This window comes from Hirsutella rhossiliensis, assembly GCF_020360975.1.
Source record: "Hirsutella rhossiliensis strain HR02 chromosome Unknown scaffold00005, whole genome shotgun sequence".
In the NCBI taxonomy this organism is placed as follows: domain Eukaryota; kingdom Fungi; phylum Ascomycota; class Sordariomycetes; order Hypocreales; family Ophiocordycipitaceae; genus Hirsutella; species Hirsutella rhossiliensis.
In genome coordinates this window covers 5,474,717-5,750,840 of record NW_025408671.1, presented here as the reverse complement: position 1 = coordinate 5,750,840, position 276,124 = coordinate 5,474,717, and the positions used below count along the sequence as shown (strand labels likewise).

General features: G+C 48.8%; 58 protein-coding genes and 3 non-coding genes across 61 annotated transcripts; 34 read left to right on the top strand and 27 right to left on the bottom strand.

Moving 5' to 3' along the window:
• Positions 1 to 4,292: 4,292 nt before the first annotated feature.
• HRG_06210 (uncharacterized protein) lies at positions 4,293 to 4,838 on the top strand (the record flags this gene model as incomplete). The annotated part of the gene is made up of 1 exon (XM_044864681.1): positions 4,293 to 4,838. The coding sequence occupies one exon, from the start codon at positions 4,293 to 4,295 to the stop codon at positions 4,836 to 4,838; it is 546 nt and encodes a 181-aa protein (XP_044721213.1).
• An 18,725-nt stretch (positions 4,839 to 23,563) lies between these two features.
• Positions 23,564 to 24,040, bottom strand: HRG_06209 (uncharacterized protein; the record flags this gene model as incomplete). Its single annotated transcript, XM_044864680.1, has 3 exons — positions 23,564 to 23,826; positions 23,896 to 23,902; positions 23,966 to 24,040. The coding sequence occupies 3 exons, from the start codon at positions 24,038 to 24,040 to the stop codon at positions 23,564 to 23,566; spliced, it is 345 nt and encodes a 114-aa protein (XP_044721212.1).
• Positions 24,041 to 24,701: 661 nt separating this feature from the next.
• HRG_06208 (uncharacterized protein) lies at positions 24,702 to 25,700 on the bottom strand (the record flags this gene model as incomplete). Its single annotated transcript, XM_044864679.1, has 1 exon — positions 24,702 to 25,700. The coding sequence occupies one exon, from the start codon at positions 25,698 to 25,700 to the stop codon at positions 24,702 to 24,704; it is 999 nt and encodes a 332-aa protein (XP_044721211.1).
• Positions 25,701 to 31,392: 5,692 nt separating this feature from the next.
• On the top strand, positions 31,393 to 32,163 carry HRG_06207 (uncharacterized protein; the record flags this gene model as incomplete). Its single annotated transcript, XM_044864678.1, has 1 exon — positions 31,393 to 32,163. One exon carries the CDS (start codon positions 31,393 to 31,395, stop codon positions 32,161 to 32,163), a length of 771 nt encoding a protein of 256 aa, XP_044721210.1.
• A 39,237-nt stretch (positions 32,164 to 71,400) lies between these two features.
• On the top strand, positions 71,401 to 73,047 carry HRG_06206 (uncharacterized protein; the record flags this gene model as incomplete). Its single annotated transcript, XM_044864677.1, has 1 exon — positions 71,401 to 73,047. The coding sequence occupies one exon, from the start codon at positions 71,401 to 71,403 to the stop codon at positions 73,045 to 73,047; it is 1,647 nt and encodes a 548-aa protein (XP_044721209.1).
• Positions 73,048 to 73,791: 744 nt separating this feature from the next.
• Positions 73,792 to 75,159, top strand: HRG_06205 (carboxypeptidase regulatory-like domain-containing protein; the record flags this gene model as incomplete). The annotated part of the gene is made up of 1 exon (XM_044864676.1): positions 73,792 to 75,159. One exon carries the CDS (start codon positions 73,792 to 73,794, stop codon positions 75,157 to 75,159), a length of 1,368 nt encoding a protein of 455 aa, XP_044721208.1.
• A 94-nt stretch (positions 75,160 to 75,253) lies between these two features.
• On the bottom strand, positions 75,254 to 77,020 carry HRG_06204 (radical SAM superfamily domain-containing protein; the record flags this gene model as incomplete). Its single annotated transcript, XM_044864675.1, has 2 exons — positions 75,254 to 76,683; positions 76,735 to 77,020. 2 exons carry the CDS (start codon positions 77,018 to 77,020, stop codon positions 75,254 to 75,256), a joined length of 1,716 nt encoding a protein of 571 aa, XP_044721207.1.
• A 534-nt stretch (positions 77,021 to 77,554) lies between these two features.
• HRG_06203 (coA binding domain-containing protein) lies at positions 77,555 to 78,760 on the top strand (the record flags this gene model as incomplete). The annotated part of the gene is made up of 5 exons (XM_044864674.1): positions 77,555 to 77,715; positions 77,771 to 77,799; positions 77,855 to 77,981; positions 78,033 to 78,121; positions 78,171 to 78,760. 5 exons carry the CDS (start codon positions 77,555 to 77,557, stop codon positions 78,758 to 78,760), a joined length of 996 nt encoding a protein of 331 aa, XP_044721206.1.
• Positions 78,761 to 79,178: 418 nt separating this feature from the next.
• HRG_06202 (ubiquitin-conjugating enzyme domain-containing protein) lies at positions 79,179 to 80,024 on the bottom strand (the record flags this gene model as incomplete). The annotated part of the gene is made up of 3 exons (XM_044864673.1): positions 79,179 to 79,353; positions 79,415 to 79,695; positions 79,764 to 80,024. The coding sequence occupies 3 exons, from the start codon at positions 80,022 to 80,024 to the stop codon at positions 79,179 to 79,181; spliced, it is 717 nt and encodes a 238-aa protein (XP_044721205.1).
• Positions 80,025 to 81,977: 1,953 nt separating this feature from the next.
• On the top strand, positions 81,978 to 83,437 carry HRG_06201 (ATPase family associated with various cellular activities (AAA) domain-containing protein; the record flags this gene model as incomplete). The annotated part of the gene is made up of 3 exons (XM_044864672.1): positions 81,978 to 82,016; positions 82,071 to 82,877; positions 82,931 to 83,437. The coding sequence occupies 3 exons, from the start codon at positions 81,978 to 81,980 to the stop codon at positions 83,435 to 83,437; spliced, it is 1,353 nt and encodes a 450-aa protein (XP_044721204.1).
• Positions 83,438 to 83,907: 470 nt separating this feature from the next.
• Positions 83,908 to 84,604, bottom strand: HRG_06200 (promethin domain-containing protein; the record flags this gene model as incomplete). Its single annotated transcript, XM_044864671.1, has 2 exons — positions 83,908 to 84,249; positions 84,437 to 84,604. 2 exons carry the CDS (start codon positions 84,602 to 84,604, stop codon positions 83,908 to 83,910), a joined length of 510 nt encoding a protein of 169 aa, XP_044721203.1.
• A 1,457-nt stretch (positions 84,605 to 86,061) lies between these two features.
• Positions 86,062 to 87,219, top strand: HRG_06199 (las17-binding protein actin regulator domain-containing protein; the record flags this gene model as incomplete). The annotated part of the gene is made up of 2 exons (XM_044864670.1): positions 86,062 to 86,368; positions 86,420 to 87,219. 2 exons carry the CDS (start codon positions 86,062 to 86,064, stop codon positions 87,217 to 87,219), a joined length of 1,107 nt encoding a protein of 368 aa, XP_044721202.1.
• Positions 87,220 to 91,392: 4,173 nt separating this feature from the next.
• Positions 91,393 to 93,471, top strand: HRG_06198 (flavin-binding monooxygenase-like domain-containing protein; the record flags this gene model as incomplete). Its single annotated transcript, XM_044864669.1, has 6 exons — positions 91,393 to 91,426; positions 91,475 to 91,635; positions 91,682 to 91,712; positions 91,767 to 92,055; positions 92,107 to 93,307; positions 93,358 to 93,471. The coding sequence occupies 6 exons, from the start codon at positions 91,393 to 91,395 to the stop codon at positions 93,469 to 93,471; spliced, it is 1,830 nt and encodes a 609-aa protein (XP_044721201.1).
• A 1,528-nt stretch (positions 93,472 to 94,999) lies between these two features.
• Positions 95,000 to 95,126, bottom strand: HRG_12094. Its single transcript has one exon. It is a non-coding gene; the product is annotated as a tRNA-Ser (tRNA).
• A 922-nt stretch (positions 95,127 to 96,048) lies between these two features.
• On the top strand, positions 96,049 to 97,332 carry HRG_06197 (uncharacterized protein; the record flags this gene model as incomplete). Its single annotated transcript, XM_044864668.1, has 4 exons — positions 96,049 to 96,076; positions 96,136 to 96,237; positions 96,327 to 97,272; positions 97,329 to 97,332. 4 exons carry the CDS (start codon positions 96,049 to 96,051, stop codon positions 97,330 to 97,332), a joined length of 1,080 nt encoding a protein of 359 aa, XP_044721200.1.
• Positions 97,333 to 107,763: 10,431 nt separating this feature from the next.
• HRG_06196 (uncharacterized protein) lies at positions 107,764 to 108,057 on the bottom strand (the record flags this gene model as incomplete). Its single annotated transcript, XM_044864667.1, has 1 exon — positions 107,764 to 108,057. The coding sequence occupies one exon, from the start codon at positions 108,055 to 108,057 to the stop codon at positions 107,764 to 107,766; it is 294 nt and encodes a 97-aa protein (XP_044721199.1).
• A 2,488-nt stretch (positions 108,058 to 110,545) lies between these two features.
• Positions 110,546 to 111,394, top strand: HRG_06195 (uncharacterized protein; the record flags this gene model as incomplete). The annotated part of the gene is made up of 1 exon (XM_044864666.1): positions 110,546 to 111,394. The coding sequence occupies one exon, from the start codon at positions 110,546 to 110,548 to the stop codon at positions 111,392 to 111,394; it is 849 nt and encodes a 282-aa protein (XP_044721198.1).
• Positions 111,395 to 126,003: 14,609 nt separating this feature from the next.
• On the bottom strand, positions 126,004 to 127,179 carry HRG_06194 (PAP2 superfamily domain-containing protein; the record flags this gene model as incomplete). The annotated part of the gene is made up of 2 exons (XM_044864665.1): positions 126,004 to 126,975; positions 127,024 to 127,179. The coding sequence occupies 2 exons, from the start codon at positions 127,177 to 127,179 to the stop codon at positions 126,004 to 126,006; spliced, it is 1,128 nt and encodes a 375-aa protein (XP_044721197.1).
• Positions 127,180 to 127,957: 778 nt separating this feature from the next.
• HRG_06193 (glucanosyltransferase domain-containing protein) lies at positions 127,958 to 129,665 on the bottom strand (the record flags this gene model as incomplete). The annotated part of the gene is made up of 3 exons (XM_044864664.1): positions 127,958 to 128,649; positions 128,697 to 129,534; positions 129,582 to 129,665. 3 exons carry the CDS (start codon positions 129,663 to 129,665, stop codon positions 127,958 to 127,960), a joined length of 1,614 nt encoding a protein of 537 aa, XP_044721196.1.
• Positions 129,666 to 131,122: 1,457 nt separating this feature from the next.
• Positions 131,123 to 132,739, bottom strand: HRG_06192 (DDE superfamily endonuclease domain-containing protein; the record flags this gene model as incomplete). The annotated part of the gene is made up of 2 exons (XM_044864663.1): positions 131,123 to 131,965; positions 132,185 to 132,739. 2 exons carry the CDS (start codon positions 132,737 to 132,739, stop codon positions 131,123 to 131,125), a joined length of 1,398 nt encoding a protein of 465 aa, XP_044721195.1.
• Positions 132,740 to 132,907: 168 nt separating this feature from the next.
• On the bottom strand, positions 132,908 to 133,497 carry HRG_06191 (tc5 transposase DNA-binding domain-containing protein; the record flags this gene model as incomplete). Its single annotated transcript, XM_044864662.1, has 2 exons — positions 132,908 to 133,362; positions 133,419 to 133,497. 2 exons carry the CDS (start codon positions 133,495 to 133,497, stop codon positions 132,908 to 132,910), a joined length of 534 nt encoding a protein of 177 aa, XP_044721194.1.
• Positions 133,498 to 135,516: 2,019 nt separating this feature from the next.
• HRG_06190 (uncharacterized protein) lies at positions 135,517 to 136,114 on the top strand (the record flags this gene model as incomplete). Its single annotated transcript, XM_044864661.1, has 2 exons — positions 135,517 to 135,561; positions 135,617 to 136,114. 2 exons carry the CDS (start codon positions 135,517 to 135,519, stop codon positions 136,112 to 136,114), a joined length of 543 nt encoding a protein of 180 aa, XP_044721193.1.
• A 1,390-nt stretch (positions 136,115 to 137,504) lies between these two features.
• HRG_06189 (ABC transporter domain-containing protein) lies at positions 137,505 to 139,505 on the top strand (the record flags this gene model as incomplete). The annotated part of the gene is made up of 3 exons (XM_044864660.1): positions 137,505 to 138,098; positions 138,179 to 139,320; positions 139,379 to 139,505. The coding sequence occupies 3 exons, from the start codon at positions 137,505 to 137,507 to the stop codon at positions 139,503 to 139,505; spliced, it is 1,863 nt and encodes a 620-aa protein (XP_044721192.1).
• Positions 139,506 to 140,267: 762 nt separating this feature from the next.
• On the bottom strand, positions 140,268 to 141,684 carry HRG_06188 (geranylgeranyl pyrophosphate synthetase; the record flags this gene model as incomplete). The annotated part of the gene is made up of 2 exons (XM_044864659.1): positions 140,268 to 141,367; positions 141,426 to 141,684. 2 exons carry the CDS (start codon positions 141,682 to 141,684, stop codon positions 140,268 to 140,270), a joined length of 1,359 nt encoding a protein of 452 aa, XP_044721191.1.
• Positions 141,685 to 142,341: 657 nt separating this feature from the next.
• HRG_06187 (AAA domain-containing protein) lies at positions 142,342 to 147,014 on the top strand (the record flags this gene model as incomplete). The annotated part of the gene is made up of 6 exons (XM_044864658.1): positions 142,342 to 143,357; positions 143,412 to 144,258; positions 144,316 to 145,282; positions 145,327 to 145,669; positions 145,719 to 146,407; positions 146,461 to 147,014. 6 exons carry the CDS (start codon positions 142,342 to 142,344, stop codon positions 147,012 to 147,014), a joined length of 4,416 nt encoding a protein of 1,471 aa, XP_044721190.1.
• Positions 147,015 to 148,145: 1,131 nt separating this feature from the next.
• Positions 148,146 to 149,299, top strand: HRG_06186 (ATPase family associated with various cellular activities (AAA) domain-containing protein; the record flags this gene model as incomplete). Its single annotated transcript, XM_044864657.1, has 2 exons — positions 148,146 to 148,754; positions 148,982 to 149,299. 2 exons carry the CDS (start codon positions 148,146 to 148,148, stop codon positions 149,297 to 149,299), a joined length of 927 nt encoding a protein of 308 aa, XP_044721189.1.
• Positions 149,300 to 150,950: 1,651 nt separating this feature from the next.
• HRG_06185 (DNA-binding domain-containing protein) lies at positions 150,951 to 156,738 on the top strand (the record flags this gene model as incomplete). The annotated part of the gene is made up of 5 exons (XM_044864656.1): positions 150,951 to 151,073; positions 151,119 to 151,481; positions 151,754 to 152,029; positions 152,092 to 156,523; positions 156,578 to 156,738. 5 exons carry the CDS (start codon positions 150,951 to 150,953, stop codon positions 156,736 to 156,738), a joined length of 5,355 nt encoding a protein of 1,784 aa, XP_044721188.1.
• A 1,463-nt stretch (positions 156,739 to 158,201) lies between these two features.
• On the top strand, positions 158,202 to 159,437 carry HRG_06184 (uncharacterized protein; the record flags this gene model as incomplete). The annotated part of the gene is made up of 1 exon (XM_044864655.1): positions 158,202 to 159,437. One exon carries the CDS (start codon positions 158,202 to 158,204, stop codon positions 159,435 to 159,437), a length of 1,236 nt encoding a protein of 411 aa, XP_044721187.1.
• Positions 159,438 to 160,654: 1,217 nt separating this feature from the next.
• HRG_06183 (cation transport protein) lies at positions 160,655 to 161,894 on the top strand (the record flags this gene model as incomplete). Its single annotated transcript, XM_044864654.1, has 5 exons — positions 160,655 to 160,679; positions 160,723 to 160,735; positions 160,821 to 161,535; positions 161,602 to 161,645; positions 161,699 to 161,894. The coding sequence occupies 5 exons, from the start codon at positions 160,655 to 160,657 to the stop codon at positions 161,892 to 161,894; spliced, it is 993 nt and encodes a 330-aa protein (XP_044721186.1).
• Positions 161,895 to 164,178: 2,284 nt separating this feature from the next.
• HRG_06182 (uncharacterized protein) lies at positions 164,179 to 165,561 on the bottom strand (the record flags this gene model as incomplete). The annotated part of the gene is made up of 1 exon (XM_044864653.1): positions 164,179 to 165,561. One exon carries the CDS (start codon positions 165,559 to 165,561, stop codon positions 164,179 to 164,181), a length of 1,383 nt encoding a protein of 460 aa, XP_044721185.1.
• A 1,012-nt stretch (positions 165,562 to 166,573) lies between these two features.
• Positions 166,574 to 166,964, bottom strand: HRG_06181 (uncharacterized protein; the record flags this gene model as incomplete). Its single annotated transcript, XM_044864652.1, has 2 exons — positions 166,574 to 166,641; positions 166,697 to 166,964. The coding sequence occupies 2 exons, from the start codon at positions 166,962 to 166,964 to the stop codon at positions 166,574 to 166,576; spliced, it is 336 nt and encodes a 111-aa protein (XP_044721184.1).
• Positions 166,965 to 167,323: 359 nt separating this feature from the next.
• On the bottom strand, positions 167,324 to 168,930 carry HRG_06180 (uncharacterized protein; the record flags this gene model as incomplete). The annotated part of the gene is made up of 4 exons (XM_044864651.1): positions 167,324 to 167,698; positions 167,754 to 168,599; positions 168,651 to 168,728; positions 168,787 to 168,930. The coding sequence occupies 4 exons, from the start codon at positions 168,928 to 168,930 to the stop codon at positions 167,324 to 167,326; spliced, it is 1,443 nt and encodes a 480-aa protein (XP_044721183.1).
• A 1,332-nt stretch (positions 168,931 to 170,262) lies between these two features.
• Positions 170,263 to 170,607, top strand: HRG_06179 (uncharacterized protein; the record flags this gene model as incomplete). The annotated part of the gene is made up of 1 exon (XM_044864650.1): positions 170,263 to 170,607. The coding sequence occupies one exon, from the start codon at positions 170,263 to 170,265 to the stop codon at positions 170,605 to 170,607; it is 345 nt and encodes a 114-aa protein (XP_044721182.1).
• Positions 170,608 to 171,358: 751 nt separating this feature from the next.
• Positions 171,359 to 172,006, top strand: HRG_06178 (uncharacterized protein; the record flags this gene model as incomplete). Its single annotated transcript, XM_044864649.1, has 3 exons — positions 171,359 to 171,598; positions 171,651 to 171,856; positions 171,919 to 172,006. 3 exons carry the CDS (start codon positions 171,359 to 171,361, stop codon positions 172,004 to 172,006), a joined length of 534 nt encoding a protein of 177 aa, XP_044721181.1.
• Positions 172,007 to 172,199: 193 nt separating this feature from the next.
• HRG_06177 (mediator complex protein) lies at positions 172,200 to 172,742 on the bottom strand (the record flags this gene model as incomplete). The annotated part of the gene is made up of 1 exon (XM_044864648.1): positions 172,200 to 172,742. One exon carries the CDS (start codon positions 172,740 to 172,742, stop codon positions 172,200 to 172,202), a length of 543 nt encoding a protein of 180 aa, XP_044721180.1.
• A 953-nt stretch (positions 172,743 to 173,695) lies between these two features.
• HRG_06176 (TFIID subunit NTD2 domain-containing protein) lies at positions 173,696 to 176,337 on the top strand (the record flags this gene model as incomplete). Its single annotated transcript, XM_044864647.1, has 5 exons — positions 173,696 to 173,722; positions 174,114 to 174,296; positions 174,352 to 175,157; positions 175,209 to 175,421; positions 175,467 to 176,337. 5 exons carry the CDS (start codon positions 173,696 to 173,698, stop codon positions 176,335 to 176,337), a joined length of 2,100 nt encoding a protein of 699 aa, XP_044721179.1.
• A 931-nt stretch (positions 176,338 to 177,268) lies between these two features.
• On the top strand, positions 177,269 to 179,064 carry HRG_06175 (PX domain-containing protein; the record flags this gene model as incomplete). The annotated part of the gene is made up of 4 exons (XM_044864646.1): positions 177,269 to 177,505; positions 177,596 to 177,772; positions 177,858 to 178,841; positions 178,915 to 179,064. 4 exons carry the CDS (start codon positions 177,269 to 177,271, stop codon positions 179,062 to 179,064), a joined length of 1,548 nt encoding a protein of 515 aa, XP_044721178.1.
• Positions 179,065 to 179,349: 285 nt separating this feature from the next.
• On the bottom strand, positions 179,350 to 179,844 carry HRG_06174 (mitochondrial ribosomal protein; the record flags this gene model as incomplete). The annotated part of the gene is made up of 1 exon (XM_044864645.1): positions 179,350 to 179,844. One exon carries the CDS (start codon positions 179,842 to 179,844, stop codon positions 179,350 to 179,352), a length of 495 nt encoding a protein of 164 aa, XP_044721177.1.
• A 763-nt stretch (positions 179,845 to 180,607) lies between these two features.
• Positions 180,608 to 181,144, top strand: HRG_06173 (flavin reductase like domain-containing protein; the record flags this gene model as incomplete). Its single annotated transcript, XM_044864644.1, has 1 exon — positions 180,608 to 181,144. The coding sequence occupies one exon, from the start codon at positions 180,608 to 180,610 to the stop codon at positions 181,142 to 181,144; it is 537 nt and encodes a 178-aa protein (XP_044721176.1).
• A 1,170-nt stretch (positions 181,145 to 182,314) lies between these two features.
• On the top strand, positions 182,315 to 184,432 carry HRG_06172 (hsp90 protein; the record flags this gene model as incomplete). Its single annotated transcript, XM_044864643.1, has 1 exon — positions 182,315 to 184,432. One exon carries the CDS (start codon positions 182,315 to 182,317, stop codon positions 184,430 to 184,432), a length of 2,118 nt encoding a protein of 705 aa, XP_044721175.1.
• A 662-nt stretch (positions 184,433 to 185,094) lies between these two features.
• On the bottom strand, positions 185,095 to 186,926 carry HRG_06171 (MBOAT, membrane-bound o-acyltransferase family domain-containing protein; the record flags this gene model as incomplete). The annotated part of the gene is made up of 3 exons (XM_044864642.1): positions 185,095 to 185,121; positions 185,193 to 186,699; positions 186,757 to 186,926. The coding sequence occupies 3 exons, from the start codon at positions 186,924 to 186,926 to the stop codon at positions 185,095 to 185,097; spliced, it is 1,704 nt and encodes a 567-aa protein (XP_044721174.1).
• Positions 186,927 to 189,924: 2,998 nt separating this feature from the next.
• Positions 189,925 to 191,022, top strand: HRG_06170 (uncharacterized protein; the record flags this gene model as incomplete). The annotated part of the gene is made up of 1 exon (XM_044864641.1): positions 189,925 to 191,022. One exon carries the CDS (start codon positions 189,925 to 189,927, stop codon positions 191,020 to 191,022), a length of 1,098 nt encoding a protein of 365 aa, XP_044721173.1.
• A 2,290-nt stretch (positions 191,023 to 193,312) lies between these two features.
• Positions 193,313 to 195,061, bottom strand: HRG_06169 (dnaJ domain-containing protein; the record flags this gene model as incomplete). Its single annotated transcript, XM_044864640.1, has 3 exons — positions 193,313 to 193,957; positions 194,048 to 194,238; positions 194,281 to 195,061. 3 exons carry the CDS (start codon positions 195,059 to 195,061, stop codon positions 193,313 to 193,315), a joined length of 1,617 nt encoding a protein of 538 aa, XP_044721172.1.
• Positions 195,062 to 204,362: 9,301 nt separating this feature from the next.
• On the top strand, positions 204,363 to 206,328 carry HRG_06168 (reverse transcriptase (RNA-dependent DNA polymerase) domain-containing protein; the record flags this gene model as incomplete). The annotated part of the gene is made up of 7 exons (XM_044864639.1): positions 204,363 to 204,731; positions 204,923 to 204,986; positions 205,037 to 205,167; positions 205,234 to 205,305; positions 205,361 to 205,607; positions 205,797 to 205,961; positions 206,045 to 206,328. The coding sequence occupies 7 exons, from the start codon at positions 204,363 to 204,365 to the stop codon at positions 206,326 to 206,328; spliced, it is 1,332 nt and encodes a 443-aa protein (XP_044721171.1).
• Positions 206,329 to 209,111: 2,783 nt separating this feature from the next.
• On the bottom strand, positions 209,112 to 210,201 carry HRG_06167 (calcineurin-like phosphoesterase domain-containing protein; the record flags this gene model as incomplete). Its single annotated transcript, XM_044864638.1, has 3 exons — positions 209,112 to 209,902; positions 209,958 to 210,018; positions 210,076 to 210,201. The coding sequence occupies 3 exons, from the start codon at positions 210,199 to 210,201 to the stop codon at positions 209,112 to 209,114; spliced, it is 978 nt and encodes a 325-aa protein (XP_044721170.1).
• A 2,174-nt stretch (positions 210,202 to 212,375) lies between these two features.
• HRG_06166 (putative TeaA receptor TeaR) lies at positions 212,376 to 214,107 on the top strand (the record flags this gene model as incomplete). The annotated part of the gene is made up of 3 exons (XM_044864637.1): positions 212,376 to 212,489; positions 212,581 to 213,897; positions 213,955 to 214,107. 3 exons carry the CDS (start codon positions 212,376 to 212,378, stop codon positions 214,105 to 214,107), a joined length of 1,584 nt encoding a protein of 527 aa, XP_044721169.1.
• A 1,014-nt stretch (positions 214,108 to 215,121) lies between these two features.
• Positions 215,122 to 216,193, bottom strand: HRG_06165 (glutathione S-transferase II; the record flags this gene model as incomplete). The annotated part of the gene is made up of 5 exons (XM_044864636.1): positions 215,122 to 215,333; positions 215,427 to 215,594; positions 215,657 to 215,714; positions 215,778 to 216,002; positions 216,098 to 216,193. The coding sequence occupies 5 exons, from the start codon at positions 216,191 to 216,193 to the stop codon at positions 215,122 to 215,124; spliced, it is 759 nt and encodes a 252-aa protein (XP_044721168.1).
• Positions 216,194 to 219,635: 3,442 nt separating this feature from the next.
• HRG_12096 lies at positions 219,636 to 219,722 on the top strand. Its single transcript has one exon. It is a non-coding gene; the product is annotated as a tRNA-Thr (tRNA).
• Positions 219,723 to 220,405: 683 nt separating this feature from the next.
• Positions 220,406 to 221,416, top strand: HRG_06164 (uncharacterized protein; the record flags this gene model as incomplete). The annotated part of the gene is made up of 1 exon (XM_044864635.1): positions 220,406 to 221,416. The coding sequence occupies one exon, from the start codon at positions 220,406 to 220,408 to the stop codon at positions 221,414 to 221,416; it is 1,011 nt and encodes a 336-aa protein (XP_044721167.1).
• A 1,088-nt stretch (positions 221,417 to 222,504) lies between these two features.
• HRG_06163 (phosphatidylethanolamine-binding protein) lies at positions 222,505 to 223,096 on the bottom strand (the record flags this gene model as incomplete). Its single annotated transcript, XM_044864634.1, has 2 exons — positions 222,505 to 222,908; positions 222,973 to 223,096. The coding sequence occupies 2 exons, from the start codon at positions 223,094 to 223,096 to the stop codon at positions 222,505 to 222,507; spliced, it is 528 nt and encodes a 175-aa protein (XP_044721166.1).
• A 707-nt stretch (positions 223,097 to 223,803) lies between these two features.
• HRG_06162 (sirq protein) lies at positions 223,804 to 225,149 on the top strand (the record flags this gene model as incomplete). The annotated part of the gene is made up of 3 exons (XM_044864633.1): positions 223,804 to 224,101; positions 224,157 to 224,287; positions 224,373 to 225,149. 3 exons carry the CDS (start codon positions 223,804 to 223,806, stop codon positions 225,147 to 225,149), a joined length of 1,206 nt encoding a protein of 401 aa, XP_044721165.1.
• Positions 225,150 to 225,455: 306 nt separating this feature from the next.
• HRG_06161 (uncharacterized protein) lies at positions 225,456 to 225,686 on the bottom strand (the record flags this gene model as incomplete). Its single annotated transcript, XM_044864632.1, has 1 exon — positions 225,456 to 225,686. The coding sequence occupies one exon, from the start codon at positions 225,684 to 225,686 to the stop codon at positions 225,456 to 225,458; it is 231 nt and encodes a 76-aa protein (XP_044721164.1).
• Positions 225,687 to 227,383: 1,697 nt separating this feature from the next.
• HRG_06160 (DDE superfamily endonuclease domain-containing protein) lies at positions 227,384 to 228,403 on the bottom strand (the record flags this gene model as incomplete). The annotated part of the gene is made up of 2 exons (XM_044864631.1): positions 227,384 to 227,798; positions 228,024 to 228,403. The coding sequence occupies 2 exons, from the start codon at positions 228,401 to 228,403 to the stop codon at positions 227,384 to 227,386; spliced, it is 795 nt and encodes a 264-aa protein (XP_044721163.1).
• Positions 228,404 to 228,548: 145 nt separating this feature from the next.
• Positions 228,549 to 229,100, bottom strand: HRG_06159 (tc5 transposase DNA-binding domain-containing protein; the record flags this gene model as incomplete). The annotated part of the gene is made up of 2 exons (XM_044864630.1): positions 228,549 to 228,843; positions 229,030 to 229,100. 2 exons carry the CDS (start codon positions 229,098 to 229,100, stop codon positions 228,549 to 228,551), a joined length of 366 nt encoding a protein of 121 aa, XP_044721162.1.
• A 747-nt stretch (positions 229,101 to 229,847) lies between these two features.
• On the bottom strand, positions 229,848 to 229,963 carry HRG_12093. Its single transcript has one exon. It is a non-coding gene; the product is annotated as a tRNA-Ile (tRNA).
• A 932-nt stretch (positions 229,964 to 230,895) lies between these two features.
• Positions 230,896 to 232,924, bottom strand: HRG_06158 (subtilase family domain-containing protein; the record flags this gene model as incomplete). The annotated part of the gene is made up of 4 exons (XM_044864629.1): positions 230,896 to 231,283; positions 231,353 to 232,053; positions 232,135 to 232,596; positions 232,661 to 232,924. The coding sequence occupies 4 exons, from the start codon at positions 232,922 to 232,924 to the stop codon at positions 230,896 to 230,898; spliced, it is 1,815 nt and encodes a 604-aa protein (XP_044721161.1).
• A 14,546-nt stretch (positions 232,925 to 247,470) lies between these two features.
• HRG_06157 (integrase core domain-containing protein) lies at positions 247,471 to 248,148 on the top strand (the record flags this gene model as incomplete). The annotated part of the gene is made up of 1 exon (XM_044864628.1): positions 247,471 to 248,148. The coding sequence occupies one exon, from the start codon at positions 247,471 to 247,473 to the stop codon at positions 248,146 to 248,148; it is 678 nt and encodes a 225-aa protein (XP_044721160.1).
• Positions 248,149 to 249,971: 1,823 nt separating this feature from the next.
• HRG_06156 (uncharacterized protein) lies at positions 249,972 to 250,451 on the top strand (the record flags this gene model as incomplete). Its single annotated transcript, XM_044864627.1, has 2 exons — positions 249,972 to 250,005; positions 250,243 to 250,451. 2 exons carry the CDS (start codon positions 249,972 to 249,974, stop codon positions 250,449 to 250,451), a joined length of 243 nt encoding a protein of 80 aa, XP_044721159.1.
• Positions 250,452 to 250,799: 348 nt separating this feature from the next.
• On the top strand, positions 250,800 to 251,666 carry HRG_06155 (uncharacterized protein; the record flags this gene model as incomplete). Its single annotated transcript, XM_044864626.1, has 2 exons — positions 250,800 to 251,247; positions 251,545 to 251,666. The coding sequence occupies 2 exons, from the start codon at positions 250,800 to 250,802 to the stop codon at positions 251,664 to 251,666; spliced, it is 570 nt and encodes a 189-aa protein (XP_044721158.1).
• A 977-nt stretch (positions 251,667 to 252,643) lies between these two features.
• Positions 252,644 to 253,009, top strand: HRG_06154 (uncharacterized protein; the record flags this gene model as incomplete). The annotated part of the gene is made up of 1 exon (XM_044864625.1): positions 252,644 to 253,009. One exon carries the CDS (start codon positions 252,644 to 252,646, stop codon positions 253,007 to 253,009), a length of 366 nt encoding a protein of 121 aa, XP_044721157.1.
• Positions 253,010 to 253,053: 44 nt separating this feature from the next.
• Positions 253,054 to 254,990, top strand: HRG_06153 (reverse transcriptase (RNA-dependent DNA polymerase) domain-containing protein; the record flags this gene model as incomplete). The annotated part of the gene is made up of 4 exons (XM_044864624.1): positions 253,054 to 253,158; positions 253,219 to 253,441; positions 253,645 to 253,937; positions 254,076 to 254,990. The coding sequence occupies 4 exons, from the start codon at positions 253,054 to 253,056 to the stop codon at positions 254,988 to 254,990; spliced, it is 1,536 nt and encodes a 511-aa protein (XP_044721156.1).
• Positions 254,991 to 276,124: the final 21,134 nt, after the last annotated feature.

Here is a 276,124-nt window from a genome sequence, read left to right as displayed (position 1 = left end):
TAGTTAACGTCGAACTCTTTAGTTATACGATTATAAGGGCTAAATCGAAATTCTACTAGTAAGCGACTAAAGTTATCAGTTATATCTATAGAATAAATAAAAGGTGCCTTATAGAAGCTAAAGTTATTAAAATTAAGGAATAGATAAGATGCCTTAATATAATATATATTAGAGCTTTCCTTAGTATCGTAGGATACTATCGAATCTAGATTAGATAGTTCGCTGTCTTAGTAAAACCCCTTATAGACCTACTAAAGAAAGAAGTCTATTAGGAATAGGGAGATAAATAAGTAAAAGCGATAGCTGCCTTTAAGGAAGCTATTACTAATCTAGTCTTTCTAGTATCCCTCGATATCGGCCTAGGAAGAGGAGATATTATTCTAATATATAATGCTAGTTTGCTCGGCTAGGGGGCAGTCTTAATATAAATCGTTAATAGAAAGAGGCGCCCTATAAGGTTTAAAAGTAGAACGTAGTTACTAGCAGAAACTAAATACGATACGATAAAGAGGGAGTATAGGGCTATATTAAGTGCGCTTAGGAGACTAAGAATATACCTATATAGCGTATATTTTATCCTAGAAACTAACGTATAGGTCTTAGTTAATTAACTAAAAGTTGCCCTTAAAGACGTCCCTAGAGCTATAGTAACTCGCTAGATAAGCTATATTTTCCTCTTTAACTTTACTATATAATACGTCGAAGGTAAGAAGAATAGCGTGGCCGATAGACTCTTAAGAAAGCCTAAAGGACCTTCTAACGTATTAGATAGGGAAATAAAAGGCAATATTAAAGAATTTATAGACTTTTACTTAAACGTAGTATAAGGGACTAAGCTATAAGGGGACTACTTAAAGGAATCGAGGATAATTACGAACTTCCTTTAAACGTTAAAACGGCCGGAGGGCCTTTCTAAATAAGACTATAAGAAGCTACGTCTAAAGAGTCTAAGTTTCTATATTAAAGATTAGAAGCTTTAGCGACTCCCTAGGAAGGAAGAAAGGGGACCTATACTAGTTATAGACGACCTAAAAGAATAGAAAACGATTATCGCAAAGTACTACGCGTAAATAGGGCATAAAGGACGATAAGTTATATATATATTCGTAAAAGATAGGTATTAGTAGGCTAGCCTTTAGAACGATATTTACGGCGTAATCTCTTCCTATAAAGAATGCTAATACTTTACGACTAAGAGACCCTAGGAAGTTATAACCGCGACCGCGCCTAGCTACCCTATAAGTAAGATTTACTTTAATAGCTAGTATATACTATCTAATTATAGGTATTCGTACCTTATAAAAGTACGAGACGACCTTACTAGATAGGTAGAAGTAACCCTAGTTAAAGAAATTACCGCGGGAGCTATAACTAAATTTATACTCTTTATTATTTATAGGTATAGCGTAATACTATATGCTATAATCGATAGAGGGCCCGAAATAAAGAAAGACTTTAAGTATATCCTAGAGGATATAGGCGTTAAAGTTATCTAAACTTCGGTATATAATCTAAAGGCGAACGCGGTAGTAAAATAAGGGCACTAAAGGTTAATAATAGCGCTTATAAAAATAGCAAAGAAAAAGGGTAAGTAGATTAAATACCTTAACTAGGCAATCCTTATAGACTAAATAGTAGTTAGAGAGTCTTATAAAATATTAGCTTTCTACCTACTATATAGATAGGAACCGGTACTACCTCTTAAGGTAGAACACTTAACTTAGCGACTAATTAACTAAGATAAAGTAAAGATAAAAGAAGAATTATTTAAAGTATAAGTACGAGTTTTAGAAAAGAAAGAGAAAGATATAGAAGAAGCTAAGAAAAGAGTAATAAAATATTAAAATCGATTAATAGAGAGGATAGATAAAGCTAATAAGTATATAATAAGGAAAGAAAGCCTATAACCTAGAGACCTTATCTTACTATTCGACGTAAGACGATTAAATAATCTAAGGAGGCAAGCTAAGTATTAGATAAGGTAGAACGGTCCCTTTTAAGTAGTATTACGCTTAGAGTAGTCTAGGGCGTATAGGATTAAGACTCTAGATAGAATCGTGCTCGATAAGATAATCCTAGGAGAGCATTTAAAGAAGTTTAAAAAGGATAAGGAAGGTTAGTAGTGCTCTATTAAGGACGACTAGTTACTCTAGGATAAGATTACTCTCGATAAGAGGAGGAAGGAAGAAATAACGGACGAAGTAGATAATTTACTACTCCTACTAAGTAGAGAAGCCTTAGATTAAATAGTACTATAGTCGCAACGACTCCTTAACGAACCTTAGAAGGATTAAAGCTAAGAAGAGGAAGAAGAGCGACTATAGATACCTAAGAAAGGCCTAAGGTATACGATCGAGGTTTAGCTGCCGTAACTTAGTAAAGCAAAAAAGGATCTCTATACTAGAGCCCTAAAGACGCTAATCTAACGAGAAAAGGAGGAGGTAAAAAGGAGCTAGGGAGGAAAAGGCGGTAAAGATAAAAATCTACGACTATTATAAGAAGCACGCTAGAACCTAACTAGTAACTAGGACACTATCTAACTATCTAATCGAAGGACGACTATAGTAGCCGAGATATTTACGAGTACCTTACCTACTACCTTATTATTTTAAATTTTCTACCTAAGGCTCCCTAAGTAAATAAAGATAATACTTCCTACCTTTCCCTAATAATAGCCTACCCTCTACTACCTTAAAGAAGGCAAATAGAGATATAATTAAATAATAAAATAAGAAAACGAATATTCTTACTACCTACCTCCCTTAAGAATAAGAGTTTTTACTTCGTAGATAGGGACGTTTATTCTTTATTATAGAGAGGGAGACCCGCTATAGCGAAAATAAACGCGCCTATAAGATAAATTTTAATATATTTTCGACTTACGAAATTAAACGCATATTACCTTAAGAGAAAAACTTTTACCGCTAAAGATAGCGACTAAACGAGGCTACCTACTCCCGGTAAACCTACTATAGACTACTATAAAGCGAACTTAAAGACTATCTAATTATTACTTAAGAAAGAGCTTATTAAACTTATATAATCTCTTTCTAGGTAAGATAGGCGTAAGGTTAATTTCCTCCCCTTCCTCTAAATCCTTAGTAGGACTAAAGGGATTAAGGATATTATAAAGAAGATAAGGGGCGGTCTCGTTACTAATATACTTATCGTAAAATTTATTAGTCTTAAGGTTAGTGTAGAAATTATAACCGTATATATAGTTAGCGAATCTATTAGGGTCGTAAGTAGCCCTATAGTATCTAGGGAAGTGCCGCTATTCGTAAACGGGCGCCTTAGTCGAATCCTAGATATAGTTAGCGTAAGAACCGCCGGCAGTGCCTAGAAGAGAGATATACTTATAAAAAGGAAATATAACGTGCTTATAAGCGGAAGTTATAGTTATCTAATAAGTTCGAATATACCCTTAATAAAAGCGAGGATTATAAGTTCTATATAAAGTAATTAAGACTACTTAAGAGTATTCTTACCGCCCTAAACTAAGCTAAGAAAAGAAATATCTACGTAGATAAGCGATTTCTATAGGGATATAGGTTACTAGCCGACGTCTATAATAAAGGGTATAAAAGACGATTTAATTATACCGACCTAGCGTGCTCTTAAGAAAGTAGGAGAGAGGGGAGCGACCGCGCGCTTTAACCCTAATAATATCGGGAGCTTCTAATAAAACCTATAACTAAAAGGCGATTTCTATATAAATTAGAAACCCTTAGTAACCGATATTATTTCTACTATAGACCTAGGTCTCGAAGTAACTATAGATCTATAAAAGAAGACGGTTAGAACGAGCTAAGCGAGATTAGATAAGTTAGATAGTCGTTACTTAAAAGTACTCTATATAAAGAGGAAAGACCTTAGTATAATAATTCTAAGTAAGAAGAGTAGTAGTAACGAGGGAAGGTCGTAGAAGAGTAGTTAAAGAGAGGTTAACTGTCACACATAGGATATCAGCCTCCAACAGTCTGACCCCCTATTCGCACAGTCCGTTTCCACATTTCCCCACAGAAACTTCTAGGAGGCATCATCAACGCATCAGTGGCTTCCAGATGATCCGATCAGATGCTTCCATTCACTACCATTCCCTTCCATTCTCATATTCAGGCAGTCTATAAAGATCTCGCCTCTTTCCCACCTTAGATAGCAGAATCAAGAGTCTTCCAGTCCCTGATCTTTATGCCCACTTGCTCATCCTCCGTGCGATAGTTATGAGCCCGGTCTGCCATTGACTGGGTATCTTATTCTCGTTCATTCCGCTGCGCAGAATAGCTTCCACAATGAGCTCAGCTCTAGATCTTGATGGCTCTTCCAAGGGCACCGTGCTCAACGGCCCTTGCGACTGGAAACAATGGATTTCTATCATCAAGAAATTCGCCACGTCCCACAGTCTTTGGGACTTTCTGGACCCTGCCGTCAAGGAGGGTAAGCCGGTTCTTCAGCAGCCAGTTGAACCAACATTCCGACAAATCAACCACGAAGCATCTGATCTCGTGGATCTGACCTCGGAGGAATTTCGCCGTCTCGAATTCCTCCACACCCAATACCGCTCGAAGCTTCAAGGGTATAGGGATCAAGTGAAGGCACTCGCCAGCCTTCAACAACACATCGTCAAGACCATCGGCAACTACTACAGCACCATTGCCGAGGAACACGACGTTGCAAAGCAACTTGCCTTGCTTCAGGCTCGTGTGGCCCCAACCGACTGGGCACTCGAGAGGAAGTTGTTCAGCGTTATCGTTCCACCCTTCAGTCGCCAAACAGGACCAAGATCGAAGCTTGGGTCACCCAATGGCAGAAAGTCCTCACTGAGGCAAAGCAATTAGGGCTTCCTGATGTCCAGGACCTTCGCCCTACCCAAGATTTCCTACAGGCTGTTTCGTCCATCAACGCCCCATTCACAGACTATTGGGTCAACAAAATGGAAGACGAGGCCGTATTCGGCAAGCCTGAGTGGAAGACCGACTTCCCGGACGGCATTAAGATCAGTGAGATCTTTGAACGAGCTCACCGAATCAAGGCCGCCAACAACAGCAAAGGATCATTCGGAGCTGCCTTCCAAGGCAAGGAGAGAAATCGGAGAGGAAAGAGGACAAGCCTAAGTGGTCTTCAAGCAAGAACGCTGATGGTGTTCCTATGTGTGTCTGCGGAGAATATCACCGCTTCGTAGATTGCTTCTATCTCATCAAATCAGCTCGGCCTGATGGCTGGACTCCTGATCAGAAGGTTGAGAAGAAGATCAAGAAATCCTCGACTCAATCCATGGGCAAAGAAGATGACGGAGAAAGCACAAGACTTCAAGAAGAAGGAAATGGAGAAATCGTCCGACTCCTCCGTTAAAGGCACAGCGTTTGCCGGTCTTCTACCAGCTCCTGACAACACACCGCCTCCTCAACACCTCCATCAACCAGTTTCTCGACGGGAAAGGCAGTCTACCCGCTGTATGACTCCTTTATCCTTGATTCCGGATCAGACACACACATTTGCAACAACCGATCCCGTTTTCTTGACTACACCGCCCTTGCAGAGCCAAAAGAGCTCTTTGCAGGCGATAGTCAACTTCAGATCCTGGCTACGGCACAGTCCGTATGAAGCTTGAAGAAGGAGGACTTTTTCAGCTCAACGAAGTTGCCTTCGTGCCAAAATTCCACACCAACATCGCATCCCTCGACCGCTTTCTTGCGAAGGGATACAACTGGAATCCACTATCTGGACGCGTCTCTAAAGACGATCAGATTATATTTCATACGAAACGCCGCTTTCGTCAACCGGTCATCGAGTTCAACCCGATTAAGGAGGACTCTCACGCCTCCAACTTCACATCTTCATCTGCACCTCGCGCAGTGAAAACAGCAGATGCTACGCTTTGGCATAAGCGCCTAGGCCACTTGAACGCTCAAGCCTAGAGCGTCTTGTTGAGAACACGACGGGTTCGAAGATCAAAGGCCCAGTTACCATCGATTGCACCGCGTGTTCCCTTGGGAAGGGAAAGAAGGTCGTCTCTCGCCGAACCCCTCAAAACCGAGCCCCAGACCATTCTGGAGAATCTACGTTGATATCTTCAGTATGAACACCTCATTCAACGGCAAGGAAGCTGTTCTTCTTATCAAAGATGAATTTACAAGCATGATCTTCATCTACCTTCTGAATGACGCGACACAAGGGTCCGTTATGACTGCTTTGAGAAACCACGAGGCAATGGTTCAACGCCAATGGAATCTCAACATTTGCATTATCCACCGTGATAACGATCGTTCTCTTCAGAGTGCGTATGAGAGCTGGATCGAGGAAAGGGGATTCAAGATGAACCTTCTGCCCTTACACTCCCGCTCAAAACGGTTCTGCAGAGCGATCTGGGGGTAATATCTGCCCAGGCCAGAACAATGGGAATTGATGCCAATTTACCATCTGATCTTTGGCCAGAGACTTGAAAGCTGCAGTGTTTTTGCACAACAGATCGCCCATGCAGAACCACAGCTTCGAACGCCTTTCCAGCTGCTTCATCAGTGGCTGCGAGACAACAACAGAGACATAGGCTACCAGCAAGACCAGCCTGACATCACGTTTCTCAAGGCATACGGCTGCAGAGCCTATCCCTTGACACCCCAGGCCCTTCAGAACAGACAGAAGAAGGACCTAAAGACCGACCCTCACACAGAAATCGGTTATCTCGTTGGATATGATTCCACGAACATTTTCAGGATCTGGATTCCGTCCACATCAGAAGTCCGAAGGGTCCGAGATGTGACCTTCAATGAAAGCATCTTCTATGACGGAAATGATCAGCCACCAGAACCTATCCCACAGCGCGTGGAAGTACAGCTTCCAGCCCACATCGAGGACGAGTCGGATTACGAGAAATCCCCACTCAAATCGATGAACCTGAACCTGACCCCGTTGAGCAATCTCCTCAACCTCAGACCAAGGAGACGCCACCACGATTGTGGTACCCGAACCATCTGATCATGAGGACTCGGATGATCAGGATGAGTTTCATGACATTCAGCACCCATATCCGACACGGACCCCGGTCCGAGTGACTCTCAGCCACGGCGCTCAGCCCGCACTCCAAAGCCTCGCAAGCTCAGTGCTTTTTCGACCAACACTAAGGGTCAATTCCACAGCTCTTTCTTTCTCGGCAGAGAAGAAAAACTTCTGAACGACACCTTCCTCCCGAACCTACGACGTATAAGGAACTTCGCACCCACAGATTTGGTCCTCAGTTCAGAGAAGGAGCCCACGCCGAGTGGAAAGCACTCCAACAGAGAGGAACCTTCAGAGCGGTCCCCAGAGACCAGGTCACGGGCAAGCTTTTGCCACTTACCTGGGTCTTTAAGTATAAGTTCGACAAGCATGGCTTTCTTACAAAGTTCAAAGCCCGTCTTTGTGTTCGAGGAGATCTTCAACAGCTAGGTGACAAGGACACCTATGCAGCAACCCTTGCAGGACGTTCTTTCCGGATTCTCATGGCCATCACCGCCAAATTCGACCTTGAGACCCGACAGCTCGACGCAGTTAATGCCTTCACAAACGCCCTCTTAGAAGACGAGGAGGAGGTCTATGTAGCCTTCCCAGACGGATACTACAGACAGGGATGGGCTCTTCGCCTCATGCGAGCCCTCTATGGCCTCCGACGGTCCCCTCTTCTTTGGCAGAAGGAACTCACTGCTGCATTCAGAGAGCTTGGTCTTACACAGTGTCCCGACGAACCCTGCATCTTCCAGAACGACTGGCTCACTGTTTTCTTCTTCGTTGACGATATTGTTTTCCTCTATCGCAAGGAAAACGAGGACGCAGCTGATGAGATGGTTGCAGCCCTCAAGAGGAAGTACGCGATGACAGACCAAGGGGAATTACAATGGTTCCTTGGTATCAGAGTCCTGCGTGACAGACCCAACAGGAAGCTTTGGCTATGCCAAGACTCCTACATTGAAAGGATGGTTCAACGGTTCGACCTTCAACGGCGTGACCACTTCAGAGGAGCCTTTCCCGTGCAACGAAGTCCAGCCGCACACAGGGCAGGCTTCTCCAGACCAAATTCAGCTATACCAGAGCAAAGTTGGATCACTGAACTACGCCGCAGCTATCACCCGCTCGGACATAGCCAAGCCAGCGTCTAAACTAGCTGAATTCCTCAACAACCCTTCCGAGCATCACTCCAAGCTCGCAGACCATCTGATCGAGTACCTTTACGCCACTAGGTATCTCGCCATCCAGTTTTCAGGAAAACCCTGCCTCGACGAGGATGTTGTTCCTCAGCTCCACGCTCAACATCATAGCGATTTCCAAAGCGCATCCGACGCTGCTTTCGCTGATAATAAAGAGACTCGCAAGTCATCCCAGGGTTCAATCCTTACCCTCTTCGGTGGCCCTATTGCTTGGAAAGCCGGTAAACAGGATACAGTCACCACTTCTTCCACAGAAGCTGAATTGCTTGCTCACGCACACGGCAAAGGAGACTATTGCAACCTTCCGTCTCTTTGAGCAGCTCTCTTAAGCTTGATGGAATTCCGACGATCCAATGTGACAACCTTCAAACCATTCGTCTTGTTACACAGGATATTCCACGCCTCCGCACAGCCCTTCGTCACGTTGACATCCACACCTGTTGGGCTAGGCAGGCATTTGAGAAAGGCCTCTATAAGCTCACTTATACGCCTACTTCCCAGATGATTGCAGACGGCCTCACCAAAGCTCTGCCAGGCCAGAAATTTGCTACTTTCGTCAAACAACTCGGTCTCGTCGATATCTCTACGTTGCTAGGGATCTAGTTTCTTTCTTCAGTTTGCACTGCCCACTAGCCAGCACAACCTGGGGGGGTATGTCACACATAGGATATCAGCCTCCAACAGTCTGACCCCTATTCGCACAGTCCGTTTCACATTTCCCCACAGAAACTTCTAGGAGGCATCATCAACGCATCAGTGGCTTCCAGATGATCCGATCAGATGCTTCCATTCACTACCATTCCCTTCCATTCTCATATTCAGGCAGTCTATAAAGATCTCGCCTCTTTCCCACCTTAGATAGCAGAATCAAGAGTCTTCCAGTCCCTGATCTTTATGCCCACTTGCTCATCCTCCGTGCGATATTAACGATATCTAGTAGCTCTTTAGTTTTAAGTTTAGCGGTCTTATAAGATATAATAAGGAAGAAGAGGCAATCGTAAAAGGAGAAGATAAAAGGTAGCGGTCTAGAGAAATAAAGAAGATAGAGGAGAGAAGAGGGAGAAAAGGAATAAAGAGAGTAAAGAGGAAAAGAAAAGGGCAGGGATTAGATAGCTCCTTAATTAATAACCGGTAAAAGAAGCTATTTAGGCGTAACCGCTAAATACACCTAAGACTTTACCGCTATAAAGGCCGGCTAAAGTAACTAATAACCGCGCGCTCTAACGACTATTTATTCCTCTTACTATACCCTCCTTCTTCCTTCCTTCTTCTTCTTTCTATACGTATATATATATATATATACTCTATATACTTCCCTACTTATAACGATCCCCTCTACTAATATAACTCCTATATATATATATAATACCCTCTTAGCCTCTTAGCGTTATAACTTAAAACTACTTACCCTAACTATTTAATCTTAGCTTCTCCCTCTCTTTCGCTTACTCTACCCTTTCCTAAGATATAGCGGCGAACCTAAATAGCATCCTAGGCCCGGCTATAGACCTCCCTAAGGATACCGCTATCTTCTTTAGCGCACTACTATTTAGGAGTAGGAGCTCTATTTTACTTACTTACTATAGCGAAGTTAAAGTAAAAGGCGGCGAAGGGCGCTTTTACGCCGAAGATAAGGAAAGGTTCGTAGACTAAGACTAACGAGACGTTTATAGGCAAAAGCAACCTCCTTAGTATATCTATAGAGATCGTTAGCACCTAATACTAACGGGCCCTATTAGGCGGCGGGATATTACCCTCGAAGACGCTTAGATAATATATAAAGGCGTTAAAAAGATAAACGGATTCGCTAGGAATAAGGCCCGCTAAGAAGAGTATATCGTCGATATATATAACTTTCTCTATAGAGCTATCGATAAACGATAGGCTACGAGCTTCGGCCTTAGCGCGATAATTAAAATCTTAATAAAAGGTATCGAGAACGCGGTATACCCCTTACCTTACCCGCTATTAGTTTATACCGACTATTAGGGGGAACCTATCGAAGATATAGAAGATAGATATAAGAAGTACTACGAATGCCTAAATAATAGGGAGCATTTAATTAAGTTTACCGCTCCTACCTTTAACTTTAGTTACTTTACGTATAAACGAAGGTATACGACCAAAGTTATTAACTTTTTAGTAGGCACGAATAAAGGGGGACTTTACTAGGGGGCGTTCCTCTAGGACTATAGAGAAGGAAACCTAGTCGTTTTTAATACTTAGAAAGAGGGACGATACGCTAGACTCTATACGTTCCTATAAGTATAGCGGTAGTTTCTTTATATCCTCCGAGTTCCTTATAACTTTACTTATACGCTAGTCCCTTATACTACCTAATAAGAAGGGTAGGAATATAGCTACTTAGCCTTAATAATAATCTAATACTAGGTTAAAGGTATAGTTAAGCTACGCCTTAAGATAATTAAATAGCGATGCCTAAAAGTTAAAGTAATTCTAAAGTAAAGGTATAGAGCAACGTAAGAAGCCTTATAGATAGACGAGATCTTATACCGAGACTAGTATTTCTTTAAGCCGGACGAGAGGATAAGTATAAAAGGCTACGTCGATAAGCTAATATACGGAATCTAAGCCGTCGCGGCGAACGAGCTTAATTATATATAAGCGATATTATAGGGCGGTAGAGTTTCCTAGTAGTTTAATAGCGGGGTTAAACGACTATAAAGGATACTATTTAATTAAGGTCTAATAACTTTCGGCGGAGTCTTTCCTACGAGGATTCCTAAGAGCGAGCGGATTTACTAATATAACCGTATTATCTTAGGAGACTAAGAAGAATAAGACCTCTAGGAAGTCCTAGAGGTAGTTAACCTCCTAGATAGGCCTACCGGATAGAAACTACTGCTTTAAAGAGACGTAGAACTAGCTTATACGGCGAGGAAAGCGAGAAAGGAGCTATCTACGCTAGCTGCCCTTATAGAGTAACCTAACCCGATTACTTAAGCTATACGCGGTTTCTTTACGAAACTTCTCCTTAAAAAGACCCCTAACTATCTAATTACGCTAACGGGAATCGAGAATAGACCTAGTCCTTCGTTACCTTAAGCGTTAACTAAATCGAGCTCCTTATCTAAACTAAGTAGCCTTTCCCTAAGTAACCTCGAGATAGGATCCCCGCCCTAGAGCCTATAAAGGAGAGAGCTAAGCGCCCTTACTAGTCCCTTTATCTACGTAGAAACGACGCCTTTATTCTCCCCCTTTAATATATAGCTAATTAGGCCTACTCCTCGCCCGCTATTAACGGCTCCTCTAAATATATAAAGGAGCGAAAGACTCGCAACCGCTCCCCCGCCGATAACCTAATAAGGAGCTAGTAAGGAAGAAAGGTAGATAGCCCGGCTGCCTACTCGCCTTAGGACCCCGAAATTACTAGGCGCTTGGTTAATTACCCTAAGGCCGAAGACTTTAGTAACGCCTATAGCACGCCCCGTTACTCCCTAGAAACGAAGTATAGTAATAGCTTCTCTAGCTATAGTCCCTATAAGGTTTATACCAGGCTTTAAACCCTCCTAGGTTAAAGGAGTTAAAAACCTAGGAATATATTAGAACTACCGCTAGGATATTAACGACTATAATTCTATATATTTACGTAGGACTACTAGTAACGCAATAACGATTAGCCTATAAGACTCTATAGCTTATCTAATCTAGCCGTACCTAAAGCTATAGACTAGTAAAGACGCTAACTACTTTGTTTCCCTAACGCCCTTAGGAATAATAAGCGCGAATACTTAGGAGCGTATATAGGGGGCAGTAGATAATTATCTAAAGAAGGAAGTGCGCGAGCAAAGATAGGAAAGAGCTAAACAAGTAGCTTATAGGCAAAGGGAGGAATAAAGGACGCGAAGGGAAAGGATTATAGTAAAGGAGAAAAGTTCCGTCGACGGTTTATTTACTTACTTATATACTTAGGAAGAGAGCCTTGCCCGTTATTATCGCGCCCTTTCCGTTAGTATCTTAGGTCGGAAAGTCGCTAGGGAGGAGTTTAACGGGTAAGATTATACCCCTATAGATATTAGCCTATTAGAGGGATAAGACCCCTAGCACCCCCTTTAACTTTCTTCTAAGTATACTTAAAGGCGTTATAAAGACCTCGATTATTTAATTAGGTATTATCCTTAATTATAGTTAATTTAAATTTTTGTTTTTCCCCTTTAAAGTAGATGCCGCTAGTTACGCGACTCTAGTAGAAACGAAGAGGTATAGAGTAAAGAAATCTCTAAGACTCGCATTTATAACCTAAAGCCTATAGAGCTATATATAGACTAAGTAATTAGATAATTACGTAGTTAATTGCTCTGCTAATCCTTTACTACGTGCTACGCGTACTTTAGGTATATGCCCTCGTCCCTATTAAAATACCTTCCTTTACTTCTTAAAGTAGGGATAAAAAAGTAGCCGGGTAATCCTTTAAGAGGGGTGCCTTTCCTATCCCCTTAGGGGTTAAGATAGGAAAACTAACTAAAAAGGCTACTTTTAGATCTTCTTCTTATTCTATAAGAGGAGGCATAGGAAGGTAGGCGTATTCTAGCTCTACTACTTTCTTATAGTCTCCTTCTTTATCTAAATTATTTAATCTAGTAGCTTCCTCTTCTTCTTCTTTAAAGTCGTTATTATCCTTAACTACTTTAACGTTAGTTTCTTCTTTTATTTCCTTATTTAAGACCTCTTTATAAGACTATTAAGAAGGGGGGATTTAGATCTTTTAAATTAGCTAACGTTATAAGAGTAAGAGGGGCTATTAATCCCTCTTTCTATCGAAAAAGCTAGATTCGTTAAAAATTATATCCCTAGTCGAAATAACCTTTTATAAAAGAGGAATCTAGATCTAAAAGATATTTATAGAATTATAGCTAATAAAGTAACTAATAAAGGCTCTAAGATTAAGCTTTCTTTTCTTCTTCCTTTTTAGCTATATATTAGTATTTATAGCGTATACCTTATAGTTATAGGTATAAAGGTAAGCTAGTATAGCCCTCTTCTTTATAAAAAGCTTAAAAGGGGATTTCTAGTTTATTCCTTAGGTAGTCCCTCTAGGGGTCTAGTTCTGTAAGTAATAGGTAGTCTTAATAACTTCCTTTTAAAGGTCGTAGGGAAGCTTTATAGTAAGTCTTATTATATAGACCCTTTTTATTATAGCACCCCTTAATCTTTTTGCCCCTCCGTTCTAGGCCTAGGTATTTAGTACTAATAGGAGGGGTAAAACGCCCCTTTTTTAAAGCTAATTTAAGATATCCTTTATAAATAGCTCTCCGTTAGACTATATCTTCTTTACCTTATAGCTAAAGTAGGATTTTATTTAGTTAACGAAGTCCTAGAGGGTAGACTAGTTATACTTACTTAGTTTAATAGTAACTACGGTATATACCTAAAGATATACCTACGCTAACGGTAATAGTAGTAGCTAGATACTAAAGGACGAGGGGGTTAAAAAGGGATAAAGGAAATAAGAAAGTACTAGGTAAGGTAAGGCAAAGGTAAAGAGGGCTAAAAAAGGTATATTAGTAAAAGAGGATATAGAAGAAGATATCGATGCTAATACTATATACTAGCTAAGGAGGAAAAGAGACTTCTTTTATAAACCGAATTTTCCCTCCTTCTTCCTTAGACGAATAAGGGCTAAGGGATTATCTAATTAAGAAGAGGGCTAGCTAAAGACTCTACTAAGGATCCTACTAAGGACCCTACTAAGGACCCTACTAAAGACTCTACTACGCGGGCTATATATTCCTTAGGGTATAGATACCCCCGTTAAATTAAGTAGGTCTATAAGAAATAAAGGAAAACTATCCCTAAAAAGGCGTTTATAAAAAATATTACTTTAATAAAGCTTTCTTAGTCCCTAGAGATATCGGTCTAATCGACCTAAATTTCTTTATATAGCTAGTCCGGCCGTAAAGGCGTTCGTCTAGAAATTCGTCTCCTAGTCTTTCCTTAGCTATAGTATTTATATTTAATAGTCTTTAGGCCCTTTATTCGTACGCCTTATTATTAGCCTAGCTTATATAAAGCTAGGGGACCTAGGTAACTAAGTTATACGTACTAAAGAAGACCGTCTCCTTAGGCTGCTAAAAGAGGGTCCTTTATAGTAGACCTATTCCTCTTAGTAGGGAAAGCTAACTTCTTAAGAGATTCCTTCTTAAGAATAAGTCGGAATTCGAGAATAAATTAACCGAATTTTTCCTTAATAAGCTTAATAGTCTGATTCTTTTAAACTAGCCTCGTAGGCTTAAACGTTATATCCTAGACGATTCCTTTCTCTTAAAGAAAGTAAAAGGAAATTAAGCTCGTTAAAAATTAAGGGTAAAAAGCTACCCTTTTTCGTCGAAGAATTTATATAGAACTATTAGGTAATTTTATCGTGAAATTCACCCTTCTATATCCCTCTATCTATATAGTTAATTCCTTAGTAATAAGGTATTCCCTTTATACCTTCTTAAAGGACCGGAATTATAAGAGTATATTATAGATATTAAGGGAAGTATTAAAATTAAGGATAGCTGATTTTTCGTAAGGGATAATCGAAGGGTCCTAGTAGTTAGTCTTAGCCTTATTAATTTATAGGGAAAATAAAGGCCGGATTTACTATACTAATAATCTTTCCTTAAATTTATAGTTTAAATAAGGGCAGCGACGTTATTTACTATTTCCTAGCAACCTAAATCTTATCTATCTTCTTTTATAATAAGGGGTCCTCCTTAAGAGACTATTATACTATTTCTTATAGCCTCTTTAAAAGGTTAATTCCTTTAAGTTAGTTTTCTTCGAAGACCTATTAGTAGTCTTCTAGCCGATAGGGCTTTTTATATACTTAGTAGGTAGGTCGATTCCTCCTTATACGTTATCTCTTTAAGGAGTTCTTATCCCTTTTTAGAAGGTCTACTTAAAAGCCCCCCCTTTTTACCCTTTATTACTAATTTTAATAAAGAGGTTCGATTTCGATTAGTTCCTTAATATTTCGACTAATAGACTAAAAGGTCTATTATGGGACTAGTCGGGCCGGTCTAACTAATAGGACCGGGGCCGGGCCCGGAGTAAGAGGCGGAGCTAGGGCTAGAGCCGTAGCTATAGTTAAAGATAACGTTAAGGCTCTCGAGGGAGGAGGAGCTAGAGGAGCAATAGCCGTAGTAGCAGTAGCAGGGGCCGTAGTAATAGGGGCTATAGTAGCTATAGGGGCAGTAGGTCAAACCGTCTAGGTCGAGTACTAATTATAAAGGAATAAGACTACTTACTATTATACTTTAGTAGCTTCTTTATTTAGTTCCTAGCTAGCTTCTTAAAAGATAGTTAAGTAACTATTACTAATAAGCTTTATTAGTAAAGATATATCCTATAGCTACTAGCTAGAAAGAGCTTCTATTAGGAAGTATTAGTTAGCTTCCTTAAGGATTTCTTCTTACTTAGCTAGCTATAAAGAAGCTAGTAGGTTCTTAGTAGAAAGGGCTCCTAGGTAGGCCGTATAAGTCTTCTTAATACGGTTAGTTATATAGCCCTTTAAGGGAGCTATTAAGGTCTCGAGCTTTAAAAGCTACTACCTAAGAGTCTCTTCCTTTTAAAAAGAGATTAGCTTTACGGTATTAATAGATTCTATTATCGCCGTGCTTATAGTAGTTAGTAGCTTTATCTTATAAAGGTATTCCTTATAGTAACTCTTATAGTTACCTAAGGTAGTAGAAAAAGCTTTCTATTATATAGAGGTTAGCTTAGAGAAGAGGGAAGCTCCCTCTATAAAATCCGTTGCCCTAGGATAAAGAGGGGGCTTAAGAGGGTCCTACTTATTAGAGAAGACTAAATTATAGATAGTTCTATCTATACGAGCCTATAGCTCCTTTACCTACTTATCTTAATCTTAGGGCTCTATAAGAATCGTCCTATAGATTATAGGGATAGTAAAGGAGTCGTTTTTTAATATTATTATAAGGGAAGGGTAGAAAAGTTAGTTAAAAATCGGCCTTTTTAGTAAGAGGGGTAAAAGGATATAAGAAAGGTGCCTTTTATAGTAGCTAGAAAGTATAGGAATTCTATTCCTCCTAGGCTTATAACTCTTATAAAGAGAGATATAAGAAGTATATAAAAAATATATATAGTTAAAATTAAAAGTAATAGGTCGGATAAGTAAGGCAGAGATATTTAATTCTTATAGGGGCAGTAATAAAGGTAGGGGAGTAATTATTATATTGCCTTAATTATCCTTCTTTCCTCTATCTAACGCCCCTCTTTATACCTATCTAGTATCTTAATTAATAAAGAAGATCTTACTTAAAGAAGCTACTAATGCCCTTTTAACTACTAAGCTTTTTACCGGTTTTTCCCCTCTTTTCTAGCCGTTACCGGTATATCTATCTTATCTCTCGCTACCTCTATAAGAAGCTATCGCTACTTCTACTTCCCCTTATACCCCTACCCTCCTTTCTATACCTCTTTTTAGCTCCTTCTTCCTTCTTCTATACTAAGTGTTTTTAGCTTCCTTAGTCCCTTTTACTAAGGGATATCTCTAAGAACTATAAAATTAGGCTACGTTTTATAATAATATTAGTAAGTCTAAAGGGTATTACTAAGTATTTAAAATATTTATAATATATTTAGAAATTAGTCTTTTATTTATCTCTTTTTAAAATTTAAATATATTAATATATATTCTATATCTTAGAAAAATACTTAGCTCCTTAATAGTAGTTAATAATATCTAAAATAAAGGTTAAAGGGTACCGATTTTTTTATATAACCTAGTTAAGTCCTTAGTAGTCTATATATAGCTATAAGGTACTATCCTTCTTTAAAATAAAAAGGATAAGTGCCCTAGCTAGGCTCTTTAACTCTTAGATTATTTTCCTTTTTATTACGTCTTAGATCTAGCTATATAATACTTAGAGTTCACTTTATAATAAAAAGTAAATCGGTCTATAAAGGAGTTCTATATTAATAATTAAGTTAATTAAGTAATCTATTCCCTTTCTAGCTAATAATAAGTCGGATTTATTAGCTAAGAAAGTATCTTTAAACTAGTAAAGAGTTAATAGGACTTTAGCCTATTCTTACTATAAAATCCCTTTATCTTTATCTTTATTTAATAATAGGATTAGCTTAGGATTAAGCGTAATTATATATACCCTTACCTTATTCTTATATTCTTAAAAGAATCTCTAAGGGTTTTATAGGGTTTTACTACCTAGTTAATACTTAAACTACTACTATCGTTTTTATAGGATAATATAAATACGTTTATCTTTTAAGGTAGTAACTAATAAAAGGATTAGTACTTAATCGTTTAGCGTTAACTTATTAATATTAATATAGAAATAAGTAATTATCTTTTTAATACTTCTTATATTTATTATTTAAAGCGGTACTAACTATACTTTATACTCCCTTACCTTACTATTAATAAGCCCTAATAACTTAAGGTATAATAGCGCTACTTATAATAATCCTTACTATTAAGTAAAGTATATATTTATAAGGTTAATAGTACTATAAGTATCTAAGTATATAGGGACTTTAGTAGGGTTTTACCTTAATATTATTATAAGAATTTTAAGTAACTATCTTATAAGTATTAAGTTTATTAAGAGAGAGGCGTTTACCTTAATATATTACCTTTTCCTTAGTTTATAATATCGAATCTAAGAGACTTTACTAAGGTCTCTACCTTTAAAATATTAGTATACTTTATAGATAGGTATCCTAGCTTATTATTATAAGGAACGGTGTTCCTATTATAAATAAAGCAGCTATAATATACTCTCCCGATTATATAAGCTAATGAGTAGTATATTAATTATAGTTAAAATCTTATCTTATAGAGTAAGAATCGCTCGTTATTTTACACGTTATTATATATTAAACGGGTTGCCGGGTATCGTATAATCGGGAATCGAAGGAATAGAGCTAGCTTAAAATACTAGCTAAGACCTCTTAAGAACACCGGCACGACCAACCTCCTTTAAACACGAATATTAGTAGAACTAAGACACTTCTAGATTTACTCGAGGTATCACGGAATTCCCTAGTCTTAGGGCTATACGGCAGCCTAAATCTAGTCCTAAAAGGCTCTTCCGTTTAGCTATAATTATCTATATAAGATAGCATGTCCGCTAGTAGATAGATAGAGATTTATAAACTTTAATACCTCTTCTATATACTAATATACTACTAATAAATTCCGTTAGAAATCCTACCTTATACTCCTTCTTCCCCTCTATTACGTAGTCTTACGTAATTCCTTAATTTCCTAAAATTCCGCTTTTGCTTATATACCTTAAGAATTATATTAAAAATATATAATTCTTAATTAAGTAAAAGATCCTCTTCCTTAATAACGTCCCTTAGTTTAGCCCTTAATAAGTATATTACTAGCTTAGTAGTTATTAGTTAAATTAGTACTATTTCCTTAATAATTTACTCTTACTTATTAGCCTCTTTAATTCCTCCCTTTATATATACTACCTTAAGGTATAGTACTATTTTTATTCTTAGTTCCTTTAAGGGTAAAAGTAATATTAATATATTACCTCTTATTAGTAATAGTATCTTAATATCGTTAAGCGACTTATATAAGCTCTTTCTATTAATAAGTATAAATAGGTATTAAATAAAAGTTAATTTAGTTTTAAAGTTATAGCTCTAGCTTAGCGAAAAACGTAAGAGTATATACCTTTTTTAATAAGCGTTTAAAATACCTTTTTAAGGAGTTAAGGTATAAGCTAAACTCTAAGGGGGACTAGCCTTCTCGTTAATAAGCCTCCTTTAATTATATCGCTAATAGTATCTCCTTATTTATAGTATCTTTAGTTAAAATAAGTATTTATTCTTTAAAGTATACTTAATCTATACTATATTTAAGCTAGTTAATTAGCGTTTATTCTTTAAGGTATTAGCGCTATCTTACTTTATAGTCGCTATATATATAATCTACTATATAAAGGATTTTCGTTTTATTATAATAAAAACGTCTAGGCGCTACCTTAAAGGCGTCCTCTAGATTATAAGTTTAGTCTAGACGTTTCTATATTTTAGTAGGTTAAGATAATTAAGCGATATTTTTAATCTTAACCTTACTACTATAACTACCGTTTAATTTAAGGGAGTAAGACTATCGACGCTTTCCTAAATAGATAGCGATAGTACTAGCGCGTTTAGTAATTTCCTCTTTTAATTATATAACGCGATCTTATAAGCGTTTAATCTCCTCTAGCTCTTTAATATACGCTTATAAAGCTATAAGCTTTCCCTTATAAGACGGTTGTCTTATACCTATAAGTAGCGATATCTTTAATATAGTTATAACGCTATTTATAGTAAAGGTCTGTTTTAAGGATATATCTTTCTATTCTTTATCTCTTAAGTAGATACTCGATATATATAATAAAGAAGCCTTAACTAGTTAACTACTATATCGTGCTATAGGAGCGTTATATAGTCTTCTTTAAGTAGCTATCTTTATTAAGTAACTAAAAAAGGAAGCTTTAGAAATTATAAGGGAATATATATTATAGTGCGATTAGTTAGGTAGTAGAGATAGCTAGAGGTACTATACTATATATATTATATTCTCCTTATTATAAGACTAAAGCTTATAAGAAAAAGGATTTCTCTTCTTTAGTTAAAGTAGTCTATAACTTACGAGCGGGGTAAGTATAATTCCTTACTAATACCCTACTAATATATTAGTACTATATACCTAAGTACTTTATTAGCCTATACCTCTTAGTAGCGCCCTTATAGTCTATGCCTAGGAAGGTAGGGAAGGAAGAAATTAGCTACTAAAATCTTCCTTTATTTAAGCGATTCGTTTTTTATAGATAATTTATTAGATAGAAAGAGCTTATAGGGGTATATTATATCCTTTTTAGAGGAACTATTACTTAAAGAGCTTCGAAGTAAGCTACTATTATAACTTTTAGTATAGAGGTAGAGCTACTAGCTCTTTTAAAAGCGTTAAAAGAAGCGATTTTCCTTAGCTAGCTATTAATATCTCTATAACTATAAATTCTAACCCTATTATTTATAGAATATAATAATATATAGACTATATAAATTCTTATAGAAAATATTAAGCTATCGACCTAGCTATAGTATATCGATATCTATTAGTATTAGTTACGCTAAGAGGTCTAAAAGGGACTTATTTCTATCTATTAGGTTTTAATATCTTAAGGTATATAAGTAAAAGCGGAATTTTAGGAAATTAAGGAATCACGTAAGACTATATAATAGAGGGGAAGAAGGAGTATAAGGTAGGATTTCCAACGGAATTTATTAGTAGTATATTAGTGTATAGAAGAGGTGTTAAAGTTTATAATTCTCTATCTATCTACTAGCGGACATACTGTCTTATATAGACAATTATAGCTAAACGGAAGAACCTTTCGGGACCAGATTTAGGCTGCCGTATAGCCCTAAGACAGGGAATTCCGTGATACCTCGAGTAAATCTAGAAGTGTCTTAGTTCTACTAATATTCGTGTTTAAAGGAGGTTAGTCGTGCCGGTGTTCTTAAGAGGTCTTAGCTAGCATTCTAAGCTAGCTCTGTTCCTTCGATTCCCGATTGTACGATAACCGGCAACCCGTTTGATGCATAATAACGTTTAAAATAACGAGCGATTCTTACTCTATAGGATAAGATTTTATCTATAATTAATATACTACTTATTAGCTTATATAATTAGGAGAGTATATTATAGCTGCTTTATTTATAGTAGGAATACCGTTCCTTATATAATAGTATTAATAATAATAAACGGTCTTATAAAGCCCTTACTAAAGTAGAAGCTAGCTATCTTTTTATAGTAAATTAAGCTAAAAGACGTCTATAAGAAGCTATCCTTAGAGGCCCGCCTTAAGAGTCTATAAAAGGAGCTAATAGTATATATAAAAAGGTAACGTCTATAGCTAAAGAGAGGAATAAGGAATTATCCTAAAGGAGGGCCCCTAGCTTAATTAAGACTTACTCTTCTTAAAGGCCCCTTTTTAAGGATTTATTCTTAGAGAAGCCCCCCTTTCTTATAGGACTTAATATCCTCCTTAGGCCCCTTTTCCTAAAGTAGGTCCAAAAGAGCCCGGGGCTAAAACCTAGATTTCTCGAGTAAGGGATAAGTATAGACTAAGACCTCCTCTATACGCTTACCGGCCTAAGTATTTAGCTTTACCCTTTCTATAAGGGCAGGCTATAGCTAAGAGGGTGTATCGCGAAGCGTAGCCTAATTTCGTAGTTCTCGGAGATATCCCGTAGTACGAGGGACCTAGGAAGCTAAAAAATAGGTTTTAAGGAAAGAGCTAAAAGGAGGTATAGAGAGGAGGGTAGGGGTAAGAGGGGAAGTAAAAGTAGCGATAGCTTCCTATAGAGGTAGCGAGAGATAAGACGGATATACCGGTAATAGCTAGAAAGGAGGGGAAAAAACTAGTAAAAAGCTTAGTAGTTAAAAGGATATTAGTAGCTTCTTTAAGTAGGATCTTCTTTATTAATTAAGATACTAGATAGGTATAAAGAGGGGCGTTAGATAGAGGAAAGAAGGATAATTAAGGTAATATAATAATTACTCCCCTACTATAATTACTGCCCTAGTAAGAATTAAATATCTCTGCCTTACCTATCTAACCCCTTACTTCCGATTTTACCTTTATATATTTTATATATACTTTTTATATCTCTCTTTATAAGAATAATAATTAAAAGTATAAAGAAAGAAGAAAACTACTACTATAAAGATTAATAGTAAGGGGAGCGAAAATAAATATAATTCTAACTATAAATAGCCCTAAATAATTAAAAAGACTTATAAAGTCCCCTTAAATAATAAGGCTAATAAGGATAAAATATTTAAAGAATTACTATAATTATTAGGTATAAAAGAGCCTATAATAACTATAGATAGGCTTAAGCTTATCTTAGCTAGTAAGAAGTATAAGGGTAGAAAGTTAAGAGTAAAAGACGCTAGAATATCCTAGCTCTAAGTTAAAGATAAGGTAATAATTAATATAATTAATTAATATTAGACTTTTAGTTCTTTAATCTCTATATATTCGCTTAACTAAAAGTAACTTTAAATAAGAATCTACTAAGTTATTTTAGCTTAGTCTAAGTACCTAGCCTTACCTAAAGTATATATTAATAACCTTTAGGTAAATATAGTCTTTTATCTTAAAACCTATTACTACCTATAAACTAGACTAAAAATATTAGGCGGCCTATAGGTAGCTACGGGCGCCTACTTTTAAAGTCTAGTTTTTACGGAGTGTATATAATGTTAGAACCGAAACGTGCGAGATTTAATATACCATTTCCTTATCCTTAGCCATGCTGGTTAGTTGTAGGCTGAGGGATGGAACCCGGTGATCCGTGTCGTTGAAAGCAAGAGCGGCGGGCTTGACAAGCGGTGTAGCTTTGACAGCATCCCATGCGTGCATGAGACCGCCCCCTTGCTGCGCTACTGAGTAGAGTGCAACCTTGCTTGAGTCTTCACTGCGGAAAGCCACTTGCGGCTTGGCTGTAGTCATGAGTAGGCCGGAAAGGGTGGCCGCGTCGCTAGTATTCCGGGCCTCTGCAATGAGGGCAAGGGTGCCGGCGACGAGTGGCCCGGCATACGATGTTCCTTTGCCAGTCGCGTAGCCGCCGTCCTTCTAAGCCAAAGTAACCTCCTCGCCAGGGGCAGCAACTGATGGCTTGATGTCGAGATCCCAGGTAGGTCCGAAGGCTAAAGCTCTGGCGAGAAAGCCGTCGTTGCCAATGGTATAGCGACCGGTTCTTCGAACTGTCGCGCGTTTGCCTGCGCAGAGGGCTCGGGCCAAGGCCTCGCCGACGTTCGGCTCCGTGATGGCGCCAAAGTTCAACTTCGCCTGAGTGGGAGCCTGCCGATGCCGCTAGAGAAGCACCCGAGCAGCTCCTCGTCTCCTGGCGTTATCATATCTTGCTAAAAAGGTGCAATTCTTGGTCTCAAAGCCCCATCGTACGAGGGCAACTCGGCCTGTGAGGTCTTCAACGCTTCCATTGCCCGGATTCAGGGAGCATATCGACTGTTGGAATAGAAGCCTGAAGTCGAAAATCTTTCCGTCGCCTAATTCGTCGACATCATCACCATAGTCGGCGTCGATGTCGTGGACTTCGCGCGCCTCCCCGTCCTAGATGTCACGGTTCTCGGTGGTAAAGACGCCTCTTGCATCTGCGGCGCCGTTTATGGAATAAGTGGCCTCGACCTCGACGAGCGAATCTGGAGCGGCCCACGTGTTCACCTCAGTCAGCCCACGCCCTGAAGAAGGGTTCATTGCATTGATGAGGCCGCGATCTCGCTCGTTGCCAAGGCCCACGACGCATGCAACGTCGCTGGCCACGATGCGGGACACGACGACGCCGGCTGGCCGTTGAGCCTAACTGGACCCCTGAAAGCCGTCCGAGGAAACGATGATCTGAGCGCCGCCATTGTGTGCCTTGAGCCAGCCAGCCATCAAGTTGTCCTCTGTCACGTCTGCAGTTATCTCGCCATCTTTTTCCGTCTTGCATGTGGTGACGCGATAGGCGTGAATCGTCGCGTTCGGGGCTGCGCCTTTGAACACATCCTCTGGGTCGTACCCGGCTACAATGCTGGTGCCATGTCCATGGCAATCCATGGGATCGGCTCCATCACCGACGCCTGACAGGTTTTCTCCCAATGCGACTTTGCATGCGCTTCCGAGGCACCCACCAAGAGCCGGATGCTTACAATTGACCTGCCGTCATCCACCTTAGAACACTAAAACTACGACACGGCTCAAGCCCATGGGAACACTCACTCTAGTGTTGATGATAGCAACCTTGATGTCATTCCCGGTCAAATCTTCTCTGTGCAACTCGTTAATGTGTGTCATGAAATGCGTCCGCTGGGAGTTGGGTTCTCTTGATGATCGAGGCCACGACGATACTTTTGTTGCTTGACCTTGGGTCCTTCCTGTTGCTCTGTATTTTCAGGTGCATACTCCATCGACAAGTTGTCAGACTGTAGCGACCAAATTTGTTTCACGCCGTCCAACTGTTCAACTGGCGCTTTCTTCTGTTCGTGCTTTGTCCACCTGGCAGCTGAAACGACACGTCAGGAAGGACCTTTTAGTGGTACGTACGAACATCTCCCCTAAGTCCGAATAGCCTCGACAACGGGTTTCAGGCTCTAGATGTCATTGCATTCAATAATAAACGCCCCGTGTATAAAAGTAGTGGCAGTCTGTTGCCCGATGGCAACGTGGCATTTGTCGCCGTCAAGGTAGAGTTCCTCGCTGCTTGAGCCCACGAGCCGACCGCTAACGCCAGCCATATGAGCGTCGAGATCGAACACTTTAACATGTTCACACTAAAATGGCTCTTCCGATTATTTTTCAAAAAAGGAACAGGACGGGATAGAATGAGACGACGGGGAAAACAAAAGAAGGAAGAGAAGTTTGCAGAAAGTAAAGACGAAACTAAAAGAAGGACCAGGTTCGACAGAGCTCATAAGCTATAGTACCGTTCCCTACTATATTTTATCCTAACTTTTAATTATTCTCTATACGGCTGCTCCTGCCCTCGGATAAAAGGGATTCGATAGGTCATAAATTTCGGGAGTGCCTTTAAGGTAACTTCGCCAACGCCGACCTTCCCATCCTCAAAGAAAAAGCAGCTTAGCAAGGTCGCAAGTATAATAACATCCTGGACCAGGTCGATGCGTTTTTCCAGCATCGTTCGAATTTGTTCCGGCATTCCGTCGAACAGCTCCGTCCAAAAACCCCTTTCCGCAACCTCGAATTCATCCGGCATCCAGAACTCGCCTCCGGTGTATTCGCCGGCAATGGTGTGGATGCGGCCGAAGCCGGCCCCGAAAGGCAGCGGGCTGGATAGTTCCCAGTCGATCAAGGCGGTAACCTCGCATTTCTCGTCGATGAGCACGTTCACCTCGTTAAGATCGTAATGGGCAACCCACAGCGGGAGCTGGGCAAACTCATCAAGCCTCTTGGCGAAGCTCTCCAAAGTCGCTTTGTAGGGGAGGATATCTTCCAACGGCGACGCCAAGATGGCGTCCAGGTGCGGTCGAAGCTTGGTTTCGACAGCTTCACAGCTGTTGTCGGCGAGAAAGCCCTTTGAAAAGACGCGGCCCAATGACTTGTTGACGGCAATACGCCCTTCGGCTCCCTTCCCGGCGACTCCGCGCAGCCATATCATGCCGGGCATGAGGGTTAGGAAGTAAGCCCAGGCCCGCGCGCTCTCTAACTCTTCATTGCCGAGAGCTTCAACATCCGGGACAAATGAGCCTAGCGCCGCCTTGGCGATCTTGAACGCGTTGATGTCAAGCGGTTCGGTACGAAATTGCACAACTACCGCACGGCCATCAGCGAGGGTAACGAACAGGGTCCTGCTGAACATTCCCTGCATAGGAGGCTTGTCGATGCGCTTCGCAGGACTTTTCAGATGCTCGGCGACCAGCTTCTTTGCCCATTTGACCTGCTTCGCGGGGGTGTCGAGCAACTTGGGGAAATCGGTGTCGGCGGCAATCGTCGGCATTATGGAAAAGGTTTCGAGAGGATGTACTGTATTAGAGTGTAGACGAAGGAAAATAGAGGCGGAGACTGTTAAGCAGGCGTGCGTGGAGCCACCGGGTTTACATGTATAAAATTTAGAAGGCGGAAAAAATGTGGCGGTACGTGGGTGCGAACGAACGATCACGTGCTTGATGCTCAGCCAATATTCTTTGGTTTCTACACAACACAGTATGAGTTTTCATAGAATCGCACCGTATTATAGGGTCTTGATTGCAGGGGCCGGATCCGATTGACCGCTAAGTCAGCTCACCCACTTAGGGGCACACCCACTTAAGGGCACGTCTCCACAATACCAACGCGCCGACTAACTCGTACATCACAACCGCGAATTCTCGTATATCTTATACTTAATTATTATTAAAAAAACATTATTCGAATTAGCAATATCTTAGCTTTCTAAATATACTAAAGATTAGGTTTAGAACGCTCTAGCTAATATTAAATTCGGCATAGGTTAGGTATAGGCTAGTTAGAAGTAAGGTATTCTAAGGACGATACTTTAGAAACGCCTTAAAGGTGCCTAACTAAAGAGAGAGGCATACGAATGCTATTAGAGGCTTAGCCGAGAGTAAGAGAAATACCTCCGAGATTAGGTTCTCGCCTAAGCCGCCCTTAGGCTCCCCTTAATATATCTCTAGCTAAGGGAATTCGCCGGCCGTATTATCACGGCTATAGGCGATACCCGCCTACTTAGAAAATACTAGGTAGTAGGCTTTTTAGCCCGAAATCTAGAGGTTAGCACGATTAAAGGTAAAGCTCTCGATTCTACTCGTATTAACGGCGCTTCTATAGCCCGGATTAAGGAGTAGTTTTAGTTACTTAAGCTCCTAGCTTTATAGGCTATTCCCCTAGAATTACGCTTTAATATAGACGAGATAGGTATCCTCGAAGGCCTCGGCTATAACGGCCTCGTGCTAGGGAGCTTAGAGAAAAAGAAGACGCTTAAGAAGCGGCTTAGGTCGCGTTATTAGACTATAATAGTGGAATACGTCCTTACTACTAGCTGGGCCTTAACTCCTCTTATAATCTTTAAAGGTTAGGACCTTTAATACTAATAGTTCCTTAAAGAACTCGACTTTCTAAAGGATTAGGACTTTATAGCCTCTCTAAAGGGCTAGACGAGCGACTCTATAGCGATTTAATAGCTTAAGTAGGTCTTTATCCTATAAATAAGAAGCTAGCTATAAGGTAACGTCCTCTTAATTATAGATAGCTATAGAAGCTATTAGACTAACGATTTTATATACGAATACTTCCTATATAGTATATATCTCCTTTTCCTACCTCTTTACGCCTTATACGTTCTTTAACCTCTCGATATCTCGATTTTTTTACTAATTAAAGCTACCTACGGACGTTAACTCTAAAAAATCGCTTCTCTCGATGATATAATACTAATTAGCAAGGTATTTTTCCTTCGCTGCTATTATTAGGCCTAGTAGGCCGGCCTAACCGAGAAAAATATTAAAGGGGGGTAGCGAGGGATAGGACTTTAGCTAGTTAATATAGCAAAGCTATTAATAAGCCGCTTTATCTTGCCCGCGCCGTTAACGCCGTTACTACTAAAGAAAAAGAAGAATTTAAGCTTAATAGATAATAGCGATGCCCTTAAAATACCGAGACGATCGTAGGAAGTCCGTAGGCTTATTAGGGGGCTCGAAAATCGCGGTTAAGTTAACTATATAATCTATATGCTTTTTAGCAAAGTTAGCCGCAGCCTTAATCGTTAGAATATATAGCTTATAACGGTATAGCTACGTATATAATAGCTTAAGCATTAATTATATCGTCTATAGCCTTAAAAGCAACGAAAAATCGCCTAAGATCTAAATAGCCGGTTTATACGGATTAAATAAGTTATTAAGAGTCTAAGACGAGGAAACAGCTTTAACGCGCCCTTAAGCCGTCTGCCGTCGCAATAGCTAATTAGAAGGCGGATTTTAAAGCTCTATGTGGAAGCTGGCAGCTAGAATAGTAGGAAAACACCATAATTAAGTATCGCGATATAAAAACGCGGCTTTAATTGCTATTAGAATATGCTGTCTTGGTTGTGTGAGACGTGCCCTTAAGTAGGTGTGCCCCTAAGTGGGTGAGCTTTTAATTAAAGATATCGTCTTCCCTTTGGCTGTCGTAAGCCCGCACGTAGGTTGAGGGATTCATAGTACGTAGCTACGAAGCAGATACGAGCCACAGGGGGAAGGATGCGACCAGTATGATATAGCTATTTATATAAGACATAACTGCGGGGACTTTTACTACCGTGGGATTTACTTGCAAATAAATGTACCCTTAGTATTGCGGCGTTCTTATTGGTCTATACCCCCGCGACTGACCTACGGGCGGTCTTATGACAGCCAAAGGGATCCCATTGACTGCGGGAAGGGAATCGGGTTGCAGCAGACAGGGATATCAGGCAATAAGGACACCTTGCTATTAATGGTACGTTTATTTACTACTACAGTCAACCTAGGCTATAACGATACTCTCCGGCATATTATTTTAATCGTTATAGTCAGGACATCGTTATATTTAAAGAAACGCGCTAGAAGTACCTTTATACGTATTCCCCCGCTAAATTAGCTAAAAGATACTTCTTAATAGATTGTTATGATTTTGCCGCATCGCGTGCCGCCTACTAATCCGCTTAAATTGCCCTCTACCGCTAGCATAGAAAGTAAAGGCATTCCTAGTTAACTGAGCTTTATTGTTCCTCGAAGGCTATTAATTGCTCGATAGCCTCTAACGCTTATGCTACTATAATTAGCGTAGGCTTAGGTCGGTCGTTGTTATCGCCGTGATCCTCGTTGGGAGAGATACTAAGCTCTATAAAGGTCTTCGCGATAAATTCGAGAAGCTCGTCTTCTATTTCCTCGAGGCATTCGAATTCTAGGTTTACGAAGGCATTAAATTCGGCTAAATTAATATTAATAAGATTATTAATGCCTATTGCCTATTATATACGCACGCGCTATATAGCTTCGAGGAGAGCTTAACGGGACTCGTCCTAATCCTTTAGGCGCTAGTATAGCCTAAACCGTGTGCTAAAAAGCCGTAATATTATCTAATAGTTAGCGATAGTATTATTTTTTATAGAGGCCTACGCCTTAATAGCTTATAAGACTGCCCTAAATAGCGTTATATTTTATAGCGGATCGCGTTACTAGAATGCGAGATAACTAAAGAACTCGAGCTATAGCTTTTTATAGTAGACTTTAAGGTTATTAATAATCCCTTAGTCTATCGGCTAGAATAGCGCGGTCGAATTCGGCGGCAGGAAGTATATTTATATGTTTTTAAGGTCGGATTCGGTATCGCGAGCGGCATACTCGTAGGCACTAAAGTTATTAAGCAATAATAACACCTTACGACTAGCTATTTAGGTATTAAACTACTTTAGCTACTTAGAGAAGATAGTTAAGGTTATCTAGGCAGTCTTATTAAAGCGATAATAAAGCGGCATTGCTGCGATCTTATAGTTAAGGCGGCTAAAGGCATAAGGGTTAGCTACTATGCTAATTACCTAAAGCTATAGACGATATATGCCTATAGCGTTAGAGCAAGGGAGAAGCGTAATACGGTCTTTCTTAATCTTTATGCCTTTCTGCGAACGTAAGGCTATCGTATAGGTAGGCGTTGCCTTCTAGAAGAGCCTAGTCTCGTCGGCGTTATAGATATCGTTCGAGTTATACGTAGCGTAGAGCTTTTAGGTCTCGGTAAGGGCATCGTTAAAGTCGTATTGCTCTATAGTCTTTAACTCGCCGTGCTATCGGTAGCGCTTAAGACTATGCCTTTTCTTAAAGCCGTTAAGCTAGCCCTCTAAGAAGCTTAGTATAGGCTGCCCACGGAAGTCGGGCATCGTGTTCTATAGCTTCTAGGCTAGCGAGACGATAATGTCGCTATTAATAGGGTGCCCGGCGTTATTAAATCGCTAGAGGAGCTCGTAAAGGGCGGCTTTAAGCAGCGGCTAGTCTGCAGCCCGTCTTTTGAGTGTGTGGGGTATGTGTGAGTTGTTAATGTAGGCGAATTCGGCGCTGAGGGTCTCGGAGATCGTAGATTGAGCAAATTTTCGTCCCTACTAGTGGTTTGCCCACGCAATAATATCCGAATGCCTCTATATCGCGTTTTCTCGCGCCTTTTAACGAATTCCCTTTCTTTAAGCTTAGGAAATGCCTTGCCGACGTATCGATATTACCCTTCTTATTTTTCTAATATATATAATATATATAGAATTAATTATAAAATAAGAGATTAAGGTACGGATTTAGAAAATATTATTATAGGGTAGCTAGCTAAAATATAGTAGGTATATACCTATAACGATACCTATATAAGATAAACGGATTTGTTAGTAAATACGGGGCGATATCGCTAGTATCGGGAGATAAGGAATTTTATAGCTAATTATTGCTCGTGTATATATATCTTATCGCTAAAGCCAGACTATCGCTATAGCACGTGATCGTTATAGCCTAGGTTGACTGTAGTAAAATTACATTGTATCAAAAAGTCCCAGCAAGTCGGGTGTGTATAAATATCTACATCGCCTTTGTCGCATCCCCGCCGCGACTTTGTAGGCGCATTATTGCCGCCGGTTGCGTGTAGGGGCTTGCGTTAACTCCGTGAGCGCGGCTGGCTGACCTTGACAAGCGAGGCAGCTTGCGCTTTTCCTACGATTAATATGATTATGCTGTGAAATAGGCGTAAGTGCGCCCCTAGCTCGAGAGCGTTGTCTCCAGCCGCCGTCTTTGCCGTAAGCTTCACAAATTTCCTCCAGGCAGTCGCCTTCTTTGGGCTGCAGTAGACGGCATCTTTGGGCTGCGGCAGACGCCTTCTTCAAGCTGCAGTAGACGACATCTGCGGGCTGCAGTAGACAGGGGGTGGCTTACGTGAATGTCTAACAACCCTGTTTAAAAAATGCCCAATTTATGTCTCTACACCTCCTTCGGCATTATGAATGTAAGCGCGAATACCTACGGGCCATAGAAATCTTAACGGTCTCTATCATACTAAACCCCAACCGAGCTATTATCTATGGTGCTGGAGGAGGGTGTTCTTTCTTGCATACTACATTACTTGTTGGTTCTCTCTTACAACCGATGCTGCATGTTGGCTTCTATCCTGCATACGATAATATATGCCAGTCCTCTCATGCACACTACGCAGTCTACATGTTGGTTTCTCTCTTGCATACGATACTACATGTTAGTTCTCTGTTGCACGCGATACTACACTACCTTCGTATATCACTAAATAAGAAAGTGTCTCACTTAGTCCAGAGTTCTTGGTCATCGGTGAAATTTCAGAGGCAGGGGAGTAGAAAGGTCAGGGATGGCGCCCTCGTGTTCACGCTCCAGGTTCCCTTTTCTTCAGAGCTCGCTGAAACCTCTCGCACAGCATCATACCCAGCTGCTATTTGTTACCCGCTCTGCCCGAGCTCCATACGATCAATTTCTTGCTCAAGGGTTGCGTAGGGCTGTCACGTCTGTCTTCATTGAGTCCTCAAAGCCCTATCCCACTATTAGCACCTAAGCCGCCTGTATTGCCCCGACTCACTGTCCACCATGTCTCTTCCTTTTAACCCTCTCAACAATGGACGCCTCCACGAAGGTCCCCTACCTTCGGCTGAATACAACAAGCTTCCTCACATCGACAACATGGCGAACGCCGCGGCTAACAATCCCAAGGCACATGCTATTCTCCTCGGCATTATTGCCGCTCATGGACTTGTCGACAAGTTCTCTATCCACCTTGTCCACAAGCACTTTGATCTCCCTGAAGGGCGAGTCATGGTCTATGAAACGGTACAAGGGAAAAGCCACGGGGATTTTATTCTCTGCAGCCCTCGGATTCCACAGAAGACTCCCAACATGCGTGGTCTCTACTTCAAGACAGCCCTCGATGGGACCATGTTTGCCTACGAGTTCACCACCGATCCAGGCATGGACTTGTCCGCCCACGTGGACTTCGTCGCTAGGTTTGCGGCTGCTGTCCTACAGCTCGGAGTCCAGGATATATTTGCGCTGACGGCTCTCTCTGTCTGCCCAACGGACAAGATCTTTACTGAGTTTGAGCTGGGTCAAGTCGGTTCGACTGTGTTGGTTGCCGACAACAGTTGGCTGCCTTCTCAGGATGTCGAGACGGCTACGACTACGGACTGGCTCGCGACCGCGAATTACGTACAATACGCTGGTGGCTCGGTCCCCGGCATCATCCAACTCAAGTGCATGAAAACTCGAACCCACAAGCACTACAATGTCTCCTGTAGCACGACTAGGGCTGGAACCCACATGGGCCACGCTCCTGATCCTTTTGCTGGCCAGCCGTCCCAGGGTACTGTCCTCAACATCAACGGCAAGGTTCTCCAGGAAGGAACAGAAGGATACGCCATTGTTTCACAGGCGCTGCAGATGATTGATGTTGCCTAGTTTGTTCATGTGGGCAAGGCTGTCTTCAAGATATTCAATCACTCAAGCAGGGGCTTCAGAGCATAGTGGAAGGTAAAGAGATCTCAGAAAGGTAAATTCAGTGATGCATGTCTTGGTCTATCAGTCTGTTTATCGGGACGAGTGAGGGGCTTTATATAGGTACAGATATCACAAATAACTAGCCAAAAGAGGGTATTTGAGATGTTCTAGTACACGAGTCACGCCTGCCGCACGCCCTTCTGCTAGGAGTGGCAGGTTCGTCCGGAAGACCCCTTTTCCATCGCTTGGACCGTCTGTGGGCATGACCCTGACCTCTTGGCCCCGCTCGCCTTAACACAGTGAGAGTGTCACGACCTAACGAGGGTCTCAAAGACCCAACAAGGGTCCCAGTGGGCCACAGACCAATGTGTAGCTATTAAAGGTTGGGCTCACGCCCACACGCACTAAGAAGCGCGCACCTCATCCCTATAAGCGGAGACGATGCCATCGCCGCATCCGGAGGCACCGAATGCGGTAGTTAACCTAGGGGATGCTAAGGAATTTACTTAATAGATCCGGATAACCGTAAGCTGCCGGATTAGTAGGGAAACCTATCCCCCCCCGCACTTTATATATATATATATAGCTATACCTATAGACTCCCTCTTTTAGGTAGGATAGCGTAATCTATACCCTCTTTCTTTAATATAAAAACCTAATAACTAGTAATAAAGAGTACTTCGAGAGTAAGTAATAACTTTATTAAGAGTAATATAAATATATACTAGACTTAAAAATACCTATAAGTATTTACTTATAGGCTACTTATACTTACTTATAGGCTATTTTTCTTATAAAGAGAGATATAAGAAGTATATATAAAAATATATAAAGGTAAAATTAAAAGTAAGAGGTTAGATAGGTAGGGCAAAGTTATTTAATTCTTATAAAGGTAGGAATTATAATAAGGAAGTAAATTTCTTTTTTATATTATTACTTATATATAGCCTCTAAGGCTATAGCGGGGATAGTAGGGGCCTAGGCCCTTATTAGTAGTCCTAGCTAGCTATAGAGCTTAGGGGCTTATAACTAATTAAGGAAAGGGTAGCTATAAAGGTAATAATAAAAGAAAGGTTAGTTTAGTTCCTCCTATATAGTGTTTTTCCTCCCTAAGGGCCCTAGGGCCCCTAGGTTACTCCTTTTTAAGCTACTTAGCTATCCCTATCTTTATTTTAGCTAAGAAGGTTAAAAGGGCTTCCCTTTCTTCCTTAGAGCTATAAAGAATAGGTAGGCTAAGGGCCCCCTTTATTCTCTTAGAGGTTTAGTAAAGGACCTCTCTTTCCCTCCTATAGTTCGGGCACCTTAGGATAAGGTACTTAGCTATATACCTTCCTTAGCTATAGCGGTAGTCGTCTCGGTCTACCTTATTAGTCCTTTTTAAGAAGGAAAATAAGAAGCTAGCCTTAAAGAGGAGCTAGTAAAAGGCTAAGAGGGTCGGCCTAGGCCTCCTTATAAGGTCCTTTTCTAGGCTAAGGGCTAGGCGGGGGGGGGGGGTCTTTTAAATAAATATATAGTGCTTGCCTAGGCCCTTAGCCCTAGGGCCTTTAGCCGCCTTAGTAGCTTAGAGGCCCTTTTAATAGTTCTTAGTAGCTTACTAGACCTTTCTTTATAAGTAGCTAATAAAGACTAAAAGGGTCCCTTAGATAAAGGCCTTTAAGCCTCTTTTAGCTACCTAGTTAGCTAGCTCGTTACTAAAGATCCTTAGGTAGCTAGGGTACTAGTATAGCTATATATTATAAAAGGCTTCTAAGCTAAATAAGAGCTTTTTAATATATATAGCTAGGTCTAAGAAACCTATAACCTTCCTTATAGCGGCTTAGCCATCTATTAAGATATAGGCCTTTATAAGGGGGTTAAGGGGGCTAAGCCTTAAGGGCCGAGGCTTCTTAGCTAGGTCCTCTAAGACCCTTAGTATCGCGAATAGCTCTATATTAGCTACTTTAATTAAGGGCCCTAGGTTTTTATAGTACGCTTTAATAAGCTTATTTTCTAGGCCTATTTTATAAAAAGAGTAAGCGTTAGTCTCTATAAGGGACCCCTTAAGGCACCCCTTAAAGCTATTAGTATAGAAAGCTAAGGGCTATAACCTAAAGTCTTTTAAGCTAGCTAAGCTAGCTAAGAAGTATTAGTACTACTTCTTAGCTAAAGTCTTAGGGCCTTTATTATTATAATAAAGGCCTTAAGCTCTAGGCTTATAAGGGCTCCTAGCTAGCTTTCCTTCTTTCTAAGTTATAATTAAGTCTTATAATAGCTACTAAGCCTTTAAGGAAGTAAAAGAGCTATATATAAGGCTTAATATAGCTTAAGGCCCTTATATTAAAGCTTAAGTTAGCGAGGTTATCCTATATAACTAGGTTATAAGCTTACCTTATAAGGTAACTAAGTAAGAAGTATAAGGTCTAGAGGGCGTAAGAGAGGTATACTCTTTTAAATTATACTTTTAGTAGCGGTAGGGCCGCGTTAGCTTTTAAAGCCTTAATAAGGGATCCTTTAAAAGCTATTAAGACCTTTAAAAGAGCTTAGTTTTAAAGCCTTTAAAAAGGCTTTATAAGGCTCTTAGGGGTCTTAGGCCCTTTATACTAAAGCTAGGCCTTATAGTTTACTATAAAGGTTATATAGGCTTAGTAAAGCTATTTAAAGGATCTAAATAAAAGGCCTCTTTATATAGAGGTTAAGTAGGATAGTTCTTTAAAGGTAGCTTATATAAAGGCTACTTTCTTCTTAATATATTATTTAAATAAGAGCTTAGAATTAAAAAAGACCCTTAGCTACTATACTAAAGGTTTTACTTTAATAAATAGGCCTCCTACTATTATACCCTTTAAAATAAGCTGCTTTTACCTATTAAAGTAAATAAGTTTTATTTTTAAGGGGTTAAAGTAGACCCTTTAGTCCTTAGCTTATTTAAATAAGTTAGTAGCTATCGCTTCTAGCTATTAAACGTTCTTCTTAGCTAAGGTCGACGTTATAGAAATACTAAAGTTATCTATATAAGATAGCTAGTACCCCTTAGCCGCTAGTATCCCCCTTATATATAAAAGGAATAAAATAGGGCTAATAAGGGACCCTTAAAGCTGTCGCGAAGCGTAGCCTAATTTCGTAGTTCTCGGAGATATCCCTTAGCACGAGGGACTAAGGAAGCTAAAAAACAGGTTTTAAAGAAGGAGCTAAAAGGAGGTATAGAGAAGAGGGTAGGGGTAAGAGGGGAAGTAGAAGTAGCGATAGCTTCCTATAAAGGTAGCGAAAGATAAGACGGATATACTAGCAACGGCTAAAAAAGAAGGGAAAAACTAGTAAAAAGCTTAGTAGTTAAAAGGATATTAGTAGCTTCTTTAAGTAGGATCTTCTTTATTAATTAAGATACTAGATAGGTATAAAGAGGGGCGTTAGATAGAGGAAAGAAGGATAATTAAGGCAATATAATAATTAATTCCCTACTATAATTACTACCCCTATAAGATTTAATTATCTCTGCCCTACCTATCTAACCCCTTACTTTTACTTTTACCTTTATATATTTTTTATATACTTCTTATATCTCTCTTTGCGAGAGTTATAAGCCTAGGAGGAATAGAATTCCTATACCTTCTAGCTACTATAAAAGGCACCTTTCTTATATCCCTTATAGCTTCCTTTTACCCCTCTTACTAGAAAAGCCGATTTTTAACTAACTTTTCTACCCCCTCTCCCGCAATAATATTAAAAAACGATTCCTCTACCGCCCCTATAGTCTATAGGACGATTCTTATAGAGCCCTAAGATTAAGATAAGTAGGTAAAGGAGCTACGGGCTCGTATAAATAGAACTATCTATAATTTAGTCTTCTTTAATAAGTAAGACCCTCTCGAGCCCCCTCTTTATCCTAGGGCAATAGACTTTATAGAAGGAGCTACCCTCTTCTCCGAGCTAACCTCTATATAGCAGAGAGCTTTTTCTACTACCTTAGGCAACTACGAGAGTCACCGAAAGGAGTACCTCTACGAGACGAAGCTGCTAACTACTATATATACGGCGATAATAGAATCCGTTAGTGCCGTAAAGCTAATCTCTCTTTAAGAGGAAGAGACCCCTAGGTAGTAGCTTTTAAAGCTCGAGACCTTAATAGCTCCCTCGAGGGGCTATATAACTAACCGTATTAGGAAGACCTATACGGTATACCTAGGAGCTTTTTCTGCTAGGAACCTACTAGCTTTATTATAGCTAGCTAAGTAGGAAGAAATCCTTAAGGAAGCTAACTAATACTTCCTTATAAAAGCTCTTTCTAGCTAGTAGCTACGGGATATATCTCTGCTAATAAAGCCTATTAGTAATAGTTACTCGACTATCTTTTAAGAAGCTAGCTAGGAACTAAACGAAGAGGCTGCTAGAGTATAATAGTAAGTAGTCTTATTCCTTCGTAGCTAGCACTCGACCTAGACGGCTCGACCTACTGCCCCTATAGCTGCTATAGCCCCTATTACTGCGGCTCCCGCTACTACTGCTACTGCTATTGCTTCTTTAGCTCTACCTCCCTCGAGAGCATTAACACCGTCTTTAACGGCTGCCCTGGTCCCGGCCCTAGCTTCGTAACTTACTCCGGGCCCGGCCCCGGCCCCGTTAGTTAGACCGGCCCGACTATTCCCCTAATAGACCTTTTAGTCCGTTAGTCGAAAAATTAGGGAACTAGTCGAAATCGAACCTCGTTAATATTAGTAATAAGGTATAAAGAGGGGGGGTTTTTAAGTAGACCTACTAGAAAGGGACGAGGATTCCTCGAAGAAATAACGTACGAGGAGGAATCGACCTACCTACTAAGTATATAAAAAGCCCTATCGGCTAGAAGACTACTAGTAGGTCTTTAAGGAAAACCGACTTAAAGGAGTTAACCCTTTAAAGAGGCTATAAGAAATAGTATAATAGTCTCTTAAGGAGGACCCCTTATTATAGAAGAAGATAGACGAGATTTAGGTTGCTAAGAAATAGTAACTAATAACGCCGCTACTTTTATTCGAGCCGTAAATTTAAGGAAAAATCGTTAGTATAGTAAATCCGGCCTTCGTCTTCCCTATAGATTAATAAGGCTAAGACTAACCGTTAGAGCCCTCTAATTATCCCCTACGAAAATCAGCTATCCTTAACTCCGGTGCTTCCCTCGATATCTATAATATACTCTTATAATTCTAGTCCTTTAAGAAGGCATAGAGGGAATACCTTATTACTCTCGCGTAGAGAGATGCGAGAAGTGTATATAAAATGCACGAAGGTAAAAGTAGAAGTAAGGGGTCGGACAGGCAGGGCAGAGATGTTTAAATCTTACGGGGGCAATAATTGTAGTAGGGGAGTGATTGTTGTATTGCCTTAATTGTCCTTTTTTCCTCTATCTAACGCCCCTCTTTATACCCGTCTAGCATCTTAATTGACAAAGAAGATCCTGCTTAAAGAAGCTACTAATGTCCTTTCGACTACCGAGCTTTTTGCCGGTTTTTCCCCTCCTTTCCAGCCGTTGCCGGCCTATCCGTCTTATCTCTCGCTACCTCTATAGGAAGCCATCGCCACTTCTGCTTCCCCTTATGCCCCTACCCTCCTTTCTGCACCTCTTTTTAGCTCCTTCTTCCTTCTTCTATACCGGGTGTTTTTAGCTTCCTTGGTCCCTCGTGCTAAGGGATATCTCCGAGAACTGCGAAATTAGGCCACGCTTCGCGACACACCCCCTTAGCTATAGCCTGCCCCTTAAGGGCATAGCTAATACGGCTTCGGGCTAGTAAGCGTATAGAGGAGGTTCTTAGTTCTATACTTCTCCCTTTACTCGAGGAAAGCAGGGGCCCTTTCGGGTCCCTAGGCTCTTTTAGACCTACTTAAGGAAAAAGGGGCCTAAAGAGGGGAAAGTCCTATAAGAAAGGGTGAAAACCCCGATTAAAATAGGGGGCCCTCTAAAGGGAAAAGCCTCTTCCTTTTCTTCGGCTGCAGACGTTATCTTCTCGTACGTGCTATTAGCTCCTCTCGTAGACTCTTAAGGCGGGCTTCTAAGGATAGCTTCTCTCGAACGTCTTCTAGCCTAATTTGCTATAAAAAGGTAGCTAGCTTCTGCTTCGGCATAGGCTTCGTAAGACCGTCGGCTTTTATTAATGCCGTTAGAACCTAACGGACGGAAATAAGTCCCCTTTAGACCTCTTAGCGTAACCAATGCTAGTAGATATCGATATACCGTAGCTAGGTCGATAGCTTACTATTTTCCTTTATAAGAATCCGTATAGTCTACGTGTTATCGCATTCTATAGCTAACGGGGTTAGGATTTATAGTCGTAGAGATATTAGCAGCCGGCTAAGGAAAATCGCTTCTTTTAACGCTTCTAAAAGAGCTAGTAGCTCTACCTCCGTACTTAAAGTCGTAACGGTAGCCTGCTTCGAAGCTCTCTAAGCAATGGTTCCTCTAAAAAGGGATATAATATACCCTTATAAGCTCTTTCTATCTAAGGAATTATCCGTAAAGGACGAATCGCTCGAATAAAGGAAGATTTCGGCAGCTATTTTCCTTCCCTGCCCTCCTAGGCGTAGACCGTATAATCTCGTTAAATAGAGATAAAGGATAGCTCTATCTACTGCTTCTTAATGCCTAGGGCTAGGATTCTAGTTATGCCTAGCTAGCTAGGAGACTATAAAAGAGATATCCGGTCTAGTAGAAATAGCTAAAAAAAGCAGGGAGCCTACCTTCTATTGATATTAGTGTTTCTCTTGCTCCCTAGCTTAAAAGGACGGATTAGGTAAAAGCTCTTCGTCTAATATAAGCGTAGAGGGAAGCTTTTTCTCGAGGGAATTAGGGAGGAATTTATAAGCGACCTTATCGATATAGGCATCCTAGGTAAGCTAGATAGTCCGTTAGGACCTATTCTAAAGGATTCGTATCCCTAGGAACCACTTTAGCTCTCCTAGCCGGGTTATCTTATACCTTTATTATAGGCTACGTATAGCCTCCCTTATAGTAGCTTCTTCCTCTTTCGGGTATACCTAGATAATATTATCGACGTAGAAGAAGACCGTGATTTTACCCTTCTATATTATATATAGTTCCTAAGGGACTTTCGTAAAGCCTAGGGCTTCGAGGGAACCTATTAAATGCTATTACTAAAGAAGGGGTAATCTTCGTAGTCCGTATAGAGCTTTCCTAAGCCATAGAACCTTTCCTAGCTATTAGAAGCCTAGTAGAAGGCGTATATAGATAACTTCTTCTTCCTCGAGTAGGTAGTTAATAAAGGCGTTAACTATATCTATCTAATCGAGCTCGAGGTCGAATTCTGCTGCTATAGCTATAAGGGTCCGAAAAGACATCCCTGCTAAGGTAGTTGCCCTAGTAGGTAAATCCCCTTTTTCCTACTAGTTCCCGCAGACAACTAGCCGGGCTTTGCACTTTTAAAGGAAGCCGTGTTTATTAGTCTTATAGATAAAGACCTACTTATAGCTAAGGACCTATTTTCCTCTTGCCTTTTCCTTAAGGACCTCTTCGAAAGACCCTATCTCTTCGTATAAGGCTAGGTGGTCTTTCTAGGCCTAGAAAAACTAGTCTCTAAAGGGGTGTTTTTCTAGCTGCTTCTAGTTTACTAGTAGGTCTAGGAGGTCTCTTTTATATACCTTCCTTGCTAATAGCTATGGCTTAAAGAGCCGGCCTGCTATAAACGCTCCGTAGGAACCGTCTTCTATTAGCGTTAGGTAGAAGTCGAAAAAACGATCGAAATAGGGGAGAGGTTGGTCTTCTTTTATATCGGGCCCTATACCTTCCTTTACTTCTCGAAGCAGGGATAAAAAGGCAGCCGGATAATCCTTCGAGAGAGGTGCCTTTCCTACCCCCTTAGGGGCCGAGACGGGAAGACTAACTAAAAAAGCTGCTTCTAGATCTTCTTCTTATTCCGTAAGAGGAGGCGTAGGGAGGTAGGCGTATTCTAGCTCTACCGCTTTCCTATAGTCTCCTTCTTCGTCTAGATTATCTAATCTAGCAGCTTTCTCTTCTTCTTCTTCGAAGTTAGCGTTATCCTCGACTACTTCGACGTCGGTTTCTTCTTCTATTTCCTCGTCTAGGGCCTCTTCTTAAGACTATTAGGAAGGGGGAATTTAGATCTTCTAAATTAGCTAACGTTAAGAAAGTAAGAGGGGCTATTGATCCCTCTTTCCGTCGAAGAAGCTAGATTCGTCGAAAATTATATCCCTAGTCGAAATAACCTTCCGTAGAAGAGGAATCTAAATCTAGAAGATATTTATAGAATTATACCTAATAAGGTAACTAATAAAGGCTCTAGGATTAAGCTTTCTTTTCTTCTTCCTTTTTAGCTATATATCGGCAGTTATAGCGTATACCTTATAGCCGTAGGCACGAAGGTAGGCTAGCGAGGCCCTCTTCTTCGTAAAGAGATCGAGGGGGGATTTCTAGTCTATTCCTTAGGTCTTAAAAAGGGTCTCTAGGTCCCTATAGTCCCTTAGTCCCCTAGGGTCCCTTAGTCCCCTAGGGTCCCTTAGGGTCCGGTTCCAAAGGTAATAGGCGGTCTTAACGACTTCCCTCTAAAGGTCGTATAGAAGCTTTATAGTAAGTCTTATCGTATAGGCCCTTTCTATTATAGCACCCCCTAATCTTTCTGCCCCTCCGTTCTAGGCCTAGGTATTCGGTGCTAACGGAAGGGGTAAAATGCCCCTTTTTCGAAGCTAATTTAAGATATCCTTCGTAAATAGCTCTCCGTTAGACTATATCTTCTTTACCTCGTAGCTAAAGTAGGATTTTATCTAGTTAACGAAGTCCTAGAGGGCAGACTAGTTATACTTGCTTAGGTAGGTCCGTAAGAAATAGGGGAAAACTATCCCTAAAAAAGCGTCTATAAAAAACATTACCCTAACGAAGCTTTCCTAATCCCTAGAGACGTCGGTCTAGTTAACCTAAATTTCCTTATACGGCTAGTCCGGCCGTATTAGGGTCCGTCTAGAAATTCGTCTCCTAGTCTTTCCTTGGCCGTAGTATTCGCATTTAACGGTCTTTAGGCCCCTTATTCGTATACCTTATTATTGACCTAGCTTATATAAAGCTAGGGGGCCCGGGTAACTAAGTCGTGCGTGCCAAAGAATGCCGTCTCCTTAGGCTGCCGGAAGAGGGTCCTTTATAGTAGACCTATTCCTCCTAGTAGGGAAAGCTAACTTCTCGAGAGATTCCTTCCTAAGGATAGGTCGGAATTCGAGAATAAATTAACTGAATTTCTCCTCGATAAGCCTAATAGTCTAATTCTTCTAGACTAGCCTCGTAGGCTTAGACGTCGTATCCTAGAAGATTCTTTCCTCTTAAAGAAGGCGGAAGGAAATTAAGCTCGTTAAAAATCGAGGGTAAAAAGCTACCCTTTTTCTTCGAAGAATTCGTATAGATCCGTTAGGTAATTTCATCGTAAAATTTACCCTTCTATATCCCTCTATCTATACGGTTGATTCCCCGGCAATAAGATATTCCTTTCGTGCCTTCTTAAAGGACTGGAATCGTAAGAGTATATTATAGATATCGAGGGAAGTACTAGAGTTAAGGATAGCTGATTTTCGTAGGGGATAGTCGGAGGGTCCTAACGGTTAGTCTTAGCCTTATTAATCTATAGGGAAGACGAAGGCCGGATTTACTATACTAACTATTTTTCCTTAAATTTACGGTAGCGGCGTTAGTTACTATTTCTTAGCAACCTAAATCTCGTCTATCTTCTTCTATAACGAGGGGTCCTCCTTAAGAGACTATTATACTATTTCTCGTAGCCTCTTTAAAGGGTTAATTCCTTTAGGTCGGTTTTCCTCGAAGACCTACTAGTAGTCCTCTAGCCGATAGGGCTTTTTGCACGCTTAGTAGGTAGGTCGATTCCTCCTCGTACGTTGTTTCTTCGAGGAATCCTCGTCCCGGTCCGGAAGGTCTGCTTAAAAACCCCCCCTTTTTACCCCTTATTGCTAATTTTAACGAAGAGGTTCGATTTCGACTAGTTCCCTGATTTTTCGACTAACGGACTAAAAGGTCTATTAGGGGACTAGTCGGGCCGGTCTAATAGACGGGACCGGGCCCGGTGTAAAAGGCGAAGCCGGGGCCGGGACTAGGGCAGCTGTTAAAGACGGGGTTAAGGCTCTCGAGGGAGGAGGAGCCGAAGGAGCAACAGCCGCAGTAGCAGCAGCAGGGGCCGCAGCAACAGGGGCTGCAGCAGCTGCAGGTCGTGCTATCTATATCGAGTGCTAGCTACGAAGGAATAAGACTGCTTACTATTATACTCTAGCAGCCTCTTCGTCTAGTTCCTAGCTAGCCTCTTAAAAGATAGTCGAGTAACCGTTATTAATAGGCTTTATTAGTAGAGATATATCCCGTAGCTACTAGCTAGAAAGAGCTTCTATTAGGAAGTATTAGTTAGCTTCCTCGAGGATTTCTTCCTACTTAGCTAGCTACGAAGAAGCTAGTAGGTTCCTAGCAGAAAAAGCTCCTAGGTAGGCCGTATAGGTCTTCCTAATACGGTTAGTTATATATCCTCTCGAGGGAGCTATTAAGGTCTCGAGCTTTAAAAGCTACTACCTAGGAGTCTCTTCCTCTTAAAGAGAGATTAGCTTTACGGTACTAACGGATTCCGTTATCGCCGTGCGTATAGTAGTTAGTAGCTTCGTCTTATAAAGGTATTCCTTACGGTGACTCTCGTAGTCGCCTAAGGTAGCAGAAAAAGCTCTCTATTATATAGAGGTTAGCTTAGAGAAGAGGGTAGCTCCCTCTATAAAGTCCGTTACCCTAGGTTAAAGAGGGGGCTCGAGAGGGTCCTACTTATTAGAGAAGACTAAATTATAGATAGTTCTATCTACCCGAGCCTATAGCTCCTTTACCTACTTATCTTAATCTTAGGGCTCTATAAGAATCGTCCTACGGACTATAGGGATGGTAGAGGAGTCGATTTTCGTTATTATTGCGGGGAAAGGTAGAAAAGTCGGTTAAAAATCGGCTTTTCTAGTAAGAGGGGTAAAAGGAAGCTACGAGGGATATAAGAAAGGTGCCTTTTATAGTAGCCGGAAGGTATAGGAATACTATTCCTCCTAGGCTTATAACTCTCGCGTAGAGAGATACGAGAAGTATATATAAAATATATAAAGGTAAAAGTAGAAGTAAGGGGTCGGATAGGTAGGGTAGAGATATTTAAATCTTACGGGGGCAATAATTATAGTAGGGGAGTAATTATTATATTACCTTAATTATCCTTTTTTCCTCTATCTAACGCCCCTCTTTATACCCGTCTAGCATCTTAATTAATAAAGAAGATCCTACTTAAAGAAGCTACTAATATCCTTTCGACTACCGAGCTTTTTGCCGGTTTTTCCCCTCCTTTCTAGCCGTTGCCGGCCTATCCGTCTTATCTCTCGCTACCTCTATAGGAAGCTATCGCTACTTCTACTTCCTCTTATGCCCCTACCCTCCTTTCTATACCTCTTTTTAGCTCCTTCTTCCTTCTTCTATACCGGGTGTTTTTAGCTTCCTTAGTCCCTTATGCTAAGGGATATCTCCGAGAACTATAAAATTAGGCCACGCTTCGCGATATTTATAACTAAGGATCTTACTTCTTAGTAAGAGAATCTTAGCTATTAAGGTATCTAAAAAGGGGTTTCTTTATAATTATTAGGTAGCTCTTAAGTTATCTTCTTTAACTTTTATTACTAAAGCTTAAAAGAAATTTCTTAGGAGCTATATAGCTATTTCCTATATAGTCTCCTTAAGCTTTAGTCTTTTATATATATCTTTATTAACTATTAAGGTTATAGTTTAAAAGGATTTTACTATATTAACCTTATTTAAAAGCTTTTATTTAATAGCTCTTACTACTAAGGTAACTACTTAGATCGTACTAATTTAATATTTAACTTATATATCGCTATTCTTTAAAAAATATTTAAATAATATATATATAGCTCTAATAAATAGTATACCTAAGGTAAAGGGAACTAAGACTTTATTTAATATAATATAAAAATAGATTAATTTCTAAGCTATACTTAAATAAAGATTAGTTTCTACCTCCCTAACTAGATTTATAAGAGACCTAGTATATACTATTATTAATACTCTTATTAATAGGATTTTAAGCTTATATATATTTTATATATCTTTTAATAATAAGGTTTCTTTTAAACCTAGTATTAATTAAGGCGCTTAAAACTTTAGCTTTTTAGCTATTAAGCTATACTTAAATATAAGGTAGGTCTTATATATACTTAAGTAAGTAGAAGGGTATAAGAACTATATTTATATATATTATAAGAATCGCTATAAGGTTTTTTAAAGTTATTTCTTAGTATCTTATTAAGAGTACTACTTTTTATATAATAAACTTATTTTTCCTTAGTCTTATTACCTTTAAAGGTTACTAATTAAATAGTCCTAAAGCTAGTTACGCTATATTAATTATATTAGTTATAAACCTAACTTCCTTTAATACTTATTAGGCTTTAAGGCACTTATAATCTAATTCTTTAAAAGTAAGGTAAGTAAGCTTAATTAGTTTAACTTAGTATTTTATATCTTATTCTTTAACTTATATTAAAGCTTTCGCGAGTTTTCCTTATAAATTCTTAAGGAGGAGTAAACTACTCTTTATATTATTTTAGCTACTTTTATAACTATTATTATAGCTCTATAAGGTTTTATATTACTCTCTACCTTCTTTAAGGTTTAGAATTTAGTATTTTCTATACCTTAGGCTATATCTATATATCTTATACTAAGTCTTTTATTTAGTTAAGGAATAAAGTTAATTAAGTAATTTAAAGGGATCGGGATTCTTTTATATATAATTTCTCTAATAACTTTATCTATAAGTTTATTAAACTTCTTATTTAGATCTATTTTATATTTATAGTATATAAGAATAATCTTTAAGCTAATTTTTACTATTCTTATTATTTTAATTTCCTTTATATTCTCTTTAACTATTTATCTTTTTCCCTTATAAGTATTAATCCTTATTATAGTTATATAAACTATTTAATTATATATATCGCTTTATTATATATTATCTATAATTATAATAACTAATATCTTTCTTATTTCCTTTTTTATATTACTTACTTTTAAACTCCTTAGCTTTTAATTATATAGGCTTCTATATCTTTTAAACTAGTCTAAGAAACTAAATTCTCTTTTACTAATAGCTTAATTTAAGTAAGATAGTATAACTATAGCTTTAACTTATTTTATAAGTAGTAATATAAAGGAGTCTAGCTATATATTTACTTAGTATATAATAAGCCTTTAAATATATATACCTATTTAAGAGAACTAATTAGTAAGTACTAAGGGAATTATACTTTTATTATTTTTTCTTTTAAGGTAAAAAGTCTTATTTACTACTTTATATATTATAAATTTAATATTATAGTTTTAAGAGTATACCTTATACTTATTAAAGTAGTATTTTTCTTTACTATAATAAAAGTATCTCTTATATTAGTTAAAAGTATTAACCTAAAACTATATATATTAATTAAATAGGTAGTAAAGTCTAATAGTATTTATACTACCTTTTTATTTATAACTTAAAAAGTAGCCTTTACTACTAATATATCTTTATTCCTTATTAAGCTAGTTAAATATCTACTTTTATTAATAAGTAAGGTTAATCTTTATTTCTTTAAAGGCTTTTATTAGGTCTAAGATCTTCTTTATAAGCTATCTAGGTTTCTTATTTATTTTCTTTAACTCTTTAAGAAGTTTATCTTTGCCTTTCTTAGATTTAGCTTTTTTAATTACTTTATTAATTTCCTTAAAAAGCTAATCTTTCTTTAAGTTCTTAAGCTTTTAATTATAGACTTTAAATACTATATCTTATTACTTAATATCTTAGTAAGGTACTAAGTAGTTATTAATTATATAGATAAGGCTTTTATATAAGAGTTTTAAGAAAACCTTATATATCTTTTTATTTCTCTTTCTAACGTTAATAATAAGTTCCTTTAGTATTATATAATAAATAAAGTATAACTAAACTATAGATTCTTCTTAGCTATTAAGTTATACCTTACGCTATAAGTATAAGTAAATACTAAGCTATTTTATAACTTTTATAATAGTCTTAGGCTTTTTAGTATTATAATAGTTTAAGTAGTTATTAGTAGTTTCTAGTTATTTAATATTATATATATAGTAGTATTAAAGGGGTCTTTTTTTTACTTTTTCTTAAGTAAGTCTATCTATAAGAATTTTAATAGTAAGGGCTTATATAAAGTAAATATAGACTTTAAGCTAGTTTATTTTATCTTTATTATAGATATAGTTAATATATATCTCTTATTTAAACTTCTTATAAAATTTAGTTATATTTTTACTATTAAATTTACTAATAAGTAAGAGTTATAGTTAATAAAGTTTTCTTATAAGGTTATCTTAGCTTTTAATAAGTATATTTCTAAGTCTATTAATAATCTTATTAATATCTACCTTAATTTTTTTAGTATTACTAGTAATAAAATTAAATATTCGCTCTTAATAGCTAGCGTTTCTAAATATAATATACTTATAGATTATAAGTTTATAAAATTTAAAGTTAAAGCTTTTAAAGTTAAAAGATATCTTACTATAACTATCTTATTACTTACTTTCTTATTTATTAAAGAAAGGTAAGCGTTCTCTATAAGCTATTATATAAAGGAGAGCTAAGGTTAAGGTTATTAAGGTATCTCTTATTAATACCTATATTAGTATTATTAGTATATATATAAGTAAGAGGTCTTAGTAAGGTTTTAAAATAGTCTAGATTATACTATTATTATTATTTATATCTTTTAAAGTATTATATAAGGATCGTAGTTTCTTAACTAAGTCGCTAGTATTAAGGGTTATAAGGCTAATAATAAGAGCTTAGGGTTTTTTAGTATTAGCTTATTATTTTTCCTTTATTACTAGTTAAGGTATTATTTAATTATTTATTTCTTAGTAAGCCTATCGCCTTATTAGGTTCCTAACTCTAGCTATTAAGGTAGTTACTACTTTAACTATTAAATCCCTAGATTTTATTTTTTCTAAATAATACTATTATCTTCTAAGTATTATTAGCTTTATAAAGCTACTTATCGTTATATAAATAAAACGGAATAATTAGCTTATACCTTAGAGACTAGTTTTAATAAGGATAAGGGTATATACTTAAAGTAGCTATAGTATATAGCTAAAGATTAATAAAGTAATAAACCGCGTAATTATCTAATTATTAGTCTTATATTTAGCTCTAAGGGTCTTAGGTTATTAATATAAGTTATAGAGATTTCTTTACTTTATACTTCTTTATTTTTACTAAAGTTATATAACTAGCGGCCTTTACTTTAAAAAGGAAAAATAAATATTTAAATTAACTATAATTAAAGAAGATATTTAATTAAATAATCTAGGCTTTTATAAAGCCTTTAGGTATACTTAGGGGGGGTAGATAAGAAGCGCTAAGGGTCTTATCCCTCTTATAAGCTAATATCTATAAGGGTATAATCTTACTTATTAAAGTACTTATAACTAAATAAGACTTTATATCCTTATAAGCGGTCTTAACTAAGCTATTTATATACTACTTAAAGTTACGATATTAGCTAATAAAGTAGCTTACCTACTACTTATACTATAGTATATATTTATTTAAGATATTATTATAATATACCTTTAGTATTAACTAAAGGTCTTATTAAGCTACTATTATATTATATAAAAGTCTACTTTAGTTTTTAAGTAAATAACGTGCTTTTAAGCTAGGAATATTCCTTTATAGCTAAATTTAACTTCCTTACTATTTAGACTAAATATAATAGTAGCGGCGGCGTTAGTAGCTCCTTATTTAATAGCCTCTTAAGTAAGGATAGCTTTTACTTCTTAAGGGATCTCTATATTAATAGAGTTTTTAAGGCTATTAAGATCTACTAAGTCTTTTTAGTAGGATTAGATTTAAGCTTAAATATTACTATTAACGTAGAATATATAAAGTTATTATTATATTAAGGGGGAAATATAAAAGTCTTATAAAGAGAGATACGAGAAGTATATATAAAATATATAAAGGTAAAAGTAAAAGTAAGGGGTTAGATAGGTAAGGTAGAGATATTTAAATCTTATAGGGGTAGTAATTATAGTAAGGGAGTAATTATTATATTGCCTTAATTATCCTTCTTTCCTCTATCTAATGCCCTTCTTTATACCTATCTAGCATCTTAATTAATAAAGAAGATCCTACTTAACGAAGCTATTAATATTCTCTTAACTACCGAGCCTTTTACTAGTTTTTCCTCTCCTTTCTAGCCGTTACCGGTATATCCGTCTTATCTCTCGCTACCTCTATAAGAAGCTATCGCTACTTCTACTTCCCCTCTTACCCCTACCTTCCTCTCTATACCTCCTTTTAGCTCCTTCCTTAAAACCTATTTTTTAGCTTCCTAGGTCCCTTTTACTATAGGATATCTCCGAGAATATAAATTAGGCTACGCTTCGCGATATACCCCCTTAGCTATAGCCTGCCCTTATAGAAAGGGTAAAGCTAAATACCTAGGCCGGTAAGCGTATAGAGGAGGTCTTAGTCTATACTTATCCCTTACTTAAGAAATCTAGGTTTTAGCCTTAGGTTCTTTTAGACCTACTTTAGGAAAAGGGGCCTAAGGAGGAAATTAAGTCCTATAAGAAAGGGGGTCTTCTCTAAGGATAAGTCCCTAAAAGGGGGGCCTTTAAAAAGAATAAGTCTTAATTAAGCTAAGGGCCCTCCTTTAAGATAAGTCTTAGTTCCTTTCTTTAGCTATAAACGTTACCTTCTTATACGTACTATTAGCTCCTCCTATAGACTCTTAAGGCGGGCTTCTAAGGATAGCTTCTCTTAAACGTCTTCTAGCCTAATTTACTATAAAAAGACAGCTAGCTTCTACTTTATTAGGGGCTTTATAAGACCGTTAGCTTTTATTAATACTATTAAAACCTAACGGACGGAAATAAGTCCCCTTTAAACCTCTTAGCGTAACTAATACTAGTAGATATCGATATATTATAGCTAGGTTAATAGCTTACTATTTTCCTCCGTAAGAATCTATATAGTCTATATATTATTATATTCTATAGCTAATAGGGTCGGAATTTATAGTCGTCGAGATATTAGTAGCCGGCTAAGGAAAATCACTTCTTTTAACGCTTTTAAAAGAGCTAGTAGCTCTGCCTCTATACTAGAAGTTATAACGGTAGCTTATTTCGAAGCTTTCTAAGTAATAGTTCCTCTAAAAAGGGATATAATATACCCCTATAAGCTCTTTCTATTTAATAAATTATCCGTAAAGGACGAATCGCTTAAATAGAGGAAGATTTCGGTAGCTAGTTTCCTTCCCTACCCTCTTAGGCATAGACTATATAATCTCGTTAAATAGAGATAAAGGATTGCTTAGTCTACTACTTCTTAGTGCCTAGGGCTAGGATTCTAGTTATGCCTAGCTAGCCGGGAGACCGTAAAAGAAATATCCGGTCTAGTAGAAATAGCTAAAAAAAGCAAGGAGCCTACCTTCTATTAATATCGGTGTTTCTCTTACTCCTTAGCTTAAAAGGATAGATAGGTAAAAGCTCTTCGTTTAATATAAGGAGGTATAAGTAATAAGCGTAGAATCGGGTAATCAATAACGTAAGCGGAAGGATCGGTCGAAGGAGTATAGGGTAGGATTTCGTCCGGAATTTATAACGAGTATATAAGGGGCTAAATAATATATTAAAAGAATAGCGTTGTAAAAGATGCTTATAAACTTGCTTATTCTATCTACTACTCCTAGGGAAATCCTTTGTCTTTAATAGACTATTGCTCGCCTACTAGTAGACTAATTAGTTAGCTTTCTAGTATATTCTATAGTACTTAAAAAGCTCTATCTATAGTATATCTTCCTAACTTAATAGGTGGTCTAATTATAGCGTGATGGTTAACGTAAGACTATGGGTTCTAGTATAAGTAGTGGATTTAACTAGAATGTTCTATGCCCTACCTATTCTCGTATCGCGGATATCTTCGGAACCGCTAGGCTAAAATAGGCAATAGGGTATCCGTTCTGCTCGTAATTAACTTATACATTTTATACATATTTTTATTTATAGGGATAGGCTTATCCTAACCCGCTTTTCCTAGAGGAAGGTATAGATATCTAGTAGAGGTCTTTGTCTTTAAGGGTTATTCCCTTAGACTATATTATAGAGCCTCTTTTTACTAGCTTATTCTATAAAGCCTCCCTATGCCTATTATTTCTTTATAATAGTAAAATAGGAATATAAGGGTATATTCTTATATCTAATATAGGCGTAGAGGGAAGCTTCTTATCGAGGGAATTAAGGAGGAATTTATAAGCGACCTTATTAATATAAGCGTCCTAGGTAAGCTAGATAGTCCGTTAGGACCTATTCTAAAGGATTTATATCCCTAGGAACTACTTTAGCTCCCTTAGCTTAGTTATCTTATACCTTTATTATAGGCCTTTTATAGCCTCCTTAGTAGTTACTTCTTCCTCTTTTAGGTAGGCCTAGATAATATTATCGACGTAGAAGAAGACTATGATTTTACCCTTCTATATTATACACGGTTCCTAAGGGACTTTCTTAAAGCCTAGGGCTTTAAGGGAACCTATTAAATGCTATTGCTAAAGAAGGGGTAATCTTTATAGTCCGTATAGAGCTTTCCTAAGCTATAGAACCTTTCCTAGCTATTAGAAACTAAGAGGAAGTCGTATATAGATAACTTCTTCTTCCTTAAGAGGGCAGTTAACGAAGGCGTTAACTATATCTATCTAATCGAGTTCGAGGTCGAATTCTACTACTATAGCTATAAGGGTCCGAAATAATATCCCTACTAGGGTAGTTGCCCTAGTAGGTAGATCCCCTTTTTCCTATTAATTCTTATAAATAACTAGCTAGGCCTAATACTTTTAAAGGAAGCCGTATTTATTAGTCTTATAGATAAAGACCTACTTATAGCTAAGGACCTATTTTCCTCTTACTTTTTCCTTAAGGACCTCTTTAAAAGACCCTATCTCTTTATATAAGGCTAGGTAGTCTTTCTAGGCCTAGAAAAACTAGTCTCTAAAAGGGTGTTTTTCTAGCTGCTTTTAGTTTACTAGTAGGTCCGGGAGGTCTCTTTTATATACCTTCCTTACTAATAGTAGCTTAAAAGGCCGGCCTACTATAAATACTCCGTAGGAACCGTCTTCTATAAGCGTTAGATAGAAGTCGGAAAAACAATCGAAATAAAGGAGAAGTTAGTCTTCTTTTATATTAGGCCCTATACCTTCTTTTACTTCTTAAAGCTAGGATAAAAAGGCAGCCGGGTAATCCTTTAAGAGAAGTACCTTTCCTACCCCCTTAGGGGTTAAGACGGGAAGACTAATAGAGAAAGCTACTTTTAGATCTTCTTATTATATAAGAGGAGGCGTAGGGAGGTAGGCGTATTCTAGCTTTACCGCTTTCCTATAGTCTCTTTCTTCGTTTAGATTATCTAATTTAGTAGCTTCCTCTTTTTTTTCTTCTTCGAAGTTAGCGTTATCCTTAACTACTTCGACGTTAGTTTCTTCTTTTATTTCCTTATCTAGGACCTCTTCTTAAGACTATTAGGAAGGGGGGATTTAGATCTTTTAAATTAGCTAATATTAAGAGAGTAAAAGGGGCTATTAATCCCTCTTTCCGTTAAAGAAGCTAGATTTATCGAAAATTATATCCCTAGTTAAAATAACCTTTTATAAAAGAGGAATCTATATCTAGAAGATATTCGTAGAATTATAGCTAACGAGGTAACTAATAAAGGCTCTAAGATTAAGCTTTCTTTTCTTCTTCCTTTTTAGCTATATATTAGTAGTTATAGCGTATACCTTATAGCCATAGGTATAAAGGTAGGCTAGCGAGGCCCTCTTCTTTATAAAGAGCTTAAGGGGGGATTTTTAGTTTATTCCTTAGTTTAGTTCCCTAGGGTCCTTAGGGTCCCTAGGGGTCCGGTTCTAAAGGTAATAGGCGGTCTTAACGACTTCCCTTTAAAGGTCGTAAGGAAGCTTTATAGTAAGTCTTATCGTATAGGCCCTTTCTATTATAGCACCCCTTAATCTTTCTACCCCTTTATTTTAGGCCTAGGTATTTAGTGCTAATATAAGGGGTAAAATGCCCCTTTTTCGTAGCTAATTTAAGATATCTTTCGTAAATAGCTCTCTATTAGACTATATCTTCTTTACCTTATAGCTAAAGTAGGATTTTATTTAGTTAAGGAAGTCCCGGAGGGCAAACTAGTTATACTTACTTAGGTAGGTCTATAAGAAATAGGGGAAAACTATCCCTAAAAAAGCGTCTATAAAAAACATTACTCTAATAAAGCTTTCTTAGTCCTTAAAGACGTCGGTCTAATTAACCTAAATTTCCTTATACGGCTAGTCCGGCCGTAAAGGGGTTCGTCTAGAAATTCGTCTCCTAGTCTTCCCTTAGCTATAGTATTTATATTCGACGGTCTTTAGGCCCCTTATTCGTACGCCTTATTATTAGCCTAGCTTATATAAAGCTAGGGGGCCTAGGTAACTAAGTTATACGTGCTAAAGAATGCCGTCTCCTTAGGCTACTAAAAGAGGGTCCTTTATAGTAGACCTATTCCTCTTAGTAGGGAAAGCTAACTTCTTAAGAGATTCCTTCCTAAGGATAGGTCGGAATTTAAGAATAAATTAACCGAATTTCTCCTTAATAAGCCTAATTATCTAATTCTTCTAAACTAGCCTTATAGGGTTAGACGTCGTATCTTAGAAGATTCCTTCCTTTTAAAGAAAGCGGAAGGAAATTAGGCTTATTAAAAATTAAGGGTAAAAAGCTACCCTTTTTCGTCGAAGAATTTATATAGATCCGTTAGGTAATTTTATCGTAAAATTCACCCTTCTATACCCCTCTATCTATACAGTTAATTCCCTAGTAATAAGATATTCCCTCCGTGCCTTCTTAAAGGACCGGAATTATAAGAGTATATTATAGATATTAAGGGAAGCACTAGAGTTAAGGATAGCTAATTTTCGTAGGGGATAATCGGAGGGCTCTAACGGTTAGTCTTAGCCTTATTAATCTATAGGGAAGATAAAGGCCGGATTTACTATACTAACGATTTTTCCTTAAATTTACGGCTCGAATAAGGGTAGCGGCGTTAGTTACTATTTCTTAGTAACCTAAATCTCGTCTATCTTCTTTTATAACGAGGGGTCCTCCTTAAGAGACTATTATATCGTTTCTTATAGCCTCTTTAAAGGGTTAAATCCTTTAGGTCGGTTTTCCTTAAAGACCTACTAGTATTATAATAACCGATAGCCTAGGGATTTATAGGCTAGGCAGCCGTTTCGTCTAGTCTTTCGTTTCTTCGAGGAATCCTCGTCCCGGTCTAAAAGGTCTATTTAAAAACCCCCCCTTTTTACCCCTTATTACTAATTTTAACGAGGTTCGATTTCGACTAGTTCCTTGATTTTTTAACTAACGGACTAAAAGGTCTATTAAGGGACTAGTCGGGCCGGTCTAACTAACGGGACCGGGCCCGGAGTAGAAGGCGGAGCCGGGGCCGGGACTAGGGCAGCCGTTAAAGACGGGGTTAAGGCTCTCGAGGGAGGAGGAGCTAGAGGGGCAGTAGGTCGAGCTGTCTAGGTTAAGTGCTAGCCTTAAAGGAATAAGACTGCTTACTATTATACTCTAGTAGCCTCTTTATCTAGTTCCTAGCTAGCTTCTCGAAAGATAGTTAAGTAACCGTTACTAATAGGCTTTATTAGTAGAGATATATCCTATAGCTACTAGCCGGAAAGAGCTTCTATTAGGAAGTATTAGTTAGCTTCCTTAAGGATTTCTTCTTACTTAGCTAGCTACGAAGAAGCTAGTAGGTTCCTAGTAGAAAAGGCTCCTAGGTAGGCCGTATAGGTCTTCCTAATACGGTTAGTTATATAGCCCCTCGAGGGAGCTATCGAGGTCTCGAGCTTTAAAAGCTACTACTTAGGAGTCTCTTCCTCTTAAAGAGAGATTAGCTTTATAGCACTAACGGATTCCGTTATTGCCGTATAAGCAGTAGTTAGTAGCTTTATCTCGTAAAAGTATTCCTTTCGGTAACTCTCGTAGTTACCTAAGGTAGTAGAAAAAGCTCTTTATTATATAAAGGTTAGCTTAGAGAAAAGGGAAGCTCCTTCTATAAATTCTATTGCCCTAGGATAAAGAGGGGGGTTAAGAGGGTCCTACTTATTAAAGAAGACTAAATTATAGATAGTTCTATCTATACGAGCCTATAGCTCTTTTACCTACTTATCTTAATCTTAGGGCTCTATAAGAATCGTCCTATAGACCGTAGGGGCGGCAGAGTCGTTTTTCTATATTATTATAGGGGAAGGGTAGAAAAGTGCCTTTTATAGTAGCCGGAAGGTATAGGAATTCTATTCCTCCCGGGCTTATAACTCTCGCGAAGAGAGATACGAGAAGTATATATAAAATGTATAAAGGTAAAAGTAAAAGTAAGGGGTCGGATAGGTAAGGCAGAGATATTTAAATCTTACGGGGGCAGCAATTACGGTAGGGGAGTAATTATTATATTGCCTTAATTATCCTTCTTTCCTCTATCTAACGCCCCTCTTTATACCTATCTAGCATCTTAATTAATAAAGAAGATCCTACTTAAAGAAGCTATTAATATCCTCTTAACTACTAAGCCTTTTACTAGTTTTTCCCCTCCTTTCTAGCCGTTACCGGTATATCTATCTTATCTCTCGCTACCTCTATAGGAAGCTATCGCTACTTTTACTTCCCCTCTTACCCCTACCCTCCTCTCTATACCTCCTTTTAGCTCCTTCCTTAAAACTTATTTTTTAGCTTCCTAGGTCCCTCGTGCTATAGGATATCTCCGAGAATACGAATTAGGCTATACTTCGCGATAAAAAGAGGGTATTTTTAAGAGTAGCTTCTTTATTTATAATAACTATAAAGGGCTCTTATACCTTAACCTATATATAAAGAGCGTTAAAGGACTTATATAACTACTAATATCCCTTTTCTTTCTTTAAGTTAATAAAGCTAAAAGCGAAGTTAGCTAAGGACTTTTAATTAATAACTTTAATAACTTAGAAAAAAAGAGACTAAGGTAGTTAGTTTTATATATACTATTAAGGCTAAGAACCTAAGGGAAACGTTTCTATATCTTTTAATACTATAGATAGGTCTATAATATACCTTAAATCTTATTTTTATTATATAGGTCGAATTTAATATAATAAGGAAGATCGCTTACTTAAAGATACTATAAAAAGGCTTATATTACTATTATACTATTAAGAGCTTTAAAATAAATCTTTTAGCGGTCGTTATAAATATCTTTAATACGAAAAAACGCTATTAAAGGTTTAGCTTTATATAAGATAGTTAATATCTCTTAAGCTAGTAATACTTTATATTAAGAGAGGTTCCGCTTAAGAGCTTACTATATATTAGTTTACCGGTGATAAATATTATATATAAAGGGATTAAGGGAAGGCCTATAGTTATAGCGATCCTTAGTAATATAAAAATCCTACTTTTAAGCTTCCTTATTATATAACGCTATTATAATAAGCTAGAAGGGGTAGTTAAGCTTTTAAGTAAAAGATTTATATAGCTTAGTACTTAAAGAAGCTCGCTATAGGCTACGATTATATATAAAGGAGAGTTATATTATAATAGAGACCCTATTAATATCTCGCTTATATATACTTAACCGCTTAATAACTACGGCGCTATTCTTATAAAGGAAGCCTTAAATAAAGTTATATACCTCGTTATAGGTTTCGAAGCCTAAGGAAGGCGGTAAGGGTAGGATTATATCTTTACGTTCTTAATAAGTATCGTAGGCATTATAAGTATTATTTAATATATTAAGGGGGGAGAGAAGGGGGTCTATTATAGCGCTAGTAATAGCTTTAAATTTAGTATATATATATAGGTTATATATATAGGTTATATATATAGGTTATATATATAGGTTATATATATATATAGGCGGGCGTAAGCGCGGGTATAGGCATTTAAGTAGTATAAGTACTTATTAAGCACGCGCGGTATAAGTAAGCGGGGCGGGCTAGCTTTAGTATATATCTTAAAAATAGGTCGAGTAAGTTAGTATACCTAGCTTCTAGTACCCCTTACTTTTAGTACCTCCTTATATTACTATTACGTTAACTACCTACTATATTATAACCGCGTTTTCTTATATATCTCTTATTTAATAATTATAAAATAAATATTATTTAAACTAGCGATGCTTTATCCTTTTAAATATACTAAAAACTAGCTCTAAGAAGCGCTTAAAGCTATTAATAATAGTATACCTTAGCTCTAAGCTAGTTATAAGTAAGGTATTCTAAGAATAACCCTTTAAACGCGTTTTAAAGGAGCCCTACTTATAAAGGAGGTAAAAGAGGTATCTTAAAGGCTTAGTTAAGAGTAGGAAAAACACCTCTATAAATAGGTTCTTACCTAAGTAGCTCTTAGGCTATCTCTAATATATTATTAACTTAGGGAATTCGCCGGCCGTATTATTATAGCTAGTAAAAACCCCCGCCCGCTTAGAAAATACTAGGTTTTAAGCTTTTTAGCCTAAAACCTAGAGATTAGTATAATTAAAGGTATTTTCTCTTAATTCTACCTTTATTAACGGTGCTTTTATTAGTAGGATTAAGGAATAGTTTTAATTACTTAAGCTACTAGCTATATAGGTAATCCTACTAAAATCACGCTTTAATATAAATAAAATAAGTATCCTTAAGGGCCTTAGCTATAATAGGCTAGTATTAAAGAGCTTAGAGAAAAAGAAAGCTATTAAAAAGCGGCTTAGATTATATTATTAAACTATAATTATTAAATACGTCTTTATAACGGGCTAGGCCTTAACCCCCCTTATAATCTTTAAGGGCTAGGACCTTTAATAGTAATAGTTCCTTAATAAACTTAATTTTCTAAAAGATTAGTACTTTATTACTTTTTTAAAGGGCTAGATAAGTAATTCTATTACTATTTAATAGCTTAAGTAGGTATTTATCCCTTAAATAAAGCGCTATATATAAGGGAACGTTCTCCTTATTATTAATAGCTATAAGAGCTATTAAACCAACGATTTTATATATAAATACTTTAAGAATTATATTTATCTTCTTTTTCTATTAATATACTCCTTCTATATCCTTTAACCTCTTAATATCTTAGTTTTCTTACTAATTAAAGCTACCTATTAACGTTAACTTAAAAAAAAAATCTTTTAATAATATAGCACTAATTAGTAAGGCTACCTTCCTTTAAGTATATTATTAAGCTTAGTAAGCCGGTCTAACTAAAAAGAATATTAAGGGTAAGTAGTATAAGTTAAGACTATAGCTAGTTAATATAGTAAAGCCCTTACTAAGCCGGTTTATCTTACTATAGCTATTAACGCTATTAACGCTATTAAAAAGAAAGAATTCTAGTACCCTAGCTATTTATAATGCCCTTAAAACGCTTAAACGATTATAAGAAGTCTATCGCTTTATTATAGAGCTAGAAAACCGCGGTTAAGTTAACCGTACGATCCGACTACTCTTTAGTAAGGTTAGCTATAGCCTTAATAAGCAAAATTAGTAGCTTATAGCCTCCTAGCTTTAAATATAATAGCTAGAGTATTAATTATATTATCTATAGCCTTAAAAATAGAAAAAGGTCTCTTAGGACCTTAATAGGCGGTTTATATAGATTAAATAAGTTATAAAGATAAAAAAAATAGCTCGAGCGTACGCTTAAGCCGGCTGCCGCCGTTATAGCTAATTAAAACGTAGGATTTAAAGCTCTTTATAATAGCTAGTAGCTAGAGTAGCTAGAAACACTAAATTTAATTATCGTAATATTAAAATACGGCTTTAATTACGTTTAGAATATACTTACCTTAGTACTATAAAGGGTGCTAGAAGTAACGTTAGCTACCTAGCTTATAGTATACCCCCCTTTTAGCACCCTTTCTTACTAAAACGCAAGCTTTAAAATACTAAATAATAAATATAAGAAAAATAGTTATGCCTAGTAGCTCCTAGAATACTATTAGTAAAATAGCTTAAGTTAGTATTAAAATTTACTTTTTATATATATTATATCTAATTATACTTATATAAAAGCTTAAAGCTAACTTAAGTATTTTATTAGTACTTTTTACTACTTTACCTAGTAAGCTTTAATACTTTAAAAAGTATTAAATTAATATTAAAAAAAATCTAATAAAGTAAGCTAAGTAGTAAATAAACTTTTTATAGTATATACTACTAATAAAGTAGTTAAAGACTTATAACTAGCTTTTTCTTTTAAGTTATTATATTTAGTATTTTATTTTTACTATAGGAAAACTAAAAAGTAATATAACTTATTTATTATTAGAAAAAAAGAAAAACTTATAGTGCTTTATAAATCTATTATAGCTTAGCTCTTTAGCTATAAAGTTTTAGTCTTTCTACCTATTTTAATAAATTAGTTATGGATTTATTAAAAACCCGACTTTTAGTAGGAAAAAGGTGCTAGAAGGGGGGTATGCTATAAGCTAGGTGGCTAACGTTAGGGGGTGCCGGAAGTAGGGGGTGCCGGAAGCTAGGTGTGCTAACTTATGCAAACAGCAATATGCTATTATATAAATAGCTTTACTTAAATTAATAGCTAACTATAAGGGCAAAATTAATAGCAGCGTTTTTATCCCTAGGGGAAACTAATAGAACCTTTCGTTACTATATTTTTTAAGGCACCTTAACCTGCTTAAGTCGTTTGCGTTGCGGTCTTTAGTTATATTTCCTGGCCGGCTTTTTATTACGTTACTCTCTAAGAAACAGACCAGTCTCTGCGACGACGAGCTTACGCAGGACCAATTGTGCCCCTAGCACTGCTGAAATGGTCTCTTTCTCGAGGGTATTCCATCCCCCTGCCTCATCCCGGGGAGCAGCAACCTCCCCCTAGAGAATTTGCGCTTCTTCGCATTGGCTGGCGATGGATGGACGCCCTCATTGGCGGGGCTCTCAGCCAGTCCAATCACCTTGACCAGCACAAGGACAAGGTCCGCGATACCATCTGGGCTGCCCTCAAGCGCCATCGTGACGCCCAAATCCCCGAGCTTGGCAATGCAGTACCGCTCTTCCCAGCGCATGAGTGTTACGTACGCTCAGCCATGGTCACCGAGTTGTCGATCTCAAGACCGGGGTGCTCTCCTCTTGGCTTTCAGACGAACCGTCGCCCGTACTTGGGTCGCCATGGCCCGAGTCCTGACCGTCAAATCGTCGCAGACTTCCTACATCTTCGTCTTCTTGCCCATGTCTATATCGACCGACCCGTTTTTCAACAAAATTTCACAACGTCTCTTGCATTTAGGGCTTCATGGTGCCCTACGGGATTGGAGCCAGGAGCTCGGCAATGATTCGCTGTTGGAAGTCCTTATATGGCTTGAATGATATCCTCTTGAGCTTGATTGTAGGCCAGGTCACTCGCTCCGTGGCAAATGTCGGCTTGTCAAGCATCTCCAGTAGCGTACATGTGAATTCAGCCTCATAGAGGTAGATGAATTCACAGTCCGGCTTTTCTATTGTCGTCACGAGAAGACGAGACTTGGACAATTAGCTAGGTGCAGCGAGCGAGCGGTTTAAGAAAAGACCAGCAGAAGAAACATCTCGAGAGTACGTACCGCATAAGCTGTTGGTTTCGGCGATACCAGAGCGCGCGCCTGGCGCTGCGCAAGGGACAGCAAGACACAGACAAGATAAGGGTCCTGAACCCATTCTTTGGGGGTCACTTTAGATAACTTTTTCCGGAATATGCTCTGGCCGACGAAATTGGGACCTCCGCCAGGACGCCGAGGAGGCCGAAGTAGCCGACGACGCGCCCCCTCAACGTATGTGTAGTGGAAATAGCCTACTAAAAGTCGTGGTATTCGGCTGATGTGCTTGTAAGGTCGCTCGTCGGGAGAAAATACATCGCAGTCCGATCGATGTATAAAGCGGTTCGCAAAGAAGAATTCAGATTGATCACTGCTCCACGTTAGGGATTAGCTATAAACAAGAATACCATTGCATGTAAGGTTGCATTCCTACCAACACCTGTTAAAGGCGCCTCCCTCGCACACGAGTATCCTTCCGACGCTGCAACGCTTTGACAACGGTGCGCGCATCGTCGAGAGCCTATAGGAATCTTGCTCGGTATAGCTCAGTGTATGAAGTATTTGCTTGTATTCGAGAAAAGAGGCTTCGTCGTCGGGGCTTGGTCGGTCTACTGTCTCCCAAGCGTTGTTGACTTCGAAACGGCACCCTAGCAGGTCGAGAAGGGGTGAGGTCCAAAGGAGGGGATTCACACAGAGCGCGCCGTGGTGGCGAACGAGCTCGTTAAGTGATTTCGACTTTGAAGCCGACATCGCGGAGCATTACGGCAGTAGTCGCGTGTCAGTCAGTTCGGCTTCTTTGGATGAATTGTTTGGGTTGGTTCCTCGGGATGCCAACAGACTTACGTAACGGGCCATGTTCGGGAATGGAAAATCACTTTTACCGTAAGGTAAGGGCTCGTGCGGGGAAGAAATTTGTACAGTACTGTATAATATATAAATATAGGACATCCGACAGCCCCATTTACATGGCATAAAAGTCGAACTCCCGCAGCGAGTGGTCAAGCAACCTAACCATCTACGGCGTTGACCTTGATCCTCTTACCGTTGTCCTGCTACCGTCATCGTCGTGGCCATTTTGAACTCAGTGAGCCGCGACCAATTCACCATGGCCAATATGCCCTACTATTGAGGAGAGTGGGCATAAGAAGCCACAGTCATGCCCAGTGGACCTAATAGTCATGCACAAGGAAGCCTGCCTGACCAACATGACTCCCCTAGCCCAAGGACATTATATAGGCCTAACTTAGGTATAGGAATATCCCAATGCCCTCTTTTGGCTAGCTATATGTGGTCACTGTACCTATATAAGCCCCTCCCTTGTCCCAATAGATAGACCAAGACATGCATTACTAAATTTACCTTTCTATGCCCCTATTTCTTCTACTATGCTCTTAAGCCACTGCTTGAGAGTTATGAGCCCGGACTGCACGGCTAGATTATCTTTTGCCCGCCGATATTACCTTTAAAGCTATTTACGAGCTATTAACGCCGTTATAACGCTTAAATCGTGGTATTAAGGCAAGGAACCTAGCTATACTAAGAGGCACTACTAGAAACATACGAATTATATAAATTATAATTACGTATCCCTTAAAGAAGGATATTACTTATTAAGCTAGAACCCCTTATTTTCCTAAGATAACGTTAAAGGAAGTAAGAGGGGATAATTATATCGTAAGACTAAAAGAAAGCCTCGATTAAACCCTATAAATTAAGGGGATTAAATCGTAGGCCTAGACTTACGAGATTTAGGAATATACTAACCTAGACGGTATAAAGGAGCTTAAATAACCTTAATAGCCGGACTAGGAGCAATTTATTATTAACCTTAGAGGGAGACCTTCCTAACGAGAAGAAGAAACTAAGGCTACGTTCTTAGCGAGGCGAATAAGCTATAACGAACGATACTAGGATATAAAGGACTCCTTCGCAACCTTAAGAAAAGGTTCTAGTAATAATTCGATCGCTATAAGGTCTAGTAGAAAGCCCTAATTATACTCGAAGAATTAATTAAGAAAACGATTAGTAAAGGGCTTTAAGGGATAACCTTAATATATAATAGCCTAAGAGAGAAAATCAGGGAATTAAAGAAGTAAGCCTTACCTTTAAGGGCAAAGGAGAAAAAGCTAATTTACGAGAGATATATAACCTCTATTAATAAAAGAGGCACGTAAGACTAAAAAGTATAGGTAGAATAGCTCGACTAAATTATTATAGATTTATAAGACCTTAAGGTCGATATACTTACGATATAAGAATTAGATAGGCTTTTCTTATAGCAGTAAACGAGTAGGACCTATATTAGTCTATAATAATAAGGGCTCTCGACCTTTATAACGAAAGACACAGTAAAGATTAACTTCCCTTAAGGAACCTAATCGCTAACTTTAAATAAGAATATACCTATAAGAAGAAGTTATAACTACCCGTAAAAAAGGGAAGCGCTAATTAAATCTCTAGGAAATTAGATACCTAAGCTAAATACGCTAGCTATAAGTAGCACGTTAATAGCTTAATAAGCTAGTAGGAAAATTGCTACTTACTATAGGTAATATATAATAAGAAGCCCCCGTTAGGCTAGAAATATAGTAATCTAGCTAAATAGAATATCGAAAAACAGCTAAAGGACTATCTAAACGAGAAAGCAAAATATATAGCCTAGACCCCTAATTCCTACCTTAAAGGAAGAGAACTAGTAGATACTATTATTAGCAATAACGGGCTAGGAAAGACTATTAATACAGTTACTCTATCTAGGGTAAACACGGCTATTAAAGGAACGCTATTACTTACCGATAAATTAATATACGACTTAGGGGCCGATATTAACCTCTTTAATAACCTAGGTTAGTTCTAGGAAGGAACCTTTAAGTAGGGTTCTAACGATAAAGTCTAGGTTAAAGACTAAGCCTTTAGGGTATAAGGAATAGGAATAGTAGTTATCCCTATAATTAACGGTAGAAAGATAACCCTACTAGATGCCTACTTTATCCTAGAAATGCCGATAAGTATCTTCTTAGCTAGGCTAGGGATAACGGTAGGGATATTCTAGAACTAGCTCCTAGGATACCTCTATTCGGAACCTATAAAGGAGGTTCGTATTAAACTAACTAACTTCGAAGGTTAATTTATAATAGGAATACTCTTATAGCGTAAGCGGGTATTCGTAGTTATATAAGCGCCTAAGCCGCTAACTAAGGGGGTAGGTAACCTATAGCATCGCCGCCTTAGGCATCCTAGTCTAAGATTACTAGAGAAGCTATTAGAAGCCTGCCTAGGCACTAAGCTTTAAGGCCCTATAATATATAGCTATTAGATATACGTAATAGGGAAAGCTAAGAGGGAAGTCTCGAGAAAAATACTAGCCCTAAGGCCTAAAGGTCTAAGGGTATAAGTTAGCTTCGACCTTTACCCTAGCCCTATAATAGCATATAATAGGGAAAAGAACTTCGCCCTATTTACTTATATAGATATATCTATAAGGTTCTATTACTTAATAGAAAGAAAAACGGGTATTAAGGATATCTTTAATAACTTCGTAGCGTTACTTAAGACCTAGTATAGAATTAAAATAACTATATTAGTTACTAATAGGGAAAGGGCTCTTTTAATAATAGAATAAATAGATTATATAACTAATAGAGGGATATAAGTTATATAGTTAGCCCCTTTAACGCCTATATAAAACGGTTATATAAAGAGATTAAGGGTAATAGTAAAGGAAAAAGCAAGGGTTATAAGGCTTAACTTAAAGCTTCTAGAAGAGCTATAGCTAAAGATATACTATATAGCGGTATACCTACTTAATATAACACCCTTCGAATTATATAATTATAGCTAGTAGAGCCTATATAAGCGTTAGTAGACCTAGATAAAAGAAAATAATCTACTATATTACTATATTAAAGATATTAAACTAAATATTATATATTTAAGGGTCTTTAGCTATATAGCGTTCCTAATAATAATTATAGTATTAAAATATATTAAGTTATATAAAACGCAATTACCCCTTAAGGAAAGAGCTTATATCGGCTACCTAGTAGGCTATAGGTCTACTTAATAATACGTTATATAGATACCGTTAATTAGATAAAATAAACTAATAGTATTGGCTAATATATAGTTTAATAAGTCTATAAGCTACGATATAAAAAGAGAAGAGTAAGCCTAGCTAGTTTAAATATATAGCTATAATATCCTTAGAGATATAGCTATAACCGACGTTATAGATAGCGGGGAACCCGAAACCTTTAGGGTACTAAGTTTATCCGATAATAATATAGATAACGGTTAGATGCTAGAAGAAGCAATTACCCTCCTACGGGACCTATTGCCCCTATATACTCCGGAAGATTAGGGATTAAAGACGCCCTTATAGGGATTATATAGATATATATATCTTTCCCCTCCGGAAATAATAGGCATAGGGATAGAGATTTTAATATTACCCCTTCTACTTAATACTATATTTAATATAAAGTTACTAAGCTCTATGCCTCCTACGCCCGCAATAGATACTATAGCTAGTAACCCCTCCTTTATCTCGTTAAGGAGATAGCTTAAAGATACGATACCTATATTAATCGACTTATCTCCTTAAGACGAACGTAATAATATACCTCTTAACCTAGGGGGTAAAGGAACGATTATAGTATAGGTTTAAGAAGATAACCCTTAGTCCGAACCCCGCACCCTTAACCTAGCGATTAATAGGGCTAGCTTAAGGATATTATAAATATAAGAATAACGTAGACGAAAGGATACGTTATAAGGGATTAACCTAAGCAACGTTATTAAAGGAAAATAGGCTCGTAGGCCTAAGAAATCCCTTATTAATAATATTATCGTAAAGGTAAGTAAGTATAAGCTTTACGTTAAAGATATACCGCCTCCCCCTACCTCCTTTAACGCGGTAATAGCTTTAGAATTCGCATATAAGTAGAAGGAAGCTATAGACCACGAAATAGAGGAAAACCTAGTAAGGGGCACGTAGAAGACTATCCTAAAAGCTATTATTAAATAGAAAGGTTACTTCCTAATCCCCTTACGTTAGGTCTTTATATATAAGACCGATAAATAAGGGTATATTATACGCTTTAAAGCATATATTATAGTTTATAGAGACCTATAACCCGAAGGTAACGAGGATATATATATAGCTACGCTACGAGCATAAATATTTCGACTACTAATAGCCTTCTACTACCTTAAGGACTTTAAGACGGAATAATATAACGTAAAAACAGTATTTCTATACGTAATCCTATGCTAAGAAGTCTATTACTAGCCTCTACCGGGATTCTTAATGCCTAGGCTATGCCTAAAGCTATTAAAAGCACTATATAGGCTCCGTATCTCTCTAAAGCTATAGTTTAAAGAGATATCTAGTTTCTTTACTAAACTAGGAGCCTAGTAGCTAGTAGAAAACGCCTATATACTAGTCTATAAGGGCGTTATTATCTTTATCTTTATAGATAATATCGTTATAATATATCCGAAAAGGCAAAAATAAGATTAGGAAGAGCTATATAAGGCTATTATAAAAAAATACACCGTTACGTATATAGGAGAGCTACGCTAGTTCCTTAGCATCGAGATTATTAGGGATAGGGATCTTAAGAAGATATAGCTCTCGTAAGCTTCCTATATCTCTAAGACTATAAAGAAATATTATATCCTTAATAATAATATCCTTTATAAGCCTAAGATCCCGCTAATAATAAAAGAGCTCGTCCCCTACGAAAAGTAAGCTTTAAAGGAAGAGATATACGAATATATCTCTCTAATTAGGTCGCTTATTTATCTAGCAATTTATACTAGGCTAGATATCGTATTTATAGCCGGAAAGCTAGCCTAATATAATTATAACCCTAGGCCGCGCTATAAGCACGAAGCACGTAAGTGCCTAGCTTACCTCTATTATACGAGAAACTACTATACTTACTTTACGGCGATAAACCTAATAAGGCGGCTAATGTATATATCCGACTCCTTATACGCTAATAACCTAGAGACTAGGAAGTCCTTATAAGGATACGTATTCCTACTCCTTAGTAGGCTAATTAACTAGAAAGCTACTAAGCAAGCTACTATAATAATATCCTCTATAGAAGCTAAATTATTAGCACTCTTATAGATAGCTAAGAAATAAGTAGTATTTAGCTAACTAATTAAGGAGCTTAGTATTAATATTAAAGGGACTATAGAGCTCTAGTATAATAACCTTTAGACTATTAAGCTTCTAACTAAATTAAGCGCGAAGCTTAAGATAAACCTTAAGTATATTAACGTTTATAGATACTAGCTTCGTTAGGAGGTATAGTAAGATCGGATATAAGTTAGCTAGATCGTATTAGTAGATAACCTAGCTAATAGTATAACGAAGGCGCTTATATACTAAAAGTATTAGAGCTTTATTAAGTAACTAGGACTAGTAATATAGCTAGAAGATATATTAAGAGATAATATACCTAACTACTATATTAAGGCGTAATATCTCCTTACTATAGCGAACTTAATAATCGCTAGATCCCGATAATAAGAGCACTACTATATCTACTAAGATTAAGGGATTCTAATAGCGTAGTTAGATCTTAATTTAATTAAGAAACTATAAAGATCTAGGGGGTAGAAGTTAGCCCTATTTACTACTAAGAAGTAAAGCTATTACTAGACTACCCCTTAATTAGTATAATACTATAGCGCTTAAACTTACGATAATCGCGATAGCTTTACTAAATTAAGACTAATTAATATAAGGAATATATTATTAGAAAGCCTACTATTAAGATTACTTTTATCCTAAATAATAACGTCGCTAGCAAAGGTACTATAGTACCTAGGCTACCTAAAGGGATGCCCCGCTATACCCCTCCTTATAAGGAAGGTTATAAATATAACTTATAACTACTAATTAAACGGTAAGAGTAGGTTATATAACCCTATTAATCGTAAGTTTAACTCCCCCTAGGGCGGAAGAGCAGGTTATATAACCACGCCCTAGGGGGGGCGCGGTTAACGAACTTAGGGGCCTAAGGAGATAGGATATACGGAGGAGGGTTCTCCTTATATCCTATCCTTCGGGTCCTAGCTTTTACCTTTTACTATATTTACCTTCCCTTTTTATAGAATATAATTAGGAGCCTCCCTTATTTTTAGACAACCTCCTTAAATAGACAGCAAAATAGCTAAATTTAATATCGGAATAGCCTTATATTTATTAGACCGAACCCTCCTCTACCTATTGCCCCACTATCTAGAAGCTAGGGTAGCAAGGGGGTGTGTTAAGGAGAGTAGGCATAAGAAGCCACAGTCATGCCCAGTAGACCTAATAGTTATATATAAGGAAGCCTGCCTAACTAATATGACTCCCCTAGCCTAAGGACATTATATAGGCCTAACTTAGGTATAGGAATATCCTAATGCCCTCTTTTGGCTAGCTATATGTGGTCACTGTACCTATATAAGCCCCTCCCTTGTCCCAATAGATAGACCAAGACATGCATTACTAAATTCACCTTTCTGTGCCCCTATTTCTTCCACTGTGCTCTCAAGCCACTGCTTGAGACCTAGTTTAGTACCGTCACCTCGGAATCCTACTTCAGAGCGCGATTTGCCGATGAAGGGGGGAAAACCTTCTCAGAGCTACAATACATGCCTGCAAGTCAGTGGGGACGCGAGCATCTCCTTGCCTGTCGCATTATACGGCGAGATACCCAAAGCACCATTCTCCCTATTTTGTCCCAATCTTGCCGGCCTATGGACGCGCAGTATTCGACCGAGATCCAAAAGTTCCTAGACGGTCCGACAACACTCGACTTAGCTCAAAGCGAGCACCAGCTTGTCCACAGTTACGGCGTGTCTCTTGGTCAAGTGTGGGCGGCAATGTCAATGCTTTCGGGACCGGGGGACCGCCGTAGCACCGATAGCAAGGCCCTTGCAGAGGACGATGATGCTAAGGTGAGACCAAAGCGTGCCGGTCGAAGCACCCGTCAAGACAACTATGTCGACTCCAGCATGATTCAAGTCGGCTCCAGCAGTCCTCTACACGAGAGCTCTTCGGCATCCTCTTCTATGAATTTCATCGACATGGACTCTCACGCACTTCTTGTGAGCCCTGAAGATGAAACGCTACGATTTACCTCCTGTGTTATTCGTCACCTCCTCTACTTTACATCACCCCAAGAATCTAGGACCCTGCCAATCGTCGTCGAATTCCGCGATAATAAGACAAGACTGGCTGCATTTACCCCCGTTCTGGCGCGTAGGATAGTAGCAACTGACGATGGGGGACTCTGTCTACGGCAAAAGTTATATGATGGCGTCTTTGCCGTTGGGAGAAATCGTGTTGCGATTTTAGAGACAAAAAAACGGTTCCAGCATATCGAGAGTGGCAAACCAATTATCTCGGATGAATGTTTTGCACAGATGACCTGCGAAGCCCTGGTGGCCAGATTGGCTGATCCATTAGGCGAGTTGGACAATAGGTACCGTTCACATCACCACAACTAACCTAGGCGTACATGCTTATACCATAATATATCTCGCTGACGATATAGAGCAGCGTTATACTTATCAACGCTACGCAGCACTATATGTGCTTTCTTCAATTCGATATAAGTAAGGATTATCTAGACGATTTTGAATCAGTTGCGCCCACGACTTTCATATATGTCAACTCGACCCCTTGGTTTGACCTCTGTTCCAGGAGCGGAAGGAAGCATGTGGTTTCGAATATATGCAGCATGATACATTGGGCTAGAGGTGATTAGGGTTTGGAAACTACAGTTGACTTTATTCTACCAGTGCCTCCCGACAGTCAACTATGGAACAGCGTACGCAGATTAGTACAAGGGTATTGAAGGAGACGAGAGGGACATCATGCAATGGAACTCGGCGGGACAGAAAGAGAGGAGACGGGAAAATGAACAGAACGTGGTATTTCGTGAGTGAAGGGAGATGACCTAATAGAGTGGACGATCATATTGGTAGGCAAGTAGAGACCACTTTACTACGTAGTCCACATACAAGGACTAATACCAATCTATCGATACATTATGCCGCCTGTGTTACGCGAGTCCTGATGCCCATCACCATCTCCAGTTGCCGCTTCCCCGCATCCGGCCCGCCCTTACCAAGCTCGCCAAGCTGCGTTGGCAGTAAATCGATATGGCGTGCTAAACGCAATCCGTTGAATTAGTCAACAGAAACCACCGTAGAAACCACCATCACTCACTAGTCAAGGCATCAAGATCCTATAGAGAAGGAAAGGAAAAGAAGATTCTCGGGCAGAGAAAAAGCATGAAACGACAGCTGGTTGCGCGACTGAACAGAACAATGCTATTGCGAAGAACCGAGTCCGTACTGGAGTGACGGGTAAAATCCCGTGCTGAACGCGGTTTCCATGGGGATATCAGGAAGCTCAAGCATACTCCCACTGCGAGACAGTCTGGTGTTGTGCAGTCAGCTCACTCCCAGCAAACCGGAGCGGCTAGCACTTGTATGCAAAATACGTGTGCCTCTCCAAGATCATGGAAGAGGAAACACAAAGTTTCTCTGCCACATCTTGTCTGGCAGTGATTCCTTATCCGGAGATGCTGTCTTTGCTATAACGAAGTGCTCGATTGAGCAAAATGTTTCACGATACGAATTGCTCAGGGGAGAAGTAAATGCTGACCGGTTCCCCGCCTTTGATATTCAGGGGTCAGAACCCTTGAATATCTCTCGACTTTAATGGGCATTGCGAGTTTCAAGAGAGGCACAGGGCTGTGCTTCTTGAATCGCCCATGTAGGTACTGACCAAGTGCTTCTCTGTACTTTGAACGAAAACATGTCTTTGCGTGCAATCGTTGCAACCTGGAGCTGGGGGAGGCTCCCGAGAAGAAAGGCAGACATGGATGTCGGACCTCGGAGGCGTCGCTGGCATACGCAGTAGGCTCGCACGCACGCACGTGGCATGCAGACACGAATTGACCTCTTTCAATGCCAGAGGCAAAGAGTCCCTCCCTGGAACAAGACCGATAAGCAGTTTCAGAGAACTGACGTCGTCTCCTATCTCATGATGGAATCCTTGGCTCATCCATGCCGGGCATCGGAAAATCTTTCGGTCGTCGCCTCCACTTGAGAAGCCTTAATCAAACTCACAAACGACAGCTTTTCTCTTCTCGGATACACGTGCAGTCGAGCTGCGAACCTCCTGCTTCTTCCCCACCATGTGCGGCTTTGATGTTCATGCAAGATACACTAACACGCCAGATGATGTGGGCTGTGTCAGCCAAAGTCACCGAAGAGCGCGGCTGTACAAGTGGGAACTTTGAATGTCGCGGTTTCTCATCTTCTTGGCTTGTTACAGATTAAGTAGACGGCAGGAATGCCGGGATCAAGGTACATAACTACATATAACTTGATCGGCACGCCAAGCCGGAGGCTTTGATGTGCCAGTGTCATATACCCAGTAACCACCATGTCACCTTGTCAATAAGCTTAACTAGTCTGAAACGGCGTCTAAATTTCAGACGCTTTTTTTTCAGACCGGGCGCTCGATCTTTGTGCCAAGCTTATTTCGTACTTTCCGTTCAAATTCTAAGAAGAGGAGATTCGTTTCGACAATATCCAATCCCCCTAACCTGGAACCAGGAGCTTTGGCTTTGGCCGGCTCTTTGTCAGGCCGGCATTGAACGTTCGCCTCATCCTTGCCTCTGGCTGGACCTTTCAGGATGAAGCTGCAGACGTGGGATGTTGATTCGCGTCACCATGCGGGGAAGAATGCAAGGGTCTGCCTGGTTGAATCAGGTCAAAGTCTGCCAAGCTGATTGCGCAATGGAGGCCCCTCTTCTCGTCCGAGCTTGAATGAAACGCGAAGCTCCGATCCAGTCATCTAATTTGGTCTCTTAGTCAAGGCAAGATAGAGCCCGACCCACCCCTCTCGTCACAGATCAAGCTAGAGAACCCACAAACTTTCGCGAGAAAGACAATGCAGAGGCCTTCGCAAGAGAGAACAAGGTCAAGCGAGCCCGGCGTAGTGGGTGGAACGAGGCAGTTTTATTCGTTGGGTCGTTTGAGTGGCAGTGTCATTGGTTTGTTTGACATTCGCATGCTTAAAGAATTCGCTGGAGATGAACCGTGCTTCTCGAGGCCAAGATCCACTATCAGGATGTCTCCCTAACTTGCTACAGTCGGTGTGGATTAGTCTCTCGGGGCAAGATGACGCCGAGTGCTTCTTCGCTGCCAGGGTTGTCCGAGAGAGACCGGGATTGAAGTGTATATAAATGCCAGCCACAATCCCCTTGGCTTTGATTTCTCGTGCCTCACCACCATTGACGACATCCTTCCTTCATCGTCAGCTTTCGCCTGGTTATTCGGCAGCGGTCACCTTCCTTTTCCACTCGTTTCTATATCAACACACGTAGCCTTTGTTTATACCCCGTTCGAGACTGAAGAGAGAACTGGGACCTCCTCGACCTTCACCGCTTGGCACGGGAGAATCAAAGTCAGAGACCACTGAAGAGTCCCCACTCATCTTTTGCCACAACCCATTACCCCTTTCCCTCTCAAAATGTTGAGCAAAAACACTCTCTTGGCCATTATCGGCGTCCTCACCGCCCTCCACAGCGCAACCGCCCAGGGGGCTGCGCCCGCCGACGAGATCCAGCAACTGCCCGCCGACCTCCAGGAGCTGGCCAACGAAAAATGCCACCCCGGCGGCACGTATAAGCTGGGCGACGAAACAAGCGTCATCCCCCCTTGCGTCGCCGAACAGCTCATCTTCACTGAGTGCGAAGGCCGGGCCGGCTTCATCAGCACCGAGGGCGCCAGGCTGCCCCCCGGAAACCAGAACATGGACATTTACAAGGAGTGCGTGCTCGGCAAGAATAGCACCTTGAACGCGGACAGCGATGGCTGCCTGGCGTGCAAGAAGAGCAACGAGATCTTTTCAGATGACGAGGCCAAGTTCTGGAAGAATGTTTACAGCGAGGCCGCTACCAAGCTCACCGAGTCCAACGACACCAAGACGCTGCCCGAGCTGTATGAGGAGCTGCGCTTGCAGAGCAACGAGTTTCCCCAGCCCCTCCAGGAGAACAAGAACGTGACGGTTCCGCTGGAGGAGTATTACCCCAACCCCCCCAAGCCCCAGCGCGCCGGCGACAGTGAGGCCTTGGAGGAGCAGGACGTTGCCGGCGAGCAGGGCCAGGGGCCGGTCAAGCGCCAGGTCAAAGTACGAGCCCAGTTCGCTGCGTTTGCTTCTGCGTCTTTTGGTTGCCAACGTCCTGGCTTTGGCTCCTTTACGCCGGCCATGGTGCAGAAGCCGCCCAAGGGTGGAACACCGTCCTCGGCGTCCTCGGCGCCTTCGGCGGTGCCGACGACTCTTATCCGGGCCGTGCCGAGCGCTGTCCCGAGCACCAACAAGACTGACGCGGCCAACAACACCGTCACCAAGGGCACCAACACCACTAATGACACGAGGATCCCCAGCGGCCTTGTTGGCATCAACGGCACCCGGGTCACAAACGGGACCTCACCGCAGCCGACGTCCCCAACGGCCAAGGCGCCCGTAGACAGGACCTTTATCTTCGTCATGGTCTTCACCCCGAGTCAGCACGTCATGAAGCGGCAGCAGGACGGCAGCTACGTGTACGTCATCATGTTCGGGAAACCTGCCCCGATCGCCGACTCTCCCGAGACGCCGCAGAAGCCCCTCGGCAGCCGCGAGGAAGGAGAGAAGCGCGGGCTGCCCGACATCAGCCAGTGCGGCGAGTGCGCAAGGAAGCAGGTCACTCTTCCCGGCGTCGTCCAGGCCGAGGCAGCCCCTCCCAGCACTCAACAGGCCGACGGTGCGAGCCAGCAGGTCCTGGAAAAGGTCGAGTCGGCCGTTCAGCAGAGCGGGGCCCAGCAGCCTCAGACTATGATATTTGTCGTCAACATTGGCGTTACCGCCGGCGCCAGCGCGGGAGCGGAAACTCCAGGGGCAGAAACGCCCGACACCGCCAAGACCAACAAGGCCGGGAAGTCCGCCGCTGGCCGGCCCGTCAGTGTCGGTGGCCAAGACGCCGGCCCCGGTGTCAAGGGTGATGCCAAAGGCCAGGGCAAGGTCCCAGCACCCCCCGGCGTCCCGGCCGGACAGCCCGGCTCGCAGCCCCCACGGGGCACGCAGACCGCCACCGGCACTCCTCAGGCCACGCCGCCGTCCGGCAATTCGTGCTAGCTGGCCCCGGAGGCAGCTCGGGTTCCTGTACGATTCTTCGAGGATTCGCCTTGGGTTTAGGTCATTCAAAATTGGAAATAGTTGTTGACGTTAAAATCTCAAAGCATATCACGTGTTCGAGTGTGTCGATATTACGTGCCGTGATTCTCGCCAATTCGTGAATGGAAGCCATGCTCTCCCACCCGAGGCAGTCCATATCGAAGCCAAGTCCCTTCTCCCTTCACCCGGAAACTTGCACTGTCCGGTCTCTTTTCCCCGCGGCCATGGACTCCGCGTGAGGTCGTCTTGCCCGGGGAGAGCAGGTTTCAGGTTTGATTTCTAGACTTCCTCGCTTCGCACTACATGATCAGTTTTCATAACTGTGGAAAACGCAAAATGGCCCGCGCCGAGAATGAAGCGGTTTCTTGGTGTGTAGCAACGGGAAATATACTCCTGTCTCCATCGTACGCTCTGGGTGCCTGTGGAAAGTGAATCAGACATTTCCCATGTGAATGACCATCGTCTTTATCTGATTGGCCTTTCACCCCCTGTCAGATTCCAATAGCCCCAGCGAGGAACAAATTGCCCGGCAAATAAGCGCGTCTCGTCCAGCATACAAGGCTTGCTTCAACGAGCCTACAATCGCTCGTGTCACCCTTAACATTCTGCGTGCGACCTCGCTTGACCTGTGAGTTTTTCAAAGTCTGTCAAAACGCTTCCACCAGCTTTGACACGCGTCTGCCCAGTCAAGAGAAAGCGACCAAAATGTTCGGCTTCGGCATCCTCCTCCTCCCCGTCTCCCACGCCCTCGGTGCCCTCAACCCCGGCTTGCCGACGGCAGTTGACACGAAACGCTCGAGTGTCATCGGAGAAACTGCGTCGTCTGTCACTGGCCCCCACCGGCTTTCTTGCACGCCCACGTTTGTCCTGGACGGCGTCGCCGAGGACGGCTTCAACAAGCCCAATGAACCCTTCATCATCAGGCCGTCGTGCAACAGTCTCGACACCGAGTCACATGCCGTCTTCATGGCCACCGGCACAGACGCCGCTCCATCTCTTGGGCTGGGTGTTGTGCTCAAGAATACGGTCGTTACTCCTGACGGCATCGTTGTGAGCGGCTTGGGACCTGGATTCAAAGCAATCACTGTCGCAGCCAAAGATGACCAGGGAAGCTTGCTTGTCCATAGTTTCGCGCTTCTCTTTGGCTCCATTAGCATGCCAGTCAAAGTCGTGGATGAGCACGGCAAGCCTGTGCCTGGCGCAAACGTGACAGCCGAGTCGTTTCCTGGCATCAGACAGCACGGTGTTACCGACAATTCCGGGACCTTTCACATGTCCAACCTGCCCGCCATGTCCATCGAGCTATCAGCGAGCACGGCCGACAAGAGGATTGGCTCCGCGGACACCATCGCAACGTCCAGCACCGCGACACTCAAGCTCCTACCCTCGTCCCACCCGATCAGCCGCGGCACCATCCACATCGTCAAGCGCAATCCCGTCCCCGGCGTGGGATTGAGGGGCCAGCCGCACAAGAACCACGCCGGGTGCGTGACCAGCCCAGGCAGGGCCATCTGCCAGCCGACGTGCCAAAGCCCTCCACCACGTTCGTGCAACTTTTACACACGCTGCGCCGAGAAAACCCTCCAATGCGGTCAGGACGGTTATCCTCTGCGCTACGGCGCCAAGAATTGCCGGCGTTTCGTGGCCCGCCTCGATAGCTTCAGCCCTCAGGGCCAAGCCTGGATCTGGAGGACCATGCTATGTCTGGAAAGGGCTCTCGTCGAGCCCATTTCAGGGAGAGGCGCGACGTGCGAATCGGTCAAGAGTGAGGCGTTCCAATCTCATCCGCGATGCTACGTCGATAGCGGCTTCTGCGATCTGCCCTTGAGCGACATCGTGCAGGTAGTTGTGACAGTGAAATCAGACCTGTTTGAAGGACCCGCTCTCGAACAGGCGTTGACGGCTGCCGGGGGATGCGCGCGCCACTATGCGTTGAAAATCAAGGAGAAGATTGATGAACTTCGAGGGTTGACAACAGGGGGAGCAGACACGGCCGCACGTTACGACACGATGGCCGTCTTCGAGGACGTGGAGGCGTACTTGGAAAAATTTGGTTCTCCGGACCTTGTTTAGGAGTGATGTTATACCGCAGAAGGCCAAAGTCTGCGGGGGATAAGGGCTGTTCCTCATTGTCATGTAGAGATGGGACGACGTCGAAAAGACGTGTTCATTCCTGTCCGTCCCCGTCGCGCCCGTCGATCCACTTGCTCATGTACGGACCGTCCAGCCAGTAGCCGAGTTTCTTATAGTAGCTTCGCACACCGACTCCGGAGATGACGCTGATCTTGTCGCTGCCGTGCTCGTCGCGCGCGATCCTCTCGGCCTCCTCCATAAGCAGCGTGCCGAAGCCCTGGTGTTGAAACTTGCGGGGATTGCGCGCGTGTATGGGCACCGCGGTACCGTACACGTGGAGCTCGCGGATCATGCTGCTGGGCTGGCCGGTGAGCTCCTCTCGGTACGTGTACTTTTCTGTGCATTTGCGCAGCCGTAACAGGGCAACCAGGATGTCTTGCTTGGGATCCTCGTATGCCAGAAAGGTTTCCCAGCCGCCGTTGGCAGCGTAATCTCTGCGCACCAACTCGACTTGGTTCGGCCTAATCTTGTTCTTGACCTCGTTGATTCCAACTTCTCTGGTCCGTACGTCTCGACATGTCGTTCCAAAATCCTTCATCCGGGCCAGGGCAAGCTCTCGCAGGTTGCCGTTCTCGACGCCCGACGTCACGAGGGGCATCGGGATATCTCGCTGGACACGGTAAATGCGAGTCCATGGCGGTATCAGAGCCAATATCCTCGCCACGAGGTCCACCAACCCGTTGGGCGTGTAGTTTTGATAGCGTCCCGTTCGCCACAGCTCGTAGAGTCCGGTGCCCCGGATGACGAGGGTCGGGTAGATCTTGAGCCCGTCGGTCCGGAATGCGGGATTCTCGAAATACTCGCGGAACTGGTCCATGTCGCGCTCCATGCCCACGTTGGGGAGATCCGGCATCATGTGGCTGACGACCTTGAAGCCGGCATCCTTGGCAAGGCAGAATGTTTCGGCGACCGATGCCACGGTATGGCCGCGATTGGTGTCGCGCGCCACGTCCTCGTAGAGCGACTGCACTCCGACTTCCAGCCTGGTGCAGCCGTACCTCAGCATGTCGGAGAGGTGCGGCTGCAGACAGTAGTCGGGCCGTGTCTCGATGGTGATGCCGACGCACTTGACGTTGCTCATCTCGCCTGCCTCGACCGCCTCGTCCACCTTGGAGGTCTGATAGCCGCTCAGCGCATTGTGCAGCTGCGAGATGAAGTCTTCACGATACGAGTTGGGCAACGACATGAAGGTGCCGCCCATGATTATGTATTCAACCTTGTCCACCGAGTGGCCGAGCGACTTGAGCTGGTCCACTCGGCCTCGTGCCTGCTCAAAGGGATCATAGCGCGCGCGGATGGCTCGCATGGACGTGGGCTCGTATCCAGTGTATGATTGCGTGCTGTACTCAAAGTCGGAGTCGGGACCGCCGGGGCAATAGACGCAGATGTTGCCGGTGTAGGCGATGTGAGGACATCGATGAGGCTTGCACATGACGGCGACGACTGCTATTCCCGACGATGTTCCTGGTGCACGTCAGTGGACAGACTCGGAGCGGCAGTCAACAGGCGCCATACTGATGGGTTTGGCGACGAGCTTGGGTAGGATGTATTTCTTGTAGTGCTCGGGGATGGCGGCGATGATGGCGGTCAAGGGAGGGATGTTGGCCAGCTTGTGCTTCTTGGAGAGCTTGGAGCGTAGCGAGTTGAGGTTGATGTCGCGAGACGGGCGGCCGTCTTTGGTCGCCTCATGGTCCTCGATCAATGCGTTTGCGACGTCGGCGCAGCATCGCAGGAAGCGCTCGCTCTCGGGCGCGAGGTCGACCCCCTTTTTCTTGGTGCTTGTGACTGTTGCCGTCGCCATGGCGCTGCTTGGGGGAAGCGTCACAACATTCGTATTGTCCATCGATGAATAGGCTTCTGATATTTTTTATGGCGGGGCGAAACGTAAAAGGCCAGTCAGATACGTACCTCAGGTAGGTGGCTTGCAAAACCAACGAGGTTCCTGTACTTGATGCGCCGCCTGGGTTGGGCCAGACCCGAGTGGCCGGTACAGGATCTCGATCAGGCCCGGGATTGGACGGGTAAGTGCTAGCGAGTACTGGCTGAGACCACAGTTTTCCAACCAAAGTTTCAGTACTGCGCTATCATAAGTACATATCCCGAGGCCGAGATTCCCTCCCCACTTTGCACAAAGTACCTTGTACATCCGCCAAAGCCGTTTGGAATTTCTCGGAAAAAGACAGCCGCCGCTTGCCCGGTCGCACCCGAAGTCGCCAAGCTCTCCCAGCTTGGCCTTTGCCGGCCGATGGTTTTCCTCACCAAGCTCCAGCTCTCCCAATCCCTCGTCGAGCGTTGCAACTTGAATCTCCTGCCTCCCCCAGCCCCCAGATCCAGCATGCAGGCTCTCCCCAGGACGGCGTTGCGCCCCGCCGCGCTTCGCCAGGTCGCCCGTCGTGCCTACAGCTCCTCGTCCCCCTACGCCAAGACTGTCGATAACCTGCGCATCAATGGTGACACCAAGGTCATCTACCAGGGCTTCACCGGGAAGCAGGGAACGCATGTGACGTCTAGTCAGCACTGTTTCCGAACCAGCATTACTGACGCGTCGCAGCTTCCATGCCCGGCAAGCTATTGAATACGGTACGCCCCCGTCGACCCCGCGACCAAACGACGAGAGCTGATCTTGGGTTTGCAGGAACCAAGGTTGTTGGCGGCACGAACCCGAAGAAGGCTGGCCAAACGCATCTCGACCTTCCCGTCTTCAAAAATGTCTCTGACGCTGTCAAGGAGACGGGTGCCACTGCTACGGCCATTTTTGTCCCGTATGCTTCAATAATTTCGGCGGCCGTGGAACCCTACTGACATGCGCCAAGCCCGCCTCTCGCCGCTGCCGGTATCGAAGAGGCTCTCCAAGCTGAGATTCCCCTCGTCGTCTGCATTACCGAAGGCATCCCGCAACATGGTGAGTCTTTCTCTCCTGCACGTATGATTTTTGCTCACATGGCCCTCAGACATGGTCCGCATCACGTCCATGCTCAAGTCCCAGTCCAAGACTCGCTTGGTCGGCCCCAACTGTCCCGGCATCATCGCGCCTGGCCAGTGCAAGATTGGCATCATGCCTGGCTTCATCCACAAGCGCGGTCGCATCGGCATCGTCTCCCGGTCCGGCACCCTCACCTACGAGGCCGTCAATCAGACCACGCAAGCCGGCCTTGGCCAGTCTCTGGTTGTCGGCATCGGCGGCGACCCCTTTAGCGGAACCAACTTCATCGACTGCCTCAAGGTCTTTACCGAGGATGAGGAGACGGACGGCATCATCATGATTGGCGAAATCGGAGGGTCCGCCGAGGAGGACGCTGCCGAGTTCCTCAAGGAGGCCAACACGGTCGGTGGCGGCAAGCCCGTCGTTTCCTTCATTGCCGGTATATCCGCTCCTCCCGGCCGCCGCATGGGCCACGCCGGCGCCATTGTCTCTGGCGGCAAGGGCGGGGCCGACTCCAAGATCAAGGCTCTCGAGAGCGCGGGTGTCGTTGTTGAGCGCTCTCCTGCTGGCCTCGGCAAGGCTCTGTACGAAGAGTTTGTCCGACGGGATCTTTTGTAATCTTGGACGATGTTCTGGACTGGGTGACAGGGGGATGGAGACGGGGGACCGAGCAAATTTGAAGCTCGCTGACAAGACGCCCACGGCGCTCGGGGGGCTTTCGCGATTTTGTTTCATTATGGTGTGCGTAAGATAGATCAGGAAGTCGAGTACAATTTCGTCTAAAGGGGTACCTTGCTGTGTAGTCGTATGCAACGGAAAGGCCTGGAGAATGCCCCCCAGGACATATGCCCATAGCAATGATTGCAGCGCTGTAGAGGTGACCTATTGTAAAGTCGGCTAGAATCATGACGTGCAAAGCGGTCAACTCGTCCCAAAGCATACGGGATAAACAAAAGGACCAATCTATGTATGGCAAAACTCCAGTGCTAATGCTGCCGATGCAAACCCCCGTAACCGTAGCCAATGCTTCTGCGTCTTATTGCTCGCCAAGGAGCCGAGCGGTAATGTCGCCCATGTACGCTTCTTCAAGCTCGTAGTCTTGTCCGTTGTTACGGTCAATGCCGACGTAGACGAATGCGTCAACGACAGAGCCGACATCGAAGCCCATGTTGACAAAGCGATCAACCAGGTCCTTGTTATAGCCCTTGTACCTGCGTCAAGCCAGTCAGCCTGTGTAGATGTTGCTTGCCTCGGATGCCAGCCAAGACATACCGGTTGGCATCATCGGAGTTTGGGGCGGCCTCTTTGAGGTTCTTCTTCATCCACTTGTTCAGGTCGACGTCTTGCTTGGTGGCGCCGGCGTGGCGGACGGCCCAGTCTCGAGCGACAATGGCGAAGCGTTCTGGGTTCTCGGTGAGCATGCTGGCGACTTCGGCATCTTGGGGGTCCTTAGGGTTGGGGGACTCGAGGAGCATGCGGAGGGAGAGCAGGGCCGTCTTGATGGTCTGGACGGGGGACCAGCCGCTGCCTAGGGTGTCGAGACAAATGGCGCCCTGGGGACAGTCGGTTAGCCGAGGTCGACTTGCAGGTAGCCCGCTGGAGGTCACGGCACGAAACGTACAGTCTGACTGCTGACGTTTGGATGCCAGATCTGGGTCTCGAAGCGCATGATGGGGGACTTGAAGGGGTAGGTGTCGGGGATCTGGATGTCGATTCGGTAGACGCCCCCCGCGTAGGGAGTCTCGGGGGGCGCGGGAATGGTGCCCTTGAGATGGCTCAGGTTGGCGCCGTCGATGGGCATCGCATACACGCCAGAGTTGTCCCTGTCGGCCTGGATGTCAGCCAGCTCCTTGGCTATTCGACGGTCGCGGCTGCTCGTCATGACGGCACGTTGCCCCGCTTGACAGGATGGCGCTTGAGGTACGGGGTGCTGATGCAGGCTGCTCAGTGTGCGGCGGCACAAAAGATGAAGGTGAGAGAATGTAGGAGGTTGAGTTTAGGGTGCTAGTCTGGCCGCGGGGTTCGTCATGTGTGTTTGCTGGTGGGGAACAGAGTCGAAGTTAGTTTATCATTTGGACGTCGGACCTCAGGGCCGGGGGTGTCTGAGGCAAATGGGGCCTAGCCTACGACGTCAACGACGGGTCTGCACCAAACCGGATATTCAATACCGGCGAGGTGGCCAGTGGAATGCTGCCACTGGGTACATTTGAGCCTTTGGTCGATTCATTCAGATGAGTGCACATGGACCCTTTTGGTGCCCTGACTTTTACAAGCAACTCGGCACGTTGAGCTGGTGTTTGCGTCTGTTCTTGGCACCTGCCAAGCACTGGAGGTGTCGCGCTACTGGCCAGCATCATGTGACGTCGTACATGCATGGATTCCGTCAAGTCGCATTACAGTACAGATATGCACAACCCGCCGCATAATGCTTGCTTCCCCGAGCGATGGATAATAATGAGCTAGACAAGATCGGATGTTAGTTATTGTAACACAAACACCTTGGCGAGCAGCACATGATCCGCCACGGGGTGTGTGTGTGTGTGTGTGTATTTTCCGTCCAGCGGCCGTAAGGCCGCTCAGGTCCCGGTGGGGCACAGGACGTGCTGAGCTAGGCTATCGAGAAAATCCTGCCACAGTAGGCCTCACCCAGCGCTTCTTGCAAGGCCTCGCAAGGGCGAGCTGTCGGGCTCAATCCCCGGAGACGGCTTTCCTACCCCCTCCACCGGTAGGTTGTCGCTAAGCCCGTCAATACAAGTGTCCGTGGCTATCCTCTGCAGCCAGCCTTCCCGAAGTCCATCCAGCATTTCATCGGCTCTAAGGCGCTCAGTGTCGGAGCCTGGTGCCCGTCAGCGGGTCGTCCAGGCGCGTGGCGATTGCCACAATGGTCAACCCTTGGTTTTGTCCGGTCAGAATTCTCTCGCTCTCGCTAACGCTGCTGTCGCAGTCCATGCTTCGGTAACCAGGCGATGGAAATAGCGCAGGAGCGGCGGCAGAAAAACCCTCGAAGGAATCAGAGGCTGTCGTGCAGCTTGCCTTCAGGGAGAAAAACCTGCGCAACCAGCCACCGTTGTTTAGAAGGGCGGGCCTTCAATACCCACAGCTCCTTGGTTCCGAAGGAAGCTGTGAGGTCCGTGTGGACGTGTTGTCGAGACCGGCTTTGCAGAGGAATATGAACTCTCCTAATGTCTTCCTCTGTGCTGTTAGGGCCACGATGGACCCGGGCAGCAAAAGCGCGGTCGGGTGGCCTGCAAATCCGGCCCCCTGCTAGCGAGCCGCTAACAGCTCTGACGGGGGAAGAATTTTTACAGGGGAGAGTTCGATCCGCCACGGGGAAACACCACCGGCCGATAGTATAGGGTAGGTTTCTCAAGCGCCGTGTGCAGTCAAATCGTCACAATGCAGCAAGACGAGCTGCGCCAAAGCTTCCACCCGGAAAACCCATGTCTTTGCCACCTCATTGAAGAAAAGGACAGGCCAAGCCGCCGGTCAGGTGCAAAGGAAGATGAAAGGCGCCGTCTGGGGTTGTGAGGAAGGTCACGTGATGTCTGTATGCACGTGACCGGCCGCAAGTACCTAGCTGTCGTGTCTTCCCGGTGCCTGCTGGGGCCAGCCGGCTTCATCCTCTGCCAAGCTCCGGGGCATCAATAGTCTCCTCTCAACACCCGCAAACCTCGACCAGGCTGTCCTCACGAGGCCAACAGACGACGCACGCGCACTCACCTGCACGCACGAGCTCTAAGAGCTTGCCTGGCAAGGATGGTGAGCTTTCGCCTCCTTGGCTGGCCTCGCTCTTCCACTTGCTGACGGTTCGTCAAAGGGTCAAGGCCAATCCGGCATGGGCGGTGGTGACGGAAGGGACGAAAAGGACAAAAAGGTTCGTATCTCTGCAAATACACGCGCCAATCTCGTCTTCTGACAGCCCCGACAGAAGGATAAGCCCAAGTACGAGCCCCCCCCAAGGCCAACCACCCGCGTCGGCCGCAAGAAGAGAAAGGCTGGCGGCACAAGCGCAGCAGCAAAGCTTCCTGCCGTCTATCCCACCGGCCGATGCAAGCTCCGACTACTCCGGATGCAGCGGGTCCACGACCATCTCTTGCTGGAGGAAGAGTACGTCGAGAACCAGGAGCGACTGCGCAAGGCCAAGGCCGCCAAGGAGGGCTCCATCGCCGGCGCCGATGCCGACGTCGACCGGTTAGCCGACGAGCGCGGCCGCGTCGACGACATGCGTGGCAGCCCCATGGGAGTCGGAACGCTCGAGGAGCTGATTGACGACGACCACGCCATCGTCAGCAGCACCACGGGTCCCGAGTACTACGTCAGTATCATGAGCTTTGTCGACAAGGACCTCCTCGAGCCCGGCGCCAGCGTCTTGCTGCACCATAAGAGCGTCAGCATCGTCGGCGTCCTGACCGACGACACGGACCCCCTTGTCAGCGTCATGAAGCTCGACAAGGCCCCGACCGAGTCTTACGCCGACATTGGAGGCTTGGAGCAGCAGATTCAAGAGGTCAGAGAGTCGGTGGAGCTTCCGCTGCTCCATCCCGAGCTGTACGAGGAAATGGGCATCAAACCTCCCAAGGGCGTCATTCTCTACGGCGCTCCCGGAACAGGCAAGACGCTCTTGGCCAAGGCCGTCGCCAACCAGACGTCGGCCACGTTTCTACGCATTGTTGGGAGCGAGTTAATCCAGAAGTACCTCGGCGACGGCCCGCGGTTGGTCCGACAACTCTTCCAGGTAGGATGTGATGCACGTGTGGACGAGGACAGCGTGCTGACCAGACGACGTAGGTGGCGGGCGAGAATGCGCCTTCGATTGTCTTCATCGACGAGATTGACGCCATCGGCACCAAGCGCTACGACTCGACCTCTGGAGGGGAGCGCGAGGTGCAGCGGACCATGCTGGAGCTCCTCAACCAGCTCGACGGCTTCGATGACCGAGGCGACGTCAAGGTCATCATGGCCACCAACAAGATTGAGACGCTGGATCCTGCCCTGATCCGGCCGGGCCGCATCGATCGCAAGATTCTGTTTGAGAACCCCGACCAGAACACGAAGCGCAAGATCTTTACGCTGCACACGTCCAAGATGAACCTGAGCGACGACGTGGACCTGGAGGAGTTTATCTCGCAAAAGGACGACCTGTCGGGTGCGGACATCAAGGCGATTTGCTCCGAGGCGGGCATGATGGCGCTGCGGGAGCGCCGCATGCGCGTGCAGATGGCCGACTTTAGGTCTGCGCGGGAGCGGGTGCTCCGGACCAAGCAGGAGGGCGAGCCGGAGGGTCTGTATCTGTAATATACTAGTGGGGGTTTACATATGGACGTGGGCTGCGGCGGTGGCGAGGGTTCAGACGGATGGGTCTGAGGACGTTGGTCGAGGTTCGTCCGGCCTCGTTTGTGATGGCAGCGTCGAGGATGGTCACGGAGCGAAGACTAGGCAGCGACGCAAGCAAACTGTGATGCAGCGACTCGTGTCGCGTTCAAACAACGTGGGAGCACGATGACAGGGTGATGATGTAATTTGCTCAATCAACCCTAGCTGTGCCTGGTTTACAGGAGAAGCGTGTCTATGTCGACTTCATTTACCATTGACAGGTCGCAAATCACAACCTGGCAGCAGGCCACTGAATTGGCCCGCACGAATGGTATCCCGTGTTGTCTCCATATTAGGCCATGGCCCGCTCCGTGGAGCCTCTTGTTTGTTAGACTTGCGGACCGGCCCCATCACTTGCCGAGTCTTAAGAAAGTGGCCGCTGCCCCGTCCATCTAGTGCTTGTCACTGATGTTGCCGTCGACACCGTTCTCATTCTTGACCACGTCCATATGTCTGCCGGCGACGTCGACGTCGACACGGCCGTTGGCGGCGACGGGGGCATGGGCGTAGAGCCAACGGGCAATGAGGAAGCTGCCGAGAGCCCAGCCCCAGACGAGGAGGGCGATGGAGGAGACGACGAGCAGGGCGGGGACGAGGAGGAGGAGGGCGATGCCGATCCAGAAGAGGGCGAAGAAGATGGCGGCACCGAGGGCGAAGATGACGGTGCTGGCGGCGAAGGCGGCGAAGAGGAGGAGGGGGAGGAAGGAGAAGAGGAGCTGCGAGAGGGCAAAGGACTGGGTCAGATGTTAGCTGAGGCCGGATTCATGGTGGTACGTGCCGGCGACTTTGGTAGAACAGTCACTCGGGCAACTGTGCGTTGACAACAACCCACCGACTGATGAAAGGGGAAACGTGGGAGAGAGCAAGAGAGGGCTTGGGGGCTGCGCGTGAAGCGGTCGAAGGCGAGGTCAAGGTACGTACAAAGAGGACGGGCCGCGCGGCAGCGAGCGAGGATGCAGAGTCGTATGCGCGGCGGCGCGACGAGGGGGCGACGAGGCGGTCGAGGGAGCGCTGGGCGAGGGAGCGGACGTCGTCAGCTTTGTCGGGGCCGTTGTGGTGCTCGCGGTCTTGGACCAGCGAGGACGACATGGCTGTTGGAGAGCTTCTTTCTTTCTTTTGTTGTCCTTTTGGCGATTTGGGTTTCCTGCTTTGGCCGAGGCGGCGCTGGACAATGTCTTGACGGGGGCAGGGTCGCGCGTGCTGCACAGTATAGCACGAGTGCGGATGCTGATGATGGGGAGGCGGATGGATTGTTGAGAGGCAATACTGGGGAACGCGGTCACTGATTTGCGATTTCTTGGGCGGCGGGCGCGAGAAGGAGAGTCAAAAATGGTTTCCTGTTTTCTCGACGGCGAGCGATGACGTCTAGTATTACCACACGAGCAAGGCAGCATGTCGGGTCACCTCTAGTCTGTGAGTCCATGTGGGCGGTACGCGAAAGTAGTAGGCAAGAGAAGCTGGGCTGGCAGTGGCCAAGAACAAGTGCTGATTGGCAGCGGCCGTGATGCCCAGCGGCTGTTGATGCCCGGGAGGCCAGCTTGTCTTGCCAAACTGCCGGGAGTGAGCTTGACTCGCGAGAGCAAACGAGAGGTACGTACAACGACACTTGCGACAGCCCACTGTAAGTGGAGCTGTGGTAACTTATTGCAGTGGGGCTCCAGTTGGTTCTCTGAGAGTGCCAGCACTGTAATTATGTACGTACTCTGCTCATGGCGGGACCTAATAAGCACCCCCTGGTGTGGTAGGTAGCCAGCTCTCTCCTCCGTGTCACAAAGGAGCTTGGCCATGGCCCCCGAGCTCACTGTGGTTACTGGCCGTTCAAGGGCATAATTAGTTGGCTCATGGAATTCCAGTGAGGCTGCTCGGACGGCCCATGCGTTGCGTGACGAGATGGACACGATGATCGATGGACACGATGCTGCAAGTGCCGAGTGTCCTCTTTCTCACCGGAGCTCACCGACGACACCGCAACCCGTCAGTGCTTGAACGGACAAGCTTAACCGCGACTCGCCTTGATGGCATGGCGGCTGAGGACATCCCTCGAGGACATCCCTCTCGGTTGGGCGGCGTGCGCGGCTGACATAATCCGCCGTCGCCCTCGGCCTTCGCGTCCACCATCGCGGGGCCGAGCGCCTTCGTCACTCGTTGCTCGCCCCTGGCGGCTGCCTTTCCAACCCCCCTTGGTGACGAGCGAGCGAGGACGCCCCTTTGGCTTTGTCGCCGTTCACGTCCATTCCTCGCGCGAGGGTGGAGAGAGAGGCTGCGCCGCCCGATGCAGGCACCCTCGCCAACAGAGACGACGCTCGACATCGCGGCCGAGAATGGAGCGCGCCCGCGAGCGAGGCCCACGCACACGGATGCGTATAATAAGGCCTGTTCATCGCCTGCATGAACAGAAGGAGAAGATATCCAGCTCGCATACTCACCAAGCAACCACAGTCCTCTATACGTCTCAACAGCAACAGCCCTTGACGACTCTCAACTCCAACCTCATCTCCCTTCATCCACCACCTTGACAACAACCACACCACCCAACCACATCCAACATGACTGCCTACCCCGTCTACCGCGACGAGCCTCAGGCTCTCGAGCAGCAGCCCCCTGCCTACACCCCCTCGCCCACCATCAGCCCCCGCTCGACCTTCAACAACAACACCGCCGACGCCGTCAACGCCGACGCCGCTCCCGCCACCAGGGAGCCCAGCACCTTTAACAAGAAGTTCCACTCCATCACCAGCAAGGCCGGCTGGCCTCTCAACAAGGCTGCCAACGTCATCGGCGCCGAGGGCTGGTGGCCCACCAGCATGGAGAAGGAGTGCGGCAAGGCTGCTCGCATCCTCCACTCCTTTACCAGTACGTTGACTGTCGTCCCCACGCCCGAACAGAGGCGGTACTAATTCGCAGACTCTACAGAGCTCAATGGTCATGAGCCTCCCAAGCAGGATGGCCCCATGCACCCTACCGGCATCACAAAGAAGTCCATGGTCAAGATCCCCGACAGTGTCCTCGAGAACTGCGCCGGCCTCGCCATCTTCAACGTCATCCGCGCCGGCGCCGTCCATGCCTCCCTCGCCGCCGGCTCCGGCGTCGTCGTCGCTCGCCGCCCTGACGGCTCCTGGTCCCCCCCCTCGTCCTTTGTCGTCTCCACCCTCGGCGCCGGCTTCGCCATCGGCCTCGACGTCTACGACTGCGTCTGCGTCCTCAACACGCCCGCCCAGGTCAACGCCTTTGCCAACCCGCGCGTCTCCCTCGGCGGCGACGCCTCCATTGCCGTCGGCCCCGTCGGCGCCGGCGGCAGCGTCGATGCCGCCGTCTCCAAGACGGCCCGCCCCATGTGGAGTTACATGAAGAGCCGCGGCCTCTGGGCCGGCGTCCAGATTGACGGCACCATCATTGTCAGCCGCGCCGACGCCAACTCCGTCTTTTACAACGAGCGCGGCATCACCGCCAAGAAGATTCTCCGCGGCGACGTCGCCTGGCCCGAAAAGGGCAAGCCGCTCTTCGAGGTCTTGCGCGCCATCGAGGGCCGCGCGGACTTTGACCGGAACGTTGTCCGGGAGGTCGGCCGCATGGCCACGCCCGGAGACGCCGTCATCAACGACAACTTGAAGCGCGACGCCACGGCCGAGGTCGAGCACCGCGAGCGGGAGAGCGGCGAGACGGTCCTCGACGAGAAGGAGAGGCTCGCCAAGAGCGGCTACTAGACGATTTGCGGGACACCACGATACCATCAGGCCCGTGAAACGGCGGGGTTGTCTTTATCAAGGGAGCGGACAGGGTGTGCTTGGCGTTGTTCTGGTCTTTTCTTTTTGTCTTGTCTTGTCAATGCATTGGAGCGATGGCTGGCTTTGAGCATTGGATTTGTACGCACGGTGCGTTTACGCGCCATGGATTTTCTCCGATACACCTCTTTAGATTTTATCAATCTCACTACAGATTACATACGTCAATGAAAAGACTTGTCATGCTGCCCTGGTCTGCAAAATTGGCATATAGCATGCTTTGTCCAGTGCCCAGGTCGCGGTGCCGGCTTTCAGACTTATATATCTCTGGAAGACTCGTTGTTTTTGTCCATGCGTTGTAAGCCGTCGTTTAAATTCGATTTGCGAGCTGTTCCCTTGTCCCACGAGAGACGATGGCTGTTGGTGTGTTATTGTAGCCGCAAGTTGGTGCCTCGGGCCGATCAGCATGGGCATATCGGACACGTCTGATGGAGCGACAAAGCATCACTGCGGCGCAAACGGACTACCCCGGTTTGGGTTTTCAAGTCAACAGCATACAAGCAGTGAGAAGTAGGCAATTGGAGAGCACTGGAAACCATGGCCGGGAACTGTTGTCTACTTGCCGTTACTCTAGTACATGATTGGTCACGAGAAGGGTTCAGGGACTTCTGTGCCTCTGCATCGATCGTCGATGGTGTACGGAGTAGTGTACGAATCGAAGCCGACTGAGTACAAGCAGTGAGAAAAGCATATGTTTCTCCGGATCTCGCGAGCAGGAAAAGCACACATGGAGGGCCAACTCCGCTTTGCGGTGCCTTGTTCCACTTCACTGGCTACATGTAGTTTCGAATGCTGAATCACGCATATCACTTACCGTAGACCAAGTGTGGTTGAAATATGACAGGGCGGCCTATACTCCAGGATTCTACGCCGTCCATCACTGTGCTGTCGAATATAACAACACCTTGCGCGTGCCGTCGAGTTCTAAGCTCAAGGAGGCTTTCCCACTCTGGCGCACGCCGCAGAGGCCGACGGCTACCACTCCGTGCATTCCGAGAAACGACCTGCAAGTCCGGGCGGTGTACGGAGTCAAAGTCCTGCCTGTGCAGTAGCTTATTGGGTTCGGGAACACCCTTGGATCAAAATACGGGGGTGGCAGAGAGGATCGGCAGGCTGCATCAAGCGTGCAGAGATCATCCACTTGGTCTTGGACACTTCACCGTACCTGGTACCCGTGTCAGTTTTTGCCAAGTCATTTGCTTAAGCATCCTCGCCCTTTGGTGTACTTGGAGCCAAAGCGAGGCTATAGTACGGGGAATTCAACTACATGTAGTGACGGACAATGCTAATACATGGGTGCAAGATCCGTCTCTTGCATCAGCTAAATCGCATCTGTACACGTTGCCCCTGCTGCCGCTGCGGCTGCAGTTCAAGACCTCTAGGGTATAGGCGTAGAAATTCGGGAACCAGACGTAGACGCGCCTCGACCCAAAGCTGCCCCCCAGCGTCGCTGCTTACAGTATGTAGATATAATTAGCCATGACCCTGGAGAGCAAGAGTCAGCCCGGCTGGCAGTGATCGGCGACAAGATCGGCACTTGCATGGTCCAAATACCACACGAGGACGAACTGCAATACCTATTCCTTCCTTGCACCAGAACAGCGTCCACGAAATTGGCTGTCTCATTTCTCCCCTGAGTCCCTTTGCCACTCTTTCTCAACCCTCGCAAATAAGTTCAGCTGCGTGCTGCCAAATGAGCTTTCGGAGAAGAGATATCTCGGGGAAACATGCATAAAGGCAAGCCGGACGTCCTTCGTGGAACCGCGATGGGCTCCTTGGGTCTCGAGTAAAACATCTTCATTCCTACTGCTCACATCACACAATCACCATCACATAGAAAGAAACTTTCCTCGAATTGCCAACATGCAGTTGATTCATCTTCCAACTCTCATCCTGCCCATGCTCGGAGGCGTCCTCTCCTTGCCTTCGGAACCCCTGGAAGCACTCTCCGAACTCGACAGCGCCGCGCAACCTGCGCCGCAGCTCCCGGCTGCCAACGAATTCAAAAGGGCCGCCATATGCTCTCCCGCCTTCCCTAGAAAGTGCAAAACCGCCAACATCTGCTGCACCCTCGACGCGATTGGCTGCTGTGCCAGACAGTGCTGCCTCCCGGGCACCAGATTCTGCCGCGCTGGACGGTGCTATCGATAGACGAATGCCATGCATGCAGAGAAAGCTGGGACCTAATTACGACGGAAGCGGCTTGGGGCTGCCGTATGCATGGGGTGCAGATGGTAGCCGTGGGGTTGACAGGGGGCTACGCACTTTATTCCGGAAAGGTTCGTTGGGCACAAATAGGTTGGGCGTTGATTTGTAGATGCCTGTGATTCCGTGGCGAGTGAGACGGGATTGTTAATAGCTGGAAGCAACGATTGGAAGCCTCAAATATCCAGACACATGTGTATGGGGATGCGGTTGGAGACATGGAGGACTGTAATCTGAGCTCTTCGCAAGGCTCGTTTCTAATGATGCTCCCTTCGAGTTCATATTGCGTTTAAGAAGTACATAGAAGGACTCCATGGTCCGTCAATACATGAGGTGGGCAGCATACAGACGCTTGTGACGCAGCCGGTGGGTACATGGCTATCGGTGCCTGAGCTTCCGTCGTATTTCGCTCCTTGTTTGATACTTGCTGGACAAATCTTGATACCGAATTTCTTGTCTGTGGTGACAAGGATGAGTCCATTAGAAAGACTTCTTTGGTTGTGTTTGAGTTTTAAGTTGGAGCGTATATTTCGGACGATTCATCGACTCAAGCCCGGACTTGATCCTCCTAACAATGTAATCGTTAAGCCTTTTCGATTGTGAACATTCTACAGAGGTTGTTAAGGTATAGACTTCCGTTTTAAACGCCTGTAGATAGATCAGATCTCTCGAACGAGTTACGGGAACGGATCAAACGTGCATGCAATACAACGCAAGCATCACTATGGTGTCGAGATGAGAAGGTCATGATAGGTGGCTAGATTCACCCACGGACCGCATTGCTGAAGGAGAAACAGTGCCATAGCACCCGATAACTATTGGCATTGATGAGAGGAAAAACGCTGCGGACTGTGACTCGGGAGGGGATGACTTGAATCCGCTCATGAGAGGTGTGACACGGACCTTTTGTCTCGTCGGCCGCGGTGATTACAGCGTCGAGGGTTTCAGCATCACATATACGAAGGAGGCTCATTCAAGGTGCGTCTTGTCCGTAAGAGACTAAACAGACCGGCAGAAAGCATGTGCTATCAGTCAGCATGAGGGCCCTTATATTCCCCGGTAGGAGATACCATCAGGTTGTAAGCATCATCAAGTCCATTCTCGTCAAGAAATGAGCGAAATGTGCTGGGCCGCGCCCAGAATGTGGCTAATTTCCGGGCGTATGTAGGCGTAGGAGCTTTCATTGGCCCGGAAGCTGGGGCATCAGATGCATGAGGGAAGTGTACATGCATATTGCAGCGGCAGCGGCGTCTGCTTGCTGATGAGCTAGCTCGGCAGGAAGGACGACTGAATCGCGAATGGAAGAAGGGAGCTATCGGCAAGTCCCAGGTGGCGGAGGCCGTCGTGGAACGGCCAATAGCATAGGCGGATAGCCGATGAAAGGAGCGGCAGAGGGGATGTCGACGAGCCGAAGCTGAAGGGAAGACGGCGACCCGAATGTCGGGTGCTCCAATGACATGGCACTGGGAATATGCAGAACTAAGCCCGTCCTGCAGGCGTCGCGCCATCTGGTTTCGGCGACTTGCAGGTCAGAAGCACGTCGAAACCACGGTGAGAACCAAGGTCGAATCGCACTGGCCTGTCAGGCCGGATCCATGGTCGGGTATGAACCACAGTGACGGGATCCTGAGCATCTGGTGGCCTCGGGCCGCCCACGTGTACTCGACACCGGGCTACGGACTGAAGGGTGTCTTTGGGCTGCAATGAGGCCCAAGATGGCTCGTTTTCGGTCGCGAGGCGTCATGGTACCCCGGAGAGTTTGCATGAGGTCGGATGGCATTGTCCAAACGGAGGATCCTTCCATTGTTATTTGACATTGGTGGACCTGGAAGACTGTGCTTTGACGAGACTGCTACCACGACTCCTTGCCAACATTTCATATCCTTTGTTATGGAAAATATCAGAATCGCAGTCATCGGCCTCGGTACGCTTCAGCAGCATGGACGTGTGGTGCCAGACTGACGTGCTACAGGCCCGGCTGGGTTGACGGCCCTCAAGAGCCTGCGAGAAGAGGGCTTTGACGCCGTTGCGTTTGAGCGGCGAGACAAGGTCGGAGGCGTGTGGTCTTACAGCCCCAACACGAACTACACGTCGGTTGTAGGAGAGACTGTTGCCAACATAAGCAAGTTTGTGGTGCGTGAGACCGAGCCTTTACCTTCAAGACACTGACCGTCTCCAGTCCGGCTTTAGTGACTTTCCGATCCCCAAAGGTCAGGCGATGGGCGCATCCCACGATGGCAGCCGAGGCTAAATGTTTGCCCTAGACTATCCGCCCTATCTTTCAGGGACACAGGTGGCGGAATACTTTCAGTCGTACGCCAAACACTTTGACCTCGAGCGGCATATACACTTTAACACGACGGTACACAAGGTCGTCCGCGACGAGGCTGAAGATGCTTGGCAAGTCCACCTCACCGGGTCTGGCGGTGATGCCGTCGCCCGCTTCGACAAGGTTGTGGTTGGCACCGGCTCGCAGACGTCGCCCGTCTGGCCTCGGATGCCGGGCAGAGACAAGTTTCAGGGCATCGTCATGCACGGGCAAAACTATCGGAGGTGGGTTGATTGCGCAACGGCGATACTCATCAGCTGACGCGCCATACCCAGTCCCGAGCAGTTTGCAGGCAAGAGAGTCTTGGTCGTGGGGATTGGCAACACGGCGTGCGAAGTCGCCATCAGTCTGTCGGGGCGCGTTGCCAAGCTGTACCAGGCCTACCGCCGCGGACGAATCATGGTGTCGCGATATCTCGACAGCGGCATCCCGACGGACAGCACCATTGCGTGGCCGATGCTCCGCCTCAAGTACATGCTGGACCATAAGGCCCCGTGGCTCACCTTTGCCGCCGTCGACAGGCTGATGGTCCGCAAGATGATTCGCGACGCCGCACGGGATGAGCCCGCGCTCCCCGGCGCGTCGGAGAGGGAGCGACGGAGACGCGCAAGGCAGAGGGTCAAGTCAGACTGGCGCCTCACCCCGTGTCCCAGCATGGCCCACGAGCACCCCGCCGTTCAGGAGGACTTTATCTCCGTGCTCTATTCTGGAGCGGTGGAGCCAGTCCGGGGGTTCAAAGGCTTCGTCGGCGCCAACCACGTCTTGCTGGCAGATGACTCGGTGGTGGAAGTCGATGCCGTCATATTTTGCACCGGATACTCGCACGACCTGCGCGTCATGCCCGAGCTGGAGATGGACGGGGCTTGCGGGCTGCCCCTGATCACGGCCGGCGAGGCGAGGGTCAAGGATCACGGAGACGGCCCGAAGCAGCCACATGTCCCCCGACTCTATCAAATGATTTTCCCGCCCCGGTATGCTTCTTCCGTTGCCTTGCTGAGCTGGATGGCGCCGCAGGAGAGCGTCTGGTGCGTCTGCGAGCTCGCATCAATGGCTGTGGCTCAGGTCTGGGCAGCAGAGACGTCGCGAGAGCTGGGGTTAAAGAGCCCACCGCCCGGTTACCGACAACCCTCCTTTCTCCCACCCCTGGAAGAAATGAATGCCCAGGTCGACGAGTATCACGCGTGGTGGCGAAAGGAGTGGGAAAAAGAGCCGTCTGTCCGCCCGGGCTACCTCCAGGCCCACACCTTTTACCGGTTCCTGCACAAAATGGCTGGCACGGCCATGTACGACAACGTCGACCACCTCTTTACGGGCCGCGGGTGGAAGCTCTGGCGCAAGGACCGAGACCTATATAAGTGGATCGCCCGGGGGCCGATGAGCAGCCACTCCTGGCGTCTGTTCGAGACGAACCCGGGGCAGATACCAGGATGCGGGCGGAGCACATGGCATGACGCCAGATGGGCGGTGCAGGATGCAGTGAGTTGACCCTGCCTCGTTGGACGCAGCCGCTGACATGGGTCATGTAGTTTGAGACTTACCAGGCTTATAAGCGCGCGGTGCAGGACAAGAAAGCGCACCCCGAGAGTGAAAGCTTGTTAACTATGGAGTTGGAGAGCAGCACCTTGGGCGGGAAGTTTTGATTTTGATTGTGCGTCAGTGGTCTGGAGGGCGTTGAGATCGAATTGCGATACCGAGCTGGTTTTCACTAAGTTGAGGGCGTCATCCATGTCAGAACGGGGTCATGTTTGATGGCTAAGACCCCGCTGAGCATACTTGGCATGGGGCGGCAGAGTTTGGTCATTGCTCGCTCAGGCTATTCTTCCATTGAATTGCATTGTCGGCCGCCATCTTCGCCCGGGGCATAGGTGGGACGCTTTGATTCGATTCTCGGAAGGGGTCTTGTTGACTTGTTCTTGATATGGCTCGTCCGACGACTGACGGTAGAATGTGCACCATCATGATACGTGGACTTGCCAGGCAAATCGCCCACCACCAAAGTGGCGTCTGAATTGATTTGTTGCCTTGCAGTCAAAAACCGGAGTTTTCCAGTTCAACCTTGGCGCGTAGTTGAAGTCACTCCAGGTCCTTCAATGGCCGTGATGAAACAAGGCGTGATAAAACAAGGGAACCCCTCTACTGTACTTTCAGACGCCGTTCGTCTCATCTACTTGGTATGTAGACTGCATGACAAGTTGTCAAAGCGGGCGGGAGAAGTCGACGATCAGGCCATTGACTGAATATGACGTCTTGCTGTTGCTATCCGTCGCGCGTCCCAGGTTGGATCAAGAGACGGTGACTTGTGTGAACCCTCCCCACCGGGCTTCTTCTCGATGAAGATTAACGCGGCATGGCACACCGATTTTCAGGGCGGCTTGATGGATATCATTCGCGAGCGAAATAGCAAAAGGAAACAGGTAAACAGGGGGGAAGACGCCTCGCCTACGCAGCCAGCTACAGTAATAAGAGGCAGACATAAGCAGCCCCTATCCCCTCTTGCTATGCTAGCCCTACAATGCTCTGTCAAGGGGTGGGGGAAAAACTGTACTGTAGATTTTACACCGCATGTCTTGCAATTGCCTCCTCTCCCAATGCGGCATCGGCGCTACGTATCGTAGCCAGAGTGCCGGGCGCAAAGAGAAATGGCTTGGGAGTGATGATCTGGAACATGGGAGCAGAAGGGGGACAGCTGCAGAGCCCCTTGGACATGATCCCTGCTCTAGCAGGCGATGGCGTAGCTGCTTAGATACGGAGAAGATCTAGCGATATTCGACGTAGAGAGGGAGAGGCAATATACGTACCTCTTTATAAGAAAATAATACATAAGTGATGTCTATAGGATTCGGGCTAACGCAGGTGAACCTGAATGTAAAGTAAGCTTTCCTTTTCTAGCCAGGAAGAGCTTGCGCCCAGCTACCAAGTCATCTAGGAAGCCGGTTGATTTGCCAAGTTGTAAGAGGCGCGATATATTAAATGCAGCGAACAGCAAAAAAGCAGCGCCGATAGGGTTCAAACGAACAAGGCAATCTTTCATATATCTACCTATAGCCATACGCGCAACTTCTGGCCACTGTGGTACATTCAGAGCGTATAGCAATGTGACATAGCATAGATGGAAGCTGTGTGTACACTTACTTGCAGAAGCAAGTAAGTAAGGCAAGAAAAAAGAAACGACACCTGCAGGATTCGAACCTGCGCGGGCGAACCCATCAGCTTCTCTGATGGAGATGGGGCTTAGTCATGCTAGCACAAATCCACGGATAGCAGGCTGACCCATTAACCACTCTGGCAAAGTGTCTCGCGGTTGCAAACTGTTTGCGCTTTTTGAATACATATACCACAAAGTTACACTCTAGTCTTTTCTTTTACTACGACTTTAATATTATACTATCTTAATAGCTTTATATTATAGTGTTTCATAAAAAAAATAGTATATCTATATTAGGAATAGTTATCTTATACTTATACTTAAAGTAAAGCTAAAATATCTTAGCTAAGTATTTATATATATTTATATCTTAAAATGTTTTTGTTTATCTTTTATTAAACAAGAGTCGAGGATATAAAGCCATCAGCCTATGTTCTAGGCGTGATTTGCCCGTGACGGGAGTCTCTAAAGATATCTAAGACCTCGGTGTACATAGCCCCTTCTGCCGCCTCTTCTGGCCAGAATTATTCATCGGTGGCCTTGCCACACTCAAAGGGACCATCAATTTATCTGCGAGACCCTTATTCTGCATACGACAACAACACTTCCTTACCTCTAGCAGTACCCCGCGGGGCAGCGTCATCAGTATCCGACGGTGATCGGCAGTCGACATGCCATGATGGCCTTTTGCCGCACAATGCCGCAGAGCGCTATCGAATCAAGCCAACACAACAGCCATTGGAGCCACATATGTCTATCCTGAGCGCGTATACTGCACTGTACGTTCAACGGCATGATCTGATCCTAGGGCTTAGGGCCCCGTCTGCTTGGGAGGTGCGTACAGTACTTTGGGTATGGTCCGCTTGACTTGTGTACCGCCAGCATAGCCTCCCGGCCCAAGCCTGCATTCCGAGGGCGCTCTCGGCCGCATCTAGGTACACACTAATAACTATAAAGGCATTCAGGAAGCACCGCTTCGACAATGTAGACTTAGTCGCAGTCGGCGATTCCAGGCCATCCAGAGACCATCCGTCAAGTAACAAGTGTCCTCCACACCAGTCCCGTCCAACCCATGCCTCCATCTTCCCTGCATATCTTCGGTCGCGGGGACGGATCTGCATCCTCAGATTGGGATTCCGGTTTCAATGGGCAAGCCCAGGCGATGTCTTCAGCGTGCTACTTATCCTGGGCGGTGACGTGGTTGCTACCGCGCTGGCACAGCTGGCCGGGTCGGGTCTCGCCCCGGCGACTTTCTCGTTCGGTACGCTGCAACAAGGATGGCCCGACTTCAGACAGATGCGACTATGCGGATGCTGGTGTTGATGAGGAGATGCTGATGTGTTGCTTCAGGATGGGTAGCATACTCCGTCGGCGCACTCATGTCCGCTGTTGGGCACAACAAGCTCATGCCGAGCAGCCCAGATTGCGCTTGCAAAGTCATAAACGGCCAAAACGGCTTCGCTAGAGAAAACTCCAGCTGGATCATTAGCAGGGTGATGAGGGACTTCCAGGTCTGGTGTGACCCCCTTGTCGCCAAGAAAAGCCAGGACATATTGGACGACAAATGGCAGGACTTGAAGCGCTTGGACTCGCGCACGACTCGACCTCAACAGGCAGGTCTCGTTGTCTCAGTTTATCAGCCAAGCAAGCAATTTGTCCACGGCACAGTTAAGACCGACTCTGTACACTGGATTGGATTCCTCACCATGCTCGCACAGCTCGGTGTTGCCTTGATTCCTGCATATTTGTTTGGAGATTGGGGCATCTTGATCATCACGACGGGTGGCACTGTTTTGTCCATGGCCACTGGTTTGTTACCGCAGTGGAAGACGGAGAAATGGGCTTGCCGAAGGAAGTCTCGAGCGACGTACATTCTGACCAGAGGAAACGGCTCCCAGCATGCCATCGTGATGCTCGGAAATGGCCACGGCTTCAATCTAGAGGGTCTAGCTTCGGGTCAGAGCAATGTCCAAGCCGCCACTAAATCGTCAACTCGAATTGCGCTGCTGGTCTTATTCATACTCTGGGTGCTGCTCCTCATTACCGCCGCAGGCCTCAAAGGTCATACCTGGTTTCTGCTCGCAGTTGGAGGCCTTGGCATTGTGCAAAACGTCCAAGTCGCCGGATGCCCGCGCAGACCGGAGAGCTTTGGCCTTTGCCTCGACTTTGTCGACGTTTACGCGCATAAAAAGGCCATGGAAACTCTGCTGGAGACTGAGCGGAATCACGAGCACGTCGGGCGAGCTTTGGTCCCTGAATTATTTCCAGGCGACCTCACAGCAGCCGAGGTTCAGATGTGGGACGATATTAGAGAGATACAGGCATGCCGAAGTGGGGAAAGCGACACTCTAGATGAGTACAGCTGCAGCTGTGAGGGTGGGCTTGACGAGTCATGCCGAATATCATTCCGGGACAGAGGCAGACAAAGGCGTTTAACGACAGTACTTCGGAATATCTTAAGCTACAGTTCACAGGGTGATTAGCAAAACCCACAAAATGCTTCCTTGTGCGAAAAAGCATGCAGAATCTCGAGCTACGATGAAACACGTGTTAGTGTGAGCTGTCACCAGCGTTGTTGGTCTCCTTGTCTGACTACGCTCAGCCTTGCTGAGTTGGGGCCAATAGTAGCAGCAGAAGGGGGGCGCAGGCGTCGGCTCACAGCAGTCCTTCTCACGTCTAGGAAAGGCAAGTAAAACCGCAACATTGAGTCGGAGCGATATAGTTTGTACACTGTCCTGAGAGTTGTCTACATAGCATAAATATTCTCGCCAGTTTTGGCAAAGCCCTAGCAGAGTTGTATCCCGCCGGCCATAACTTGCTTCTAGCGCGGAAATGGATTATTTGCCCGATTTTCGAGACGCTACGAGACCATGTCCGAGCGTACCATATCTCGGAGTCGGGAAGTATGAAGCCATGCGATTTCAGGGATATGCTTCTAGTTAAGGCTGGGACGTAGGCAAACCGCAGTAAGGAGATATTTCCACGCCAGGAGACAAAATCCCGTGCCGCGCTGCCTTTTTGCAGGACTAGCTCTACTTCGGCACCTTAAACGAGCTTTATGCCGCAGCAAGGAAGAAATCGCCACGGGTGTAGGATTTTATCCAGGATACGGATATAGGAAGCGGAAAGACGGTAACGTCACGCAAACTAGACGTGGCGATCCGGGAGAGCATCTATAGCATCTTAAGGAAAAGAAGATAGAGTCCTGGCCATGGTGGCCATTTCCTGAAGGGCCCACTGCAGCTCCACAAGCCTGGCTTATTCTGGGAGCAGCCCGCCATGAGGCCGCTCACTTCTAGATGGCAGTATGTGAGCGGAACTCGGACCTACTGCATACCGTGCAGCTCGACCAGAGCCCGGTGCAGCCTGAAAGCCTATGCCATGTCGGCCAGGGCCCTTTCACCATTATATTTAGCCGCCCACCGGCTCCTAGTCTCGGCGTTATAGGCGCTCTACTGGCGAACGACGCCAGGGGACCCGATTGAGATACTGGGCTTTTTTTCTGCAGGGTCATCCTGGGGACGCGCGTCCACACCATCACCGACCCGTCTGGGGTGGCTCCCCTGCAGCACGTGGCTGAGTACCAGAAGTGGATTGTTTCGTAGCGCTCCGCATGCCCTTGAATGGCCCGTCACTCATCATCGCGGCCCATCTGATTGAGTGACAGCTTCGACAATATGTCTTTCCCTCACCCTGGCTTGCCTCGTTATGATCTGGCGAACGGGGTGGCAGGGAACTCTCACCGGTGACGCCATGTCGCCTGTCGCTCACAGTCTGCACGAGGCAGGATTTCAGACACTCGCCAAGCTTGATAACCCTGCAATTGGCGGCCATCGACAACAAATCACGATGACTGCATGTCACATTATGTACGGATTATATATAGATAAATTTCTTTAAACGAGTTTAACTCCTAAGTCTTATAACTTTAGAGTAAAAGCTAGCTACGATATTAGATAAATAAGAAACTTATAAGGATTAGATCTAATTAGTATTACTACCTAGCGCCTTTATACTTATATACTTAAACAGTAAATTTCTACCTATATTTAATATAGTAGTTAATTAATTAAACCTATATAAAATCCTAAGGGCATTAAATTAAGTAGATATATATACGTTATAACCCTCACGCCCTAGTATATAGACCTTTTATATTATATTTAATGCTATATATCTCGCGGAGAGAGATATAAGAAGTATATATAAAATATATAAAGGTAAAATTATAAGTAAGGGGTCGGATAGGCAGGGTAGAGATATTTTATTCTTATAAGGGCAGTAATTATAGTAAGGGAGTAATTATTATATTACCTTAATTATCTTTCTTTCCTCTATCTAACGCCCCTCTTTATACCTATTTAGTATCTCTATTAATAAAGAAGATCCTACTTAAAGAAGCTATTAATATCCTCCTAACTACCAAGCTTTTTGCCGGTTTTTCCCCTCTTTTCTAGCCGTTGCCGGTATATCCGTCTTATCTCTCGCTACCTCTATAGGAAGCTATCGCTACTTCTGCTTCCCTTTATGCCCCTACCCTCCTCTAAATACCTCTTTTTAGCTCCTTCTTCTAAACCGGGTTTTTAGCTTCCTAGGTCCCTCTTACTAAGGGATATCTCCGAGAACTACGAAATTAGGCCACGCTTCGTAATAATATACGCAGACGGCCTATTAGCGAGGTCATCGCAAGGAATAGTTATATACCTTTTCGGTAGGATAGGAAGCTGCTAAGTATAAAGCGAAATATAGGAATAACTTAATTAATAAAAGCGATGCTTCTTACTCCTCTATATATAATATAGGAAGCAATATAACTAAGTATTAATTTAGTTAGTTAGATCTTCGACTTAACTAATTACGTATAGTTATATATAACTCTCAAGCAGAGGCTTGAGAGCACAGTGGAAGAAATAGGGGCACAGAAAGGTGAATTTAGTGATGCATGTCCTGGTCTATCTATTGGGACAAGGGAGGGGCTTATATAGGTACAGTGACCACACATAGCTAGCCAAAAGAGGGCATTGGGATGTTCCTATACCTGAGTCAGGCCTACATAATGTCCTTGGGCTAGGGGAGTCATGTTGGTCAGGCAGGCTTCCTTGTGCATGACTATTGGGTCCACTGGGCATGACTGTGGCCTCTTATGCCCACTCTCCTCAACAATAACTATCTTTAGAAAATCCTATATATTAGCCTCGATACTACTAGGCCGTAGACTGCTCTTAAATACTTTGCCCCTATACGCGAAAATAAATTAGCATACTATTTAATGTATTTCTTAAGGCAAGTTTATACCACTGCTCGCTATATTATATATTTTCACGGGGGCGATGGCATATACCTAAAACACGCGCAGCATACGGCTAAGGGTAAGTAGAGTAGTTAACGTCTTCACAGACCGTAGGACCGTCTGATCATTAATGGCGCAAGCGACTCCGTAAGTCTCACGCTTATAGATGTAAAACTAGTATTTTTCAATTTATGATTTTTGTTAAGCTAGGATGCTACACGACTGGAAAACCCTCGCTTAAGGGGAAAACAGACGTTCAAATTGATAATAAAAGAATAAGATGCCAGTAATTAGACGATCCGCGTGCCTACGAGCCTTTAAGTACATATGGGAGTGACTGAAGACTGTCAGCACTTGTCAGGAGTGGTGTCATATGGGGTGCAGCCTTGCCCGTCAAAATATCCCTGATACAATACAAAAGCAATGACCCCGTACATATCATGACCAACGTTAATGTTGTTCTCTAAAAACCATCCAAAACTATAGGCAAAGAACGAAGCCAGCATTGGAGACATAGTCGTGCTCTTAGCCGAAACATGTAAACCATTTGCCACTGTTTCCGGATTTCTTGTTAGAGCCTGTCCCAGGCCGACTGTTGGGTCAAGAAGGGGGTGAACCCTTCCTCGGGTAAACACGGCCAGGCTTCTTTATCGGCCCAACAGGATTGCCCGGTCCCTTAGGCGGACTCGGACGCAGACTCTTGTGCGCTTTTAGCGTACCAGGTGGTGAAAATTTCGTCTTACAAGCCAGCCCATCCCCACCCTTCCCCATCCTGCTGAAGCCGTCAATTAACTTGTTCCCAATGATATCCACTGCATTCGTGTTTTGGATGGGTTGAATAGGACCAGCGGTGGCTAGTCCGATAAGAAACAAGACATTGGTTGCGATCTTCATTTTTGCGATAGTTTAAAGTGGAAAGACTTAATGCTTTTAGGAGGAAATCTTAACGATTCTAAGAGGAAGACTTAAAAGAGTTGGTAGTTGTAAGAGTAAGACTTAATGATTTTGATAGAAGCTGATAAGTCAGGTAGTAGGGTCTTATTTATACTTACCTGCTACTATATATAAAGCGGATCACCTCTATTAAACCCGCTGCTAAAAATTTAGTCTCTAGTATCCCTTTAGTTAAGTAATAGCCTTAGTAATAATATTAATATTATAGTCTGCTAAACTCAGCTGAGTTTTCCTCTATCTATCTATAGGGGTAGAGCATATATCTTAGTATATAGTTAAGTATATAACAGCTGGCTAAAGCAGAGAGTGAATTAAGTTAGCCCTTCTACTTTTTTTCCTAGCTATTTAGTCCTTGCATTAAGAGAGTGTATATAGATTACGCTATCCTTCCTAAAAGAGAGGATCTATATATTAAAGTAGTATATATATCTATATATACTCTCTACCTAGCTAACGAGGCTTCCCCTTTTAGGTATATATACTATACTTCCCTTCTTTTTATATATCTACTAGGCAGAGCTATATGCTTAATAGTTAAGGCGTACTTAAAGTATTTTGACGGTGGCTGCGGCACACACCCAAAGACACACCCACGCCAACGGCAACAGCAGCAGCTAGATACCGAAGGACGAGGGGGTCTAAGGGGGACGAAGGAAACGAGAAAGCACTAGGCAGGGTAAGGCAAAGGCAAAGAGGGCCAAAAAAAAGGTATAGTAGTAAAAGAGGATATAGAAGAAGATAATAATATAAAGGTGATAAAAGAAGAAGATGATGATGCTGATGCTGTCTGCTAGCTAAGGAGGAAAAGAGACCTCTTTTATAGACCAAATTTTCCCTCCTTTCTCCCTAGACGAACAGGGGCCAAGGGATCATCTGATCAAGAAGAGGGCTAGCCAGAGACTCTGCCAAGGATCCTGCCAAGGACCCTGCCAAAGACTCTGCTGCGCGGGCTGTGTGTTCCTTGGGGTATAGATGCCCCCGTCAAAGTATATATATATAATTAGTAGTCTAATAGCGTTATTGCTTCCTAGCTGCTAGAAGTTTATAGCTAAGCAGTATATACTATTAAGTATTTTAAGAAATTCTTATCCTTTTATTTTAATATAATATGTATTATATATAAGGAAATAGTATTCTAGAGGTTAAATTAGAAGCTTGCTATAATACCTAAGCATAAGGCATATATATATCCCTTAGTGCACCCACTTTAGCCGCGCTATATAAATCCTCTAGAATAGTATTAATTTATCTTTTAGAGTATAGAGTCTACTTTTGCCGTAATAATATTATAGTTTTAATATATACTTGTGGGTAGGCACCTGCGGCAGCTGCTGCAATGAGACGGTACTAGGGTTAACCTGATGTTGTATTCGTCTTGATTCTCTATCTAAGGAGGCAGAGGCCAGCGTGGAGAAAGGGGGCACGCTGCCCTCAGCCGCACACGTGACCGTACGGGTCACGTGCCAACCATGGTTGGTCACACCACTAGATAGATACATTCCTACACAGGCAACTCTTCTTTTGCTGTGAGAAGCACAGCAACACCTTGAACGGGTCTAAAGGATAGTAGCGTTAAGGCCGTGAAGGAATGTGCCGTGAGGGGCGTGTGTCATTATTGCCAAAAGTGGGTCCGACGTCTTGTTCTTAGCTGTAGATATCTGGGAAGAAGTGAAGGGTCTTCCTGATAGGAGCAATCATTTGATCATAGGTATAAGGAGCGGTTAGGAACGTTGTACGTATCCTTCGACTCGAATTGTCAGACTATTGGTATCGATGAAGCGTTCCAGGGCTCGGTTTGGTGATGCTTTCGTCATTGCATCTGCTGGGTTGTCTGCGCCGTTGATCCAACGAATATCTGTTATCTCTCTTCTCGTATGACTGGCGAAGGGCCATGATATCAATCATCAATCGTTTTTCCTTCGTCGTACCGAGCTTGACTAGGCATTCGTAGAGAGTACGAATCCGTACAGACGATGAGAGGATAGGAGGAAGGTTGAGTCGTTCCGTAATTATCTTCATAGTCATCGCAAGGGAGATGCCTATGTCGAATCCGTTGGCCATACCGTAGATCTCTGATGCTAGGACGCTACGGGTAACACGTTTGCACTTTGTTGAACTCCAGTGTACGATGTTACCACTAATCTCGAACTGTTTTTCTTTGTGGTTTGTCTCGTTAACGAGGGTAATGACGAATCCTAGTTGGGAGGATAAGTCCTTGTTGTTTGCGAAAGAACCATCGGTGAAAACCATCAGCTTTGCAGTAGCTAGATCAATTGGTTTGTACGTGAGGCCACGTAGTTGGTGATCCATTTGCCATTGCAGTCGCTTGTTCAAAATTGCGTAATCTTTATCCTCAGGGTCTGTACTTGGGCGGCGACTGAAACATCGAAAGAAGCTTCCGGTTGAGCAATTGAAGCAATGTATGAGGCTCGCGCTCGTTCCTCAACGTAGCGCTGGTGACGATCAATTGCTTTAGGGTCAATGGTGGTCATTTTGCTGCTTGTCCCTTCTGTTGAAGTAAAGGGATCCTTTCTTAAGGGGTTATTATTCAGCAACGTCAGTCTTGCACCATTAAAGTCAACCGTTGTTCCGTATGTGATGTCAGTCTTGGGCTTGGAACGAAATTCTGCCTTTGTAGCTCTTCTTCTTCACGGGTAGAAAAGTTGTTCGTTCCAAGGATGAGGGTGTCATCAGTTTGCATTCCAACAATACCGAGCGTGTCAGGGCCAGTATTCGAAATCAGTAGGCAGGAGTCATAGGTGGAGGTAGACATATCCAGCTTTTCGAGGTGATGCTGCTGATATGTGCGGAACCAATGGACTCCGGCTTCTGCGATACCGTACAGGGGCTTAATAACACGAATAATTGTTCCGTTAGGTATTTGCCTTGTAGTTCCGTGGGCAAATACGTAAGAATGGTCCGGAAAGCTTGGTCTGGGATTGCGGGTATGCCTGAGTGATATCACGGAGGAGAGGGTTATGCCGTAGTTTTGAAGAAGTCCGGGGCAATAGCGAGGATGAGTCTCTGGCTAACGCGTTGAATTGTCGGAGATTGCGTCAGGAGGGTGGTCTTCTCAAAGTCGTTATGTCCTTGAATAACAAGTCGAGACTTTTCGTAGGGCTTAGTGTTGATTCCTTTGACTTCACGAACCATTCGAGAGCGAAAGATTCTATAGTTTCCATGAGTCATTTGATCGTATCGTTCAAATTGGAATACACCGCGGCCAACGAGGTCAGTAATCTCTTTGTTATCGGATTCTTCGAAGGGTCACCAGGAGAGGTGATTATGCCATCAGACCGTAGCTTGAGGGAAAGAGCTTGTGCATCTTCCTCCTTTGGGTCAAGAAGCTCTGGTCTACGGCTTGGGCCATCATGATCAAATCCTTTGGCTTGTTCTTTGATCCTGGTGGGCGTCCTCTTGCGGGGGCGGGGGTTCGGGTCGGGCAGGCAGGTCCGTTAGGGTCTTAACGGGGTCTTGAGCCGGTTGTTCATTAAGATCTGAACGAATGCCTGAGGGTCTGTGTCGTGTGTAGGGTCGGAAAGAGTGGTATCATCACGCAGATACGGTTGTACAAGGGTCGATCGAAAGACTTGGGGGCCGTTGACTGTGTCAATGGTGATGTTATGGCTATCAATCGATGCAATCTTGAAGGGTCCTTGCCAACCGTCTTTCTCTCTCCAAACGCGAACTTCACTTTGCAGCGGGAGGGATAGCACTTCTGTCGTGCTCGGGCCGTTGCGTGCATGGAGGGCATCCTTAACTCGTCTTTCTGCCGAGAGTTGGCGGAGCATTTTCATCGCTTTCTGCATAGCTTCCGATCTTTTGAGGGTGGAAGCGGAAGGGGGCGAGTCTGTAGATACGCGAGGGTATGCGCCGAAAACAAGCAACGTAGGCACAAGACCGTCAGGTCCTGCCGTATCATTGATTGCTTTAACAGCCATTTGAAGGACTGTTTCGGCGGAAGTGGTGTGGCCAATCTCAGCATGGAGGATGTTAAAGGCGCGTCGGAGGGTGCGTGATAGCGTTCAATCTTTCCAATGGACCAATGCGTCTCAACAGGTACTTGAGAGCATTTGATTCCCATAATCTTTGCTTCGTTCCGGAATTCGAGAGAAGCAAAGTTAGTTCCTGCATCATGACGGAGGGTATCAGGAGGTCCAAGATACGTGTCGATCCAGAGGGTCCGGAGGGTCTCCCATGTATCTTTAGCTGACATTGACGGTAAAAATCTGGCTCCTTGGAAAGCAGTAGCTGAGTCCACAACGTGTAGAACAGGGCGTTGTGGTGTTCCTAGGTGCATCACATCAACGATGATTTCGTAGTTGAACTCTTGATCATCGTTAAGGGTGAACTTGAAGCGGCGTGGGGCTTGTGAGTGCATTTGACAGTGGTGACAGAACTTAGAGATAGTCTCTAATGTGTCTATCGAGACGTCACTGTGCCCGGCTTGCTTCAAGAGGTGATGGAGCCTAGGGACTGCTGGGTGTCCAAAGCGTCGGTGAAGTGTACGAATCTCTGTTTCCGTAAGAAACGAGATGGACTCTTCATCTTTCGTAAGGAAGAACCAGGGATGTCCCCATTTGCGTACGACTGGAATGCTTGTAGGGCGATTAGTACAATGATTAGTACAATTGATGGTATCTGTGATGTTGTTGAAATAGATACCAAGCCGGTCCATATCAGCAAGGCAGAGCAAAAGGGAGTTGGGGTTTGAAGGACGTGGAACGTGATCCTTCCGAGGGTGTGTTAAGGGCGACTGTGCCGAGGAGTGGATGGCGTCGCTGTTGCCGAATTTGATGGAGGCCTGGCCGGATGTGGAGCTGTCGAGAGCTACAGAAGGGTCTTCTCGTTGTAGGGCGATGTACTGAGAGTATCCTGCTGTGGAAAATGTTGCTGCACCTGTGTCGATCATGATACCTTGGAATCTATCCCTTGAATAGCGATCTTCAATAATAAATTGCGAGGCTGGAACAACGGTTTGATCCGTCTGATAGACGTCTTCTCCTGTGATCAAATGATTGAATGCCTGTTGACAGAGCATTTGGCTTGCTTGCCATTGTTCCGGGTGATCGTTGGTGCTATTGTCATGTTCTTCCCATGTATCTTCAGTGTCATCAAAGCTGCTCATCTCATGACCTTCGTAGTCTAGAATATAGCCTCCGATGTCCGTGAGTTGTACACCTATGAAGTGACATTGAGTGATATGTTGGTCCTTGGCCTTTTGCCGTTCATCCGTAGAGTGTTTAGTTGACCAACAGCCTTCTTGTCCACAAACAAAACACTTCTTCGTCCAGTTTCGGTTACTGTAGCTATGATTGTAGTTACTACGGCTTTGAGGCCGGTAGTTTCACGGTTGTAGCTTTGTCTGTATCCGCGGCTGGGTCGTTGACCTGAATATCCGTATCTACCTCGAGAGCGGTTGTTATTGTATCGACGGTCGAGGTAGTACTGATGGTGTGGATCGTTATGATCGAATGATCCAGCAAAGTCAAGGGAAATTGAGAAGTTGTTATGAGGGCAAGATGGGTTTCAACGGATGCACGAAGATCTGCAAGAAGGTGCTCGACGTTATCGGCGGGTTTGAAAAGAGCGTATTGGAGTTCGGGTACTCCACGGCATGCTTTCATAAGCGTTGTACGCAGTAGAAGGTCTCCTGCGTACTCCCTGCCAAGGGCTCGTTGGCAGAGCTGAAGCTTATCAAAGAGGATTTGAAGCACTTCGTGGGGGGTCTTCGAAGCATCTTGGGCACGGATGGAGTTGAAGGTTATTGTTGTCCAGTCAGTATGGTAGTGGACATGGTTGACTTCCGTGTCAAAGTGTTGTTTGAAGATATCATACGCTTGTCGGAACGTCGTAGCCCATGTGATCTTATCAAGATAGAATCTTTGGGCTCTTCCATCAAGGATCCGGGAAAGAGTGCGTGAAATTGTGACGGTTTCACTTGGATATGAGAGCAGTTGCTTAAGAAGAGGCGGAGCTTATCATCAAGGAGATCGTACGGCTCTCCTGTGTAGTTCCGATCTTTGTTCCAGGTCTTCATAAACTTCTGCTGGATGTCGCTATCGACGATAGCGTTCGGGATGTTATCCGGGGGGAGTTTCATGTATTCTCCAAAGGTTGCAGGGCCGGATAAGTGTTCGGGGATGGGGTTGGTGACGGTTGGACGAGATCGGGGTTCTGGAAGCGGTAGGAAGTCGGATGAATAGTAAGAGAGGTCGGAGCAGGTTTATCTTGGATAGTCGGAGCAGGAGTAGGTGCGTTAGGAGGGCTCGTTAGGGTCTTAATAGGTTGTGGTTCGTTAAGACCTTGATGAGGTGCTGCTAAGGGCGTAACTGATGGTGAAGGAGGTTGAGACGGATGGGGATTAGTGGAAGCATTTGATCCTAGTAATGCTGTCTGCCTCCTGAAGGCAGCAGTCCTCTCATCAAACACCATCTCCGTAAACTCCTGCTCTGGCCAGGTTTGTGGGTTCTCGATAGTTTGTAATATGAGAAATTGTGTTGCGAATTTCCCTTTGTGAACCTGTGTAGATACCTCTTTTCCTTAGTAGTTTCCTGAGGGCTCTCTTGTATTCATTCGGGCGCGGTCCCATGTGTCTTCGGTCCATTCTTCAAAATGCTGTTGGAAGTAACCAAGGAGGTCGTATCCTTGATCACTGCCAGATTGAACGATGAATATGAACTTTGCCACATATGTCGTTACTGCGATCTTGTCCTTTTCGTCGTGTGTGATATCGTTGTCCCAAAGGTCGATATTAATTTGTCGGAATGCGGATGCTTGGATGTCTAGTGCCTGCATCTGGTCGCATATTTCTTCGAGCTGGGCTTCTGGGGACATAGCTCGGGCGGTCGGGGCTATCGTGATCAAATGAATGAGACGATGTGGGGTTCGTATTGGTCTCTTCGTATACGAGTTGTCGCTAATAGGAGGTCGAGCGTCGCGTACTAAGTAGGTCGTTCGCGGCCAGACTGAACTGACGGGGATCTTGCTACTTAACGTCAAGGGTCGAACGTTCTTACTAGTTGTTTGCGATGTGGTCGCCTGTCGATTCCGGTGCTCACGGCTAGGCAAACTAGCGGGCGATCGTAATCAACAGTTGGAAGGACTCTCGCGCGGCTGGGCAAACCAGCGGGAGATTCCTTGTTCTTAGCACAAATAACCTTCTTCTGAGCGCTACTCAGGGCCACAGTAAAGTGACGCGGACTATAGCACCTTCGAAGGTTGAGGAATTTGTCTCTTCTACTTAGCTGTCTGTGACGGGCGTGGGCCGGTCACTGATCAGTGTGGGTAGGCACCTGCGGCAGCTGCTGCAATGAGACGGTACTAGGGTTAACCTGATGTTGTATTCGTCTTGATTCTCTATCTAAGGAGGCAGAGGCCAGCGTGGAGAAAGGGGGCACGCTGCCCTCAGCCGCACACGTGACCGTACGGGTCACGTGCCAACCATGGTTGGTCACACCACTAGATAGATACATTCCTACATACTAGCATTATTTTTCTCCCCTAAATTCTTTTAAAACTACGTAACTATTTACTTAATACTAAGCTGTACTTTATCTATAAAGGTAAATACCTAAAGAGATTTAACTTACTAGCGTTACCTTAGACCTTAGCTATAGTATTATTAGAGCTAGTATACTCCGTATAATATAGTAAGAAGCTACTGCCTATCTAGAAAATAAAGCTATTTAGTTATCTAATTTTTCCTAATTAGATCTATTATAACAATTAAGAATTATAGGCTGAGGCGGTGAAATAATAACGATATATCTTGCTAGAGCCTATTCCTCTATTTATAGATATCTATACTTTGCAGTTATTACTGCCTTTTAAATATAATATTACGATGAGACTAGCCGGGCCGGCTAGGCAGCTGCTTGGTTAGCTATATTAGCTTTCTGCTTGGCTTTATATTTAATTATTATTATCCTTTTGAGAGGGGAATTAAGATATACAATTTACTTGGAGGAAAAATTTTCAGGCGGGGTTAGAGGGGACAGTACGACGATTATAGAAATCTTGACCTATACGATAGCAGGGGAGCCTGGGCGACCCCTGCGAGTTGAAGTTCATTTAGTATCAGCCTTTGTACCTACGCCTAGTAGAGTTTAAGATAAGCAAATCCGTGCAGAATTAAAAAGAAATATATAATGGGCGATTTTTATAGGTCTAAAACGCTATAAGCAAGCTAAATAAGCGAATAAACACCTCTCCACCCTATCCATCCTACTCTATATACCGCCTCTAGCGAAGATATTGCAGATATAGCATCCTCGAGCGATAGATTATCCTAGCACAGCTAAGGTCATTATAATATTTCCCTAGTTATCAAGTCATGGTTATACAATGCCCATATTAGATCTACTTTAGTTATATATCTCGCGTTTCTACTCGGCCTACTTGCTTCCTTGCTGTCGCATATATTAGGCCCTGGTTTGTCTATTTAAACATTGTTCCTCTCCTCTATTCGGCCCTCTGACAGTCTTTCCATGTCTTTAAAAATCCTGGCATTACTGGCCACTTATCAACCAACGGCGAATAAAATAGCAACATGAAGAGCCTTCTCCTTTTTCCTGGCGTTCCAAACGCACTGGCCGCTGCCATTGCGGTTCGCTCCCCAGTCTCTGCTGCGAGTCCCGACTGTCAGGACTCGCCATGCTATAAAGGTATCAAGCAAGTCTTTGCTGGCAACGCGGTCAAATTTTGCCAGCAGGCTCAAGCAGCCACACAGCCCCCGGTGGTAACTTTAGCGCTCTTAAAAGATCATTGCCCGAATCCGCTATCTCCTTCTGGCTTCGTCCAGATCTGGGTTAGTTGCGACTGCATCAGGAAGGATCACCCAAATCTTTTACCCTCTACAGAGAAGCCACAGACATCAAACGGTATCATCAACATGCATGATATCTCAAGCATTTCTAGCGCTAGTGAAAAGCTCCCCCCTCCAGTACCAGGCTGCGATAACAACCGTTGCTCCCGTGCTATTGAGAGAGCCCTGGAGGGCGACGCGCTTGAAATCTGCCAAAAAGCTCTAACTACCTCTGATTTTCGTGAAATCGGCAAGCTTTTCTCCGAAAAACATGAATCAACCTTACCAGACAATTGTGGAGATGAGTCTACTATCCACCTGGGTTGCGATTGTGTCGTGGGCAACCAAGAGGTTGCAGCGCAGGCGAGGGATAAAGCGGGAACCAAGGACAAAGCCGCGGAAGGGGAAACCGAGGGCAAAGCCACGGAAGCGGGCGAAAAAAAGAAAGAAGGAAGTTTAGACACCAACGAAGACGTTACAAGAGCGTCCCAAGAGGAAATTTATGACGATATGGAAGCCATGAACAATGATAACGGCATGAGCATGGACGATTGTTGGGATGCCAAAGAAAAGGGAACCGAGGACGTCAAATCAAGTGAAACAGGTTCTGAAACCGATGCAGCCGAGCCCATACGAGGAGCCACAGCTGTATCAGGGGCCATAGCTGAGGCTGTTCAAGAAGCCGGTGTTATCGGAGCTGGAGCCATCGGGGCCATAATCGTGGCCCCAGCCAACCGAGAAGGAAAGGCCCGTGACCAGGGAGATTGGCACAAACAAGCAGACAAGGCCAACAACCCACCGGGCAAAATGGAAGATCAACCGGGCAAGAAGACTAACAACTCATCGAACCAGATCAACGACCAACCAGGCAAGGACACCAGCAACCCACAGAGCAAGGTAGACGACCAATCGGGCAAGGACACTAGCAACTCGCCAAGCAAAGTGAACGATCAACCAGGCAAGGACACTAGCAACCCACAGAGCACGGTCGATGACCAACCGGGCAAGGACACGAGCAACTTGCTAAGCAAAGTCAACGATCAACCAGGCAAGGACACTAGCAACCAACCGAGTAAGATCAACGATCAACCAGATAAGGACACTAGCAACCCACAGAGCACGGTCGATGACCAACCGGGCAAGGACACGAGCAACTTGCCAAGCAAAGTCAACGACCAGCCAGGCAAGGACACTAGCAAACCACAGAGCAAGGTTAATGATCAACCAAGTAAGGACACCAGAAACTCGCCAAGCAAAGTCAACGATCAACCAGACAAGAAGACTAGCGACGAACCGGGAGAGGTAAAACCTGAGAAATCCTGGTTTTCTCGTTATACTGAGAAGCTGAGCCTATACCCCCTTGTTTAGGGGACGCACAAGAGTAGAGTGGCCATGTTATCTCTCCAGGAGCAGAGGCATTGCGATTTCGGCGGTATTGCTACCTACCAGACGGTCACACTTTAAGTGGGTGACGAGGGCTGGTGGCTAGTGAAATTGGGCTGGTGTGCTAAGATTGATTTGCTTGTGACGAGATGTTAATGTTCTAGTTCCGTGTTGTGGCAAGATGCGCACATTTTCCGTTAGATGGGCAACAATTGGTGCAATAGACAGATAGATTTCTTCAAACGAGTTTGATTCCTAAGTCTTACAGTTCTAGGGCGAAAGTTAGCCAAGATCGACTCGAATTGACAACAAACTTACAATGATCGAATCCGACCAGTGCTGCTGCCCGGCGCCTCTATAATTTTATACTCGAATAGTGAAGAACTGCCGGCGCCTAATATGACGATTGATCAATCAATCTCGTGCAAGATCCAAAAGGCGTCAGATTGCGTGGATATATGCATGTTGTGACTACGAGTACTGTATAAATACGCACTATACGAGGTAACTCCGTTCGACCATGCAAGGGAAAGTGGAACGCTCCAGCAATTGCATTGTTGGAGGGGCATATGAACTCTGGCTGTCTGGCACATGTATGTATCATGCTTGACCGAGCTGTCCAGGGCCTGGACCCGGGAAGTCTTTGGGAGCGTTCTACTGCTTCCTAGAGTTGATTCGATGGAATTTTTATTCGTCATTGCCGCACGCTCTATTTTACGCTACTCTCAGCAAGCTGAGAGCGCGGGCGGAAGGATAAGGGCAGGCACAATTGAGTCCAAACGATGATGCATGTTTTTTATCTATCTGTGCGACATTGAGGGGGTATTTATACGAATAGATACCAATCTGGGACCCGTGGTGGCCCTGAATCAGTGCCAATTCCGTGTATCCCGATTAGGCAATGTTCCTCTACTGTATCGATACCTGACTCAAGTCCTTGTGTCTGACCTGCCTCTTTCACCGGAGTTTATACGTGTGCGGATTAGACCGTCAGTCTGCTCCTCTGACACACCCCTTTGCCTCGGTCTCACTGGGTGAGTGAGGCAAACAAGCAAAAGAGACAGACGAATCATCCAATCTTATCAAATATCCAGCGAGTGAGGCTACTACCGTTGAGGAGATGCTCTTCATGATGTCTTCCTTGGTGTTGTGACCAGGAGCATTTTAACAAGTCAATACCAGCAAAATGATGGGTCCATCCCGTGCCTGGGTGATGCTCGGAGAGCATCTATATCTCTCTCTGGGTGGTGATACTGTCGAAACTGTCCTCCGGCGCATCGGCTTCAATTGGTGCCACCGGTCTCCCTTGCATCCCTAGCTGCTTGACAAAAGCTTCGTGCTTTTGCTGGGGAAGGGCCTTTGTCATTCCATCAGCGGGATTCTCCGTAGACTTGATCCATGTGATCTGGAGTCTTTCTTCCTGAACCTCCTGTCGAAGCCAGTGACGATGGATATCGATGTGCTTAAGGTTCGTCTTGAGCTTTGCGCTTAGTTCAGTCAGGAGCCTGATGGTCTGCAGGTTATCGCACCATAGCTCATTGGTGCCTTCTACCTTGATGTCAAGCTCTTTAATTAGCCGGAAAATTGCATTTGCTCCTTCGCCGCGCTTGACAGGGCCAGCAATTCGGCCTCTGTGGACGACGTCGTCACAGTCGCTTGTTTCGTAGCCTTCCAGTCAACGGGTCCGCCTAGAAACAAGAAGACATATCCCTGTGAGGATTTTCGAGTCTCCGGGTTGTCTGCAAAGGATGAATCAGAAGCGCAGAGGAACCTGCGTTCAGCTTCTTTGACTGAGAAGCAGATGCAGCGATCTCTCGTGTGATAGAGGTATGCCAGGCATCTCCTGGCCTCTCTCCTATGCTTCGGGCCCGGGTTATGGCTGAATTGTGCCAGTTTTCCAACCGGGAACGCACCGTCGGGTCTGGTGTGAATCGCTGGGTGAAGAATTGAGCCAATTAGAGAGAGATATTGATGAACCTCGTCCCTAGTAGCCGTCTTCTCGTATGGCTTGAGCTCTTCGGTCGTTATCGGGATCTGGGGCACGCCAAGGATCTGATCATCGTCCTCAATGTGGAATTTCTTGGCCATCTTCGAGAGATACGAGGCTTGAGCGAGCCAAAGCTTCTTCTGGGCCCTATCCTGATGACTTCAATCCTAGGAACCAGCGAAGTTCCCCATGTGGTTGATGGTATATTCCTTCATAATGGCAGCGTGAAGTTCTTCCCATTCGGCCTTCTTTTCTTTTGGATACATCATCACGATGTCATCCACAAAGAAGAAGATGATGACTCCTTTATAAGTCATCACGCAGGCATCTTCGACGAGTTGTTGAGCGCCCAGCTTCTTGAAGAAGCCCGAGAGCTCCTCAAACCACAGCCTTGGAGCGATTCGAAGCCCGTATAGTCCTTGAGAAGCTTCAAGCATAGCCCAGGCTCAAGGTAGCCTGGTGGCATCTGACAATAGATGGCATGCTTGAGCTTATTATACAGAAACGCTGTTTTCACATCGTACTGTTCTGTTTCAAGGTCTTCAAGACAGCAGAGGGCCATTAACACTCTGAAGGTTCTTGCTCGTAGTGTGGCCGCGTATGTGTCCTCGTTGTCTTCCGGCTGCTGGTCTCCACGGACCACAAGTCGGGCTTTAAAGCGAGTGACGTAGCCCTGCTCATCCAGTTTATATGCATATACCCATCGCCAGTGTTGCTAATAATATGACAATAAAGTAGTATACTGCAGTATATACAATACAATACGCGATTTCTCATATTGTACCAATACAATATGCTCGCCGTCATATTGTGACGATACAATATGGCGCCTTCCATACTGGCAATATATGGCTTGTATTGTTTGTATTGGTTGGTGGTCATTCGCCTTTCCGTTCCCCAATTCGCGCCAATATGATGACGCGTCAAAATACACGCGTAAATATAAGCATGTTCTATGTATTGTTTTTCGTCTGGCGGACCTCCAGGACGTAAAATCTTCCTATTGGCGCACGGAAACGCGTAAATGTATGTATAAATCCAGACCTACAGGGTAGCGGCTCGCCGTCCAAACACTGTTTTCCTCCTCAACCGCTTTCCCACCCCAGGACTTACAAGCAATCTCGATGCCTCAACAACGCCTGCCTTTTGTTCAAACATCGCCGCGACGGGATTCGTCAATATCAGACGAATACTCGGAGATTTCCAGCCCACGGTTGCATGATCCAGATGAGACCCAAACCACTGAATGCCAATCGTCGCAACCTCGCACGGCCTCCATAAACCCTTCGGCCAAGCCAAGAACATCATGGGTCTTTTCTCATATGCCAGACGAGGACATAGAGACGAAATACTACAATCAGCGGACCGGAAAAGAAGAATGGCGCTGCAAACACTGTGACAAAACGTATTGCTGTTCCGGTGGAACTGCGGCCCCAGCCAAGCACCTTACGGATCCTCCTCCTGACGGTCACGGCCTCCCAAAAGGCGCGCCACGAACAGCCAAAGTCACGAATATACGAACTATTCTCGAGATAGCTCGTGTTATGGCCAAAGAACATCCCCGAAAACGCCGTCGGCTCAACGATCAATCCGGAGACTCGATCGACCCAGACCAGCTCGAAGCTTTATACGTAAGGTTTATTACGTCCTGTTCTCTCCCATTTAGGCTTGTGGAATGCCCAGAATTCCGAGCATTCTTAGCCTACCTCAACGCCGATATCGATACTTGGCTTCCAGATACACACGAGACCATCAAGAAATGGATTATGCGGCAGTACGAAGGTCAGAAGGAGAAGGTCAAGCAGCGCATCCAGTCAGCAAAGTCAAAAATTCATATCAGCTGCGACCTATGGACTTCCCCCAACTCTTTGGCCATCTTAGGCGTAGTTGCTCATTACGTTGCAGAAGACAGTCAGTTGGAACACCATGTCTTGGCTTTGAAAGACATCGACAGTGAGCACGACGGATATCACCTGGCAAGGGCAATTTTGGAAGTGGTTGATGACTGGGGTTTGCTTCCAACCTTGGATATTTTGTGATGGACAATGCAGGCAATAACGATACAATGATGAGATCTCTTTCCCTTGGTAAGTACGGCGCACTGTTTTTCTGACTGGCCCTAACATCTACAGGCCTTCTACGTCGATATGACATTCGATACGATCCCAAATCTCACCGACTCCGCTGCCAAGGTCACATTATCAACCTTGCCGCCAAAGCTTTCCTCTTCGTTACCGATAATGAGAAGCTCAAAGACGACGAACGTGATGGGCATAATGTGACACTAAAAGAGATCGAGGCGTGGCGGAAAAGGGTCCCCTTGGCAAGCTCCACAACTTCGTGGTTTTCGTCCAAAGTAGTGTTCAGCGTCGCCAAAGTTTCTGGCCATCAGCCATAATCGCAAGCTTGCGCGAGATAATGACACGAGGTGGAGTTCGTGGTACACCATGCTACGAGCGGCCTTGCATCTTAGAGGCGCAGTCGAGGGATATTCAACAAATGGGTGGAAGGAGATTGTGCCGGAGACGAGCCCTCGAGGAGTGGGTCATCCTCGAGAAGATCAAGTCTTTCTTGGAGAAGCTTAAAATGACGACAAAGGCCCTTGAGTCATCGTTTGCAACTCTTGACAATGTTCTCTTGGCTATGGACTTCGTATTGGCGCAATTTGAAGCAGGAAAAGAGGCACATATCGACGATCCGATTATGGCACCAATGTATAACTCGGGCTGGGCGAAGATGGATAAGTACTATTGTCTTACTGACGAATCGCCTGCCTACGTCGCTGCGATTGTGCTTCACCCTTCGCATAAATGGCACTACATACACGAAAACTGGAAGAAGGAGTGGGCTGACTCGTCAAAGAAGCTGATGGAGACACTGTGGGATGATTATAAACCTGTGGAGCCGCCTTCTCTATCTGAGGTTCCGTTGACGACCACGAACGAGTTCTTGAATTGGAGAAACAAGCACCTACAACCAGCACTTATCACAGACGAGTACGAGCGATATTGTAAGTCTGAACGGGTTTATGGGTTCACAAGCGCCCTCGCATGGTGGCTGGAGGAAACACAGCAAAAGAACTACCCATACCTGAGCAAAATGGCGGTGGATATACTGTCAATTCCCGCAATGTCTGCTGAGCCCGAAAGACTCTTCTCTGGGGCAAAATAACCATCACAGACCGTCGAAATCGACTTGGGAGTGATGTAATTCAGGCATTGGAGTGCTTGAAGTCATGGTTTGGGATACAGGATTTTCAGGGTGACGATATTTCAGCAACGACGGTTGAATAATGAGGGTCACGTGGGATATACGGGATATATTGTTTTACTGGCAATATATTGGGTCACTGGCAATACAATACAATATGGACCAATGCCATATTGCGCAATACAATACGCACCTCTTGACAGTACAATAATATTGCGAGGGGTCCATATTGCCAATATACGTATTGTTTATATTATTAGCAACACTGCCCATCGCAACGGGATTATGAAGTGGCCGGCTTCTTCAACCATCTTTCTGGCCACCTTGGTCCACGTTTCGAGCTTCATCTGGTCCTCAATTTCACGCCCCATCCCCATTATCCATTGGGAGGCGTATTCCGAAGCCATCGCGGCTTTAAAGGAGGTTGGCACAGGAGGCATATCCTCAACGTGAAGCCTGTGCTTCGAGGCATTAGCAATGATGTTATTGATGAAGGCCTTCTTCGGCTTCCTCTGTCTCTTGCCCTCAAGCACATTGGCGGGGTTTATCCCCTGAGACTTGTCCCTCGCCTTGCGGGGTCGTTTTTCGGGTTGTGATTGTGACTCTGGGGTCGGGCTCTCCCCACCCCCCAGAGACAGCTCCTCGAATTCTGACCATTGTGGCTCTTCGAGCGCACCACCCCCCGGATCGACAGGCGGCTCATTCAATCGCTCATTCAATACGTCTAGGATCGGCGTGCCTAATGATACCTGAGGCTCCGGGTCGGTCCGCGTAGGGCTCGAGATAATGCTTGAGTTTTCCACCTCCGGGTCCTGACTCCCGTGGTGTGTGACCTCCTGCTGGGTCACGCTAGTGGTGACAGAGCTTGGTGGGGAGGGCGAGGTTTCTTCCTCCACCCTACTGTTTGAAGTGCTTGGAGGCGAAATATAGGCACTGTCCGTTGTAGCCCTCATCGAAGTCTTCAAATTCAGTGCTTCTTGTGTCGCCTCGTCTGCAGAGGGTGCCGCAATTGACTCCGAGGTGTACGGCGTCATTCCGTCATCTGTCTCATCATCGGAGTAATTGCACTCCTGCTTCCTCTATGTCTTCGTCGTCAGGGACGTCTATCGCCACCATTTGACGAAGAACATCGTATGTATAGACCTGGAAGGCTTCCGCGTCTTCTTCCCTCTTCGGATCGTACATTGTTGACTCATCAAATTGTACATTCGCCGAGACCATCAGTTTGGTCTGGCGGATCGAGGTATCCACACGACATATTGATGGGTCGATCTGTAGCCCACCAGGTAACCGATATGAGCTCTCTGCTCAAGCGGGGACTGCGTCTTATGTGACTTTACATGCTCCAACGCAGTGATTGTCATTGGGTAGGCCACACAGCCGAAGACACGCAGGTGATTTATGCTCGGCTGGACTCGCTTGATGTGGCCGTATAGAGGGTTGTGGTCCTCATATAGGTCCACCATCGTTCGTGTGGGCTTCTCCAGCTATGATCAGATCCTTTAAGTGGCGTACGGTTGAGCAAATACACTGCTGTGCGGTAGGTCTCGGTCCAGAGCTCCTCCGGGATGCGGGAGTCCAGGTTCATAAGCCGGGCCCTTTCTTTGACCACGGCCCCGGACCTTTCTGCATGCCCATTCTGCGTGGGCGTGGATGGAGCTGACTGGAAGACCCGAATGCCCAATCCTTCGATGAATTTGACTAGCTCCTTTGTTAGAAGGGCTTTTTCTCCGTCAGTAGCCAGGTTGATCAGTTTTATCCCGTACTGGGTTTCTAGCATTGATGTCAGCTTCTTGAAGGCATCTCGGACCTCGGTTTTGCTCTTCAATGCGTAATAAAACCTCATCCTGGTCGTTATGCATGTGAATAGCGCAAAGTACTTTTCACCCCCGAATCCGGCCACCGGGCCTGGGTGTAAGTCGAAGCTAAATTGAGCTCCGGCCCCTCTGGGTCGTAAAGTGGGCTCCTCACGGGAGACCTGCCTCTTTGCCTTGCCTGTTGCGCAGACCTCGCATTCACACGTGGCCGGTCCCCATCTTGGTTAGGTGGCTAAGGGTTCTGGCCCCGGATGTCCTAGCCGTCTGTGCCAAAGGTCTGCTTGCCCACCCATTGGTGGCTTAGGAGCCCTGCTTGTGACAAAGACGCTGTGTTGGGGCCGCTTTGAGAGGCTTGCAATAACGTATTGGTCTTCAATTTCTTGCAGACTGACCAGAGTGCGCCCTGTGGGCTCATGGTAGAGTGTGCCGTTAACCTGGTTCCAATAGATCTTCGCAACAATCCCCTGACGAGCTGAGAACACACTTGTTGGCATCTCTGGGATGTAGTAGCTGCTCTCAAGCTTCAAATTGATCCCGTTTTTCACTGGGATAACGGCCATGCCTACCCCCTTGACTTGGAGGGGAGTTTTCTCCTGCCCGGACTTCTTCTGACGATCCCCAGGTGAAGGTATCCTCATCGAACCATCGTAGGTCGTTAAAGACATGTACGCTAGCCCCTGAATCATAGATGGCCTTGTCCTCGAGAGAGTCTTCACTCGTATTAGTGCTATGCACGTGCGACACTGTATTAGCCTGTTTGCTCGAGTTGTTGTTATTCTGCGGGACTGTGATGTCTTTGGCTTTTGGCTTCCACTCCATGGCTTTGGTCTTGTCCAAGGGGTTCTCCTTAAGGTGCTGGTTGATGGCCTCCTTAAGGTGGTCCCTGGGAATCCATCCTTCGGGGGGGTCTTTCTGGAACATCGCTCTAAAGGTCCAGCAGCTTTCCCACCACTCATCCTTTTTGACCCAGTGTTGCTTACATGCCGGGCACTTGTGTGACCCCTCTGGGCCATTCCTAGTCCTCTGATCAGATGATCTTGGAGCGTTGTTTGCGTTGTTGACCCCTGGGGTCTTCTGAGCAGGGTGGTTTTCCATATCTAAATATGGAAATACCCTTTCCATGAATGGCATGGAATAGGTATGGATATGGATCCATGTATTTCCATACTATTGGCTGAACCACGCCACTAACAAGGGTTCCTACAGGGGGCTACCTACAGGGGCTGTGGGCCTGGAACCCCCCGCTACAAATCCGCACATCCACAAAATCAGCCTCACCACCAACCCACAGCATACCATTATCACCTGGCGACAATGGATTCTGAGCCTGTGTTAGTTATGTTTCTTCGATTCTGAATCCATTGCTTCGGATTCATTCGCGTCTATATCTCCCAAGACAAGAGAAAACCTGCTTTTGGATCATGAAAACATGCTCATCTGGCAGTAATGTACCGGTAGTAAAAGGGTTAGGGGAAGCGGAGTTCAAAGGCAGGAACCGCCTCATATATTATCTTTATTGTCCCCAGAATGATCCCTACAGTACTTCTGTCACCGCCAGCTTTCGAAAACACCCTGAGGGCAAGAAAGTATGTCATCAACGTCGCAGAGAATTTATCTCCTCTTCAACCGTCCATCATCGAAGGATTTGATCAACTCTACGGGCAAGCGTGGGATCTGGGCCGTGTCTTCAAAGGCTACCTTGACCAAGAAATTATCAATAAAGAGAATTCGCCCTATTACGCCGCTTCTTTGGTCCTTCATCCAAGCTATCGCACGACGTACATCCACTCAAATTAGAAGAAGTGGCATAAAACTGCTTTCAAACGGGTCAAAGACCTTTGCTACTCTTACCGAAATACAAACGACGGTACAATTTCGTATCATGTACTGGACGAAGAAGAAGACAATGGCCTTGATGCATTTGATCGTATTTCAAGAAATCTGCAGAATTGTGCTCGACCTACAAGTCAAGACGAGTATGAAGATTACATCTCAGGTGATCCATATGAGATTGCGCCAACAACTGCTTTATCATGGTGGCTTCAAGAGCGACATAGGAACCGACGGCCGAAGTTATCACGAATGGCAATAGACATCCTATCAATGCCAGCGATGAGCGACGAGCCGGAACGGGTGTTTTCAGGGCTCGTCGTACGATCTCCTGGGAAAGGGCACAATTGGATGCGGACCAAATTGAAAAGGAGAATTGGTTGAAGCATTGGGTGAAGAACAATGTCTTGAAGAGGGAAGGGCGGTGGCGTGACCGTGGCGTGAGAATTCGTGCAAATTCCCGTCTGATTTCCTCCTCGTCTTGGAACAAAACACGTAAGATTTGCCTACCCTCTCTTTTGGACATTATCATTGAGCTCAATCAATTACTTCGTATTTTTAATTCACCATATGGTGTGAATTTGTCCATCTTGTCGAAGGTGTCTTCAGTGACATTTTGTCGTCGTGCACGGACCAAGTATGGAAAGGTGTATTGCAATACTTGCAATAAATGTGGGGCCGATACCGATTATCGATTGCAGGCCTTTCCATGTATGGAAAACCACCCTGCTTCTGAGGTTTCCCTTTCTTCCTGAATCCAACCTCCCTTTTAAAGTCGGCAATCAGGGTGCGCAAAGGGGTTGCTGGGAGTCCTGTTCTCTCCAGGAGTGCGTCCAGCAGCCTAATCGTCATGGGCCAGCTAGGGTCCCATTCTTCGGTCCCTTTGAGGAAGTCCTGACGAATCTTTGTGTCATTAATAGTCGAGACCGCTAGGTCTCTTGAATCCAGGATGACTTGGTCCAGTTGCTCTGCCCAGGCATTCCAGTCCCGGGTTCCTTTCTTGTTGATGATTTGATGATACCTTTCATCGATAAGGTTCTTTTCTTCCTCCGCTGAGGGGAGAACCTTCTGTTTGAGTTCTTTGATCTTGTCCCGGGCGTCAGCTGTATCAGGGTCTCGCCCTGGAGCCCCTCACTGATGGACTTCTTTATCACCTCCTCGATCTGCATCATGGCTTTTCTCTAGCCTTGAAGCGGTCCAATTGATCCTGGAAGGTCTTCTCTTTGTACCTAAAGAGGTCCTTGGCATCTTGAAGCTTCTCATTGAAGTCTTCCTTGCTGCCTTATACTTATTTTCTTCGTTGGGAAAGCTTCCTCGGTGGGGCCTCTGCCCTACCTTCTCGAGTAGCTCTTCCCAGCTAGGCCTCAGGGGCTCCTCGAGCACCACGGTCCCTTCTGGGTTAACGTACTCCCAGATGTGGTGCGTTTGAGCCCATGATTTGATACCCCTAATCCATGGGGTCCAGTCAAGGCTTTCCTTGAGTGTGGTGATGTACACCTCCCCCTTCTGATATTGGGGGCCTAGTGTCATCGTGTGTTTTACCTCCTGCGAGGGATGCACGCGTCACGTTGACTCTGCGTAGTTGTGGGTGTTGACCCTGAATTTTGCTCTCTTCCTCGCGTCAACCCCAAGGGTGAAGGATATATGGTGCGTTGAGATTCGTGATAGCCTCACAGTTGGTAGAGGAATGCGAAGGATAAAGAGCACCGCAAACTGGCTCATAACTCTCAGCAAGCTGAGAGCGCGGGCGGAAGGATAAGGGCAGGCACAATTGAGTCCAAACGATGATGCATGTTTTTATCTATCTGTGCGACATTGAGGGGGTATTTATACGAATAGATACCAATCTGGGACCCGTGGTGGCCCTGAATCAGTGCCAATTCCCGTGTATCCCGATTAGGGCAATGTTCCTCTACTGTATCGATACCTGACTCAAGTCCTTGTGTCTGACCTGCCTCTTTCACCGGAGTTTATACGTGTGCGGATTAGACCGTCAGTCTGCTCCCTCTGACAGCTACACATAGTAGTATTGGTCGTGGCGAGTGGGAGCCCATGCAATACGATTTATCCCCCCCGGAGGGATCACTCCTAGAGACCGCGACACCATTCTATATACGGACCCTCGATTTTCGACTTAAACACTCAATAAGCCTTACGATTTACTCTTGCCCTATACTCGAGCCTCCGCTTTTCGCATTATAAGTATGATGTAAACTGCCTAGTCTGTTTACTTATCGCGAGTCTACGTCTCCTGTCTTGACAACCGGTTACTATTATAAGTTCGAGTCTTACTATTTGCACAGACAAAATTCTCTATTTATATAGAGTTATATAGAGCACCTAAACTTAAAGTACCTTAAAGTTACTTTAAGGTACTGCCTATACTTCCCCTAGCTGCCTGCCTTACCTAGGTACCTACTAAGAAGGCCTCGATTACGAACAAGCGCACCCGAGCACCCGAGCTAGTAGGGGAGGGGTCCCCCTTGGGGAGGGGCCCTACTGTGGGGGTTTATCCCCCGCGCGAGGTGAGTGCGACGTGTAAGATCGCGACTTTTGAGAGATTAAAAAATACATAAGGTCGAGTACTAATTACTAAGCGGATCTACCCGCTAATTAAAAGAGAGGAATTTAAGAAATTCTATGTAAATAGAGAAATATGTCTATGCAAATAGTAAGACTCTATAAGTTTAATCGTAGCGTAGATTGCTAATATATTCAGATTTCATTATTCTCTGTCTGATCGTCACTTCTCTCGTAGAAAGAATAATAGGTTTCCTATCTTAAGTCGACTACACTTTACTACTCTTCCTTTAAGAGATCACTATCTTATATTAAAAGCGGAAGTACTTTACTACTTCTACTACCTGCTTCAGCTATACAGGTCGGTTTCAATAGCTTATATAGCAGCTACTAAGCCTTACATTGTATATATAAAGCTATATAAATAGCTTTACTTCTTTTTAATTAAGCGAGTTATAGACGGTCAATATATGCTTACTTGGTAAGTTTATATAAAGGGTTTCCAGGGAGTTTAACTAAGCAGTAGCATACTAGAGTCCCTAAGCCAGTATGGGAAGGGTCCCCCTTGGGATGGGGCCCTAATATAAGGGTTTATCCCCCGCGCGAGGTGAGCGCGATGTATAAGATGTGAACCTCAAATCGACTGATGAGGTATATAAACTTGACGTTAATTACAAATGCAGCACATCTACCAATTAAAAGAGGGAGAGTTGAAAGAGACTCTTAGCTGAACAGAGTTCTAGTCTTGGCCGAGTAACACTCTAGGGTATATACTCGATCTGTACTTAATCCATGTTTACGCTGTAGATGTAAGTCACCGGAGCTGCGTTACAGCTCAGGTACCGATCACTTATATACGGAGAAACAGCAAGTCAAAGACTGGAACTCATTCGAGAGTACGTGGGAAGATCGCATCCGCGTACTCTGTGATCTCGATCCTGGCCAGGCAAGTTAGCCGGCTGTGAAAGTGTAAGGCATCGTGGTTGCGACGAGCTCGTCCGATATACGAGGTAAAGTCGACATGGAAGTTCCGTGCGAGACACAAGAGTCAACAACAAGAATGAAACAATGACGAACTATTTCGCCACCCTACGGGCTCAAGACTACTAGAACTTATATATCGCAGAACTAGAGCCGATTGCCCTAACTCTTCGATGTATGCTAGTAAGGCTCAAGCACAGAGAGCCAGTCTTTATCGCAAGTAGTACGTTTGGCCCTGCACACCATTCAAGAGACATACAAGTATGCCAGGATCCTCCGGAGACGGGCGTTTCGGTCTATATGATATAGGCACAAGCAGGGCTAATATTTAATTCTAGGTGCGAAGGCGAAGGCAGCGGCCCGGTAAGCGACGCAGGCGGGAATATATCTAGGAAAGCCCGCCCTATAAAGCTCGATTAACAAGAATCAGACTAGTGCTTGCTAGACTATAAAGTTAAGGATAGGAGATTCATAGCAGAGTCGGAGAATAGTTGGAGCATGCTGGTACGCCATTAACATTGCAATAAAACTAAGAGGCAGTATGCACAGAGTACTAACGAGTGATACTAAGATACCCTAGGTTTTTGCAAGTGTAGGCTAAATAGAGATTTTGTCTTGGACAAATAGTAGTACTCATACATTCAAGAACGGGGCTTACATTGAATAGCTACGGTGGCCAGACAGAGCAGTTTTCACGTTGCACGCTGAGCACGCCCCCCCGCCTTGTGCCCATGGATGCGAACAAACCAAGTCCGACTGCTCGTAGAGCCATTGCCGCCCGTCTCTCGAGACTGTAGATATGCACTCTATGCCGGCACTCATAGATTGTCTAAATCGACTGTTAACGGGTCTACGACCGGCCCAAGGATGGGTATCAAGACTTACACATGGCTAGTAGCCGTAACCATGTCCTGGTACGCTAAACTCTTGCTTAATCATCGCGCGGGTTTACCTGCAAAATTCCTTGCCAATCTTGGGCCCAAGAAGCCACTCTCCGGGTTGTGAATCGGAACTCACAGCTACGCTCCCAACCAACAGGGCTGTTCCGCAGGCTGGCGAACTCGGGGGACCTCCCAGAAACTGCAGGACGTATACTAAAAGACTTTGACCAGCTCAGTCCTTGTGGTGCAACAGATGAACTCACTCGCATCCATCGATCCATACGGAGCTGCTAGGCCTGTCGCGTTGGATGCCATGGCGTTGATCTCGGCGGTGGGAAGCTGGATCCCAGTCACAAGCATGAGGGACGACGTAGCTCCGTCTGGCACCACAAGGCCGTTGATGTCAGAGCGAAGGATGCCCGTGTCGGGGTCAAGGGTAGGGCAGTCGACGGCGCGGAAGACATTGGCGGTGAAAAACAGTCAACTATCAGTTGACAGTTAGCTGTTTCAGTCACAGATCCAGAACCATGCCTACCCCCGGCTCAAATTGAAGGGTCGCCGCGATGACACGGCCTGCAATCAGCACTGCCCAGCTTTATCTGCCGTCCATCAGCCGAGTCAGGGAAAGGTGGCAGATTGTTGCACAGATGTTGAGATTGTGGCCTATGTACAGTCTGTTTGCCTGCGAAGAGTGGACATGCTGCCCACGTTGAGGAAAAGCGCCGGCTCTAGGGAGTTGAATGCGACCAATGTGTCAAGCTCGGAGTTTAGGTTTTAGGCAAGGTGCTACAGTATGCCGGACCAAATAGGCATGTGAAGCGATATACTCCCACTGAGCCAGAACCAGGGTTTGTCAGGTTCAGAATGTGGCATTGCGTCGCGATGCGATCAAGTGACTCACTACATGAAAGGCTACAGTCTCGATCCTGATTCGCGTGCCTAGATAGGCGACACGAAATATCAAGGCCTCGCAGGATAGTGGACTTGATATGCTTGGCGGGCTACATTGATATCTTGAGTCTTCCTGGATTCAGCGGCCTCGATGGATGCCTCAAGACTTGTGAACCGGGAGAGGACCGCTGGACCAGGCACGGGATGGGAAGTCCAGTAGATCCCTTTCTGGGCTCCCGTCTTTGCTCGGCCGGGTGTCTCAACGTAACCACTGATTTGAGTCTAGCAGCCCAGCCCCTAAGGAAAAAAGGTCATTGCATAAGCACACAAGTCCGTACATACACTGGACGGATAGTGGCTCGATGCTACTCACACATGTATGCATAGCGAATACATCATTTGCTCCTGTCAAGGACAAGGCGAATCATAGCGATGGGGGATCAGGATAGAGAATACAAGACCAGTGCCTGCAGAGTATCACACAGCTTCCTCCATTGTCAGCGGTTGCCTCTTGCTTCTTCCATTCCCCTCACCCCCGGTAGCCTCGTCTCCCACGCGTTGGGCCTCCCCACGCGGGTGAGCAAAAGCGCCGCTGCTCCTCGCACTGTCCATGCCCGGGCCCGGCCTCTCGCGCCTCGCCCCCCATCCCACGCTGCGTGTAAAGGTGTGCGCGGCGAGGTAGGCGTCTCCCTTGCCGCTGTATGGAAAGGCCTCCTTGGGCTGCAGTGGTATGTGATTGAAGCGCCAGTCCCAGACGGCCGCGTACGACGCGCGGTACGCGGCGAGGGCCATGACGGCGCCAATGACGGAGCCGGCGACAATGTCGTACCAGTTGTGGGCGGCATCAATGGTGAGGGAGCAGGCAATGCAGACGGACACGAGCACCGGCAGCAGTGTGAGGGAGAGCTTCCAAAAGGCGGGCCGGTGGTCGGCCCAGACCTTAAGCTTGGCGTTCATCCAGAGGAAGAGGAAGCCAAAGCCGGCCCAGGTGGCGGTGGAGTGGCCGCTAGGAAAGGACGTGATGGCCGTCTTGAGCTTCATTGCGTCGGGCTGCGTGCACACCTCTGTCGTGTACATGATCTTTTGGAAGCCGACGGCGTTGAGGCCCGTCTCGTTTCTCGAGGCGAGGGAGAGGTCGGGCATGCAAACATCGAGAAAGTAAGGCCGGAAGCCCCCAATAAGCTGCTTGACGATGACCTGGAAGAGCGATGCGAGCAGCACGGCCCAGATGGAGCCCATGATGGCGCAGCTGGCATCCCAGATCGACTTGATACGGACCTGCGCTGCGACATAGACGATGATGGGTCCGCCGATGGAGGCGACGCCCGACGCCCACGATGGGACGATCCAGCCACGATACGGATACGCCCATTCGGGAAAGATGATGTCCCCGGAGCCGTTGAAGGTGATGGGAAACGTCCGCGTCACGGGGACGGGCGAGTGGTAAACCTGGAAGCGTCAGATGTTAGGCCGCAACAGCAGTTGCAAGAGACGAACGCCAAAGGTGACGCCGGCAAGGACAAGCATGCAGAGGCAGTCAAGCCAGTTGAGAGCAACCCAGCGGACCACAAACGCCTTGACGGTCGGGACGAGCGGTTGTCTGGCGCGGGGCGGCGAGGCGTCGCGAGCGTCGGGCATCGGTGTGGGAGGCATACTCTGCTGCGGGTGCTACTGAGCAGGCTCGTCCCCCATGGCCAAGCAGCGGCGAGAATAAAAGAGCGTGGCCGCGGCGAGCGAGACAAGGGACCAGAAGAGGGAGCAGGCCGAGGGCGAGGTCGAGGGCGGGTAGTCAATTAATGTCTTTGTATCGTTGGGCGAGGGACGACGCTGAGGTGAGACGAGAGGAGAGGGCAGAACTGGTTGACGTCACGGGACCGCATCAGGGCAGTCATAGACGCCTCCTCTTGCCCGACTCCTGCTTGATGATGCCACAGGTCCCGCAACGCCATTCTCTTGCCACACTTGCATCGCCAGCCAGTCGTGCGTTTAGCCGTCGGCTGCCAACGCACCAGCTTTCCATTGCGGTCCTCGCCTCTCCTGGCTGCCCTGGGCCAGTCTTTTTGGGCTGCTGGGGCGCGTCTGTCATTCTGGAGGGCGGGTTTAGGAACGACTCGGGGCGGCAGCAGTTGGTGAGGTGCAAAATTCTGGTAGAATGCAAGTTGTAAACCTTGATGGACCACACGCTCAGTTCAAAGTTTATCCGCCACCTTGTTCAAACGTCTGCTAGACAAATGGACACACAGCTTCAGTTTCCACCAGGTCAATTAAATCCATGCATTTCTTTTCCATCTTAATATAACTGGCAAACCAGCACCTCGATGCACAGAATCGGCCCATAGAGCCGGGCCTCCCCAATGGACAGAGCAAAGGTATACACGTCGCCATCCCAGACACATCGGCAATGTTAATTGAAACAAACCCATCCCCACATCTACAGGGCAACCATTCCAGCACCCACGACGAGCGCAACCGCCATGTAGAGCCCCATGGCGTAGTCGCCGACGTTGAGGAGGCGGGCCATGGGGGCGCCGGGGGGGGCAAAGCTGTCAACCGTGGCCGAGGCAGCACCACCGCCGACAGGAGCCGTGGCCGTGGCGACCTGCCTGTTAATATCGCTCGCCTTGGCCAGTTTGTCGCTGCAAGAGGACTGCACGGAGCCGCTCTGGGGGCCAGCCTTGCCATTGAAGTCGCACGAGTCGGGCGCCTTCTTCATCTTGACGTAGTAGGCATCGAGGACGTAGTCGAGCTTGGCGCTGTCCGAACACATGCTGTAGGCACCATAGATGCCCGTCAATGCGTTGCCCTGGATGCCCTTGCAAATCTCGGGCGCCTCGCCGCAGATGAAGCCAAAAATGGAGCCGTAGTCCTTGGCCGTGATGCCCTTCTTCTGCACGCACGTGCGCGACTTGGACATGCAGTCGCACAGAGACTGGTCGGGCGTGGGCGGCAGGGCAGAGTTGGCCTTCCAACTCTCAGACTTAGCGTCGGGGCATTCCTGGGGCTTGCTGGTCGGGTTGTACGAGTCGCGCTCAACGCCCCGAGGAGAGGCCGACGTCGCCTGCTTCTTGAGCGCTTCAAAGTCCTTTTGCTTGGTGGCCTTGTCGCCGCTGACCTTGACGAGACCTAGGACCTGTTAGCGAGTGCGTGGGGATGCGAGATCCTAGACTCACCGTAATCATTGTCCTCTTGAAAGTACATGTAGACAATGCCGCCGGAGAAAACTTTGGTCATCTCGTCCTCATACAGCGCGCCAGTCTCCTGAAAGATGCGGCCAGAGGCACCGTTGGGCAGGTTGCAGCCGTACTCGGCAAAGAAGACGGGGACCGAGTAGTTTTCGAAAAACTTGGCCTGCTTAGAGTAACCAGACTTTTCCATGTCGCTTTTACCGCACCACGAGTAAATGTTGTAGCCCCAAAAGTCAATGGCATCCTCCGGCTTGCCGCAGTTGAAGTAGTCGGCAATGTCTTTGCGAATGTCGACATCGTCGTTGGCGGCATAGCCGACGCCCATCCAGCGAGAATTCTTCCTGTTCTTGATGTAGGCCTTTGTGTCGCGGACGGCGGCCTTGACAAAGGCCGAGGCGTCCGTGTTGGTCTTGTTGTTGCTGACCTCGTTGCCGGCAAAGAAGCCAATGACGTTGGAGTACTTGCCGAGCTCGTCGACAACCTTGGTGTAGCGCGTGTAGAGCTCCGTATTCCACTGGGGATTGTCGCGGTTAATGGACAGGCTGGGCTCGCCGAGGTCGGAAATGACGTAGATGCCGGCGTCCTGGAGCAGCTTCATGCAGGCCGAGTGGTCCGACTCGGGGTTGATGGCGTAGGTTCGGATGGTGTTGGTGCCAAGCTCAACAAGGAGAGGGACGTCGCGCTTGCACTTGTCCTCGTCGGCGAGGGGGTCGACGTATTTGGACGTCTGCTCGCTCGTTGCACCGGCGGCACCCGTGTCCTGCTGGTAGGCGACGCCCTTCATGAAGAACTGGGTGCCATTCTTGTAGAAGAATTTGGATCCCTGAAACAGGTCAGCCTCGCCGGCAAGCAGCAGTCGTCAGCGCTTACCTTCATCTCGATGGGATCCAGGTCGGCGGCGAGGACGCTGCCCGCCAGCGCGAGCAGCGACAGGGACAGCTTGGCGAAAGCCATGGCGATGGCTGTGGCACCGACAAGGATGCGGAGCGAGGTGTGTCAAGACACGAAGCCGTGATGGAATCTTGGTGGTTGCTTGACAAGGGGAACGTCCGTCGGTTGATTGGGCTGGGTAATGAGTGAGAATTCCGACAGGGCAATATCAAACGAGAATAGTGTCTTGAAGGAGCGACAAGAAGGACGACGCACACTGCGTCAAGGAGGCTGTTCAGATGGAACAAATTAAAAATGGAAAGAAAAGAAGATGAAGAGAACAGGCAGGTCGACAATCTTTGTCCCGACCGAAGGTGTGAAGGTCGAGGGCGCTGCGCGGACCGTCTGGAAGGGAGACGGGGGACGGCCTGGACGAGTACTGTGCAACAGGCCCGGACAGCACTGTACAATCCGCAGGATCCGCCGCGGCCCTCCAAACACTGTGCCAAGATGACCGGTTTAGGGGCAAGGGAGATCCACCGCCGGCCCGCCTGGAGACGTGATTTGCCCCCGCTGTCTGGCTCGGCGGGAGGCGGAGCCGTCCGTCTGAGAAATCCTTGTCCAATCACGAAGCGTCTTGTGCCATGAGCGACAGCGGCGATACGCTCACCACAGCCGCCCGAGGTCTCTGAAACGATTGTTTGGTGCCTGCAACAGCAAACCCGGGTCGGAGCTCATGGCCAACACACATGCCTCCAGGGCGGTACGAAAAGGGTCGTGTGCGGCGTGGGCGAGATGCTTGGTACAGCCACTTGGGATCCTTGTGGGATGCAGAGAGGACGTGCACAGGGATGGATGACAGTGCGCCTGGCACATGCGATCCCCTGCCGCTGGGGGAAATAGGGGCTTGATCCTTGTTGTGCGTTGGGCCTGTCCGGTGCTCGTATTTCGATGCGCGCCGACGAGGGAAGCGTGTGGCTGAGCACGTGGTGAATCTCACAGTGCAACACGAGGCTGCCACCATGTGGCAATGCTTACGGTCCATCTCCATGCCAGTTCCTTGCTCCAGTGTGTCATTGTGCAAGCAAGCAGGTTGATTGCCGATGCTGGAGGGGAGGCCCGGAATGGCAAGGTGTAAGATGTCGTCTCTTATGGGCCCTGTACGGTACAGACAGGACGCTAGTACTGTGCACTCGGCCCCACCGTTCAGCCGAGCTTCGGTCGAGACTAGCAGATAAGTAGGTAGGTACTGTACCTAGGTACTCACTAGTCCAGTGACCATGATGATTACTCGGGGGGTTGACTAGCAGGGGTCCGCAAGGCCCCCCCCTCTCCTACGGAGAGGGGGTCACAAAACTTGTTTCTTTGACGGTCGTGTTTCCCTCTATCGCAACTTCAATCTACCGCCACGCCGTCAATTGGGCTTCTTAGGGATTGAAACAAAGATACAGTGTCTATTAGGTACTATAGAATTTAGGTGTCAAGTCTCGTGAGAATTGGTTCAGTCGTTGGTGTTACTAGTAAATTACAAATCTAATGCTCTAGGCCTGACGCACGCGCGTCTTTGGTACAGCAATTCGTCTACCATATATAACAACCTCCGGCTCATCCTCTTCTTCATTATCCTCGTCGCTGTATACACCCACGATAACGCGTTCCTCCTTGAGCTCGGCCTGGATCGCCGCCTCGTCTTCTTCGTTCAATTGCACCGGCTGCCGTGGCGGAAGCTGCTCGAGTGGAAGCTGCGATAGTGGTGGTCTCGCAATACGCGGGCGTTGGCGCTGTGTTGTTATGATCTGAATGTCATCCTCATCATCGTCGCTATTAGGCGCGAGATCCGGCTCTGAAGAAAGCAGCATAGATATATAGTCATGATCGATATCAGAGTCTTCGTCGGCCACGTTGGCAGCAGCTTGTGCCCGCGCCTCCTCCTGAGCTTGTGACCAGGCCACGATATCAGGAAGAGCTGTGAGATCGCCTTTAGGGTGTGTTGCCCATAGGAAATACCGGTAGCCCTCCGTAGCCGTAGTCCAGCGCTCTTGAAGAGCCTCGCGAGCGACAGCTTCTTCCGGGGTCACGAGTTGTTGAATGTATGTCCTGTACTTGGCCTCTTCTACTGCTTTCGCCGCCACGGCGGCTCCACCGCGTAGACGAGGCTGTGACGCTGTTTGTGCGGCATCCATAGCACGGAGATGTCGAAATTGAGTCTCGCTATCCTTAAGAGCACGCTTGGCACTAGCCTCTTGGTCTTCTTGCTGCCGGGCGGCCGCTTTCTCTCGTAGTTGCTGTATCGTAAAGGCGCCATCGTCAACGCCTCGGATTCGGCGTAGGGTCTTGGTTCTGCGCCTCTCTCGCTGGATACGGTCTTGCTGATGCTGTATAAACTGTGTATGAGCCGATTGTGTTAAAATCGCAAGATCAAGACAGGCTGACGCGTTATTAACGATCTCTCTCGTCGGGCTGCTTAGGATACCGAGTTTTTTCCGACTGGCTTCAAGATCACTCTTTACCTTACGTGGTGTCACCAAATTCCTCGCTAAAAGCTGTGGGAAAATAGGCTCCTGTCGGTCTTTAGAGGCAGCTCGTAATGGACCTAGCACCACTTCAGGATCAGGAGGCCATAGCCCGGACTGTTCAAAGCCCACAAAGATATAACAAGCCTTAAACGCGGCGCTGAATAGCTCATTCCATTGGCAGAGAAAGTCGAATCTCGAGATGCGTGTGCCGCCACCGATAACGAACTTCTTTAAGGCTCCTTGTTGTGCACGTTTGAGATGTTGATAGACGCCAACGTCAAGAGGTTGTAGGAGGTGGCTTGTATGCGATGGTAGCTTGAACGGTACGATCTCGAACATCTCGCAATACCAGATAAATTCAGGGTCCTCGTGTGCAGCAAATCCATCCATAACGAGCAGCCGGAAGACCGTCTTCGTCTTCTGAGTGTAGAATGTACGCCGTTCCCCATTGCTCTTATCCCAGCCTTCCCGTGTGATTGTAGCCGGGTAGCCGAACCAGTTCTCGATAGTATGGCCTTTAAAGGAGCTACTCCTAGCAAAGGAGTAGCGGTTGAAGTGCTGAAGCCACTGGAACGCCCGCTGGCTATTGTTATATCCTGTTGTTGTATATGTAACGACAACGTCGTCGCTAATTGTAGCCATCGTGTATTCTTCAAGGAGGGACTTTGCACTAAGGATAAGGAAAGAAGGAATGGCTTTCCGGCGGCACTGATGGCATCCACTGATGTTAACGACTCCTTATTCCCAGGCTGGAAGAAGACGGGCCTTCTGCTCCTCTTCATCCGTAATGACACTAGCTTTAGGAGCCCTTCATCCACCCAAGCTGAAGAGGGTTTCGTCGAAATTCCATAGATTTTCTGGCGTTATTCTGAGCTCCTTGATAACGGCCTGATATTCGTGGAACCAAGCCTCAAGCTCGTCAACCTCAAGCTCGGCGCCGGCGCGAGTGATCTCCTGGATCCTAGCCCTCCTGATGGCAAGCTCTGGATGCCGCCGTTTAAAGCGAGTAAGCCACGATCTCGACACCTGAGAAGTTAAGCCCTGACGGCGATGATGGCGGATAAAGTTGGCCTTATTGATGAGGCATGCCTCCGTGAGTGCGAAAGTGCCGCCTTCGACGAGTCTTGCGTATGAGAGTAGACTCTTCTCTTCAGCATCGGTAAGAGCAGTAGGGGCGCCTCCCTTTCCCCCGCTTGGAAGAGCCAGATTGGCGCGAAGAAGCCTGATATACTTCTTTACGAGGCCTTCATTGGTCTTGTGTATCACTGCGAGCTCGTTGATTGTCAAGACGCGCGGAGGCGCGGATTTGCGCGTGTTGTACGCGTTAGCGAGTCGCCGTCAAGATATTCTCGCGCCGCATTCGCCGCACGCAAGCTCTGATCAGGCTGAAAATTTGGCATCATGGAAATGAAGTATGGTTAACGATATTGCGAAAGTTTTGAGACTTGATAGCATCAATTGACGGCGTGGCGGTAGATTGAAGTTGCGATAGAGGGAAACACGACCGTCAAAGAAACAAGTTTTGTGACCCCCTCTCCGTAGGAGAGGGGGGGGCCTTGCGGACCCCTGCTAGTCAACCCCCCGAGTAACGAGGGGATGCACTATCGAGAATTCAATTTGTCGTTTGATATCCCAGTCGCCCAATTAATTTACATGATCGAATGCCGCGCTTTGACGCGCCTTGGCCTGAGCAGGCCACCCCCATACAAAAGTCTTACTGGCCTTCCTTGTTGTTTCCGTGTCTGCGCTTGTGTGAAGGGGACAGGCTCTCTCGGTGCCTCCTCCTGCTGATCTGCTGCGTCATCTTGTTTGATCCGCACGCAGTACGCGCACCTCCTTTCTCCATCGATATCCTCGGCGCCGAAACCTGACTCCTCACTCGCCGTCTCCCGAGGGAGGCCGTGATTAGTCCCTGTCTAATATTTGCTACGTGTGTTCATCCCATGTACCAAGTCGCTTAATGAATCAGGTGGGCCAGAGCCTGGGAAATCACCTCATATCGCGGGTCCTGCTTGCGACATCGTCGGACTTCCACTCAAGGGCCCCCATTTGCTTGTTGCATCAACTCTCAGCCGATTGGCAACGAGACGTCATTCTCCATTCTGCACTGCTTGTGCCTGCCGCATTCAGACTGTCGCTCCACATGCAAGACTGGTTGACAGTTGTCTGGCTGCGCCACAGTTCCGACCAAGTGACAATGCCCGCAGGAAGAATGGTCTGCAGCACGTACCGTACTGTGCAGGTATTTCCCCCCACATTTACAGCATATCTGCGTCCCGAGACCTTGGAGGACGTCGGCAGTGATGCTGCAGGAGCCAACAGTCACAGGATAGCTATTCGCACCGCTGTCATCCGGAGGCGAGGACGGACAGAAAAGACGGTTGAAAAGTATTCAGCGGGCCATTCTATCCCTTGATGCGGCTCGATTCTGGAAACCCAATATGGCGCACAATAGTTGCTGCTAGGCCGCCAGGCTTTGGAAGCTCCGGGGTAGCGCTGAAGGCGACGCTGAGGATCGGTCCGGAGTCCGGACTGTAACAAAGATAGCCTGCGCCTTCTGTAACACCGGTAGAGTCGCCTAAAGCCAATTACCGCCGACAATTCAAACTTGCTTGGCAAATTCAGGCGCATCCTCGCTTCTCCTTCAGCAGGCCACGCTTGTGCATGCTACCATTGGCAGCCCCTGTCCTGGACAGGAATCGAGTCTGGAAGCAACCTGTATGCGGCCGCGGGATCGTGGCAGATTCTGCACTCGCCTTGTGTGCCAGCGGTGCGACACCACGATTGTTTCCGGCTTTCAACAGGCAGCTCTAGAAGCCCATCATGATCGCCAACTTGACGAGACTTTCGGTTACGTGGACGTTGTGCACAATTGTTCGAATAGTAGGCTCCCATCGAGATCCTGCTATCTGCTCGGGCGTCTTGCTCCCCACTCGACGACTATGAGCATCTCCCCTCCATTCTTCCCATCATGCTGTCATATCTTTCCTGGGGTTGAGATGCTAAATTGGGACAAACGCTAAAAATGCTCTCGGTGACGGTTCGGCGAGGTTCGGTGGGGGCTTCGGTGAGGGGATCGAGATCCCCCTCTCAACCCCTCCTCAACAAAGCGATCGGCCAAGCCCTCTCGCAGATCCAGTGCTTCCCTCCCAAACCTCTGGGATGATGTCATTGCTCGCACCCGTCAATCGTTTCGAATGGCCGGGCTGTGGGATCTGAGCAGGATGATCCGGTCCGCCTTGAGTCTCGACAACACGTCAGATATCCAGCATGATGTCATACTTGCATCTGCTGCAGACATATATCAGAGGCGTATGAGAAACTAGTCTTCTCAGTCTCATCATCGGCCCTTGCTTTACATGAACATATCAAAATTTTATCACCTTTGAAGACTTAGCACCCGAGTCAAGACATCCACCATGGCTTCAGTACAAGACCGCAAGCCCCCCAGCGCCGGCACCAAGGTAATACGCCGATCTGCAGCCCTTGCTTATCGTGCTGTACTGACAGTGACCCAAGGTGTCCCCCGGCCAAGACGCTCCCGTTACCCGTGAGGGAGCAGGATTCGTAGCTCCCGAGTCGCTTGCCGCAGCGTCCTACAGAGAGGATGGAGACTTCGGTGCGAACCGCAGTCCCAAGCCTGACCAAGGCTCTTCACAATCTGGAATGGAGTCATCGAACTACACCACCAGCTCCGGCGCCAAATTGGGCAGTGCGGCGCAAAAGTCGAGTTCCAAGGGCGGCACGGCGCCCGGCTACGTCGCTAACCAACACCACTCCAACAACGGTCCTCATGGCAAGAAGTCGACGGAAGGGGGCTTCGAAGACTCCAGGCTGAAAGACGGTCTCCAGATGGCGCTCAACTCGGAGCCGGGGTCCACCAACGATCCTAGTAGACTTGCCGAGGCGCAATTCATGCAAGGCGAAGCGGCACAGCCCGGCGTGACTGGCCACAGAGAGGGCAGCCTCAACACCAAAACGGCTTATGAAAACTTGGATCGGGAGACTTCGTCGTAGGTAGGCCCGGCGTCGGATTCTCGGATGCGAGACATCACCCGTGGCATGTTCAACTTATGACGACGGCCGCCAATAGCATCACAGCAAAGCTTCTAGAATAAAGTGGGTACTGCTCACCTTCAGGCGCAGTCGAACGACTGAGGCCTACAAGCACATACTGTACGTGCGTGACTCGTGAATGGATGACCAAATTTTCCATCTCTTGTTAGAAGCCTGCTGCCTGCGTCCGTGTAACACTTGGTCAGCACGGAGAGCCCAACAAACCTGCCAGGGGAGCAGCAACGCATGGCCTCTGTTTAGGCATCAGCTTTCAGTTTTGGTGGATGGAGCTCATATATATCCATGAACTGCAAGCCTATCCCACAGAGCTGGTCATAAGCCCCACGCTTAAACCCGGCTCCAAGCAGGACACGCCACAGCGATGATCTCAGGCCTGCAGTGAGCACTCACCACGTCGCAGACACGGGCGCCGGCTAATGTGTGGTGCAGTTGCACGCATCTGCTATATCTAGGCGTGTGTCGACCAACACGACGTCGGACTCGGTCCTCAGCGACAAAACCTACCGAGGGCAAAGTCGTCGCCATGACGCCCCGAAATGGCCACGTTGAACCGCCAGGACAGCCTGACAGCTGGTCGTCGTCGTCCACGACAAGACTGAATGAGGCTTTTGTGCGCAGTGAGCAAGCTACAGCGTCAACGTCGGTGCCGCATCCGGACTACGTCCCCGACGAGGAGGAGCTCGAGCGACGGAGGCTCGGCGAGGCGCAACCGCAGTTGGTGCCGACAGAGGTGATATTGCATAAATCCCGGGCTGCGCAGACGCGCACGGGCAAGGAGCCGCTCGAAGCAGTTGCACCATGTTCGTGGAACGGCGAGAGGGTGCGGCCAAAGCAGAGTTGGACAAGAATCCGATGTGTGGTGCAGGGCTGGTTGGCGTGACGACTGGCGGAATTTTGTCTGGCCATATTGCGTGTGTGGCACATTTACAGATTTTTCGAGGTTTTCAAAGACATGTCGGCTTCTCCGCTCTTCTCACGCTCGCCGAGTTTGGCGGTGGCGATTTCATCTAGCGGCGCCTTACTGGCTGATTTCATGCCTTAGGCTCTTATCGTACAAAATTTCCACTCGATACCGAGCCCCACTAAAGCGAAAATTCACCCCGCCTCCGTGCCGTCTCACCCTCTGTCGTCCATCACCATCAGCCTCCCAGCCAACACCAATTGATTGCCTGGGTGTCGCTCCTCGCTCCCTCTACTGGCGTCTGTTCCTGTCGTCGCCTCAAATCCAGCGCTTACAGAGTCGTGTTCAAGACTTTGTTCTTCTGCCCACCCGTGACGGGCCTCTCTCTCCCATTTCCGCTCTTTGTGTGCATCGCCCCAGACCGCCAAAATGCCTTCCGCCTCCAAGGAGAAGAGACTCGCCAAGAAGGCCGCCGAGGGCAAGCTCGACAAAAAGACCGGCAAGGCGTCCAAGGGCAAGAAGGAGGACGTACAGCTCGACGCCCACGGGAAACCCATCGAGGACGATGCACCGGCTACGTCGGGCGAGAAGATGGATGAGGTTAAGCGCCTGGCAGAACAGATGGACAAGCACGGCATCTCGGACCGCGTCACCACCGGCGTACTGGCCTCGACCGCCACTAGCAAGGACGTCAAGATTACCAGCACCAGTCTTGTGTTCCACGGCCGAGTCCTCATCACCGATTCGACTCTTGAACTGTCCTACAGCCGACGATACGGCTTGCTGGGCGAGAACGGATGCGGCAAGAGTACGCTGCTCAAGGCCATCGCCGCTCGCGAGTTCCCCATCCCCAACCACATTGACATCTATCTGCTCAACCAGGGTGCTCCCCCGTCGGAACTCGGTGCCTTGGAATGGGTCGTCACCGAGGCAGAGAACGAGATGGAACGCCTCGACAAGCTGGCCGAGAAGCTCCTCGAAGAAGAGGGCCCCGAGAGCCCCGTTCTCATTGATCTCTATGACGTGGGTTCCCAACACTCCCTCGTTCTGATTGTTGAGTCGGATAATGCTTTGTTTGAGAAAGAATGCTGACGTGCCCGCAGCACATGGACAAGATGGACCCCACGACCTTTTCCACCCGCGCTTCGCTGATTCTCACCGGTCTCGGCTTCAACAAGAAGACGATACACAAGAAGACCAAGGATATGTCTGGTGGCTGGAGGATGCGAGTCGCTCTGGCCAAGGCCCTGTTCGTCAAACCCTCACTGCTCCTGCTTGACGATCCCACCGCCCATTTGGATCTCGAGGCCTGCGTGTGGTTAGAAGAGTATCTTAAGAAGTGGGACCGCTCGCTCGTTCTCGTTTCCCACTCCATGGACTTCCTCAACGGCGTCTGCACAAGCATGATTGACATGCGCTCGCGCCAGCTGCAGTACTATGGTGGCAACTACGACTCGTACCACAAGACAAAGGCCGAAAACGATACCAACCAAATGAAGGCTTATCACAAGCAGCAGGAGGAAATCGTCCACATCAAAAAGTTCATTGCCAGCGCCGGCACGTACGCCAACCTGGTTAGGCAGGCCAAGTCTCGGCAGAAGATCCTCGACAAGATGGAGGCCGATGGCTTCATCGAGCCCGTTGCCGCCGACAGGGTCTTTACTTTTCGCTTCGCCGATGTCGATAAGCTGCCGCCCCCAGTTCTGTCATTCGACGACGTCACCTTCTCCTACTCCGGGAAACCCGAGGACGACCTGTACCGCAACCTGGAACTCGGCTTCGACATGGACTCGCGAACGGCCTTGGTCGGCCCCAACGGTGTGGGCAAGTCGACGCTCCTTCGCCTGATGACGGGAAAGCTTTCGCCGACCGGCGGTTCCGTCACCCGCCACACCCACCTGAAGCTCGGCCTCTACTCCCAGCACAGTGCCGAGCAGCTGGACCTGACCAAGTCGGCGCTCGACTTTGTCCGAGACAAGTACAAGACAAAGTCCCAGGACTACCAGTACTGGCGCCAGCAGCTCGGCCGATACGGTCTCACTGGTGAAGCCCAGACTGCACTGATGGGCACGCTGTCAGAAGGCCAGAAGAGCCGTATCGTCTTCGCGCTGCTTGCCATCGAAAGCCCCAACATGCTGCTGCTCGACGAGCCGACCAACGGTCTGGACATCCCCACCATTGACAGTCTGGCCGATGCCATCAATGCCTTTAACGGAGGTGTGGTCGTCGTCTCGCACGACTTCAGGTAAGAAAGAGTCCCCGACAGAGCAAGACGAGCACGTGAGTCTTAACGCCAATGACAGGTTGCTGGACAAGATCGCCAAACAGATTCTGGTGTGCGAGAACAAGACCATCCAAACTTGGGATGGCACCATCGGCGACTACAAGAACTACCTGCGCAAGAAGATGATTTCGGCCGGCGCAGTGTAAAACGAAAAGTCGAATCCGGGTTGAATATGCATCATAGAGAAGAGGTTACGACAAACTGGGACAGATAGGGGTGGACTACAGGGACAATGGAACACTACGTGGCGAGTCGTCAGGGATGACTGTGCAGGTTAGGCCTCATGACGCACTGGCATGGCCGCGATATACTTAGAGGTGCGGATCTATGCACCCATGAGGTTTCGTTTTACGGGATAGACTTGGTTGCTACGAATGAGTATTGATGTTTCTTTACGCTGGGTGCGGTACGGGGATGCCGCAACTGAATCGATTGAAACGCAAATGGCCGAAACGAGTGCCTTGTTGAAGTTTCCATCCGAGCGCAAATGCAGTCTTGATGCAGTGCGGGGTCCGAGAAGCAGCAGGAGACGCACAGCGAGCAACAACGAAGCCTGTAAAAGGAATTCACACATGGCTGCAGGACGTAAGCCTGATACTCATGCCCATTCGGCCTGGCCGGCTACCGTGTGTGAGTCACTCGGCGACGCCACTTTGATGCGGAGTACTTTCTTGATCTTTGCTTTGCTTGGGAGGAAGGGAGAAGGCCGATGCTTTTCGAGATTTCGTCGCTTTCACAAACAGGTGAGTGCCGGCGAGAAGGGTGTCGAGTGCAAGATCGAGACTCAGGTGGAGGAACGCGAAGGACTGGGCGAATCAGCATTCAAGTTTCAACACCAACTCGCGGGCAACCTCGGATCAACTGCAAGAATCATCTAATTATCCCGTCCATCGTCGAGCGAACAGAGCTCAATACTGGCATTTGCCACAGTAGCCGCAATCCCTGTCGCAGGCCGTGAGATCCTTGGCCCCCCCATCATCGCTCCACCCGTCACTAAACCCATCATCGTCAACCGCCTCCTTTTTGCGTCCCTCGTCCAGCCAGTCCTCCCACTGCGCTCTCACGGACCGGGAAAACGCAGTGCCGGCGTCGGGCAGTCGGCGTCGAAGCTCCAGCTCGCCACCCTCCCTCCCAAGCAGCTCCAGCTTCCCGTCCTCGTCAGCCAGCGCGTCGCGAGCGAGGTTGCGCAGCAGAGCGACGAGCTGCCGAATCGCAGCCTGGTTGTCGGCTTCCCAGTCTTTGATGGCGGTGCTGATGTCCTGGACGTGCACGTCCTCGAAGACGCCTTGCGTGTGGTACGTGAGGACGAGCTTGGGTGACTGCCGGGCCCAGAGGCGTGGCATCTGTTCGCCCAAGTTGTCTTTGTGCCGGGCGTTGATGGAGCGAGTCTTGATGCCAAGGATGGGATTCTGAGGCGTCGAGCTCCCGGCGTTGCCCACTTCAAGGCCCCCGTCCTTGGACTCTGTCACTACGTCGTCTTGATGGAGACGCAGGCCCCCCATCTGGCCCAGAGCATCGGCCGTGTCCTCCCCGGCTGAAGCCCGCGGCTGCTCAGATCCTACATAGCCGTCGACCTCGTACCGCACGAGCACGTCGAGCCCCCCGAGGCAGAACTTGACGATGCGCTGGTGGGACAGGGACCGCCCCAAGCCCGGCTCCCAGCTAGTATACGCCTCAAGAAATCTGTGGCCGTAGCCCCTCACGTTTGGGATACTCTCATTTGGCGAGTTCTCTCGTCGTATGAGGTGGACCGTTTGGCCGACAACCTCGACGAGCATCCTGAAGGACTGGCCTGCCCCTCGCACGTGGCGCAGCAGGTTGCCGAGCGTGCTTGCGCAGGCAACGAAGTCGACCGAGAGCGGCTCGGGATGCATCCTCATGATGGAGATGACGGCCGGCTCCATGGGGTGGCTCGGATACGACGCAGCATTGCGATCGCGGTAGAAGACGCCACTATCCTCGCGAAGCTTCTGGGGACCCTTGGGGGGCGTCCACAATGGAGGTTTGCCTGCTCACGTCTTAGCTGGGCTTCCTCGACGGCTCACTGGCCCGGGCACGTTGCTCACCAGGCACGACAATCTTGGCACCGGGGCCGTTCATCCAGCTGTAGGACGCCACGAGCCTGGTATTCGAGATGCCGCAGTCCTCTTCGCCGTCTGAAACCACCGATCCGGTGTCGTTGAGGGGAAGCGTCTTGATCAGTTCTCCAAGGGGAGGGGGCGGCGAAGGCTGGTAGTCAGTGCCCGATCTGGCCCCGCGGTCCCTACTGGTGCCCCATCGGCCATAGTTTCCCCATCGACCATAGGTGCTTTTTCGAAAGGCCATGATCGTTGGAAGAGGGCGTTGGAAAGAGGTGTGTTTGGGTCAGGATGAAAAGGCTAGGACGTGGTATGTGGAGAATGAGCGACCGGAAGCTCTCCGTATGACGAGGAGACCAACGGCCCGATGACAGCTGTGCAGGAGACAAGTGAATGTTCAGACAAGACGTTGACGGACACGCCACCTGACATGTCATGCAGCTTTCCGACTGGAGCAGATGCGCCGGCAGGGGGAGTTTTGATACAGCCGTCTCGCGTTTGTCGATTGTCCAATATACCAGCACATCAACATGGCTCGCCGCCTGAGCAAAGGGCACAGGCGGATGCAGATGGAATCCAGTGGATGCCATGGATGCACCTTAAGACATCATTCACCGAGTATTCACTCTTTGTGTCCCGTTCGTTACCTCCTGGTTGTCTATCTTCAGCAATATGTTGGGCTCAGCCTCTGTGACAAGCATGTTGGCCAAACCAACGACAATTTCACTGTATTTTCACATCGCCGTGCTTCAGTAATTTCAAAACATATTGTGGAAATATTGATTTTGCACAAGCCTTCCCCCTTTATCCGACATCAAGGCTACACCATCGCCATACTCCCTCCAAGCTCTCTTCAACCACCGTACCCTCAAGCCTGCATCGCCTTCTGGTGCAGAAAACAAGAATGGATCATAGATCCGAGCGATTTCGCAAGCTTTTCTATGATCACATTGCGGGGAAGCGCCGAATCAAGGGCTCCCAAGACGCGAAGCTCTTTCTCGAAGCCGCAGACATCATCTGCAAGCAAAAGAGCCCGTCGACCTGTATCGAGAATATTGTCTGCAGCCCCAAGGGGGTCGAGGCGGTCGGGATCGCAGTCAGAAGTGGCCTCTCGACAGACTCGGTGAAAGCGGCGCTTGGCCTTTTCATCAAGCATCTTCTTTCTCAGCGGGTCAGGGCCATTGGTGACGGACAGTTCCTTCGGCAGCTGTTGATTGCGATTCTGTCGCCGCCGACCTTCTGGACCGCCCTCTTAGATGCCCATAGGAGCGATGCTATCCAGGACCAGGACCTCGAGACTTTTGCTCAGCTCTGTCTCGAAATCGTGACTACTCAGCACTCTGCTCTCGAGATGCCAGGCGGCGATGTCCAGCAACTGATGAAGGGCAAGACTTTGACCGAAGCGTCATCGTACGAAGTCAGGGTACTGGCCTACCGGATCCAGAGAGTCCTCCAGCTCAGTTCGGCCGCCGGGCCGGTCGGCCTCGGCGACAGCCCGGGAGGGCGCCACGACAATGGCTTTGCCGACTTTCGACAAATCGAAATCTATCCTACCACAGACGAGATTCGGTCCGCCGAGGAGCCTTTTCTCCAGCGCCTGGACGACGTGTTTAGCGGCCCGAAGGAGTCGCGGGTGAGAAATCATCGCGATTGGCTGTATCGCCTGCTCCGGGAGGACATGTTGGCAGAGCTGAGAGAAGATCTTCTCGCTGCCTTGGGACAGAAAAAGACCAGTCGAGCTGTCAAAACCTTCAAGGATCTTTCTTTGGCCGAGGCTAGTCCCACTGGTTTCCTTTCTACAGTGCCCATGACGCTCACCATCAGTTGCGGCGATGGAGTCACGTTTCCTCGCCAAGCGTCTACCGGCGAAGACAAGAAAAAGTTCCTGTATGACAACAGGGCCTTTATGCAGCATCGTTCGTTCGGCGCCTTCTGCTGCGGTATGGACGTTGTTGCATTCGGCTCGCTGCTCAGAGACGTCGACCTGCTATGCAAGTCACCCCCCGTCCTCGTCGTCCAGTTCACGGACGCAGCCGGGCTACGCAACACTCTCGAGGCTCTACTAGGAGCGAAGAGGCAAGAACTCAATTTCGTTGTCGTAAACACGCCAACGTTTGCCTATGAACCTATTCTGCAGCGCCTCAAGGGGGTTGTGGATGTGCCGATTGTGGACTCGCTGCTCGATCTGGCAGACGCAGCCTTGGCTAAATACCAGCCTCCGACAAGGCTAGAGACCGTCCTGACAAGCCTCGAGGCAGCCTTGCTGAAGGGCACGGAGGTTGACCTGTCTTCACTTATGGCTATGACGAAACCCGTTCGAGTACGTGGTGCGCAGCTCGAGTCCCTAATCAACGGTCTGCGAAGCTCTATCGGCCAGATTCAGGGCCCGCCTGGTACTGGAAAATCCTTCATTGGGGCGCTGATTGTGCTGCTGATCCTGAAACTCACGGACCATCGGGTGCTCGTGTTAAGCTATACGAACCATGCACTGGATCAGTTCCTCGCCGACTTGATGGATATTGGCATCGAGGAGGGAGACATGGTTAGGCTTGGATCCAAGTCCTCTACACAAACGCAATCGCTGGCGCTGGCTGATTGTACGAGACAACAAGCGTTTCGGCTGGCCCATGCCGTGTGGACTGCCCTCACAAAGCTCAGACAAGAGGCCAGCGAGCTGAAGGAACAGCTCGCAACTATGAAGAACAAACTGAAGAATCCCATCACCAACCGGGAAATCCTTACGATGCTGGAGTTCTCCGAGAAGGAATCTTCTTTTCAGATGGCTTTTAAGGTCCCGGAGGCGGATAACGGTTTCCACATTGTAGGGAAAAAGAACCAGCGTCTTGAGTCAATCGATCTATATCAATTGTGGCTGCAGGACAGGAAACTCGACAGCCCGAGTGGATTGAAAAATTGCATCGCCCCCGAAGCTTGTTTCGCGTGGGACATTCCACACGAAGCCAGACGTCAGCTTCACGACAAGTGGTCGAACCAGGTCCGCCAAGACCTCATTGGGGATTACATGGAGCTTGCAGAGACCAACAACCAGCTCCAACGTCAGATTGACAACCTCTTCGACGAGAGCAAGCGCAACGTGCTGCGCAGCAAGAGAGTGATTGGTTGCACGACTACTGGCGCTGCCATGAACCAGTCAATCATCAGTGCTGCCGAGCCGGACGTCGTGTTGGTCGAGGAGGCCGGAGAGATCCTCGAGGCCCACGTCATTGTTGCCCTCAGTCCCTCGGTCAAGCAACTTTGTCTGATTGGCGATCATAAACAGCTTCGGCCCAAGGTCAACAACTTCAAGCTGACTGTGGAAAAAGGTGACGGATACGACCTTAATGTGTCACTCTTCGAGCGGCTGATTCGGCAAGGCCATTCTTACTCCGCTCTCCGGCAGCAGCATCGGAGCCACCCCGATATTTCGCACTTTACCAGGCTGCTGGCGTATGAGAACCTCGAGGACAGCTCCCGGACGCTGAACCGGCCAAAGGTGCGAGGTCTGCAAAAGAGGGTCATCTTTGTCCATCACGAGAACAGCGAAGATCAACTGCCCAATGTCCAGGACCAACGCGAGCCAGCACTCAAGACCAGCAAGAGTAACCTCTTCGAGGCCGACATGGTTCTAAAAATGGTCAAGTATCTGGGCCAGCAGGGTTATGGCCCGCAACAGCTGGTCGTTCTCGTGCCATACCTGGGTCAGCTTTCGCTCCTGAAGCGCAAACTCAGCGAGAGTCACGACCCGTATCTTAATGACCTCGACTGTGCCGAGCTCGTGCGCGCCGGCTTGATGGCGCCGGCTGCGGCTGGCGTCAGCAAAACACCCCTCCGGTTGTCCACCATCGGTGAGTCTCGCCCCGTTTCATGGAGCGACGTGCGCCGCTAATAGATGCAGACAACTATCAAGGAGAGGAGAGCGACATCGTCATTGTCTCCTTGACAAGAAGCAACCCTGGAGGTGACATTGGGTTTATGTGTTCTCGTGAGCGTCTCGTGGTCCTCATGTCACGAGCACGAGATGGCATTGTGCTATTTGGAAACATGCATACTTTGATGAAGAGCAAGAGAGGGGGTGAGCTCTGGAGGGAGTACTTCGAGGCGCTCAAGGACAAGGAATGCCTATTCGATGGGGTTCCGGTTCACTGCGAGAGGCACCCTCAGCGATCCTTGCTGCTCAAAACGCCAAAAGACTTTGACCAGCATTGTCCCGAAGGAGACTGTGCCGCACCCTGGTGAGCGCCAATCCCGACCCAGAGTTCGTAACCAAGACTGACGATATAGCGGCGCGATGCTTCCGTGCGGCAAACATGCCTGCGCTCGTCGGTGTCATAGGATCCAAGATCACTCCAAGATTGCTTGCCCCAACTTGGTGGAAGGGACGTGTGACAGGGGCCACAAGACATCGGTGCCGTGCGGGAAAAGCAGCGAAGGTTGCGAGATCTGTGCCGACGAAGATGAGGACGTCCGCCGACGGGCCAAGAGGGACCTTGACTTGGAGCGCAAAAGGCAAACGAGCCAAGATGAGTATCGTCGTAAGCGGAAACGGATTGAAGACGAGATTGATCTCCATCAACGTACAATCAAGTACGAGGCAGAGAAAGAAGAACAGGGAAAGACCTTGTCCCAGAAACAGGCGGTACTGCAGAGACTTAAGGCCACGAGAGAAAGGATTTCTGCAGCGAAAGAAAAGTGCTGCAGCAGCCGCGAAGCCTCTGCCATCAAGAATGCCGCAGTCGACAAGAATGAAGACGACGAGTTGGCCAGCTCTGCCAACCAAGAATGGGGGTCAATGAAGAGCCACGAAGGGGCACTCAACCCTGCTTTGGATGACCTGATGGGCTTGATTGGCCTGGATGCGGTCAAAGACGAGTTTCTTTCTGTCAAATCGAGAATTGACACCAAGATTCGACAGGGCGTGTCGCTGACTGAAGAGAGGTTCAGCTGCGCCCTGTTGGGCAACCCCGGCACGGGTATGTAATCGTACCAGAAATGGTCCGAGAGCAGGCAAAACTGTCAGACACAGGGAAAACCACGGTGGCCCGCCTATGGGGTAAATTCCTTACAAGTGTCGGGGCCATCCCTGGCGAGGTCTTCAAGGAAACGACAGGAGCCAAGCTGGCCAACGACGGAGTATCTGCAACCGAGGCGATGCTCGAGGAGATCAAGGACGGTGGCGGAGGCGTGCTATTCATCGACGAAGCGTACCAGCTTTCGTCAGGGAACAGCCCGGGCGGCCGTGCCATCATGGACTACCTGCTCGCCGAGGTGGAGAATCTTCGAGGAAAGGTCGTCTTTGTCCTCGCCGGATATCGCAAACAGATGGAATCTTTCTTTGCACACAACCCGGGGCTGCCTGGCCGGTTCCCCGTCGAAATGGCATTTGAAGACTACGATGATGCTCAACTGCTTAAGATACTCCAGCGCAAGATAAACCGGATATGGAGCGGCAAGATGGCTGCGGAGGGAGGGGTTGACGGGTTGTTCCCGAGAATCGCCGCCCGCCGTGTCGGCCGCGGACGGGGCACAGAAGGATTCGGCAACGCTCGTGCGATTGAGGGTGCCCTGGCCAAGATTTAGAAGCGCCAAGCAAGACGATTGCGTCTCGAGCGGCGTGCTGGCCGCTCTCCCGACGATTTCATGCTCACCAAGGGAGACATGATCGGACCAGAACCGACGGCAACGCTGGAGAAATGCAAAGCATGGAAACAGCTGGATGGCATGATAGGACTAGGCAAGGTCAAACAGGAGGTCAAGGTTCTGCTGGACTCATTGACGACCAACTACCAGCGAGAGCTCGCGGAAGAGCCGCTGATGCAGTTTGCTCTGAACAGGGTGTTTCTCGGGTCGCCCGGGACAGGGAAAACGACGGTGGCCAAGCTATATGGGGAGATCCTGGCCGACCTGGGGCTCTTGTCCAGCGGCGAGGTGGTTGTCAAGACGCCGGCAGACTTTGTCGGTGCAGCCATTGGCCAATCCGAAGCACAAACCAAGGGTATCCTAGCGGCGACTATCGGAAAGGTTCTTGTCATTGACGAAGCATACGGGCTGTACGGCGGCGGAGGTGGACTAGGCTCCGTGACCGATCCGTACAGAGTCGCCGTCGTGGACACCATTGTCGCCGAGGTGCAGAACGTGCCCGGCGAGGATCGCTGCGTCATCCTCCTCGGGTATCAGGAACAGATGGAAAAGATGTTTCAACACGTCAACCCCGGTCTCAGTCGCAGGTTCGCCATCGATTCGCCCTTTACCTTTGAGGACTTTGACGACGAGGAGCTCCGGTGCATCTTGGACCTGAAGCTAAAGGCTTCCGGCTTCGTCACCACTGGTCAGGGCAAGCGAGCTGCCGTCGAGGTGCTTGGCCGAGAGCGCAACCGGCCCAGTTTTGGCAACGGCGGTGCAGTGGAAAACCTGCTGTCCAAGGCAAAGGCGAATTTCCAGAAGCGAGCGTCACAGGGCACGGCACGAAAGAACGTGCTCGAGGCAACCGACTTTGACGAAAAGTACAATCGTGCCGACAAGGCTGAAACCGACGTGGCCATGCTCTTCAAAGGCGAAGTCGGTCGCGACAAGATCATTACGTTCCTTGAGGAACTCCAGAAGCGCGTCAAGCAGCTCAGGAGCATAGGCTTTGACCCGAAAGAGGAGATTCCCTTCAACTTCCTGTTCCGAGGGCCACCGGGAACTGGAAAGACGACGACGGCGCGGAAAATGGGAAAGGTGTACTTCGACATGGACATACTGGCCGAAGCCAAGGTGATTGAGTGCTCCGCGACAGAGTTGGTTGGCCAGTACGTCGGCCAGACAGGACCCAAGGTGCAGCAAGTGCTCGATCGGGCACTCGGACGCATCTTGTTCATCGATGAGGCTTACCGCCTTGCAGGAGGCGGCGGCTTCGCCAAGGAGGCGATGGACGAGCTGGTGGACTCGATGACCAAGCCCAAGTACCAAGGCAAGATGATTCTTATCCTCGCCGGCTATGTGGACTACATCAACCACCTCCTGTCGGTCAATCCTGGAATGTCCAGCCGCTTCCCAGAATCGATAGATTTCGATGCACTTGGGGCTCAAGACTGTGCCAAGCTGCTTGCGAGCCTGCTGGGCCAGAAGAAGGCGGAGCTGCGACGAAGAGGAAAAGACGTCGACATGGCTTGCCTTGAAGCGCCGTCCAATGCGTTCAACGCGGAAATGCTTGACAGATTCCACTCTCTCGCTAGGACCAAAGGCTGGGGCAACGCGAGAGATGTCAAGCAGCTGGCCAAGTTTGTGTTTCGCCGCATCAACCTGATGTCCAAAGTAATCAGGCTGGAGGAAGAGCAGGTGGGTGCAGAGCTTGACAAGATGCTGGACGACAGGCTGGCGAGAGAGGGCGCGAAGATGGCGTCATGTCCAGTTGCTGCGCCAATGACGGAGCCCGATGGGGGTTCTCAGCGACGGCCGAGTGCCAATGTTTCTTGGAGCGTGGTCGAAAGCAGTCGAGCCGAGGATTCGACCACCGAAGCTCCCCCCAAGAGAAGGTGGAAGCTGCACGACAAGACACATGTCAGGCAGTGCGCGATGCCGGTGTCAGCGACAAGGTCTGGAACCAGCTCCAGCTTGACCGAGCCGAGGCAGTGCGCAAGGAGACAGAGTACGGCAAGCTCAAGAAGGCGCAAAAGTCGGCAAGGGGGGCGGACCGAGAGAGAATCGTGCGTCAAGTGCTGGAGGAAGAAGAGCGACGGAAGCGAGAAGCTTCTGCCAAGGCGCGGCTCAAGGCGTTTGGAGTCTGTCCCGTCGGCTACAAGTGGATCAGGCAGGAGGGAGGATATCGCTGCGCGGGCGGCTCGCATTGGATGTCGGATGGCGACTTGAAGGGGATGAAGTGAGTGGTTAGGTGTTTTAGTCTGTAGCAACGACGAGGTGGCGTGTCTGAGACGGCGACATTTGGTAGAGGCTTTTGGGTGAATGATGCAGGGAAGAGGTGATGGCAGTGGTCACGTGGGGAGGCCAGGCGTTCCGGGGACAAGGTTCCGTCATTCCGGCCTGCGATGCAGCATTGCTCTCTCGGAATGGAAATGACGTCTCCGGGTATACATAGACAGACGTGCACTGCAGCAGGTACTCCGTAAGAGTGCTGTTTTTGAACAGGCACTTCGCAATAGGTAGGCTGGACGAGGACGCCCCAACATATACACCCGTGCATGACGGCTGTCCAGAAGTCATCCAACCCTGAGAGGTGAAGGGCGGCTTGAACTTCTCGATGCGGGGAGAGTTGTCGATTCTGGTTGCGTAACTTACCGTACTCCGTCAAGCTGCTGTTGGCCGACGGATGATTGTTTTGCGACGTCTCGTCTCGGCTGTACGCGTGGATAACCAAGTAACTTAGTGACATTTACCATGGTTCAATGACGGGGGCGCTGATTGGCTGCAGCTGGGGAAAGCATCGTTTTCGGCTCAAACCACGAGCGGCGTCAACCAACACGTCCAAGCAACGTCGCCAGCTGGAGAGGGCGTGGATGCTTATCAGAAGAAGCCTCTGCCGCCGGGGAGGACTCGTGTCTTTCAGCTTTTAACGCGTGGCCGCCGTGTCCCGCAGTTGCTCCGTAGCTGCAGCGGAGATACAGTCGGACGCACACGCACAGACAATGGGTATGCGTGGTCGTTTGCCGAGGGCTGGGACGAGGGAGTCAGCATCGTGAGCGGTACGTGGTTTGGAGGTACTCGGAGCCCCATGTTGAGGTAGCCGCCGCTAGTCCAGGGTCTTGATGGGGAGCGCTGGGGTGCTCGAGGTACCGCCAGATACTTGAGGCTGTCCGACACTGGTACACGCGCCACGTGTAGTGTCAGCTCGTCGACGGTGGATGCAGATGTGGAGAGACGGAGAGGGAAAGGTGAAGAAGACGGGATTGACAATACACATGCGAATGGCGAAAAACAGCTCTTTCCAAGACAAAACAAAAAGAATGAGCATCGTGAACAGAACGAGGGGGAAGAAAGACTGAGGCTCTCGATTTCTTGGCCCGCCCGTTCTCGTGTATTGTTGGACGTCTGTGGGGACCCCTGGTGAAAAACGCCCTGCTGCGACATCATCACCACCTTTCGCCGCTGCATCACCGCAGGCGGCCGCGGTCCTTTTTTTCCCGCTCTCTTGTCCATCCATGCTTTCCGATGCGCGATCCCCGGTTAGCCCATCTCCATCATCACCACCCACTTGGCCGTCGACGTTTCAACCAGCCTCTGGCCACCTCCCCAAACACCAAACAGACACATCGCCATCGCCAAACAGAGGGGATCCTTTGCCTTGGCACGGATCCGAAAAGGGTCAACTCTCTTTTCCCTCCTCCCTAACCCAAAACCTGCATCGGCTCTGTCCCGCCCCCGGTTCCCTTTCTTCTCTGGACCCTCATTCCCCTCTCTCATCCATCCGCCGCCACCATCATCGCCTTTGCCATCATCGCACCATAATCGGCCGACCGGGCGCGCGCGCGTAAGCATTGCACATGGGTTCGCCTTGCTGAAGCCTCCCCAGGCCTCATCATGGACAACAGCTTCCGCTCCACGGTGCTGCACGGCCCCGACGACGGCGACGAGCGCGACAGGCTGCCGCGCCGCGACGTGGTCAAGGCCGACGCACACCACCACCACCGCCAGTCGCCCTACGTTGGCCTGCGCTCGCCCACGCGCGACTTCCATGCTCCTCCGCAGCCTCCCTACGAGTACTCGCCGCCAAACCACAACGCCAATCGCACCTCGCTGCTCCACTCGCCGCTGCACAGTCACAGTCACAACCACAGCCCCTACATGGCATCGTCGTCGGCTGCCCGCCCCGACGCTGACGCTGCCACGGTCCATGCGCTGCCTCCAGGGCTCGCCTCGTCGTCGGCCTCGTCGGCCAACCACCACCACACCCACGGCCAAGGCCTGTCGCCGCGTCACAGCAGCACCTACTTCGCACCCTCGTCCGAGGCGTCCTCGCAAAAGCCTGCGTCTGGCAGCTACTACGACCCCACGACCGATACCACAAACCAGCGTCGGGTCTCAGACTCCTGGCGCGCCTCCACGCCAAAGGTAAGCCCACCCGGGCCCAGTCCACTTCTTTTTTTCTCCTCCACCTGGGCTTTTCGCTCGTCCACCCACCGACCGTTCCCCCTTGCTCTTCCCGTCGCCCTTCATCATCATCCGGCTTGTCTATCCTTGCTCGACTTTTTTTTCCTTTTGACTCAAATCTCCACTTCCCACGCATCGCTTGTCCATCATCATCATGGCTGCATCCTCCCTTGCAGCCATTCCATCTCTGACCTGACCTGTTCCCTCCCCCGGCTTACTCGTCTCACTCGCAGCCGCCCGACCAGCATCCGTCCTACTACAACGGCTCCTACGCATCACCCAGAGCCTCCTCATACAGTCGGCCGCGCAGCCCGCTGTCCCACTCGCACCCAAAGCTGCCTGCCGGTTCCCTTAGCCCGCCTAGCCACCGGCCTCAAATGCGCTCGCCTACACGCCGCATCACCCCCTCGGCAGCCCCGGTAACGGCACCCAACGGCTCCGTCCTGCCGCCCGCCATGAAGCCCGACCCTTCGGCCGCTTCGTCTCCGAAGCCTGCCGCTGCTTCAAGCGTACGTCGCCCTCCACGGCTGTTGTCAATCGTCCCCTGCATGCTAACAATGACTCTCCGCAGACACCTAGCCGTACTGCCGACCCCATGTCCTTTTCCAACATCTTGTCTAGCTCCGAGCCAGCCCCAAAGCCGGCATCTCGGCAGCTTGTCGTCCCCCAGGTCTCGGAACCCGAGCCCGAGCCTGAAGCCGACGCTGATGCCGAAGCGGACAAAGAGCTTGATACCGAGCCCGAGCCCATCACGGCCAAAAAGATGGAAATCGTCGTCAAGAAAAAGGCGGCCCGGAGGTCCACCAAGGGCCGTGCCTCCGACATCAGAGATGCCGAAGCACCCAAGAGCAAACGCAGATCGGTGAAGAAGGAGTCGCCTACGCCTCGCCCCTCGTCCAAGCGCCAGGCCAACGGCCTGCCGAAGCCCAAGACCTGGTCGACTGAGATGGAAAAGAAGATTCAAAACTCGGAGCTTGTCATCGACAATGACGCCTCGAAGCTGGATCCGACCGAGTTCGACGAGGAGCAATACAAGGAGCGAGCCACAAAGCGCCGGCGCATCATGGCCGACCTTGACAACGACCAGAGCCGCCTTCGCCGCGACGACTTCGCCGACAAGGCCTGCAAGAAGCTGACGTCCCATTCAGAGCTTGGCAAGCGACGGTACGACGATGTCTTTTACGACGAGGCACTGCACGAGGTTCGCGAACAGGAACTGTTTGCCGAAAAAGAACGCAAGAAAGACATGCAACGCAAGCGGCGGCGCGAAAAGTCCATGGCCGTCACCATTGAGCAAAAGGAGGCAGCCCTGGCCCGCGCCGTCGCCGCCATCGACGAGGCCGAGCGTCAGAAGCATCTCCGCGATGCTGAGCGGGCCAACAAAAAGGCCGAGCAGACCAAGCTCATCCTGCAAAAGGGCATCAAGGGCCCGGCCCGCAACATTGAGCTCAGCCTCGACGGAGGAGCAATGTCGAGCTTCCTGGCCTCGGACGCCGAGACCCCCAAGGCCAAGTCCAAGTCCAAGGGCTCCCGGCCCAAGAAGTCCAAGGAACAGAAGCAGGCGGAGAAGGACTCGGCCGAGGCCGCCCAAGCCGCACTAGATGCCGGCAAGGAGCTGCCGCCCAAGGAAGAGGGCAAAGTCCGCATCAAGATCAAGGGCCGGTCCAAGGACAAGGACAAGGATAAAGACTTGGACAAAGACAAGGAAAAAGACAAGGACAAGGTCAAGGAAAAGGGAAGAGGCAAGGACAAGGCCAGGGCTAAGGACAAGGACAGGCCGGACCTGGAAAATGACTCGAAAGATGCCGAGCAGGAAGCCAAGGACGAGGCTGCTGAGCTGGAGAAAAAGTTCACGTCCAAGGGCTACAACCAAATCTACGAGCAAATCTGGCGCGACATGGCCCGCAAGGATGTCAACAAAACTTTCAAGCTCGCCGTCGACTCCTTCGCCACAAAGGGCTCCAATCTCAAGAAGACGGCCATTCTGGCGTCCAAGGAGGCCAAACGATGGCAGCTGCGGACCAACAAGGGCACCAAGGACCTGCAGGCTCGCGCCAAGCGTGTCATGCGCGATATGATGAGCTTCTGGAAACGCAATGAGCGCGAGGAGCGAGACCTCCGTAAGGCCGCCGAGAAGCAGGAAATCGAGAACGCGCGTCGAGAGGAAGCCGACCGCGAGGCGGCCCGTCAGAAGAGAAAGCTCAACTTCCTCATTTCCCAGACAGAGCTATACTCGCACTTTATCGGCAAGAAGATCAAGACGGACGAAGTGGAGCGAAGCACCGACCACCCAGATGTCGCTAAGGACGGCCACGAGGCCTCGGGGAAGAAGCTCGACATCGCGGAACCTACCGGGCCTCTTGGCGGCAAGGTTACAAGATTTGAGAACCTGGATTTTGATGACGAAGACGAGACTAATCTCAAGGCCGCGGCCATGGCAAATGCCCAGAATGCCATCGCTGAGGCCCAGAAGAAGGCCCGCGACTTCAACAACCAGGGCCTGGACATGGACGAAGAGGGAGAGATGAACTTTCAGAATCCGACGGGTCTTGGCGACGTGGAGATTGAGCAGCCCAAGCTCATCAACACACAGCTCAAGGAATACCAGCTCAAGGGCCTCAACTGGCTCGTCAACCTGTACGAGCAGGGTATCAACGGCATCCTGGCCGACGAGATGGGTCTCGGCAAGACGGTCCAGTCCATCTCTGTCATGGCGTACCTTGCTGAGAAGCACGACATCTGGGGCCCCTTCTTGGTCGTCGCGCCGGCGTCGACGCTGCACAACTGGCAGCAAGAAATTGCCAAGTTTGTGCCCGAGTTCAAGATCCTGCCGTACTGGGGCAGCGCTGGCGACCGCAAGGTGCTGCGAAAGTTCTGGGACAGGAAGCACTCGACCTACCGCAAAGACGCAGCCTTCCACGTGTGTGTGACCTCGTATCAGCTGGTCGTGTCCGATGTCGCCTACTTCCAGAAGATGCGATGGCAGTACATGATCCTCGATGAGGCACAGGCCATCAAGAGCTCGTCCAGCTCGCGTTGGAAGTCGTTGCTGGGCTTCCACTGCCGCAACCGGCTGCTGCTCACCGGAACGCCCATCCAGAACAACATGCAGGAGCTGTGGGCGCTGCTCCATTTCATTATGCCTTCGCTCTTCGACTCGCATGACGAGTTTAGCGAGTGGTTCTCCAAGGACATTGAGTCGCACGCCCAGAGCAACACGAAACTCAACGAGGACCAGCTCAAGCGCCTCCACATGATCCTGAAGCCCTTTATGCTTCGCCGCGTCAAGAAGCATGTGCAAAAGGAGCTTGGCGACAAGATTGAGCTGGACGTTTTCTGCGACCTCACTTATCGACAGCGGGCCTTTTATAGTAACCTGAGGAACCAGATCAACATCATGGATCTTGTCGAAAAGGCCACCATGGGCGACGACCAGGACTCGGGGACCCTCATGAACCTGGTCATGCAGTTCCGAAAGGTGTGCAACCACCCCGACCTGTTCGAACGTGCCGAAGTTCGCTCGCCGTTCTCGTGCGGCTACTTCGCCGAGACTGCGTCGTTTGTACGCGAGGGCAACAACGTGCCCGTCGGCTACTCGACCCGCAGCTTGATCAACTATGCGCTGCCCAGGCTTGTCTGGGCTCAAGGCGGTCGGCTCTACAAGGCCGGCAGCGACAACCAACAGGCTGGATGGAGGAACAAGGCTCTGGGCCACATGATGAACATTTGGGCCCCTGAAAACGTACGTCAAAGTGCCGACGGCTCCCAAGCCTTTTCCTGGCTTCGCTTCGCCGACTCGGCCCCCGGCGACGTGTACAAGGCGGCCCACGAGGGCCTGTTCACGCGAGCCGTGCACGAGCTGCAACGCCACAACCGCCTAGGCCACTTGAAGATTGTGTACGACGAGGCCGAGGACAACAGCGTCACCCCCGCGCATGCACTGTTTCAGATTCGAGCTCGAGCGGACCGCAAGCCTCTGGCGGACGTGACCAAGGAAGGCGTTCTCGACAGCCTGATGAACATTGCGCGCCAAGCCTACCGCGACTCGGGCATGAGCCGGCTCGAGATGGCTGGAAGACCGCGCGCCTCGGCTCCCCCCGTTGACGTCTCGTGCAACAGCGTAAGTGCGGTCACGGAACGCGAGACCATCATGTTCAACGTCGACATTCGCAAGGCGCTATACGGCCCGACCCTGGAGGAAGAAAAGTCTCTGGTGGAGAAGAAGGTGCCACTGGCGCTGTGGCCGCCAAACAGCCTCCTCCCGAAGCCGGACAGCGACAAGAACCGGTTCACCAACATTGTCGTCCCCTCGATGCAGCGGTTTGTCACCGACAGCGGCAAGCTGGCCAAGCTCGACGAGCTGCTCTCCAAGCTCAAGAATGAGGGCCATCGCGTGCTGCTGTACTTTCAAATGACGCGCATGATTGACATGATGGAGGAGTACCTGACATACCGCAACTACAAGTACTGCCGCCTTGACGGCTCGACCAAGCTGGAGGACAGACGTGACACGGTTCACGATTTCCAGACGCGACCCGAGATCTTCATCTTCCTCTTGTCGACGCGAGCGGGTGGTCTGGGCATCAACCTCACGACGGCGGACACGGTCATATTCTACGACTCTGACTGGAATCCGACGATTGACTCGCAGGCCATGGACCGAGCGCACAGACTGGGGCAGACGAAGCAGGTGACGGTGTACCGCCTCATCACAAAGGGCACAATCGAGGAGCGGATCCGCAAGCGAGCACTACAGAAGGAGGAGGTGCAGCGTGTGGTCATCCAAGGTGGAGGCGCCAGCGTCGACTTTTCTGGCCGTCGCGCTCCCGAGAACCGCAATCGCGACATCGCCATGTGGCTAGCCGACGACGAGCAGGCAGAGATGATTGAGCGCCGCGAAAAGGAAATGCTCGAGTCTGGGGAGCTGGACAAGCAGAAGAAGAAGGGCGGCAAGCGAAAGAAGGCGGAAGCTGCCGCCAGCCTCGATGACATGTATCATGAAGGTGAGTTGCTTTGCTATTCGAATTCGGAAAGACTAGTTGCTAACGAGGAGACAGGCGAGGGCAACTTTGATGACGGCAGCAAGGGCGGCGCGTCTGGCACTGCGACACCGGCTGAGAGCGATGTCAAGGGTAAGAAGGGCAAGGTCAAGGGCGGCAAGAGGGCCAAGACGACGAAGCAGCGCCTCGCCATTGCAGACGGCAAGGTTGACTTTTGAGCCGCCCAATTACACAACAGGGCCCATGAGCAAGAAGGATGAAGCATGTGATCTGCGACTCGTTTGTATCAACATTTAAAGACGGAATACATGGGAAGGCTAGGGAGTGACGGGGCGCAAAGCTGGTTCTTTTGTCGAGTGGCGGGCACAAGGTGCTTGTTTGCTGTTGGGACCGCGGACGAGATGGTGACCCGAAGCAAGAGCTGGGCTCGCTGAAAAGAATATGAGCCTCGCTGGTAACTGGGACATGACAAAAAGGCACGCTCGCAGCACGGGAGTGTTGTACTATAATAGACTGGTATACACTAGATTCCTCGGCCGTTGCTCGTTTGCCGTGCAATGTCGGGCGGGGCAGATGCATGCGTCCGGTGATCTCGCGAGTCTCTCTGACTTGAATCGGCTGGACTTTATGCCGTCCCTCAGCTGGCCCGGCTGTGTCGTCTTCTTTCTTCCGTGTCTTGACACATTTGCGGATGCCATTGGCCGCAGCGTGCCTCGGAGAGTGAGGGCGAACGGGCCGTATTTGATATTCCGGCTCTCCGTGGCAACTTGAGCAAAGAATGGCAAAGAATAACGACTAAAGGCCAGGTCTGGACTGAAGAGCGAAACTCTCGGGCCTCGAAACAACATGAGCAACTAGCCTGTGAGTAAGGGGGAGTTGAATCGACTCGGAACAGGAGTCGGAAGAGCTCAGGCTCTGCCCACAAGAGCAACGACGCTCGACTGGAACCCAGACAAGTAAAAAATGGATTGATGCCTTGACCTCGCAGTTGTCTGAGGTCTCCACTTGAGCGGTATTCAAACAAGAAAGCTGGGACCCCTCGATAGGAAGAGCAAGGGAGAAACGTAAAGACAAGAGTTCAACTCGGGCAACCTGGAGAAACTCGTACACAAGGAATGAGAAACACGGAAGCGGTGCTGAAGCTTAAAATGGCAGCTTCAAACCTGTTTGTGTCAAAAGGCTCAGGACGCGGCGCCTTCATGTTGGCATTACGTGCCGCGTTGCCGCGCCGACACCCACGCGACGTGAACCGCGTTCAAGGTTCTGCCAACGCCTCTCATATGGCGAGTGACCAGACCGAATGGTTTTGAATTCCGTCGCGCAAGTCCCAGTAGCCGGCCGATACAAAGCAACCTTGCCCTTGTTTCGCGAGGCTGCCAGCTGCCCGCCCCCCGTTTCGGCCATTGGTTTCTTTCCCAGATTTCGTCTCGCATCTCTGCCGAGATAGGCCGACAGAGGTGCTTGCAAGGTGTGCGAGGGAATCCCTGGCTCCTTTTTCGAGGGAAAGAACTCAACGTTGCAAGCCGGCGGTGAACTCTCCTCCTCCACCGTGGGCTTTTCTATCCTTCTTGATCTTCTCCAGCTTCAGACGACTTTCGAACAAGGCCAAGAGAGTCTAGGTTATGGAGACATGAGCTCGGTCAACGACAAGCAAGCTTTCGTCTCACCGAAAACAGACAAGATGGATGTCACGGGTGGCTGCACCGATCCGCCCCCCGACTTTCTGTTGCTCGATTCGCCCAACGAGGGCGAGGCAGGCACCTTTGCCTGCCCATTCGACGGATGCGACGGCGTCGTGTGTGGCTCGGCTCAAGAGTGTCACATTCATCTGAAGGAATGGCACTCACCACCCTATGCCTGCGCCGGTTGCGAAGCCTACTTTGCGGCGCAGCCGGCGCTTGCCCGTCATGTCAAGGCGACGGGCCATCAGAAATGGGTCTGCGCGAAGAACGGGTGCGAATTGAAGGGGTTCGAGTTTGAGAGTCACCTGGAATATCGGAAACATGTTATCGTTTCCACCTCGCACCGCAGCCTCGGGCAGCGAGACGGTACCCGATACCCGGACAAAGTCACCGACCCTGATGAGACGCTGTCTGAAGGGTCGGCTGAAGACTACTTTCTATGCATCGAGCCTTGCTGCTGCCGATATCTGCAGCAGTGGACCGAGCGCATGTACGAGGTCCACGTCAAGAGCCACTGCCACGTTGCCGCCATCCAGGAAGAGGAGGCTCTGAGGAGGAAGCATCTCTCGGTGGAAGAGTTGGAACAGAAGCGGGAAGCTCGTCGCACGTTTCTCTGTGACGTCCGAGGATGCCCTCAGTTCGGCAAGTGTCTGGCCACGAGCCACTCATACTACTACCATATTCAGACATGGAGCCACCTCTTTCCTGTCGAGGCTTCCGTCCCCAAGAAGGACGACGACGACGATTTCTGGCTGCAGCCCGAGGCGCGTCACTGTACCGTCCACGGCTGCCTCCAGTTCGGCCGTCGCTTCACGACTGAAACCATATACCAACGGCATATCAAGTCGGTGCAGCATCTCCGGGCGGCGTGCAGGCAGCCGACGCGCAGCTCCCCCCGGATACAGAGGGTCAACCGTCGTCTGTTTGTGACTGTCCAGCCGGCCGACGAGGGGGACATTGGAGAAGACGCAGACGACGAGATGGGCGATTACGACGAAGCGCGGCAGCAACAACCAGGAAGCGCCTCGACCGCGGCTTGCAGCTCCTCGACGGAACCGTCTTCGCTGCCCAACACGCCGAGCTGCATGCCGCCACTGACGCCCGACCCGGGACTCGCTTCGCCGTCGCCGTCGAGACCGCGGCACGAGCTCTTCCTGGAGCGGCGCAACCGCCAGCTCGAGGAGGAGGTGCAGCGGCTGCAGGCACAGATGGACTGGCTCTGCCGCCAGAACTGATGGAGCACATCGGGATATACCGAGAGGAGGGGACGCGTGTTGCTTGTATCGGGATCTACCTGCATATTGGACGAGGGGGAAGATCCTCGAATGGCTCATGTTTGTGCTCTTACCCTTCCTCGCTCACAGCCCAGGGTTGAGGTTTGCGGCCTGATTCGCTGCTGTCGAGGTGTCGTTGCTCATTTTTGTCTTGACTCGTGGCAACTCACATGTTGCCATGTGGCTTGCTTGTCAGCTCTGACAACCATATACTGGCCTCGGATGACGCTGGGCTATACTCTTGTACAAGTGCTTTTGCTCGCAGAGTTTTCCAGGCCGTAACTAGAATCAACTTGATTAATGCAAAGACGAAACATCTATATATATTTGAATGTCTCTCGGGGGTTGCATTATGAACCGGAACGCGGCCCTCTGGCCCGGCAGAAAGACGCACAGAGACCATGGAGCCACGTAGGAGTCAGCCTCGCCTTTTTGGGCTACATGTGCACGCCGAGAGTGCTGTTACACCACGTTAACGCCGATGCAATTGACAGTTGACAGCCGCTGTTTGTTGGGGGGTATCTGCCTCTTTCGCCTTCTCTTTCCCTTCTAAGCGTCTGGCTGACGATAAATACTGGGATTGTCTGCGGAACCCCTTGGCCCACTCCGCGTCTAGGGGACCAGGGGGAACGGGGGGAGATGGTCGAGCTGTCAGCCTCCTTGCAGACTCCAATCGGCATCGTCGAAGTGCCATGCCTGACAGGGGTTGCTTGACGTGTCTGAAAGCATTCAGCTCTTACAATCCAAGCCAGGTTGTGCCCTCAGCCTCTTTACGTTGACGCACCTCGAGTCAGGTCACGACGAATTTTTGTTCACGGTTTGGGACTCATCTCATGTTCCGTTTCGATCACATGCGCCTCCTCCCGAACGGCAGCGTGAACGCCATTCGAGCTGCAGGTTGATGAAGCAGGTGGACAAATAGGGAGGGGAAGATTGATGATATTGAGCCCTCCGCATACGTGACAGACGGGCCTCGAATCAACGGCGCACGCTGCCGCGAGAAACATGACGTTGCGTGTCGTAGCCGAGTCTGAGCCAGACCGTGGTGGGAGGAGCTTTTGCTTATAGGGGTCGCCCAAGCCAATGGTTCGTCTTTTCCCTTTGCACATCCCCTTCCTCGCATGTAGCCCATGACGTCTCTGATCTGAGCTGGCGCACCTGGTGCTGCCGGTGCAGTCATGCTCACAGACATTGTCCCGGGAGGTAAACCACACGCTACACAGACTATCTCACAGAGATAGGCAAGACAAGAACTGGTGGTGAGTGAATCTCTGCAGCCGTCCTGAGAGAGCGAAGGCCACCAATCCGCCGACATGCCACCCCGTCTAACCGGACCAATATCAGGGCCTTCTACACGGCACAGTCCATGACGGATAACCTTGGCTTCACCCTCACACCAGACAACATGGCCCCCTTCCGCGACGCCGTCTGGCCGCTGCTGCTCATGAGCTTCCTCGGCTTCGCGGGCGAGACGCTCTACCCGGTCTTCCTGCGCCTCATCTTCTGGACCACGTCAAAGCTGGCGCCGCGCGACTCCCCGATGCGAGAGTCGTGTGCCTTTCTGCTCAACCACCCGCGTCGCTGCTACACGCTCCTCTTCCCCGGCGGCACAACCTGGGCGCTTTTCGGCATCATCTTTGCGCTTAGCTTTGTCGACACGCTGCTCATTGTCGTCCTGGACTGGCATAACCCCGAGGTCGCGAGCCTCTCCGTCGGGAAGCGCGTCGTCGCGGCTCTCTTCCAGGCGGTGGCGTCTCGTCACGCCGGCATGACGCCTTATACGTTGTCCAAAGTGCACCCTGCCGTGCAGTTCAGCTTGCTGGTCATGATGTACATATCCATCTACCCCGTTGCCCTGAGCGTTCGGACGTCGAACACATACGAAGAGAGGTCCGTCAGCCTATACGCATCAGAGGCCCAATATGATGAGAAGAAGGGATTCTCCTACCTGCTGCGGCACATGCAACAGCAGCTCAGCTTTGACTTGTGGTACATCTTTCTCGGGATCTTCCTTCTGGCGGTGTCGGAGTCATCCAAGATTCAAGATCGAAACGAACCGGCAAGTCCCCAGACAGAATCCAGCCGCTCCAAGGCACGGACACGATGAACTAACAAATAATATCAGTCGTTTGAAATCTTCCCCATCTTCTTCGAGGTTGTCTCGGCGTAGTAAGTCTTCAAGTCCAGTCATACTTGAGGCAATGTCTCTAACGTCCCGGAAGTGCCAACGTGGGTATAAGCCTTGGCCATCCCAGCACCACAGCGTCGCTCAGCGCAAAGTTTTCCGTGGTTGGGAAGCTCATCATCTGCGCCATGATGATCCGCGGCCGCCACCGCGCCCTGCCGTCTAAGCTCGACCGCGCCGTCATGTTGCCGGACGAGTATCTCTTGGAAAATCCGGAGGAAGAACCCTTATGACTATCGCATGAAACGAATTACGGCTCAATAAGCCTTAATTGGATCAGAATAACTCTCGGACCTTGATACAGGCATAGGGTGTGAAAGGATAAAATCCGTATGGGATTAGAAAGAGGGCGGCTTCAGTTTGGGAGTTGAGGAGCTGGAAAGGTTCTACGGACTAATTCGTTCTTTGATGGCAAGCTTGAGCCACCGGCTATATTCTGTGTTGGCATCTCGCGGAGTCAAGGAACGGGGAGTGGCCTTGAATGGGACTGGGATGCAGCAGGCTGAAACCGTTGAGTATTGAATTGCCGACTGCACGGGAGAATATACTATGGATCACGCTCTTTTGGGCCCATGGGCCATGCCAAGATGATATTCATACTGTCTGTACCCATCAACTTTTTTGAGCACCTGTGAAGGCTTTAAACCTTCCAAGAGCGGCTGAACAGGTAATTGTCGCTAGCAGTCGTCAACAGCAAGGCTACTTTATGCGTTGTGAAGCCACTGAAGTGACCGAATGTAGATCTACGTCTTGTCGACCTCTCGGGAAGAAGTCGATAGATTGATACTGGCACGTCGAAGGAGCTGAAATAGTAATACTGCCGTAATGAGACTCTGGATTCATAAGCTCAATTTGGATCAAGGGCAGTTTTATAGTAAAAGCGTAATAAACTAGAGAGCAAGTATCGCTACAACAGATGCAATTCTAAGTGCTCGCCCTACTGACAGTACTATAACCGTTAAGCTGAGAGAAACCGCTTGACCAGGCAAAGGATGGGACGCCTCAGTAGATGCATCGTGGGCGCGTTTTACATGATATTCTTCCCGCCGACAGCACCCAGTACCAGTTTCTCGATTCGAGCAACACCACTCTTCAAGAACCCGACAAGCGTACACTTGTGTCGCGGCTTGGACATCCCCGCCCGTCTTGAACAACATTGCTTTAGCCCTGCCCCGAGGACGTGCTTGTCAGTTCGTCGAGTGGATGAGCATCTCCACTGGCGCCTTCGTCATTCGTAGCCGGGTTACCAGAGTCGCTCCATCGCTCGTCGTACCAACCAGGCTCGCGAGTATCGCAGACTGGCGCACACAAGCCCGCGACGCTGAGCCCACCACAAAGGGCCAAAGTCTACGGCCTCGACGTCAGAGTCAGGTGCTTCGAAGAAATTAGCATCCAAACAGTTGAACACTCTGGTTGCGAGGCGTCTCGGGACGAGCCGGTTTCAGGTGTAGGTCTTCTCAAGTCATTCGCGTGGTTGTTGAAGGCCTCGCTGCCGACTCGCGTGCTGCTCCATTTATATGGAATCAAAACAACGTCTCCTTCGGGTCGGCGGTGTAGGGTGGTGGTGAGCTTGTGCATGGCTGAGACGCGGTGAGTAAAGCCAAGATCTTGCTGAAGAATGAAAGGCGAGGCACTCCAGCTCCGGGGTTGACATGCCTCACTTCAGTCGCCATGTCTCTCTGCCAGCGCCCACTAAAACCTGACAAACGACTCAAAGGAGTCATGGAACCTCCATGACTGCGCCACGACAAGGCCGAGACCCAGCACAGGTTTGGACTCGTACTGGTAAAGACGTTGTCGGTATATTGACAACAAGTACTAAGACTTTCCTGTCGTGCCTGGAGCAATCGTTGGTCGAGGCACACGGATGGAAACACATGTGAACGTTGCTCGCAGCAGTCTCTTGAGTGTGATTCGAAAGGGGGGTGAATACCGAGTGAAAAGAGAGCATAGATAACCAAACAAGATGCGACCTCATTGTGCCTTGTCCCCAAGGGGATGCTTGGTTATTCCGTTATTCCCAATGGAATCTCGAGCAGGTCTCAAGACTGTATGCCTGGACCTCTCTACTGCCTCCAGCAATATGTATTGGATGGATAGCTTTCAACAAACGCCGTACGCAGACTCTCGCCATCGATATTCGAGGAGAGAATCGTAAAAAGGCGAGACTGATAAATTTCTTCCAAACGCCCTCGACTCTCAATGCTATATCCCCGAGTTCCTTCTTGATAAAAGCAAATACCAACCTCTCAGAAGTATGCATCCCCTGGAAGAAGCGACCATCGTGCTCATCGTGTAAACACGCACGCCGCCCAAAGTCCCAAGCCGCCTTTGAAGCCGCCGCCGGTCTGCTCGGCCTTTGCCTCTTTCCTGAATCAGTATATCCGCATGTGTCCCGTATGCCCCCCTCCCTCGTAAAGGAAAAAAAAAGCGGTTCAAAGATCCCTGAAGCAGCCTGCAAATAGCTCTCGTAATTATATATCAATGCGCCCCATGTTTGTCGTCCCTTCGTCACTGCTAAATGTTGCCGAGCTCGTCTTCGTTATGGTGATGCTGGTCATTGCCTAGATCGCCACCTTCTTGACTGGCTTCGCTGTCATCGTCATTATCTGTGGCCTCTTCAGAATGATCAAGTGACTCCAGGTCTTCGACCTCAAGCCCCAAAGAGGAGTCCACCGGCGTCGGCCCACGATCGTCGTCCTCAGTGGCCTCTTCAGAATGATCAAGGGACTCCAGTTCGTCAAGCCCGAGTCCCAAAGAGGAGTCCGCCTGCAACGACACATGGTTCTCGAGGTCATCAGTGTCGCTCACGGCCTCGTCCACGCAATTGAAGCAGAACAATTCCGTTCCCGGAATCTCAATGTCGATAGCCTCATCGTCTCCAAAAAGGCACTCGTAAACCTCTCGGTCAATGGCAAGCTCGACTTCGGACAGGTCGGCGACGTCGTCGTCACCCTCGACGAGATAGACCTCCAGGTCAACTTCTGACACGCCTTCCGGGCCACCGACAAGCTGCACGTCGTGCAAAATGTTGACAGCATCGCCGTATTCGTAGACTGGCAGCGCCGAGACGTAGTTTTCCAACGTGATTACGTCGTCAAACTCATCGCCGCCGCCGTCCCTATCGTCGCTGTCGCAGTCGCTCCCACTAGGGGAGGGCAGACTGCTCCGCCGAGGAGTGGACAAGGAATGGCTGTCAAAGACATCCGTCACGGGCGTGATGAGGATGGCATCCGACGGAAGCGCAACCGAAAAGTTATCCGCTTGCGACGCCGTCGCCTCAGAGTCGAGAGCCGACTCATCATCATCGATAATGACGACCGGTCCGTCCTCGACATCACTCTGTGCAGGGTCCCAGGTGGGCAAGAGGTTGAAGCCAATCGAGAGGTTCTTGATGCCGACGCCAAGCTCCCGGGCTTGCGATAGCTTCAAGTTCCCCTTTATCACGATTTCCTCGCGGATCAGGTCTCCCAGGTCCTGTGAGACCTGGAAATCGACAAGGCGGTTCTGTATGACTGCATGAAGCGACTCGGTGTCCGGGTCCCAGTGCAGGTCGGGCCAAGTCGGCAGGCAGTCGTCGCCAATGCTGAGCTCGCCAAGCTCAACGCCAGCGGCCTTTGCCATTTCCAGGCGAGCGTTGGATTCTCGAACCATGTAGCAGTGGAGGTTTCGCGGGATAAGCTCCGTGGGGACGGCACTGCGCAGGAGCTCGACAAAGCTGTCCACCGTGGTCGAGCGGCTCGACGAGTCCCCGTCTTTTGAGCACATCGAGTTGACTTGAGGGAATTCAAAACGGTCGTGGCTGAGGGGGGAAACTTGTTTACCAGCAGAAAGCCGCGCGTCCGGCGTGGGAAGCTGAGAGTGCGCAAGGCCCGAGGCGGGCTCCTCGTCCGAGGACATCTCGCAGAGTTGTCCGGGCTGGCCCATCGATGTGTCGTGCGAAACGGCCCTGCTCTACCTTGACCCGATGCTTGATTCTTCGAACAGTGCAGAGATAGATGCGTGGCTAGGAACGAGTCGTTGGATCAAAAGTAAGAGCGTTTGGACACGAAAGGAGCATGAGAGAACGACGGTGGATGAGCTGGGAGGATGGCGATGACGCTTGCGCCCGCCTGCAGAGGACCCTGGCAACTCGGAACTCTTAAATCGAGGCCTGGCAACTGCCAGAGAGAAGTGCCAGTGTTGCCCCGAAATGCGAACACCAATTGGGTGTCAAGGATACACATGGGAACCAATCCCGCATTCACAAGACAATAGCAACAATAGCTCCAGCATCCATTGGCAACGCTCTTTTTCCTATTGCCGGCCAAGGAGAAAGCCCAGCTCGAATAGACATTCGCACCCTCCAGGCAGGCTACGCGTAAGATGGCCGTCAAGCAGAGCGGAGGAGATGCGGCCATCCGAATCGCCATTGTTGATCATCCACGTGGCTCGCCCATTGGGTCGTCGGTTACACATGGCTCGGGCATGTGCTGGCCACGCCCTTGCCCCGTGGTCTGTGCCTTTGGTTTGGACGCGGGCGCGCAGCCGGAGACGAGATGCCGCGAGTGCATCTCAGCTCAGCAACCACAAATTCGTCGCTTGTGAACCTGATGCAGCGCCTCGTTCAAGCAGGCTCTGCCCGCTCTGCAGCCCGGAGAAGCCTTTTCGACCCCCACCTTTTATTCGAGGGACAAGAATTGCCAAAAGCCGCCAGCCGAAGCATTGTGGAGGCCACATGCCCTACTTTCGCGTGCACTCATTACAGCCTTGCTCCGCACCACCCGAGAATTATTTCGTCAGTCTGTGACGTTGCCTGTCGTCTGCGGCCAGTTAGCAGTGAAGGCACGGCTTGGACGAGCAAGACTCATCTCACAACTCTTCCACGTCCCCTTGGTCGCTGCTCTCGGGACTCCCGTCGCGCGGCACGAAATCACTGAATCCCCTTCATTTCCTCCTCTCCGCCGTCATGCTTCTCCTCCCCATCAATCTCTGGCGCGTCTGCTCTGCAAGTCAGTGGCGGTCGCCCTCAACCTTGCCCGGTGCTGTCACCCACCTTTCATCTCTGCCTCGCCCTCGGCCTCCATTTTCCTCTTCATGGCGTAATTCATTTTCTTGTCCAGCTTCCGGGCCTTCTTGGCGCTGAGCTTGGCCCGAGGACCGCTCGTTGGCAGCAGCCCAGGCCTCGCACCGCGCGTGATGTCGGCCTTGCTGATCTTGTTCTTGCCAAAGGCGCACTGTTTTTGCCTCAACTTCTTGACCTTGGCCGCCCGCGCCGCAAGGCGGTTCTTGGACGGGCCGTTGGGGTTCTTGACGGACGGCATGAGGAGCAACGGCGGTATCTCGGTGACTGATGCAACTGGAGAGACAGTTTTGAAGTTTCGGCGGGTTGGAGAAGAAAAAAGATGCCCCGCCAGCCGTCCCCGCTACAGCCACCAAAGGCGGAAGAGGGACATGAAATCTTTGTAAGCGTCGACGCGTCATGTGTACGGCAACTTCATCCAACGTCATCAACGTCTTGTTAAAAGAGAGTTGCCATAAGAGTACATGAAGTGAATGGGAAAGTCTCTGATACCGCTTCACGACTTTAGAGCGCCCTAATCAAGGTTCCCGAATATCCCTTATTGCCGCAACGCCTTGAATATGCAAGTACCGTAGCCATTTTCCTCGCCATGTGCAGCCGCTATACCGACGACTCATTATTCTTGCCGAGGGTGCTTGGAGTGTCGAGGCTCGAACGGTCCTCACTACTCCTCAGCATCCGCCGTCTCTCGTCACCCTCGTCGTCGCTCGTCAATCCGTCCAGCTCAAACTCTTCGGCGTCTCGAAGCCGACCTTGTTCTGCAACTGCGTGCCGGTTGGCGTAGTCCTTGGTGGGGTCATCGGCATTCGCAAGGCGATCGTAGAGATGGACGAGCATGTTGGTGAACAAGAAGACGAGAAAGGCGAGAGAGTAGAGAATTAGGATGTACGACACGCCGTCCAGAGCCGACGCGTCTACGAGGGCCATCTGCTCCTCCGTTGCCCCCATGAACAGGAAACCCGCGGCATACAAAAGCTAGACGTCGTCAGCATCGATTATGAACTCGAGTCAGGCGCAAGACAGCACTCACGAATACGGGCATGTACTGAAAGCTGTTCCAGGAGCGGCCATCGTCCGCGACGGACTGCTTGTCCCCGAGGACAAAGGCAATCTCGATGATACGGGTCAGGCCGGCTGCCATGAGCGTCTTGCCGAACATGCCGTGCGTCATTGCGCTAACCATGAGCTCCTGAGGGTGCGCCGACATGGCCCAGCCAGTCATGAAGATGACAAATCCTGGAACAAAGTTGCGCTTCGGGTTCCCATCGCGGTCCCTGCTGAGGAATATGCCGGCCAAGCCCGCACACCACCAGATGATGCCCATGGTGGTATGCTGCCAGTCGTTCTTGACCCAGGCCGTGCCCCAGCGGTGCTCGGTAAAAGTGTTGACGCAGCCCCAGGCGGCGATGACGGCACTGTCGAAGAATTCCTGCGAGCGCCCAGAGCGCCGCATCCAGACCTGGCCGACGACGAGGATGATGGTCAAGAGGACGGCGTAGGCGACAAAGGCACTGCCCATGATGAAGTGGGCCAGGCACTGCCCCAGGTGATCGCCCTGGCAGAAGCCGAGGGTGGTGATTCCGCCAAAGATCATCTGGGTCCAGGAAAGAACGGGCATGGCTTTGCCGATGATGGAGTGGCACGGGCGGATGAGCTTGCGGATCCTGCCATTGACCCCTCTCTCCCAGTGGCCCTTGAGGTAGAGCCCCAGGACGACCTGGGCGACGAGGAGCAGCTGCAGGATGTTGGCGAAGCCAGAGTGGACGTTGCCGCCGACGAATTCACGGCCGCCATGGAGATGGCCGAGGAAAAAGCCGAGGAGGGCGAGAGAAGAACCGAATATTTGTGTCGGGACGTGCCAACGCGATTTGGTAATCTGTCCAGAAGTTGTCAGTGATGATGATGAGCCGAGGCAGGGTCAACGTACGCCCAGTATCATCCCGACGGGGAAGATGACGCCGTAGGCAAACATCTGGATGAAGATGTGGATCCATAGTACCGTATCCTGAGGAACTTTGTTAGCAGCAGTTGCTGTCGGATGGGAGCCGTCGACGGCCACGAACGATGGGGTCCGGAGACACGGTGTCTCCGGCGACAATCTTGCTGTTGCCCATGTGGTGTTCGTGTGCCGTGGAAGTGCTTGCGAGAAACAACGTGTAGAAGAGGAGAGCGGAGGGCGAAGCCCCTGGGACTCGATGGCGAGCCATGACGGCGGCTTCTCGTATGGGGACTCGGGCCTCCTGAGCGCGTGGAGGCTGGCCGTCACAGAGTACGGGTGTTTCGGGCGAATGACAGGCAACCACCAAGGTGCGGTAGCAATTTAAGCTCAATGCAACAGAGCAAGAAGAGGATGAAGGCCGCCGGAAGAGAGTGTCGGAGCAGGGGCGCCGACCTTTCCTTTACATTTGCCAAGAGTAACAACGAAGCCGTGCCCGAATCGTTGTCGGTTCAAGGGAGTCAGCAGAGGAGGGAAAAGGGATGCGGAGAGGCAAATGCGCACGTTATGATTGGACGGCATGCCTAGTGGGGCACTGCCTGACTGCCTACCAGGACTTTTCCCCTCTTGCACCAACGCGCCTTGCGGCCAAATTAAGTACAGTAGGTAATTAGGTAATTACAGTACGTAGTCACGAATGCAGAGCAGAGAGCCATGCGCCCTATTGACTTGACTTTGAAGAGAAAAGACGGATCATCATCGTCCCCGTCGTCACCTCCATTTTCATCACCACCATCACAGCACCAGCCATCGTCCTGTTCCGTCACCTCATCCCCGCGGCCCTTTGCCATGGTCAGATGCTGTCACGGCCTCGGAACTTTTGCTGCTTGCTTACTGTTGACAAACCCAAACCCCTCTCTTGCCGGATCACCACGTCCACAAGCAGCGACAAGCAGCGACAACAGCTACAAGAACCGATTCCAAAAGCTCCACCTCGCGCAACAAAGCCCCTTTGCCGTTCCATTCATTAACCTCGTGGCCTCCCTCCCTGCCTCGCCCCCCCCCTCTCCCACGCCCGAGGTACAGTAATATGTATTGGATGGTTTCAGCTACATCCGCCCCGCCTCGGCGCTTTCGGAGCTTGGAAATAGACTGCCTGGAACATTGGCTGCTCTTTATGCGTCATGTGTTGCCACGTCCATTTATCCTCCACGTCTACGTCACGCGCCGGTTTGCTTGTACGCGCTCCATAACCGCCAGAAATGATGAAACATGGACAATCACCTTCACAGAATCATCGCGCCCAATGTTCACCAGGCGTCACCCACCGATGCCTCTTATCCGAGCCTTGAGGCGCACCAGTGTCGAATCAGTGCAATGTGCCTTGTTTGCCCATCAAGATGACTGAGGTAGGTAGCAAACAGACGGCATCCTTCAACGGTCGCCTCCAAGTCCTTGATCAGCGTTCGACGCCCACGATAAATACCCCGGGTAATCTCGCGACCGTCCAGCTCGACCCTTTGCCCAGGTCCTCTTGCAAGCCGCTTTGCATGTGTGCACGAAGCATATGCTCTTCCTGTACCATTTTCTGCGAGCAACAGTCATGACATATGAAAGTAGCACGCCCAGTCACAACCCGAACATCGCCGTCCATGGCTTGCTACAGGCTCGCGCGACTGAGTCGGACCAGGGTGGCACAGGGTCCACCATCGCTCTGGCTCTCACATGCGGTGCGCTATTCATAACGACAGTCGGCTTTGCATACGCCATGTGCCGCTGGCGGATCAAGTACATGGCGATGCGGAGGAAGGTTGACAGCCACGGCGTTATTGAGCTGAAGCCCGGCCAAAAGCAAGACGCGGTCCCGAGAGCCCAAGAAGCGGATGGAGACCCGGCTCCAGGAACCCCAGGGCTGGATGGCGAAGCCGCCGTGTCTGGGGCACTGTAGCCCGGTCGAGCTGGAATAGAGGGCAAGGGACCGGTTCATTGGCAAGCCCGCGTTTGTAGTAGACTACAAAAGCCTCCACCTGGTTCTTCCGTAATGGCGGTACAGAGAAAGCTCGGGTGGGCGATACACCGCGACTTGTCATGTTGCCGTCGTCTCCCACACGGACGCAGTCATTCTGTCGCTATCTTCATATCTCGTGGGCTGCGTCGCGCTCACAAGCACTGGCTGGCCGCGGCCATTATCTGCCACTCTGACGACTCTTTGCCGCCGCTCACGACATCTTGTCTCTTCACGACACCACATGGGCGCAGTCTCGTCTCAGGTTCAGGCAGGTTGACGAGATGTCTAAGCTGCGGCCAAAAGATGCTTAGGACGATTACCATAAGGGGGTTGAAGCAAACGCGTAGTCGGTCTCGCCACCAGTAAGAAACTGGGAGGGTCCCTTGGCTCCCTAGATGAGCACGCTCAGCACCGCTCCGATCACCGGTCTCCAGTACCGAAAGCGTGAAGCTACCATTTTCTTTTGTTTCGGCTTCGTGCGTCGAGGAATGAGAAGACGCAGGTTGAGGGTGGCATGTGATGTGCGGTGCGATCTGCGCTCGCTTTGAGGGGCATCTACATACCAAGTGATGCTGAGCATCGTCCTACAAGAACGGTGGAACAAAGAGCTCGACCTCGACCTTGCTATTTTTCGTTTATTCTCCTTCCCGTGTTGAAATCGTCGAAATACAGACAGAGAAATATACACAGCATGGTCCCCCTCCCGCTACTCATCCTGCTGCTGGCCGCCGTGGTCATAGGCGCGCCTGCGCTTCAACCTGCGCCTGGCATCCGTGTTAGTGAAAGCAAATGCGTCCACGGATCGCCGACAAAGACGGAGAACTACGACATCCAGTACCAGGAGGTCAAGCCGCCATCCGGCAACGGCAGCCATGACTTCATCGTCGACCCGTCTTGGCGCAAGCGTCACTCCACCCTCGGAAGCAGCGTTGTATGTGACGTCTGATTGCCAGCCTGGAGAGCAAGGCTGATTGACTTGGAAGCAAATGTCGATGGGAAATCCCTCTCTATCGTATGGAGAGTTCAAGTGCCAGTACTCCTGCGGCGGCATACCAGGCTGCGTCTCCTTTGCGGGATACGAAAGTGGGATCCCCATCATTCCCCCACGACGCGGCGCATCTTTGCTGACCCAGGGCATAGGCACGGTGACTGGCTCAAAAAAGTTTGAGTGCTATGTCTTCGACTCTCTGTAAGACAAAGGCGACCGACAACGCTCCAGCCACTACAGCCTGGCTAACCACACCGTTGCAGCATCAAGCCCAGAAACCTCGTTCTGGCACCCGACCCTAAAGATGGCGTGATGACGCACGCGTACAACAGACTTTGCGACGACAAGTAGGCTGGACAGGTGCATTGGGGAAAACACCAGCAAGGGCTGCCATTGCTGGCTCGGTAACGGCACGTAGGTAGTTTAGTTGAGGACATATGACTCTGCGCGTGTGCCGGCCACTTCCCGGGACGCCCAAACGCCTTGGCACGAAACTTGGAAATTGCTGCCCTTTACTCTGAAATCGCAGCAAGTGAGCCTTGGGCTAGCTCATCTTGAGACTTTCGTCATGCTTCTCCAGAAAGTCGCGGGCCTCCTGCCATAGCTCCGCCTCCATGTCCCGCTCCACGCGCCAGCTTCGGCTGTTGAGCCAGCCGACGTCCAGGTTTCCGACGGTTCCCACGCCATTGGGCTTGAGCGACGCCTTGGCCGCGGCGCTGTTGGGGCCCTGTCGCGGGGCGTTGGACAGATTCACGATGCCTGCCTCCTCGAGGGCCAGCACCTGGCGCTTCATGCGCACGTCGATGCTGTGCAGTGTGGTGAGGAAGGAGTCGGTGGCCGAGCGGAACGCCTCCTTTTGCGACGGCGGGTCCAGGGCCGGCTGGTTGGCGCCGTCTGCTACGGGCTCGGCGCTGGCGGGTGTAGTGAGGGCGTTGAGCGCCGTGGCGGTGTGGCTCATGAGTTGAGCGATGGAGCGGCCGATGGCATTCAGGTGGTCAATGTTTTCCTCAGCCGTGAAGGGCTGGTGGGTTTGGAAGTCGCCGGGGTCTTGGCTTTGGCCCATGACGATGTCGTTGGGCGAAGTCATTGTGAGGATGGAGGCCGCTTTGATGCCGTGAAGTGCGTGCGGCTGCTGCTCAGAGCTGGGAGTGAGAAGTACTACCCGGTAGCCTTTTCGCCGACGCGCGGCACACTATACGTGGGGCGTTGCTGGTGAAAGGGACTCGGGGGTGTTGAAGAGTCGATACTGTGGCTGCAATTGTGTCCGTTGCGGGCGTATGATGTCGCGCTCCTCTATCATGAACAGGGGAAAGCTAGCGGACGTCAATAGATGGAATGTGGATTCATCACGTCTCTTTCAATGGTTTGTGTTGAGTCAGCTCGAGGACTGTGACAGTAAATACACTTTCAAGACTTCTGTTTCCGAGTCTCTCAATCGATATAGAACGGAGTCGTTCAAACAAGGTTGAGAGATGGACCTCTGTGCATGTACCTGTCTGGTCGCTTAAACCCCGGCAAACTGTCTCCGCCGCCCGCCCAGCCTCCATGTCCTACCGTACAACACCTGCAGCGGTAGCGTCACGACTCTTGTACAGCTTCATTCAAGTTCCACCTGCTTTCCCGCTTTGCACCCCCAGCCCGCTCCATATCAGGACCGTCGTCTCACTTCCACAACGCACTTGACGTTGTATCCGGAGGCTTCTACGAGCCCTGCACTATTTGTACGTGGATTATTGGCTGTCGCTCCGCTTTGCCGCTCCAGTCTCCGACTTCATTATGGTCTAAACGAAGCGCCCCGAAAACGTGTGCTCGTTCAGGCCGCCGTATCCCCCCCGTGGAGCCTCGCGCTTACTCTCCGTATAGCTTATTTCCATAGGCTTCCTGCCCAGAGCAGGCAAGGGCGAGTCCTTTGCCGTCATGTCTGGCCAGACCCCAGCCCATGGGGCTGCGCCAGCATCAAACTATGGAGGTCAACCAGTCACCTCTCCAGTGGGCGTCGCTCCGGCCGCGAGCGCTGCTGCTGGGTCGACTACTGGCGCCATGTCAAACCAGAACTTGAACCAAATCGTACGTCTTCTCTGTTGACCTATGCTGTCTTTCTCTGCTGCCGGTTGCGCGGTGACGCGCGCTCGAAAAATCTTGGAAAAGGCCTGCACACCAAGACGCGTCACTCCTGCCAGGCATCAGGCATCCGTTTTTAATCTCTCTATTCACCTCCCTGCTGCACACTCGTGAACTCCTCAATACAACACACCGCTGCACCCCGTCGTGAGCCACCGGCCTGCCAACTCGGTTGCAGTCCCAGGCGCTTGAGCTCGATTCCAGGGTGCAGCAGCAGAATATGTTGAGATAACTAGTTCGAGAGGCTCGCATCATTGCTCTTCTCTGCTATGCTTCGCTTCCACGACGTGCTGAGTATCTGGTCTGTGGACCTCGGACTAACCAACTCATGTCGCAGGTCACCGACTATCTGCTCAAGCGGGGATTCAACCGCACAGAAGAGGTCTTTCGTCAAGAATCCAAGTACCTTGGCTCGGACGGAAAGCCCATCCAGCAGCTGGCCAACATGGGTCCCAAGAAATACCAGAAGGCTTTCAAGCTCGTCAAGGATTGGGTCGAGAACAACCTCGATCTGTACAAGGTAAGCTTCAAGCCCCTCAACGTGCGAGTCCCCGAAGCTAAGCATCATGTCCCAGTTTGAGCTGTCAAAACTTCTCTGGCCAATCTTTGTCTACTCCTTCTTTGAGCTAGTCGGAAACGGGTACGCCGAAGATTCCAAGGCGTTTCTCAAGGACCTCGGGCACCATTTCCAGCCCGCCCATGACGATGATCTCAGAAACTTTTCCACCATTACGCTGCCACAGCACATTGCGGACAACTCCACGGCGAAGCTGTACAGGGACAACAAGTACCGCATCCCGCTCAACCAGCACGCGACAGGTGACTTGTTCAACTTTCTCGAGCGAGAGTCTGAGCAGGGCGGTGCTGTGATTCGGCAGCTGCTCGTCACGTACTGCCAAGTTGACTCTACTGCCCGCGGGCCCATCACCCCTTTCAGCTTCGAGGCCGTCTTTCGTCGATCGAAAAACGCTGATATCGACGAGGTCGATGCCAGAGAGGGCATTCCCGGCATCAACATTGGACTCTCCAATAGGGACGTGCTTGATCCCACAGCCCCACTCAAGCTCGGCCCCCTGCCCATGGAGAGTGATCTCCGCGAAGATGTTCGCGCTGAACTTGAGGATGAAGAGCGCAAGAACCCGCCTCCCGACGGAGTCTCAAGCCTCTTGGAAGAGTTCGACCAGAAGATTAAGCGGGAGGAAAGTGCCGATGCGCCAAGCCGGGCCGACCTCCCGTTGCCCCCCTCAAGACCGCGGGACATTATGCTCGAGATGCAGAAGGTGCGAGAGAACCGCGATCGATTCAAGATTGAGGGTCGAACCGGCGGAGTGGGCACGGCTGTCAGCGCGTGCATGTTTACATTTCACAACACCCTGGGAAGGTGAGTTTTCGCGGCTGTGGAACTGAAGGACTCTAGCTGACATGTCTGCAGCGTAACAAGCATGGATTTCTCGGCCGACGGCAAGCTTGTCGCTGTCGGCACTAGCGAGTCGTATATCCGGGTCTGGTCTCTCGACGGCAAGGAGCTCCCGTCCATGAACGCCCATGAAAAGGAGGGCAAGTTCAATAGCCGCAAGTTGATCGGCCACTCGGGACCTGTTTACGACGTGTCGTTTTCCGACTCGGCATCCGGGCCTCCCCAGAGGCTGTTCGGCGAGGAGGGGCGCAACAACCCCCCTCTTGACGGCAGGCCGAAGCTGCTGCTGTCTTGCGCCGCAGACGGCCAAGTACGGCTGTGGTCCTTGGAGGCCTGGGCTTGTCTGTGCATATACAAGTCGCACGATGGCCCCGTGCACCGCGCACTGTGGGGTCCTCACGGCCATTACTTTGTGAGCGGAGGATACGACAAGGTGGCCCGCGTCTGGATGCAGGATCATGCCTCGCCCCAGCGCTTGCTGGTGGGACACGACACGGCCATATCGGCCCTCACCTGGCACCCCAACGGGTCCTATGTCTTCTCTGCCTCTGACGAAACGGACAAGTCGATCCGCATGTGGTCTGTGGTGACGGGGCAGTGCGTTCGAGTCTTCTCGGGCCATACCGACTATATCAGCGCGCTCGAGTGCGCGCCCAACGGCAATATCCTGGCCAGCGCCGACTGCGCCGGCAACATTTTCTTCTGGGACATCAACAAGGGCACCCGCATCAAGCGCTCGCGCGGCCACGGACGCGGCGGCATCTGGTCCCTCAGTTTCAGCGTCGAGTCCACCGTCCTGGTGTCCGGCGGGCAGGATGGGACGATACGGATATGGGACGTCGAAACCCCGGCGGATCCTCAGAAAGTGGCGCAGCAAGTCGGGCTGGAAGCCGTCGCCTCTGGTGTTGAGGGAGCGAATGCCGGCGGCGCGGCTACGGATGCCTCGCGGGTGAACTCGGGGGCCGTAGGGCAAGCCGGGGCAAGCGCAGCCAGCGGCGGGACGCACAAGAAGAAGAGCAAGGAGGTGATGGTGACTCCCGACCAAATCAGCGCGTTCCCGACCAAGAAGACGCCAGTCATGAAGGTCATGTTCACGCGGATGAATCTCATCGTTGCGGGAGGCTGCTACGACCCCGAGCGCTAGGAGCGCGACGAGGTCGAGCAACTGGACCAGATGTTGCAGTCGTTGGCATGGAACAAGCTTCTCAAGGAGGGCCAGAAGCGGCAGGCGACTGCTCCTGCAAAGCCTCCCAAGGGAAGTGGCAAAAGAAAGAAGAATTCAAGCGAGTAGGATAGGCTCGCAATATGCAAGGAGAATTTCCATTTCGGGGAAAGGGGAGTTTGGTTTAGGGTTCTCCCGGAACGGTCTGGCGTTGAGCATTGGAGGGCTCGGAGGTCGGCTGAGAGAACGAATGTATCATAGGATGGCGATTGCACCAGAAAATCGTCTGGACTGGAGGAGTAATGAACATATTGAAGCTACCAAGATCTCGGTTTACTACTCGTTTGCCTATAATGGTAGGCTCTCGCGGCGCGGAGAGAGGCGCATACGACGGGAGGTTTAGGCGGAGAGGTGCTAATAATTACCCCGCTGCCCTCGTCATCTGCAGCGCCATCAGCCAGCAGTCGCCTGGGGGCTGTGCGCTAGCAGTCCCCCGTCGAGCTCCCTCCCCCCACAAGCGTAACTTACCATGGAACCTGGCCTCTGCGGTTCCGAGATCATCATCATCGTAACCCCACGTGCGCATGACATGGACGATTGATATGTTGAGCGATATTTAGTCCTTTCCACGGAGATGCACCAGAGAATTTTGCAGAAGAGTAAGTTCGCAGTTGCTCGATCTCCCAAATCCAACCAGGAAGCATAAAAGGGTACTCCGTACAAGATATCCGTAGCGTAACGCAACGTCGATGGGCGGGCAGTCTTACCTCATCAGGGTAGGTTTAGACGCCTCGCTGCCACCTGCTCCGTCGACCCTCGATCCTCCAGCAACCCCTCCAAAACCATACATCTCCCAGCTGCGCAACCCCGTCCAGCCGCCGGCTTTCTCGTACGGCCACCGTTGATCGCAGCCATGGACGTCGAGGAGTCGCCATGGGCCGACTCGTCAAAAACGTCGCAGAACGATGCGCCGAGCTCCCAGCCCTCGTCGTCGTCGCAGCCGGCCGCGTCGCCCTCCCCTCGCCCCTCGCGCGGGCCCCGTCGCCTCGTCGCTCAGCCCACCCGCCTCGAAGCTGTCGAGGATCCTCTCGGCCCTCTGAGCGGCGCCCGCGACGCAGCCCCGCCCGTGCCGCCCCAGAAGGAGCAGATGGTGATTCGCACCACCATGCCTCACCAGCAGCCTGCCCGCCGCCCAACCGACCCCCATGACGTCGACGATGCAGACTTTGCGTCGCCCAAGGGTCCTCGAGCTCCGCCGCCCGTCGATGCCGCGAGGCCGAGCAGCGTCAGAAGCAATACCCACCCCAGCGTCAGCATCGAGCAGGCAGCCAAGCCGACGTTCCAGATCACCGTCGGCGATCCCGTCAAGATTGGCGACCTCACGAGCTCCCACATTGTCTATTCCGTGCGTACAAAGGTCAGTCTTTGATGCCAATCTTCGGCCGCATTCGCTGGCTTTGCTGGTGGAGCGTGGCTGACAAGGAGCTCGATTGCCCCTCCAGACCACGTCTAGAGCCTACAAACAGCCCGAGTTCGAGGTGAAGCGGCGGTACCGGGACTTTCTCTGGCTTTACAACACCCTTCACGGCAACAACCCCGGATACGTCGTTCCACCCCCGCCCGAGAAACAAGCCGTCGGCCGATTCAACAGCAACTTTGTCGAAGGCCGGCGAGCCGCTCTTGAGAAAATGCTCAACAAAACTGCGGCCCACCCAACGCTGCAACACGATGCAGACCTCAAGCTCTTCCTGGAGAGCGAAGCCTTCAACGTCGACATCAAGCACAAGGAGCGGAGGGACCCCCTCCCCCCCGAAAGCAAGGGCGTCCTCGGCTCGCTGGGCATCAATGTGGGGGGCGGAAGCAAGTTTGTGGAACAGGACGACTGGTTCCACGACCGCAAGGTTTATCTCGATGCCCTCGAGAACCAGCTGCGCGGCCTTCTCAAGGTCATGGACGTCATGGTCAGCCAGCGCAAGATGATGGCCGATGCAGCCGCAGACTTTTCCGCCTCCCTCCATGCCCTGTCCACAGTCGAGTTGTCTCCCTCGCTCTCGGGGCCTCTCGACGCCCTCTCCGACCTCCAGCTCACCATCCGCGACGTGTACGACCGCCAGGCTCAACAAGATGTCCTGACTTTTGGCATCATCATCGAGGAGTACATCCGTCTCATCGGCTCCGTCAAGCAAGCCTTTATGCAGCGCCAAAAGGGGTTCTACGCCTGGCACTCGGCCGAGTCGGAGCTGCACAAGAAAAAGGCGACGCAGGACAAGCTTCTCCGGCAGGGCAAGAGCCAGCAGGACCGACTAAACCAGGTCAACGCCGAGGTTGGTGAGGCGGAGAGAAAGGTGCACCAGGCGAGGCTGCTCTTTGAGGAAATGGGCCGGTCTATCCGGTCGGAGCTCGATCGGTTCGAGAAGGAAAAGGTTGAGGACTTTAAGAGCGGCGTGGAAACGTTTCTGGAGAGCGCCGTCGAGGCACAAAAAGAGGTACGGCTGTCTGGTGCCATGCCCTCACCCTTTCTACATAATGAACTTGACTAACAGCAGCCGTGACGCGCAGCTGATTGAGAAGTGGGAGACGTTCCTGATGCAACTGGACGCCGAGGATGATGAATCCGCCTTTTACCGACCACCCGTCTACCAACAGAATAAGCCGCCCGGCGACACTGCAATTGACCGTGCCAGGGCGAACATGGACGACTCGGACTAGGGAAGGTTGGTTTGCGAGAAGGGGGCGCGTCGGAGCTGCGTCATAATGTAGCATGCATTTGCGGTAACGCTGGCCGACGAGCAGAGGCTTCTGAGTCGACAATTCAGATACGCGTCTATTCAGATCTTACAAGCCGCATTCTGCACAGGTGGCGCAAGCTTCCTCTTGCCACCACCTCATACATGGGCCCTGTGTTGTGCTCAGCTTTTGCTTGATTTGTACAAGTCGATTGAGTGCTTGCTCCAGTTGGGGTCGATTCGTCAAGTTCTCATGATCCCAAGACCCTCATTTTCTTCTCGTAGGATTCTTCTTCTTTCCCGTATCCTTCATGGCGCCCGCATCCTGCGGCGCATAGCCCGCAATCAAGTCGGCAAAGTCATTGTCGGCGTCCTTCTCCTCGGCGCCTTCCTCCCCACTAGCCGCGGAAGCGTCAAAGCCGCGGCCAAAACGTTCTCGGAAAGCAGCCAGCTTGCCGGCCTCGTCAAGCTCGACGTTGCGCAGGGATTTCTCGCTGGGCTGCCAGAGCAGGGTGTTGCGCGTGTCCTTTGCGGCGCGATAGATGGGCGCGGGTGAGGTGGTGCGCATGGTGTAGGTGGAGCCGTCGGTCAGCTGGACGAGCTGGGTGAAGGTGTAGGGGCGACGGGGCCGCGGGATGAAGGTTGCGTGACGGATCTGCTGGGCGGATGTGGATTTGGGGGTGAATGAGCACGGTGTCGTGGTGCTCAGGGGTCCGGTCCGGGATGGCGCGAAGGCCAGGGGGAGGTGGGGGAATTTCCCCATCGTGTTGAACTTGACGCTATGCACAGGGATTTCTCGTAGAGACGGATTGAAGTTTCTGGCAGCAGAGGGAAGGTCGAGAGGAGAGGTGGTCTGGTAGTTGACTGAGGTCAAGCCGGCTGGATAGGTACCCAGTGAACGTCGCAAACTTTCCGAGCTGATCTCTTTCTTATCGATAAGCATTCCACCTTTTCGCCCGGGATTTCGCTACGGAGAGCTTCTCTCCAAGCACGGCGGCCCACCGTCCCAGCTACAACATTCTTCCACCACCGCCGCCGCCGCGCTGCTTGGCGAGATCGACCGGTGTCTTGTCACGGAACACAATGATCTGGGCGGTGCGATGATGCTTTGCAAGGCGACGTGCAATGCTTCGCTCGGGACTTTGCGGGCAGGGCTGCCGAGGCGGCTTGTCGTGGTGCAAGCGCCGCAGAGGAGATTGTGCTTCATGAGAGCGATCAGAGGCTTCCACAATGGGCTTTTCGGTGCTCCTTGGCTTGGGTCATTCTTGCGAAGGCAGGGATTCTTCCAATGGGCGCCAATGCTTCCCCGACCGTTGACGCAGCCCTCATCTGCCGCAGAGACGCAAGGTTGGCATTGCCTACACCAATCTCGTCTGAGTTACGAGCCACCTGTGCTAACCCCAGGCCACCCAGCCCAGTCGGCGAGAGCTTTATTCCGCAGATCATCCTCCTACGTCTCTTCGCCATCGCCGTCAACAGCTGAGCCCGACGCGGAGACATCTCTCCCCGAACAACTCCGCTCCGTCATGCGCCTCCTCGCCAGCCCCGTCGTCGTCTGTACCTCTACCCACGACGGCGTCCCACGCGCCATGACAATGTCGTCGTTTACGTCCCTCGCCCTCAGACCTACGCCGCTCGTCACGTTCAACGTCTTGACGCCAAGCCGGACGCTGGACGCGATCGCAGCAAGCCGAGAATTCAACATTCACATCCTCGCGGGGGACGCAGCGGGTGCAGCAGTCGCAGACCACTTTGCGCGGGGAAACTCGGAGGGCGCGTTTGAAGGGCTCAGGGGAGTGACGACCAACATGGCAAGCCACAGACCGCCTTTGATGAGCGGGAACGGGGTGCTGAGAGCACTGAGGTGCAGGGTCTTCCAGCAGGGACTCCAGGGGGGGCTGGTGAAGGTGAGGGACCACGTGCTCGTGGTGGGAGAGGTGGTTGAGATGATACCCGGCAAGGACGCGAGGGAATTCGGGCTGGCCTACGCGGACCGGAAGTACAGGCAAATCGGGGGCGTGATTGCCAAGGGGGGCATGCGTCTGCAGGAGGAGGACCAATGAGACAGGACGGGCGCCGTTTGCGTGCAACTGCCCGTGCAGTGGCCGTATACATGCACTTGAATGATGCTCGGACCAGGCCTTTGGTGCAGAGCAGATGGAGAAGAGTCGGGCACAGCGGGACTTTTTCCGATATCCTGCGAGGCTCTCCCAGACTCTATTCAGTAGAGGCAAGCTAGATCCTTATCCATGGACGGTAGATACAGCACAGCACGTATACATGGACGAGAAGCAAGGCATCATGGGCGCGACGCAGTTCACTGCGTGATCCATCCTCTGCACCTGCGCTGATAAGATAAGCCTTGCCTTGGCATAACCCACAGCAGAGCCGGGCCGGGGAAATCCCGCGGCAGCAAGGAAGAGTTTCTCAGCCTCGCCAAAGGGTTCACGCCTCTTGGCAAAGACTCGGGCGCCGCAAACAGTCAATTCGTGACACAGATGTACAGTATGGCCTGTAGAACACACGGGAACATTCCAAACCATGCCGAGGTGGAATAGCGAGAGGCGTGCAAACCGGAACACGGTTTTCCAAAAAAAAAATTGCAGTGGAGGCTACAATTTTTTGCCCTTTCCAAGGTTCCCACCTGGCCGCCAGTAGCGGGCGCCTTTTTCGCTGAGCTCTAGAAGGCTCCATAAGGCTCCAGCACCAGCTAGGGACCAATCAGCGTGCGGCAAGCTGGTTGCTGGGGAAAAGGCACAAGCCATAGAATCTCATGGAATCTCGACTTTCGAGAGAAGACAGGCACAGCTCTCGCTCGAGACCCTTATTTTATTACGCGGCTGCCTTCCCTTCCCATCCGTCCTTCTCTTCTCTTTCTTTCTCAACACTATCCCATCTCCGTCCGCACGCCTTCCTCCGTCTCTCTCACGCATCCCCTCTGCACTTCTGTCATATCCAGAGAAGCTCTGCCGCCTAGAGCCTGTTCTCTCCATCGCCATCCCCACTGTCTATAGGTAAGCCTGCCGACCACACCCAGTACTCTTCTGCCCTTGATATCCCTTGGGGACGGGGCGAACTCGCTGCACTCTCGTAAGGGACGAGCCCTGCTGCACCGCCGTGGCTGCTTGCGGAACACCTCGCTTCGTCTTCTTGCCTCTGGCCATTCCACCCTTGATCATCCTCGTACTGACTCGCCCTCAAGATCCCCAGGCCGTCTTTTGATACCCGCCACAATGGCCGAGACTTTCGAGTTCCAGGCTGAGATCTCTCAGCTTCTCTCCCTCATCATCAACACCGTCTACTCCAACAAGGAGATTTTCCTCCGTGAAATTGTCTCCAATGCCTCCGATGCCTTGGACAAGATCCGCTACAAGTCGCTGTCCGACCCCACCCAGCTCGACTCTGGCAAGGACCTGCGCATCGACATCATCCCCGACAAGGAGAACAAGACCTTGACCATCCGCGATACCGGTATTGGCATGACCAAGGCCGATCTCGTCAACAACCTGGGTACCATTGCCCGCTCCGGCACCAAGCAGTTCATGGAGGCTCTGACTGCTGGCGCCGATGTTTCCATGATCGGCCAGTTTGGTGTCGGCTTCTACTCTGCCTACCTCGTCGCCGACCGCGTCAGCGTCGTCTCCAAGCACAACGACGACGAGCAGTATGTCTGGGAGTCCAGCGCCGGTGGCACCTTCAGCATCACTGCCGACACCGAGGGCCACCAGCTCGGCCGCGGCACTGCCATCATCCTGCATCTCAAGGACGAGCAGGCCGACTACCTCAACGAGAGTAAGATCAAGGAGGTCATCAAGAAGCACTCCGAGTTCATCTCCTATCCCATCTACCTCCACGTCAAGAAGGAGACCGAGACCGAGGTCCCCGACGAGGACGCCGTGGAGGAGGTCAAGGAGGAGGAGGAGGGCGACGACAAGAAGCCCCGTATCGAGGAGGTTGACGACGAGGAAGAGGAGAAAGAAAAGAAGAAGAAGACCAAGAAGGTCAAGGAGACCAAAATCGAGGAGGAGGAGCTCAACAAGCAGAAGCCCATCTGGACTCGTAACCCTCAGGACATCACCCAGGAGGAGTACGCTTCCTTCTACAAGTCGCTCTCCAACGACTGGGAGGACCACCTGGCCGTCAAGCACTTCTCCGTCGAGGGTCAGCTCGAGTTCCGCGCCATCCTCTTCGTCCCCAAGCGTGCTCCCTTTGATCTCTTTGAGACCAAGAAGACCAAGAACAACATCAAGCTCTACGTTCGCCGCGTCTTCATTACCGATGACGCTACCGACCTCATCCCCGAGTGGCTTGGCTTCGTCAAGGGTGTCGTCGACTCCGAGGATCTTCCCCTCAACCTGTCTCGTGAGACTCTTCAGCAGAACAAGATCATGAAGGTCATCAAGAAGAACATTGTCAAGAAGTCTCTTGAGCTCTTCCAGGAGATTGCCGAGGACAAGGAGCAGTTCGACAAGTTCTACAGCGCCTTCTCCAAGAACTTGAAGCTGGGCATCCATGAGGATTCGCAGAACCGCCAGCTCTTGGCCAAGCTGCTGCGCTTTAACTCGACCAAGTCTGGCGACGAGCTCACTTCGCTGTCCGACTACGTCACCCGCATGCCCGAGCACCAGAAGAACATGTACTACATCACGGGCGAGTCCATCAAGGCCGTCTCCAAGTCTCCCTTCCTCGACACCCTCAGGGAGAAGAACTTCGAGGTGCTCTTCCTCGTCGACCCCATTGACGAGTACGCCATGACCCAGCTCAAGGAGTTTGAGGGCAAGAAGTTGGTGGACATCACCAAGGACTTTGAGCTTGAGGAGACCGATGAGGAGAAGAAGGCTCGCGAGGAGGAGGAAAAGGAGTACGAGAGTCTGGCTAAGAGTCTCAAGAACGTGCTGGGCGACAAGGTCGAGAAGGTTGTCGTCAGCCAGAAGCTTGGTCTCTCCCCTTGCGCCATCCGCACCGGTCAATTTGGCTGGTCTGCCAACATGGAGCGCATCATGAAGGCCCAGGCCCTCCGCGACACGTCCATGAGCAGCTACATGTCTTCCAAGAAGACGTTTGAGATCTCGCCCAAGTCTGCTATTGTCCAGGAGCTCAAGAAGAAGGTCGAGGCCGATGGCGAGAACGACCGGACCGTCAAGTCGATTGTGCAGCTGCTGTTCGAGACATCGCTGCTCGTCTCCGGCTTCACCATTGACGAGCCCGCCGGCTTCGCTGAGCGCATCCACAAGCTTGTGCAGCTTGGCCTGAACATTGAGGAGGACGATGCGGCGCCCACCGAGGCCGCTGCCGCCGACGCCCCTGCTGCTGCTGCCGCCGGCGACAGCGCCATGGAGGAGGTTGACTAAACAGCTTGCCTCGAGGGAACTGACGCATCGACACCGGGGTCCAAAAGGTTGCACGGAGTTGAAGGGATGCTTTTTTTTCTATTTAGAGCAAACGGCATGGTCTTGCGTTTCGGAATTGTTTTAATGTCCTAACCGTCTTCTTCCACGCGCTTCGTCTATTCCCCAACGCGGTTTCCCGCGAGGAAAGGACTGGATGTGCTCTGGCTCGGTATCTCTATGATGACGCAGATGAGATAGATGCGCTGAATGAAACGAATCCTTAAGTTGTGCTCGTCTTGAGTGAAAGCATGTTGAATTAGCACCTACGCAGGCTAGTAACCGAGTAACCAAGACTTCGATTTCCAGTCAGACTTGCCTTGTATCACTGAATGGGGTCTGCGGCATCTATACAGCGCCTTCTTTCGATTGTGCCACTCTTGTTGATGCGATTGCTTCCGTGGTGAACAAGACCACTGCGTATTTAGAAAGGTGGAGAGACTCAACCTTTGGTCAACTTCTCCCTGAGGCTATAGGCTTCTAATCGACTGACAAAACCCTGTATTGTAGTATACATCGCGTATTCTATCTAGAGTACAAAGAAAATACAGCGCTCTGGCGGGTGACTGTTTCTTTCCCCGTCCAGGCCACTTACGTCCCTCTTCTTGCCGATGAGCCAGTCTCTTCTATACTAGAACGTACAAGGCGCAGATCTGCAGAAAAGCTAATCAGTACACGCCCACGAACGGAGGGTGGAGGAAACTTGGGGGGTTGCTGTGCGTACCACGCTGAGGCCGAGAATCATGGAGCACCAGAAACAGACGTTGTTGAACGTCTGCCTGCCGCGGACCCAGCGGGTGCGCTGCAGCATGACAATGGGCAGCTGCAGCATCTGGCAGACGAAGCCGTAGCCGCGGAGCTTCTTCGTGATGCAGGCCATGACGATCTCGTGGCCGACGGCCGAGATGAGAAAGGTGATGATGGTGGCGGCCATCTTGCCCGTGTGGGGACGCGAGGCGCTGTAGACGTGGCGGCGCAGGAACGAGTAGACGGGCACGTTCCACTCGCGCGAAAACTCCATCCAGTCGGTCGAGTTCCACCAGTCGGCGTAGAAGTGGCGGTCGCCGAAGCGGGTGATTTCCGCAAAGGCGCCGAGGACGTACTCGAAGATGACGAGGAAGACGAGGAGGAAGGTGAGCATGAAGGGGAAGAGCAGGCCCGAGATGGTCTCGGCGAGGATGAGCAGCGCCTCGGAGACGGAGCCCGACGTGGCCTGGACGGTGTCGAGGCGGTGCGAGGCGTCTACGAGGACGGGCAGGATGAACTCCTCCGAGGTGACGGTGAGGAGGAAGATGCAGCCAAAGGTGGCAACAATCTTGGAGATGAGCGAGGTCCAGTTGACGGTCGGGGTGCGTGGGTATTCGAGCTCGTAGCAGAGCGTCGGGCAGAGCAGGTAGTCCCAGTAGTTGGACCAGGTGAGGTTGCGCGGGTAGGTGATGTTGCCCATAGGGCTGGTGAGCTCGCGCGCGAGGACCTCGCGCAGGGCCTCGAGCTCGTCAGCGGCACGGGTTTCGTCGGGGTCGGGGTCGCCAGAGGGGGTGGCATCGGGGGGGGCCGAGACGCTTCCTCGGCGCGGGTCGGCGGCCGGGTACTGATAGGCCGGGCCGCGATCGACGGCGGCGGCGATGGGGTTGTCGAGGGCGCGGAGGCGCTTCTCCGACTCACTGAGGTGGCCGTTGTAAAAGGCATACGAGTGCATCTTCATGAGCAGGACCATGGTGTGCAGCAGCAAGAAGACGTGAGCCGTCCAGGTCCACTCGAGCCAGAAGGGGATGACGATCCAGGTGGCCAGCCAAACGACCTGGTAGATGCTCTGCACCGCCATGCCGCCGTTCTTCCAGGTCCAGGCGCCGCCGGCGGGGGCGCTCCTCGCCCAGCGGTGGAGGGGCAGGCTGGCAGCGGTGCTGGCGACCATGAGGAAGTCGGCAACGGCCAGGTGCCACAGCTTGACTGTGAAGAGGGACCAGATCTCGATGCGCAGGGGGTAGCCCGTGTCCTTGAAGTTTCGCAGCATGGTGGTGATGCCCATGATGGCGAGGCCGATCCAGAAGAGGTTGAAGAAGCCGTGGAAGTCGCGGTAGTCACTTGCCGGGTCGAAGTGGGAGACGCGCGAGGCGAACTCGATGGTCGGGAAGAGGCGGCGCCTCTGCTCGGCGCGGACGTGCTTGCGGACCGACGAGAGCGACTTTGCCGAGGGGGGCGCATTGTCGGGCACAGGCGTGGAGCGACCACTGAGGGGGCCAAGTCAGCGCATTGTCTCGTCAACAAGAAGGTCGGGGCCAAGCAACCTAGTCATTGCGCTGGCCGCGTCTATGTCGCCGTTCAGCGGGCCATCGGCGTCGCTCGACGACATGCGCGAGAGCTGCGACAGCTGCACATGCTGCGGCTTCCGGGGCCGGGGCCGCAGCACGTGGTCGTGGTCGCCGCTATTGGGCCCCAAGTCGGCGGCGGAGCTCATGCCGAGGGTCGTGGCGATGGGCGTTGCCCCTTTTCCGCTGTTGTCGGTGGAGAGAGGAAGCTGAGGTCCGATCCGCGCGCTTCACCGGTCGCCGACGCAGCGCAAAGGCAGGGCATAGCCAGACGGGCGGGTCTATCGAAGGCGCGATAAATAAATGCGACAGCGGATAAGGCACTGGACCCTATGTGCGTCTTGGTCGCTGCCGTCACGTCGGGACTCATAGGAGATGGTGGTGAATCGGAGCTGCTCGACTACGTCACTGCGCGGATGTTGCGAGTGGCGGGGCACCTCCACGTGATGGGCTGCGCCACAGCAGGCCGACCACGTCGGGTGGCGTTGCCCTGCGCCGGGTGAAGTGTGGCGAGCATCTTGCCAACCTCGACGCTCCACATCACGGACGACGTCAACGAGAACACAGCGTCTGCATCTCGCAAGTGAAGATGCTGACCAACAATTCACAATGCGAGTTGGTTGCCTCGGATCAGACACCTCCGAGACACGCCACGTGACCTTGACGGCCCTGAGTCAGAGTGCGAGCACAACCGACGACGACGCGAGACAAATGACAGCATAGAGCTGGCTTGCTGGGCTGCCAGATCTCGTGGGCAGTTGGGTGTATACACACAACACAGTATCCATGGTGTTGCTCGTCGCGATGGACGGAACCCCCGGGGAATGGTCTCGGGAACATGCGCTGACTCGCCGTCTAACAGACAGTACCTGGGGTCGAGCATGGCATCAATCTTCCATCCATCTCCGCCCTTTTGGCGTCAGGGACATATGCATGTCCCGCTGGCCACATTCAAAGCCTGGCGAGACATCGGCTTACCCAAGTCATGCTTGCTTGCGTGCAGTCCAACGGAACCTGCAAGGCCAGTGTCTTGGGCGGTACGAGGCTCCGGTGAAGAGTTACACGCCCACGACGATTGGCCGACTCGTTCATGCCCTCGCGGCCCGCGTCGTACCATGTTCCGCTCTAGAACCCGACCCTGCTGACGGCATTACTCTGTCCGTCCCGCGAAAAGGATGCGGCCGCCGGCGAGGATTGACTGGACAGCAGGCCTGATGCGCGGGCTCGGCGACAGCAGTGGCCCTTCAATTCATATATTTTATATGCCCGTTCTATTTTCGGCTGCTTCCGTTGTCGCACCGCTAGCATCGGTCAGCTCCTCCCTTCCCCCTGCCCTGCCGCTCTTCCCCACCCCCGCATCTTCCAGCTTTCTTCCGTTGGTTCGCACGACGCTGCCGCCCATCGGGATTGCCCCTTGTTTGGGGGCTGGGGAAGGCTCTGCCAACTGGCCCCGACGAGCCGTGGTGGTACTGTACAGGCAGCGAGGTTGGTCGCCCGACGGGCCATGCTCGGGCTGTCGCTTCTCTCCTTCCTGGATGCATCTGGCCCGCTCCAATCCGAGCCCCAGGCGAGCCACAGCTGAAAAAGATGATGGGCGCTCTCGTCGAACGCATCGGTCGTTGCCAAGTCACACTATTCTGCGCCACACGCCAGTATACTTCGGACCAGCATCAGCCGAGGCGATTCCTAAGACCGGCATGCATCATTGGGACCACGTACAATCCCACAGAAGGAAGGAGAGCAACGCGATGAAGACGTGAGAGGCCGAAGAAGATCATGACGATGGGGACGGGGTAAGTGCCCGAAAAGAAAGGGGAAAAGAAAGACATCTACGGTGGAAAAAGCAAGCTCTCGACAGGGACCTTGCTGCCCCTGTCGTCCCAGCCAGCTGGCCAACCTACCCACACTTTTGAGTTACCGTACCTTTGCCATGTCTCTCCCCAATGTCCTGCAGCAAGTGCCTGTGACGGACAAAGGATTGCATGGCATAGCTGCCGTGGCCGCCAAGTCGGTAAGTCATATACGAGATGTATTACGACAGTTTGCTTTCACGTCCGGGATCTCATTCCCGTGTCATCATTGCAACGTCTCCCTCTTTCTCTCTCGAGCTCGTGTCGTCAATACGCCAATCATGTCATCTATTACCAATTCATTTTTTTATTGCCAATCATGCTCAATGTTCATGCCGGTAGCAGTTACAGCCGTCTCGGCTGTGTTAGTTTGTTGACATGACTCTCGTCACAGCCTTGACGCTCAATATTCCTTCACCATCTCCAGTCTTGGGTACTATAAACCGCGAGAGCGTCTAGAGGCTAGCTACGAAGCAAGCACTACTGCAATCTTGCTCGTCTTGTTCCTGGCATGTCTCGGGGCTAGCGGGATAATTGTGAACGTCTAATAATAGCGCGCGGTTACGAGAAGCCTCAAATCGGCGGCCACACCCTGCGGCTACTCGTGTGTGCCCGACAACCTCTCGTTCCACCTCCATGCTGTTCAGACAGCCGCTCTATCATATTGTCAGCAGGCTATCCTTTCATCAGCTACATGTATTAATTAGCTCGAAAGGAGAATACGAGGCGCCGGAGCATGGGACCCAGTCAATTCCCCGGCTCCTTTGGCCCAACATGACGAGCTCAACTACACGCTGGCATCATCTCAGCTGGCCTGGCTCCTCCGTGGGCGAATGTCAATCACTTGTTCAGTCCGCCAGCTGCAGGGTCTTGCGGCCCGAGCCAACCCCTGGAGAGAGGGTCGCGACTGAGTCCGGAACCGAGCAGCCGAATCACGCGCACTGTTTCCTTGAGCTGTCCAAGAGCAGGGATCAGTGCTTGAGTCTCAGTAAAGTCGTGCGGCTTGGCCAAGGCTGCATGGCGCTCCTCCGGGACGGCTGGCCGTCTTCACGAAGGACCCGCGGCTGACCATGCATTCATCATGGAGCGTCTCTTGCCGGGCTTGGGTAGACTGAGATGTCTATATAAACCCTCGTCGGCGTCCTCCCCAATCTCCATTTTCCCTCTCATCCCCATCCGGCTCACAGACCCTCCTCTGGATATCCGTCGTTTCTACAATCAGGATCAGTGCCTCTTGTCCAACTTTCTTTTCCCATCTACTGCGAGCTCGCCTCCCTTTTGAGAAACACTCGCCATCATGCTTCTCAAGCAGTTTCTCCTTCCCGCTCTTTTCTCCTTCTCCGTCTCCGCCAACCCCGTTGCGGATGGCGATGCCGAGCTGGCGGCCCGCGGCGACTACGCCGTCAACTGCGGCAAAGATGCCTCGTGGAACGCGTATGCGAAGCAATGCATCTGCCACAACGAGCAGCTGAAGTATGATCAGAAGACTCTGACCTGCGGCTGCGGGGACGGAAAGACCTGGAACGGTCACAAGTGCGGCTACGACTGCGGCAGCGATGCATCCTATGATGACAAGAGCAAGGCGTGTGTCTGCCACGGCCAGGGCAAGTACTACGACACCAAGACCAAGAGCTGCAGCTGCAGCGGCGGCAAGATTTGGAACGGCCACAAGTGCGCCTACGACTGCGGCAAGGATGCTTCTTACGACGAGAAGAGCAATACGTGTGTCTGCCGCGAACAGGGCAAGCACTTTGACGACAAGTCCAAGACTTGCAGCTGCACCGACGGAAAGACCTGGAACGGCCACAAGTGCGCCTACGACTGTGGCAAGGACGCCTCGTACAACGACTACGACAAGAAGTGCGTCTGCAACAACTACGGCCAGAACTACGACCACAGCAGCAAGACGTGCAGCTGCGCCGGCGGCAAGACGTGGGACGGGCACAAGTGCTCCTACGACTGCGGCAAGGACGCCTCTTACAACGACAAGCTCGGCAAGTGTGTCTGCACCAAGGGGGACCAGAGCTACGACCACGGCAGCAAGACGTGCAGCTGCACCGACGGAAAGACGTGGGACGGTCACAAGTGCTCCTACGACTGCGGCAAGGACGCCTCGTACAACGATTACGACAAGAAGTGCGTCTGCCACAACTACGGCCAGCACTACGACTCCAAGAGCAAGACGTGCGGCTGCGCCAACGGCCAGGTCTGGGACGGCGGCAAGTGTGGCGACAAGTGCGGCAAGGACGCTACGTTTGACCACAAGTCGGGCAAGTGTATCTGCCGCAACTACGGCCTCGTATACGATGCCAAGAGCCAGAAGTGCCAGTGCGGCGCGGGCAAGACATACGACAGCCACTCTGGCAAGTGTGTCTACGGCTACGGCAACTACTAGATGTGAGAGGTTTGCCGGGCTGAAGGCGGAGTGGAGGGCTGAGAGCTGGTGTGCCAAGCCGGGAGCAGGAGGCTTGCTTGTTTTCGGGTGGTTGCGGTCGAATTGACCGCTTTTGACGCTCCCTTGCTGTTTCCTGAGGTTGAATCGTCTTGGTGTATCTAAGTTTTCGTGGGGTGAGAGGCATCAGGGGCATAAGGATCGAAAAGGCTCGTCCCCTTGTTGTCACCTGATGCTTCGGCCATGTTCAAAGCCTAGGTCTGCGCTGCAACCGAGATAGATTGGTAATCAACCTCTATTTTACGTACATTACGTTCCTGGCCTCGGCTGTTGGCTGTCTCCCTATTACACTGCAGCTGTGCCGGTTCATGATGTTTTGTGAGCGTGTTGGGGATTAGTTGTCGAGGAGACGGCTAAGCCGCATATCACACTGGGCTGTCTTTGCAGTCATGGCACGGGGTCTGAGTGATATTCTCATGCTTTGCGGATGCACGTCATTGGGATACGGAAAGGCCTGTTGGCGCTGGATCCGTATATTTCGGGATGGTCGTCTGGAAGCCGGCGATTCGACGGCATATCAACCCGACCAGTGCTGGCGATGCCGTGTTCTAGTTACGTTATTCGCACTTTTGACGTTTCACCACGCTGCTTAACCCCGTCAAATCGAGAAATATGTGATAGCATCCCGCAGCCCCGCCTTCTACAGGGTAGCTTGAGCCCTCACGGTGCGCGTGTTTTGGGGTTGGCCCGGGACATGTCAGTTTGATATCCGCGGCGTCACATTTGCCCTGCAATGTTACGAAAAATGCGGAGCCATTTTTGCGGAAAGCACGTTCTGTGTTGGTACGTACGAGGTAGACAAGTGGGAGTGAGGGCATCGTGGTGTAGGGCAAAAGGCCAGCACTTGAAGCGTTGGGCTCATGACCGGAGATGGATGGATGACAGCCTGACCTGACACAGCATTGCAGGGCCCGCACGATCTGGTTCGGTAGAGCTATATGGATACGATCGAGGGCGGGGGGCCTGTGGACGCTGGGAGATGCCGAAGCAGCTCATCCTCGTGCACCCAGCTCGTCGGATTACCTGGCAGCCTGTTTGCCACAGGGCAGGCAGGGCGTTGCAAGGGTTCGGGCCATGCGGCAAGTTTCGCTTGACTACTGTATGTTCTTGAACAAAAAGGTGAGTGTGTATTCCTGTTTATGCCCCGGAAGGTTGCCCAGAACAAGGTTCGATTTGGATCCTCAACTCGCGCATCCCCCACAACCACCAACCAGCCCATACACACTGTACAGACTCGGCGTCCAACGAACAAAGGGTGTGAGAACCGCATGCTGTCATCCCACACGCATGCCATGCCATGCCTTGTATGCAACTTAGTCGGTATGGATGGCTGCTGCACCGAATACGTTGGCGCCCTCCCCCCCCGGTCTCCTCTCTTTCCCCCTCCCTTTTTCGCGCCCTCATGCAGTACCGGTATAGCTGCTGCAGAGCACAGAGAGAGGCAAGGCAAAGCAAAAAATAAAGGACACAACAAGTGCCACGACAGGAAAAAAGAAAACCACGCCTCTATCCCCGCCGGGCCACTCCTCATTTGATTGGCCCTGTCGACGACTGCCTTTCCGGGGCTGCCGCCCGCCATCCATGTTGGCTGCACACGCACGAGCAGCTCGTGAAGCGTCCTCGCTTTGTCCGGCATGCATCCATCGACGACTCGTGCCACTTGACCAGTCGACTAGGAAGGCTCCTCCTGCAAGCCCCGTCCAAGGCCATCCACGCCGGTGGAACCAACAGGCTCTTGTGAACTGTCCAACACGTCGCACCGGCCACACTCGCACTCGAGCATCAATCCACTCGCATTACCATCGGGCTTCTATGCTCTAATAGACAACAGAAAGGAGCGTCCTCTTTCCTTGTCCCTCGCTCCTTCAGCCACTCGTAAACGCCTTTCGTCTCCCGCCGCACAAGCTGCGTCAAACTCCAGTGGTATCCATCCCTCCCCTCCCAAAACATGTGTACAGCGAGCGAATACAAACAGTCGAGAGCAAGACTTGGGCGATGAATGCCTCCTTCTTTCCAAGCTCCACGTCACTTGACAGCTTTGCCGGGGCACCGTGGCCTCCTCGGGGGGATCTGAATTTCTTCTCCAAATATCGTATCGTCATTCGTAAAATAAAACACAAGACTGTTCCTCGAAAGGCGGGCACCTCCGGCACCGCCCGATCCCAGTTCAGCCCTGAGAACATGCAGCATAAAAACCATACATGCAACAAGAAAACGAGCCGGCCAACGCCAATCATGCATATGCCGTGTACCCCTCGCGGTACGGCTTCTCGTGGTAGTTGCTGTACTTCACGTCATCGTATCCATACGCCTTGGATGTCTTGATTCTGGGGAATTTCATCCCCGGACCCGCGTAGCTGCTCTCACGTCCCGCCATGGGCGGTCGACTTTCCACGACGGGGATCCCGGCCGACGTCGAGTAGTAGCGGTGGGGGTCAAGCTCAGCCTCGAGCCGGCGAGAGTAGGTGCCCTGCAACTTTGCTCGCCCGCCGTCCACCTGGTACCGGGAAACGTTCTCGGGCTCCGGAGACCGATGTCGCCGACTGCTCCGGTGCTTGCCTTCGCGCTCGCGGGTTTGACGGTCGTACGCCTGTTCCGTCTCGGATTCCTCCTCGATCTGGGCATGCCTGCGCGAGCGGGCCCGGCCGCGCGCCGCCCCTTCGGCGAATGCGTTGAAAGCACTAAAGGTCTGCGCCCTCATGATGCCGGGGACGGGGCGGGCGGGAAATGCCGAGTCAACGGGTAGTGAGCTGGTGCGGGGAACCTCCCGCCACGGTGGGGAGCTAGGCGGCTGGGGAGTCGCCGAAGTTGACTTTGAAAACTGTGCCGTGTGACGGTTCGTCGGGGACGCATTCATCACGAGCGGCTCTTCCACCGGCTCCCGAGACGTGGCCCGATACGGTCGCTCCCTTGACAACCTGGGCCCCTCACCGGATCCGCGGCGGGGTCTGGCCGACGAGCGCCGCACGTCGTCGTCGGGCGCGGAGAAAGGCGACGACGGGCCAGTCATTGGCGGGGGCGTTGGGGCCGGTGGCTGTACCTGTCGAGGATGGTACGTCTTTGACCGCTGAAGGCCCGGGGGGGCACCCTTCTTGGCCCTCGACGCCTCGATGTAGGATTGGGCGTAGTCCATGGCCGATGAGTAGGACCGCTGCGGACCTGGGGGCGGAGGTGCCATGGGCGACACGTCTTCCTCCCGACCCGACGACCGATCGCGCTTTTCCTCGTGTTTCTTGCCACTGCTCGACTTCTTCTTGTCCGATTTCGAAAGAGGGGGTTCGTCGTCGAATGACTCGTTGTAGGGTTTCGCGTACCGTCGCTTCTCGTCTGCTTCCCGTCGAATATCTTTATCGCGCTGTTTCTCACGTTTGTTCTTATCAGACCGTCGCTGCTCCTTGGCTTCCTTCTCCGCGCGACGAGCATCCTCTGCCTTACGTCGACGATCCCGGTCCCGGTCCCGGTCTTTTGCATCCCGGTCCCTCTCTCGTTCTCTCTCCATCTCGCGTTTGGACGGCCGCTCAGGGTAGCTGGCCTCTCGCCGGGATGAGCGTGGAGTCCCTGCATCGAAGATTTGAGGTCCGCGGCCAAAGTCGTCCTCCCACGAGCGAGAGTGGGCGTAGACTTTGGAGACTGGGGGCGGAGAACGGCCCATGGGCCCGGGAGGCTCGGCCGTGTAGATGTTGTATTCCTTGGGCGCAGATCGAGGCGTCGAGATGTTAGCCTGGGCTTGGAACTGTTTGCGGAGCTCGGCCAGCTTGATCTGATCATCGTATTTCTGGCGTTCGCGGTCGTCGGAAAGGAGCTCGTAGGCCTGCTGGACCTTTTGAAATTCGTCTTGCTTCTGCGCCTTGAGTGCAGGATCTTGCACCTTGTCGGGATGGCACTTCAAAATGAGCTTGCGATGCGCTGACCTGATCTCGGGTATCTGCGCGTCTTTGGAGACGCCGAGAACCTTGTACGGGTCAGGACGCAGGAGAGTCATGGTTGAGGAGTTGAGGTGGGCAAAAGAGGCCGAAAGCGACCGGCGCCGTTGAGAATAGAAGAGCAAAAGGGGGCTATCAAAGCCTTGTTGTCATCGAATTTCAACAAGCGAGGCTCAAGAGATGGTCCGCAGAGCTGCACAGCGGGCCACGTCGGTGGAGTCGAGAGAAGGGTTAAAGTAGCGGCCAAGAGCGCCGATGCGCGTGATGAAGACACGGCAACGGTGGACGGCTAAGCTCTGACACGAGGCAGAGAAGTCGCAGCGGCGCCTATTTCAGAGCAGCCACGTGCAGAGTGATGGATTGCAGCCGACGGGCTCTCGTCCGGGTCTTGTTACAAAGTCGCACAGCCGAGCGCAGAGGCGTTGGTATCCTTTGGCCCCTGGGCCTGGGGGGAGAAGACTCTGGAAGTGGCTGCTGTAGGGTGATGAGGTCACGGGTTTTCAGGGGTCGAAGGGCCGCGCTGATTCGCCAGGGCCGGGGGAGGGAGAAGGGAGGGGGCCGACTGACGGGGGGGGCGGGTGAGGACCAGACAGCAGCGAATCCGAGGGCAGGGCGGATCCGTGCAGTGAGTCGGTGGATGTGCCAAAGAGAAGGGGGTGGGTAGCAGGCAAAGCAAATCCAGCAGGCGAGTGGTTTGACAGAGGAGGGTGTGATTAGGGAGGGCTCGGCCGCTGCTGTTTGCTGCGCTGTGACGCGTAGCGTGCGTGTGCTCAGCTGATGGGACGATTGATGGGTTGGATGCCGAGGGAGAGCTGTCGGCAAAGACGCAAAGAGGACGAGGCCGTGGGGCGGAGTAGTGGAACGGAGGAATGTTTGCTTGTCGGTGATTGTCGAGCGCGAACAACCGTCGCCGACTCCGTGCTCACTCCGGCGGCCTCGGGACTCGGAGGAGGCGAAGCTGATGGATGACCAACCCAGGTCTTGGTTGCGCGAATAGTCGGGGAGCGAAGCAGGGTGACTGATTGGTGGACGGCGAGCTGGAGGAGGACAATGGCGGAGGGTGCTAGAGGCAATACGGCTGTGTCGATGGTATCTGTACGGCGAGAGCTGTCGGGCAGGCGAAGAGAGGGTGGGGGGGAGCCGAGCTCATAACAGCAGGGCTTGAGTGGTACTTGGATTATTTCGTCCTTTTTTTAGGTGCCGAAAGTGGCGCAGGCGGACCGCGACGCGGAGACAAATCGTCTTGTCCGTGCGGGACAGAAATGGGACGGCGGACGGACGGGCTCGAGCGGGGAGCGAAACAAGAGCTGCGCGAAGGCGACAGGCAGGCAGGCAGGCAGGGAGGTGACACGTTGAGTCAGCAGCGGCGGGTAGCTGATGACGAGGCCCCGTCGCGTGCCGCAGCGTTGTATGGGGTAGGACCGGGGGGGAGCGAGGTGAGTGGTGAGTGGTGAGGTAGGTATGTACTGTATGTCGCTGGTGGTGGTGGTGGTGGTGGTGGTGGTGATGATATTGTTGGTGGACGAGAACAAAGTGGCTGTTCGCCTCTGGTTCGTGCACGGCGACTAACCGGAGCCTGTATCAGAACCTGTCCCGCATGCGATTTGCTTAGCAACACAGAGTAGCGCGACATTACCTTGATAGCTCGAGCACGTTGGTGGCGAGGCCGCGTCTGTCTCCCTGCCAGGACAGCTTGTGATGCGTATCCGTACGGGAGCAACGCAAGACAAGAGGCTGTGCAGTAGAGCGCGGCTGTTTGTTTTATCTCTCTTTCAGCCACGACGCAGCCGCCGAGAGCTCAATCATTGTCCTGGCGACGACATGTCTGAGAGACAAGCGGTGAGATGCAAAAACAGCTGATAGAGGCATTTCTGGAACAGTGTCTTGGCCGTTTGCGTACTGTACACGATCTGCTCTTTCTCCTGCCCTCTTGCATGGGAATCTACCAACCACTCGTGCATGATCAGCACTGTGCAAAGTACCATCCTGACAAATGGCTCAAATCACGTTGCAAATAGCTCATATCTCAGGTGCTGTTCCGCAGTCTTGCGCACTGGGTACAGGGGTCACTGTCGCTTTGCTATGGGGATTGATGCCGAGCTGCAGCCGCCTTCGCGGTGTCGGAGAGTCGAACAAAGAGGCCAAAGGAAGGATGGAGAAGGAATAGGCAGAGTGGAGAGAGATGGAAAGGAAACGGATCAGAGCTTCTACAACTCCCAATTTCTTGGACAAGGACACGACACGGACTCACGTTTCTGGCTACGAGATTCGCCGTCTACCAGATGCCAGGTTACCTGCCTTCTCACCTGACCGGGCTCCGCAAGTCAAGCCGCCTCTCCCCTTCATCGTATCATTGCCAGGGGTCCGACTCCTACCTACCATGGATGGGCGTATTATCGACTGCCCCTGATGCGAGGGACTGCAGTAGTGACCTCACCTCACACCTTGGTTTGCCTCCATCATCTGTCGTGGCAAGAGAGTGAGGAGAGAGGCATGGAGAAGCGGGCTGACATGCAAAAAGAGGACAGAAGGGCAGACAGCTTCCATCGACTACTGCCAAAAACCCACCCCAATGCCATCACACTGCATGGAAGCACCTTGTCCCTTGGGATGGGGCTCTTCTGCTTCCGGCTTGGACTTGGCCCTGCGTACGAATACGCATGGCTGAGAAACACTGCGCCCTCATTCGTCGACTGCTAGCCATCTTGCTGCCTCGTCACCGGGGCCCTAAGGGTGGGGAGGCACTGTGTCTGGCACCAATCCCCAGAAGCCTCATTCCACCCCGGCTACGTGGGCACCGACAGGGCCTCTCTCCCGATCAAGAGCCTTCTTTCCGATGGAGGCCCGCGCCAATAACCCACACGCAGTGCTCATCGAGGCGAGAAAAAAGGAGTCGAGAGACTAATAAGAGTTCCACGAAGCGGGCAGAGTCAGACGAGCTCGAGGGCCTTGGGGCCCGGTTGCCCCTCCAGGCCGAGAGGAGTGACCCAAAGACTCATTCACATATACAGTACTTGCATACTTGCATTGAAACTGCATGGCGTCGCGGATGCCGGGCCTGCAGCCCGCCTAATCGTTCCCTTGGATACGAGAGCAGCCCGGGTGAGGCGGTTGACGCCCCTCGACGACAAAGATGACGGAGTCGTTTTCAGGTCCATTCACACCGGGCCTGGCCAGAGCAACCAGATACTTATGAAAATACATCATACTAGTGTATGCAAGGATCATTCAACCGAGTACCGAGTAATAGTGAGTGCTTGGCTGACCGATTGGGTCAAGGGGACACAACGTGGGTCCAGCAGAATGCTATTCCCAGTTTTCCAATGCAGAAAAGGCGAGCTGCTGCCTCGTCCTCTCCAGTTGATGGCCGGCCAGTGGAGAGCCCTGCATTGGCTGGGGCGGCGGTCTCGACCTTCTGCGGCGGCGGCCACGCCCTCCTCCTCAAGACGGCCTTGACGCTCCGTGCTTCGTACGATGCCGGGTGTGGACTTGCGTCCTACGCCCATTCGGAGCAGCAAGCCCTACCTATCAATTGGTCAAGGCGAGGCAAGAGTGCCAGTTGCAGCAGGGCCCTCCCTCGTTGCCAGGACAGCAAGGATATTTGTCGAGCTCTGTCTCTCCGGCGCCGAGATTCACGTCAGAATAGAAAGGCGAGCCAGCGGGCTATGCCGTTTCACGAGACAGCGGCATCCCCAACGCGGCTGCGCCCGTTGACATGCAAGTACAAACCTGGTTTTCCCCGTTCCGGCGAGGGGTCTTTCATCTGGAGAGAGGATAACCCCGTCAATCTGCTAACTTGATGGAGCAAAGAGGGACAAGTGAGGCTTGGAGAGCACCATGTACTGTATGTAAGTTCGCGCGGCAAGGGTGCATAACCCCGGGGGGGTGTACGGCAGCCAAGACACGCAGATCGAGCGAGAAGTGATGCCTTCCCCCTCTTCTGTGGCAGCAATGGTCGGGCAAGACGAAAAAGAGGGCATGAGCCTAGCAGTGGACCATCTTCGTCTATGAGCCTATGAGAGTCGCGGGCTGGAACGAGAGGAGAAGTCATCCGTCATCCGCTTGGATCCAGAAGAGTAACGCTGCTCGTCCAACCAGCAGCCACGCCACCAAAGGACATGCTATCTTCAGGCATACACTCTCAGCAACGTGGGCACAGATCGGAGCCGGCCAAGGGAAAGCTGGGGAAACGGGGGCGTTGGGTCGCGGAGACTATGTACATCATCTATCATCCATCGTCCCTCCATTCATGCCCGCCTGTCTGCATTAAGCACACCATTCTGCCGGCTCCCCTCTGTCATTGGAACCCGCAGTAGGCCCCTCGGCGGGAAGCGGCAAGCGTTGCCGGTGGCCTCCAAAAGCCGTGGCCCTGTCGCGGCGCATGCGGACAGACGGGGCATGCACCACCCCCCCTTTCCATTGCTCGACCTGGACACTTGGGACGGCCGAGGGCGGCAGATGGACCCGGACGGCCCCGTCCCTGGTTGGCTGCTCCAGGAAGCGTGTCCACGTCAGAGACCCGATATGACCGAGCCAGGCCTGGGGGCGCACTGCGGCTGTGGCTTCGTTTCCTGTAGTGGTTCTGCACTTATCTCTCCTGCACCGCTCTACGTGGAGGCGTGGTTGGTGCCGCAACCTGTCAGCTCTGGGAGGGAAGCCTACATACGAACACTAGGCTGGCGATGCAAGCACCGTGTTCGTCGCTGCTATCTCATGTGCACGGAATTGGGCAGCCATCAAGCATGTGTTGACATACAGCACCCGAACCAGACACGACATGACCTCAATTTGCCGATGGCACAGCCCACCTCCCGATCTAGACTTTCTCTTGCCCCTTTCTCTTCCAATTCTCCCGATTCGGCCGCGAATCAACTCTGAACCGCTCTTGGGGTTTCGATCTCCATGGAGAGCCCACGTAGCCGTCCCCGTCTGTCGAAACTTGGGCGGCAAGCAATGGGTTGCGTGCTTACAGCGCCTGCGGAGAGGGGCCTTGTTGCTTGACCATTTCATCTTCCTCGAGATCGATACTGTTCTTTTCTTTCTCTTCAAACTCTCCATGTCCGGCCATGGCCTGGCCCCCATCCGCTTATGCAGGATATGAGGCCGTCATGAGCCCCCGTTGCTGTCCGGTGTGGGAGCCAAGCTCGACACCATCCGGGGGATGCCACAAAAATACCCAATGCTGAACCTTCAACCTTGGCTTATGACGACTATACCTTAATTGATAAGCTCCAGACACAGCTTCGTTGAAAGATAGACACTCTCTCAAACACTGCCCTTGCTCCCTCGCATGATAGCCCCTTGCTCCGTGCCTCCCAGACCTCGTTGAAAAGAGTCACAAGGCTGTTCTGACAAGGACAAGGGCAGCCTACGGCGCCTCTTTCTCGACACACTATTTAAGTGGGCCGCCCCGACTTATAGTAATGCTCTCAACTCTTGCTAAAAGCTGTTAGCCTGGACATGAGTTCTGGCCAGTCTTGCAAAGCGCTGCCCGATTCGCCTTGGCCGTTTCGCAAACCAAAAGAGAGCAGATACAAAGGGAAACATGGGATATTGATCCAGTCGGAATCTACGCCTCTAAGACCAAGCATATATATAGCCCCACTTTCATGGCCTGTGATGCCTGCTTGGCGCCTCTCTTCATGTGCGGGATGACCTTTGCCCAAGGTATATCGCCAAGATTATTCTATCGTCTGCCGCCTATCTAAACCTCTCCGACCACGATGGTGCAGTGGTGTAGAGGCGGAGGTTTCGTATTAAAGATGGCCATCTTCCCAGAACTCGGTCGGACCGCCGCTCACATCTTTGCCTCGCCTGTCTTGCTCTTTTCCGCCATCACCGTCATGATTTTGTTTCCAAATGCGTCTCCTATCGCTTTGAAGCCCACTTAGTCTGCTAAGCATAGCTTCTGCGACATTATGTGGCGTATTCAGATCTCCAACCAAGAGATTGACGAGCAACCGAGCATTTCTTACAAAGGACCTTACTACTCGAACGACGTCCCCCCAAAACGAATCGATCTCTGCCAATGTGCTTATTCATCTCATTGCACGCTCAAACGATTCCGAGGTTCTTGGTCATCTGAACTTGAGCAGCCGGGACTCGTGAGAAGCATAAAGGGATACCTTGCTTGCCACGTTGACGATTTCAAGAACTTTATGTTGCCGTTAAATCGACATGCTCAATGACAGCTTCCATCCAGTCAACATTCCCTCATTTTGATAAATGTAGATTGAACGCCCATCCACTCCTGTCAGGATAGTCATAACTATATTCTCATAACGAGTCGACTTCGTCGAGAAGATAGACAAAATCTAAATATCTAAACATTTTTATTGTAGAGGAGATGGCGTCGACAGAAATCCCTAGCAACCTGATAGTGCCCTGCTTCGAGAATGCGTGTACGACCGCTGAAAAGAAGGGCTGTTTCACGTCGCCCGTGAACTACGTCGATACGAAAGTCCAATCGATGGCTGTATTCTTGACTTGATCGTGGCTCCAGGGACCACGGATCCCTGTTATAGCGAGGCCTACGTTGCTGTCCACGAAGTTGGTCACTGTTTTGGTCTTAGAAATACGTTTTCTTATGGTGATGCTTCTGACGGAGACGGCTATGACGGTGTCGATGGCCTCGCTGATACTATAGCTTCTCTCTGCCTGCCAGTGGGGTGCCCTGTGGGCCGCGATTCTTGCCCCGAGGATCCTGGATTGGATCATATCCATAACCGCATGGACTACGCAGATAAGCATGCTTCACCTTACCGACGGTGTCAAAGATATGAGCTGATTTCCGATACGGCTCGTGCCGAACTAAGTTCACCCCAGATCAGACACAGCCCATGCATATTCACTGGCATTTTCTGATGAAACTTTCTCCCGGGTTATCACCACCACCAAGCATAATGTAACAGTTCAATACTTGGCTCGATTTAAAATTTATTGGCTTCGAATGGCATTGTCCAGTAGGAAAGTGAGAAGCTTGACAGTCACTAGGAGCGGTGCCCTGGAGTCGTAGCTCGTGGCGGCTTCTAGTGCCCCGTCTTCGTCTCCTCCACAACTTTGACGTTTGAGCGTTTTCGCCACGACCTTTGAATAGAATGCATCGATCAATAGGATGGTCTAAATCGTTTTTCTTAGATGTCTTCTGGGAATGAGCATCGGGCATCTTCTCGTCGGTCGTCTCCAGCTTGACGCAGCAGGAGTGTCCGTCGTTCAGACCCCACAAGTGTCGTCGATGCTTGGGTTTTATACAGGTCTCTAGTCAGCCTTGACTGCGTTCTCTAATCGGCTTTGACTGCATACCCTTTCTCGAAATGGGAAGCAGCGGGTGTGGAGCGAAGGCAATGAGTGGGGAGAGACGCGTTGGGAATTCCGTGGATTGTTCCTTGTCTCACGCACCCATTATCGAAATTGCTCGAGTAATCCGTTATATCTTCAAAATCTCGTCGCACGGGCTGAGGAGCTCTGTATATCACAAAGGCCGCGCATTCTTTAGTTGGCGGATCCAAATTGGTGACCGGGGGTGCCTCTAGACTGGCCAATGCATTGCCGAGAAGCAGGACGACGGCGAGATTCAAGGACTGCATCATGCGCGTAGACGATTATGGATGCTGTGAGACGGCAGGGGTTAAGTATACGTCGGAAGACTTTTAGCTTATCTTGATGGAGCATGCAAATCGAGCATCGGGGACTTGGTGGCTTACCTTGACAGTAAAGTGCAACTTGCTCTCAGATTTATAGTTGTAACGGGCAAGCCGCTTTAACGGCGGCTGCGCCGCCTAGCTTCTAGAACCTTCCATTGGCTCGAAGCTATAAAATGCTATTGTGCTCTCATGTAGTAGATTCTCTTTCTTTCTTTCTTTCTTCTCTATCTTGATAGTAAACAGCATAGGGACTAGTTAGTTGTATCAACTCACTAGAGGCCTTTCACATACTATCAAGATCACTGAAGACATTGAAGACACTGAAGACACCGAAGACACTGAAGACACCGAAGACACCGAAGACACTGAAGACACCAAACTGAGTCCCGTCGAACTATTAGCGTTCAGCGAAGTCGCGATGGCCGAAGATAACAACAACATGCAGCCGGACGTCCTCAGCGCCCTGGTTGCCGAGATACGAAGTCTGAGAGAAGAGAGTTCCCGAAGAAACACCCAGTTTGAAGAACGTTTTATTGCCCTGGAACTCCAACAACACCAGCAAGCCCGTTCGTCTGAACTCCTAGAGCCAACGCCATCTGTCACCCCGGCTGTCCCCATTGAGGACACTCGTGTGGTCGCCACTCACAACCCTCACCCAACCAAGCGCCCCAAATTACGAGACATACCGAAATTCGGCGGCGACAAGGCCCAGTGGCGAAGCTGGAAACTAGAAACCGAAGGAAAGCTACGAGTCGACAAAGAAGCCCTTGGAGATGCAGAAGGCCACTTTATGTACATCTTCATGAGCCTAGAAGGCAAGGCTAAAGACAACGTGACCACATTTGTGGAGATGCAAACCGAGAAGAAAACGTTCAATGTTGCTGAACTACTCAACCGCCTCGAATTGTTGTACGGGAGAGGGATCGCAAGCAGAGAGCTACACGCAACCTGCATTCGATTAAGCAAGGAGAGAATGAACCGTTCACGTCCTTTTACCCCCGCTTTGAGAGGGAGATCGCCAATGCCAACGCCGAGTATTGGCCAGATGACAGCAAGATTTCCTACCTCCAGGAGGCACTAAACGATAAAATGAAAGCAGCCCTCATAGGCTCTGACCCTCTGCCATCAGCAGCTATGTTGGGCTGGCGAGGAGGTGCGATTCGCTGAGCAGCCAGATGGAATTGTTGGGTCAGTGGAAAGGCCTCGAGGCAACACAAAGAGTTCGGACAACTATGACAACCACCAGAATCATGGAGGCCAGGCTGCCCAGAAACAGCCTGGCCAGAAAACCGAAGTTAGACGAGAGGATATGATGGAATGGGAACCAACTCTACAAGCATCCGCGAAAGTGAACGCTGCGCGCACCCGCAGTGATAAGAACACATATGGTTACCAATCCAAGCGACCAGAAGACCAAGCGCTGTTGGGCAAGCGTGCCAAGTGGGTCGACCAGGCCGAGATGGACGCCCGTTACCGTGAAGGGCGTTGCCTCCGTTGTGGAAGAGACAACTGCAGAATCGAGCGCTGTCCATTGGCTGCGCCTATCCGACCCGCAAACACGACCCGACGCACTCAGGTCAATGCCGTGACCCCGTCACGACCAGCGGTCACTAAAGCCGAGGTCGCCGAAGACGATACTTCTTCTCATAACGATGAAGATTCAGACTAGGGACACGCGGCGGCTGTGAGAGAATGGGATGTGAGCGGAAAAGCAAAAATGGACGGAGAACCGTTCATAGCAGACGTCAGGGTGAACGGCACAGACTTCGTGCCATCTCTTGTCGACTATGGCTGCCTCTGCTACGGCGCGGTTAGCAAGCGCACATTTCACTCTCTCCAGTTGCCACATATACGCGTCCAGCCGCGCATCTTGGAGAATGCAGCGGGAGACGGCAAGGAGGTCAAAATCGACAAGATCACGTATGTGTCGATCGACCTCGATGGACATCAGCAGCATCGTGTTTTCATGTACGTCATCGACGATCTGAACTGGGATATGATCCTGGGTAAACGATGGATGGAAGACCAGGATGTTCACATCCATGCGAAGGAAGGATATCTCGAGATCGGGTCCAATGGAGTTCAAGTACGAGACCGACGACGTTACCAGCCTCCACAGCTAGATGTCTCTAATGTCATGGCCGCAACCTTTTAGCAGAAGCACGCCGTGACAAACGCAAAGGCGGCATTGGAGTTCACTCGGTCACGATGGCGGATATTGACAAGGCCCTAAGACCGAAACCGAAGACTGACGTAATGGAGAAGCTGCCACCACAGTACCACAAGTGGTCTCGAGCTTTCTCTCAGCAACTGGCCGACCAGCTGCCCCCTCATCGGCCAGGTGTGGACCTGAAGATCGAAGTGCTGAAAGACGAGCATGGCCGAGAGAAGCCCTACCCTGGGGACCGCTTTACAGCATGTCCCGCGAGGAGCTATTGGTACTACGGAAGACTCTCACAGAACTACTCGACAAGGGATTTATTAGAGTCAGCAGCTCGCCAGCCGCGGCACCAGTCCTTATGGTGAAGAAGCCCGGCGGAGGCATCCGCTTCTGCGTGGATTACAGAGGTTTGAACCATATAACGAAGAGGGACCGCTATCCCTTGCCCTTACTGAGCGAGACCTTGCGAACGATAGCCAAGGCAAGGTGGTTCACCAAGGTAGATGTTATAGCAGCGTTCCATAAGATCAGGGTCGCCCCGGCGACGAGGAAAGACAACTTTCAGAACGCGCTATGGATCCTTCGAATGGCTGGTAGTTCCATTCGGCCTGACAGGCGCACCAGCAGCCTTTCAGCGGTACATTAACAGCGCGCTCCAGGATTACCTAGACGATTTTGTGTCAGCATATATCGACGATGTCCTGATCTTCTCCTCTGGAAGCCTGCAAGACCACCGCGACAAGGTCGGCAAGGTCCTCCAACGACTGATGGACGCCGGGCTGCAACTGGATATCAACAAGAGTGAATTCGAAGTCAAGGCTGTGAAATACCTTGGGTTTATCATCGAGGCGGAGTGTGGGATCCGAGTCGACCCTGAGAAGGTTGAGGCTGTGAAGGAATGGGCAACCCCGACGAATGTTAAGTCCGTGAGGAGTTTTATTGGATTCGCGAACTTCTACAGGATGTTTATGCCAGAGTTCTCGGTGATAGCGGAGCCGCTAACGCGGCTAACGAAGAAGGACGTGCCATTCCGTTGGGATGAATTGTGCGAAGAAGCCTTCGAGAAGCTCAAGGACTTGTTGATCACGGCCCCGATCCTTGCACACTTCCATCCAGAAAGGAGACTATCGTGGAAGCAGACGCTTCAGGATTCGCGTCGGGAGGCGTGCTCTTGCAGAGAGATGATAAGGATGGACTGGTACGACCTGTCGCATACTTCTCGAAGAAACATTCGGCAGCCGAAGCGAACTACGCTATCCATGACAAGGAGCTACTCGCCATTCTCAGATGTTTGGAGCAGTGGGAACCAGAGCTACGGGCAGTAGAGCACTTCAAGATCCTAACGGACCACAAGAACCTGAGGTACTTCTACTCGGAAAGGAGGTTGACAGAGAGACAAGTGCGGTGGTCGGAGTTCCTGTCCAGGTTCCAATTCGAGCTCGAATGGAGGCCGGGCCGCAAGGGCGGATTGCCTGACGCACTCTCGCCGGGACCAGGATATGCCGGCCAACTACTCCGATGAACGACTAAAGGGACGCATTATGAGGCTATTCCAAAATGATCACCTTAGAAGGGTCCCAATATCGACATTGTCTACCAACACCGAGGGTGCCCAGAAATCAACTTCGGAAAGAGATCAGGATATTTGAAGATGAGGAGTTACAGCAGCTGTGGCACGCCGCACGGCAAGAAGACAAGCTTTATCAAGAACTCACGAAGCTGGTAGCAGATGGAGCGAAGAGTGTGCCAACAGACTTACAGAAGGAGAAGGTTGTCAGCATTTCAGAATGCTCATTAGACAATAGAGGCCTGCTGTGCTTTAGAGAACGCGTCTGGATACCCGGTTCGGAGCCGCTACGTACAAAGATCATCCAGGAAACTCACGACTCTCATATCACCGGACATCCTGGAAGGGACCTCACGTACTCGACTCTGTCGAGACGCTTCTTCTGGCCGGGTGCCGCTAGCGATGTACGTCGGTTTGTGCGCAACTGCGAGGTTTGCGGACGAAACACCATCTGGAGGATACAAAGAAAGGACTCCTAAAGCCGCTCCCTATTCCGCAACGCATATGGAGCGAAATTACCATTGACTTTATTACTGACCTCCCACCGTCGGGGAAAGATGGCGCGACGAACTGCATGGTGGTCACGGACCGACTCACCAAAGGCGTCGAACTCGAAGGATTGAACGATATTTCCACAGAAGCGGTTGCAAGAAGACTCTTCGAACGACACTACCCTGTCCATGGCATCCCAACGGCTATAACCAGTGATCAGGGTCCCCAGTTTGTCAGTGGTATGTGGAAAAGTTTCTGTCAGATGCTAGGGATCGAGCAGCGGTTGTCGACGGCGTACCATCCACAAACCGACGGTGCAACAGAACGAATGAACCAAGAGGTAGAGAGGATTCTTCGGATATGGACGAATTATCTGCAGGAGAACTGGTTAGACTTGCTTCCAATCGCGATGGCGACTATTAACGAGAGGAAGCAACCTCCACCGGACTGAGTCCGTTCTTCTTCATGCACGGCTACCACAACGAGCCAATCCAATTAGTTGAGCATCGAAGAACGGAAGACACGACGCAGGGGGAAGCGACAGCGGAGGATTTTATTCAGAGACTACAGGACGCCACGGAGTTTGCGCAAGCAGCGATAGCTATGGCCCAGGAAATACAGCAAGCGCAAGCCAACAAGCACAGGACAGCCGCACCGAGATACGAGCCTGGGGATTGGGTATACCTCAACTTGAGAAATGTCAAAACATCGCGACCCTGCAAGAAGCTCGATTGGCTACATGCCAAATATCAAGTGCTCGCGGAAGTTAGCCCACATGCCTACAGGTTGGATGTGCCTGGGCGCATCCATCCAGTCTTTCACGTCGACCTACTCCGGCCAGTCCCCGGGCCCCATTGCCTTCGCAGAAACTCGATCAAGAGAGTGCCCCACCGGTGCTGGTGGACGGCGAAAAGATGTACCTTGTTGAAAGAATTCTGGATGAAAGAATGGAAGGTACGCATAAGAAGGTGCTCGTAAAATGGCATGATTACTCGCAGCCTACGTGGGAACCCCTTACTACTATTCGACACACCGATGCATGGAAGCAATGGAAGAAGCATAAAAGGAGTGTCACCTTCTCAAGTCATCTTGCCACAGATTGCCACGACCCCCCGGAAGAGGAAACGTTGGAAGGAGGGAGGTAATGTAACGGGCAAGCCGCTTTAACGGCGGCTGCGCCGCCTAGCTTCTAGAACCTTCCATTGGCTCGAAGCTATAAAATGCTATTGTGCTCTCATGTAGTAGATTCTCTTTCTTTCTTTCTTTCTTCTCTATCTTGATAGTAAACAGCATAGGGACTAGTTAGTTGTATCAACTCACTAGAGGCCTTTCACAATAGTCGACTTTCGAAGCTTTCATGTTTTAACCCCTAGCCGTACTACGCGATCTTAGCGGCTCAGCTTGTTGACGTACGAATTGTAACATACTGGTGGCACGGGTGGATTTCCACTCAGGTAGGGCTACCACCCAGATCTTGCATACAAGTAGGGCCACGATCCTCGGCTACGATGGGGAGTTTGTCGGTGATCCCTTCTATCGCACGTATCGTTGTGGCTCCCTTGGTCGACTTCCGCAGTCCAGGATCGCTATCAAAATCACAGCCGAGCTATTCGCACACACGGTCCGTAACTCCGGTCCCTTGCATAGCACGTTCGATTTCATTAAGACGAGAATAGAACAGCTGAACTCGTAAGAACTGCGATGCGCATTTTCTCCCATTTCTACACTCAGCGTCTGCAACTCTTGACAACGGCTTCGCGTTGCCTTCCTCCGATTTCGTCGATACTCAGGAAAAGGAACATCTCTGAGTTTTTACTCTCTCACTCGAGAGGATCTCGTGTCAAGTTTCCTATCGGTAGCTAAGCCAAGGGGGGGTCTAGACTCAGGGGCCTCTCGAGAAAATGGCTGTTGAAGCCTGCAGTTCAGACATAGTTCAGTCCAAAGGCTGCTACCCGGCAGATCTGCCTGGCAAGCAGCAAAGATGCCTATCGTTCCTTTCTTTCTTTTTCGAAAAGCTAGCATTGCGCGAACTGTTCAGCATCTGGAGATGTCCATTATTTGAATACGAACATCTCAACACTGTCACAGTCCCTGCTGCCCCCTTCGCACGCTGAAACCTGAGGAAGAATGGGACATGGCTCTCACACAACTTCTCCTTTCACCCAAAAGCAATCAATTGAGGCATGTCTGGGAAAATGTCACAGTGGAGCAGCCGATGTCGGATATCCATCTTTTCATATACCACCCTATGCCTCGGCATGACTTGATTCCTCAGTCTGACACACGGGCAGGTTCACATTCACGACAATCGGCTTGTTGAGTTGCTTCCCCCCTACATGCGGATATCTGCTCTTCATGATGGCCGCGTTCACCACACAAGTCTCTCTCCTGCCCGACATCCCGGTCTGCGCCTCAACGTGGCGGCACGAGACGAAGCCGTCGTTGGCGAGAGCGGGAGAGTGGCGGCCGGTGAGATCGACGAGGCTGAGCTTGTTGTTTCCCGCGCCCCCGTCGGTCCAGCCATAGGTGCTCTTCTCCGGAAAAGCAAAGTCACAGCCGGCATCGGCGTCCGTATCCCAGGTCACCCGTTCAGCTCCGCGGCCGTCGTGGACGTGGCCGCAAATTGCCAGTCTCGGCCGCACCCGCCAAAGAGCCCGCCTGAGCGCCTCGCACCCCGCCGCCCGGCCCCCATCCGTCGCCGTTCTGTCGCAATGCGTCCGGGGAGGGGTGTGGGTTACTACAATATCCGTCTCCTGGGGGATCGAGTCCCAGAGTTGGGGGAGGCCCGCGGCGTCACCGTAGGAAAATGCCCACAGGCCGGAACAAGGGGAGTAGGGCGAGCCGAAGATGGTGAACTCGGTACGTGGTCCGGCGGGGCTCTTCAGCCGAATGGTTGCCGAGTCATGATCGAGGTAGGTTATGGATGGAGAGGAAGTCAAAAGTGAGAGGCAGGCTGCCGGCGACTGAAGGTCCTTGTTATGGAAGCGAAGGCCGTGCTCTGCATAGAAAGCAGAGTCCAAGGTGATATCGTGGTTTCCTGATGATGAATGGGTTAGTTTAAACGTCGTCGTCGATGCGGCCAGGTCGATTACCGGCGACGACAATCTTGGCTTCAAAGTCAGCCGCCTCGAGCCATTTTATGGCCTTGGAGAGCTGCGACAAGGAATGGTATCAGCCGACTGTCGCCGCCGAGTAGAGAAGCTGGCTTGCCTCTGAATAGCTCCCCTGGTTGGTGAGGTCACCGGCGTGGATCAAGACGTGGCCCTTGGGCAGCTTGACGGTGCAGTTGTGGGTATCGGCGATGCAGACGATCCTCGTCGGGGCCGTGGCAGCCATGGCGACGCCTGTCTCGGTCCCCCGAGCGGCTATAATTAAATGTCAACTGGCCGTTTGCGTTGCCAGCGTCGTTGGGAATCCTTTGTCTCAGACACGTGGAAGCGCGGGTAAACGGTGGATGTTGGTGGCGGGCCGGAGGCAGAAAGGGAGGGGGCCTAATAATAAATGAGACTTAGGAGAGCCTGTGCGAATAGGCCTCGTAGGACCGATGACTGCGCCATGGAATCTTAGCTAGCCGAAGCGATGCTGTCGCCTGGCAGGGCGGCGATGAGGCGGGATAGGGAGGGGAATGACGGGCGACGCGCGACTTGAATGCTAATTGTCTCGCTCATATGCAAACTTCACAAATGAGACACAATGCCTTTGTGTACGGACTACAAGCAGCGGCGGAGATTGGTCCTGGAGACGCGTGTGTGTTGATATGTTGTTGCTGGCTTTTATTGACCAGTGCTCGAGTTGAACCGTGGCGAGCATGTGAGAGAGCCGAGGCTCGTTACCAAGGCGTTTGCCCTGCTTGTTACTTGCTAGTACACAAACTTCCCCTCATGAATGGTCGAAGCATACATGCCCACGCGTGTAAGTGGTGTTGAGCATGACACCACGGGGACAGGAATAAACATGCCACCCACACACTGCAGAGGATGCGGATCGGTCCAGCTGCCGATCCCTGTCAATGTTCATGCATGTCAATCAATCATTTGGAGATGAGATGCGATACCAACAACGCATCATCCGTCCACGGAAGCCGGAGTTTTCATTAGGGACGAGGGTCCCGGTGCCGCGAAGCCGGTATCTCGGACGTGTGCCGCGCAGGCTGTGCGCAACGTGTGCCTCTATTCTTGGGACTCGTCAAGGCATTCGAGGTCACAGACGTCAATGCTGTGAGGGTGGGGAGGAAAGCTAATTTATGCATCACCAATCAGTCACATGGGTGAGTAGGTGGGCAACACCGAGAGTGTGCCTCACTCATGCTTGGCAAGGTGAAGAGGACCGGGCGGTCGAACGGTTCACGCGGCCGGTATATATGCACGGCAAATCACGCCGTCGTCGAGATTGGAATTGTTTGCATGCGTTTTGGCACTGGGCAGGAATTCCACGGCCTCGACTCCGCATCACGGTCGTGCCGTGGGCCGTGGTGGCGGCTCCTAGACACGCAAACAGTCCTCGAGACCCTTTTCAAGAGTAATAATCAACACGAGCGGCGGTGGTCATAAAGGATGACTTGACCTTGACGAAAAAAAAACCCCCATGGGAAGTTGATGAAGCTGCCACTTGGGCTGTTTTAACATCAACAAGCACGCGTGGATGGCGCTCCGATTCACAGGGCATCGAGGCCCCGTTAGCGCTCGAGTGCCCCCCCGGCTCATGGGCAAAGACATTCCGTGGCGGAGCACGGAGATTTCTTGTCCTTGCAGGAACAGGAGGCCTGAATCTACAGTGGCTTGCGGGTCCCTTCCACGCAAAGCCACCTCCCTCGGGCGCCCCGTCCAGCCACTATCGTGTAGAGCGGCCTAAGCTGAAGGCTTCAGGGCTGTCAGCGCTGCTAGGCCCCACCAAAATTCCACCCCTCTGTTCAGCTCCATGTCCCCCCCAATTCACTGTGCAGCCCCCCTGTCCAGCTCAATCTGCTGCTTGTGGCGCCTCTCCTCCACCTTTTTGCTCCTCCCATCGTCGACTGCCCCCAAACCCTCCTCTCCGCGTCGACGCACCCGCCGCCCTCGCCCCCCCGGCAATTCCATTCATTCCGATCCATGGCCCGCCGCCCGTCGCTTTGGCTTCTGTGAGGCCTCAACCTTCTCCTCACCACATCCTCCGTCCCCCGCCTCCTGACCCGTCCTCGCCTCGCCTCGCTTCCGGGCTCCAACCCCCAAGCCTCCAATCGCGACAAGCATCATCATCACGCAGTCGACGCCAACGGCACCCGGGAACGACAACTCGCTGTCTTGTTGCGTTCCGCTTCCCCTCTCCTCCCCCTTCCGCCGTCTTGACAACCTCTCTGCGTGCCGGCCGATACTCCCCCTCTCCCGTTTACGCCATTCTCGCCGGCAAAGCCTCCTTTGCCTCGACCAATCTCGATCATCCTCTCCATCTCGATAGCCTGCGCTCGCCTCTCCAACGAGCGCCACTCGACGTGCCCAGGGGGAGCGGGGCCCCCGACCGCCGGTTCCATCGCCATGACCACCATATCGACGGCCGCGGCTGCTGCTACCGCCAGCGCCCTGACGCCTCCCAGCAGTAGCCATGGAGAGTCGCCGCGATGGGATTATCCCAATGACGACCAGTTTGAGGTGAGTAGACGGTCCATGGCTCGGCAAACGTCAACCTGCAATGGGCCCGTGCAGCTCGTTTGAATCGGTCGTTGACCGCGTTTTTCTGCAGAACACAACCGACGATCCGGCCCGCGCCGCCTCGCGCCTCCACCAGGCACAAGGGAGCCCTGTTTTGTCGCAAAACGGCCTCTCTTCTCACCCAGTCAAGAGCCACGGCCTGGACTCGGCTGTTCGCCGAATGCACTCGGTAGACAATCTGTCGGCCGCGCGCCGGGACAAGTCTGTGGGCGAGCGCGTCTTGTCCCCCCCCTTGACCGTCGACCACAGAACGGGACGTGCAAGCCCTTCCGACTGGCCTGTGCACAATCAGCAGCCAGCCGGCGATAACCGCAAACGACCGAAACACCAGGCTCCGGGCCTGGATGTGATGCACGGCCAAACCGAGGACTCAAAGTGGATACACAGGGACAAGCTGGCAAAAATCGAGAATGAGGAGCTTCAGGCGGCTGGCATCTTCGTCCCGAGAGCGCGGGCTCCCAGCAAACAGCGGCGGGACCGGAGTCAAAACCGGCTTGCTCGAGGCGTCGAATCGGCTGACTTTACTCACGCTCAATCCAAGAAGAACTCGGCGGCCACCATGGAGCCCATGTCTCCGTCCGAAGACCAGTCAGCCCCCCAGTGGGATCTGCGGACTCCGGAAGAGATTGCACAGGACGAGGCGACCGCCTACTTTACCTCCAATGGTGCCAAGGGCGGTTCTCGCATCCCAGTCGCCAAAATCAGCCCGGCACCGATACCGCTCGACTACTTGGAGCGCGGATCTCAAGCCGCGCGAAAACTCGCCGAGATGGACACGCTATCGTACGCGAAGCCCCGATCTCGCAGCGCCAGCCTGTCCGTTGGCGAGCAAATCAGTAGTACTGGGGCTGGCGGAAGGCGGTCTGTCACGGATACCTCTCCAAAGAAGAACGCGCCGCGCAAGCTATCCGTCACATCCAAGAGCAGCGTCTCAACGAGACCCAAGACGCGGTCGGGGCCGAATAGGGACTCTCCCGTCAATAGGCCATCCACCAGAACCAGCGAAAATGCCACGGCGAACAGGGCGCCGGACGGCGATCCGCCGTGGATGGTCAACTCGTACAAGCCCGACCCGCGTTTGCCCCCCGACCAGCAACTGCTTCCTACCGTCGCGCGGCGACTTCAGCAAGAGAAGTGGGAGAAGGAGGGCAAGTTTGGCGACGCATACGACACCGAATTTCGGCCTTTAAACGACAAGGAGCTCCTCAGGCCAACTCTGCCGCCTCTGGAAACAGGCGAGAGCAGCAACAACGGCGACGGCGACGGCGACGGCGACGATAACAACAAGGTGCAAGAGGAGGGGGATCAGCAGCAGGCGGATGAATGGCCGCTTAAGCAGAGCGCAGCCGTGAGCCCGACCCTGCGAAAAGGATCTTACTCCACCATGCCCAAGATATCCGACAAGATGCCAACCAGCCCAATCGCGAGCCCGCGAACACCCATCACGCAGCAGCCACTACCCGGGCCCGGGCCGCAGACCCAGGAAGTCAAAAAGGTGCCTGAGCCCGTCGACTTTAGCAAAGAGAAAGGAGCCTGTGGGTGCTGTGTCGTTATGTGAGGAATAGGGTCCCTGCAGGTTGCCTGGCGGTCATGAGGAGAATCGGCGTGATGCGCCGGCCACTCCTGCATCCGTCTCAGGAGCCAGCAACGGCAGTTCGGTCAGACTTCTCCGCAGCAACCTGACGACGTTACGAATATTGACCATTTCTATTGACCCGGACCTCTTTTTTTGAAGTCCCCTCGTCTCATCCCGCTGTAACTAGCGATCTCGACTACGGTTTCCATTTGTCGACCTGAACCATATTCATCGAGAAAGCCTGAGACATGGGCCGGTCGACGGGGGACGGGATGCCACGCAACACGTGGGGATATATCTCTTGCGTGATGCAGGAACCGCGCATCTCTCCTAGACGGCCCTGGCCTCGGTCCAGGCGTTAGCTCTTCCTATCTGCATTTGTTCTGTTAATCCCGAATGCAGCTTCTTACTTACACCCCTGTACCTCAACTTTTTTCCTTTCCGGTCTTGTTTTCAGCCCGCATGCCGGCGACCAGTCCAAGATTTCTTTTCCTTTTATCTGACAAGAGGGCGGATTCTGTCTTTACTTGTTTCCCTCTCGGCGCTAGAGAGAAACATCTACGACTTGGCCAATGTGGAGTTTGGCCGACTCGTGGCGACTGGAAGTTGGCGGAGGCGCTCGCGCCTATTGATGGTTGTGAGATCGGGGGAGCCGAGACTCATTCGTGATATAGATACCCTTCGTCTAGCGCCAAAAAAAATCGATTTGGAGGTTTGTGAGGTGGCGAGGGGAGGCCGGCCGCTTCGGAAGCGTCCTACTGACTAGACAAATCGAGACGGGGAATGACACTCGCTTTTGTATGAACGGTGATTGCACAGATTCTGGATGGATGGATACTCGGCGCTGGGGACAATGAGCTCCCGCCAGAAAATCATTGGAAGACGACGAGCGCATCAAGGCTCCAGGGTCTGCGTGATGCGGAGACGGCGAGGAGAATATGTCATCACATTTCGTAGCCGGGACTACGTCCCGCGCATCATACATGAGCGCCCGTCTCAGTTCTTTGCGTCGGCTTTCATGCCTGCCTGCACCCAGTTGCGCGCCGACTCGGCCTTCTTGTCGAGCTCCTCCTCACTTAACTTGTCGTTGTCAAAGGCCGTGTGCTGCGAGGGGACGTGGCGGCCCTTCTCGAAGCCGGGCCGCTCGAGGAGCTTGAGCAGCCACTTTTCGATGTGGGGGAACTCTTTGAGGCTGATGCCCGCCCAAGCTATAGATTTTGTGTTGGCAAGCATGCTCGAGGATGTGTGTGTACAAGCAAGGGTGGGAATAGGGGCGTGTGAATAACAGGGCAAAGACATACTATGAGAGGCAATCCACCCCCAACAGGCAATGTCGGCAATTGTGACGCGATCGCCGACGAGATAGCCTGATTGCGACTTTTCTAGGTGTGTTTCCATTGTCCGGTATAGGCGGCGAGTCTCATTGCCGTAGCGGTCGATGCCATACTGGATCTTCTCCGGCGCGTATCCTGGAGACGGCATCAGCCCACGCCCTGCCTACGGTTTCTCATCCCACGGGAATGAAACAAACTCTTGAAGTGGTTCGCTTGCCCCTGCATCGCCCCGAGGCCTGACATTTGCCACATCAACTATAGAGGCTAGCCATCAGCAAACACCCAGCCGCCGGCGTGATTTAAAGGGGGCGAACTCACCCAGCTCGTCACCTCCCAGTGCTCAGGAGTGTCCCGGGGGTAAGAAAGCTTATGGCCCTTGTCGTAGCGGTCGACGAGGTACTCGAGCATGGCACCGCTCTCAAAAACGCGAATCTGTCGGCCGTCGGGCAGCTTGTCCGTCAAGGCGGGGATGCGGCCGTTGGGGTTTATTTCGAGGAACCACGGCTCCTTTTGCTCGTTGTCCATCATCTTGATGGGGTGAAGCTGTAAGGGGAAACATGGTCGTCGGTGAGCGGGCGCATGTTCGCATCCGAGCAAGAGGAGGGAGAGAAGACCACGCTGGCTTGTGATGATTGTACCTTGTAGTCCAGCCCCAGCTCGGCGAGCAGGATAGAGGCCTTGATGCCGTTGGGCGTCTGTGCCGTGTAGAGCGTAATATCAGTCTTGGTAGGCATGGTGACGAGTAGCTTTTCAAACTGTCGGAGGCGAGATGGCGTGGAGCAGTGAAGCCGCAAAGAATATAGCCAAGTCAGCCGAGAGGGGAGCGAGATACGGGCAGGTGGACAGCACAGGCTATATGTATGCACTTTATAAAGCAGCGCGCCTTGCCCGCGAACCAAATGGATGAGCCTCGACTGAACCGGGCGTGCCGGCCGGTGCGGCGGGCTTGGTAATCAAGCGGCAGTCCGCTCCTGGAGAAGGGGAGCCAATAGAGGCGCGGGGGTCCGCGCCTTTAAAGTCGGCGCGGACGTCCGCGCCTGTTATGTAAGCCCGGCTGGCCATTGTGGGCGCCGCGAACAGCGCCCGCCGCGACCGCGCTGGCGCGCCAGTTTTACTGCACATATCTCCCGCACATCGGCAAAAGTACTCAACGGCCACAGCGTCAATTTGAGTGTCAATCGACTCAAATTTTTTTAATCTAAATTGCTGTGGTTTCCAACTGTGGCGCACTTATACAGACCGGTCCTAGCAGACGACTTATATGCGGGAATAGTTTGCCTGCTGTTCCTCCGAGTCTCTCGCAGTCAGCCCATATACCTGCAGTACCTCTTTCTCGTGAGAAAGGCTGCGCTTGCATTTCCTCGGCCACCCGGGCATCTAACCGCTCTTCTTCTGCCTTATCCCAATCAAGGTATGCCATCATCTCTTCCTTGGTCCATTTCCTCGAGCCGCAGCTCCTTGACATTTGCTTCCAGTCGAGGCACCAGTCATATTCAGTCTTGCTGTAGCGCAATGGCAAGCCCATTGCCTTTCGGTATGCCTGGTTGGTCTTGAGATTGCCGCGAGGCTGTGCTCTATACCAAGAGTCTCTTGCCCTGACATACCTCTGATAGATGGCTCGTGGGTCATCATATCGTAGATTCTCCGTAGTCTCTGTAGCTTCTGCAATTCCTGTCGAGACTGCAGCAATTGTAGACACCGTAGAGACTGTAGTGACTGCAACCGTGATTGTCTCCATGACTGCTGCAGTCTGTGCAGTCTCTGAAATTGCTACTGCTTGTGCAGTCTGTGCAGTCTGTGCAGTCGCTGCAATTGCTGCCGTCTCTGCAGTCTCTGCCGCCCGTGCCTCTGCCCGCTGCAGTATGTCGCTATAGCGTAAAGGACAATTGCGAGATGTCATGATGTGCCCTTTCTGGTGGCATTTGCTGCATGTAGGTGGCGCCTTTGGCCGTAGAACTGGCTCTATGGCTTCAAATGCACTTGGCTCGCGCTGTGTGGATGACTGTGTTATCCTCGATGTGGCGACAAGTTGGTCCAATCGCCGACGAGGCTCTATGAGGACCTGACCAATCTCTTTGGTATCCCGTCGAAGGCGCCAATGCGTATGAAAATGTTGTGGCCGGAGTGGCAGATCTTCCTCTATGAGCGGCTGTAATGTGTGCGCACAAGGGAGACCGTGAGACTTGGTGAAGCTGCCTGTGCAAGCAGGGATGTCTTTCTCGTTGAGGCGCTTGTGTTGCTTTGCAACCTGTCGCAAGGCTTCGTGTGATACCCAGCCACGTACCGTGCTATATACGGTTCCAGAGAGCTCAATTGGCATCCGTATATGCTGCCTGGCTTGGTTGGCTTGTAGCTCGGCCAGTTGGTTGAGAAGAGCTTGCTTGATTGCCCTCGTTGCTTCGAAGAGGTCTAGTGTTGACTTCTTAAGGTGGCTCTTCAATAATGCGTGGATGCCTTCCACCCGGGAAGTAGCCACATTGCCGAAATGAGCATATTGATCAACCCAGGCCTTGACGAGCTTTTCCTTATACGGGTCCAACCAGGTTTCCCGTATGTAGCTAACCTCCTTGACGTATCGTGGTACAAAGCGCTTCTCCAGCTCTTCAACTTGTTGATCGAATGTCTCCTCATCTCTCGAGCTCACGATTGAGTGCCAATACCCAAAGAACTCAACCCATTTCTCATCACTGTTAGAGTTCTCATCCTCACGGTCGAATGCTGGTTTGCAATAGCTAAGCACCGCCTTGTTCGCATGCCAGATGCAGAGCAGAGACCTTGACGCAGGAAAGCACCGGGAAATTGCGTTCATGCAGGCAAGGCAACGATCTGTAAGGATAACGGATGGCTGGCGAATGTCATATAACTCGTATATCGATTGGAGTTGGTCCAGTGCCCAGATGTAGTCATCTTCATCTTCACCACTGAGAAAGGCAAAGGCAATACAGAATGACCGTTGGCAGGCATCAACGCCGATCATATCGAGCAGTGGCATCTTATATTTGTTCGTCTTGTATGTGCAGTCTAGAAGTAGTAATTCTGGGTATGCGTTGAGGTATTCTAGTGACGCCGGGTGTGCGAATAAGACCGCTGTGACTCGGCCGTCATGGTCAAGCTGTATGCGGGTTTGGAACCCCTCGTTGTCAAGCTCATTGGCAAGGGCATGCATTGTGCTCTGCCCAGCAAGAAGCTCTCGTCTGCGCTGTGCGATACAGTTATATATGTCTTGCTGTGTCGCTCCTTGAGCAGTCTGAGAGCTCTGGCGCATATATGTCCGGATATCCTTTGGTGCTATGCCGGCGCTTGCGAGGTTCCCAATAGCTGACTGGTCAGTTGAGGAGAGGGCACGATGAGCTGGATGTGCTGTAATGTGCAGACTGGGCTCATGGTTGTGGACCGACTTCTCCTCGCCTGGGCGATGCCTGATATACCAGTACGACTTATCAAGGCTCTCTTTCGCATTGATGGAAAACTGGCATCCAGTGATACGGGAGCTTGTAGACCGTTGCCGTTCAGCTGGCTTCTGGTCCTTGCTTGTATGAGCCCCTGGTCTACCTCCACGATCACAGGCAAATGTGACTGTGCGTCTTCCGGACCGCGGGTCTCTCGTGGACTTGCCTGTGGTGAAGGCATAGCCTCTTGGAGCTGCCCACGCATTAATTGAGACAAGAAGGGACTCTCGCGAGTCGAATTGACCCTCAGGAGGAAGGCAATCGTCAGGGAATTCAGTAAGCTCCATATTGGCCTACTCTGCGTAAGGGGCGGCGGATAAATTGGGCCGCAATGGCGGCGCGCTGACCCTCCGTGGATATGGTCGTGATATGCTTGCCACAGTACGGAGGGCGAGAGAAAGGAGAGGACAGGTCGGGGCCGGAGGCGGGCCCGACTATCTTCCGGCTGGGCTTACAAAACAGGCGCGGACGTCCGCGCCGACTTTAAAGGCGCGGACCCCCGCGCCTCTATTGGCTCCCCTGGAGAAGGGCATGATTAGAAATCGGGACCTTTTATGTAACAGCGTCAGGACTCGGCAGATGTTCAGTCATGGACTAGGACTGTTGCATCTCGCGGGCAGGGTCTAAGTTAGCCGGGACGCTGTTTCGATCCAAGGGAAGCCTGGTAGTTGCAAACTCATCATATACTTATCTTGCACCTCCCCTATCATAATCGGATTAGTCCGACGCCCTTATAGCTCAGTGGTAGAGCGTGTCACTCGTACCGTTTCACAGCGTCATGACAAGGTCCGCCGTTCGATCCGGCGTGGGGGCAGTAAAATAATTCGGCATAGGATTATTTATTTTTGTTTTTTTATAGTAGCTTGTCTCTATATCGTCTTCTTTATCAAGTAAAAACCGATTGATCGAGTTGTTGGTCGGCGTGGAGGAACATGGGGTCTGGGTTCTATTCTTTCGGCGGGCATGGGTGCTCTTGCCGCTTAAAGGCGTAACGGCCCAGTGCTGGGTGTGTCGGTGAGTCGTGCTCCTGCCGTTCCTATTACCATGGGGAAATGCCTATGAGTACCGGGTTGAAATACTCGAATATGCTGACGGGGTTTAATGGCTCTGTCAACACGGGAACTAACTTATGGTCGACCAGGAACTATTATGTCTTTTACGACATCTCCTTCCCCTCCCTATCCGGCCATCCCAACCTCCAATGCAAAGTACTCAGCGTCCCCGGTTCGCCGAGGGGTCTGCTGCCCCGCTCCGACGAGGATAATGTCGAGGTGTCAAACGAGTCCCTGAGCATCTCCGGGTTGCCAGATGAGGATGGGGTCGCTGCCTAGCGGCATTTCATGAGGCATGGAGCGGAACCAATGAATGCTTGTCGAGTCTGCAGCCTAGAGATTAGCAACGGCCGCCTGTCAGACTCAGGAAGTTAGTGCCTGTAAGAATCCCCGCATCGCATGCCCTTTTCGCCATTGACTTGATGCGCAACCGACAGTCGACAAAATGAACGACGCTCACCGTCAACTCCTCTCCGGCAATGCCGCAGCGCAGCATCAGTCGCCGCTATTTGGCAAGCTGCCCGGCGAAGTGCGCAGCCAGATCTTTGCCCTCGCCCTGTCCGACTATCCGGATCCGGACCCGGACCACCAGTACGCCACCGAGACGTGCTACACGCGGCCCTCTTACTTTGCACCGCGCAAGACCGACACGGAGCTCCTCCGCACTTGTCGAGCCGTCTATACAGAGTGTTGGCACATGCCTTTCGCCCTGAGAGAACAGATGCACTGGGTGACGGACGCCGCCAGAGCACCGCCTGGTTCCGAGAGCCTCCAGCTGCGCCAGCGTCTCGCGCACATCGCCGAGCTGCAGGGCGAGACCGAGATTGGCAGCCTGCGCATCTTCGCACAGATGTACATGCTGGAAGAGGGAAAGGTGGCGACCCTGCTGGCGACTCCGTTCTTGCATCCTCGCACGGTAACCTTGACCATCCGGCATGCCGACTGGTGGTACTGGGAAACGGATGATCCCCTGTATTTCGAGGGAAGCTGGATTGAGGGCTTCTGCGACGCCATGTCTAGCTCTGTTCGCGAGGTACACGTCGAGCTCGAGTCCCTGGAGCGGAAGAAGCAGCAGGTCGACGACATCGCCAAGCAGATGGCCGAGCGATGGTGCTTCAAGAGACGGGACGGCGTGGTGCTCTACGCCGATGCCACCAAGGGTGCCGCGCAGGTGAGCCGATGGTCCGGCACCAGTACCTGGCTCGAAGAGAGGTGGGTTCGAGACGAGACGGAGCCGGGCCGGATTGACTACTACGTCGTGACTGTGTCGTTCCGGCCCGAGATTGTGCTTGAGCGACAGGGCGGGAGTATCGGCGAGAGGGCAAGGAAGACTGCTCGGCGTGGCTACTCCGACACGAGTCGGTTGAAGTTGCATCTGCCGGAGGCGACCAGAATGTCATATAGGAATCCGAGTATATACGTTGGGACTCCGGAACCGCCGGTGCACACATCGTAAGGGGAGGAGTGGCCCGAAGCATTAGTGATTGACGGAGACGAAGATGACTGGGAGACGGATGAGGAAGACGTGGGGGAAGACGACGAGGAAGACGAGGATGGGGAGAACGAAAACTATCAGCTTGGTACTCATAAATCATACCGATTTTTTTATTCGGAGCTCTACCTATATGACCAGGGAGAGGAGTATTTCCGGCTTCAGTGTTATTAGTAGCTCAGTCCTGAGGCTCATCGGATGTAAGCCATGAGCCATCTCGATCGGGCCTCGAAATCGAAGGGGAACCGTTAGAACCAGAGGTCCTACGGCCTGCCTATCAAGGCGATAATGCGAGGCAGCAATGGATCTGGGAGCAAAAGAGACTCGTGATTGAAATGATCTAGTGTTAGGGGCTCGTGTATGTGAGGCGCTTTGACTACTTTGACCACTTTTCCTTCCTTAATGTCTGAAGCATAGGGGCTTGTACACGACGGCTATATACTCTAATTAGACTGCCATATATGCGGAATTATTGTTCCTTATATTTGCGCTGTCGTGAAACTTAGGAGGGTGGAAAAGGACCTCGTATCGAGATAAAGATTTGCGTATGTGCAAATAGCAACGTACTTGATTCATCGCGACTAGATTCGAATCCGTGAGGCGAATAAGGTCGTTTATAATAACGCAAGTTAATATAAATGCCGAACTAACAGAATTGCATTGATGGTGACCCTGGATGCGCACCACTCGTAATAGAAATGCGCCTAGTATAGGGTATCTCTCCGGCCGGTAACTTCATGTGGCTCTAAGGGACGAAAGGTCGGCGTGACTGGAGCCTTTGGAGTTTCTGTAACTTCTATAGAAAACTGCCGGAATCATGTGTGTCGCAATCGCTAGTATATCGACACTGTCCATGTTGTTGTCATCGTCACACTTAGTGAAGTCGAAGAACAGGCGATGAGGTCGTATATACTAAAAGCAAGGGAAATGCTGCAGGACAAACGGAAGAGGGCGACTGGACGCCATTGCGCATATAATGAGTGATGATAAAAGACCACCAAGGCTTCGAGAGTCTTCTGAAATGGCACCGTCTGGTCAACGTTGTGTATCATTTAATTGCTGGTAAAGTAGTTGGCAGCGAGGATAGGCCCGAGCTGGGTTTTTCTCTCCCAGTCATCCAGGCTAAATCTCATTCTGGCCCAGTTGCCCACAATGACCCCCTCGTGCGCCGCGGCGTCGAACCCCGCCGGCTGCTCGTACAGGAAGAAGCAGTACCGATGCGGCGCGCTGCCGGGAGGCGGCCCCGGGCCAATGTAGCTGACCACCGAAGATCCGACGGCCTTGAGCCCCGGCGGCCCACTCCCCTTCTCCGACTTGAGGCCCGGCTGGATCCAGTGCAGGATGGGGCCGAGGACGGTACACGAAGGAAAGGGGGCGTCGATGTCGAGCCCCATGACGAGGTAAGTCCCGTTTGGGTCGGGGACGTCAAAGTGTAGTTGGGGAGCCTTTTGGGCATCTGGGGTTTCAATGCGCATATGAGTGAGTCTATTGAGGCTGACTGATGAGACAGAGATTCTTACCTGCTCGAGGGACATACAGCCCTGGTTCGACGGCGTGGGACCCGATTGTGAGCCCGAGGACCTTGGACTTGTCCCCGACCTTTAGGAGGGCCAGTCCGGTCGGCACACTATTGTTGGACGGCATCAGGAAGTACGACCAAGACGATGGCTGGGTGCTGAACTTTAATGGGATACCTTCCTCATCCACATCTTTGGGTAAGCTGGGAAACCATTGGCATTACTGATCCTTTTATTTCATCGCTCGTTATTCGTACCTTTGGATTTGGGCCTGCCGACGGCGGCGCCGCAGCTAGACGCGCAGCTTAAATCCGGCCTGTCTCCGCCGGGCCAACTCACCAGCTGCCGCTTGCTCGGGCCGAGAGCGGCAAGCTCCTGATACTGGGCAAGTGCTTGTGCATTTGCCGGATGACTGATGGCCCACTTGGGCCGCGGAAGCGGTAGATCTTGCACTGTTAAGTCACGCCGCCGTGCTTGATGCTGGACGTACTCGCCAACCACGCGGTAACACGCATATCAAAGGTCAAGTCACTGCCCGCAAAGTCCGTTGTGCTTCGAACATCGAAACGATGATCAATTATTTAGGTGGTTTAGTTTACTTGCTCACGGCTCAAGTGTTGAGGTTATGATTCGAGCTGTCTTTGCCCTCTGGCCGTTCGTCATGCCGCACGCTAGGGCTTTCTTTTTCGGCAGGCCACTCGCACAAGTTTGGTCTGAGCCGAGGGACCTATCAAGTCAGGACGTCGACCGGCCCGGAGGATAAAGTTCTCCGCATTCTCTTCGAGTCAAGGACTGGAAGAACCAAACCAACTCATACAATCAGTCTTCATACCAATGGCTGAGCAATCCAACCACGCCATCGTCTTCGGAGCGGCCGGCCTGCTGGGGTGGTCCGTCGTCAACCAGCTCCTCTCGGGCTACCCCCGCGCCGGCTCCTTCTCCAAAGTCACAGCCGTCGTCAACCGGCCGGTTTCCGAGGCCGACCTATGCCTGCCCGAGACATCCCCGCAGCGGCCCGCGTTGCAGGTCGTGTCCGGCATCGATCTGCTGCAGGGCTCTGGGGATGCTTTGGCGCGGCAGCTGGCAGACAGGGTGCCGGATGCGGGCCGGATCACACATGTCTTTTACTTTGGTACATGGCCTTGCGTGGCTTAGGGGCTGAGAAGATGCTGACGAATTGATGCGAGTCTTCTCGAGCTTCAATGAGGATCACGTACGGGAGTGCGAGATTAACTGCGAGATGATGCAGAGGGTTGCCGATGCTGCCAATATCCTGACCTCCTCGCTGCAGTCGTTCGTCTACCCCGGCGGCACACGAGTATGACCTCCCCTGTCATCCGGCCCTCCTGAGTCAACCCCTGACAGCACGGGTCGTTGCGGGAGACTGGCTGAGAACGACTCAGGGATATGGAATTTACGTGCCGGGCGGGACATTCACGGCCCCATTGCAAGAGACACTTGCAGACCAGCTGCCGGAAGACTACGCCAGGACCTGCGCGTACCCGTGGTTTAGACAAACTCTCACCAAGGCAAGCCGCGGCCGAAGCTGGTCCTGGACAGAGGTCTGCCCAGACGCAGTCGTCGGGTTCAGCCCCCACGGGTCAGCGTTTTCCCTCGCCTTGCACTGGGCGCAGTACCTCTCTCTCTACGCTTTCAACCACGGTATCCAGCCCGGGAAAGTCCCCCCGTCCGGCAAAGAAATCCGCGTCGCGTTCCCGGGCTGCCAGGAAGCTTTCGACAGCAAGTTTACGCCCGTCTCGGGCAAGATACTGGGTCGCATCTCGATCCACGCAGCCCTCAACCCGGGCACATGCGGAGGCAAAGTCGTCAACATGGCTGACAACGACCGGCCAACCTCGTTTAGCAAGGTGTGGCCCGCCATTGCCTCCTGGTTCGGCCTGGTGGGTGTCGGTCCCGCGGGCGACGAGGGGGCACTCAAACCGGGCGAGTATGTTGCGAAGCATAAGCAAGCCTTTGCAGAGCAGAATCGGCCCAAGGCACTCAAGTGTGGCGTGGGAGCGGGGAGCGCGCAGCTGGATGCCGTGGGCTGGTGGCTCAAGTTTGATCGCCATCTGAGTCTCGAAAGGCTTCGGGTCTTGGGCTTCCAAGAGCAGCGGGATCCGGTGGAGGGATGGCTGGGCGCGTTTGAACAATTTAGAGCTGCGGGTATCATCCTTTGACAAATCGAGGAGAGCATGCGTAGATGTTAAATTTCAGGACCCGACGAGCAATGCTACGTCGAGTTCAGGAAAACAGATGGATATGTATATTCTGAGCTTGGTATCACATCAACATTCTACCCTGTTATTCATGTCCATATCATTCTGTTTCTTCGCTCGCAGATCCTGAGCCCCTGATCCCCTGAACCCTGTCCGCCTGGCTTCATCGGCCGCTGGATCATCTTATCATCTTGTCTCCACCGCCAGCAGTTCTCCGAGCCTTATTGACATGTATACGGCCTCGGCGAGAAGGAGAGAAATATTTGCTCATCGGCGGATGCAGCAGCACTTCTTCTTGAAGAGACCGCAGCCGTCGCCGGTCATGTGTGAGAAGCCCCGGCGGCCGCAGTAGTCCTCGCACTTGCCGGCCCAAGAGGCCGAGCAGGAGCTTGGGTGAAAGCAATTGTCGGCCCGAGCCTCGACAACCTGTGCATATGACTCTGAAGGAGCGGCGAAGGCGCCGGCGATGGTGGCGAGGATGACGAGACCGAACTTCATGTTGGTGAGGGAGGTGTTTGGACTGGGCCTGTGGTCTCGAGGAGTAGAGTATTTGAGGTCTTTGTGATCTGTTGTTTGAATGATGAGCGATCCGGAGTCGGGAAGACGCGAGACCGTCCGCCTGTATTTATATCTTAGGCAAGTCTGCGTTGGAGTCTCAGCTCGGGGTATACCTCTATTCATGGCTCTATGCCGGTGTATGCCCATCAGAGGCGATCCAGGTTTTCCAATCTCCACAGGGGGATAAGACGAAGACCTCCTCCACCCTGTTTCGTGGTAGCATCGGGCTGACGGTCTCGGCTAAGACCTTGAGCTGAGAGACCAAAGCACCGGCCCGGCGGGGCCAAGGTTGGCGTCGTGGTGAAGCTGACAGGATGTCGATCTCCCAGCTTCCTAATCTAATGCACTCAGACATACTAGGCTCCGGCTAGAGACAGGGGACGGCTGCAGTTGTGTTCCGGGGTTGGTCGGCCGACCGCCCGAGACGGGCAGCGTCCGGTCATGTGCCAAGTTTCTTGTGAAGACATCTCGGACGCCCCGCTGCGCTCTATTCCAGTTGTCTCTACTGTATGATTCACGCTCTACAAATGTCTTTGTGTCTTTGCTTTGGGGTTGCAAAGCATACCTTATTGATATTTCCGTCTCAAGATGTCGAGGCTGGCATTAGAGGCACATGCGACCCGCCGCCCAGCGCGTTCGCAAGGATCGTCGTATAGCCCGTATTGGCCGACTTGTCCTCGTCGATCCCATGCCACGCCGAGTGCGGAGGCTTTTGCTGTCTTGGAGAAGGCATTGATTGGCCTGTGAGTCTAGGAGTGACCGAGTGAAAACCCTTGTCTTGCCATGCCTTTTGAGGCTGAACATGCACACCGTTAGCCGGAGGGTGAGGCAAGAAAGCATGTTTTGGCTAAAAATATCCGCGAGCCCTCCAAGCCTAATCACAAAGTGCAGGACGGGAGCGCAAGAATAGCAGTAGGGATGGAGCGACGCCAGGATTCCACAGTAGCACGACGACCCTGCCCTGATCTCTTACAGCCTCATTGTATGACCCGTCTATTCCATTGGTTCCCCAGGATTAGCGGCTTGCATGCAGATGAAGCTTATCGGCCGGGTGGGCGGTAGCTGTCACACCACCACCACATCGTGCATGTACTTGGATGGGTTTGTAGTTCTTGATCCCATTGTCACCCGCAGAGTGCAGCGTACCACGCATGTGTCTGATGTGACATGCACCTAGGGACTCCCGGAAAAAGGAAAAAGCCTCCTCTTACCGATTCGGCAACCTGTGCGGCCATCTGGTGTCATGAGCAAGCGCCTCGAGGGCTGGCCTTGGGCATATATCGTGTGGACTGGACGCTCGCTTCGAAAAGGCATTCCCTCGACCCTGATTTAGCCGGACGACCGTCACTTTTCCCGTGCTCGTGCTCGTCGTTTACACGGGGCCGGACAGTTTGATGGACCGGGTGACTGCGCGGAACCGCCATCTAAGTCCCTGCACATAGAAATGGGCACCCCCCTGTTTTGGGCACCCCAAAAAAATCACGACCATTTTCAACACCATTAATTCAATCCCTTCTCACTGCCCACCACCGTGCACTACGATACAATCGTCACCTATTTCTGAAACCTCAGCTTCGGTTTCATCAGATTCTTCATTCTCAGCTGCGTTCACCTCCTCCTGCGCCCGTCGTATTGCCTCAATATTGGCGAACCTCGAATTCGGGCTCGTGACCACCCTCTTCCTTTTTTTTCGGCTTGACGGCCGCCAATTGTGTTTCCAGTGCCTGAATCTGCAATTGAGCTTTTGCTAAAAGGCCATCCTTCTCGTCAAACCCTTTTGTGATCTTCCTGAACAGCAATCTCTTCGTGGGCACGTCGTCGTCTAGCTGGTTGAATTGAACTACCTGAACCTTCAGATCTTGCGAGCGCCTCGGGGTCGACCACGCAATCTGGGATGTGTCTGATTGCCAGTCACTGGTGGGTAAGTGGCTATTGAATGCATTGGCCACATTTTTCGCGTTCTTTTGCGTCTGTTGCTGTTCTCCAGCAGAAGAGGGCTCAAAGTGGCTTCGCCATCGACACCGGCCACAAACCCGTCGCTTTCCAGCCACCCTTGATGTTTGACACAGTGAGCGCTTGCTCGCGTGCTTTCTGGTAGCAGGAAAGAAAGTTTTGCTTGCCGACTGGGCTTGAATCGGTCAGGAGGCTGAGAAATCCGACCTGTTTGCGGTAGTAGTGCTTAAGAGCGGAGAAGACAGACAAATCGAGCGGTTGCAACACATGAGAGGTATGGGAGGTAAGAAAAGAAGGTGAATCTGATGCTGGTAGCATAGATACATGAAGTCAACCGTCTCGTGACTTCCGTGGCCGTCCAATACTAGCAGTCTTCGCTCCGAAGGGTCGGGTGGCTGGGTTCTTGGAATGAACACCTTTTCGAGCCACTCCACCGCAGTTTGGTCCGAAGTCCAGCCGTTCTTTGTCGCAGTGAATTGCCAGTCACTAAAAGTACTGAGATCTTCTGGGAACCACTGTTGCTGGACCGATTTGCCCTTGAAAATGACGAGTGGAGGGAGGAAGGTGCCGGCAGCGGACACGCACTCGATGAACGACGTCCAGACCCGAGAACCAGGCGTCTTCTTTTGTACAGATCGTTTTTCAGCACTGCCAACGACCAGGCCATTCTCCCCAAGTCCTTCCATGATGCCTGCTTCATCCATGTTGTACCTGTTCTCCGGCTTAATAGCCAGAATCTCGGAAGGAAGAAATTGTTGAACCAAGGCCGAATTACCTCGGTAGAAGCGCCGTTGACACGCGCAGAGTCTCTGTGATGGCACTTCTGGGTCCGAACTGCAGGATTTCGTCTTAAAAATGCTTGCATCCAGTGTTTTCCGAGCGTGTGTGGTCTCCTTTGACGGCGAGCATGCGCTGCGCGAACTGCCTGATCTGCGAGTGAGTGGGAGGAAGGCCCAAGGCGTCCTGAATGAGAATCCATTCGGTAAGTTGCTTTTCCTGTGTCTGAGAAAGCCTCTGAAGAGCAGAAAATGCATCCTTTCTGCATTCGTGACCATGCATGCGATTGTAAAGAGTTGCCCTCAGGACGCCCCAATCGCGAGCAGCCTTCTTGGCGGATCCGCCATTGGCGATTGCCTCAAGGGCGCTGTGAATGTCAGACTCTGTATATTTCATCAGTAGTGGCTTGAAGACACATGCGTCAATTTTTTAGCAGATTGGATGCGTTTCCGCGGTGAAATTTGCTGTTGAAGTTGACGCAGCCGTTTAGGTTGGGCACCCATCTTGGGTGCCCAAAACAGGGGGGTGCCCATTTCTATGTGCAGGGACTTACCAACTAAGGAGCAACAGAAAAACGACGGAGTGTCGCAGCCATGAGAAGGAGATCTGAGTCTTATTTGCCATATTTTTGCTATAGCTAGAAGTGCCTCTGTATTTTATTGAGCAACTGCTGGCAGAAAGCTTGCCCTGAAAAATAGCCGTCTTAATTATTGCACCCGAGTTACAGGGACGAAGATGGCGGATATGGACATCGGCCGGCAGGCCATACTTGGTAGCGACATAAAAAGTCAACGACTGCTAAGATGGAGATGGACGTGGGAGACGTCGGTTGTTTGATTATATCGGCTGACCGGGTTTCGTTGGTCTGCACGATCAGCCGCCAAGGCATCTGGGCTTCCGCTTTGGAAAGACCGAGGCCGTCCCACCCAGGACCCTGAAGAAATTGGCGACAGTGACCCTCTTTCTATTCACCTGCTCGGTCTAAGAAGGCAAGCTGGGCCGGCGGGTAACTAGATCGTCCGTCTCTCTAGAAGCATGGTCGGATGGTTGGGCACTTCCTCGACTGTCTTCGTTTGCCTCGACTAGCTGTCCGTCGTCTCGTTCTCCGTAGGCGCCTGATAGCTTAGCCTACTAAAGACGGGCTCCGTGGATCTTGGCAGCGACGAAAAAAAGAAGTTTAGGACCGCCGGGATAGAAACGGACCTTGGGTGTTACAAAAATCTAGTCCCACCCATAGGGACTCCTTCCCGACCAGTTGAGTTGGCCTAGACAAACGAAGGCCTCAAAAAATAATAATTTTGTAGCAAGGAGATTGATAAGGGCCAGAGCCGTAAGGTTGGGTCTAAAGGTAATTAGGGCATGGCAAAAATGTGGTCCCGCTGGGGCTCGAACCCAGGATCTTGAGGTGGCTATTACTCAAAGGAGATGTGATGGATCACTCATCCCAGATTATTAGTCTCACGCTTTACCAACTAAGCCACGGGACCTCAATGATTTCGATGATAGTCATAAAGCTTATAGTGGTATATATAGCAAATGGCCGAGAAGCCAGAAGTCGACTTTCGATTTTTCGTTTCTGGTAGTTAATAACGAGAAGAGGACTTAACTCTCTTCAAGGGCCTTAGAGCAGCTAGCCTAATGCTACTGCCAACTGAGCTATAGGACCTATTGCTTTCTGTTGGAAGCAGTATAATTATAGCTCGTGACATTGGGACTGACTCAATGGGCTGTATAGCCACCACAGGCACAACACAAATGCAAAAGATACTAGCACTTAGTTAGCCAACGTGGAGGACCAAGCAGCAGAAAAGGGGGCAAAAAGAAATGCTCGCTTGCAAAAGCTGTATCGCTCTCGTAGACGATTTTCGGGCAAGACGCGCATAGATTTTTGTCGACCATTGCGAGCAAGCTCTCTTTGGCCATGTATCGGTGACAGTCTAAGGATCAATCAGGAGAAGGAAAGCGTTGTAAGTTTGAGGCGGCGCGGTCTGTGTTCTTCCCGACACGTGCTGTTCTGTTGGTCGGGCTTCACACTGAGCACCCGCCAGCCTTGGAGACGCCTTGTCCAGGTGGGCACGAACTATTTCTCTCCAAGGATACTCGGCTTACGAACCAAGGCTACTGATGATCGGCAGAGACTCACGAGAATGAAGCTATTCATGTAACGTTTATTTATTTGTGTCCCGTGTGGTCTAGACCCGGTTTATAGAGCGTTTTGCGCCCCGTTTGATAGTATCAACGTGCCTTCATTTAGGATGTTTCTCTGGTGTCAAAAATACCCTCCCAATCAACTTCAGCCAGGAGTCCAGCTGGGGGGCGCTTGGGGTGTCTGAGGGGATCGTCAGGTTGTATGCAATGTTAAAGGCGGGCGCCTCAACAGTCTTCCAATGGGAGTCATCTTGGGCGTCGCCAAGAAGACCTAGGACGCGAGCAACAAGCTTATACCTGCCGGGAGGAGCGTCCTCGCCGGAAGGGAGCGCGCCATTCCACACAATCCACTCGCTCCCTCTGCATAGCGCTTGGATCGACCGGGAACCTGACCAATAGTCTTGATGCCCTTGATGTCAGTAATCATAGACTCGGGGACACAAGCACCAGTCGAGGGCGACGAGTCCGTCTGGTTGGACGCAGCAGGTGCGGGCTCCTGGCTGTGGTCCGCCGGACAGACGTTAAGCGGCACAATGTAGACGTCTACTTGGGGGCTTGCTAGTAGGAAGTTTAACGCAATTCCGGGTTTGGCGTAGGTTACCAAGTTCGGCGGAGACGTCACACAGCCATCCGCCTGGGGTACCGGTGGCGCTTCCCCCCTGAGAACAAATGTGTGGTTCTCCGGGACTCCTACCCACCAGTCCTCATTCAAAAATTTCCCTTGGTACCTCGTTGAAGGGGCCAGGTCCTGGGAATTCGAGGTGGAAAGGAGCGAGCCGGCGAGGCCGAGGTACGGGACGGTAAGCGAGGTGCCGTCGGAGCCGTTGACGGCAACCCAGCCAGACCATAGAGGCAGACGCTTGGAGTCGACTCCTTGGGGATCCGAGGCGGAGACGTCAATAGTGGCCGACTGGCCGGGTCCGATGGTGACGGAGCTCTTGCTGAAGTTGATGGCAGCCTCGGCTTGAATACGTCGATGGGGATGCTGCTTGCGCTCGAATTTCTCCCCGTCGAGTGTGTACATGGTGTCGGCTGCAATGTTGGAGAGCTCGTACACTACCTCGGACTTGGCTGTATTCTGAATCTCGAGGCTGATGGAAGAGGGTCGGTGATCTGTATCGTTGAAGTGGAGGCTGCCGGGCTTGACCAGCGTTGCGGCGTGGGCGGCGTTCCAAGCCTGGACGAGGCCGCCGCCCTGCTGCATGACGGTGAAGAGGCCCTTGGGCCCAGTCACCTGGCTTTGTTCGACCTGCGGAGCAGCGTTGGCCATGAGCAGGCTGTTGATTTCGGCAGGGTCGAAAGTTCCGCGGGCCTCGGCGATGAGGGCCATGATGCCACCGACGAGCGGGCAAGCGAACGAGGTGCCCGAGTCATTCATGTACCCGCCTCTCTTGAGCGGGACTGGGACCGAATTACCAGGGGCACCTACCTGAGGCTTGATATCCAGGTCCCAAGTTGGCCCCATAGATGACAAGGAGGCGATGCTGGCGCGTTCAGTGAAGGAGTTTACAGCCGTGACGCCGCGGCCGGCGGCAGGATTCAGAACGTCAAATGGGGCATAACCGGTGTTTCCAATGGCAACGACACAGGGAATGCCCTTTTCAACTATGCGCGAGACTACAGTTGCGGCCAGGCTATATGGCCAGCTGAATCCCGGGAAGCCCGTCGACGAAACGATGATCTTGGCGCCTTCGTCATACGCCCTGACCCAGCCGGCCGCAAGCGTGTCCTCTTCCACTTGTTTGTTGCCTTTAATGACGCGATAGACGGCAAGCGTTGCGTTGGGGGCCGCGCCAACGAATCGATTGTCCTTTTCATCGTATCCGGCCAAGATTCCGGCCACCTTGGTGCCGTGGCCGTGGCGGTCCATGGGGTCGTTGGGATCACCGTCGTTGGGCACGAGGCTTGCCCCTAGTACCACCTTGCAGCCTTTGCCGAAGCAGCCGCCCAGGGCCGGGTGGTTGTAGTCGACCTGCCGTCATCAGTCTGTGTCAGTGGCTGCCATCTCTCAAGTACATGTCGTTGACGAGACTCACCCCCGTGTCTAGCACGGCAATCTGAATGCCCGAGCCCCGGAAGCCTTTCTTGTGTAGCTTGTCGATCTGCGTCATGACATGATTCCATGAGGCCTTAAGGCCCTTGGTGGCGCCCCCGCTGGTGTCGTTGGTCGAGTCCGCGCGGCGGGCCATGCGGCGCTGCTGCGTCTGCTCCGGCTCCTGCTTCTCCGGCTCCTCCGGCTGCTTCCCATCCTTGTCCTCCTCTATGGTGTGGTTTAAAGTCTGCACCGGCCAGGAATTCATATCGCCTGCTATCTGTTTCATCTTGGCACTACTTTCTGTCGGCTGCGTTGTGTTGGCCAGCTGGAATGAGACGCCGCAGAAGATGTCCGAGTTGAATTTATGGCGTATCTGTCCGCCCTAACTCAACAGCCTTGGCCAGTGCATCTGCGCTCTGGCCATTACTGCATTCGAGGAAAGCGGCCGTAGTGCTCCCAACAGGAACTGCCGGAGGGCCCCCATCAGGAACTGCCGAAGGGCTCCCATCAGGGGCTGCCAGGGCAGACTGAGCGACGGCTGCAAAGAGCCATCCAAGCGTAGAGAGCGACTGACGAGCCATGGTGGTTTTGGAAAGAATAAGAGCGTCGTATGCTGGTGCAACGAAAGAAGGAATAGAGCGAGTGATGAACTCTGGGTGAACCAACACTCGATATAGACTCGGTCCATGTTATATATCTTTACACAGCTTGTTGTTGCCATGGCTTCACATCTAGGTCCGCTGGCTACACTCGGCGACTCGTGAGCATAATATGCATCCCTATGCTAATCTCGTGTCTAAGTAACACGTTAGCCTTGCATTATAAGAGAGTGTCGACGGATAGCTAAAAGAGAGGCATTAATTTAATATTACGTAAAGCTTTTTATCTTACGAGACAAGTAAAAGAAAAGTAGTAGACTATAGTATATATACCTAAAAAGGAAAGATAATATCTAGGTAGCTTATATTAAGCATATTAAGTTATTAAGGAGTAGGTATAAGGGGCTAGAGTTATACCTAGTAGGCCTAATAGTAATATATAAGGAAGCCTACCTGTAGGAATGTATCTATCTAGTGGTGTGACCAACCATGGTTGGCACGTGACCCGTACGGTCACGTGTGCGGCTGAGGGCAGCGTGCCCCCTTTCTCCACGCTGGCCTCTGCCTCCTTAGATAGAGAATCAAGACGAATACAACATCAGGTTAACCTAGTACCGTCTCATTGCAGCAGCTGCCGCAGGTGCCTACCACACTGATCAGTGACCGGCCCACGCCCGTCACAGACAGCTAAGTAGAAGAGACAAATTCCTCAACCTTCGAAGGTGCTATAGTCCGCGTCACTTTACTGTGGCCCTGAGTAGCGCTCAGAAGAAGGTTATTTGTGCTAAGAACAAGGAATCTCCCGCTGGTTTGCCCAGCCGCGCGAGAGTCCTTCCAACTGTTGATTACGATCGCCCGCTAGTTTGCCTAGCCGTGAGCACCGGAATCGACAGGCGACCACATCGCAAACAACTAGTAAGAACGTTCGACCCTTGACGTTAAGTAGCAAGATCCCCGTCAGTTCAGTCTGGCCGCGAACGACCTACTTAGTACGCGACGCTCGACCTCCTATTAGCGACAACTCGTATACGAAGAGACCAATACGAACCCCACATCGTCTCATTCATTTGATCACGATAGCCCTGACCGCCCGAGCTATGTCCCCAGAAGCCCAGCTCGAAGAAATATGCGACCAGATGCAGGCACTAGACATCCAAGCATCCGCATTCCGACAAATTAATATCGACCTTTGGGACAACGATATCACACACGACGAAAAGGACAAGATCGCAGTAACGACATATGTGGCAAAGTTCATATTCATCGTTCAATCTGGCAGTGATCAAGGATACGACCTCCTTGGTTACTTCCAACAGCATTTTGAAGAATGGACCGAAGACACATGGGACCGCGCCCCGAATGAATACAAGAGAGCCCTCAGGAAACTACTAAGGAAAAGAGGTATCTACACAGGTTCACAAAGGGAAATTCGCAACACAATTTCTCATATTACAAACTATCGAGAACCCACAAACCTGGCCAGAGCAGGAGTTTACGGAGATGGTGTTTGATGAGAGGACTGCTGCCTTCAGGAGGCAGACAGCATTACTAGGATCAAATGCTTCCACTAATCCCCATCCGTCTCAACCTCCTTCACCATCAGTTACGCCCTTAGCAGCACCTCATCAAGGTCTTAACGAACCACAACCTATTAAGACCCTAACGAGCCCTCCTAACGCACCTACTCCTGCTCCGACTATCCAAGATAAACCTGCTCCGACCTCTCTTACTATTCATCCGACTTCCTACCGCTTCCAGAACCCCGATCTCGTCCAACCCGTCACCAACCCCATCCCCGAACACTTATCCGGCCCTGCAACCTTTGGAGAATACATGAAACTCCCCCCGGATAACATCCCGAACGCTATCGTCGATAGCGACATCCAGCAGAAGTTTATGAAGACCTGGAACAAAGATCGGAACTACACAGGAGAGCCGTACGATCTCCTTGATGATAAGCTCCGCCTCTTCTTAAGCAACTGCTCTCATATCCAAGTGAAACCGTCACAATTTCACGCACTCTTTCCCCGGATCCTTGATGGAAGAGCCCAAAGATTCTATCTTGATAAGATCACATGGGCTACGACGTTCCGACAAGCGTATGATATCTTCAAACAACACTTTGACACGGAAGTCAACCATGTCCACTACCATACTGACTGGACAACAATAACCTTTAACTCCATCCGTGCCCAAGATGCTTCGAAGACCCCCCACGAAGTGCTTCAAATCCTCTTTGATAAGCTTCAGCTCTGCCAACGAGCCCTTGGCAGGGAGTACGGAGGAGACCTTCTACTGCGTACAACGCTTATGAAAGCATGCCGTGGAGTACCCGAACTCCAATACGCTCTTTTCAAACCCGCCGATAACGTCGAGCACCTTCTTGCAGATCTTCGTGCATCCGTTGAAACCCATCTTGCCCTCATAACAACTTCTCAATTTCCCCTTGACTTTGCTGGATCATTTGATCATAACGATCCACACCATCAGTACTACCTCGACCGTCGATACAATAACAACCGCTCTCGAGGTAGATACGGATATTCAGGTCAACGACCCAGCCGCGGATACAGACAAAGCTACAACCGTGGAAACTACCGGCCTCAAAGCCGTAGTAACTACAATCATAGCTACAGTAACCGAAACTGGACGAAGAAGTGTTTTGTTTGTGGACAAGAAGGCTGTTGGTCAACTAAACACTCTACGGATGAACGGCAAAGGCCAAGGACCAACATATCACTCAATGTCACTTCATAGGTGTACAACTCACGGACATCGGAGGCTATATTCTAGACTACGAAGGTCATGAGATGAGCAGCTTTGATGACACTGAAGATACATGGGAAGAACATGACAATAGCACCAACGATCACCCGGAACAATGGCAAGCAAGCCAAATGCTCTGTCAACAGGCATTCAATCATTTGATCACAGGAGAAGACGTCTATCAGACGGATCAAACCGTTGTTCCAGCCTCGCAATTTATTATTGAAGATCGCTATTCAAGGGATAGATTCCAAGGTATCATGATCGACACAGGTGCAGCAACATTTTCCACAGCAGGATACTCTCAGTACATCGCCCTACAACGAGAAGACCCTTCTGTAGCTCTCGACAGCTCCACATCCGGCCAGGCCTCCATCAAATTCGGCAACAGCGACGCCATCCACTCCTCGGCACAGTCGCCCTTAACACACCCCTCGGAAGGATCACGTTCCACGTCCTTCAAACTCCCTTTTGCTCTGCCTTGCTGATATGGACCGGCTTGGTATCTATTTCAACAACATCACAGATACCATCAATTGTACTAATCATTGTACTAATCGCCCTACAAGCATTCCAGTCGTACGCAAATGGGGACATCCCTGGTTCTTCCTTACGAAAGATGAAGAGTCCATCTCGTTTCTTACGGAAACAGAGATTCGTACACTTCACCGACGCTTTGGACACCCAGCAGTCCCTAGGCTCCATCACCTCTTGAAGCAAGCCGGGCACAGTGACGTCTCGATAGACACATTAGAGACTATCTCTAAGTTCTGTCACCACTGTCAAATGCACTCACAAGCCCCACGCCGCTTCAAGTTCACCCTTAACGATGATCAAGAGTTCAACTACGAAATCATCGTTGATGTGATGCACCTAGGAACACCACAACGCCCTGTTCTACACGTTGTGGACTCAGCTACTGCTTTCCAAGGAGCCAGATTTTTACCGTCAATGTCAGCTAAAGATACATGGAGACCCTCCGGACCCTCTGGATCGACACGTATCTTGGACCTCCTGATACCCTCCGTCATGATGCAGGAACTAACTTTGCTTCTCTCGAATTCCGGAACGAAGCAAAGATTATGGGAATCAAATGCTCTCAAGTACCTGTTGAGACGCATTGGTCCATTGGAAAGATTGAACGCTATCACGCACCCTCCGACGCGCCTTTAACATCCTCCATGCTGAGATTGGCCACACCACTTCCGCCGAAACAGTCCTTCAAATGGCTGTTAAAGCAATCAATGATACGGCAGGACCTGACGGTCTTGTGCCTACGTTGCTTGTTTTCGGCGCATACCCTCGCGTATCTACAGACTCGCCCCCTTCCGCTTCTACCCTCAAAAGATCGGAAGCTATGCAGAAAGCGATGAAAATGCTCCGCCAACTCTCGGCAGAAAGACGAGTTAAGGATGCCCTCCATGCACGCAACGGCCCGAGCACGACAGAAGTGCTATCCCTCCCGCTGCAAAGTGAAGTTCGCGTTTGGAGAGAAAGACGGTTGGCAAGGACCCTTCAAGATTGCATCGATTGATACCCATAACATCACCATTGACACAGTCAACGGCCCCAAGTCTTTCGATCGACCCTTGTACAACCGTATCTGCGTGATGATACCACTCTTTCCGACCCTACACACGACACAGACCCTCAGGCATTCGTTCAGATCTTAATGAACAACCGGCTCAAGACCCCGTTAAGACCCTAACGGACCTGCCTGCCCGACCCGAACCCCGCCCCGCAGAGAGGACGCCCACCAGGATCAAAGAACAAGCCAAAGGATTTGATCATGATGGCCCAAACCGTAGACCAGAGCTTCTTGACCCAAAGGAGGAAGATGCACAAGCTCTTTCCCTCAAGCTACGGTCTGATGGCATAATCACCTCTCCTGGTGACCCTTCGAAGAATCCGATAACAAAGAGATTACTGACCTCGTTGGCCGCGGTGTATTCCAATTTGAACGATACGATCAAATGAGTCATGGAAACTATAGAATCTTTCGCTCTCGAATGGTTCGTGAAGTCAAAGGAATCAACACTAAGCCCTACGAAAAGTCTCGACTTGTTATTCAAGGACATAACGACTTTGAGAAGACCACCCTCCTGACGCAATCTCCGACAATTCAACGCGTTAGCCAGAGACTCATCCTCGCTATTGCCCCGGACTTCTTCAAAACTACGGCATAACCCTCTCCTCCGTGATATCACTCAGGCATACCCGCAATCCCAGACCAAGCTTTCCGGACCATTCTTACGTATTTGCCCACGGAACTACAAGGCAAATACCCTAACGGAACAATTATTCGTGTTATTAAGCCCTGTACGGTATCGCAGAAGCCGGAGTCCATTGGTTCCGCACATATCAGCAGCATCACCTCGAAAAGCTGGATATGTCTACCTCCACCTATGACTCCTGCCTACTGATTTCGAATACTGGCCCTGACACGCTCGGTATTGTTGGAATGCAAACTGATGACACCCTCATCCTTGGAACGAACAACTTTTCTACCCGTGAAGAAGAAGAGCTACAAAGGCAGAATTTCGTTCCAAGCCCAAGACTGACATCACATACGGAACAACGGTTGACTTTAATGGTGCAAGACTGACGTTGCTGAATAATAACCCCTTAAGAAAGGATCCCTTTACTTCAACAGAAGGGACAAGCAGCAAAATGACCACCATTGACCCTAAAGCAATTGATCGTCACCAGCGCTACGTTGAGGAACGAGCGCGAGCCTCATACATTGCTTCAATTGCTCAACCGGAAGCTTCTTTCGATGTTTCAGTCGCCGCCCAAGTACAGACCCTGAGGATAAAGATTACGCAATTTTGAACAAGCGACTGCAATGGCAAATGGATCACCAACTACGTGGCCTCACGTACAAACCAATTGATCTAGCTACTGCAAAGCTGATGGTTTTCACCGATGGTTCTTTCGCAAACAACAAGGACTTATCCTCCCAACTAGGATTCGTCATTGCCCTCGTTAACGAGACAAACCACAAAGAAAAACAGTTCGAGATTAGTGGTAACATCGTACACTGGAGTTCAACAAAGTGCAAACGTGTTACCCGTAGCGTCCTAGCATCAGAGATCTACGGTATGGCCAACGGATTCGACATAGGCATCTCCCTTGCGATGACTATGAAGATAATTACGGAACGACTCAACCTTCCTCCTATCCCTCTCATCGTCTGTACGGATTCGTACTCTCTCTACGAATGCCTAGTCAAGCTCGGTACGACGAAGGAAAACGATTGATGATTGATATCATGGCCCTTCGCCAGTCATACGAGAGAGAGATAACAGATATTCGTTGGATCAACGGCGCAGACAACCCAGCAGATGCAATGACGAAAGCATCACCAAACCGAGCCCTGGAACGCTTCATCGATACCAATAGTCTGACAATTCGAGTCGAAGGATACGTACAACGTTCCTAACCGCTCCTTATACCTATGATCAAATGATTGCTCCTATCAGGAAGACCCTTCACTTCTTCCCAGATATCTACAGCTAAGAACAAGACGTCGGACCCACTTTTGGCAATAATGACACACGCCCTCACGGCACATTCCTTCACGGCCTTAACGCTACTATCCTTTAGACCTGTTCAAGGTGTTGCTGTGCTTCTCACAGCAAAGAAGAGTTGCCTGTGTAGGAATGTATCTATCTAGTGGTGTGACCAACCATGGTTGGCACGTGACCCGTACGGTCACGTGTGCGGCTGAGGGCAGCGTGCCCCTTTCTCCACGCTGGCCTCTGCCTCCTTAGATAGAGAATCAAGACGAATACAACATCAGGTTAACCCTAGTACCGTCTCATTGCAGCAGCTGCCGCAGGTGCCTACCCACACTACCTAACTAATATAACTCCCTTAGCCTAAGGATAAAATATAAGCCTAACTTAAGTATAGGGAAATTATAATACCTTATTTTAGCTAGCTACTTATAGTTACCATACCTATATAAGCTACTCCCTTATCTTAATAAATAGACTAAGATATATATTATTAAATTTACCTTTATATACTATTAAGGGCCGGCGTATACTTAGTATAGTAGTACGGGGCCGAATAATTATTTATTTAAAGCTAAGGAGTGTAAGAAGGTATGAGCAATAAGCGCAGAATCGGGTAATCGATGACGTAAGCGGAAAGATCGGTCGAAGGAGTATAGGGTAGGATTTTGTCCGGAATTTATAACCAGCATATAAGGGGCTGAATATGTCGCGAAGCGTGGCCTGATTTCGCAGTTCTCGGAGATATCCCTTGGCACGAGGGACCTAGGAAGCTGAAAAACAGGTTTTAAGGAAGGAGCTGAAAGGAGGTGCAGAGAGGAGGGTGGGGGTATGAGGGGAAGCAGAAGTGGCGATGGCTTCCTATAGAGGTGGCGAGAGATAAGACGGATGTGCCGGCAACGGATGGAAAGGAGGGGAAAAACCGGCAAAAAGCTCGGTAGTTAAAGGGACATTAGTGGCTTCTTTAAGCAGGATCTTCTTTGTCAATTAAGATGCTAGAAGGGTATAAAGAGGGGCGTTGGATAGAGGAAAGAAGGACAATCAAGGCAATACAACAATCACTCCCCTACCTTTATTGCTGCCCCCGCAAGAATCAAATCCCTCTGCCCTGCCTGTCCGACCCCTTACTTCCAATTTCACCTTCGTGCATTTTCATGCACTTCTCGCATCTCTCTTCGCGAGTTATGAGCCCGGGAGGAATAGTATTCCTGTACCTTCCGGCTGCTGCAAAAGGCACCTTACTTGCATCCCTCGTAGCTTTATTTTACCCCTCTTACTAGAAAAGCCGATTTTTAACCGACTTTTCTGCCCCCCTCTTCTTTCGCAACGATAACGAAAATCGACTCCTCTGCCGTCCCGACGGTCCGTAGGACGATTCTTGCAGAGCCCCAAGATTGGGATAAGTGGGTAAAGGAGCTACGGGCTCGTGTAGACAGAACTATCCATAATTTGGTCTTCTCTGACAAACAGGACCCTCTTAAGCCCCCTCTTCGTCCTAGGGCAACGGATTTTGCAGAGGGAGCTACCCTCTTCTCCGAGCTAACCTCTGCACAACAGAGAGCTTTTTCTGCTGCCTTAGGTGACTACGAGAGTCACCGTAAGGAATACCTTTACGAGACGAAGTTGCTAACTGCTGCACGCACGGCGATAACGGAATCCGTTAGTGCCGCAAAGCTAATCACTCTTCGAGAAGAAGAGACTCCTAGGCAGTGGCTTTTAAAGCTCGAGACCTCGACAGCTCCCTCGAGGGGCTATATAACTGACCGTATTAGGAAGACCTATACGGCCCACCTAGGAGCCTTTTCTGCTAGGAACCTGCTAGCTTCTTCGTGGCTAGCTAAGTGGGAAGAAATCCTCGAGGAAGCTAACCAATACTTCCTCATAGAAGCTCTTTCCGGCTAGTGGCTACGGGATATATCTCTGCTAATAAAGCCTATTAGTGACGGTTACTTGACTATCTTTCGAGAGGCTAGCCGGGAACTAGACGAAGAAGCTGCTAGAGTACAACAGTAAGCAGTCTTATTCCTTCGAGGCCAGCACTCGACCTAGACGGTTCGACCTGCAGCCCCTGTTGCTACGGCTCCCGCTGCTGCTGCTGCGGCTGTTGCTCCTTCGGCTCCTCCTCCCTCGAGAGCCTCAACGTCGTCGTTAACTGCAGCTGCGGCCCTAGGCCCGGCCCCGGCTTCGCCTCTTGCTCCGGGCCCGGCCCCGGTCCCGTTAGTTAGACCGGCCCGACTAGTCCCCTAATAGACCTTTCAGTCCGTTAGTCGAAAAATCAGGGAACTAGTCGAAATCGAACCTCGTCAATATCAGCAATAAGGGGTAAAAAGGGGGGGTTTTCAAGCAGACCTTCCGGACCGGGACAAGGATTCCTCGAAGAGACAACGTACGAGAAGGAATCGACCTACCTGCTAAGCATGCAAAAAGCCCCATCGGCTGGAAGACTGCTGGCAGGTCTTCGAGGAAAACCGACCCGAAGGAATCAACCCTTCAAAGAGGCTACGAGAAACAGTACAACAGTCTCTTAAGGAGGACCCCTCGTTGTAGAAGAAGATAGACGAGATTCGGGTTGCTAAGAAATAGCAACTAACGCCGCTGCCCTTATTCGAGCCGCAAATTCGAGGAAAAATCGTTGGTATAGCAAATCCGGCCTTCGTCTTCCCTACGGATCAACAAGGCCAAAACCAGCCGTTAGAACCCTCTAATTATCCCCTACGAAAATCAGCTATCCTTGACTCTGGTGCTTCCCTCGATATTTGCAATACACTCTCACGATTCCGGTCCTTTAAGAAGGCACGAAGGGAATATCTTATTGCCGGGGAATCAACCGTACGGATAGAGGGATACGGAAGGGTGAATTTCACGATGAAATTACCTAACGGATCTATACGGATTCTTCGACGAAAAAGGGTAGCTTTTTGCCCTCGATTTTCAACGAGCCTGATTTCCTTCCGCCTTCTTCGAAAGGAAGGAATCTTCTAGGATACGACGTCTAAGCCTACGAGGCTAGTCTAGAAGAATCAGACTATTAGGCTTATCGAGGAAAAATTCGGTCAATTTATTCTCGAATTCCGACCTATCCTTAGGAAGGAACTACTCGAGAAGTCAGCTTTCCCTGCTAGGAGGGTAGGATCTAAGGACCCTCTTCTAGCAGCCCAAGGAGACGGTCTTCTTTGGCACGCACGACTTGGTCACCCGGGCCCCCTAGCTTTATATAAGCTAGGTCAACAATAAGGCGTACGAATAAGGGGCCCAAAGACCGTCGAATGCGAATACTGCGGCCAAGGAAAGACTAGGAGACGAATTTCTAGACGAACGCCTTTACGGCCGGACCAGCCGTGTGAGGAAATTTGGGTCGATTGGACCGACGTCTCTAGGGATTGTGAGGGAACGATCATGTGACTTTCATACTTTATGAAAGGTCCCGCTTTTATTCATGTAAATAGCGAAAGTCAGAGTCTTCCTTAGGAACCTCTTTCTCTCTTGTAGACAATCACTTTACCCAAGTCGCACTCGACCTTGTTCGTGCACTTGTACCGTCACATATTGTCTACCGACTACCCTTCCTCAATAGACCACTGTCCGCGACGTGACTATTGATTTCGATACCTCTAACCTCACCAAAACACCCTGCAACCAAATTTCCACCTAAACCACCACCACCGCACCAAATTCACCAATCAACGAATCAGCAAACCAACAAACCAACAAATCACAATCGCAAAGTCAACTAAAACGTAACGAAACTGTCGAACGCCACCTGCACTATAGCCATCACCGTCAACAACCCAATGGCTACCGCTACCCCACACCCGTCGATCGAGTGCCCCTGCCCCCTCCTCAACGCCAGCAATACCGATGAAACGTTCCGAAATGCCTTTGTTGCTAACCCAGCCGGTCTCATGAAAGAAGTCTTCCTCGTATGCAATGCCGCATACAGTATGCAAGCGGTAATCGATTCACTACGTGCCTCGACCACGACGACAAATAGGGCAATGGAGGACCTCCAAACCCGCCTAGAAAACACGCTCATTTCTAAAAGTGATGGAGACGCAATGATCGCCCGTCTTATGGCAGAAAATGAAGCGTACATAAAGATCATTCAGTCAAAGGAGCTTCACACCGCACACCAGAACACCCTGATCCTGAGGCCTTCACCGGAGAGGACCCACGCTTCTGCCGAATTTCCTCCAGCACCTCGAGTTGAAGCTCGAAATGAATAAAGATTGGTGGAACTCGGAACCTCAACGTATGGGATATGTCGTCTCATGCCTTAAAGGCAAAGCACATGACCAAGTCCGCTACAACATTAAAGATGGGGTGGTTCTCTTCGACGATGTCAATGCCATAAAAAACACCCTTCAGTCAGCCTTCGGGGATATTGACGCTAAAGCTACCGCCCAACTCAAAATCTTTGACATGAAACAAGGCCATAGATCCCTTACGACATTCCTCCCCGAATGGTATGCCGTCGCCAAGCTCACCGACTGGGATAGTGGGGCGCTCATTGCTCACCTCCGACGTGCCCTCCACGACAACGTTATCTGGAGACTTTCTCTCACTAAGGGCAAAGATACTCCTACCGAAATTAGTCAATTTATGGACCTTGTCCGTATCTGCGATAACGAATGCCGTCAAGTCAATGCCAATTACTTCAAGAAAACACCGACAACTCAGCAAGTCACAATGCAACCTTACAACCCTCCACTACGCCACAATCGACGACCTCTAACGGCGGGGATTCAATGGATTTGAGCGTCATCACCTGGGGCCAAAGATGTCGCCTCTGGTCGTAGACCCCAAACGGAAGCAGAGAGCGGCACGCAGAGCCTATTGCACAGCGCATGGACTCTGCCATTGGTGCAGCTCAGGCAAACATCGTTCCCTCAATTGCGACACCGCACCATGGAGGACGGAAAAAGTGTAGTCTCCGACGGAAGTCGCCGCAGGAGACGCAAGAAAAAGGGCGATCTACTGCTCTCTTCTCTGGACACTAACCAAGCTCATTTGCTACTGCCTTGTAACCTAATCGAAGACAATTCCACTCTGATTAAAACCGAAGCAATGCTTGACTCAGGTGCCACTGGAAAGGGGTTTGTAGACGAATCCTTCGCGCACGCCAACAAACTCACGCTTTATGAACTACGAAACCGTCGCCGGCTGAACGTAGTCGATGGAAGACCCTCCTCGGCTGGCGATATCACTCATGTGGTGAAACTCAACATGGAAATCAAGGGACACAGGAGAAGATGCTATTTTACGTAACGAAGCTTGGGAAGTACAATGTCATACTCGGAAAACCCTGGCTGACAGATCACAACCCAATCGTCAATTGGAGCACGAATGTGGTCACTTTCAACTCTGATCACTGCCGCAAATACTGCATGGAGAAAGGACAATACCAACTGCCTGTTTCTGGAGCTCCCTCTTTGTCAATTTCTGCAACCACGACTATACTGGCACGCCCATCAATCCCCCGAAGAGTCGGCGCAGCCGCATTCCATATGCTGACCAAAAACCGCGACGTCGACGTATTCTCACTATCACTGTATGAGATCGACAAAAGGCTGGCTGAACTTGGAGTCATCACAGAAGCCTCCACCTTCGTAGAACCTAAAGCACGCCGAAGGGTCCGATTCGACTCTGCACTCACAGACATGGACAAGATGAACCGAGAACTCCAGCTACAGGACGGAATCACCTCCCTTGACCCCAAGGACCAACAAACACAGGAACTCCGAGCTTCCCGGAAAACGGCAGCCGATATGTACCTTTCAGGGGCATCACTCGAAGACATTCACAAAGCCCTCGAACCCAAGACTTTGATCGATCCTGCAACAAAAGTACCCCAACACTACCATGAATTTTTGAAAGCATTCGACCAATCAGAAGCGGATAAACTCCCCCCACACCGAGACTGCGACCACGAAATTGAACTTCAACCTGGAACGACTCCACCACATGGACCTCTGTACGGGATGTCACAAGACGAACTTCTCGTCCTCCGGAAATTCCTTCAGGAAAACCTTGATAAGGGTTTCATACGCGCTAGCACCTCACCGGCAGCCTCGCCAGTGTTATTTGCAAAGAAACCAGGAGGGGCCTTCGTTTTGCGTGGACTACCGAGCTCTTAACGCGATAACCATCAAGAACCGTTACCCCTACCGTTGATCCAGGAGACCTTTCCCAGCTAAGCCAAGCCAAGTATTTCACCAAACTCGATGTCGTCGCAGCGTTTAATCGAATCCGCATCAAGGAGGGTCAGGAATGGATGACGGCGTTCAACACAAGATATGGTCTCTTCGAGAGCATGGTGATGCCTTTTGGACTATCAAACGCCCGGCTACCTTTCAAGCTCGAATTAACGAAGTCTTACGCCCATTCCTTGATAGATATTGCACGGCCTACATCGACGACATTCTCATCTACTCAGACGACCTTGCCACCCACAGACTCCACGTCAAATCAGTACTCCAAGCACTTGAAGCCGCAGGCCTACAACTTGACGTCAAGAAATGCGAATTCGAGACTACTGAAGTCAAATACCTGGGCATGATCATCTCAACCACTGGAGTACGGATGGACCCAGAGAAAGTCAACTGTCTCATCAACTGGGAGGCCCTATCAATGTCAAAGATGTCCAAGCCTTTTAGGATTCTCAAATTTCTACAGACGGTTCATCAGGGATTTTCACGCATCGTACGACCACTTGTTGCCCTGACACGGAAGCTAGTCAAATGGAACTGGACTTCATCTTGCCAAGAAGCATTCGATATGCTCAAAAATAGCTTCACTTCAGCGCCAATCCTCAGACACTTCGACCCCGCAAGAGAAGTGTTTGTCGAATGCGACGCGTCCGATTTTGTGTCTTCGGGTATTCTCTCCCAGGAAGACGATCAAGGAGTGCTACACCCAGTGGCTTTCATGTCCAAGAAGTACGACCCCGCTGAGTGCAATTACGAGATATATGACAAAGAACTTTTGGCTATTGTACGCTGCTTCGAATGCTGGAGACCCGAACTCCAAGGCACACACCACCAGATTACAGTCATCACTGACCATGCCAACCTTCGATATTTCATGACAACCAAGCAACTTTCAAGACGACAAGTCAGGTGGAGCGAATTCCTATCACAGTTCCAATTCGCTATCAAGTCAGTGCCTGGGAAAGAGAACGGAAAGCCTGACTCACTCACACGGAGATCACAAGACTTACCGAAAGATGAAAATGACGACCGCATCCAGTACCAACAACAGTCGCTGCTTAAGCCTTCCAACATAGACTCCTCTGTACAAGAACAACTAAGGCTTGACCCGAGCTCTCAGAGCTCTTTGCAAATCTCTCCTGGGAACAAGAGATTGCACTATGTCCCGCCATTCTTGACGAAATTCAGCCAGAACCAATCAACCACAAAATCACAAGACTTCTAGACAAGGGCTATGAGGAGGACGAATGGTGGATGAAAATCAGGACGAGATGCTCAAACCCCATGGAATTCCCCACTCAAAGGAAGTTTCTATCGGAATGCATGATAAACGAAGGCCGATTATATTTCCGAGAGAGGCTATACGTACCCGCAGGCGAACTACGGACCCTTCTCACTCAACTCGCCCATGACAGCGTCGAATCAGGCCACCCCGGGAAAAACAAGCTATACGAACTCATTTCACGCTCTTATTGGTGGCCAAAGCTTAGCGCCGATACGAAACAATTCACACGCAATTGCCACGGATGTCTGAGGAACAAAACCTCCCAGTTGCGGTACCAGGGGACATTGAAACCGCTCCCAATTCCCTTGCAAAGATGGAGAGACTTATCCGTTGACTTCATTGGCCCAATTCAGCGCACAGCTCGTGGATTCAACGCAATCATGGTGGTAGTCGATAGGCTGTCAAAGGACAGACATTTCACGCCCTGCAAGACCGACATGAAAACACATGACTTGGCAACACTCTTCGTACGAGATGTCTGGAAACTCCATGGACTACCGGATTCAATCGTGTCTGATAGAGGACCACTGTTTGTCTCGGAATTCTGGAAAGCGGTTTGCCACCGTCTACGGATCAATATCAGCCTTTCTACAGCATATCACCCCGAAACTGACGGCCAGACGGAAAACGCTAACTCATTTCTCGAACAATACCTTCGCCAATATGTTAGCTTTGCTCAGGACGACTGGGACGAGTGGCTCCCATTGGCCGAATTCGCAGCCCGTAACGTTGTCAGCGATTCAACGGGAATGTCCCCATTTTTGCGAACACAGGCTATCACCCCGAATGAGCTTTGGTCCCCTCGCGCAATACCACTCGCGGCATCCAAAGACCTGGCAGAACGCTGCAACGAGGGGAACGAATTTGTCGCCAAGATGCAAGAAATCACTGATCTACTTCGGACAAACCTGCTCTCAGCTCAAGCCTCACAAGAGCAGTTCGCCAACGCAAATAGATCACCGGCGCCAGCTTACCGAGTTGGAGACATGGTGCTACTTAGCACACGCAACATTGATTCAGCCCGACCCATCCCAAAACTAGATCACAAGTTCATTGGCCCTTTCGAATCGAGCGCGTGCTCAACCTCACTCCTACCAACTGAAGTTGCCACATGAACTAGACTCAATTCACAATTCATTTCACACCAACCTCCTGCGACCGTCACCAAACGACCGCTCCCGGCCAATACAACACACCGCCCCACCAATAACGCTAGATGCAAAGGGGGAGAAACTCTGGGCGATTGAAGAAATACTGGACTCGAAACGCACAAAACAGAAAGGCTTCCAGTACCATATACTATGGAGAGGCTTCGACCTTGAGCAGGCAACATGGGAACCACTACACAACGTCGTCAACGCTCACATCGCCATCAAAGAGTTCGAGAAGCACAACAAAAACAAACCCAGACCGACGAAACAAGAAGCGCAAAATGCTCGCCTACAGGCTCAGCAAGACGTGGAAGAATCAGAAGCGATGGAGTAAAGGAGGCCCATGTGTGAGGGAACGATCATGTGACTTTCATACTTTATGAAAGGTCCCGCTTTTATTCATGTAAATAGCGAAAGTCAGAGTCTTCCTTAGGAACCTCTTTCTCTCTTGTAGACAATCACTTTACCCAAGTCGCACTCGACCTTGTTCGTGCACTTGTACCGTCACAGGGATCAGGAAAGCTTCGTTAGGGTAATGTTTTTCACAGACGCTTTTTTAGGGATAGTTTTCCCCTATTTCTTACGGACCTACCTAAGCAAGCATAACTAGTCTGCCCTCCGGGACTTCGTTAACTGGATGAAATCCTACTTTGGCTACGAGGTTAAGAAGATACGGTCTAACGGAGAGCTATTTACGAAGGATATCTTAAATTGGCTTCGAAAAAGGGGCATTTTACCCCTCCCGTTAGCACCGAATACCCAGGCCTAGAACGGAGGGGCAGAAAGATTAGGGGGTGCTATGATGGAAAGGGCCCGTATAATGAGACTTGCTGTAAGGCTTCTACACGACCTTTAGAGGGAAGTCGTTAAGACCGCCTATTACCTTCGGAACCAGACCCCAAGGGACCCTAGGAGCCCAAGGGACTATAAGGACCCTAGAGGGACTACCTAAGGAATAGACTGGAAATCCCTATACGAGCTCTTTACGAAGAAGAGGGCCTCGCTAGCCCACCTTCGTGCCTACGGCTGCAAGGCATACGCTATGACTGCCGATGCATAGCTAAAAAGGAAGAAGAAAAGAAAGCTTAATCCTAGAGCCTTTGTTGGTTACCTCGTCGGGTATAATTCTATAAATATCTTCCGGATCTAGATTCCTCTTCTACGGAAGGTTATTTCGACTAGGGATATGATTTTCGACGAATTTAGCTTCTTCGACGGAAAGAGGGATTAATAGCCCCTCTTACACTTACAACGTCAGCTAATTTAGAAGATCTAAATCCCCCCTTCCTAACAGTCTTAAGAAGAGGTCCTAGACGAGGAAACGGAAGAAGAAACCGACGTCGAAGTAGTCGAGGATAACGCCGACTTCGAAGAAGAAGAAGAAGAGAAAGCTGCTAGATTAGATGATCTAGACGAAGAAGGAGACTATAGGAAAGCGGTAGAGCTAGAATACGCCTACCTCCCTATGCCTCCTCTTACGGAACAAGAAGAAGATCTAGAAGCAGCTTTTTCAGTTAGTCTTCCCGTCTCGACCCCTAAGGGGGTGGGAAAGGCACCTCTCTCGAAGGATTACTAGGCTGCCTTTTTATCCCTGCTTCGAGAAGCAAAGGAAGGTATAGGGCCCGATACGAAAGAAGACTAGTTTCTCCCCTATTTCGATCGTTTTTCCGACTTCTACCTAACGCTAATAGAAGACGGTTCCCACGGAGCGTTCATAGCAGGCCGGCTATTTAAGCCAATATCAGCAAGGTGTGACGGCCTAGCACCGTCACACCCCCTTTGCATACATGACCCACATGTTGCTGAGCCAACGGCCCACACGTACGGAAGGCATATTTAGGGAGAGGACACCCAGTTGTATTGTTCTGTTCTCCTTTCTCTTCAGAGCAGAATCTTCGTAATAGAGTCCACAGCCTTCTGGCTCAGTCCGTGACCGTCACACTATTCTGCTCTCTACCACGCCATCGCTGCCGAGCGATTCATAAGAACGCCACGACTTTACCCCATGCCAAGACTGCGCTCGGCCGGCCCACTTGAACAGGACACGGCCCTCCATAGATCGCAGCTCCCACGACCCGTCTTACCAAGCATCGAAGATCAAGACCAAGACCAAGACCAAGACCAAGACCAAGACCAAGACCAAGACCAAGACCAAGACCAAGATCAAGATCAATACCAAGACCAAGACCAAGACCAAGACCAAGACCAAGATCAAGACCGAGATCAAGACCAAAGAAACAGTTCAGGGACCATCGAATCGCACATAACCATCCAGGAAGGACAGGGACCTAAAATGGCTGACAGAACCAATCAGGAGGGCAGCAGCGGCTTGTTCACCGAATTGTCTCCCGAGCAGAGACAGCAATTAACCGACCACATCAGCCGAGAAGTGGCCCGTTTGGTCGCCCAAGTACGAGTGACCGAGCCAAGAGACAGCCAATATGGTGAAGATGAAGTCAGCACACCAGGCCAACGGGAAGGAACAGCCTTTGACGACCGCGAAGAATTCCGGCCGTCAGGATATGCGGCCCTTTTAGCCTTCCGGAGATATGAGTCGATGGATGGCACCAACCCAAACTATAGAGAGGACGGAAACGTCGGGAGAGAAACCCACCATGTTCTCCGGCGAAGGACTCTCGTTTGAAAGCTGGATTAAGCAAGTAGAGGGCAAGTTCGAGGAGGACAACGATACTTTCGCCTCTGAGAAGACGCGGATCAACTTCGTGATTACGCGTCTCGAGGGCACCGCGTATAAGACCGTAGAAGGACGCCACCACTCGCTGACTCGGCCTTTCACAACATTGGCCGAACTAATCCAGGTCCTCCAGACAGCGCACACAAACCCAAACAAAGGCGCCGACGCCCGCGCCCAGCTGCGTGTCTGCAAATACGATTGGAAGAAGGACTTCAATATTTTCTTGGGGGAATTCAACTCCATGTACGAGGCGGCGGGGTACCAACCTTCAATGCAGAAACAGACCCTGTGGGACTCTCTTCCTGCTCCGGTCAACCAAGCGGTGGTCGAGAGGGTCTACGATACGAAAGTGCGCTACGAGGACTTCTGTGAGTCAGCACAGCACCAGGTGTTCGTGGCCCGCCACAACTTTTCCGAAGCGCAAAGAAGCGCAACCACTCTAGTAGTAGTGGTGCCCGAGGGTTCGGAACAATGGCGGCAACCGTAACAATGCCCGTGGTCGCCACCGGGAACAAACTGGCAACGAAGGGCTAGCCGGGAAGCTGGAGGAACCGTATCTCCGAGGAAGAGAGGAACGTCGCCGCATCAATAACCTGTGCTACCGGTGCGGAGAATCTGGGCATATCGCCCCATTCTGTCGCACCCGCAACAACAACACCGGAAAGGCAACCACGAAGACCGTGGAGAGCAGGCGGCCCCAGTCAGCGCAGCGACAACCAACACCGCCACGGGCAAGGGCAAGGTTTGCGACCCAGACTCGAGCAGTTCGGAGTCGGAAAACGAGTAGGCCAGGACAAAGTCTCGTTCCTGGCCGACTTGGTGTCTGTGATTGGAGCGGCGGATTTGGACAGACTCATAGGGGGCAAACAGCTGACAATCTCATCTCGCCTTAAATTGAACAACATGTCTATTCTCATTCGTGCCCTTGCAGACACCGGAGCGAGTATGTATCTCGCCATTAACCATAGGTTAGCGAGAAGAGCGGCCTCACAACTTGGGGCCCAGAGGAAGAGGCTTGATCAGCCAATTCACCTAAAGGATTACGCGGGAGTCAAGCACAAACACCCGATCAAGGAGGTTTTTTTTATGGACTTCGAGATTGATGGACGACTCTAAAGAACTTACCATTCTTGGTCGTCCGGATGGACTACGACATCATCATTGGCAGGAAATGGTTTGAACAACACAGGGTCGCCGTTGCGCCTGGACTCAGGAAACTTCTCTGGTCATCAGGACGGGAAGGCGCGACGAGATTATCGGGCCGAAGACGAGACAGTCTGGGGAAGCCGTCCTGGCGAAACCCGACGATTCCAACCACGCGAGTCGACGCCGATAATCCGCAGCAAATCCGCGCTGTTTCCGGTACGGAGCCTATCCAGGAAGGGGGAAAACGGACGACCAAGAGGACGTCATCCGTGACTGTGGTCGCCTTGCTACCGACCAGCGTCTGGCCGGCCAGGAGAGCAATGCCGGCGGGCCGCCAACGTGTTCGGCACAAGCGCAAGCCCCAAGAATTCATGAACTAGCGTCTCCGGGAGCAAAGGGGACCCAAGTCGACCAGAGTCAATTGCCACAGGATGGACCACCCCACGACCACGACTCTGCAGGCCGACGGGGTGGTTGCCAGCTTTCTAAACCCGCAACAGGACCGGGAACTTCAGGGCTGCTGACAGCCCGCCTTAAGGAATTCAGAGTGCATCGCGCCTCGGAGAATTGGCTCGAAGAAGTGTTACGGTGGCTCACGTGAACCCGCAAACGCCAGAGATGCCTAAGGTACCACCGAAGGACACCCGCCCAGTTATCCCACTTCCACGGGGTGAGGATGACGAGACGGTCCGCCTGATCAAAGAGAAACTCCCGACCCCGCTGGGCCATCTGGCTGGATTTTTCTCGAAGAAGGAGTCTAACCAGTTGCCTCCTCTCCGCGGCCCAGGGAGGGACATGAAGATCTACCTGACCAAGCCATTGCCAGAGCGTTCGAGAGGTGTCTACCGCAACCCACATCATCTAGACGAACTACTCCGAAAGACGATTCAAGATTACCTGGACAAGGGTTTCATCGAGAGCTGCTGGCCTGGATTTGCCTCACCAGCCTTCTTTGTGCCCAAGGGTGACATGGGCATGGATTGAGATTCGTGATCGACTACCGGGACCTCAACGACGCCAGTGCAAAGATGAAGTACCCCATGCCTCTGTTAGAAGATACCCTGGTAAAACTAGCAAGCGCCAAGTTTTTTACAAAAATCGACATCCGTCAAGCCTTCCATAGGTTGCGAATGGCCCTCGAAAGTATGGATCTGACGGCATTTCGGTGCCGGCTGGGAACTTTCCGTTGGAAGGTGATGCCCTTTGGGCTGACGAACGGCCCAGCAATCTTTCAATGCTTTATCAACGACTGCCTGAGGGATATCCTGGACATCTACTGCAGTTCGTACGCCGACGACATCCTGATCTATTCAGAGTCGGCCGAGGAAAACGTGCGCCAGACCGAGGAAGTCATTCGACGACTGGCAGCGGCAGGCCTACAGGGCGACATCAAGAAGAGCCTTTTGCGTCACCGAGGTGGATTACCTCGGGCTGGTGATTAAGGCGGGGAAGGTATCGCCCTTGACCCTAAGAAGAAACAGGCCATCCTTGAGTGGAGGCTGTCGGACCTAAAATCTACGAAAGCCATCCGATCTTTCCTCGGATTGGTTAACTTTGTCCGACGCTCTCGAAAGAAGTAAGCGAGCTGGCGCACCCGCTCAACGAGCTCCTAAAAAAAGGGGCAATCTTCAAGATCGGCAAGCAAGAGGAAGCGGCTTTTGAAGCACTCAAGGAAGCCCTGGTCCGAGCTCCCGGAATGGGCTTCTGGAAGATAGGCGCCCTGACTCGGATAGAGACTGATGCGTCAAAGCATTCGGTAGGCGCCACCGCTTTACAACAACAGAACGACAACTCATGGAAGCCGGTGGCCTACTTCTCCAAGACCTTGTCGTCAACAGAGACGGTATGGCCTATCCAAGACCGAGAATTCCTCGCCATCATCCGCGCCCTAGAAGAGTGGAGGCCAGAGCTGGTTGGGGCCCTTTGAAGTAGTAACGGACCATGAAGCTCTCAAGTACTTTGCGACAAAGCGGGTTTTATCATCTCGACAAGCCCGTTGGGCACAGATTCTGTCGGAATTTGACTACAAGATGACATACCGACCCGGAAGGAGAACATAATTGCAGATGCCCTGTCCCGGAAAAGCGAGAACTTCGAGACCGTCAGAGCCAGAGACCTGGATTCCCGCACCATGGAACTGGTCCCGAACGATCGGGTACCCGCAGAAGTTCTCGAGGAGACACATGTCGAAGCTGCTCCCCTAGACATCGCGGCAAATTCTGAGGACCGCGGCCCAGCAGTACCTGGGGAGGCACCAGCCGGAGTGTTCCTTGTGGAGCTGATTGTCCGGGAAAATGAGAAACAGATTCCCAAGGAGGACCGGCGGAAGGGAGATCGTATCTGGGTGCCGGAGTACTCGTCAGAAGGGCTCGCACTGCGAACTGCCTTAATCCGGGAAGTCCACGAACCCAAATCAAGGGGTCATCCCGGGAAGAACAAGATGAAGGCGATGCTGCGGCCGTTCTATTACTGGCCACGTATGGATGAGGATCTCGCGCGCTACGCACGCAATTGCCAGGCATGCCGTAGGAACAAGGTGTGGAAAGATAAGTCACCTGGATTGCTCCATTCGTTGCCCGTCCCAGAGGAACCTTGGCATACCGTGCTGGTGGACGGAAAGGACATGCCGAATGATCGAAATGGATTCGACTACGTTTGGACGTTCATCTGCAAGCTGAGCAAGCTGATTCTCACGATTCCGGGGAAAAAGACAGACACCGCCGAAAGACTGGCCAAGCGATATTACCGCCGCGTGTTTGGTCACCTCGGTCTACCGAAGATTTGGCTCTCGGACAACGGACCACAGTTCATTTCGAAATTCATGGCCAAGGTCAACGAGATGACGGGAACAGAGCACAAATTCGGCAGTGCCTACCATGCGCAGACTCAAGGAGGCGTGGAGATTACCAACCAGTATCTTGACCAACGCTTGACGTTTTACGTGTCGTATTTTCAAGACGATTGAGTGAGCATCTGGCGGCGTTAGACTTCGCGCATAACTCCACGCCGCACGACTCAACAGGCATGACTCCGATCGAGGCCTCCCAAGGGCGAGCACCCCACGCGGCTTTCGTTCATATAGCGACCGACAAGCAGGTCGGGGATTGGACCGACGCCCAAAAGGCAGCCAAGGACTTTGTGAATCGAGCCAAGAAAGTTTGTTCGCTGGCAAAAAGGAACGTGGAAGCGGCTCAAAGGCGCCAGGAACGATCAGCCAATTTGAAGAGAAGAGTGCCCGATTTTGATGTCGGTGACTGGGTGTTTGTTTCGAAAAGGGGCTGGTCAACTGACAGGCCAACAACGCGGCTAGATTCTAAGAACGCGGGTCCGTTCAGAATCGTGGCAAAAAGGGGTCACTCATTCGAGCTGGACCTACCCAAAGGCATGAGGGTGGCAAAGGTGCTGCATGCCGACCGGTTGAGAAGGGTTGCGCGAGACCCGCTGCCGGGACAGCAGGTGGAAGCTCCGCCGGCCGAGATGATTAACGGCGAGCCAGAGTACGAGGTGGCGAAAATATTGTCGTCAAGGATCTCAAGGGGGAAATTACAGTACCGAGCCGAGTGGGCAGGACAGGACCCTGACGAGCTATACTACGACGCTGAAGGGTTCAAGAATGGTGCCGCAGCTCTCAGGCGGTTCCACGACGAATATCCCGAGGCACCTGGACCGCCTGTACGATTGGCAGAATGGCTGCTAGCCGCTGCGGAAGACAGGTGGGCAGAGAGTCACAACGATGACAACAAGGCTGTCGGCCGTGGGCATGAGCGACGGCGACTGCGACGACACTCGTGAGGAGCCATCTCCACCGATGGTGTTCGACGGCTTTAGGGGGGGGGGTAGTGTGACGGCCTAGCACCGTCACACCCCCTTTGCATACATGACCCACATGTTGCTGAGCCAACGGCCCACACGTACGGAAGGCATATTTAGGGAGAGGACACCCAGTTGTATTGTTCTGTTCTCCTTTCTCTTCTTCAGAGCAGAATCTTCGTAATAGAGTCCACAGCCTTCTGGCTCAGTCCGTGACCGTCACACAAGGAAGGTATATAAAAGAGACCTCCCGGACCCACCAGCAAACCAGAAGCAGCTAGAAAAACACCCCTTTAGAGACTAGTTTTTCTAAGCCTAGAAAGACCACCTAGCCTCACACGAAGAAATAAGGTCTTTCGAAGAGGTCCTTAAGGAAAAGGCAAGAGGAAAACAGGTCCTTAGCTATAAGTGGGTCTTTATCTATAAGACTAATAAACACGGCTTCCTTTAAAAGTGCAAAGCCCGGCTAGTTATCTATAGGAATTAATAGGAAAAAGGGGATCTACCTACTAGGGCAACCACCCTAGCAGGGATGTCTTTTCGGACCCTTATAGCTATAGCAGCAGAATTCGACCTCGAACTCGATTAGATAGATATAGTTAACGCCTTTGTTAACTGCCTACTCGAGGAAGAAGAAGAAGTTATCTATATGCGCCTTCTACTAGGCTTCTAATAGCCAGGAAAGGTTCTACGGCTTAGGAAAGCTCTATACGGACTACGAAGATCACCCCTTCTTTGGCAACAGCATTTAACAGGTTCCCTCGAAGCCCTAGGCTTTACGAAAGTCCCTTAGTAACCGTGTATAATATAGAAGGGTAAAATCACGGTCTTCTTCTACGTCGACGACATTATCTAGGCGTACCCGAAAGAGGAAGAAGCTACTGCTAGGGAGGCTATACGAGGCCTACAATAAAGGTATAAGATAACTAGGCTAGGGGAGCCAAAGTGGTTCCTAGGGATACGAATCCTTTGGAATAGGTCCTAACGGACTATCTAGCTTACCTAGGACGCCTATATCGATAAGGTCGCTTATAAATTCCTCCCTAAATCCCTCGATAAGAAGCTTCCCTCTACGCCTATGTTAGACGAAGAGCTTTTGCCTAATCCGTCCTTTAAGCTAGGGAGCAAGAGAAACACTAATATCAATAGAAGGTGGGCTCCTGCTTTTTCAGCTATTTCTACTAGACCGGATATCTCTTTTACGGTCTCCCGGCTAGCTAGGCATAACTAGAATCCTAGCCCTAGGCATTAAGAAGCAGTAGACAGAGCTATCCTTTATCTCTATTTAACGAGATTATATGGTCTGCGCCTAGGAGGGCAGGGAAGGAAACAAGCTGCCGAAATCTTCCTTTATTCGAGCGATTCGTCCTTTACGGACAATTCCTTAGACAGAAAGAGCTCACAAGGGTATATTATATCCCTTTTTAGAGGAACTATTGCTTAGAGAGCTTCGAAGTAGGCTACCGTTACGACTTCTAGTACGGAGGCAGAGCTACTAGCTCTTTTAGAAGCGTCAAAAGAAGCGATTTTCCTTAGCCGGCTGCTAATAGCGTTACGACTGCAAATTCCGACCCTATTAGCTATAGAATGCGATAACACGCAGACTATACGAATTCTTACGGAAAACAGTAAGTTGTCGACCCGGCTACGGCATATCGATATCCACTAGCATTAGTTACGCTAAGAGGTCTAAAGGGGACTTATTTCCGTCCGTTAGGTTCTAACGGCATCGATGAAAGCCGACGGTCTTACGAAGCCCCTGCCGAAGCAGAAGCTAGCTGTCTTCTTACAGCAAATTAGGCTAGAAGACGTTCGAGAGAAGCTGTCCTTAGAGGCCCGCCTTAAGAGTCTACGAGAGGAGCTAATAGCACGTACGAGAAGGTAACGTCTATAGCCGAAGAAAAGGAAGAGGTTTTTTTCCCTTTAGAGGGCCCCCTATTTTAATTGGGTTTTTCCCTTCTAAGAAGGCCCCCCTTTCTTATAGTACTTTCCCCTCTTTAGGCCCTTTTTCCTTAAGTAGGTCTAAAGAGCCTAGGGACCCGAAAGGGCCCCTGCTTTCCTCGAGTAAAGGGAGAAGTGCAGAGCTAAGAACCTCCTCTATACGCTCACCAGCCCGAAGCCGTATTAGCTATGCCCTTACTATAAGGGCAGGCCATAGCTAAGGGGGTGTGTCGCGAAGCGTGGCCTGATTTCGCAGTTCTCGGAGATATCCCTTGGCACAAGGGACCTAGGAAGCTAAAAAACAGGTTTTAAGGAAGGAGCTAAAAGGAGGTGCAGAGAGGAGGGTGGGGGTATGAGGGGAAGCAGAAGTGGCGATGGCTTCCTATGGAGGTGGCGAGAGATAAGACGGATATGCCGGCAACGGATAGAAAGGAGGGGAAAAACCGGCAAAAAGCTCGGTAGTTAAAGGGACATTAGTGGCTTCTTTAAGCAGGATCTTCTTTGTTAATTGAGATGCTAGAAGGGTATAAAGAGGGGCGTTGGATAGAGGAAAGAAGGACAATCAAGGCAATACAACAATCACTCCCCTACCTTTATTGCTGCCCTCGCAAGAATCAAATCCCTCTGCCCTGCCTGTCCGACCCCTTACTTCCAATTTCACCTTCATGCATTTTCATGCACTTCTCGCATCTCTCTTCGCGAGAGAATAATATATTAAAAGAATAGCGTTGCAAAAGATATATGCGAACTTGCTTGTTCTATCTACTACTCCTAGGGAAATCCTTCGTCTTTTATAGACCATTGCTCGCCTACTAGTAGACCAATTAGTTAGCTTTCTAGCACATTCTATAGTGCATAAAAAGCTCTATCTATAGTATATCTTCCTAACTTAGTAGGTGGTCTGATTGTAGCGTGATGGTTAACGTAAGACTATAGGTTCTAGTATAAGTAGTAGATTTAACTAGAATGTTCTATGCCCTACCTATTCTCGTATCGCGGATATCTTCGGAACCGCTAGGCCAAAATAGGCAATAGGGTATCCGTTCTACTTATAATTAACTTATGCATTTTATGTATATTTTTGTTTATAAGGATAGGCTTATCCTACCCGCTTTTCCTAGAAGAAGGTATAGATGTCTAGTAGAGGTCTTTGTCTTTTAAGGGTTATTCCCTTAGACTGTATTATAGAGCCTCTTTTTACTAGCTTATTCTATAAAGCCTCCCTATGCCTATTATTTCTTTATAACAGTAAAATAGGAATATAAGGGTATATTCTTATAGCCTCCCTTAAAGAGTACTAGGTAAATAGTGCTCTTTACTAGTTATTTCTTTTATAGTAGAATTATCCTTATTAAGAATAAGGTGTATAATAGGAATATAAGGGAAAAATTTTAAAACCCTTTCTAGAAAAACCTTAGTAGGAAAATCCTAGTTATAGTTATAATTATTTCTCCTCTTTTTAGGCAAACCTTTATAAGGAAAAAGCCTTATAGAGTTATTATTATAGAAACCTTTTAATAAGAAAAACCCTATTTTTATAAGTTGTTTTTATTAATAGGAAACCTTTTAAAGGAAAAACCTATTAGTTATATATAGAGGAAAAGCTAAGAAAGCAAAAGACAGCTAAAAACCTCTATTAAGGGATATAAGCTTTTCTTTTAAGGCTCTTTTAATTCCCTAAGGGAAAGAAGCTCTTAGAACTTAAAGAATTTTTCTCTTCCTAGTTCCTTAGTAAATACATCGGCAATATTATCTTCGGATTTAATATAGAAAATCCGGATCTTCTTTTCCCTAATATTTTCTCGGGTATAGAAGTAAGCAATATCTATATGCTTTGTCTTTTTATAAAATTCCGGATTTTCAGCTAATTTAATAGCTACCTCGTTATCCGTTAAGATAGGAGGTATAGTATTAGGAATTCTAATAGACAAGCTATTATTTATAGAATAAAATAGCCGATTTAGGTATAAAGCTTCTTTATTAGCCTCCCTAAGGGCAATAAATTTAGCTTCGTAGGTTAATAGGGCTATAGATTTTTACTTCTAGCTAGCCTAACTTATAATATTTTTATAAATATAGAAATAGTATCTAGAAACGGATTTTCTATCTATATAGTTAGACGCCTAGCTAGCGTCGGAATAGCCTTTTATAAAATTATAAGTATAAGGGATATTATAGTAATAAATTATCCCTAGGTTAGGGTATTTATTTAAATATTTCTAGATAGTATTTAACGCTTTAAAATGCGTGTTATCTAGTTTAGAAGCAAATCTAGCGCAGGAAATAACAGCATATAAAATGTCTGGCCTGCTTATTATAGCTAGATATAATAGAGCCCCTATTTCCCTTTAGTAAATAAGGATTTCCTTTTGCGAAGGCGTTATAGTAGCCTTTTTAAGCTTTACTCCTATTATAGTAGGCGTATTAAAAGTCCCTAAGTCTTCTTTATTATATTCTCGTATTTTATTACGAGTATATTTTTTATAGGATATAAATATCTCCTTTCTGCTCTAGTTTATAATTATATATATTCCTAAGAAGTCTTTTAGTTCGCCTAGAGGCTGAACCTTTATATAATCTACTACTTTTTTAAGCAGACTATTTATTATACCTCTATTAGGCCCTATTATTAGGAGGTCATCTACGTAGATTACTATCGCAATTTTATATTACGTATTTATAAATACCCTTTTATCTATAAGAAGGGCCGAAAATCCTATCTTAGCTAATATAGAGCTAAGATAGTTATACTAGAGCTTTAGGCTTTGTTTAAGGCCGTATAATGCTTTCTTTAATTTTGCTACTAGCCTTTTCTTTTTATATAGCTCTAGAAACTGCGAATAGCTAATATTATACTTATACTAGTTTTTATTAAACTAGTCTTTAAGTATTAGCTCTTTATAGCCTATAGGGATTTTTATATAAATATCCGTATCTATTTCGGTATATATAAAGGCATTTTTTATATCGTATTATAGTAGAGTATAACTATTAGAAATAGCTATTATAAGTAGTATTCTAATAGATTTAGGTCTTACTATCGTAGAAAAGGTTTCTAAATAATCTAGGCCGTAGACCTAATTAAATCCTTATACTACGTAGCGGGCTTTATATTTAATAACATTATTATTATTATCCCGCTTTATTTTATAGACCTAACGGCCGCTTAGGGCCTCCCTATCGCTAAGAAGAGGCTTTAATTCCTAGGTATTTTAGTTTAAGAGCTCTTTTATTTCTAGAAACATAGCTCTTTTCTATTTTATAGCTTCTAAGCTATTTATAGCCTGTTTAAATGTTTTAGGCTCTATAGGATCCTTATTTTCTAGTAAAGATAGAATAATCTCTTTACTTTTACTATTTAATATAGTATTTATTTCGGGGTATACGATATAGTCTTTATAAAATCCGTTTAGCTTCTTAGGTATATTAATACGGATTTTTAGATCCTTATTTAATCCCTTTTCTAAAAGAGGATTATTTCCCTTTTCTAAAAGAGGATTATTTCCCTTTTTTATAAAAGGGTTATCTTCCTTCTCTATAGGAGGGTTATCTTCCTTCTCTATAAGAGGGTTATCTTCCTTCTCTATAAGAGGGTTATTTTCCTCTTCTTCTAAAGAAGAGTTATTGCCTTCTTTATATATAGGTTCCCTTTATAAATAATTATCCGGGACCTTATTTATAGAAGGTAAGGTATTAAAGTTAAAGTCCTTAAGGTCTTCTTCCTTTTAATTTTCTATAAATTTATTTTCTAGGATAATAATATCTCTAGAAATTATTACCTTTCTTTTCGAAAAGTTATATATTTTATAAGCATTTTTAGTATAGCCTATAATAATACCCTTATAAGCTCTTATCTCTAGCTTATCTAAGGGGTCTTTATTTTTATAATAAATAGTACTTCCGAAAGTCTTAATTTTCTCTAAGTCTTCTAAGGCTAGAGATTTATTTTCCTTCTTCTCTATAAGAGTTTAGAAGCCTATTCGTAAGTAAGGGGTCCTATTATATAAATAGGCTGCTGTTAGAATAGCTTCTCCCTATAGATATTTAGGTAGTTTTACCGTAAATAAAATAGCTCGGACTTTATTTAAAATAGTCCTATTAATCCTCTCTATTGCTCCGTTTAATTCGGGAGTCCTAGGAGGGCTAGTATAATATTTAATTCTCTTTCTTAAGTAATAGGGTTTTATTTTATATAGGAATTCTTTTACGTTATCCGAAAAGACTTCCTTTATAGTAATATTATCCCGGTTATTTTCAACCAAGGCTTTATATTCTAAGAATTTATCTAGGGCTTTTGCCTTAGATTTTATTAAAGATATTTCTAAATATCTTATCCCTATATCTAAAAAGGATATAAAGGAGGTGTATTTATTATAAGTAAGGGTCTTTATAGGTCCCTAAATATTAATAGTAACTCTATTAAGGTAATTATATACCTTATTAGATAGGGATATATTCCTCTTATTAGTTGCCTTTGCTTTAATATAAGCCTCGTATTCTTTAACTTTTATAATATCCTTCTTAAGGATAGTTATATCTTTATTATATCTTTTAAAGGTTTCTAGTAAGGCTTTAAGACTTATATATCCTAGCCTTAAATACTATAAATAAAAGTTAAGGTCCTTTATATTATTCCTTATATTATTAATATTATATAGAATGTCTTCTTCTTTAAGAAAGGAATTTCTAAAGAGAAGATATAAAGGTTATCTTACTATTTTCCTTTAGATATAATATTAGCCTAGTTATCTAGTAGGAAAATTTCCTTGCTATTAATAAAGGCATAAGTATTTTTAAAATATAATTAGCTTATAATATTTACCCTTAATTTAGGTATAAAAAGGCAGTTTCTTAAGATAAATAGCCTTTTATTATTCGGAAATCTAAAAAGAAGATCTCCGTAGCCTTTAATAATTATATATGATGCCTTTCCCTAATTAACCTTAGTAGAGATAGTTCGAAAATTAATAAGGAATTTCTTTTCCGATACTATATACCTAGTAGCACCGGTATTATATATAAAATTATAGAAATTTCTATTCTCTAAGGTTTTATAAGGGATTTCCTTCTCTTTTACCTTATATATAAGGTCTTTAATTCGAGAGGAATTTAAAGGTCCTATTTACCTATTATTAAATACGGCTTTTTTAAGGATATTCGAAGAGATATATACCTCTGCTTCTTCTTTAGAGCTTTTATAGCCTCTAGGGGTAGGAGGAGGAATAGAAAAATCGATTTCTAGTTCTTCGTCCGTTTAATTATCGATTTCTATTTTTTCTACTTCCGATATATATAGAGAAGAGGGTTTTTTCGTCTTCTTATCGATATAAGAGTCTAATTCGATAGGATTTCCTTTTATAGAAGGTTTTCTAGGCCTCTTAAAAGGTATTCCTTTATTTTAATTTTTTGAATTTTTAGAAAAGCCTTTAGGGGCCTTTTCTAGGTAAAGATAGTAGCAATCTTTAACTAGATGCCCTTTCTTCTTATAGTAAGTGCATTATAATATAATTTTTATCTTTTTCTAGGGTTTCTTAGTAAAGAAAGCTTGCTTAGGAGGATTTTCTAGAGACTTAGTCCTCTTAAATTCGTCTATAAGACTACTAGAGAGAGACTCTAGATTAAAAGCTTCTAAGTTATTTCGAAGAGCTTACGTTATATTAGTTATATAGCTAGAAAACGAGCCCGAAAGGCTGTTTAAAATCTAAGCTATAATAACCTCTTCCGGAATTATAATATTCTATGTTTTTAGCTCTTCGAATACCTCTTTTACCTTATTTAGGTAGCCTTCTAAGGATTCGAAATCCCTTACTAAAGTATTAAAAAGCTCCTTTATAAGTAGGTAATTCGAGGTAAAGGAAATAGGGTTATATAGGTTTTTTAACCTATCCTATGCCTCTTTAGCATTTGTTATTTACTTTATTTAGGTTAAAGGACTATCTTTAATACGAAGAAAAATTAAAGTAAGTGCTTCTTTTATTTTCGAGTAATTTTCTTACTATATAGTAGTAAAAAGCTTCTCTCTAACTAGAAGAGCCTATATTCGAATAGCCTAGAAGGTATAGTTAGAACTACCCTTAAGTTTAGCAAATTCGAACTTATCCCTAGAGCCTATTTTAGAGAATTCGAGGTCGTATTAGAATTTCGAAGATTTTTCGAAGTTATTACCCGACTTATAGAGAAGCCGGGCTTATAACCTATAAGAAGGTATAAGTAATAAGCGTAGAATCGGGTAATCGATAATATAAGCGGAAAGATTAGTCGAAGGAGTATAGGGTAGGATTTTATCCGGAATTTATAATAAGTATATAAGGGGCTAAATAATATATTAAAAGAATAGCGTTGTAAAAGATATATACGAACTTACTTATTCTATCTACTACTCCTAGGGAAATCCTTTATCTTTTATAGACTATTACTCGCCTACTAGTAGACTAATTAGTTAGCTTTCTAGTATATTCTATAGTACTTAAAAAGCTCTATCTATAGTATATCTTCCTAACTTAGTAGGTAGTCTAATTATAGCGTGATAGTTAACGTAAGACTATAGGTTCTAGTATAAGTAGTGGATTTAACTAGAATATTCTATGCCCTACCTATTCTCGTATCGCGGATATCTTTAGAACCGCTAGGCTAAAATAGGCAATAAGGTATCCGTTCTACTCGTAATTAACTTATGCATTTTATGCATATTTTTGTTTATAAGGATAGGCTTATACTAACCCGCTTTTCCTAGAGGAAGGTATAGATATCTAGTAGAGGTCTTTATCTTTAAGGGTTATTCCCTTAGACTATATTATAGAGCCTCTTTTTACTAGCTTATTCTATAAAGCCTCCCTATACCTATTATTTCTTTATAATAGTAAAATAGGAATATAAAGGTATATTCTTTTAAAGAGAAAGAAGGAAAACTCTATCCTAGTCGCGATAGTTATCTATCTTCCTTAGTCCCTAGCTTAACCTATATTTAGGTACTATTCGGCCTAAGTTTAGGTCGAGCTCTACCTATATATAGGTTTACTTTAGCCTAACTTTAGTATAGTCGCTATAGTATAACCTTAGCCTTTTATAGGTATAGCCCGTAATACTACCCCCGCTCTCCCCCTCTTATCGGTAGTGCTCCTATTCCTCTCCTACCGCCTTTCTATTATCGCTATCCCCCTTTTTCTTAGCGCGCGCGGTCGCTTCCTTCTACCTTACGCTCGCCCTATCCCTCTATATACCGCCCTTTTATATACTTATTCCGCCCTATCTTTTCCTCCTCTACGTATATACCCCTATACCTTACTAACTATATACGTGCCCTACCGCGTATAAATACCCTTCTTCTATCCCTTTTCCCTTTTTCTTTCTTTTTCTTCCTTTAAGCTTTACTCCCTCCGCGCGCGCGCCCCTACTCTACTTAACTTCTATTACCGCGCCGCGCTATATTATAACTACTACGGGCCCTTATACGCCCGCTAGCTTCTTTACTCCGCGTAGCGGTACCCCGCCTCCTAGTACGCTAGGCGACTAGACTCTACTACCCTCGCGCTAGTTAACGCGTCCGCCTATATCTCTTAGTAAGTATAGCGCGACCTATAGTATTACTATACGGCGGCTACCTTATCTCGCTTATATAGGCCGAATAACGTCGCTAAGCGTTAAGATATAGTATAGTACTTACTAGAATTAAGCGTCGCTATATATTTATAATTACTTTACTTATACTTATACTAGATTATACTACCTTCTTATTTATTACTCTCCCTTAACTTTATTTAATAAGACGCTAATATAATAGTAGTATATTAAGGATATAATCGCTACTATTAATACCTTTTAAGACTATATATCTTAAAGGACGTTTAATAACTACTAAAGCGACCTTTATATATATACTTTATTCCCTCTTTAACCTTATCTTACTATTTATCTTTAATTATTATTTTAGTATATTAAGCTTACCCGCGCTACTATATTTATACGCTAAGCTTAAACGTACCTTAATATCTTAGAGTAATTAAGCGGTAGTTAAAGGGCGTTTATAGTTAGTTAAAATTAAGTTAGTATCCTTAGTATATCTTACTATATCTATATCTTATCTTATTATATCCTACCCTTATCTATATCTTTATCTATCCTTTATTACTATCTATCTTATATCTATCCCTTATCTATCCTTTATTATTTCCCTTTAATACTATAGTTCTTTTCTATCTTTTCCTTATTTCTTAATAAGCGTTCTTTATCTCTTACCTCTTTTTCTTTCTCCCTTTTTTATCTTTTATTTCCCTTTCCTTATCTTTTACCCTCCTCTTTATCCCTTTCTCTTACCCTTCCTTTATTATTTTCCCTTACGTTTCCCTACTATCTCTTAAATCCCTCTAAGGCTTCTATCTCCTAGAAGTCGTTTAGCGGGTACTATAATAGGTTTATATACCCTTACTATTTTACGAGTACCTATTACTATCTACCCCTCCCCTTTTACTTTTACCGCGCTTACTAGATCTCTTCGATAATATACTTAGGCTTATCGTCCTTCTTAATTACTAATAGCGGTTAGTAGTTATTAACTACCTATTTAAGTAGTAGGTTCTTTATTACTTAGTAGAGAAATTCTACGTAGAGCCTCTTATATACCCTCCTTAATATATTAAGCTCTATTATATATAGGCTTACTACTTTTATTATAGTATACTTTTAGTATAGCTAGTCGAGCTTCCTATATAGCTAGTTAGTTATATATTTAGCTATATCTACCTATACCTTATTACTTACTTTAAACCTTTTAGCTAAAGCTCTCCTTTAATTTACTATTTCCTTTTATCTTACTTATACTATAAAAATAGCGGTTTATAGGAAGTCGGTTACCTCTCTTATCCTTTAAGCGAGCTCCTTTACCCCCTTTACTTTTAGCGCTAGCGGCCCTTCCTCCCTCGCTATTTAAACCGGCTTAATATTATATTTATATATCGCGAAAAATAAGCTTATACCTATTATCGACGCTATATAGTTATTTAGTATAGCTTATACGTATAGTAGCTACGCTTCTTAGTCGTCCTAGCTATAGTAGATATATACTTAAAGGTATACCTATACTTTTTAGTTCGCGCGCTTAATCGACCTATCTATTTATAGGTAGTATACTAAACTTAACTTCCTTTATACTCCTATTTATTTATAGAACTCCTTTTAAAAGCTTTTTATTTAGTTCGTTCTTTTATTTAATATAATTAACCTTAATATCCTATAAAAGTAAAAGTAAGCCTAAAAGAACCTTATTACGTATACTACTACCCTTATTATTAGTATTACTTTAAGTATTACTACTTTTATTAGCTAGTTTATAATTACTTAAAGGTACTTCGTGCCTTCTATCTTAGTTAGCGGTAGTTCGACTATAAAGTCTATTAATAGGTATATAAATAGTTAGGACGGCGGTAGTAAGGGCTTTAAGAGTCCCTTTTAAAGTTACCTTTATATATACCCCCTCTTATATAGTCTATAGTTAGTAATAAGCCGCTTTACTATCGCTAACTAGCTAGGCTAAAAGAATTCTTAGGCTAGTATCGCTAGGGTCCCCTTTCTCCTTAAGTATCTTACTACTATTAAGTTATATATTTATTAAGCTATTTATACCTAAAGTATATCTTATTTCTTAGCCCCTTCTCCTTTATTATACTTTAGTTTCCCTAGTACTTATAGCCTCTCTTAAAAGTATAACCGTCTCTTAACGTCGATTATATATTCGCTTAGCTATACCTTTAACTACTATTTCGGTACTAGTAATCTCTCCCCTTTATATACTACTTAAAATACCGCTTAGTATTCCTTATCTTTCCTTAGCGCCTTTATTTATTTCTTTTATAGCTCTTAGTCGTTAAATACTAATATAAGGTTAGCTTATTCCTAGGGTATATTTTAGCTTAAGTTTAGGTTAAGTTCTAGTTAGTTATTGCCTTTATTTACCTCCTCCTTAGGTCGTTTAACGGGCCCCCTCGCTCTACTAACGTATACTATTACGCTTACCCCTCCTCTACCTACTTATAGCGCCGCTACTACCGCCCTATCTTAGGTTAAGCGTCTTAGTAAGTCGGCGTATCGGCCCTTAGTAGGGACTAAGCGGCCCCGTAGGTATACGGTCTCTAGAATTATTTAGACTACCTACCTTATCTCCCTTTTATCTATTTTACCCGCTAGCCGATCTTACTTATAGTAGGATAGCGCGTTAAGCACCGCTACTAGCCTCCTTAGCTAAAACTCTAGTATAAAGTTATAAGATATAAGCTTTATTACTTATTAGCTTTATCTCTCGTTTAACTTCTTCTTTATTATAAAGTACCTTAGGTTATCGTAGTTAGTTAGTACTATAAAAGTAAGTATATTTTAGAGTTTTACTCCTTAAAAGTCTAGGCACTATATAATTATAAGTATCTTTATATTATAGATTAAGTAGTTATACTCTACTAAGTTTAATCTCTTTAAGAAGAATCCTATTAAGTATTATATACTATTTAGCCTTACTTATATTAGTGCCCCCCCTTATTATATATCTAGAAAGTTTACCTCTAAGTATATTTCTTTCTTTAAGTTATAGAGTTATAGTACTAGGGCGTTATAAAAGGCGTTCTAGATAAACTTAAACGCTACTTAGTACTTATCTATTATAGGATACCCTACGGTCGATAATCTAGGTACCTATAACGATATCGGCCTCCCTTAAGGAAGTTACCCTTAACTCCTTAAGGCTCCCCGTAGAAGAAGGAACTTAGAAGCTACTAAGTAAACTCCGGGAAATTACCTAGAAATCCTAGAAACGATAACCGAGCGGATTATATAGACATTTTATAAAGATTTCCCCTAAGGATATATTATATAGGAAATATACTATAATTTCCTAAGTAATAATAGTTCCTTAAGGATTATACCGATATTTCCCTAAGAAGTTACTATAAGGATATAGTAGGGAAATTATAAAGAAATACCTATGCCTACCTAAGGAAAATACTAGGAAATACTATTAATACGCCGTACTACCGTCGCACGATTATAAGGTTAACATATTACTTAGTTAAAGCCCTAAGTAAGATCCTACGCTTACTATAGTATATATAGAAGATAGAGAACTTATTAGATCTTAGGTAGGTAAAGAAGAATATAAATAGTTATTACTACTCTTACTTTAACTTATAAGACTAGTAGCTAGTCTATATTTAATACGTATAATAATATATAGTAGCTAGTCTATATAATACGTTTAATTATATATAGTAGCTAGTTTATTTAATTACCCGTTAGACTTATACTAGATCTAGGTAAACGGTAAGGTTAACGTACTAGCCCTATACTAAGGGACTAATATATAATAAATAGTAGTAATTCTAATTCCCTTAATTATCTATTCTCTTAAAGTCTATATTTAGTAAAATAAAAGATAAAGAATAAGGAAAGGGATAAGTTAACCTTAACCTATAAACCTTAATATCTTCTTAGGAAGAAAGCTCTTACTCGCGTACTAATAAATACTAGCTTCTTAATCTCTTTTTATAGAAGAAATACTTAGGGAACTCTAGATAAAGGTAGAACTTCGACGTATTAAAGCTTAAGTATTATAGAGCTTCTATTAGCGGTTAGAAAGATACCTATTTTTAGGATATTTCCTATTAAGTGTCTATAAAAACGGAAGATAGCCGGATCGCTTACCTTAGCGGTAGGAACGACGCTTAAAGGAATTAAGAGTAGAACTTCTATAATATAACTTACTAGCCTACCTAGCCGATCGTTAAAGCTTATAGGAACGAATTAATAACCTAAAATACGTTCTAGCAATAAGGTAATATTAGCTATAAGTAATAGAGCTATATAGAAATCGGTATAGTATAGCTTCTCCCGCCCTACCCTAACTACCTTTATTAGAAGGATAAAGCCTTAGAAGTTCGCTAAGAAGTTCGCTAAACTATAATAAATAAAATAAGGAAGAACCTTTAAATAATACTACCCTTAACGGCACGTTCGCGATAATAACCCTAGCAAACTAGCTAGTAAGTCTAATTATAGAAGAAGCTCTTATAAGACTACTAGTAAAAGCCTTAGTAAGAGAAACTAAGGATAATACTATTATAAACCCTCCTTAAGCACCCTTAGTACGTATTAAACTAAAAGATATAGGAAAGTTTAACCCTACTAGCCCCTTTAATATAACGTTTAACGTTCTTAAAGAAACCGAGAAAACGATTATATATAAAAGCGTTAATCGATTTATCGATTCCTTAAAATAGGTAGCTATCCGCGGACCGGAATACGCTAACGAACTAGTAATACTTATCCTTAGTTTACTCCGCGGAACCGCTATTAAATAGTATTCTAGCGATCTTAGCGAATCCGACTAAGCTATACTTTATACCCTAGACTAAGGATATACCGCCTAGTATATTAAACTATAAAAACGCTTCGCTATATAGCTAAAAGTAGCTTTAAGATTATTATAAATAAAACGATTTACTACCTTAGATATTATAAACGGAGCCGACTTTTATAGATAGATATTAAAGCTCCGCTAAAAAGTAAAAGTAGTACTATACTTAAAAGAGTACCTTACTATACTAGTCTATTAACGACTAAACATATTACTATAAGAATTATTCCGCTAACCTATTAGTCTAGAATTATTTAATACTTAGATTAATAACTATAAGTAAGTTATCCTATAGTTAGAAACTAAGCTAACGGTTAGGTTATAGGGGAAGATAAGTAATATAGTAAAAGGATATATATAAAGTAGGTTACGCGAAACTAAGAATAAGACTATAGTAAACTCTGCCCTATCTATAGCTAAACTAACTAGCTATAAACCCTAGGAATAAGGATAATTTTAATAGAAAGGAAATATAATAACTATATTAAGATAGAATAATATATACTAGGTAAACGTAGGCCTAGTACTAAACTAATTAACTAGTCCTTAAACTAGACTATAGCCTTAGGATTTAAAACTAAAGGAGGGCTCTTAGGAAAACCTAATTATTATTAACCTCGCCTATTAGCTTTAAGCGGTACTAACTAACGACTAAGGTAGGATCTATCTTTCCTAGGAAATATAAAACTAGATCCTATTTACCTAGGATAAAGGGCTAAAAGATAGTAATACTACTACCGATATAGGAGAAGAAACTAAAGAAATAGAAGATAAGATCCTATTTATTCCTAATATAATAAAAGTAGAACCTATAAGACCGAGCCGTTCGCTTAGAATATTAAGGAACTAGCTAACTATAAGAGCGGCGCTATATACCGAAATATTAAATCTATCGAAGCTATCTTAGTTTACGTACGCCTAAATATCTATCTTTAGAACTAAAGGCCTAGACTAGCTATTAAACGTATATATAGACTTTAGTATAGCCCGCTTTATAATTAAGGAAGACTAGCTTAATTACTTTAACGATATAACCCTCGATATAACCTAGTAGGTTATAACGACCGGTGTTATTCCTAAGGGATAAACCTATCGAGGGGTTTATATTAGTAGATATAATAGGGCGTAGTCTAAGCAATAATATATATATTACGTTAGTAATAAGTTAGAGGTCGTAGACCGTAGACTATAACTAAGTAATTAGAATTAAAGATAGAATCGTAATAAAGATCTATATTAAAAGCTAGAGAGCTATCTCTCTAAAGGAGTAAAAGTAGGTAGCTATATATACCTATAGTCCCCTTACTATAACGATATTGCCTATTATATTTAGCCCGTTTAGTCTACTTAGTACTAATCTAGCTAATCTAACTAATTAGGCTAATCGGTACTTAGTTTACTTAGTATCGATCGTCCGATCTAACTAATCTAACTAATCCGTTACGTAACCTTTATATTAATAGTTCTTCTATAGTCTATAGCGCCTAGCATCCTACGCTTTAGCTATACGGCCTATATTTTAACCGTCTTCCTTTTATAGTTAGCTAGTTCGTAATATTATTCTTTCGTCCCTTATAATCCTTATCCTAAGAATTATAAGTAGTATAGTACGTCGTCCTTAAGTATTAGTTCGTTCTTTCCTTCTTTATATTTTTTTTACTATAGCTAACTATATTTAGTTCTCGCGTCTCTAAATTATTCTATTCTTTTACCTAACGCTATAGGGACGTAGTATCTTAAATCAAAAAAATCGGTATTTAGTTATTCGAAATAGGTCGGTGTTTGCCTTACTAAGAGAGTAGCTCGTTATATTTCGTCCTAAAAGGATATTCGAAATGCTCGTCTTATATAAAAAAAGGCATTCGTTATTATAATAGAAATTTTTCGATAGTAGAGTTCGATAGCCTTAAGGTTTAGAAGAATCGTCTTTAGGTTAATGCCTAATCTAAGCGCTAAGAGGTCGGTCGGCTCGCGGCTATAGCGGCCGCCGCGTATACCGCTCTTATAAGGGCATAGTAGGAAGAGATCGATATCTCTTCTTAAATCGATCGATACTCTAAGGTATAGTCGCGTATATTGCGCTAAGAGCTTTATACATTAGACGAGTTAGACTTATCGTCGACCCCTAAAATAGTCCGGATAACGCTTTTCTATAGTTAGAACTAGACTTATAGCTATAGTCTAACGGCGTTACTATTAGCGTTGCTAATAAACTATCGGAGCAAAGAACTATAGTAGGTTAAGTACTTAAGTAGTTCCTAGGTATTTTCTTTTAGTCTATATCCTTTTTATTTAATAAGGTATTCTTATTACTAACCTTATTTTCTTATATCTAGTATTTATTCTACTTTATATTCTTAATTATCGTTAACTTTAATTTTTTCCTATAGTTTAGCGTTTTATAGTACTAGTTTTAATAATAAGATATAAAATATTAGGTATATCTATATTATTATTAATAGTAAAAGTTTATAGTTAACTTTTAAAATAGTTTTCTTAACCTTAAACCGTTTAAGTTTCTTAAAATCTAATTTATTACTTAGTTATTTTATTTTAATATTTCGTTATACGAGGTAGACTATTTAGTCCCTATAATCTTTTCCGATTATAGTAAGTAGATATTTATTCTCTAATAAATTAAAGTTCTTATTATATTTCTTTATATAATTTTTATAGCTAATCTACTTATAGTATCGCTTATTCCGCTTATAGTCCTTATCGAGTAACCTTAAATACTTCTAGGTTATATCTATAATTAGTATATACTAGTAAGAGCTTAGTTATTTCTATAACTAAGCTATTATAAGCTAATTATACTATTAGTAGCTATTTAACTTAATCGTTTTTTTCGTAGCTAATATAGTATTATAAATATTATTTAAGCGTTTAGTTAAGTCGTTTTATTTATCTATCTATTTATAGGTAATAAGCTATACTAAGCTTATATTTTATCCTTAATTATATTATAAGAGCTTACTAAAATTTAGCTATAAACGTACTTCCTCTATTAAAGATAATCTCGTTCGTCTGTCTATAATTACTAATAATTATTTATAGGAATATATATACTAGCTCTTCTATATTACTTACTTCTTTATATAGTAAAAAGTATCTATACTTCGTTAATCTATTAGTAATAATAAATATACTATTATACTTAATATTAGTTATAGGTTCTTTTAATAGTAGTAGCTTTATAATATAGTCGAAAGCTATTAAATCCTATAGTTTCTCTAGTACTAGTAGTAGTTATAATTCTCTATATAGTTTATATTATTTAGCTTTACTTTATATATAAAGTTTATATTCTTTAATAACTTATTATACTACTTCTTTAAGCTATAAGAAGTTATATTATCGTTTAATCCGTTTTATTATTTTTTAGATTCCTTAGTATCTATATATTAGATATTCGTATATATCTTATATAACTTTATCTTATAATTCTAGTAGTATCTAGATTTTATTTTTATATATTAAAACTTCTAAATATTCTATATTATATCCGTTTAGTACTTTATATTCTTTTATCTATTTTAGGATCTTCTAGTATAATAAGTCGTTAGGTTATACCTTAAATATTATATTTAGCTATTATTACTAGTAGTTTCCGTTTTCGGTAATTTCTAGGAGCTATCCTTTTACTATAAGTGCCCTTATATCGTAGTTATTTTATCGACTAAGGGCATTAGCTCGACTATTTTCTATTCCTTTTCTATAGATTATTTTATAGTCGAATTCTAATAAATATTCGGCCTATCGGATCTATTATCTATTTAACTATTACGTTATTATAAAATATAAGATATTCTTATAATCTATATAGACCTTAACTTTATATTTACTTTTAAGAAGGTAGTATCGAAATTCCTTAAAAGCTTAAATAATTATAAGGAATTCTTTATTATAGATAGGGTAATTAAGTTCTACGCTATATAGCTTCTTTAAGTAGAATATAATTAGTTATAGTTTTCCTTTATTATCCTTTTATCCGATTTATACTCCTAAAGTAAAGTCTAATATATCGGTTTTAAGTTCGATTTATCGTTTTAGATCGAAGGTAGTTAAGACTAGTTCTTACGTAATCGTAGTTTTAATATATTTAAAAGCTTTATTAGCTTTATCGTCCTATATAAATTCTTTTTCCTTCTTTATTAAGTTATATAGTAGTACTATAATCTTTCCGAAATCTTTAATAAATCGTTAGTAGTAATTTATAAATCCTAGGAAACTTTATATATCCTTAATATTCTTTAGCGTTAGCTATTCTTTAACTAAGTTAATCTTATATTATTATATTTATATCTCTCTTAGTAAGATCGTATATCTAAGGAAGTCTACTTCCTATATATAGAACTTACTTTTCTTTAGTTTAACTAGTAACTTTATATTCTAAAGTACGTAGAGTACCTTATAGATATATTCCTTATATTCTTCTAGGGTATCTAAGAAGATTAGGATATTATCTAGGTATACTACTATAAAGATATCTAAGTATTTATATAGGATATTATTAATTATTTATTAAAAGGTAGCTAGTATATTTTTAAGTTTAAATAGTATTACTAGATATTCGAATAGTCTAAATTTCGTTCTAAAGGCTATTATCTATTTATATTCCTTTTTTATACGTATTAAGTTATAGGCGCCTTTAAGATCGAGGGCTATAAACTATTTTTTATTATATAGTCGATCTTATAGTTTTAATATAAGCGGTAATAGTATTCGGTATTTTATTATAATATCGTTTAAGCGTTTATAGTTAATAACTAATTATAGCTTACTATTTTTCTTTAAAATAAATATAACTAGGTAGCCTACTTCGGATATTAATATTTATATATATCCCTTTTATAGATTCTTATTAAGGTAGTCGCGTAGCGTTTATAGTTATTTTTCGTTTAAGTTATAGATTTTATAGAACGTTAGCGTTATTCTATCCTTAAGATAAATTTTATAGTCCTATTAGCTATATTTAGGTAACCCTATCTTAAGTTCTTCCTTAAAGAGTTTATTATATTTCTAGTATTCCTAAGGGATATTCTTTATTCTATCTTATAGGCTTTTTTCTTTCTTTTAAGAGCTAGTTTCTCTTAACTTAAGCTCTTTATTAATTTATTTAAGGTCTTTCCTTAAAGTAGTAATAACTCTTTAAATCTTTATATTATATCCTTTATTCTATTTATATCGGATACTAAGTTATATAGCTATATTAGTTAGTATATAGGTCTTATTAGTCGATTTTATTATATCCGCTAGTTCGGTTATTATTTTTATTTATATCGCTAAAGCCTATAATAATTTACTTAAACGGTTATCCCTTTTATCTTATTTAGTAGCTAAATTATCGTAAAATTTTACTTTCTCCTAAATCTACTAGTCCTAGAAGCTTATATCCTCGTTCTAATATAGCTAGCTAGTTTTTTAATTAATTAGTAGGTTGCTCTCCTATAGCTATAGAAGCCTTAATATAAGGTCGTATTCTTTAATATCTATAATATTAAAGTTAACTTATTCGTCGTAGCCCTAGATATTAATATTAAGGTAATTAATCTCTATATTAATAATTCTATTATTATAGTTAAAGGCCTCTCCTTTAATATTTATAAGTTTATATAGATCTTACTTATATCTCTATATAAGTCGGTAACGATTAACGACTTTAGGTAAAACGTAATTGCCTATCGCGCCGTAATCTAAAAGTATACGCGCGTAATTCTCGCGAAGAGAGATATAAGAAGTATATAAAAAATGCACTAAGGTAAAATTAAGAGTAAGGGGTCGGATAGGTAGGGCAGAGAGATTTAATTCTTACGGGGGTAGCAATTACGGTAGGGGAGTAATTATTATATTGCCTTAATTATCCTTCTTTCCTCTATCTAACGCCCCTCTTTATACCCGTTTAGTATCTTAATTAATAAAGAAGATCCTACTTAAAGAAGCTACTAATATCC